This window comes from Passer montanus, unplaced genomic scaffold (assembly GCF_014805655.1).
Source record: "Passer montanus isolate IOZ18808 unplaced genomic scaffold, ASM1480565v1 scaffold87, whole genome shotgun sequence".
Lineage (NCBI taxonomy): Eukaryota > Metazoa > Chordata > Aves > Passeriformes > Passeridae > Passer > Passer montanus.
Window position 1 is genome coordinate 711,991 of NW_024374034.1, and position 263,474 is coordinate 975,464.

At 37.5% G+C, this 263,474-nt stretch overlaps 1 protein-coding gene and 1 long non-coding RNA gene across 4 annotated transcripts in view; both read right to left on the minus strand.

Annotated features, from left to right (window-relative positions):
• Nucleotides 1-34,329: 34,329 nt before the first annotated feature.
• On the minus strand, nt 34,330-242,376 carry EFNA5 (ephrin A5). Of its 3 annotated transcripts, none has more exons than XM_039733417.1 (6): nt 242,223-242,376; nt 240,425-241,698; nt 73,261-73,553; nt 44,068-44,133; nt 43,600-43,680; nt 34,330-38,477 (listed from the first exon to the last, which is right to left on the minus strand). In XM_039733417.1, the coding sequence occupies exons 2-6, from the start codon at nt 240,547-240,549 to the stop codon at nt 38,356-38,358; spliced, it is 687 nt and encodes a 228-aa protein (XP_039589351.1). In that variant the 5' UTR covers nt 240,550-241,698; nt 242,223-242,376; the 3' UTR covers nt 34,330-38,355. The 3 variants fall into 3 exon arrangements, with proteins under 3 accessions (XP_039589351.1, XP_039589350.1, XP_039589352.1); XM_039733416.1 differs by lacking the exon at nt 242,223-242,376 and adding an exon at nt 241,798-241,950; XM_039733418.1 differs by lacking the exons at nt 43,600-43,680; nt 242,223-242,376 and having other exon boundaries at nt 240,425-241,950.
• A 6,318-nt stretch (nt 242,377-248,694) lies between these two features.
• The window catches only part of LOC120513745, a 20,084-nt gene continuing 5,304 nt past the window's right edge, over nt 248,695-263,474 (minus strand). The window contains exons 2-3 of the long non-coding RNA XR_005630352.1: nt 250,686-250,868; nt 248,695-248,890 (exon numbers count right to left, since the gene is read on the minus strand). This is a non-coding gene — a long non-coding RNA (uncharacterized LOC120513745). The remainder of the gene's footprint in view (nt 248,891-250,685; nt 250,869-263,474) is intronic.

A 263,474-nucleotide genomic window follows, 5' to 3' on the forward strand; every position in this document is an offset into this window, starting at 1 on the left:
ACTGGATTTATGTAGTACTCTACTCCAGCTGCTTGTCCTGCTCCTCTGCTGGTTACAAGAAGCAGGTATAAGCCAAACTCTCAGCAGCTGTGGCTTACAGCTCAGTATATCAACTTACACTGAAGGTGCAGGTGGTTTAGACTTACACACCAGACTCCAGGAGGTGCCAGCTGAGGCACTGGACACAGATTCACTCTTGTTGCCAACCCACTGAGTCAGACATAGGGAGAAACAATGAGCTCACTGCATGTAACCTCAGGACTCTACATATTTAAAGTGTGGGAGTGGGTGAGTGTTAAAAGAAGATCAGCTTTTACCTCAGAGATGGCTGATGTTTTCTACATAGATTGTCTTCTTTCACTATAATACAGGATATTTTGTGGACCAGCTACATACAACTCCCTAGCCTCTAATGAATGTTAACATTTTCATTACTTAAAATATTGCTATTTTAAGCAACATCCACCTTAAAATACTGATAACTTGAATGTTAGAAGCATTCTTATCTCACATGATCATCTAAAGTCCAGATTCTGAGTTCTCAGTTGCTTCTGCCAAGCAGGCCAGGGTCTGACATTTATGTCTGTGCACTTTGGTGAGCATCTATAGCTTCAATGTCCTGCTTCATTTTCTCTGCTCCAATAAATGTGCATGATGTTTAGATGGTATTTTATAATACTGATTGATGGTCTTAGCTCTGTTTATGGCAACTCTCACAAGAGCAGTCGCCAAAGTGACTCACTGTTCAACCTCTGCTACAATTTTCTCATGCCTGCCTGACATGGAAATTAAAACCTGTTGTTCTAGAACTTTCTTGTAAAAGTAAATAAACAGTTCCTCTTGGGGTAATATATTTCCAATTTATGCCTTCCTTATTTATTTTATCATTCTACTCACTACACACTACTTTTTTCCTGTTGTTTGGGCCCACAACAGAGCTGCTGAGCTGTTTTTCCATGTGCTCACCTCCTACCTGAATTCCTAACTATAATTTCAAAATAGTGGATAAAATATTTTTAAATTATTTCCATGCTTTCCTTTGAAAATGTGTTGCTTTCACTGACAGCTATAGGCTGCCCAACTGCAAGGGGGTAACAAGAAACCATGATAGAGATGGGAGAGACAGGAGTGTGCAGTATCATTGAATTGCCCTATTCCCTGCCTGGCAAGAAGCTGGAAGATCTCCAGAACAATGCTGAAGCAGGAAACCTGTGGTATACAATGGGTTTTGCTGACTCGCTTGCTGGTACCAGTTTCTTCATGATTTCTTTAATTTGGCCTTTTCCTGTTCCTTTCTGTGGTGCTGTCAGCATTGATGTTTCTTGCCCGTTTGTCAGCTTTGATGTTTTTAAGTTGGGCAAAGCTGATGCATCAGCAATGTCAAAAACACAGTAATAATAAATTCCATCTGATTATAATTCAGTAAGAGCTTGTACCAGCTTGACTGTCCTTTACCTTAAGGCTACCTGACAATACAGTAAGGCCAAATTCAGAAATAACATGTAGAGGAGCTTCAGTTCAAAGGCTTTGAGGCTAGGCTGATTAATCTCCCTGGAATGTCAGGGCAGCCTCCTGCTCCACAGCCCAAGCTCAAGTAGAACAGGTGACCATATTCTTACTCCACCCTTTCAAAAACAATACAGGGTTTTTGAGATGGGGAGGCAAAAGAACATGTGAATGAGGAGATGATGTGTGGTGCTAGGCTGGAAGGAGAGCAGAGCCTCAAGAAGATACAATATTTTAACTTTACCAGCCTAATAAGATCTAACATGAATGCACTTAGAGCCATATTACTCTTCTTTAAGACTTGTCTGCAGTGAAGCACCACCATTTAAGGTTGGCAGGCCCTAGTGAAAGTTTAAACCAAAGAAGAGCCTTAGGAAGTTGCTCTGCTGAATCCCTACACACAGGAATTCAAAATCTATATGAATTCTGGAGCTGTGGATTATTTTGCCTTCCCATTAAAGTACTCCAGGGGGTTCATTTATATGGATCACTTCTGCATTCACTCTGCATTTTTCTATTTGGTTGTTATTGCTGTTGTTGTTTCACAAAAGAGATAATTTTCTTATAACCTCTCCTACCTCCTAAGGTCAGTCAAAAAATTGCTTACACATAATCCCTGAACTTAAATTTATAGTATCTATTCTCCAGTTACCCTGCTGTAGACTGACAGCCATGCTGCTTTTGTCTAATACACCCCACAGAAACATCTAATGGACTCAGCAGATCATTTAAAGGAAGGACTTTCTGTCAATTTCATGCAGATCAATACAACAATGTAGGAAGCATTGATGGAAAATGGACAGATTAGTATAATATTTTATGAGATTGAAAATGAGATTTAGTTTATAGAAAAGAAAAAAGTTTTTGAATAGATTTTAGACATATACATTGTTGGGGAGAAATGTGTTTTTTCAGGAATGGAAGGTACATCAGCAAGAGAAACAAGAAGAACGTCAGAACTGAACTGCTGATGCTAGATACTTCATCCAGAGGTTGAGGAAAAGCCAGAACAGGGAACAGATTGGAACTAAGAGGGCACCTAGTGAAGTTAAATTATTCAAGCAAGAGTACACAGAAGAGGTGAAGGGAAGAAAAAGAATATGAAAATGAATAGAATGAAAAGAATATGAAATATGAAAAAGAAAATGAAATACATAAGTTTTATTAGAGACACAACTGTGGAGTTCATAGTGACCTGTCAATTCCCTTCCCCCTGTGCCAAACCACAGGGGAATGGGCCCTTTTCCAGCATAGAAAGCCCAAGAAATAGCAACAGGTAAGAAGAGGAAAACAAAATAGATGGGTTTGAATGAGATGATCTCCAGAGGTCCCTTCCACCCCTAATTATTCTGTGATTCTGTGCAAACAAAGTGGAATAGTCACAATAAATTCACTGAACAACCAGCATAGTTGCTGAATCCTATTGCCTTCCTCAAAATATTTCAAAAGCTGTTGTTCTTGAAATGCAAGCTCTGTTACACTCTGGTTATCCAAAACCATAAAGAGACAGTGTCAGCATCATCCATCTACCTCCCCAAATCACATAATGTTGCAAATATAGGACAGGTTGGAGTGACTGAACGTGTGTGGCACAAAAAATTACCACACAGAAAAACGGCTAGTAAAGTCTTCCCCACCAATCCCAAAAGAGGGGCTGTGGTGGAGTCAGCTATTAAATTGAGCTTTGCAATAAAAGTACACAGGAGTACTGTTTGGAAGGAAATTTAATATTTTAAGTTGCTGTCTTGTAGCAATAATCAAAATGGTAGCAGTCTAATTTCCTTCAGACTGTCTAATTTGTGATTGTGGTAGCAATTCATTTCTAGAACTGCAGTGAAGCATTAACTAGGAGTTATTTCCCCCTTAATTTTGTCAAAGCAGAGAAGTAGGGATTTCCAGCCCCTTTTTTCTGTTTTTACACATGCATCTTCATTCAGAAACCAAAATTGGACCCCTCTGCCCTATGCAATTACATTTCTACAGAGCAAGATGGGTGTCTATGCTTTTTCTTACGCTGACTAATGGCATTCACATTTAAATGGTCACAACCAGCCTTTGAAGTCATTAACACCCTATTGAGATGAATGGGGTAACTTCCCATCTTTTGTTTCAGTCTCCTGACTGTGGAACCAACAAAACCACAGCATATTGATTTCCAGAATAAAGACTACCTTAGCAGTCACTGAAGGAAAAAATATGGAGATTTAAATACAAGCCTGTGGTTCACTATTTGATGAATAACTTTGGGTAATCAATTATCCTGAAATTTAAACACCTGGAGAGATATTGTCACCTTAGTAATGGGGTAATGACATTTAAACCACTAATGAATTTAACACAGTTTGCACTATGATGCAAATAATTGTGATAATGAAGTTGCCATTTAACATTCTCTTAGAGAAAATAAATAAGTATGTGAAGCATCTAACTTCTGTGCAAGGAAAACCTCTCCCCAGGTTTCAATATCTGCTGACTCAGGTATTTATTCTTATACATAAAAAAATAATGTAATCCCTATTGTATTTCTCTTTTCAGAATGCAGTACTGATACAGAAAATCTAGTTAGAATTAAGTGTGTGTGGGGGTGGGGAGTGTTCATCACAATGCGTAATTGTAAATAAAACCATATTGTGTCTACAGTAACTGTCCTAGCTCAACTACATTAGTCTTACCCAGCAGAAATGTAATTTACTTGGGCTTTTGGAGCAGTCTTTTTACACTAGGCCAATTCTTGATCTTCTGCAGTAACAAGGAAGCTAAACTACATAGCAGAAAAAAAAAGTCAAGACTCTTTGACCTGGTAAACTATGGAAGTTCTCCCATTGTGACATTTAAACCAGAGTACACTAAAAAGCAAATAAGGAACAAAATGGAAATAGCACACCACTCAAATTCCAGCTTTGAGCCATGTGTGGATCACTAATTTCCTCATAGGAGAAAATGCTTCATCATTACTATAGAAGCAGAAAAATAATACTCATTAATTTCTACAACACTCTCTATCCTTTTCTTGCCTCTAGAAAGTAAGAGGCAGAAATCCTACGTCCCTTTGAGAAGCCACCAGATGGTTTATACCAAATCATAGACATCAATGATTTTTTTCAGTGTGCTGCTCCAGGATTCAATCAGGTGGTGAATAGGGAATGTTGACATTGGAAAGAACTGTTCAGACTGAGTTACGGCAACAGATTAACAAGGCATTTAATTAATCTGCTTAACATTACTGAGGAACAGTTAGACATTGTTATTGCTATTCTAGAGAGACACAAGGAGTAGGAGACAGGAAGGATTTGCCCAGAGCACCCCGCAAGTCAGTGGTGAAATTGTAATCAGAACTTGGAAACTCCTACAGTCCTGCTGCCAAGACCAAACAGCCAAATGAACAGCACTTTGCACTGGTTTGCATTTATAAGGTTGCTCCTTCCTCCAGATCTCTTGTTTTAAGGTTTTCTCTCTGCCACAGTAGGGCAAAAAAAAAAATTGTTTTCTCATTGAGATTTAAAATGCAGTGGACAAGCTGGTTGAAAGAAATCTTAATTTTACTTTCAATTAGAATAACATGACCTATTACACAGTGATAAAAGCGCTAACTTCCTCAGGGGTGATGAGGTAACCTGGCTAAGGCAAAATATCTGACCTTCAGACTGCTTGTTTATCGACTTGAGAATTAGAAATTGGATTATTTTTACTAAACCAGGAGGATTCCTCTCCTTAAATACCTCCACAATATTTTTTTCCAAAATAATAAATAAATCTTCATTACTGACTGTTACTTTAAAACAAACATAATGAAAATCATTCTGGTAATTTTCTGTTACTGTTGGTTAGAGAGAGCAATCTGGTTAAATTTAGCTAGTTTCAAGTTTGTTGCTCTGCAGCTTAGTGTGTTCTAGGTGGAATTAGCTTTGTGTGAATCAGGGTTTTTAAAAATTGTTTGTGTTTGTTGGGTTTTTTTCATTGCTATCAGACCCACATCCCTCCAGAAGTATTTTTCAGGAATGCAAGATTTAGATATCATTACTTACCCTTCACATTAGATTTAAATAAAGACAGTATTCATCCAAGAGGTGCTATTTCCCAACTGTTTTAAAACGTCTTTTCCCCTCCATGAAACATGAAGAGAATCACTATTTCACAGTAAGTCTATATAACATGCAAAAAAGATACAAGTTATGTGAAGTATGGCTACATTTGGGCTAGAGTTTTGACATTATTTGAATAAAGAAATCTGGAGCATTTAATCTTGATTATAAAACCCTGAGGAATGCCCTGGGTGTTTCACCACATGCTAGGAGAGATGATGGTAGAAAACTGGCAGAAGTTATCTCTTCCCACCCAGTTTAACTGATTCAGACAGGGCAATTTTGTTGGAAGAGTCTGCTGGCAATCAATATGTCTCAGCTTGCTCTTATGTGCCTTGCTGAGAAGAGAAAGAGCTGTTGGAAAAGAATCAAGACATGAAACTTTTTCTACTCCAGTTTAAAGCTTATGAAAGCAAATGATCTCCAAGGCACTAATCCTTTCACCTTGGTAAACATGCAACGAATCTAAATAGAAGAAAAACAGAATGACTCCTCCCTATTGCTTCTCCTTCTGCAACAGCACTGAATATTACAGGCTGCATAATAGTATCTGCCTTGCCAGTCCACTGCACCCATCCATAAGGCTCAAATCTGCAAATAAATAAACAATAAATAAGTAAATAAATAAGAAAGACCAAAAAAACTACTTTCAAGATAACAAAGGAAAAGGAAGAATATGCATTATCAGACACAAAACCAGCACTTTGCCCTACATGAACAAGTTTTACAAATATTAATCTTTTCTGGCAGCATCTTTGTTACAGCTAGTGACAGGAACCCATTCTCCTAATCTGCCTGTCTTTCTTGGCACTAATTCTACAAGTAAGTAGAAGAGCATGGCTTTGAATAACAAGCAACTTGAGATGTTACTTGTTCCTAAGTAATTATTTAGCAAAGTTTCCTTATTGGCCAAATATTCTTGTACATTATATAAACAAACCTGAGCCCTGAAGGCAATAAACAGAATCAGAATTTTTACGTGAGGTATTTGTTTACTTACTTAATAATATTAATGGATTATCAGTAATTTAATCTGGCATCTCACATGACACTATACCCCTCTGGAAACATATCATCAGGTCAAAGTAGAAAATTTTCTCTTTGTTCCCCTAAGGAGCAAACAGTGTCCCAAAAATAACATTTTGTCTATAGCTTCTTAAGGTTATAGTGAAACAAAAGAGTAGTGAAATTTACAAAAGCTCTAGTCAAGTATATTATACTTTGATTTTAATCAATAACACTGCATGTTTCTTTGCTGAAGATGTAGGTTAGCAAACCATCCCTGTCTGTCTTAGAAACAGTTTTCTAAGAGCTGCCAGTCCACTCTGCCCTTTTCTACATCCATCAATTTCTTAGGAAAGACAGCTAGATATCAGTTGTTTGCTGGCTAAATGATACACACCATGACCTGGTGCTCTGGCTTAAATCATCATGGGCTGACTGTGATGACAGGCAATTGAATCGCAGAATCATAGGATGGTTTGGGTTGAAAGGTACCTAAAAAAGCAGCTAATTCCAGCTCCCTACTATGGACAGGGATACCTTCTACTAGAGAAGGTTTTTCCAAGCTCCATGCAACACCACTTCCAGGTGGCATCTAGGCAGCTTGTGCTAGTGCCTCACCACCCTGACAGCTGAAGATCAGCCCCAAAAATTCAGCACCACGAACAAGAAACAGACATTACTGGATTAAGTGGAGATTAACTTGAAAGAAGTCATTGTCCAGTACTTTACATGATAGCTGATCTTGCATTTTTCTTCTCAGTATTGGTTTGTGGTAGAACACTGATTGTGACAGTTGTGCTTTAGCATCTTCCTTAAAAAAAAATCATATCTCTGAGGGAGAGAGAGGTGTTCCAGACCCGCTAACTGATATCTATCTGATTCATATGAAGACAGAAAAATAATTATATTGATGTAGCAGGCCAAATTCAGCAAAATCCACCTAATGTATGGTAAGAGGCACTGCTCTGCATGAGACATATTCCAGTGAACAGATTTCCTCCTAATGCTCTGCCAACAGGGAGCCTGCAGGGGAGCAGTAGGAGCAAGCCTCTCTTTTCTGTTATGAGGCTGTGGTGAAGAGGATTTTCAGATGCTCTTTCCTGCTTCCCTTGCACCAGTCAAACCAACGCAAGGATTTCATTATCCCACTGGAATGGGACTGTGGCATAGAATATAAATAAAGAAAAAATAAATGGAGCGATTGCTAGTACAAGCACAGGATTATTGGCTAGGCAATGTCTTCAGTCCCTATGTATCCCATCTAGGCTGCAGTCAGATATGCCTGCCTCACATATTGTTCTCTCAGTGGCATTTCCATGACTAGTTTACTCTGGAGATTCAGTCAAGAAGCAAAGCCTGTTTCTTAAGAAATGTGTGGGAATTTGCCTCTTCAGAGATTAAATAGGTTAAAATTAGCTGGTGCACAAAGTCAGTAGGAAGTTCTCTGTCTCATCTGAACTCCTTAACCTGGGGTAAGCCTGAGATCAGGAACGAGATTCTCCATTCATTTGCATTGCATATTTGGGTACCTAGCACAGGTCAGCACACAGCAGGGAAAATCTATCAGAAGACCAGCCATGTGATTGCAGGAGACAGTTGTTGGAACCCAGGACTCTGGATGCCCTGGATGGCTCAAAGACCTGTCAGGGGGGTTGGAGACCCTGGCAGGAAGCCAAAGACCCCTGTGGCTTTGAGCTTGACCCATGGAGCAAATTACCAACTTTATATGAAGAATTACAAGTCACAAAAGTTTAAGTAGCACAACAGTAGTTGTCACAGGGTAAAAGATGGACTTTTGAAGAATTTCACTACAGGGGTCTAGGGACAAGAGGGATGAATTTGGGTGTTGTCCTGTCCTTCTTCCTTCTTCTTCCTAGCCTCCATCTTCTTGGTGATGCTAGCACTTTGGGATTGATCTAGACTAGAAAGTCACTGTCTAACACAGGTGATAGGTATTGGGACACAACTGTAAATATCAAATACATGTAGTATGTAGTATAAAAGACAGCACCAGCCCCATGGGCAGGGAGTGTGCCTCAGACCGACCTGCAGAACAGACCTTGGCAGGCTAGACAGAAAATGTTTTAGATAAGAAATAATAAACAACCTTGAGAACGACAGCCAAAGACATCTGATTTCTTCTCGGACAGCTGGGTTGGGGAAAAAAGATTTCTAACACACCTTGGAATCATCTCAACCAGAGAGGAAAACCTGAGAACAGTCACCAGTACCCTCCCGAGAAGTAGTATTTCAGGAGCCTCAGTGAACAAGACCTACAGCACAATCTCAGCCTCCCTAGCCAGCTTGGAATTTCTTCTTCTGTAAACCTTAATGCAGCACAGTAATGCAAACCTAATTGCTCCTCCACCTACGTTGAAATAAAAGGAGCTAGACAAAGATATTCTGTGGGCAAAATGATAAAACAAGCCACTGGTAGTTTTTTACAACTAGTCAACTCTATCTGAATGTGTATTTGAAAATATTTTCCTTGCTGTACGAGGGCATGAAACCACAACAAAGGTGCTCAGTATTTGCTTGTAAAGCATGTGTACACACAAAGAGCCCAAGAATCCCTCCATGTCATCTGAAATTCTGGAACTGTGCTTAATGCAATCTGCATGCTGAAATACCAAAGCATGTTTGGACTAGCTGAGAGAGGCAATTAGGACTTTCCTCACTTTATTGCTTCATCAAGCAACAAAGAGCTTCCCCCCGCCCCCCAACCCCACCCCTGCAGAATGAAAATGTGCAATGCTCTCACTTAAAAAAATGTTGAATTTCACTGAATTCTGGAATTCGTTGAATTCCAGAAGCCATTCATAAATGTCATCCAATCACCTGGTTTTGAGGGTGGGGGGTGGTGGGGGGGTAGCAGGGAGGAAGGTAATGAAGGTAAAGAATCAGCTTTGGAACATGTAGAAGATTTGTCTACAACTCTTTGATAGGATAATATTCTATTATATTGCTACTATGATAATACCATTATGACAGTAAGCATAAGGGACTCCACCCATGATCTTACTTCAGGGTAGGCACTAACAGATAATTCTTTTAAGTGTAACAGTCACTACTTGTAATGGTGAACCAAAAGGCTCTATTTTTCTTATTGTGTTTGGAGGAAGAAAAGGAGAAAAATGTTGCTCAAAGAACTGCATGAAAATGAATGTTTATTTTATGCTGAGATTTGATTATTTAGCTACAGCCGCATTTGTTAAAATTTTCATCTATCGTATCACTATAACCTTGGAACTTTCATACAAAACACAGAAGTGTGGTACATCTACCCCAGTATTCTGTCTCCAGTGGCCATCATCAGAAGCATCAGAGGTAGGCAGCTGTTAAAATATCTCTGCCCATGACACAATATCTACTTCACCCTCTCCCAGCAATTAAGGCTGTTTTCTACCCTAATACCCAAAGACAAACCCTGAAATGTAAGATTTCCTGTTAATATAAAAAAGTTTCCAGGTTTTTAATTGTGGTTTATATCCATATCAATTTAGTTATATCAATTAATCCCAAATTGTCTCTGATTTCTAGGTGCCAACAATAGCCCATTTTAATGAGAGCTAACTGCAAGACAGGAAGTATTTCTTTTTCTGTGCTAAATTTTCCATCTTTGGGGGACATTGAGTGGTGTCTTAGTTTGTAATTTTTCCTGGCCCTTTCAGACTTGGCTATTTCCGCAGCCATTTTGCCCAAATATTTCAGAGTCTGAACCAAATGACAGGTTTAGCAACCTAGTTAATGCTCAGGAGCCTAGTGAGCTGCAAGAATGAAAAACAGGAGTAATTTATTACTTACTGCATCAGAAATAGTTGAAAGACATTACAACTAAGATGACATTAAATACTGAAACATAACAAAACATAAGAAGGTGCAGGAAAAACGAGTTGTTTAGGAAGCATATTGCCAGGAAAGGGGAGGTAACCCTGCTTAAGCATGGACTCTTTCCTGCTTCACTTGTGCTGACAGACGAGGTAGGAATGAAAGAAAATGGAAGTGTTGTCTGTCAGAGACAGCTCAGCTGAGTCAGCATGCAGGGTGCCATCTACAACTGGAAGGACAAAATCAGAAGAGACAAAGCCAGATGGTTTGACCCTAGGACCATGTGTTCTTCTAGCAGAGACTGACCCTTACACATTGTACCTTTTCAGCACTCAGTTTTGCCCATTTCACCACAATTCTAGATTAAATTCTGCTCATCAGTGTTCCCATTTCAAGACTTTATATGGTAGTTGAAGAGATGGATGACACAGGCTATTACTAAATATAGTAATATGAATGATTTTTTCCCCCCACAGAAATTACAGAATGTTAAGGGGTTGCAATGGACTTCAAATATCTAATCTCAACCACCCTGCCAAGTGCAGGAACACCTCCTACTAGACCAGGTTGCTCAAGGCTTTATCCAACCTGGCTTTGACCACTGACAGGGATGGGGCATCCCCAATGTCTCTGGGCAACCTGTTCCTGTCTCACCACCCTCAAGGTAAAAAATTTCTTCCTAATGGCTAGTATATTTTCCCCTCTTTCAATTTGTAACCATTACTCCTTGTCCGTTCACTACAGTTCCCAGTGAAGGGTCCCCTTTCTTGTTTCCTCCTTTTCCTCCTTGTTTCCTGGTTTCTCTCTCCCAGTTTCTCTGTAGGCCTCCTTTCAGACACTGGAAGATACTATGAGGAAGGAAGATACTATGAGGTCTCCATACAATCTTCTCTTATAAAAACTCTTTCAAATATTAGAAACATGATTTATCTAAAAAGAAATTTAATGGTTAGCATAAAAGATATATTATTTTTCTAATTTGTATTGAAAGCAGCATATATTTAATATATTTAATATTAAATATATTACCCTTCTGCTACTAGTCCCTACAATTTGAGCTATTGTTCAACAATGTCTCTAAATTACTGGGAAGACAGTAGAGAATTATCCATTTCCTTATGTTTTCCAGCAGCCATGCCAAAATCAGAAGTTGAGATAAGTCACTTAAAACTACAAAACCTGTTGCAACTAGTTAAAACTTTTTGGAAATGCAAATTTATTTGGAAAAAATAAATTTCCAAAATTTTATTTATAATAATAATTTTATTTTATTTATTTTAATTTTATTTACAAAAATTCCAAAATTTTATTTTGGAAATGCAAATTTGATTATCAGGGAAGAGATTGCAGTAAGGAGCCTATGCCAAAAAGAACCTTGCATTCAAGTGCAACTGATGATATGATGAAGGACAGCTGACAAATCACCTGTAGGGAACAATTTCTCTTCTACTTAAGCTGGCATAGGAAAGCATTTGGAGAATCTGCTCCTTGCTCAGTCCAGTTTTCTTTATGTAGCCACAAAACTAAGTTCACACTGTTGTTTTGAAGCCCAAAAACTGTAGGTCAGGCTCTTAGGGTAGGGAACACTGGTACCTTTTGGACTCTGGTACATCACTTCTGGGAGTACCACAAATAGTTTGGTGCTTAATTGCCCCACACAGATAGGTGCTACTGCATTTTGTAGGAAAGAAAAAACAAAACTCAGGAAGACAGACTATTAAAGTGCATATTTCCATAAAATCCCAGAAACAAAACAATGTGCCCAAACCTGACTTAAGCAGAAAGCTCAAATCACAACAAAACTGTATCAAACTCTGTCCTAGCCAAGATCCAGAAGAGGTTTCCCCCATGCTCTAATGAAAAACTGCTCAAGTTCTGCATATATTGTGAGAGCAAAGGCAGAGCTCCCAGCACACCACTTAATGCAAACTCCCTATGCCAGGGTTTTGCAGCTGCTAGTCCAGACTACTCACCCAGCCAGCTGCGCTCCCCAGCTGTGGGTGCAGGTCAGACTAGATATGCCAGCTTACCCTGGGGGCCACTGCTCCCCCAGGCTGCACAAACCTCTGCTCAGTGTAGAGTTGCTGTACCAAAATCACTTGCCCAGGGCAGGCGTCCTGCCATACCTCCTGCGAGGGAGGGATGTGTCCCTTCTGGGCATAAATCCATCCTGTGGCAGCATCCATTCTGTCCAGCACAGAGGAGACCCCTCACCAGCCTCTCTCTCAGTGAGCCTACCCAGCATCTCTCATCTTCTTACCAGGAAGGGGAGATGAGTAGTGGGAGAAACCCTTCTTACGATGGCATATTTCATATTCTACAAAACAGGTTTTTGGGTTTTTTTAATAAGTGGTTATTACTCAAATTTCCATAATCATGTTACCAATAAGGCAATTAGCTGTGCAGACATATTCACAATATTGAGATTTTTGATACTGTGGATAGTGGTGGGGTGAGATTTTCAAACACACATGGGAATTCATCTCCCTTTGATACTACATGGCTATATGCAGCAGAAAATCTTACTACATGTCTGCATTTTTAGCTGCTAAGTATTTTTAAATTCTGGTTCTTAAAGACCAAGACTAAAATCCCAGATCTGTTTCAATCTATGACAGATTCCCATTGATTTCCACAGTGCCAGTATATCATCTTAAATCTATATTCAAGCATTGAAATGGTCCATTTTAATAAGTATTTAAATCCATAATGTCTCTCATATTTAGGTGAATATGGATCCTAATGTAAATTTTTTAATTTAACAGTAGACCTATATTTTAAGAAATCTTGCCTGTGACATGTGACAATTTTCATTATTTTAGTAATTTTTAAAATGCAGAATACCTAAATATAGACCATCTTTTGAACACTAAAATAGGGTAAAAATGTCATGTGTTGTAGTCCTGGACATGTATTTGTCTTTTTTTCTTTTTTCAGGGTAACACATGATACAGATGTTCCACAGCAAGACTGTATCTGCAGAATCTTATAAACATTCATTTTAGGGAGTTGCAAATTTGATCTGGCCTTAATGTAGGGTGTAAAGTTAAGAAAAATAATAGGAAAAGTATATGAGACATCACTGGAACAGCGCAAGTGCTACAGGAAAGATTTGGAAACATTTTTGCAATATTGTACATAAATCTGGGACAGCGCAGGCTGAGCTGGTTTTGTAACTAACATAATTTCTATACTAAGACACAATTTAATTTTTTTTTTAAAATTAAAATATTAAAAAGGAGGAAAAAAGAACAATGGAACACTTGAAACACCCAAGCCACTCTAGTACATAGATATTGTCATTTGTAAATGACTGTGAGGTTCAATAATTGATTTTAAAAATTGCTCTGGGTCTGACACCTCTGTTTCAGTTTCTGTCCAGATCAATTTTTACAACTGATATAGTTCCTGAACTATAGAGCTCATAACAAGACCAGTCTCAGATCCTAAACTATGATCAGGTTCTAGTACAAATAAAAGTATAGAAGCCCCTAGGATTACTGCATTTTTCTTTGTTTGTTTACAGTCCTGTACAAAATAAAACCCAAAAAGCCCACACTGAAAACAAATTCATTACTATTGCTTTCCTCCTGCAGAGAATTAATAGGTTTTAGAAATTAAATTGTTTTATTAATTGATTAAGTCAAAGGAAAATCCAAATTTTCCATTAATAATTTAGATTAACACTATATCTTCAAAGGTCATATGTAAAACATTATTATACAGCAAAATTTCTTCACAGTCTAACATACATTTAATTTTCAATAATGTTGATTTATTGTATTATAAAGCAAAATAATAAATATAATAAATTACCCTTGTATTTTCTGATCTCCGTCACTATAAAATAACTGCTGTAGTTTTACATTTTCAGTGTGAAATATTGAATACATAAATCAAAACAAGATTATTTTTCATCTGGAGCTAGCTGGAAACTGGTTTCTGAAACTGACAAATTCATTTTAGATAAATGAATGTTTTAGGAAAAAAGATCTTCACTGAGTCCATAGCAGCTCTAAAAGAAAAAAGAATTCTGTGTTCTGTTATCCTACTTTAGTTGGCTTCCTTGTGACTGGTGCTGAATCTTGCAAGCGCAGTGACTGGAAGCAGCTCCAAGTTTCTCAGAAGTTCCAAGCTTCTCCTGTTCTCCTGGCCAGTATTCTCACTGCCTTTGCCTGCTCAAAGATCATTCTCTTCATGGTGCACAGAAGCATTGCTGGTAGGCTGACATCCTTCTTAACTGAAAATTCTGCTAGGAGATTTTTTTTATAAATATATATATGCAGGTATGTAACCATTCCTAAATATAATCGTTCACCAAGAGGGACATTAGGAGATCAAGAACTATTCTGATATGTAAAAGCAGATTCAGCTGGTTTTGCACTGGTGTTGTCTCAACAGAAGCTTGATTGAGAACTAGAAATACTGTCTTGCATCCCTGATTAAAAAGAGTAAATCTAATTCCAAAGAATCATTATAACATTTAAATACCTTCCAGCTCTTAGTGCACTTAAACATTCAACAACAAGAAGCTTTCAAAAGGAGTGATGATATTAGAATACTAAAGAATTTCAGGGTGCAGGAGAGAAAACCAGGGTCTACCTGAGGCTAGACATTAGTCTCAGTTGCAGAAAACAGGACCATACCTACCATTCTCGCCCCAGGGACTTGTCTGAAACCTGGGACAGATCATATTTTGTCAGCTTTTTTGGTGTGGAATTCTGCTTGTGATCTACAGGCTTTTTTTTCCCTTATTTTCAATTTTAAGACAATTTTAAGTGTAGCAACAATATACTAAAATACACCTCAGCAACATAGTAGCGAAGAAGCCAATCAAACAGCACCTTTTGTATGTATTTGCTTACCTTTCCTTCTGAAGAGATAATGCTGGATCTTCCTGGGTCAATACATTTGTACGAACACAAAGAATAAAAGCTGGTAAAAGAACATGCATAGCATGGGCCAGTCAAGATCTTTTATCTTGGACTGTTTTTTTGTTGTTTTTTTGGTGTGTTTTTGCATTCTTTATTTCAGCCTAATTTCTTTAATTTTAAGAATCAAACAGAAAAATCTCAAGCTCATCTAAGCTATTGTGGAGATGTATCTATCACATCCACATTCCTGAGGGGGTGTTCCACAGCTGACTGTTTCCATAAACTGGTTGGTAGTTTACTGAGCTACTTACACAGACAGGAAGTCTTTCAAGCACCTTTTTCAATTTTCATTTACTGCTGGAGAGATAACATTTAAAAAGCATTTATGAACAGAGAAGAAAACAAATTTTCACTATTGAGTTTGCTATTTGAGGAAGAACTACTATTGGAATTAACATAAATGTTTCTTCAGTAACATTACTTTTGTTGTTGCAGTTTACTTTCTTAGCCTTTATTTTGTAGGTGTCTTTTGGTAGCTCTACTGCTAGGTGCATTTAAATTCTCAGCTTATCATTTCTCTTCACAATTGAAAATACATCTTACAGGAAATTAACTTATATTTACAGTATTTTAGTATTGAGAAAGCAGGTTATTCTTTCCCCTTTTGAGTCATTGGGAGAGAGAGGCAACTGGATGTCACAAATTAATTAAACTCAGACAGCCAGGAACTTCATTTATGGTACTTGTAATTCTCTGAATTGATGCAGAGCCAAATCTCAAGATCTTAATGCTCATTAAGACAAAAATCCATTCAGGTAACTAGGAATTTTATTTGCTCAAGACCTAGGGAAGGGTTTCAATTTGGCATGTTGTGGTTTCAGCCCTTCAGCCAAACCCTTATAGACTGAAAATGCAATTAATCCAGTTATTTGCAGACTAGTTTGATCTGACAATAGAGATGGTATGAAATCTGGACTAAAACAAAAGAGCATTGCACAACATATACTGGCTGAGAAGTTTCTTTGCAGCATTAAGCTATTTTCAGTTTTGAATCTTCTGGAGTGAAAGTGTCCAGTAAACCATGAGTGCTTGCCCACAGAAAATATTAAATTAACAGCTATAGAAAACTATGGCCAAATGGAGGGAGAAAAAAAAAGTATCTGGCTATTAGCTTTGGCAAATCCATTTTGAGATAATATGAAAAGACATAGCCATTAACTCCAGTTATTTGGTCATGGAATCCTGCTGGATGCTTCAAGGCAGTCAGTGATACCACAACAGCTGGAAAAAGGCAAGCATTCACTGCCATGTGAGGCAGAGATGGAGCATGTAAATTAATCCATTTTCTCTGTATGCTATAAATTATGTCCCCCTGCCTCTCATTTCCCAGTAGCCCAGATCTAGAGGAAATATGATATTTTCCTTTAATTTTCCTTTACTAAATGAGAACGTATACCTCTACTAATCAGCAGTTACCTCACAGAAGCAGAAAAATTCCAAGAATTTAGAGAATCAATACATCTATTGACAAAAAAATCACAGATTTCTAACACATCGAGAATCTTGTACTAAGTGGTATGGTTGTTTACTTCTAAATTACCTGGCAATTTCTAGTCCAAACCATGCTTCACAAAATTTATGAAATCAGCAATTGTGTGAGATGACTTTGATGACTTTAAAAGTACATTGAACGCAGTAATTTATATGTATAGTTAAGCAACAGTCTTTGTTTTGTTCAACTCAAACCATTTGCAATTTAATAATGTATGACTGCAGCGCACTGTGTGATTAGAAAAGTATGTATATATTATGCATGTACAGACTCATATTAAGCAACCACAAGAAAAATTCTATTGCAACATGCCGGCTTCTCCAAAATTTTAAGCTTGAAGCAGTTCTCTTTCTCATTTCCTTCCTTCCTTCCTTCCTTCCGCCCCTTCCTTCCGCCACTTCCTTCCGTCATTTCCTTCCTTCCGCCACTTCCTTCCGTCATTTCCTTCCTTCCGCCACTTCCTTCCGTCATTTCCTTCCTTCCGCCACTTCCTTCCGTCATTTCCTTCCTTCCGCCACTTCCTTCCGTCATTTCCTTCCTTCCGCCACTTCCTTCCGTCATTTCCTTCCTTCCGCCACTTCCTTCCGTCATTTCCTTCCTTCCGCCACTTCCTTCCGTCATTTCCTTCCTTCCGCCACTTCCTTCCGTCATTTCCTTCCTTCCGCCACTTCCTTCCGTCATTTCCTTCCTTCCGCCACTTCCTTCCGTCATTTCCTTCCTTCCGCCACTTCCTTCCGTCATTTCCTTCCTTCCGCCACTTCCTTCCGTCATTTCCTTCCTTCCGCCACTTCCTTCCGTCATTTCCTTCCTTCCGCCACTTCCTTCCGTCATTTCCTTCCTTCCGCCACTTCCTTCCGTCATTTCCTTCCTTCCGCCACTTCCTTCCGTCATTTCCTTCCTTCCGCCACTTCCTTCCGTCATTTCCTTCCTTCCGCCACTTCCTTCCGTCATTTCCTTCCTTCCGCCACTTCCTTCCGTCATTTCCTTCCTTCCGCCACTTCCTTCCGTCATTTCCTTCCTTCCGCCACTTCCTTCCGTCATTTCCTTCCTTCCGCCACTTCCTTCCGCCACTTCCTTCCACCACTTCCTCCCTCCCTCCCTCCCTCCCTTCCTCACAAACTAATAAAAGAAACAAAAAAACCTAGCTTCAGATCTTTGCATGCCAAAAGGTAATCAGGCAAAATGAAAAAAAAAACCAAAAAAAAACCAACTCTGCACCCAACCATGTTTGAAGAAGCACAGTTGGGGATTAGTCAATGGAACACAGTACAGCAGGAACTACACTTTTCTAAGAACCTGGTGTCTCCAATGATCTCATTAACTTGCTCTAGACTTCCTTGGGATGACCGGTTGTCGTGGTTTGACATTATCTGGACACCAAGTGCTCCTCAAAGCCACTCAATGCCCTCCTCAACTGAGGAGGGAGAGAAAAATACAAAAAAAGGGTCATGGGTTGAAGCCAGAGCATGGAGAGTGATCAGTCACAAATTACAGTCAGACAAAACAGACTCAAGTGAGATTAACTGAATTCATTGCCAAAAAACCAGATTAATAAAAAATAAATCCAAATCTTAAAACACCTTATCACACCCCTCTCTTCTTCCTGGGCTTACTTTAGCTCCCAAATCCTTTATCTCCTGCCTGCCAATGGCACAGGGAGATGGAAATGAGGTCTACAGTCAGTTTACCATGAATTGATGCTCCTTCCCCCTGCCTTCAGTCCTCTGCTCTAGCATGGGGTCCCTCCCATGGGAGGTGATTCTCCATGAACTTCAACATGAGCTTTTCCCATGGGCTATGGTTCTTCAAGAACTGGCCCAACATGGGTGCCTTCCACAGGGTGTAGTCCTTCAGCAACAGCCTGCTCCAGCTTAGGACCCCACAGGGTCACAAGTCCTACCATGAAACCTGCTCCAGTGTGGGCTCCTCTCTCCATGGGTCTCCTCTCTCCATCTCCTCTCTTCTGCTGGAGCATGGGCTTCTCCAGGATCTGCAGCCTCTTTGGGGCATCCCCCTGATCCAGTGTGGTGTGTCCATGGGCTGCAGGTGTCTCTCACCTCCCCATTAATATCCCATGACTGCAGGGGCTTGGGGGCTTCACCAAAGGGTGCACCACAGGCTGCAGGTTAATCTCAGCTCTGCACCCGGGGCACCTCCTGTCCCTCCTTCTTCCCTGACCTTAGGATCTGCAGAGCTGTTTCTCTCACATATTCTCTCTTGGCTCTCCCAGCTGCTTCTACACAGTAATGTTTCCCCCTTTTTAAATTTATCTCAGAGCAGCTATCTACCATCACTGATGGCCTCAGTCATGGTCAGCAGTGGTTCCACCCTGGTGCCAACTATGATTGGTATCAATGAACAGGGGAGGTTTGTGACAGCTTCTCACAAAAGCCATATCCCTGTAGGCCCCTTCTCCCCTGCTGTGACAACCTTGCCACACAAACCCAAACCATCATCCACCCCTGCAAGGGAAGAATAGGGATATTTCAAGGCATACTGTGGCAGTGTACTAAGAATGCTGTCCACAGATTCTGCCTAAAGTTCCTAACAGATGTTCCTGCCTGACCCTTGACAATATGGCATTGCTTATGATAAAAAATACAATTTGAATGTCTAAGGAACTTGTTAAACAACTGCTGAATACCGTCTGGTTCTTCTTCCTTACCTTCCTTTCACATAGGATTCTGTGACTTTTTATTGTGTGCATGCTGAACAATGAATGTATTCTCAGTATTTTCTGAAACCATCACTATGGCACCAAATGAAATGTCTTTTGTTTGCCTCGAAATGGTTTCAGGTGAGAAACAGACACAAGAAAAGGAAATGTAGGTTTTTTTCAGCTAATGCTTGAAAAAATTGTCCTATAATGTATGTACCTGCCCAGTGTCAGCTAGTGTAAAAAATCCAAATATGAATGGTAATCTATGAACTGCAGCTTGGTGTAAATCGATGTGCCAATGGGACTCTATCAATTTGCCTTGATAAGTATAGGCAATTCTATTTTTGCGTCTTTTGCTAGCACTATAACTCTTAGATACTCTGAATGACCTCAGTGTTGTGGTAGGAGAGTTATCGAGGATAAACTTCCCCAGATGGACCCAAAAAACCTAAGAATTTTTGTGTTATCTCTGAGAGACAATCATACTCAGGGTGACTTCGAGCCATCAGTGTATCTGAGGTAACAGAGGATAAAACTGTCCCTCTTCAACTATGTTCATGCATTTGTAAAATTCAGTTGTTTTAGGGATGGAACCCTCTGTGAAATATAGTGCCAGGGGCACTAAACTGGTAACACAGATCAGTCTTGTAGATATGAATTTGGATTTAATTTCATTACTCCTGAAAAGCCAATAGGTGACATTAAACCGTCATTAATGCCACAACAGGAGACATTAAGCCAAATATAACCACTTCACAGTTTGGGATAGCAAACGCACTAAGTGGGTAAGATATTCAGAAATTGGGGGTGGTTGGGAGTAGAAACTTGAATACAATGTGTCAATTCTACATTGTTATGTGGGACACACTAAAAGATCTAAGGAGGTCATGTTTAAAAATAGAGTAATAAAATTACAGTGCTGTCTACCCTACAGGGCTGGCATGACCTGACTTGATGAAGCTGCACATCCAGAATAGCTTTTATTTTTAGGGCACTCTATCTGGGATAACAATGACTCTGCTGATAGTGAAGCAGTGGGTATAGTTTGTCTTGATGGCTGGCACTTATTCTTGAAAAGAACAGAAGAGCATATTTAAGCTGTCACACCTTAATTGTTTCATTAAGTAGTGGTACCTTTTATACAAAAGGAGCAAGGGAGCTGCAAGAAAGAATGATGAGCAGCAATTCTAGAAGGGCACAAAGGTGCTACAGGAGTTACTTCTCTTCCTTTGATTCTTCCCAGTTCATCTTTGACACAAGGAGAAGTTTCATTTTTTAACATAATGACTGTTATTAAAACCAGCTTGAACAATTTCATGAGCATGATGGTGTGTATCTCCCAGATTTTTAAATATAAATTAAACTAAATAATATTCATGCCTCTGAATCTGGCTTTTGTGTTTTAACATCTAATTTATTGATGACAAAGATGACTTGCATGACTAAATATGTATTTTGTCCTGAAGGATGCCAAAGTCTTTTTAGAGACAAAACATATACGTATGAATCACTTCACCTACCCTGTGAAGTTTAACCACCACTGGGGTGCAAGGTGTTTGACTCTGCAAAGTAACATAAGTAATCATCTTGAACTAGAAACTAAAGAACATTAATCATATTAAAATGAATTTATTACAGAACACCCACACATTTGAGAGCCTCTGAGAGCCCTAATAACCCATCCTCTAATTGGGTAGTGGCACCAGTGTTGACCATCAAAGGTCTGAATTTACATACTGTCTGAAAACACAGCTTTGGAATATACTTATGTTGCAAGAGGTACATATATTTCCCTTCCTTACTGGAAGGTATCCTGAGACTGAGAGAAATATTTCCCATTGTAAAATAGAAAAACACAGCTAACTTCCCACTTACACAGACCCAGGAATTCAGAACCTTTCCAACAAAGTGCTGGTTATATTTCATTACAAAATCTGATCCCAAAGGTAGGTGGCTTTTCTCAGTCATATTATTCCAGACTCCAATTTTTTCCTCATATACAAAGGGTGGAATGTGATTCATGTCTACTCAACTCCTGCACTTGCTGCTCTGGAGAAAATGAAGGGAGGACTTTTCACAGTTGTCCTCCTTTATCCTCTGGAGAGGAGATGTCAGTAATTTTGCTCTTTCTACTGCGTGGGCTGTGCTTCTCTGATTTTAAGATGAGTTAGCTGATTTGTTTTACATTCCATCTTTTAATTTGCTCTTTTTAAGTAGAGAAGCATTTTCTTAGTCCACTTTCATTCTTTTCTTCATGCATGCAGATATACCCGCAGCTGAGTTATACAATACTGAGAGATCCTGGGTCTGATTCTCATCTATAATGAAGATTTGGACACTGTTTTGACAGTGTAAATTAGTTAAAACCATCCCTAGCATTTATCCTGCACATGCCAGAGTACTGGAAAAGGTCTGATTGTAGACAAGAGTTTGGCCTTCTGGTACATGAAGAATAATTTTTAAATCTGCTCGTTCTTCTGGATGGTATGTTGTGTCTGCTTCTTGTTTTCAGTAATGGGTCTCTAAATAGACACAGGGGAAGGAAGGTTTGTTCTTTATCTGCTTTGGAGAGCAACTAGAAGAGCAGAGTGCAAAAGAGAAGGAAGAACCCTGCAGCTTTCCACCAAATGCCCACTTCTCACAGACTCAAACTCAGGGCATCTATTGATTTTAGTTCAGTCATCACAATTTAAAATCATGAGAGGTCTGAAAAGAGCAAGGAAAACAGGAATATAATAGAGGAGATTGGTCAAATGACATGAGAATCCTTTTGAAACCCTCCTCTGGGACTGCTGTGGCTGAAAACAGGAATTTTAGAAAGCTGCTGCAGAGGGCAAAGTAAGTAAAAAGGGGAAAGACTATTGCAGGAGAGAGAAAATATGTTCATATACTACAGTGGTAATGTTGCATTTGCATTTACAGTGAAAGAGCATAGGAAAAGAAGGTGAGTTGCAAGAAGAGTCCTTAAATTAGTAATAAAAGGTACTGGGCAGGGTTAGCTTTCTCTAATGAGCTTGCTACATAAAAAAGCTGATGTTAGTGTTTTATAGCTCCCTCCACCCAGTGGTCCAAGCCACTAACTTTTGCTTTGAAGTTGAGTTGCAGTTTCTGCCAGGTGATTCACAATGATTCATTGTGTTGCCTAGACCAGTGTGATGCTTACTTGGTAATTTAAAATCTTCACTGTTCCTTAGATCTACATTTTAAATGCTTAAAGTGTTGCAGCTTATTAAGGTCTTAGGTTTCTATCTAAATAAGTGTGAGCATTATTTGGTAGTCAGCTTTCTCTTAGTTATCAAAATGGTTCATGTTGTGCCATAATTAGGAAATGCTGTTGTTACATATCCTACACAATTATTGTTTGAATCAATGTATAGGTAGTCCTAAGCAGCTGATAAATATGAAAATCCATTGAACTTCAAGTACTGGAGAAGGTGGAGAGTATGGTGAGAACTTGGTATATATCAGATTAAGCATTTTTGTTCATGTATTCTCTCATTTTACAGAACAGATTATAACACCTTCTGTTATGTTTACTTTGTTAATTTTGAACACCTACAGCTTTTGCATTGGAAACTATTTATTTGGTCTTGGACTTACTCTTCTGTTTTGTGTTCTGAATTCTTAAGTGTTCATTTCAGAGATTTCTGACTGTTCCTGTGCATTAGCTGTCCTTGTATCCTTTTCTTAGGCTACATAGCATGGGATTGATGTCAAGATTAAAATATCTGAGTTTAGCTGTCAGCAATAACTTTTGAACAGTAGACTTAATGTAGGTACCTACTGTAAAGTCCATGTGGCTTTCTAGAGTCTGTTGACCAAATTCTCATTGACTATAAGAGGATTTTGGACAGCAAGCCTTCTGCATAGCTGTGACTCACAGTATTTACCACTCTATGTTTTGTGTTTTTGAGCCAAATTGCACTCTTAGGTGAAAAAATATTGACCGTTTGGGGGTTGATTTTGTTGAATTGCATAAATATTTAAATGTTTAAAGTACCTAAGGCATCTGTCTGAAATGCTAGATGCAGCACATGAGGAGGCCTGCAGCCTTCTGGAGAGACAGATGGAAGCCAAGTGGGATACAGCATCCATCTGACGTGGCACCAGATGTCTAAGGATGGGAACTGAGTCAGGGCCTTGGAGCCCATTCAAATAGCATCACTTAGCTGGCACTCCTCCTAGAACTAAATGCCCTTGGTCTTCACATTTACAACCTTTTAAAAAAATTAATCCAATGGTTGCTGTAAGGACATTATTATTATTATTTTTAAAATCTTTATTCTAAGACTAAAGGTGGGTGGGATGGTGAAGCACTTTGCTGATGACATTGCACAGACAATACTTCTTGAACTGAAATCACTTCATTTGGATGTTGGCAATTCCTGAGCACAGCATAACTCACAGCTGAATCACCCAATGGAACTTGTCAAAATTTGATGGCAAAAGACTATAAACAGATAGCTAATGAGCAATCAGCCTTGATCCTTACCTAGAGACACAAATCATAGAAAGGATGTATTATTGAGCAACGTGAAATCACAGAAACATGTGAACTACTCACTTCAGGTAAGGTTTTTTCCTTCATGACTTTAATAGTAATAATAATAGTAATAGTAATAGTAATAGTAATAGTAATAGTAATAGTAATAGTAATAGTAATAGTAATAGTAATAGTAATAGTAATAGTAATAGTAATAGTAATAGTAATAGTAATAGTAATAAAGAAGAAGAAGAAGAAGAAGAAGAAGAAGAAGAAGAAGAAGAAGAAGAAGAAGAAGAAGTTGTTTCTTGGTGTACTCTCTCTCATACATATGTAAAATATAAGTGCATGGGAGTAAATGACCCAAGTCACTTGCCAAGGCACACGACACCATTCTACATAATGCAGTGGGCCCTTCTTTCTTGCATCTGGGTTACAACTGCCTTTCTGTAAACCCTGCAAGACTGATCCCAGACAGTTTAAACAAAGTTGTAGCTTTATGACCAAGATGCCTAACAAGATTAGGCTGTTATGAGAGACAGAGAATATCCTCTCCAAAAAGAGTTAAGTCTTTTAAATAGTTTGGGGTTGGCAGCCTGTCCTGGGAGCTACTCCACTGGGGCTTCTCCCCTCATGCAACTATTCTGTAGTCAGTTTTCTCTTCTCTTGTTAGGTGATTATCTCCTAATTTACAGATCCTTATATGTTGCTCTTAAGCAACTGTCATCTTCATTTGCTTCCTCACTTTCAATTTATCGTAGCTTTTCTTTCCTGTGTAGTCCATTAATCTTTTTCTCAGTCTTAACTCTTTCAACATAGACATGCTGCAGCAGAAAAAAGTACTACAGCAATTCTCCATGTTCCAAAGCCTTGAGATGATAATTTTTCTAATTTCTCTAAGTTCTTTACATCTGATCTCCATCTCACCTATTTGTAAAACATCATCTTTTGGGCCTCATAGCAACTCAATTTGACTACGTTGATTTTCATAACCTTGACAGATATGCATTTTTTTAATGTGTACTTAGCATTGTCTTTCCTTTGACAGCTCCATTCTACTTCTAAAGCAAATTTCAAAACATGAGGAGGACATAAAAATTCAAAATTACTCAGAAAGACCAATAAGAACTCAGTATTTTAAATATATGAAGACATGTCCATGAGGTTGGAATGTAAAAACTGGCAAATATGAAGGAAAACATTTTAAGTGACAGTTATAGGAGCACCATCATTTTCAGAAACAACATATAACCACAGAACTTAAATGTGATAAAGTTAACTACATTATAGAGATGATCTTACACCTCACAAACTGTTTATATATATACAGAACAGAATTGCTGTACACCTTTCTTTCTTTTGTTGAAGTCAGCAGAAGATAACTGTTAAAAGTGAAGGAAGGAAGTGGTGGAAGGAAGGAAGGAAGGAAGTGGCAGAAGGAAGGAAGTGGCGGAAGGAAGGAAGTGGCGGGAGGGAGGGAAGGAGGGAAGGAGGGAGGGACATATTTGTGTGGACCTATTGTATCTAATGTATGGGGCTCCCAAGACATTGGGAAAGTTTGTTCAGATTTTTTTTTTTTTTTGCAGCCCTAGCACAGCTATGCTGCCATTAGCTGGTTCAGCCAGATGACACAGAGCCCAGTATTATATCATGTGAACATATCAAAACAACCAGTGTGAATTGGTCAGATGCTGATATTCAAACCTGACAAAATATGCACACCCTCCCTGTTTCTCTTTGCTGTTCTGTCTGCTTTCCTTCTGTATTCTCTCTCCATCCCATGAATCATTGAGATGACATAAAGAAGGATGAGAGACCCAAGGTCTGTATTTATCAGACACAGTCTGAAAGACTTGTTGCTCTTATAGGAAGCAACCCTGACATCTACTCTTGCCATTGGGCAGATCAACCTGCCAGGTTCACATTTGTGCCACTAACATTTTCTCAACTTTACTTCTCAGAAAAAAGGCTAAGAGACACACCAAACATTTCTTAGAAACATTTCTGTAACTTTTTTGTTTGGTTGGTTTTGGGGTACTTTTTATTTGTTTTTTTGTTTTGGTTTGTTTTGGTTTTGGGTTTTTTTGTTTTGTTTTGGGTTTTGGTTGTTTTTTTGGTTTTTTTTAATCAGACAGAAGAGTGCTGAAAAACACCAAGCTACAGAGTTGCTAACAAATATATTTGTTTGAAACATATATTTGTAAATGGGCTCATGCTGGACAAAGCAAATGTTTGACACAAAACAATCAGATTGTCATCTGTCTCACTACAATATGCTTACACAAGCTTATGTATCAAATCCTGATGAAGTGTTCTCTCTGGTACAGCTTTTGGAGTTTGAAGCCTCCACATGATGACCTCTGAGAATTTTGTTCCAGTGATTCCTGTCCAGCCATCTCTGCTGGATGAGAGGTTCAGAAGTGTTGTTATGTGGCAATTCTCCTGGAAAGCAAAGATGTATCTGCACTGGGAGAACTTAAATCCTCCCAAAATAAAAAATGCAGTGAAATGACCTTTTCTTCGGCTTGTTCTGTTGCAGCAATATGTTCATGTAGTGATTTTCAGGGCTTGTAGCTGACTGTTTCTGAAGGACATTGGCATTCACTGCCTTCTTTGTTTCTGCATGAATATGTAAAAACAAAAGTCTCATGTTGTTTGAACAGATTTCTGGCTAGCCTTAATTTAGAACTGGAGTGTGCGCACATAGTTGCCTATTTCAAACTATCAGTCTACTCCAAAAGCTTTGCTTTGTTTATTAAAGAGGCAAAAAAAAAAAAAAAAGAGAGAGTTGATGAAACTAATTCTTGGAGGCTGGAATTATCATATTAAACAGTGCTCTAAACTTGGGACATCCCAGTGTCTCTTCATCTGGTTCATGTTTTTGAAACAAACAGTGCATGACTTAGACTCAGTTTTCATACACATCATAAACTCCAGCCAAAGGGAAAATAAAAAGAAAACCCTACCTTGTTATGACATGGCTATAAATAAAGATATTGAATTGTAACAGTAAAATATGTTATGCAAATAGCAGCTTATTTTAAAATAGTCCAATCAAACTCCCTACAGAGTGTAGAATTATGTTGTGTTGTTCAAACTCTTAGTTAATTTTTTACGCCTTCCAGCCATTCCTATTATTCCAAATTTTCAATTCTAACAGCCTTTGCAAAGGATTTATATTGCCATGTAAAAAAAGAAGTGGAGAGATCTACAAAGCACTCTGAGTTTCTTGTTTGCTTTGGGTGGGTAACTGATATTTGCTACTTGTTCTGCAACTGAGCTTCTGGTGTCTGTTCCCTTCTGTGATGTTAGACAGTGAGATTTATAAAGATGCCATTTTGCAAGTTATTTTAGAGAGATTTGATATGAATGTTTTTTGAGTGCAAGGCATCACAAGTGCTTTTAGCCTCCCAGCTGTGTTTCTTAGCATATGGGGGTGGCAAAAGCTGCATGTGATGTGACAGCACAGAATTAAGTTTGGAACAATATGTAAAGAAAAGGCTTGAAGACTTTCCATCAGATGGACAGTGACCTTGACAAGGTCACTGTCCATCTGATGGAAATCACGCTAAGTAAATAAATTCAGTGAGAGGTCAATGTATTCTGGTTAAGAAAAAAACCCCAGATCTTTGGATCGGCAAGAGACAGTGCCTAGGAGCCATTTAAAGAGACCACACTATTCGTCATAGCTCTTTTCTGTGGCCTTCTGCTCACATAACATACATCTTACAAGGAGACTTTTCTGATTTGGGGGATATTTACCTATTAGACAAAATGCTCCATCCTTTCTTTACCATCACAAAAAATGTGGCCAAAGCAAAGTTAATTACACTGTATCAAGAGTTTCAAAGAAGCAGGCTGGGTGGGGAGAGGGGAAGGAGAAGAAAAATAGTATATTAAAATCATTTTAGGAACCAGCCAGGGAGCAATGCCAACCTCTGATAATAAAGCTAAAATATGTTTGTCTTATGGGGTTTTCCTGTCTCCCTGTTTCTGTGTGGAGTGCCAGGCTGACTTCATATGGGAAAACCTCAGATTGCGATGAACTGGAAACTTGGCAGTCCATGGAATGGCTGTTGCCTGTGTCTTCACCTGCACATCCCCAGTGGGCCTCATCCTGTTGCAGTCAACTTTTCTGGGCAAAAAGGACTTTCTTTCCTATCATCGCTAGCCAGGCTTGGCACAGTGTGTTTACAGTGTTCCTTAGAGCCTGGAGCACTCTAACTGATAAATATGTACTTTGCCACAGCCATGGTCACCTTCCTCTATTAAAAACAGTCTATCATATGAGTGTTGCTTGTGCAAAGGCTTTTCAAACACATGTTTGTATCCACACCTCATGCCCTGCCCAAACAAGTCTGTCACAGGATCTCTTCTGGCCACCTCTCCTGAAGCATGATGTTACTGACAGGAATTCTCTTCAGCTTGTTTACTAAGAAGTGCCTGGTGGCTGGAGCTGGGCAAAAGGGGAGACTATGCTGGCTCACAAGGAATAAACAATGTATTTTCTTATTCTGCTGTGGTTTCCTACCTATTCTTGATCCCAGTCTATTCAACAACTCTGTTTCAAACTATTCAAATCCTGCCCCTAAGTTTCTAATTTACTGGTAGGATTAACAATTCCCTGAAAGTAAACAGGCAAATCACACAGCTGGGTATATACAGCACAATGGGGTACGAGTGTATTTTTTAGTAGCTGGACTAGGACTGTTTACAAGACATGTTTTGTTTGATGATACAGTACTTAAATTTTCTTCTTTCCAGCATGCCCTCTAGACAGAATTTCTACTGTCTCTCCTAATTTAGTTGAAGACATATGAGAAGTTAAAAGCCAGGGATCAGAGCACAGCACCAGGTGACCAATTCAGGAAGTTCCTCTCTGTTTATTGCTAGATTTCAAACACTTGCATTGTTTTTCTCTTGCCCTTTTTTTCAAACAGTGAATACTCTGAGGTTAGATGAGGCACGATAGTTTCCAGACACTCATTCTGTATATGCAATAAGCAGTGTACTGTGTTGATAGAAACAACTCCCAAATCTGGCATGCTAATATTTCTTGCCTAGTATTTCCAAATGGAAACTACTTGCCCAATGAGTCACTGTGTGTTTTCTTCCTCCTTCAGATGATTCTTCTTGGGAACTTCCATGCCCTGGTGCTCCACCACAGGCATGGTTCTTTTTTTTCATTTCTCTGTAGGATGTCCAATTAGGACATTCTTTCACTTACCATCTCCCCTACCTGCCCCCCCCCCTCCAATTTTATTGCAAGTCTGCATGTATTTTCTTCTTCCATTACCAAAACCATCATTTTCCAACTCCTCAATCACATATTTAGTGCTGGGATATATATTATAAGGACTTGCCCTGGGTTATATATGTCCCTGCTTCTGCAAATACAACAGGTGCTTTACATGGCACAGTTTTCATGGCAGAGTTTTCATGTGGCAGTTTTCATTCTAGTCTTGCCCACGAAAATTTCTTCAGACTTCACATTTTATTCAGGAGAAGAGGGGAAATACAGAAACTTGGTAAAGTACTCAGTCTTCTGAAGCAGAAGCAGGTAGCAAACTACACTACATCTCAAAACAGGAGATTTGTTAGGTTTATTATTCTTTCATGTCTTAAACCCTACTTTAAGACAGTTATCTGTTACCTAAGAGACCTGAAACTACGGTAGTGCCTGAGATTTTAATTTACTCCTTTGCAATTTTCTTGTTTTAATTATGTTTGAAACAGAGAAAATAGCTTCCATGGTTGTTTCTGGGACAGTTTTCACTGAAAGGAGGCAAAAAAGAGCAAACGGTTTACAAGAGTAGTGACAAGACACCCAGATAATACTGTCAGTGCTAACTTGCTCCATGGTACTGGTTGTGTGTCATGTATAAGTACACAGAAAAAAGGATCGACTTGTTCATAGCAAGCTTCTTGACCCTTGATGGAAGTTTTAAAAATACTTTAAAAACTGTTTAAAATCTGAAGGATTTTTTTCTTTTCAGTATGCTGGGTGTAACACCAAATAAACCTGTACACGCAGAAGATGGCAATATGGTTATTTATTTTAATCTGCATTTAAGATTAAAATATTCTTTTATTTCCCTGATTGTTCATCCATTCAATCAACAAAATTAAGTAAACTTTTTTGAAAATAGTCATCTGTGACTTCTAGTCATGGCTTTGCTTTAAATGTTGTTCCCTAATTTTAAAAAAAGCAGATTTATTTAATTCCTTTTTTTTTCTCAAATATCTGTGATATTTGAGAGAAATCTGCCTGACTCATCTAGGCTGCAACACCTAGGCCTAGGCAGATTTCCAGGCCAGCTCTTTCTGAAGGCTCTTTTAGCTCCTACTCTGAGGGCAAGGTCACTATCAGTGGCCCAGCTTGAGCCATCTTCAATATCGGCCTTTAAGGACAGGTTTGGCCAAAGATCAAAGTTCAGGCAAATGGTTTTTGGTATCTTCAAGTGGCAAAAAAATGGAATGCAGAGTATTTACCCTGGATCCCCACCAACACCTGCACTGAGCTGGGATGGCAGCAAGGCAAACTGTCAACAGCACAGCACAGGGAGGAGCTGAGAGAGAAAGGGTGAGCATATCCTCTGAGTGGGAGCTTGCTGGTTTGACCTTGCTTGTCTACACATGCATCACCTGACACCTGCTCCCACATGTCCAGCACACCAGGGTGTAGTAAACGTGCAATAAACCCTTGTTCTAAAAGGCATCAGAGAGAAGAAAGCTCAGTGTCCCCTCGAAACTCAATACTATCATGAACTTAAAGCATATCACTTTAACACTTAAGAGATCAAACTTTTAGCAGCTGCGGATATAGGCCAGTAAAACGGGGTCTGTGGTCTTCAGGACCTTGCAGCTTCCCTGTTTCTCACCAAATACAGGCTTTAAAGCACTGCCCTTCAGCATTGCTGAGCTGGCACAGGGAGTTGGGAGGATTACCTTTTCCTACCTCAGCTCATGAAAACCGTGCTGCTTTGATTTGCAGCCCCCAAACTTCTGAATCATGCAAACACTCGTCAGCCTTTCAGTTGCTGCTGAAAAGACAAAGTGGTAGCTTCAGATTCAAATGCAAATGTTGCTGGAGAGCATCTGAAATAAAAATCGTGTTCAAAAGTTGAAAGCCCTTTTTTAGTCAAAAAACCGTGAACTTCCTCAAAGAAAGTATGAAAGAGGTGGCTACAGAACCAGCAGTAGATAAAACACCTGCTTTCTGCAAAACTATCTGGAGGATCTGCATGTCCCATCAGACTAATTTTGATGCTAGAGGAAGAGGAAAGGGAGGAAGATTGTTCAGTCTGCTGCTCTTGGGGGAATCCTGCAACAGAGAGGTTGCTATATTAACCACTTCACTGTTTTGTGCCGGTCTTGTTATCTGTTCTTGTTAAAACCTTTATTATTCATGGATGCAAAAATCTGATCATTAAAACAGCATAAATATTCATATTATGTGCATTTCATTTAGCTACTTGGTGAAACTTCTCTTAAGTACAAGAGTTTTGAGGAAATCTGGCTAATGAGACCAGAGCATAGGAAGTATGCATGAGTTTTCCTTTTCTTTTCACCTGCAAATGAATGCAGAATAACTAATGACATAAACAACCACAAAAAGGGTAAGAATTCACCAGGCAGGATGATATGCACACTTGCTTTGGCTTCTGTGCCAAGGGGAATGCAAGGGTTTTTGTAATGCAATTATGTGCAAGAGCCAGGATATTGTAAAACTAAAGTAGAAAGCATGATAAGCATCACTGCATGGGTTTATCGGCTTTGCCTCACATTTAAAGTCTAGCCATTAACATTGTGCATGGTCCACACTCCTGTTCAATCCTTTCTTAAGGTAGAACTGGCATTCTTCTCTCTGCAGCTGTGTTAAATCAAAATGTAGCTGTATTCCACCCTGTAAAAGTCACTATATCTACTCTTCTTGCGCTCCAGCTTTAAGATCTTTCTGATGGCAGAGATAAAACAAAAATTTCCTCCCAAAACAAATTCTAAAAACTGCCATTAAAACATCTGCTACACAGAGCACTCAGCAGCTGAGGAAGACCTCTCACAAGGGCCTGGTTCATCAAAATCCTGAGCTGCCAGCTCCACGTGCAGCAGCTCCAGGAGATGCCTTGCAGAGTGCAAGACTCCAAAGTTACTCCTGTTTTAGAATAGCAAGGTGAAGTGTGTATTTTTAAATGCTAGTGAGTTTTCAAAACTGAGCAACATAGGCCTGAGTCAATGGGAAATCTTTTCTTGATTTCTGCGAGCACAGACCAGATAACACAATCAGGCACTTTCCAGGTTTTCTATTTCATATTTTTATGAATTTCCACAAACAAGCAAGTCTATTCACAGGCAATTTACACAAGTAACTACTTCAGCTAACAGATTTGTCTGGAAGGAGGGAACCAACAGAAAATCTACTTAGCACAAAAATTTTTGTGGTATCTCTTCTTTTTGAATTTTTCTTAGAGTTTCCTTTTTCATCCAACAAAGACCTTGCTTTAAAATCTTCTATGTGGTCTAAGGGAAAATTTAAACAAAAATTTAAATTGGTGATATTTCAGGTTGTTTGATTAGCAGCAGCAAATCAAATGTGCTGAAAGCAAGCACAAATAGCCACATATAAGGGCTGCCTGCACTGCATTATTCACAGTGAAGACTCAGTTCTGGTTTGGGCTCTTATGCATACACCTGTAATAGAAAGTTGAATCGGGCTTTAAACTAAACTTCCCAGTAAAGGCAAATGCTAACAAAAATAAGATTTATAAGGAAGGAGGTACTTTTGATTCCTGTGCTGTTAAAGCCTGTAAAAAAATTTAGCCATCCCAGTTGATTACCACATCTCTAACCTGTATAAATCAAATCTTTGTTCTAAATGAATAAAATCACTTTGGCAGACAACCATATTATAGCAGTATGATGCATGCCTGAGTATTCCTAAGAATGCCCTCAGAGGTACTCTGTGAGCAGAAATATTCTGCAGAAGGGAAGATGAGGGAGTACAAAGGCCCATCATGCACACTAATGCAGAAAAATGAAATCAAATACCATTCTCAGCAAAGGCAGAGTGTCTTCTGAGCAAAGGCTATTAAGTGTGTCAGACTGCAGGATATTTTCTGGACACGAATATTATGTCAAAACATACTGAACATGTGTCACAACTCTCCTGGTTGTAACATCACAGCTCCAGAGGAAAAAAATGGTGCATCAATTCTTTGTATCAAATACTCAGACAATCTTTTCTTCTCACCAAGCTCTCACTTCTCATTTTAAAAGAAGGTTAGAGTAAGTTATAATTAGTATTTGTTGCCCTGTCAACTAATTAAATATAATAAAAAGCTTTCTCTGAGTTTAATGCTAACATAGTGTAATTACAGTAGTTTTGAATGCACAGTGCATGTACTATAGGTTTTGGTATGTACTCCCCACCTTTTATGACCTAAGTTCTCAGGTCCAATCTGTCATATGAGTAGTGAGCAGACACTGCCACAGACAACTATTTCAGACCTAAACACAAGTCAACACCAATACAATCCTGTACTTTTTGAGATGCACTACTGTATCAGCCACTGGGGGCAGGGTGGAAGGAAGGAGGAGGAGCAAGCCATCCAGTTTCTTGCTTCCACTTTTCTACCCCTTCCCTTCAGGAGGAAACCTTGGTTGCATAAGGTCCCCTAATGAATTCTCCCATTCATTAGGCTCAGCTGCTCTGAGCCTTTTTGGTAAAGAAAGATATGGCCAATATTTCAAAGCCACTTCTCAGACTTCCTTGCCAGTCTGAGAGACATCCTGGGAAGAGGGGGGACTGCACCTGCCCTATTTGCACAACTCTAAGGCTGGCTCTACTCTTCAAGTAAGAGTTGCACCTTATAACTACCTGTTATCCAGGGGAGGAAGATCACTTGCAAGGCCCAGAGCAGGGCAAAGTGATAATGTAATGCACCAACACTTGGCTGATACAGTTTCTTATCCTCTTAAGTATTTGGAAGAGCTTTAAACACATTAAAAAGGGTGAAGAGCAGAGATCTGTCAGGGAATTGGTTGTTACAGCTCTAGGTACTCAGTTGTTGTGTCCGTGACATGGATTTTTCACCCATTCCCATTCATTTCACCCATTCCTCTCAGTTTCTATTCTGTCTTTGGAAACATTCAAGGTCAGTTTGGATGGGGCTCTGATCTAGTGGAAGATATCCGTGCTCATTGCAGGGTCATTGGCCTAGAAGACCTTTGAAGGTGCCTTCCAATCCCAACCATTCTATGATTCTGGGTAAGGCAGGTACAAGCAGCCCACAAAATGAAAATGCAGTTAATTAAACAAAAATGTAGTCTAAAAGAACCAATTAAAATGATGAAAATCTTTAATTTTATTTAAGTATAATTGTACGGACACGTGTATATACAAATACAGATCTTATGGGGCAAGGCGTTTGGGTGTTTTGTTTCTTTTAAACATTTTGTTTTAAGTTTATATAATGTAAGCATTTCAAAACAGCACTCAATCAATAAGTGCAAAGAAACTGCAAAGCAGGGCAGTACAAGCACAGGACCACACTGAGCTGGACTTTCATACCCAGATGCATACACAATGAGTGTCTTCAATGGGGTGTCAAGAGTAAGCATGGTAAGCGGATTTCGCAGACTCATGGGTAACCTCCAACATGCCAGCATCTATTAAACTGTACAGACAATGGCAGCAAGCCTATTGTAGGGAGATTTGTCTCACATCTGAGAAGCTCAAGGGCGAATGCATGGGAAAAACTCAGTGATGCCTGACCAGAAACAGATCTGCCCATTCACAGTTCCAAATTAAAAGAGGAGGAGGGTGGGAGAGGAGGCAGGGCAGGAAGAGGGAAGAGAAGTGTGGAGGGCTGTACATTAAAACTGGTGATTACAAAATCCAAGTGTAATGAAAAGAGGGTAAGAGTTAATACTCTAAACCTCTGAAAGTGGCTGAACCATTGCACTCATAAGGCAATGGATTAAGTTCAGTTTTGAGGGCTAGGGGTGGGAATCAACAGGTATAAATACAATTATTTTCCTTCCATAATTATGGAGGAAAGGGAACAATCCACTCAACTACTCTCAGTACTTCCCAAATTTGCTTCTAGTTCTTTTGGAACCAAGTACATACATATATCACACATGACACTGGCAAGATCCCTTCTGGAAAAAAAAAACAACAAACTATTAATGGGAACAAACCCAGAAGGAAAAGAGGAGGAAAAAAAAAACCAACCAAATTAAAAAGAAACAAACAAATAAAATAACAGAAATGCTGTTATATCCCCAAAGCCTTTTTAGAAACACATGATACAAAAGAACAAAACTAACAAAGAAACCACAGGGCTCCAACATAAGACCTTTACACATGGAGGATAAAACATTGATCATCAAAAGTCATGTTCCAGATCTTGACATTGTGAAGTCTTGCAACAGATGAACGATTTTCGAATATGAGTCCTGTATGCTGCAGTGTCATGGCCACTTGTCTCTCAGTTCTCAGCCATGATCACACTTGATGCTTCAAAGCTCCTGGAAATCTTGTTAACTACACATGATTTTAATATCCTGAAAGCCTATTGTTCTCACTTACAAAAGACATAAGAATCAAATTAATACTTTATTATCAAACACTATATACAACAGATGTTGCTAATAATACAGAATTTAAAGAATGTAGCATTAAGTTTTACTTGTCTTTCCTTCGCCATCCAGGTAAGTACAGTACAAAACAATATTCTAAACTAACACGAAATGTTACCTTGTCTATTGAAGGATACACAGTATCCACTAAACTGACTGATTCCTATTTCGCCTGGTTCACATTGCAATGCCCTTGGCAGCCAGGAGTGCAGGTCATGGGTGCAAGTAACCCACTATGGCTGGGGAGAATCAGTACCTCAGACTTGAGCAGGGGCAGATGAAGAGTAAGGGAGCAAAAAACTCCTTAATTTTCAGCAACATCTGCACTTAAAGCATCCAGAGGTTTGCAACACAACACAAAACCCACCAACATTTATGTATTTGGTATGACTGGGATTGCCTAATGCCATCAAGTATGAAACTGGCAGTGCCTGGAATGCTGCTTCCAGCCACGCTGGGCAGCCCAGGGATCATCGCTTGTGTTGTCCCTCACGTATGCAGCAAGGCTCTCGGACAACATGAAGGGGTGAGTTTCACCAGGAGTAACACTAGTGACAATCCTTTGCTGTGGGTAAATGGATGTCTTTAACACCATTCAGAGACAAAGGATGACAAATGTCACCATTTCTATATCAAATCTGCACTACTTGTGTGACTGCCTGCAATTACTGTAAATCATTTTAATATGGTTACACATCATGCAATATTATCTGTAGTCTGGTTAACAATCCATTTGGTAAGGTGCATTCTGATTAAGCTCACCTCATCCAAAGCTTTTTAATTCCTACCTTCAGAAAGTATTAGTGTGTGTATCAAGTATATACACCTTAAAGAGAGCAAAGTACCATACAGCCTGTAATAAGATGATGACTTCTCTCACTGTTTGGACCGTGTATCTTTATTCTGTGCACTTCACACTAGAGCAAATTTCCTGCATTCCTCCTGTAGGTCCTGTATTCATGAACATGTATGATATCAGGCAAGCCCAGGTCATAGCTCAGCATGCATAAAACCTCTCTTTACATATCAAATTTATTTTCCTCTCTCCTGCCTCAACTTCTGGAAGGCTTTTCTTCATTTAAAAATATAAAGTCTCTGAAGCGGTGTCCACTAATTGCATCAATTAGTTTTGTTACGGCAGAAATTTTCTTCATACTTAATATAAAAAAATCTTGTTTTGCTTGAATACGCTCCATGTTTTGTTTCACCTATAACTTAATTACCACAGTTTTTATCAGAAAAGCTCTGTTTCAGTCTGGGTCTGAAATTTCACTGATTATGCTTAGCAGTCTGAATTTCATGGCAGCCTAGCCAAAAAATAACCCAAGGCTTGCACTTCCTGGCAAATTACTTTTTAAAGTTTTGTTAGCCAAGGCTCAGATTCCTTAAACGGGTCACTCCTAATTCCATCAAGGGTTACCACTTCTCTCACATTTAAATAGGACAAGCATATATACTCACTCTCAGCATAAAGTATATCTAAATAATGTATTTTCTATTCTAATGGATTTTTAAAAAAATATTTTGTTAAGTCTTTGGGAGCCCATCTAGTTTATCTCCAGCTGATAAATATGTTTCCTCTACTCTTCAAACTGTGCTGGAAGGGGAAAAGATAAAAAATCAACATTGAATTTATATTTCACACTTATTTTCTTTTCCCCCACCAAACAATGCTATTAGACTGCCCTGGCTTCTACATGTGATTTATTCCCATGATTGAGGAACTTACAGGAGAGACAAATCAAGAAAACACTGGAGATCTTGTGTCCCAAACATGTTTCCTCTGGCCACTGATGTCCTTTTTTAGCATGTATTAACACCCAGAGCAGCATCCAAGGCTATCAGCTACTAAGTCAGCGCTGGGGAAGGTCACTTTATTCTCAAAAGTGCCTCTGCATTTCAAGAAAAAAAATTTTAGCACCACGGTGATTTGTTTTAAAATAAAATAAGCCGGTGTGCATTATCCCCTTAAAACGAAATAACAGAGGCACTCACACCCCCAGTGAAGTTTCCTAAATCTGACCTTGCCTGCTGTGTGCTAACATTCCTAAATACTAACTTTTTCCTCTCACCAAAGACAGCACTTCTACTTGTGAGCAAAAGTTTTACTCTCAAGGATTTTTCAAGAGTCCCACAAGAAACATAATTTTCCCCTTTCAGAAGCCTTCATTTAGAAACTTCTGGAGGAAATAGTGTTATGTCTATTCTTAATATCTCCCATCAAATCTGACATGGTGACACAATGCCTTGCATGACCATCTTACAGTGCTGAACTAGAAGGCATAAATATTGTATCACAGAGAAAGACTCTCCCAGGTTTTCATTCACTTTCCTTATCCCTCATTGACTGCATCTGCCACTACACTTTCTTGTCCACATACGGATGACACAGTGAGCTAACAGAGGTGACTTCTTAAAGAAGAATGCAGAAGAAAATAAGAATCACTAGTGTCACTATTATAGTTTGGCATTTTCATTTGGAGTCCTTTTATTTATATGGAGGGGTTAAGAAAGTCACAGGGTAGGTAGGGGTGGGTGCTGAAGCTAGTTATCCCCTTCAAATTTTTGCTGAGTTCAGGCTAAAAGGGAGAAGAAAAGGGAAAAATAACAATTTGACATCTGCAAAAACAATAAAGTCCCTTTCCTGGGATGAGCAGTTAGGTGGATCTTTGATGTTCCAAGACCCTGGTATTTTCTGTGACAGGTTGCCGGAGCATACTGTGCTATAATATCAAAAGCATTGCCAGGAGGAACAATAGAGTTGCCAAAAGCTGGCTGGGTATCCTTGGTGTCTGTGCTGCGTTCTCACCACGGGATGGCTCGGCTGACTCATGTACGGTATCATCTGTTCAAACAGAAAGCATACATTCCAATGAGACTTTGCATCCTTAATAAACTCTCACTGAGATGACAACTATAAGTAGATTTCAGTGCCTTTATGAAATAGGGCAATGAACCTTGTGCTGTCATTGACTTTCACAAGCGTGTAATACCTCATTATGTAACCAACTTGGGGCCAAGTCCTGCATTTCTTACTGGCAAAACTCCCACTGAAGACCAGAAGGATAGAAAGTAAGTCAGATTTCAGCAGATTGAGGAATGAGTGATTCCTCTTCAGTAAAACACTGTGGTTCTAGCTTTGATGTCTCATTAGACAGCAACATCATTTGGGAGGCAGCTAAATAAAAACATCTGATTTTCAAAAGTGTTGCACAGGCCCAGAATTAATTTTGCAGTTAGTCTCCTTATTCAGTTACAGATTTTGGCTCCTGAATTTGAAATGACAGCCTGTAAGCCCGAGCATAGACCCCCCCATTCCATGCAGAAAATTTCCACTGAAGTATGTTGCATTTAAGAATGAGCAGGAGATGTAAGATCATTCCTTCTTTCTTGAAATAAAATTTTAAAGGCTAACACAAGACAGTCACCAATTTTATAGAACATATACTCAATCTGGAAAATCTCACTACTTTTCACGATACACAAAATAGAGATTTACATATATGCTGCTAGAACTAATGAAAAAAAGAACCAGCTGAGTTAGGAAAACATGCTTATGGCATTAGTGGCAGAAGAAAACAAGGTTACAAATACTAAATATATGACACATAATAAGGAAAGCCCTGTTAACTTTTTGTAAACTTAGGATCAGCCTAAAACCCAGAGCTTATAAAATAGAAAAGGTAGGCAAAGTCCAAATCAACTTTGGTGTTGTTATAGCAGTGATATTTTTCTCTGCAAAGCCCTCCATATCCAAAGCTGTCTAATTTAGCTATTCAAAAAGCAATCAGTCTATGGCTTGCCATAAAAAATCAGCTCTTGTTTTTCATTACTAAATGAAAAGAAAAAGCCAAGCCTTTCTAGGAAGTGTGAAGTGGCCTCAAAATGTATCTGTAAGTTTATTTTAGAACACCAAAGTTTCCAGCATAGTATCTCATCTACTTAATGAAATAAACTCCCTATTTTATAAGAGATATTAATATGTCTATGATGTTCCTGTCTCAGCTTCCATCTCAAAAAATTGCACTGCCAAGATTACATTGGTTGAGACTTGAGCAGTTCCAGCAAGAGGCACTAAAGGAAGCAGGAGTCAGGATACTGGGATCACCATGCTGCTTTGTCATGGAGCCTTTCATGTTACTTGGCTTTAACCACAGGCAAGCTCCCTCCCTTTCATATCCTTGATACCTAGCACAAAATCAGGAGAGCACTTAGCATAATTTAGGTTAATAGGCTCTTCAGTCCCAGCTCAGTTACACAGCAAGGTGCACAGTAAATCAAATTAGCAATTTATCACATGTATTTTCTCCAGCACTGATACTATAATCACATAAGGCTTATCAACAGGTTTCAGTGCTGCTCATGGCAAATGTATGAAAAGCAAGCACTGATTAGCTGTAAATATGTTCATGTTTATGAGAAAGAGACATCTCTTCTTGGTGGCGCTAAGCAGTAGCATAAGAGGCAAAGGGTAGAAAGTGATGCACAGAAAGTTACACAAAGTTACACCTGAAGAGGAGGAACTTCACTGCACGAGTGACTATGCACTGAACAAAGACGGTGTGGAGTCGTGCTCACTGGAGATACTCAAAAGAACCCTTAGTACCATGCTCTACGGGACCTGCTTTTGTACAGAGGTTGGATTAGATGACTTCCAGTGGCCCCATTCTGTGATTCTGTGGTGTCAGTGGGAAAGTCTGTCTGGAATGGCTTAAATTGAAGCTCTGCACCATGTATGGCAAGGAGACCCTCCCAGCATATTGGACCCAAATGAGGCTGTTGTCTTTTCCTCCAGAATTATTCTAAAGGAATCTAAAATGAATGCTGGCTTCTGAAAATGCTATATTCAGTAATCGTCAACACCAAAAGCTCTTTCACGTTTCACTTCTGAGTTACAGTCTTGCACTATGGTGACACTGCAATGACAATAGAGTACTTCACAAAAGCTTGCTTCTCAATTAAAACATATTTAAGAAGTCACAGGGAAAAAATACCCGTGTTGCCAGTACTGCCTCCTTTCATATATTTAAAGTTAGCTCTTACAAGTTTAGAAACATTTACTCACTGCTGATGAACTAAAACTACAGAGGAGAATGATACCTTCTACCTCTAGAATTGCAAATAAGTTTGAATTTTCAACACTGAATGTCAACAATTTTGGCCTAATTACATCAGTGAGTCAGCACTAAAACACAATAGGGCAGAACTAGTATATAGCAGTAATAAATCCTCATTCTCACTGACTATCAGATACTGCCACAACTGGAACACTGACTACTGCTGAAAAATGCAATGAAAAAGCACTAAGCTAAAAAGATTGCTTCTCTTAAATGAAAAATATAGAGACATTCTATGATGCCATTTTTATAAAGCCATTCTTCACAGAAGAATTAATTTCCAGGTAACATTAAGGGATTCCTTTTGAGAAATCATCTGGGTTTTCTTTCAATGCTGTTGCAAGGTTTCTGCACTCAGAACACGATTTATCTGCAGTTTTGAAAATCACTTTACCAATATGATTGTCCTTGGAGGTGCAGAATCATAACTGCACAGCCTTTAAGGTTTGGGGACAAGGGTTTGCTTCATTTGAAACATTGATGAAGACAATTGATGAAGAGGAAAATATTCCTAAGTAAAATGCAGAAGGCCACTAATAAACACTGGGAATACCAGAAATACAGAAGAAAATATTTTGACAGCCATTAATTTTTCAGCTCACACAGCCTTACATCACATTCTTCAAGTATAACTTTCAGATATGCACAGCTGCAATTTTTGTTGAAGGACTTTTTCTTTTTTATTATTAAGGAGAAACAGAAAGGAAGGAATAGGAATAGAGACAATTACTTCCACCACTTGTGAAAGTGCAATCACTGGAGATTCCTATAAATTTCTGAACAAAACCGGTGAAATTACAAGGGTTCAAAAATCACACAAATGGTGATTTTTACAAGGAATGAGTAATCTGCTGAACATGACCCTCCTGCCTTCTAATTCTTGTGTCTGCTGTGGAAGAAGACCTAAGTGGCAGGCTAAGGGAGAGCACAGAAGCAGAAGATGCTCATCAGAGACAGGTAAATTAGTACACAACCCAGAACACATGCAAAAAGATCCACCAAGGCAGTAGCAACCCTAACAGGCCAACAACGGAGAAATATGACAGCACGTGGCACATCTCAGTGACTGATTATCTAACGGTGACTGGCCCCATTAATAATACAAATATACATTGATATCAGGAGTGGGAATTTTGTGGTACCAAACCTTTTCATTAAAACTATTATTTCCCTCTGGTAACACAAACAGTATTTAATCTCAGACTGCAGGATGCTCTTTGTTTGATTTTGCTTGCCTGGTTTGCCTGCTGCTTTCTAATGATTTTGTGATGATGTTAGCTAGTTATAGACAATCAGTAGGAAGTGAGAAACACCTTGCTGAAACAAAAATGTATCAGGTTTACCAAAATCAGGCATGTATTACTCAGATTAGATGCTCTCTTTTGCAAGCAGTATCAGGCACATTAATTAGACCATGTTGATCAAATCATAAAATGTAAAAAAGTGCACTGAATTTCAAATTCATAGGTAGAGACAGTGAGAGAACATCCTAGTGTCTTTGTAGAAAATGCTGCTAATGTATAAATACAGCCAATGTAAGTGCACTATCCTTGCATTTAGACTTACTTAGAGAACATCTTTGATTCACAAACTCCAAATTTTTAGGAAAGAGATGAAAATCATTCTAAAGAAAAATAATAAATTCTATTGTTTATCCATAGGTAAATAATTTAAATCAGCTAAATTGTAAAAGCCTTATATTACTTATGTATAATAAAAGAAGTTTAATTAAAGGATCTGTATATAAAAAAGAGAAAAAAAATTCATATGTTGTTTTATATGCAAAGACAATGTTGCTTCACTTTCAAAAAATGTAAGAGAAAAAAAATCTCAGTAATCTGTTCTTTAGGGTATGTACTAAATTATATGTGTGTAATATTTTCTGATATTATTTGTGTATTTGACTGTTTTTTTTCATTATTGAGGCTTTAATACAACATGTAAGTATGGTGTAGGTAAAATGAACAAGTCTACCACTACTGCAAATATTTTTCCTACATACCTACATAATTTTAACTCCTTTTAAGTTGTTTGGGTTGCTCATACCCCTAGAATTATATAGACTTCTATCTGTCACAAGCTTCAGTCACACAAACAATACATATGCACTTCCCACATGGAGACACTGTAGCTTGATTGATGGTGCAAGTTAATGTAACTTTGCCCTGAGCAGATGAAGAAAATCATTATTCCTAAGACAGTATTTTGCAAGAAAAGCCTCCCAAAACTTCAGTTTGCTTCAATAAAAGCAGGAGAGAAATTTGTATTTATAAATTTACCTAAATATGAGTGTTTGTGAGTGTGTGTACATGCACATATGCAAAATGATACTTTGCCTAACGAAGTACATATACAGCTATATATAATTTTAAGGGACTAGTTTCTTTTTAAACAAAAATTCAGTTGCATACCTGTGTCATGCACTGACATTCAACAAATGGTCCTGTTTTTCTGAAAATCTTTTGAAAGCACCTAACAAATGAAGTGTGACCATTGAATTTATTTCTAAAACTTTGGGTCCAATAAGCAAATAGAGTGTGTTGCCAATATGCTGAGTGTTTGGCTTGATGGGCCAGTGGCTCCAGGATACCAGCAGAAATTTTACACTGGCACACACCAAATTTTGCTAAATCATGTCACCCCAAAAAAACCAAATAAAACAAAACTTTTACTTCACTGAATTAAACAAGGATACAGGAAGTATACCACAAGCTGTATTAGCACTGCTAGAAAGGTGTAAAAGCAGGGCAGTTGTACCATGCAAAGCATGCAGAGAAAAAAGGAAATAAAGTACTGAAGCACCAGAGGGATACATGCATTTGTTAAAAGAGATTCTCTAAGCATACTAACCTGCTGGTTCTAATGAATTTTCTACTTTGTCGTTAACATCGAAAACACGATCATGAACACCTATAGTTTTCATACAGCTGTCTATAACAAAAATAGAGATAACAGCCAAATATGTTAGTCAAACACCCTTACACTCCCCACTTTCCTTTTTTCCTCTCTTTTTTTCTCTCTATTTACTATACATAATTAGGCATAGTCATATTTTAAAGTCTGTGGCACTTATTCAAATGCCAGTATAAGTCTTCCATTTGTACAAAGTTCAAGAAACAAAAAGCTAGCAACTGCCAAGTAATTCAAACAAAACTTTATGAAAACGATAAGAAAATACAATGAAAATCATAACACAACCATTGCTGTATGTAGAGAACAGATACAAGATTTAACCATTTAAAAAATATTGTTTACTAGACTGCACAGCAAAGCAGGTGCTAGAAAGCCACTCTCAAAATCTTAATCTGAAGAACTTACTTGCTGGTCGCACAAACACCTTAAGCTTTAGGCAGGATCTCCTTCCATTATCTGGGATCGCAGAAGCTGTAAAATGAAGAAAAAGGAAAAATAAGTGGAAGAGTAAGAGAGTGAAAATCCACAATATCTTTTGTACTGAAATAAAATATTCTTTCTCTTTCCTTCTTCTGAAGGACTGGACACACCTCAATCCCTGAACATAAGTACTTCAAAGTACTTGATTATCCAAAAGCATATAATAACTGTAGATTTTATTCAAATTAATGTCTTCATCATTTTACATGGATGAAGTGAAGCACATGCTACATTCAATGTTTCATTACCTCCTTCACCTTTCCACACCTTCTTCTTGAATGCTTGTTCAATATGGTTTTTGCTATAATGCATGTGTCCACATTGCAAAAATAATTCTGTAAAATGAAGAAAAAGGAAAAATAAGTGGAAGAGTAAGAGAGTGAAAATCCACAATATCTTTTGTACTGAAATAAAATATTCTTTCTCTTTCCTTCTTCTGAAGGACTGGACACACCTTAATCCCTGAACATAAGGACTTCAAGTGCACAAAGTACTTGATTATCCAAAAGCATATAATAACTGTAGATTTTATTCAAATTAATGTCTTCATCATTTTACATGGATGAAGTGAAGCACATGCTACATTCAATGTTTCATTACCTCCTTCACCTTTCCACACCTTCTTCTTGAATGCTTGTTCAATATGGTTTTTGCTATAATGCATGTGTCCACATTGCAAAAATACTTCAGAATACAGATACTCAGAGAAATGTTAACCTTGAAATTTTAGGCCATAGACTTCCACAATCCAAAAAGGGATGAAAAAAAAAAAAATACACCAAAAATGACAGTGATAAAAATGGAACTATGTATGTACTTCCATCAAAGTAGAAATACACACCAGTATATTTTACAGCAAACTCAGTCTCCATATGCATCGGTCTTTATTGAGAAAATACTTATCCACTACAGTCAAAACATGATCCCTTTTGTTATACAGCTAACAAAACAAAATCAGTTTATTCCTACTTTCTGCCCTCCCTCATGATTTCCCATACAAATTATTTAATTTTTAAGAATACTAACTGTATTAGGAGAAAAAAATTAAGTGGAAATATGTCTAGCCCTAATACAAAAGGTCATCCACAAAGGTCTAGTGGCAACACCTATTGATTTTACAGAAAAACGTGTGTTGTGATAACTTCCTTTCTATAACCATTCTTGCCTCAAAATACAAAATAATAAGGAAATATCCCTGCTTTTCACCACCAGGGTATCCCTTGGGCACTGTCTGCCAATATTTACACACCAGTAAATTTCCTCAGTATCTGCAATTCTGATATTGTACATTGGCCCACAATTCAACATACACAACCAAGTAACTTGACTTGGGCATGAAGATCTTCATTGTAAAAGATCATTCACTTTTTTTTTTCTTGAAAATGCCTCAAGATCTATCGTTAAAAATATTACCTGAAGCACTGCAGAGGACCTTTTCTTTCATTGCATTTAAAATCTATGTATTAGGGCAGAATTAATTGCATTTTGCATTAAATGGCCACTACTGGGAAAGATGATTGGCCTGACAAGATATTAGTTTCCTCTGTTTACCCTTATTTCACTCATGTTCTTGTGCATGACAAACAACTAAAACAATTTATACATAGACATATGAGCTCTTTGTCTTTATGTTAAGCTTAACAACTAAATGGCTCCTCAGATCATTTGAAATAAATTTCCTAAGTCTTCTATGATGTGCTTGCAGGACAGGCATCCAATTTTTCCTAGAACTTACCAAGAACTAGCAAATTCAGTACAACCACAAAAAAGGAGCAAAGTAAAGAATCTAATACAGTTCATGTTGTGATTCTGCATTTTGAATTTTGTTGAAAAATTGTTTCCCTCTTTTAGTCAAAACAAAAAGCATGTAGAAATGATGCTCTCCTCCCACAATGCCAAGCAGTTAACAACTGCCTTTGACTGTAGCATCTTACCAAGTCAGAAAATTTCTCTCCATTGAGTTGGCAGTAACTGGTGTGTTATTTGGGGCACAATATTGCACTCTGTGGCTATCTTCAGGAAATCATGTCATTTTGGTGGCCTTCACTGTATATATTTAACTGGCTAGTTACTTTGTTAAGACTAAACAGGCAGTTGTAGATTTCTCAAAAGATGAGAGTACTATAATCATTATATATGACATTATCATATATAATCATAACTAGGATAGAGGTGAAAATCACATTTCCAGTATAAGACAGAACTGAATGCCTATAGTAAATTTATCACTGACAGATTTTTTTATGCCCAGAAATTATTTCAGAGGTGCATTATGGTACACATTTATTTAAAGGCAAATTTTTGCTTTGATGCTTACATGCTTTTGCGTATGTCCATAAAATAAGCATGTTTTGCTTATTTAAGCTGCTGTTTATTAGAATACTCTGTTAATCAGTGACTAACTAGAATACCTGACTAGCTAGGATAGCTAGAAGCTAATAATATCCCATCTGGAAATAAAATCTATTCTTTCTGGGAAAACAGAAAATAAATGCTTAGTACAGAAAATTAATGCTTAGTACACTGAAGTTTATATGTTCACATAATATTTACACACACATAGGAGCAAATAACAGCTAGTGATTTGCCATATTAAAAAAAAAAAGGGGACAAAAGAGACAAAAAAAATTTGATTCACTGTTGAAATATTTCCCACCAGTCTTTACACTCTCTTGCAACTGTAGAGTATATAATGAAGAACTGTCCTATTACAACCGTAACAGTTCCACTTAAATGATCATTCCAGAAACTGGCACAGTCTTAGCGAGAAATTTGAAATAGTGCTTTTCTTCTTTCCAGAGAAATTATGTATTTTCAGAATTTTCTGTAACCTCAGAAAGATTCCTCTTTAATCAGTGTTTTACACCTTCAGAAGGAAGGTACAAGAAATTTCTTTGTCCTTCTTGAATGAAATCAGGTTGGACCCTAAGGCTTTGCTACAAGGCTTTTCTATTTTCCCATTTTATAGGTGATATTAGCTATAAAATACAGGCCGGTTCTGAGAGCAAGAAGCCTCTGATGCTAATGGAACCTGTCCGAAGTAACAGTTTCCATTTCAAAAGCCAGAATTCACGCAGAAAAAAAAAAGACAATTGATTCCTTGCTGCAAAACAAAAAAGAAACCTGTGAAAAAACTTCTTTAAAAGAAGCAAAATATGTTATATCCACGTATTTTTTTCATTAATGATATTAGTATAGAAAATATCTGACTGGTTTAGTTTGTGTCAGGAAGAATCACAATTGAAAACAGATGAGCAACTCTGAAGTATTGCTAGTTCCTACATGTTATTACAATTCCTATGATACCTCCCACTTCCTCTGCCCTACCTCACCTTTGCCAGCAACTTCATGAAAAATTTCCTGGGTCTCACTCTTAAAAAAATGTTTTAGACCTCATGGTTACACAAAGACTTGAGTGAGAAGAAAGTCAACACAAAAATCCCTCTGAAATCACAAGATATATGAAAACATCTCAATAATTATAAAAATAACTGGTTTGATCTCTTCATTATTTTTTAAATAGGAAAATTCCATAATTGAGAAGAAATTTAAGTCATGAGCTCTGTATTCTTCAGATGAGAATTCCGTTGACATTAGTTGAACAAGGAAAGAAAAAATGTACAACGAACTACTGCACACAGGACTAAGTACAAGTAGGATCTGAAAACAGCTTATAATGACAAATTAGACGGGAAAACTTCTCGTCTCTGAACTGCTTCTGGTTACCATTTTTATACCCTGTAAGGAAAGGAAAGAGAGTGATAAAAATTATTCACTCATCATCTACAGCCAAACCATAAATATTTCCATATTCACTAGGTATATTTAAATTTAAAAAAACAAATTTATACAACTCCCTCATCTCCCTCCTAAGTAGTTCCCGACTAGAACACACATGGTATTTTATTAATATATTAGATATAAATAAGAGGTTAGGTCCTTCCTCAGCCTAGTAACAATTAGCCAAGTTATTAAATGACTGCAGACAGCAGCAGCTAGAGAACAAAAAAGCAGCATATACAGAAAACAGTTACGCAGCTCAATTTACTATGATAAATCCACAAAACTCATTAAAGAAGTTATCAACATATGAAACAATCAGCATACAAAATAAGCTAATTAAAAAGTAAACATAAAAAATAAATAAATTAAAATTTCAAAAGTAACTTTTTTATCAGGACCTGCTATTGATTTGACAAAAGCAGCAATTATTTCCTTTCCAAAGAGAGGCAACAGTTTCACTGGCAAATACCTGAGGCTAAGTTTCTAACCTAAAAGCAACTTATCAGGATGCCACATATAAAGTGTCTCAACCATCCTGTTTATTGATATTCGCATGTAATCAGTCTCTGCTTGTTTCCTCACTCATTCTTGACTTTCTAATTACAGGATTGCACTTTTCCCTAAAATGCAAGTCCAGATACAGAGAAAAAAAAGGAATCACAAATGCAGTTCAAATCCTCCTTTAGCACTACAAAGACATTTAACATTCATGGCACAAGCCACTGTGGGCCTTATTAGAAAATTAGAAAGGGAAACTGGTTCAGTTAGAACCAGCACTCCATTTATCTGAGGCACCTTTTTTTAGAATGTGGGGACAGTGGTAAAGAACATCCTTTCCCTATGCAAACAAAACAACCTCACCATTCCACTGCAGATACTCTGCAGATGGAAACTCTCTTACTATTTTATATTTCAATTTCTACCACCAGTTCACTTTGAATATTCTCTGAAGAGATTATAAAGCACTGTTTGTGACACACAGGAGACAAGGAGACACATTCTCATTGTGTTTTTGAAAAATGTGATCTATGTTTTCTTCTGTCTGCTAGGAAATGCAGCAAACAGGGTTTCATTGTAGGCAAGAACTGAGAAATCATGCCTCAATCATGCCTGAGAAATCTCACCTCAGTTCATTGCAGATGTACTACTACTTAACACCCTCTATTACACAAACTGTGGCTCTGATAAGTGTTTCCCAACCACAACCACTGAACAGAGGTATTGTTTCAGACTGCCAAGTATTGTTTCAGAAGCCAATAGAGCATCAATTCTGAACTTTCCAGCACAATAAATCAAGATGCCACATGAATATAGCTTGATTAAATACCTAACACTTACTGCCCGGTCAAAAGGGTTGTATGTATAACTTCTGTAAGCACCTGGAGAAATACGACAAGGAGAGAACCTGCAGCAACCTAGTACTCAAGATAGTACTAGATGTTGGAGATCAGAAACCCATATTTAGGCAGTTCTTGCACTCTCTTAGGCCTGTAATTTACAGACAATCTCTTCAGGAGAAAATACTTATAGCTGTGATTTGCCTCTAGCCCTTTGAGGCACAGTAGCACTCCCATTAGTCAAATCCAATACCCAGGTAACCTTACACAACCTGCAAATCATAACTCCACCAACCTGAGGTACTTTAAAATAACATACCCTGGGTCAGCTACAGAGCTTTAAAAAGTTTTAAGAGTCATCTGCTTCTTTCTTTGTATAGAAATGTGTATGTGTGAGAGCATTAAAAATGCAGTTTTCCATTATGTTTGCCGCAGGCAATATTTCTCAATTTGTGCAAGTAAGAAGAAAAAAATGGCCTATTAGTTGTTAGAAGAGCTCAGCCTTTCCCCTGTAGGTTTTCATGTGATTTACCATACAACATAAATGTATGCAAATTAGCCAGGTAAATACAGAACAAGTTATTAATATTCTTCTCATAGTTTAGATAGAAAAAAAGTTACAAATTTGCATAAATGGTACAACAGAAAAAGTCAACTAGAATTAAATCAACCAATAAAACCCTCCTCCGTGTGCATACATGAAGTAAGACCCATATCTAAGAACAATATGGGATTTTTCAAAATTATTTACAAAAAAAAGTTACTTAAAAAGACTTACAGATAATTTTCTCCTGTATGTATTAAAAAAAAAATTAAAATAGATAAACACTGATCCTACAGAAACCACTTATTTTGCCAATACTTGAATTTAAATTTGAAGTCTTTGCACACCTGCTCTTCCATTCCAACCCAACAGCAAAAGATTTGTTCTGGTAGCACATATATGACTCCATTCTGAGAAAATTAAAATATTGAATGATTATGACTAAGTGATTCTTCAGACCTAATAATTAAGCACAATTCCTCAATAAATCATGACTAAACTTTCTGGTAGCTTTGTTCTAGCCAATTGTATCATCTCTGCATTTAGTAATAACCAAGATGAGAACACAAAATAATTACTGAGCAACTTAAAGATTCAGAAATCTCAAGCCAACAGAGAGACAATCTAGACTGAAAAACCACTTGACCCAGGGCTGCTAACAACACTCATAAACTTCTAAAAAAATACTAGAAATGGAAACAAAATAAATAAATATGTGAACAAACAAACATGAAAGGTGACAGCTAATACTGCTCATGGCTTAATACAAGCAAAAGTACTGTGGACACTACCATGTCCAACTGCATATTTTAAACCCCACACTATTAATAGGACACCTAATACAAATGCATATTTTGCACTACTCTTGCATGCTCAACTACATCTGTATTTAATTTTTGCACTGATCTATGTATGTGTATAGGTACACACCTACACACAAACACACTCTGCATTTCATTCAAATACAAATGACAAAGTGCACAGCATGGAGGAAAAGACTTTATAAAAGGCATGCCCACGACAAACAGATTGTGAAATTCTACGTTTATTTCCTAATGTTTTATACATAACTGGGATTGGCATTGCACTGTGCAAACAACTGCATTATTATGGCCTATCTTACACGTGACTATTTCTCAGACCTACTAAAAATAACCTAGTAAATGGAAATGAGTTGCCAGACAAATGTTATTTTAGTGAGAGTTCGTGGAAGAAAGCAATACAGAGTTACTGTTTCTGCACTTAATGCTTAATTAACTGTCCCATTGCAACTGCTTGGCCAGGAAGAATATAATTTTCTTGCATTTTCTAATCCATTGCAGCTTATATATCTGGTTGAAAGCAATAGAGACTGAAAATGTGTTTTGCATCAAAGGCATACAAAAAAGAAAAATCCAGCCATGCGTGTTAGGAGACGTAAACCATAGACTTCCAATTTTATTAAGCCATTCATTTAGTATTTCCTCTCAGCATGGTCTAGCCCTATGTCTCTCTCAGGAAGGTCCCCTTTTCCCCTAATGGGGAAGTTAATGACAAGCTCTGTCTGTTGCTGGCCTGGCTGGTACTGGAGACTTTTTTAGTGCAGAACATCAAAGCAACCCAAAGTTCTTCAGTGCTGGACACCACCAGAGGTGAACAGCAGCTGAGGGCTCATATGAGGCAACACTCTGAATCCTGTCCAAATGCTTTTTGCAGTCATACTTTTATCATCTGTGCTTCTAAGTCACTGAGTCCAGTTGAGTTCAGCAAAGCCTCAGCACAGGGCAGCCTGTACCCTTTATAACTTGAAGAGTTCGACAAAACAGATATTTCAGATGCTGGAAAATCCAACTGTGCCTGCACTGTGCCTCTCAACTGAACCTTGAACCAGTAAGAAAACAAAACTCAAAGTTCTTTGCAAACACTTTTGTTTCTTTTTATAAAAGCAAGAACATTTTTGTTTAGAGTGAAACTGTCAACTAACTGCAACTAACTTGAACTTCTCAGAGAATCAGTTTGCTACTGTGGTGTTTCTTCTCATTAAAAAACAAAGCTCTGCTGGAAATAAAACAAAAGTATATCTTACTTTGAACAGACTTTTAGTTGCATGTAAGTTCATATGAAATATAAGGATGTAGGAATGAAAAATAGACCATATAGTTGCTTCCACATTAAATATTTGCAGGCGTTTCTCACATATAAGGTTCCTCTTTCACAAATTCAAACTGTATTGCATACCTTAAAAGAAGTGCTAACATTTCTGCACTAGTCTAATATAAATGACTGATGTCATATTTTCTATTGCAACAAACCAACACTTATTAACTAGAATGAAATAAAACCCTCAGATCTCATTACTGATTTCAGTGCCATTAACACAACCAAACACAGTTATTTGTACTACATTAAGACTGTATTAGAGCAAATTGCTAATAAAACAAGTTAATACTATCAAATAAAGCATTTAGAGAAAAATATAGCCTCTTACTTTTCATAAGCTCTTTTGTACTTTGATTTTCCCTTGGTATCACTAGAAATAAAATCATTTTCTTCAAGCAGGCTATCCAGTTTGCTAATTTCCATCTCCAAGAACCAGAAACAAGTAAATCCTTTGAAGAGACATTATAGTCTTGTTAGTAAAGTAAAGATCTTTGTGATCTTTAAAGCAACATCTTCATCCACATGGAACTTGTGAATATTGTATCATCTTACTAAACTCATATACTTTAATGGACTTCATATTATCCATTCCTAGCTTTACCACTGCTGATACTATAGTTAAAGAAGAGGGAAGGATTCTATTCTAGTCCATCTTCATGGGTTTCCCACTATCTTCAAAATATTTAGAAAAAGTTCTATTTTTCCATGTAAATTCTAATTTTTTTCCACTTGCAAATTCTACCTATTTACAAAAACAAATAATTAATTTTTCATGTACTTTTCTAGGGTTGTGAACACATACATAGACATGAAATGTCAGTTTTGCTATTCACTTATACAAGGCAACTAAGTATATTTATGTCTTGGGGAGGAGAGAGAAGATGTAAAGATACAAAAAGATGTTCAAGAAGTTTCAGGGGAAATTTAGAGAAAAAAGCACAAAAGGGGAGTTTTAGGGGGTTCAAAAAAGGTGAGAATAATGCAATTTTGAATGTTTCAGTGCACGTGCAAGCACAAGAGTTTGCAAACATGCTGCTTACAGATAATACCTTTGCTAAAAAGATTTCAGAAGGTTTATCTCTTAGAAGTTCTAAAAGCATTTTGGCATCACCTTTACACAGAAAAACCCAGAATTTGGCAGGATGGAAACCAGCTATGTATTAGGAAAACTAAAGTTTGAAAAACACATCATAGTCCATTGTAATTGAAGCTTATTATGACACATCAGGATTCTCAAGGCAGAGACTTTTCAATTCATTATAGCTACTAGAGTCCTAGGCCACAACTGAGAACACACACAACAGATGCTAGCACCTAGTAGTAACAGTACACCTTTATCATGTGAACTCCCAGTTTGTTCAGGTCCTGTAGAAGGCATACTGAATCATTCCATCATACAAGCCAGAAATTTATATCCAGTCCTTAGAACAGATATATCCATTTAATTTGTAACGTATACCATGAAAAATTCAGGAACACATTAAGCTGAAGTTTTCTTCTCAGTCAAAACTTGTCCAGTGTATGAGGTAATAGCACTTTTATTTAAACTTCTATTGTCTTTCATTTATCTAGCCTGTGTTCAACGCCATAGGTCTTACTCATGTTTTGAAATCCATATTTTAAAAAGCCAACCTATGTGAGAATAACCATAAACTCATCAAGGAGAACTTGTCAGGAATTTGACATGTCCCACCTATGCCACAAAAGGACTATAGTCTGTTGTAACTGCGACTGTGGGAAAGTCTAAGACACCCATGGGAGAGCTAACCTTTCATTATCTTTTGCCACAAATTATTTCCTTCTGAGTGTTCTTTTTATTTTTTAAGAATAATGTATACCACAGGATATTTAGCCCTATTCCCAGGGATCATTCCCAGATGAACTCAAAATGTGTATACTTTTCCATAACCAGGACTTAAAAGCCCTGGTGGTTTGGAAATTATTTTAAAAGCAATGAATACTGCATCAAACTTGAAACACATGGGTACCTCTTGAGTTTTTCTCCTCCTGAATGCTCTAATAACTGTTCTCAGAAGCGAAGAGAGAACTCTGCCTCACTACTAGAAAAGGCCCTGTTTCACACTAACAACTTGACTAAGCAGATTAGGAAATTATCTCTATTTTCTCTCTCCTACTTCCTGATCTAAGCAAACACCACTGCACAGAACACTTATTTCTCTACTCTTTACATATTAACCAATTAAAGAACCAGTATACCTGTGCTGTGAACAGTTTCTAATGGTGTTTTTCATATGTAGGAACATACATATGGAAAACAATAGAGGACAAAACAAAACAACTTACTGGAAAACCTTGCTGACACTTACTAACTTCAAAAGAGATGGACAAAAATTCTGCAGAATTAACTTCTCTCAAACACACAAATGTCCATCATTGCTCAATTTAAGTGCCTCTAATCTAGTGCATGTGGTGTCTCCACTCCTCAGAGTTCAGAGAACTCAAGCCTCATCCTACTAGAGCAGCCATTTGCTGCAATCATGAAGATCCCCTTTCACTTTTGTCTCAGCTCCAGGCTAATTTACATCAACAAACATTTGCATTGGAGATAGTTCTGGTAGCTTGGAAGAGTTTCATGACAGTGTGCATGAGGTGCTTCTTTCCTCTCACATTTAAAAAGGGTTCCATGCCTTTAGTTTCTTCAAAGAAATCTGGATACACTGTCATTTATCTTAGTTAGGAAAAGAGTCACTGAAATTCATGGGTTTTCTCCCTGAGTTGCTGCAGCAAAACTTTCGGAACTCAGAAACTGACAACCAACCAAACAAAAAAATCCTCATTTGATATCACATCTCTCACTTTGGGGTGTGGGGAAGCATCATAGCTGCAAATATGTGTGTACCATCTGATCTGGAGTCTTCGGCAGCAAGGGTAGCAGATGCTTTCATATATATCTATAAATTATACAATATGGTATTGTTGGCTTGAAGGCCAAACACAGCCCAGAGTATGCCTACACAGATGCTGCAGTACCAGCTAAGGCAGGCCAGGCATGTCTGCTGCCTGCCCATCCCACTCAAACAGCTGCCTCAGGCACCAGGCGTCCTAGAGCACAGAGCAGTGTGGAGTCCAGCACACCTCAGCACAACATCGAGCCAGGACAATCATAAACCTGGGGGCCTCAAGGCTTCTTCCAGATTCTGCACATCCAGAGCCAATGACACAGAAGGATTGTTCTTGTTCTGTGTTCCTAGTTAATTTTTAAAATCTCTATAAACTTCCAGTTCACCTCTTAGGGGTCACTGAATAACTTGTTCTTTAGCCAAGCAAAATTGCTTGTGTATCCTCCTGCATTTTTCTCTTCTGCCCTTGTGAAATATCCTGCAGAGACAAGAATATTTTTTCTTGGATCAAAATGGATTTTTTTTTTCCTGAAAGCCCATGAGGTGCGTAATCAAAGCTGGCACTGGAGCATCCTAATTATGAAACCCAGCAAGGCACTTTCACACACATTTTGTGGACTTCAGATTTCTTGTTCACAGAATATTCTTGCTGAGAAAGAAGAGGCCATGAGAAAAATTCAGTAAACAGAACCCAGACTGTCAGTAAATAATTTTTCACTTCTACCTTTAATACTGTGGTCAAGTTAATAAAATTAATCCTGTATTTGTAACACATTTTTTTGACAAAATATCCTGAACTCCTCAGATGTAGAACTGACTAATGGGGTGGGGGGACAATGAATGTCAAAGGGAGGAGGGCTTATATTTTCATTTTGTTTTATTCAGAAAAAACATGCATTTTCATAAAATCATAGAATGCTATAGGTTGAAAGGGCCCTTTAAAGATAATCTGGCTCCTCTCCCATCACCACCCCTCCATGGGCAGGGGTATCTCTTACTAGACCAGGCTGCTCAAAATCCCATCCAACCTGGACTTGGATCACCTCCAGCAATGGGGCATCCACCACTTCTTTGGCCAACTTTCTCCAGTAAACTGGAGAAAAAAACTCTCTCTGAGTAAAGGGTTGTCTCCTAACATTGAATCTAAATTTACTCTCTCTAAAACAGTTCCCTCTTGTGCTATCATTATATGCACTTGTAAAAGTCACTTTCACCTTTGCTACAGGCCCTCTCTAGGTACTGGAAAGCTGCTGTAAAGGCTCCCTTGACCCTTCTCCAGGCTGAACAACCCCAGCTCTCTCTCAAGGTGAGGTGCTGCAGCCTCCTTGGTCATCTTTGTGGCCTCCTCTGGAATTACTCCAACATATCCTTCTTATGTTGCAGGCCCCAGAGCTGGATAGAGTACTCCACATGGAATCTGGTTACCAGCATGGAGAAGAGGAGGAGAATCACTTTCCTAAACATGCAGGCTGTGCTTCTTGTGGTGAACCCAGGAAACAATTGGCTTTTTGGGCTGCAAGCATACATTGCTGGGTCATATTGAACTTTACATTAACCAACATACCCACGCCCTTCTACTCAGGGATGCTCTCAAATCCATGCCTGTATGTGTGCTTGGAATTTTCCTGACATAGATGCAAGACCTTGCACTTGGTCTTGCTGAAACCCATGATGTTGGCACAGGCCCACTTTAGGCCTGTCGAAGTCCCTCTGGACATCATCCTTTCCCTCAAGACCATCAACTGCAGGTGTCATCTGCAAACTTGTTGAGGGTGCTCTTGTCCCACTTTCCATGTCACTGACAAAGATGCGAAACAACCCCAGTTCCAGCGCTGAGCCCCAAGGAATGCTGTTTGCCCCTGGTCTCCACCTGGACATCAGCGCTCTTGAAACAGAGCTAAAGGAAAATAGCAGGTCTGAAGCGTGCTACCAGTGCTAGCTGCTTTCTGCTGAGCTGCAGTGACCATTTTCAAATCCTTTCAGTCTGTGGTGAAAAGATCATTACCATGCTAGTCCCAGGAACTCAGTCCTCCTGCAAGTAAGCTCCTTTGTTATGAATATGGAACAGATGGAACCAAATCTATCTGCTCCATAGGAACAAAAACACTTACAACCTAGCTCTCTCTATTAAATACTCTACTTAGCTCCTTTATAGCACTGGCTTTCTGTGCACTGCTGTGAGGTTTTGACTTTATAGAAAAAGGTGCTTCATAAAAGCAATAGTTCTTAGTCCTACACCAACAAAAGCAGCCTAAGAACAGTAGAAGACAAATGCTGTGTTCAACCCACATGGCTCCTTGGAGATATGCAAATATTCAATTGCTATTTTTTAAAGCTACAAAAGGATTTTTTCTGAGGAGGAAACCAAACCATATGTTGCAAAGACTGTGCATCAATGACAGTAAAGTACATAGACAGCAATAGACTACTTACTCTAATAAAGGTTGAATCTATCTATGTTATTTTAAGAAATAACATGGATTCTTTTTGCAGATATGTAACTGTTCATCAAGATTACACTTTCACAAAGAAGTCTGTATCATTCTGTGGAAAAATTGACCATTTTTGGCAGGAGACAAAACCCCTTGAAATTAAGTCCCTATGAATATAAGAAAAGATATAATACATCAATCTCCAAATATTGCATTATTTGTACCTATTTCCTAAGACTTTAACAGAAACTGTATCAATATTACAATTAACTGTATCAATATTACAATTAACTTTGCAAACTGAAAATATGCACAAATATGCACAGATTTACTTACTGACTCTGCTCATTAAGCAAGTACATGTAGAGAATCTCTCACTTCTCTTACCATCAGAACAATAACAAAAGCTGGCCACACGTTCAATATGTTCACATTCTTATAAAATCCCATACAACAAAAGTCAGAGGTCTCCTTTACTCACAGGTTAATATGTTAATACATTTACCATTTGGCTGCTTTTCCAGAATAATTGAAATAAAGATTTCTGTTGCAGAATGCTTTGATTCTGACTAAATCAAGTCTTCAGGCAAATCTCCCCCCCACCAGCAAAGGCACAGCCTGCCTGAAGTCATAACCCTTGTTGGCAGGAGGGAACTGGCCTTGAAGCAGATCATGAAGCAGATGTTTTATGCCAAATCAGAGTCTAGGGATATACAGGCTACTGCAAATAAAACTCTTCTCCTGTCTGTTCAGTCATTTCAATTCCCTGCAGCGTGAAATATGAAGTTGCCAACAAGCAGCCAGTGCACTACACAGCACAGCAGGGAAAGCAAGTGCCACAGATGTACCAAGGGCTGGAAAAAAAAAAAAAGCTCTGCTTTTCAGACCAAGCATGAGCAGTGACACGTGGGCCATCCAAAGAAAGGTGATGGTTCTGGTAAAGACAAGTTTCAATCAGATCCAATTACAGAAATTGTGTGCACTTGCTTGGGGGAGAAGGAGCTTCATATGGCTGTGCCACAGGCCATGGTCATTAGTGGCTCACAAAAATGAGGCACTTTTTTTAATTGCTTTTCTTACAAGATTTTTGCACCTGAGACACACGAACTGACAAAATATCCATCTACAGGCTCACAAAAAATTCCCATCAGCTTGCTGTCAATTCAGGGCTCTGCTGAACAATTCATGACAGAAGACCTAGAGGAAATCCTGTTATTAAAACAGTGGGGTACCTCCACACCAGAAGAAGGTACGAGCCTTGCTACCACCACCTCTGTGGAGGTGGCCTTTGAGTAAAAGACCAAGAACAGGGCAGTATTCCAGCTCCCTCTATTACTGGTCCTTCCATCTAAATATTTACATCTAATTAAACTATTACCCCTCTAGACACCCTTACTCTTGAAAGACAGATATTTAAAACCCAGTTTTAAGACATTTTTCTTCTTAAAAGAAACCTTGTGCTTTCAAGTCAGTTTCCATCCACATCAAAACTACAATGACTCTTTCTTGTTTTTCTAAGGTAAGAGAATCATTTTGTGTTGAGATGAAGGAACAGCTAACAATACAAGACAATCTTAGTCCTTGATTATGGCAGATCAGAAATGGGGCTCAAGTTGATTGTATTTTCACTTAAAACACAGAAACAACACAGAAAACTGGTAAAAATACAAACATAAAATTCAAATTAACCTACTGAAAAGCTTTCAGGATGTTTACTATCCACATCAGACATCATATTTTCAGAAGAACTCTGTGCCTCATGTGCAAAGCATTTTAGATATCAGGCTAACTATTTAGATACTTGAGTGACAGCTAAGTACTTCTAAAATTATGACTCAAATTGGCACTGCTAAACACTTCGGACATATGGCCTGTAATAAACACTATTTATTTTACCTACTTTGGACTGGGATCAAGGAAGAGTAGTGTAGAGGACACAGAAACTGCATTTACCCTGGGTTTAGGTGATGGTTTTGTTGGGTTGGGCTTTTTTTTGTTTGTTTTGCCTTGGTTTATTTTGTTGCTATTGTTTTCTTTTAATTGTATATTCAGGCATGTTTCAGATCAGTGTCCTAAAGCCTAGACAGAGTCCACTTAAATATAGATGCACCAAAACCAATCTCATTTTCTGAGGCTCAAGTCAAAATAGACCATGAATGTCAAAACATCTGTATACACAGCTGTCAGAACTTTTTTTTCAGAAGTCCAGTTAGAGAGCCTTTTTTTTTTTTTTTTGCATACATGTATTTTCTTTTCAAATCTGATGTAAAACTATCCTTCAGAATTTATGCCTAGAAATTCAAAAAACTGTTTCTTCCTGAAAAGGCACAGAAAAAAAAAATTACCGCTGTTTAGTCTTTTGTTCCTCCTTCCCTTACAGAAAGTTATCATTTAAGAGTCTGCTTTATTAGGCCTAACTTACATTTGATTAAGAGCTAAGACAATTTCATGGGACTTTCTGTTGCTGTTTTATTATATATATATATGCTGTCCATAAGCACTCTGAGGAATGGAATACATCTTTGTGAAAATCCAGTTGTATTCACACAAATACTAAGAGTATTAACAACAATTTACATTTCTAATGCATAATGTTTCACATTCTCCTAGTCAATACAGCTCCAAAAAATTTCTCTTCCTTTTCTTCCTACAACTTTAATGAGGCATCAGATTTCCCAAAAGATTAATTTTGGATTAAGATTATATTTCACTCAAAATATTCTGTAGTGTAAAAACAACAAGTCCCAGGCAGAAATATCTCTTCTCAGCTAGATTAACATAATAAGAAATATTCTCCCTAGGCAGTCCTTTACAAGGGTTTTCCCAAGCTAACTCTTAACTTACATCTTTTCAAAATAATCCATAATTTGGTTAGAAGCAATGCTGTTGTCTCTGATAAGAACAAGAAGCTGGCATTTCCAAGCAGGGACTGGCTTACAGGTCTGGGACCCTTAAATCACAGCAGACACTGACCATGCCAGGTAGCTGCAAAGCCACTGGTGAATTCCCTTTGTCCTTCAATTAAGAAGGCAGAAATAGCATAACATGACAGGTAGTTGGGAAAACTCCAGGGAAAATGAACATTTTATATTTTGCATGCTGAAGATTTGGGTGCAATCTTTTCTAGATGTTGACATACTTCCTTAAGGAAGCTGATAACATTTTGCAGAAATTTACTCCTTCTGCTATTATCATCAACAGGACAGATTTCAGCAGGAATGTCTCTCTCTAAGGCATATTGATTACCTCATTTGTTACCAAGGGAAAGGGAACTAAGCACAGAGAGGAAGTAAGTTAAAGAAAAGACAGACACAGCTCTACCTCTAGAAGTGTCAGTTTCCTATTTAACTAGGGCTAAACTTATCTTTAATCTCATTTTCATTTTGTGAAAATATGTAGTGATTATGATTATGCCACATCAAGGACAAGAAACAAGAACTGGTCAGATCAGCCCATAGAGGAGAATGATAATCTATAATAATCTTCACTGGCACTTAATATTTACTACTATCTTGCCCTGGTTAGAACATCTTAGTTTGTGCAAATTAGCATTTTTATAATCACAACAGCTAAAACTTTAAACTTTACCACTTTTTTTTTTTTTTTTTTTTTTTTTTTTTTTTTTTTTTTTTTTTTTTTTTTTTCAACTCAATGAGATCTAACCAATATCTCCCAGAGAAACTGTGGAGACTCCTTCGCCAGAGATTTCAAGAGCCAACTGGACTCCAACCTGTGCTCTTGGATGACCCTGTAAAGGAAAGAGGTCAGACCAGATGAATCACTGTGGTCCCTTCCAACCTTATCCCTTCTGTGATTCTGTGGTTCTATAATATGAGACTCTTTCATATTATTATTTTATAAATGTACAAGTGTATATATACACATATGCATGTATATCCATACACTACATGCTGAATTCATGGTAAATATAGGAAAAAAGGTTAGTCAGTTGAGAAGAAAACACTGCTACAAGTATTTCATTCTTTTTAGAAGAACAGTATCCCTAAGACAACACTCGTCCTTAGGAAAAATATCTAGTAGTAGATTTTATGCTTATATTAAGCCAGGAAGATAATCAAGTGTTCAGATGTACTGTATTCATCAGCTGCCCCATATTGATTTTGGGGAAGAGAGAGCACGTTAATGTCATGACACAAGATTTCTAAACCTCCATGGATCAGAATTGTCCCTGCAGAAATCTCTTTATGTTTGACGTTGAACAGAAGCCTTCCCTATTACATTTGACTATCAGCCACAGGAAGTTTCCCAGGGGAAAAACACTACCTCTATCAATTTTATCGTGCCCTTTTCTTGTGAAATATTTCACTGAAAATAACTGGAACCTAAAGATGCTTGTAGAGGAGTAGAGGAGTCTTTGATGTAGAGGAGTCTCTACATGAAAGAAGTAACAAGAAGAAATGTTCTGTTTGAGACTGTACATTTTTTTCACCAGATCCTTAGACATCCAATGGGAACTGTCAGAGCTACAAACCAATTAAATTTCTTATCTCTTGTAATGAGTTTTTTCTCCTTCAACACTTGTCTCCTTTGTAGCAAATAAAAGATTTTTCACTTATGTTTTGATTTTCTTAATTTTACACAATGCTAAAATGTGAAAGTGGAAGCAAAAATGGAGATACCATGACAGAGTAAAATATAATATGTCTCTTTTTTAATACCTTGAAATATGATAACATCAAAAAGTAGTATGCTAGGAAATTGATTTTGTCTGCCTGAAACACGTGAAAGTCTGAAGGTCATGTTGGCGGTCTGTTCTGCATTGCTGTTAAACCCTACAATATTAATTTTGACCTCTTTCTTATCATTCTAGTAATTTCTTCGTACACTGTGTCAAGTTCATGGGCTGCTCCCATGGTGTTCCACAGAACTACTTGCAGAATATGAAGGGGTCACCTGTACTACTTTTTCCTGGAGATCCATATAGGACTTGTGAAGCCATCTTAAGGAAACAAGGCAAAGAAAAAAGAAAGCATGAAGGAAAAATGAACCAAAATGTATTAAAACCACAGGCAGACAGACGTCTCACTTCTCTTACTGGAAATCTGGACTTGCCAATCAATTAAGAAATGTGGGTCTGCTTTGCTTTTTAACCTCATTCTCTTTTGTTGATTAACCTGTTTCTGCTCTTAAGATGAATTATACCATGTTGTGTCTCCACTGTATAATTTTATCAAGGAGGTGACAAATCATACTGGCAGCGATGGTCCACGTTGAAGTGGAATGCATAGTAAAATATAATTTTCTTCAAACAAATTGCCAAAACTGTTAATCTTTATCTAAATGCCCACAATAACTGTTTTCTTCTCTGTGACAGTTGGGAGAAAAAAAAAAAAGTCTTCCAAAAATCATTCAGGCAGCCAAGCCGCTTGTTAATAAAACCTGGAGAAACATTTGTGATTAATATAAATTACTAATTCCTCTTTTAATGCCTAAATGTGATCATGACTAATTTATACAGTTTTGCTTAAGCTGCCACTGAATATTTCAAGTGGGACTGTGGACAAAAAAAATGCAGTAGCACTGGTGTATGCTTCCAACCAAAGCTACCACAGGTGCAAGCTCTACAGACGAGGAATCCTATCTCTGGCAATAACTTCCAAACACACTGGTTGATTGTTCTGCTTGGGCTTGGGGGAAAGAGCCAGCAGTGAAACCTACCCAACACTCATGTACTATATAAGCTAGAAGTGGCACATTTTGTATGGACATGGAAGTCTGTTAAAAAAAACTGTGAGGAAGCTGTTGGTTTTGCTACCTAGTTAACAGCACTTTTCAGTGGCAAAATAAGAGATTGCTAGACTCCTCCTAATTTAATTTTGAAACTCATCACTGCAACAAAGCGTGTGAGCTGGAATGTGGGTACTTTGCAGAACACCTCCAAACAGTTGTCAAGGAGATGCTTCCTTCCTCAGAAGCAGCCTTGCTCACAATGTTCAAGTGAGAACCACGTAAGAGAGGTTTCACACTGCCACTAATGAAAAATAAATAATATTCATATTTTAAGGCTTTAGACAACTGGTTCAAAAATAACTATCTTTGTCTTGTAATGAACATGTTTAAAATGTATTCTTACACAGTCATTAATTTCAAACTCCAGTAGCATTATCATTTACCTCCTTGTATTGGACTACTAATAAAATAATTATTTTATTAATTATTAATAGGAACTGCATGAATAACTTCATGCCCGTGGGGCAAAAAAAATTCATTACTTATCTGTGCATCACAAGCCAGAAGCAAAGAGGTGTTGTTATTAAGCCCTCTTCAAGAGGACAGGCTGCATTCCTTCATAGTCCTGAAGATCCTCAGGAAAGGCACTACATTTAAGCTAGACAGCAAGTCCTGCCGCAGGTGCTGTTACAGATCCTGGCTTCAATCCCAACACAGGGCTCTGTGCTGTAGGACAACAGTGTAGTCTTCAATGCCTCACACCTGAACATCTTCTGCAAAATCTCAAAATATTAGAAGTAGCCCACATGCAATTACACGTATTGAGATAAAGGAAGATGACCCAGTAGTACCAGAAGCAGATGTGCAAAAAAAACCCTACTTATAAAGAAACCCAGCATTGTATCTTCACAATATCCTCGCCTACAACTCTTAAGAGTAATACACATAATGTATGTGAGTTCAGCTGTTCTGGTTTATTTTTGCCTGAACACATTTTGAACACCACTAAGACTGAATTGTCAGGGCTCTTCAAATTGATTAATATATCTCCATTCTGATTATCTTTCAAATAATTAAAATCATTTCAACCCCAGAAGATCAGCAACAGCCATTTTATTCCCCATAACTATAAAAAGGAGCCTGGTTACATTTGTGCATAGAGGTATGGTACAAATGAGATTTTGATACACCTTCAAGCCATTCTTAATTCCCTAAAGTAGTACTGTATCTAGCTGGCAATACCTCCTGATACTTTAAATATTAAATATGCATGATGTAAGAGAAAGGCCAGGGAGACTTTAGAGGCAGTAAAAATCTCATTTGGCCAATAATGTGGATGACCTACTACTTTTCTGAGGGAAAGTGAGAACATTAGAACTGCTGAAAATTGTTTCTGTAATTTTTCAGAATAAAGCATTTCTATGTATTTCTGAATACTCTTGTGAAAAAAAAAATCATATTCTACATGATTTATACTGACTTGCCAAGAATCTTGGAGATAGAAGTATTAACTGCATGTGCCATTTTGAGTCCAGAGTCCTGGACACCCTGTGTGAAGGGGACACATTACTTGGAAACAAAAAAGTTATTGAGAATTCTGTAATGTTTTGCTTTTTCAGAGACTCCTCTAATATCACAGGGTTAGGCAGATTAGCAAAAAATGTATGTTTTTAAAATTCAAGTATTTAAAAGAATATGGAGTAGAATGTTGAATATTAACTTACAAAATAAGATTATCAGCTAACTGCTCAGCATGTGGAAGTATTTTTTCATTGGGGGAGTTTAGTTTTGGTCCAGTGGTTGCAGGCATGCATATATAATCAAATTTGTATCACAACACATACAGTATCACCCAAAAAGTGCTGCATTGGTGATTTAGTCTCAGGAACAGAGAGGCTTAACATGCTGATGACATGGAGGCAATGAAGTACAACACTATTATTCCAAATGCCACGCTATGCTATTTTAATTTCTGTTGGCATCTGCTCCATGTTGTGAAATGCATACTTCCAATACAACAGCTCATTAAACAGGTTTCAGTTTGCTCAGAAATCAAATTAGAGTACTGTTACAAAATCACAAGTCCTCACATAATTATTAATATTACTCTTCACTTCTGTGAATCCTTTCATCCACAGAATCCATGTGCTTCAGCTTATTAATCTCATAACATTCCACTGAAGTACCACCGCAATGAGTTTCACCCACCAACTAAGTGCAGCACCCATATTAAGTTGTAGCTGTTGAACATCAAAATTGATTTAAAGTAAGGAATGACGAATGGTCCATCAGGATTTAAAGAGCTGTGAGCAATTCATTCAATTGTACTTCCAGCAGAACACTAAAATTTAAACACTTACTTTTAAGAAAATTGAAATGGGATTTTTACAAGAATCACAAATGTAAAACAGTACAGTCACCAGTAGGAAACATTTAATCTTAAGTCAGAGGCCTCACATATGGATTCATCAAGTTCCTAATGCTCCCTAAAAACCTTTTATATAAGGTCTAAGACACATTTATAATGCTTGTGATTGGATGATCAGATAACATTCAATATATGCTTTATTTTTCTACAAAATGAACTGGCATTTGTCAAGCAGCTTAGATGAGAAAGAAAAAAAGGCAGAGAAAAGAAAACCCTGTAATTCACTTTTCTGTGGTCACTCCTTTACCCTACCTAACGACCAAAATCAGTACTTCAGTAGAAAGCAACACATCACTGATCTTCAAGTGAGAGTGAAGACCTTATAAAAAATGCTATAGACAATGTTCAGAGATGCAAGGGGAGTATAACCTCCCCTCTTTTATTTTTCTGTTGCTGTCAAGACCTTAATGGCACTTCAATTTTTGAAGCATGTGAACCCAAACCTTCTTTTTCAAACCTGCTTTCTGAAAGACATTCATTCCCTTTGAAAACCTCAGGCAATAAGGACCAGCGCTTCCATGGGTTATCTTTTCATTTTCTTATATGGATCTCTCCCAAGTCCCACAGTATTCAACAGCTTTTAATGTTTCCTTTGAGGATTCTAGGAACACAACCAACGTCAAAATCTATTAGACACTGGTGATTATTTCTGCTTTCTTTTAAGCAGGACCAGTACTTAATCTTTTTCTGATGCTTTCTAACAGAAACCGATCCTTTAATCTACACACTAGGCTAAGCAGGAATCCCCTTTAAAGGTCACCTTCCTTGTCTGTTTAATGTTATCACAAAAATATTTTTGAAAGTACACATTTATCAAACCCTTTCAATTGCTTTGATTTCATTCAGAACATCTCAAGTGATTCTAGTAAACCAGCTATCAAAGGAGGATTTGTAGTAGAGTGGCATGTCTGATCCCACTGCTGTCAAAGCAGAATAATTGTTTATGTTGGTCAGGTCTAGATTGAAAGGTTAATGGGGAACCTGGCAATAAACAATGTTTATCTAAAAGAGAAGTGCAATTAAGATGCTAAAAATGTTTGTGATTCCCTCAGCATCCTTTAATAATGTTCTTTAGTTAACTTTCATTTTTCAGGTTTTGGTGCAAATCAGGGTATCCAAAGTGAGAGTTCCAAAGTCATCTTTGTGTTTTTAAAAATCAGTGAGGAAATATAAGCACCAAAAGAACCTGAATTAACTAACACCTGTTGAATTGGAGACAGGCTGCCTTTTTTTCACTTGCTGGAAGACCAATCCCATCTTCACTTTCAAAGCAAAATATATGCTATTTAGGTCAATCATTTCACAACTAGAAACAATTTTTAATAGAAATTTAGCCTACAAGTAAATAAAATTACTTCACTTTTCCCGGTATAAGCTATGTATGGTATAACAAGATTTACCACCATACTGCCCTATTCATTCCTTTAAAGCTCACACAGCTCTCTAAAGCTAAACTTTGTCCCAAGTCAAATCTTTGATTTTGAGTCCCAGTATTTATAGATTCAGGACAAAAAAATATCCAAACTAGGCCTTTTAGAGCATGTAAGTCATTGATATGAGAGGACATAAAACACCCATAGAGAGGTTTTCTGAAAGATTTTTTCATACAACAACACAGTGAAAAGATGACTGGTCATTAAGAAATCATATATTCTAAGTGCTGGATAATTTAATAAAAATAGTAATTTCTAGAGTGATACCAGTTAAATCTTACTGGGCTACCTCATCTGGGATATGACAACAAAAGCACTGACTGACTTCCTCTAAAACGGTAAGTACTGTAAGTAATCTAACCAAACTGTTAGCCAAACTGCCAATAGTAACCTTTGATTGATTCTCATACTCTTCAGGATGCACATTAAAAGTCTCACTATTTTCTTTAAATTATCTCCTTTTCCAGCAGAAATTTCCTGATATAAGTCAGGCTCAAAATCTGAGAATGTACTTATGCCCCCAGACAGCACCTCCTACCAACAGACTTGTAGTCAGTAGCATGAACTGCTGTGCTGACGACACAAACTGGTTTTGATAAAGCAAGATCTCCAGGTTTATAGCAGGATGATTTAAAAAGCAAGAAGTGTAGTTTTTTTGGGGGGGCTCACATTTACATTTTCTGATAAGACAAAATTACAGTTCACAGTCTTCCTGTTCTTGCTCCCACTACATCAAGGTAAACCTCTAGCAAACATGGAGATCCCTAAATCAAATATAACCATCTTACAGTGTGTCATGCCTGCTTGTTCAAAACATTGATATCCACTAATATTAAGCTGGTGCTCAAGCAAGAGCAATGAGATCTATGCAGCTGTTTAATATAATTTTCTTTTAGCACACGAAAAATACCAATTACAGCAACTATTACAATAAATTACAGTGAAGATTTCTCAGTAGTTTTCTCCGGTATAGCATAACAGGCTATTCAACCTTGCCTCTGCAAACTCACCTTTCTTAATTCTTGCTGTACTGAACCAAATCCCGGAAGAATTATATCAAAGCTGTCAATCTGGAAGCTTCCAGGGTCTTCACCATATTGTCAGGTCTGTGGTAATTTCCATCAAAAGTGAACACTGCATTTCCTATGCTAACTGCTGATTTATAGGGGGATACATAGAGTTCTTCCCTGCGAGTAGAACTTCTAAATTCTGCCAATAATTCTTCATTAAAAATCAAAAATCCATAAAGGACCACCAGCAGCAGCAAGCAGTGATAGTTTTGAGCAGTAGTTTTGAGTCATGTCCCATCCCCATCAATTTGGTGGCTAAGACACTTGGAGAGAGAATTTCAGTATGGTTCTACACAAACATTTCAGGTGGAAAGTAGTGAACAGGCACAGGGCAAGTAAACTACAACAGTGTTAATCATGCTTACATATTGAGATAAAAAGACAGTAACCCTCCCAAAAATCAATCTGATCACAAAATGTGGAATTGCACAGGATAAAGAAAAATTGATAGAGAATTGTAGCAGAGACTAAATAAAAATAATAGCATAAACAAACACTCAACTCTAACCATTCACAAAACATGGTAGAAGCGGGTAAAGTGAGCAAGTTTATCGAGGACTGCTACTGGCTTGACAAGACCTCAGATAGAGACTTTATTAATACAACAAGCTAACAACCTAATTAATAGACAGAAGTAAGAGGTGTAGGTATTAAAACGCTTTTTTCTACTACTGTTTTTTACTTAAAATCCTGATAATCAGAGAAGACTCCAGATGTCTGCAGAATGATTGTCCAACTACCTGGCAGCTATTAGAGAAAAATGACAGGATTCAAACTGTATCACAGTATTTGGAACAGGATGAGGACAACTTCCAGAAACAGAGGTGGAACCAGCTAACAGAAGACACAATTTTTGCATTAGAAATAATGCAAATCCCATGTTTTCCTATAGAGGGGCAGCTAAGACTGTCAGGACAGAATATCATTTGAATAAAAATCCTCAGAATCAGAAATTTCAGGAAAAGAAGGAATCAGAGTCAGAGGAGCAAGGGTAATGGGGAACAAACCCCCACACAAAAAATATCAAGGGAACAGGTAATAGCAGGTTTCTTGGGAATATATTCTATGAGAAAAAGGAGTACAGGATGGTTATAGGTTATTAAGAAGCATATGCACAACTGAAAGAAAAATTTCATAAACTGCTTCTTAATTTAGCCAATAACACATGAACTATTTAAAAATATTATTTTTAACCACCATTAAATTAAAATCATAACAGGACACTATCCTGATGTGGTCACAAGCAATACAATTTCACCAAAGCTTTCTCAATTGACAATCAGAAGCTCCATGAAAATAAATGGTGCTGACAATCAGAAGCTTCATGAAAATAAATGGTGCTAAGGTGATAGTGACACGTTAAAGGTGAGACAAAAAAACAGCATAAGCATTTTGAAATAAACTAACAAAGACACATGCAAGAGATAAAACTAGAAAGAAAGAGCAGGAAAAAAAAGGTTATACAAATAAATCACAGATTATTACCTTTTCATAAGGATTTTTAAAATATGAAAGGGGCTCCTTTCTCAAGAAGAATGGAGGAAAAAACCCACAAGTTATGTCTAGATATATAAAAGTAAAGCCTGCTTACTGTTAGCAAAAATTGTCAGAATCTTGTGGAAAACAGAAAACAAGGTAGAGAACTGAGAATAAGAGCAAATCTACCTTGTCATTCTAGGAAAAGGGTATAGGCATATATAAATGAAAAGATCACAGTGATATAATTACTAAATAAACAATATACATAAAATCCTGGAGGATATTATAAAAATGTCATAGATATTTTACCCATAGAGAAGTATAAATTACTGAATTCTTCTCTGAAATAACTACACTGATGACTCAGAGAAAAGCATGTACCACACCCTAATGTTAGTATAACTTTTGATACTACACTGGTGCTTTCAAGAAAAGAACAGTTTTTAAGCTCTAGCTTAAATCAACAAAACAGCTTGGTTTGGAAACTTAGGTCAAGATTCTACAGAAATCTGTACCAGCCTGCCTCTAGACATATCCTCCTCCTTTTTATTTCAACAGCCATGATGTGTATTTCCCAAATTGTCTCTTATACTTTTACTTAACACATGTGCAATTAAGTTAAAATAATGGAAATTATATTATCAATTTTGGACATATAATTATGTAACATTCTACATTTTAGGAATTTTTTCTGCTCCTAGCTTTTGAGTTCATCTTACCTTGCACAGTACCTCATCTTAACATGAATACCAAAACTTACGTTCCCTTCCAAAGGACAGTAAAATCACTGTCATGACAGTATTTTGTTTCTGCTTTTTCTGTATTTCATTTGCTTCTGTTTCAGCAGTAATACTATTTTGTTTGTTTTCAGGCTGGCGTACACTAACCTGAGATGAGAACCTGATAAGAACTAACTAAAAATTGAGACTTCAGGTCATGATCCATTATTTGCTTTCCTCAGCCCCACACTGCGCACACCCTAATGAAATAAAAGTTAATTTCTCTGTAAATATTTAATAACCTTTACTTATTTCAAAAGCAAACTTAATCACTGCTTTTGATTGCATGATTGTAATGTTGAATTCACTTGCTCAATGTAAATTTGGTATCAGATGGGTAAGATTTTTTCCTTGCATTATCCTAGAATGAACATGCAAAGAATGGAGATCCAAGTTCATCTGAACAATATGTGAAGGCAATGGCATAACAAGGAATGGTAGTATTTTCCAAATTAACAGTTCAGACAAAGAGACAGTGATTGTTCACAAATCATTTCATTTTCTGAAAATAATGGAAGCAAGAGAAGCAAGCCACATCCTTAAAAGGTAAACTGTGAATATTTTTGACAGAACACCAGACAGTAATAAAGCTACCCAGCCACTTCATATTTCTGTCTTTTCACTACACAGCATATTTTGTAACCCTGGAATAGAACATGCCAGACTGATCCTATAGAATCAGTTTTCCCTCTCTCCTGCAGAGAGGACAAAGGTTTCAGATCTGCTGAGCAAAGGACACCTTTCATGGCAAAGCACTAATTTCTTTAATGTGGAGATGCAGAAAGGTAACAAAAGTGATCTCCAGTGCCTGAACTAACACCTGCTGTTAATTTTGATGAGGAAACAAGGAACAACATTGCACCATCTTCTTTCTTCAGCATAGACTAAGAGAAAAACATTACAGGATGGACAACTCTGCCCTGAGAAGGTCTGCATATTATTATTAACTTATTGTACAGTGCTTCTCTAAAATTTCTGCAATGTCAATACCCTTGTTAATTCCCTCAGCAAAGCAAAGGATGAAGGAAAAAAAATACTTAAACTGCAGAAAAGAAGGAAAAATGCTTTTGTGTTGCTAAAACATGACCAAAAATTCAATTTCATCTAAGCTTAACTTAAACTAATATTTTACCTCTCTTTGCTATTTTTTTATCTTTTTCCTTTCATTAAAAAAATCCATATGAATGCAGTTGAATATCATAAATTTCTTCAAATTATAAAGTTCTTCAGAACAATTGTTTTGAAGGGAGTCCTTGACATTTAAATGAATGTTACAGATTTTTAATGAAAGTTATGTGATTTTTAGTGACTTATTGAATTTGAGCACAAATGAGGAAAACCAGGCATAAGCAACCTAGGTATATTTAAATTACAGTATCTTGCTTGAGAGTTCGATGGATTTTGTATGTTCTGACAATGATGCTATTAGACAGCCAAGTTGAGATTTCCATTTTTTTTTTCCCTTCACTGGTATTTTTGGTTTTAATCTTCATTAAATATTTATATTTCTTTCTTTTTAAAAAATTTAGAAAACCGGGGGGTTTTGTCAGGCTTGCAGCTAATGACACCATTCCAGTACTACATTTTATTGCACCTTGTGATGATATACTGCATTCCTTTGCTTAACCATTCCTGCTTATTTGACTGATGATGCCCTGGAACTGAATTTCAAAAAATGACAAAAAACAAAAAAACCCACAAAAAATTTGCACAATACCAAGGGAGCCTGACATCAGAATTTTGAATTACACAGAACTCTTGCTGAAGTGACACAAATAGGACTGGGCCTACACAGCACAGATTTTTTTATCCCTGAACATTATCTACTTAACTCTGATATCTTTGTACTATTTCTCAGCTAAAGCCCCAGTTTTAAATAACATTGTTTAAAATATTATTTTAGTATTATTGTTATTATTGTGTTTCAGCATAAGAACAAAGCACAGTTTTTTTGGTAAAAAAGCACTACTCACTAGAGGTTTTTACTTGATGGAAGAAAAAGAAATTAATAGGAAACTATCCACTAAGACTGTTATTTCCCTGTAGATTATGGAAGGGAAAACAAAAATCTCAATGTTGAAGAAATGAGGCTGAAAACAGGGATCATACATACTCAGTTTCACTGGTGAAATGAGGTGGAATGACTGTTTCACAGTAAAAAGGCCAGCTACCCATATGAAAGCAATAGTTATTGGAATCTGCAGTCTATGTAAAGCTTTCAACTCTGTTGTCTAAAACTAAAAGCAGGAAAACAAAATAAAGCTGGAGGGGTCAAAACTTGTTAGGAGTGAAAGCTACAGGTACAAAAATGAGTTGATGAAATAAGATCTTTGTTGGGAGTATTAAACACATGAGATAGTTGAAATGATATGACTCGCACAGTGGAGTCAGGGAACCAGTTTGCACAACCCACTGTGTTTTAACCTCCTGGTGTTTTCACTTCCCATGTGATGTCTCCTGCATCTTGTCTGGGTGCCTGGAGCAGTCCTAATGCAGATGTCCTCACCTGCTTGCCTCCTGCTCCCAGAGCACTCCCATTCCATGCTGACAGAAAGAGTTCATCCATGAAAAAGTTGTTGGGGAAAGGAAGGTAGAAGGAAGAAACCACCTAGCTAAAAACTAGGATTATTTGGCCTGAAAAAGTACAGTTTTAAATACCACTGGATTACTGACATCAGCAGCATAATATCTACAATAAGTACACAGACCTCACTTTCCTTGGGTGATAAAAACTTCAGAGACAACAGTATTTCATCAAAGCAAGTAAGAAAATTGAGGTATTCCACACACAAAGGATTAATTATTTTTCCTCATATTTGGGGACAATTTATATCCTCCCCTTCTGGCCCCAACTCAGAATGCTGAAGTAAATGTAATGGTGCATTTTGCTCTACAAGTCAGCTGTGGTTCAGTGAACAGGCTGCCATGCTATTTCATGTGAGAAAAGAAGATATGATTTAATGTCATTTTCACTAGCTACATTTCTAGCTAATGTATCTGGTGACAGTTTAAGCCTGTGTTCACTGTAAGGCGTTTGTACTATATACCGTTTGCCCCTCTGTATTTTCACAGAGTATAGGTGAAAAATTAGCTGTGTTTCTTATATCTGCTGTGCATCAACGACAAACCTCTCTATACTCACAGATATAGAAATACTCCCGGCCTGGCCTGAACTCAAATCCCAGTGAGAAGGGCGTGAAGAGCTGGAACTTCTCCGAGAACTTCAATGGTCCATTTGGGGAATGCGGCCTATTACACTCCCACCTCTTGAACCCTTTGGAAGTGTGATCACAGGAGCTGTAGCCATCAAAGTTCACCATGTACAGAACATAGCGTTCGGTCTTATCTTCTGGCACGGAGTCTTCATAGTGAGGGCAGAACACATCCAGGTAGTCATTGATGCAGACATCAATGTGGTAGTCACCTCGCTGGAATCTGAAATCACAGGAAGAGTTTAAACATAAGCACAGTTATCTCAGGATGACCTTGTTGCAGGGTGACATTCTCATATGAAAGGGCATCACTAATGGCACTTCATTTCACCCCAGCCATGCACATTTACTCTCAAAAATGACCCTTACAATTCACCAGAGCTATCAGAGACTTATTATGCTTATGTATGATCATACAACTTTTTTGAAAAAGGTTTTGCTCTATTTTTTTACAAAATAAGTCAGTTGCTATTACCCACCCAGTTATAGGCTATCTTCCTATGGTTTATTGAAAAATAAACAAAGAAAGAGTCTGTCTTTTTTGGGTGGAGTTTTTTTAATTGAAGAAAGAAGAAGTAGCAAAGAAGCCAAAATTGTATCAGCCTTCCCAAATCAGTGTCTATATAAACATCTGCAAATGCATGCAAATAAATAACCCAAACATACCCTTTTCTCTGCATCACTCAGTAATCATCCCTGTGCTGAACGCTGATTTAACTGCAAATACTTATAGTTAATACAAAAATACAAACAGGTTACTCTTTCGTCATAATAAGCCACAATTTGTCAAGATGCAAAGAAAAGTCTATATTGTTTTTTAAAGAGATTTGAAAAGCAGTGCATCTCCTTTGCCAAAATACACATTGAAGATGTTGCTCTGTTCAGATAAAAGGATTCTGGGATACAAATTATCAGTACTCAGCCTAATGTGACAGATCTGAATGAGTGCCAGCTGAGAAATGCAGTGCAAGGCACCAGACCAGATGCATTTTATTATTGCTGTTATTATTACTGACGACTCCTTAGAGATGTGGAATTCTTGTTTGTTGGGGGTGGGGAGGATTTCCTTGTTTCTCCCCTGCATGTTTCACTTATGCTACTTTTCTAATGCCTCTAGTGTCTGGAAGAATGAGGACAAATTCCTTGTCTTCATGGGAGCTTATACCATGATAGAATTAATGATTCCATAAACCAGGTCTGTGCATTCATTAAACTCCCTGGGGCAGCTGAAGAAACCAACCACTGACCTACTCCACTTCAGGCTGACTGGGCTACTTGTAGCTTCTCCTTTTCACAGCTGCAGTTGTCAAGTGTACCACAGAGCAATAAAAAGGCCATGACAGATTTAACTATAATACTTCTTTTTAGCGGAGGGGCATATTTTAAACACCTGATGGACTTGAAATCTGCCATCTGGATCCTTCGATCTAATTTCAGAGAAAAAGCAATGATTTTCTGGCCCTCCAAGGATAAATTCAGAGCAAACGACACCTTTTTATATCCCTACAATAATTTAACTTCAATAAAATAACTTTTTAAAGGGGAAAAACTGAATATGCATCAAAGCATCTGTATAATTTCAGCCAGTGTACAGCCTCACAGTTCCACTCTATAACATGGAAAAGCCTTTTTGAACCACAGTTCTTCCACGAGAATTGACATTTATCAAAATTGTTGGTCAAGATACATATTTTTGTACTCCAGTGCTTCCAAAATCTGTCACTTGAACAGATACTGTCTGAACACTTTTGCAAAAATTTATTGTCTTCAAATTGACATCTGTACTCTGAATCATTTAACAGGATGCTATTCTTACAGATAATGAAAAAGAGTGTAAGATACAAATAGAAAATATGCATTCAGGCAAGAATATCTCTATTTTTTCAATTACAGTTTTAGTAAGTAAAAATTGGTACAGACTTATATATAAGTGTGTTTGTTTGTGGACAATCCTGTGTGGACAGGATTTCTGTTTGTTTGTTTTACCATGTAGGTAATAAACTATTCCGTTTTCTTAAGGTTACCACTTTTATCAGCCTGTGCCTTCACCATAATGCCCAATTACACTTCTGTTACACAAACTATATATAATTCCAGAATTATACTTATGTGTAATTCAAGATCACACTGACCCTCTCTACCATTACACTTATAACACAAATAACCTTATTTGAGCTGCTTTTCCACATTATTTTCAAAGTCAATGGAGAGCAATAGGAACTTCTGTTGTTCTATTTTCAATTCATCCAGCCTCTTTAGTACATTGTAATGAGATGGATCACACTTCCAGAAGCAGCAAATTCTCTCCTTTACCAAAAGCAGAGTCTGGAGAGACACTTCCCAGACAGTGTCTGTACTGTAAATAGCTGAATTTGAAGGGAAGAATCCAACCTCACAGCCCATGATAATGGAGATTATAAGAATAAGAAGACATACAACTAAATGTGTGATCACATCTTAATTCCAATTTAGCAATGAAATCAAACTTGCAATCTGCACCCGTGAGATGATGCAGAAAAAGAAAAATCAAACCTCATCTGTCTCCATTTTGGCAAAGTTTCCCTCTGTATTCTTGCTAAATAAACAAAACACAATGTAACAATCCTCTTTGGTCACTAGTATTTTAGTGGATTTCATAATTATTTTTTTTCTCAGTGTTGAAACAGTTGAGCATCTCCATTCATTCCAGCACACCCCAGACTCTGAGGTGGTCCCTGCAAAGCAGGTCTGAGGATGAAGTACACAACCAAGTCCTTTTTATCCCAGTGTCTTTTCCTTCCATTCCCCTGTTCTCACAACAATTTCATTATTCAGTCATCCACCATAGGTAGGAAGCGTTTACACTTATGAGTAAAAAAAGGGAAGGAGATTGCGAATATTTTAAGCAATCTAAACTGGGCTTTAGCCAATATTGTTGGCACATGAGTGAACCTCCTCCAGGGCAAATATGTACCAAGGTATTTTATCAAGCAGCTCTAAGTGAAGTCCCTTTACTCCAGGTTATTAACCAACTATGAATCAGAGAGGAGGTATTTATTTCCTGTCTTGCAATATCCTAAAGAAGTCAGTAATCAAAAACTCAGCAGGTATGTAAAGAGATGTAGAACTAACTCTGTGTTTCCAAAGAGACTACATCATCTCCAACTCTTCCGTTAGAGTGAACTGAGACCATTCCTGCTTCTCAAGCTACAAGCAGCATGTTGTATTTGCCTCCACAAAGACGAAAGGTAAAGTCTTCTAATCAGAACAGAAAATGAAGGGATGGCCGCGAGTAACTCACAAAAAAATTCATCAGCTTAGTCCTCAATGCTATTAAAGGAAACACTTCACAAGCACACTTCCAAGAATTTAACACCACATTTGGGTAGAAAACAATTAAATTTACACACATTTACAGGCTGAAAACCTCTTACTTAATAGCGTAATGCCAGAGTGAAACAAAAGTTCCATTTCAAATTAAAGCACTGATCAACATTTAGCCATCTACATACACTAAGGAGTGAAACACCTAAAAGGAAGATGAAGTCCATTAACAGACATTTGCAGATATGACAGGAATAGCAGATGTCCTGTCCCATTTTCCAGTCCCATTCCAAACAGAATACTTGCTAGTATATTACTGCTATACTTTCTCTTTTCCCAGTTAGGTCTTCATCCTGTTCTGGCAGGTCCAGACTCTCACGCTTTTTGGAACCATGTGGTTAACAGGAGCATTAATCTAGGAAGAAACCAGCTCTAGCTAGATTTTGCATAACAGAACATGGTGTTGTGGTAGAAACCAACCAAAAAGGCTTCTCCAAAAATCTGACAGATCTACACACCTCTTTGCAAATAATGTCATTTGTCTCCAGCTTACACAGAGCAAAACGCTGCATTCTTCAAACATAATTAACTTTTGGTTTTTGTCAGGTTGCATTCAAACAGTGTCTTGGGAAGTTGCATACTACAAAGCCAGCTATAAGGCAGTAGTGTTATAAAAGCCTTTCTGAAGAGAGACAGATAATTAAGTAGTTCCTGCACCTAAATATTTCCATAACCAACAAATATCAGCTTCCTACACAAAACTTGAACACCGCATCCAGCAAAGCCTGTCAGAGGAGTATTTCTGTGCTTAAGTGCCACTGATGAAATATCCAGGTATTCAGGATGCAGAGAGAAAACTTCATGGTTATGTTAACCACAGAAAAACAGGACTAGCAAAACATTTTGTAAATAATTAGTGCCTCCTGTATTCTGTTTATCCATTAACAAAGGGAAAGTACATGGTCTGTGTGCATGCTTCTCTTCATAATTTTAAGTTCTGAAGCCTAAGTGACCCATCTTGAACTTAATTTTTTGCTGGTCACTGAGAAAAGTTACAATTTATTTAAACAGGTATTTAAAACACAATAACAATTTTCTTTGGCTTCTCTCTTTCTTCCTTTCTTTCTTGGAATAAACACTACAAAAATCCAGTTTAAGAACAGCACAAATAACACTAATTATTCATTTAGACACACAAAAAATTTCAATATCTCTGCTTGTTACTTCCACTACAAATCCTATTAGTTATATTCTATTGCCCTTCCTGTAAAATTGACACACCAGATGTTCTACTTCAAGATAAGCATACTGGAAAATTTGCCTTTTACTCTGTCAACCTTTCAATCTGTTCTGTCAAATGCATGAAGCAAGGCTTCACTGTGAACCAGAAAAGACTCCAAATAACAGCTCTGACAATAAATTATGAAATTCTGGTCTGCAGTCAGATATTGGAAGTGATCAGATGCAAATGACCCCTATTCTGACACCGGGAGCCTGCACAGCCTGTTAACACCAACATGCAGAGGACACTGCCACTGTCAAATGCCTTGCCCCTGCCACCTTCTTCTCAAATGAAAACTTGAAATGTAAAACAGTATCAACAAAATTCACCAAACTGATTTATTCTTGGGGTAAATATAAACTACAGTTACCCACAATTCTTCAGAACAGCACAGCAAAACATTACTTGTTCTGTTTCCTAAGGAAAAAAATTTCTGTGAGCAGCATGCACATATCCCTACGAATGCTAGTTACTCAACTCCTCCTTTTTTACTTTCATGGAGGCTAAGCCACTTTTTAATTAAGTTTAATGGAGACAGTGAGGTTTCAGAGAGAAGGTCATTCCTACAAATACCATGAAAAAAGCAAGCCAGGTGAGAAGATTCCATAGGTGTCCAAAGGCTGAATCTCCAGTAGGTTAAATGTTATTAGACAACAGAAACACCACTTCCAAATGCTCTAAGCACAAGAAAAATTTGAACTGGAAAAATATAGAAAAAGACTGAAAATTTTTTGTCAACTGGTTATGAAACTATTTGCTTAAATGATTATTAGCAGAGATGAGTACTGGTAATTATTTACACACACAATACCAAAACCTAAACATTTTCTGGAAAATGGTAACATCATTTAAAAGGACAACAATTTTGTTGCTCTCAGGATGTTGTGATGTATTTATTCACCATTCCACAGCACTGAGCTTGCCCATAACTTTTGTCTGTGTTTAGATGGAAAATGTAGTGCATTAGGACTATTCCAACCTCTACTCACAGGCTGTGACTGGAACATAGCAGCATAACTTATGCCTTCTTATTCTTTTACACACTTCAAGCCCTCTCATTTCAACCAATTTAACAGCTTTAAGTGTGATGGGGGAAATCTTGTGGTTGTTAATTATCTGAGGGGTTGTGGGATTATATGTACCATTTTACTGCAGACAATTTTAAAGATGCTATTTCTGTGCTATGGAAAAATAACCTCTTTAATGCTTTTCTGCTCTTTTTACTGGCTTTTGTCACAACATTTCATAAACTCTGTTCCCATAGCTCTCCTGACATCAACAATGATTCTGATGCACAAACAAGGAAGCAATCAAAGAGCTATTTTAATTTTAGCTCTATTCAAACCAAAAGAAAATTCAACATTTTCCAGATGCTAAGAGAAATGTGTTTGCTAACAGTAGCAAGCCATTGACATTTTAGATCTCTAGCAGGATATTGCTACCCTGAGCAAGCAAACAAAAAAACCCTCTAATATATAGAAGCAGTCCATGACCTTTCAGTCCTCAGGTTACAGTTTCACAAGTTAAAACAAGTTCAAGACACCATGAAAAAACATTATGTAGGAAAAAACACAAAATCAAGGCTGCTGTTCAATAAAACAAATTCAAAATTATTCCTAGAAAAGACTGGAAGCTAAATACACAATGCAGAAAGAAACTTATTCTCTTGTCATTAAGTCCTCTATTCAATTAGCACTTATTGGAGTAATTAAATACTGGGAAAGGATGCCAGGCTAATTGTTAGATTATAATAATTACACAGCTTTGCTGTGCTACAGCTGATCAAAATAAGATGTGGTCACATGCACTTGGCTAAAGCCTCTCTGCAATCATTAGGCTTCCATGGGAAATTTATTACTATAATAAGGCAAACTTATTTCTAGTTCATTATCAATCAGGCAGAGAAACTTATTATTTGTACCCTTCCTTCTACTCTCCCACCCACTCTGCCGGAACAAGCATCCCAAAAGGTTGCGCCCTGGTCTCTGCCTGGTCTGGCTCCCTTCCACCATAATTACACAGCTGAGGAGAATCAGGATCCTGCACTTGAAAGAGTTCATCAGACTTCAGATCACTGTTTCACAACCGGCTGTAAGCAACTATCACATTTCTTAAAAGAGGCAGGTGATCTCCCTGCATTTCACTTCACAGGCGTCTGTGGGAGATCAACCTTCCCCTTTTAATCTTGCTATGTTCCTCCGATCAGGGAGATTTTTCACATTACTTGTGTGGGTCCTAAAGCAAAAATCAGAAAGAAAGGAGCTGCATTAGGATGGACTTCATGAGAAAAAGACCAGGTTTATGTGGCTTGTCTCCCTGCAGAATCTCCTGCCTCTACCCCTCCTTGCCAGCCAACAGTACAAGAGAGACATTGTGCCTTCCTGATATAAGGCTAGGGTATTTTTGTTAAAGAACAGTGTTCTCATCAGCTACCATTGTACCTGGTACTTCATGCTGCCTGTTTAATAGAGAAAAACAAGCAATTTACTCTAGGGACTCAACCATGGGAAAAAACATGAAACAAATAAGTTTGACCTAGCATTCGGGTTTTTAAAGAAAGCAACTTGTTAAGCGGTAACTCAGAAAAATCATAGAATGTTCAGAACTAAAGAAATACAACAAAAAAAATCAAATTTGTGAAAAACATTTTTATTCTGTGCTGATTAAAAAACTAGACCTTTTGAAACATCAGAAGCTCCTACTTCTACATCAGCAATTGATCTGGAAACTTCCTAGATAAGCCATGTTTACGACACTGGTAAAATAACTGATCAAGCTTCACTTTCTTGAATTTCATTTTTCACATAGTATTAAAGTTTATGGATATGCTGCAGGTGACCACTTACAAACTTTTAATTCTCTTAATTTCCAGAACCAAGAAGCCTTCTCAAAACCAGTATGATAAAAGTCATTATGCTTCTGGATGAAAAAAAAAAAAAAAATCTATTTTTTTCTATTTAATAAGGCCTGATTTTAAAAACTTCCTAAAGTGCCTTGGCTGAAATATGTTTACAAAATAAAGAAAGCCTACATCCAGGAGTCTTCTTTTAGAATCATGACAAAAAAAGACTGCAAAACACTGGAGGAAAGGAGTAGGTTTTAATGAGAAAAGGAAATGTTCTATTTAAAATGTAAAAGTTCTTTGAATTACATATCTTCTGTTAATTCCATTAACCTGAGAGACCTGGAATACCTTTTTTTTTCTGATTCTATTAACAAAAATTCCTGTAGCATCATAATGGTTAACAGTGACAATTAATTTAAAGTAGAGAAACATATTTTATTTATTTTCATGATTTACAAGCTCTTTAAAAGAAATAAATTTTACAGAAACGTGTTTACCCCACTTATGGTTAATAATTTCCCCTTATGCTCATAACTATGTTTGTAGAGTTGGGTCCTGTATTGACTTTTTAGAGCTAGCACTGCAGAAATATATATGTTTGATGATAGCACAAACATTAAAAAATAGAAACTAATTGCTTTTCCATGAGGAAGAGAATTAACAAATCAACATTTATTTCCCATCTATAAGTCTGAGTATTCCAGAGATTCTCAAGTACTGCAGCAGCCTCACCCACTTCACATTATTCTGCATCTCCTAATCAAAAAGCTGGACATTCTTCATGCAATTTATTAAAACTGTTTCCTCAGACTCTGCTTTTGTAAAATTCCATCAAAGTTGGAACACATGACTTTCATCTGGTCTCTATGAATTTCTATTTTGCTGCAACTTGTGAAGAACTCATTGCATCTGGGGGGCAACAACAGTCATGTTATTCATGATAATGGGGTGCAACATCACAGCACTGCTCTCAAGGCGGTCAAACTCTCATTCCCCAGCTGTCCCAACTCTGATAGCTTTAAACCCCCTGTTTGTTTATTTATTTTCCACTGCAGTGGGTATTTAACTTGCAAAGATGGATGAAGAGAGAAGGGAGGCGAAGGTAAAAAAGCTACTGTGCTGTCAGATGTACAGGACAAACTTCAGTGCTGAAGCCTAGTAACATTGGCTGAAAGGTATCACACCCAACAAGATGTTAAAAGCAGCCCAAGATTTTTGTTTGGAGCCTCTAACCACACCTTACCCAATCCAAAATACCTTAAAGCTAGTCTCTTTGTTAAACTGATTTATGGACACAAGCTCATCACTTGTGTTCACATTAGTACTACTCTGGAGTTCACCAGCAACATTTATCCCACTTTATCTGAGGTAGAATGAGAAGATCTGGTAATTACTGCTCACATATTTTTAAATGTCGTCATCAATATCCTGCACACGTGACTCTACATTTGTCTGCTTTAAGCACTAACAACATACAAGATGTCAGCTTCATCTTTTATTCCATGATTTTGCTTGAAAATACAAAACTTATCTCAGCCACCCCTTGCCTACACCAGAAAAATCGTGGTTTGCTGATTCATTTGTTTACATACCTTTCTTAGAAAAGCCAACAAGTTTTATCTAAGCTCTGCTGTGCTGACCCATAGTCTACTATCAGTCACATTTAGGAGAAAATAAGAGTTTAAATTATTTTTAAAAAACAACCACCCCCCCCCCCAAAAAAACCCACAAAAACAAAAACAAACAAACAAACAAAAAAAAACCAAAACCAACCAACCAAACAAAAACAAAAATAAAACAAAACAAAACAAAACAAAACAAAAACACAAAAAAACCCCACAAAAAAAAAAAAAACCCACAAAAAAACCCAAACCCCACATATAGGAATACAGGAATACTACCAAAGTGTCTGAACTGGACTCTAGCAACATGTGTTGACCATGTGTCTAACCCAGAAGACAGAGTCTATCAGCCTTGATGGAATGTGATTCTGCGAGTGGCATTTGCTAACCCTGCCTGAGGCATGTGCTGACATCTGTTAATGGATATGGAGAACAGTGCCCTATCTGCAGAAAGGTCTTGCTTCTCACACTCACAAAATGAAAGAAAAGAACATTTGCCCAAACAAGCATGTTGACCTGCACACTGAATAATTGAGATAAAAGGCAGTCAGCTTCCACAAGGAAGTATATGTACTGCAAGTCAGCTTCACAAATTTTCTTTCTCACTAATATATAAAAAGCAGAGTCATGGTTAACTTTTATAAACTGAAATCTCCATCTCTTTCATAGTGCCAGGGGAAAAAAAAACTGCAGCAATTTCTGCCAGTCAAAATATATGGGCAGTATTTGAGAAGAAACATACATTTTGATAAAACTTCCTGTCTATTGCACATACCCCACTGGCTGTAGTACAGAAATGCTTTTTTCTGACATTAAGTTATAGCTGTTTATTATTAATCTTGCAATCTGTAAACAAAATTAATTTTAAAATATTTTGTGATCAAATTAGAATTTGGTGACTCAGATGCCCTAATAACTTGCAACTTGCAAAATCTACTATTTAATTTCCCAATATGGAAGTGCAAAATGAAACTAACCCTTGAGGTGTTTCACAGCATTTTTATGTTTAATAAACTGTGTATATTTTAACAAGCTCTGGTCATAATCCCCATCCTTCATCTAAAGTGAATGAATCCAGACATAATATAAAATAGCAGGAGCAAAATATAGAGGAGAAAAAAAATCCTGAAACATCACAGACCTCCACAATCAGACCCAGGAACATATGATATTTAGTATGAAACCACAGCTTGCTATTAACTTGAATAAACTATACAGTCAAATACGTTATCAAAAGTAATTTGCATTTATTGACATAAAACCCAAGTTAGAATAGCTAATAAGTACATAAAATTATTAGCAAACAATTTGCTGTCCAGAAAGTGCGCTTCAATCAATGAACTTTTATTTGCTGTATAATTGTCTTCTGTCTATTTAAGAGATCCATCGGGAAAGTATATTCTTTCCTGACATGGAAACGGCACTTTAGAGAAAGTTCTATAGAGAAATATAGTAGTTAAACCTTGTTCCTTTTACCTTTCGATATTAGTCTCTCTCTCTAGTTTGCTGAGCAAACTAGCAAAGGAACAACTGGAGTTTCCAATTACAGACTGCAGGATCACCAAGTGGCACAACTGTTATTAATGGTAGAACTTTTTTCTTTTCCTTCTTATAATTTCTTCTAAAGACAGTATATGGACTATAAAATTTTCCATCAGGCTTACTCTTGGTACATACTGTCTCTGAATAATAGGACTTAAAACAATTTTTCACCTAGAGACATTTATCTTTGTACATCATATGGACAAGATAGGTCCTGATCTTCATCAGTTTCTCTGTTTACAAATATGATCTGAAAAGCTTTTCACCATACAATGCCACCTGATCTTTAAAAACACCCAAGAAATTGCAAAGATTATGATCTAATGTGCAACAATTTTTTTTAACTGAATAAGACTGACAAACCATGGAATTCAATGCAGACCATATTGTTCCTCCCCTCCCTTTTCAAATTATGAAGCTCCCACGGTTCCTGTTAAGGAGTTTTGGGATTCTTATTCTTTCAAGAGTGACAGAAACAATATTTCAATATGTATCAGTAAAGACTGAGTTGATAAAATGTGCAAAACCTGCTCATATGCTTTTTTGTATATGTGTAAGTTACTGACATAGGAGAAAAAAAAAAAGCACTAGTCTCAGATCAATCAGACTTTTCAGAGAGGCAAAACAGAAGCTATTTTCTTAATTTCCCTGTTGCATTCTTCTTAAAACTGTTTCAAAATTATTCAAATGAATTCTAATCTTCAATCTGTAGTGAAATCGCCTCATTCACAACTGAATTATGATCTTGTCTGCCTGAAACATTGCAACTATTTTTCAAATCACAAACAGGATTAGGCTAAAAAGCAGAGAGTATCACAGAAGAATCAAACTGAAGTTTTCTTTTCCTGCACCCCTCTTTTTCATGCTATTTATTGTAAAAGCACCAGGAGGCAGGTGTGAAGAAGAGAGTGCACAGGTATGGCAAAACCCATTCCTTTTTACTGGGAAGCCTTTACTTCTTCCTTATATGTTAAAAATTAATTACTGTGCATACAAACTATTTCTTCCTTTCATTCTTACTCTAAAGTACTAGTTCATCATTAAAGAAATACATACCCTAAAACGCAAGAATTAACTGTTCATAGCTCAATCTGATAGTTGGGGCATAAACACATAATCTGGTGCTAAATAGCATCAGATGGAACTTAGACCACTTGTGCAGGCAAAATACCAGCTAGAGCACATCAATGTAAGAAGTTAAGAGAGCAGTCATGCTGGGCCAGAGAACCCCACATCTAGACCAACAAAGCTCTCCCAACACTGGCCAACAGAAAATATCAACACTACATTAAATAAGTCATATGTCCTTAGCATAGTCATACAATAGTCATCTTTTGCATAATCAGAGGTTTGGCTTCTTCGAGCTTAACAAGAATGATGGAATTTTTTTCATCAGTTGGTCTGAATATCTTGAAGATCAGTAAACTACAGTCAGTGAATACTTGAGTGGTACAGCTTGGCTGCCAAACAGAAAAGTATCTGCTCCTGTGCATTTCTGGGCCTGGGACAATTTCTAGCAGACATTCAAATCGTACTATACTTCTCAGAGTAAAGAAAGTAAACTGTGACGGTGCATTGTTGAAGAGCAACTGGTAATCATTGCTCAAATGATTAACATTTGAATATTTTCACCTTTGCTACCTGCAACAGTCAGAGGCAAGAGTTTTCCTCCTGAATCCCTCAAAGATAAGATTCCTTTTTGAAGAGAAATTTACTCATTAGAGAAAATGCAAATCTTGTTTTGCATTATCCCAAACCATCCAGATCACTACTTTAACCAAAATAAACAGCTCATGTAAAAGAATATATTAAAATCTCTGTTCAAATGCATCTCAGCAGATCTCCAGAAAGTCTTCCATATAAAAAAAAAAACTCCTAGACAATGAAGCAGTTTTCTACTGTCTGCAATATAGGAAGCAAAGTGCAAAGTAGCTAAGGATTAACTGAAACTGAATTCAGACCTCAAGATTTGTCCTTTCTTCTTGTACATTCTGACTCACAACAAAAGCGCAACTAAAAAATCCTGTACCATATTTCAAAGACATCTTAGACTTTCATACTGTCCAACTCATCCTGTGGTTTTAAGGATGCACATTTCATAATCCATTTCTTTAGGAAAGAACTCCTCTTTTGTTCAAACTTTCTCTTTAACAGTACTCTATTTAAGGTTCTTGAGAGGTTATCTATGCCCAAAGACGTATTACAAGAATGCTTATTGTGAATCAAACATAACCCAACTTGGTTTCCACCTGCTTTTTCCACCACATGGCAAGAAACATGCAGAGAACCCCAATTCCTTCCCTCAAAAAAAAAAAAAAAAAAAAAAAAAAATCTTCTAAATTATGTCTTCCATGCTCCCAGGAGCCAGGCAATTGAAATCCTTGGAGTTCAGCAAACTTGCAAACAACATGCTGCAGATGGCGGTCATTTTCTTTTGTTTCCTAACTGTTTCCTTCATAGATTAAGTGGCAAAAAAAAAATTAATTATTTTTTACACTAAAGATGTAAAATTAAATAAAAATCACTATTTTAAATACATTATAAAAAGTTTTAATTTACTAAGACTCTAACTTAAGTATAATAATGCATCTCTCTGCATTAGCTTTTACATCAAAGAAACAAAGCAGCCTGAACCTTTGAAATCCTTTTAAATAAGGTTACCTGTTCCTTGAACTATAAAAATAAATAAGCCAACACAAAAACTACTGCCTTTTGGTAAACCTCTATACTGGTTCTGATGAGTTGTTGAAACAAGTTAACTGCTTTTTTTGCCATTTGAGTAATTTTGCCTTTGTTTATAAACTAGTTCTGCTAATTATCAAGCATTCTACTGCATTTTTATCAAGCTTTTTACTGCATTTTCCCCCTTATTCACATCGTGGCATTTTTTAACTCTGGCATTTGAATGCCCTTAAATATATGCTATGAGACCTTTTTAAGGCTACAAAATGGTCTGAGTAACAACACATTAAAATTTATTTTTCATTTAAATCATGGCTAAGACTGATGTAAAAAAAAATCCTGACACAGTAACTCCAAAGTTCCTAAAAGGTTACAGACACGACTATTAAGGCCCTCTATTCAAATAAGCTGCTCTGTTCAAGAGAGCAATTAAGCTGATGCTTTAGAATTAAGCACACATAAAGCCAAAGGACTTAGGTAGATTGTTAAATACTTTCTTGAAATGAGGCCTAACTGTACAGAAGGCACTCAACTAAGCAGTGTATCTGCATGGGCTAAATGTAAGATTTTTCATTATTGTGCTGATGTCAGAGGAAAACTACCCCAGCCAAAGAAGAATGTGTGAACACTGCATTTTTTTATATGAAACATGATAAAGAAGAACTTCATACTGAGAATTATTAACTAGCAATATTATTACAGTAATTCCTCTTATGCCTTTCCATTAATTACTCTTATCTCCAGGAAACTGAACTACAGATATATTAGTGCTCAATACTTGAGTCTTAATCCACAGAGGATAAAGGGTTAAAAAGCTTTTACTTTAATGAGTGGGCACCTTTTATAGCACAAAAAAAAATTCTTACTGGGATTAACATTTTAAATATGGTTCTTTGGTCCATTAGAAGGTCATGGCATTACCAGTACTATCTCCACACTAAGCAAGATAACAAATGACCTGAGACTTTATCAATACACTATGATTGATCTTTACCACTAATCTGAATATAGGTGGCAGCACAACTCCTGTGTGTTTAAACATTAAAGCTTAATTCACTTCAGCCATGTAATTTTCTCACTTTTATAGGCTGAGGTGATGTCCTTGATTAAATACTCTGACAGCACAGTACTAAAAACACTACTGGCTCTGCTGGTTAGTAGCAGCTGTGTATGCTTATGCTGTGAAGAAACACAGTCTACTCAAATGACTGTTCTGGTAACACATGGGGTATGGAATATCCTCTCTCGTTAATGCACTACAAATGGGTAAATTTGTGTCTACAATTCCATGGTATACATTTGGAACTAAAATTTTATTTACTGCCTAGGCTGGTAAGCCTTCTCTTTTGAGAAAGAATTCTTGCCTTCCTGAATCAAGTAACATAAATAAGCATGAACACAACCTAGCACTTCAATAGAAGAGAAGAGGGTCTTAATGACAACAGGTGGAGTAAAACAGGTATTACTCAAATACTTGTTGATAGGAGTCAAGAGTGCTTAAGGCCATCTGATGCTTAGGGCCACAGGAGAAATCAGCAGAGACCTAACCTAGCTAATTGTCTGCCTTGATTGTGATGGTTCTGACTAGAAGAATAATCAGCTCTCAGCAGCCCTTAGGCAAAAATGCCAACTGAGGTCTTTTTTTTTTTCCTGTCTGATGATGGTGCACTGCAGAATGAATGCCAGATCACATCATTAAACTACTCTTCCAAATATTAAAGTTTCCTATATGAACAAAACCAATAATTCCTGTTGTAATTAGCTTGAACATTCTCCTTCTTTCATGTTGAGGCTGCATTCATACAAGCTAAAAAAATGCTGATCTCCAGTTTTTCTTGGCTATGGAGAACCAGTCACACTTTACGACTGAAAAAGAAGAACTGTATCACTTCAGGAGTCCTGGACCATCAAAAGGCTATCTAAGGCTTAATTAAATTATTAAGAGTTGGCTGCATATAACACAAAAAATAATTTGAATTCTTTTTTACTGTTGTTTTGAATGATTCTATCTAAATATGTCCATCCATAATAAAACACCTACTTTCCTTTCTCTAACTGCATTATCTCTATCTTTTTTTCAGTACATGATTTACATTCTCAGTCATCAGGAAAACTTAAAGCCAGATATATTCAAAACAAATTTTGTACTATATTTTCTCATAGTGCTCTCTTCTGTATTATGCAATTTTGGTTTTTGACTACAATAATTTTACCCTTCCATTAGTGCTGCTGTAAAAAAATGAGAATATTCATTTGAATGCAAAGTAATATGTATTGACAATTATATTCCCAGGCTAGTAATTTTAAGATCCACATTTAACCGCTATTTTTGCACCCTGGTACATTAGCTGATTTAATAAACTCTAGAACAGTTAAGCATATCACACACAAAGAGCTTAAAAGCAAAGGAACAAAGGAGCTCAAAACAGCTTTTCATAATGATCTAACTATGACACAGAAGGAAAACCTTAAGAGCAGCTTTCAGTACTTCAATTATGCAAGAAGATCCAGGCATACCTCCATAGAGCTGACTGAAAAGTGGATCAAAAGCATGTCTGCAAAACAATTATCTACAATGTGATACTGGCCATTTCATAAGGGAAAGCAAAGTCTGAAACAACTGATCTTTCATGTCCTGCCTTTAAGAATGTCCATGTTAATAAAATCAAATACCTCACTAAGTCATAAACGTCTGAACAGCAAAAAAAATTAAAATTAATAGTCACTAAGTACATTTGACACCTGAAGGTAATTACATGTATGGGAATCCTGACAGGAGTGATTTCTCCTGTTCCCATTTTCAACTATTTGTCTTCTGGAATGTTCACTGAAAGAATATATCAAACTGTCTATTAAAAGGACAACCAAAATATGCAATAAACACATCCATATTCTAGCCTCTGACCCTTGAAAGCCAGCACATTTTTTACATTCTTCTAGTCAGGATAAATAAGAATCATCTAGCTGCGCGTATCTCTGCCCAGACCCGCTTGCATGGCTCATGAGTCTGGTCCAGGGGGAGATGTGCAGAACCCTTACATTTGCAGCTGTCAAGAGTGCTGCCGGAAATCATTTAACCAAAGAAGGAATGGGTAAATGTGTGAAAGAGTTTACTGCAGACCTAGGTTATAGGTCCTAGATGTGTCAGGAGACCATATGTCTTTGCTAAATAGAAATTTTCTTGAAACAGCAACTGTCCCCAGCTTTCAAAATTCTGCACAAGCACCAAAAGAGAAAAAAGGGTATTTTTTCCCAACCCGAACTCCCTCCAGCTGTCTTTCCTCAACATTGTAGTTGGGGCTCAAAGTATTCTAGAAACAAAACCTTTTTCAGATGGCTCAGTGTGAGCTGCTCATTTCATCAAGACTTCTAATGAACTGTAAAACCAATATTTTGGTCCAATTAACACTGGCATTCCAGCTCCCACAATATAGGACAACCCTGACTTACTGAAGCAGAACCTCTGGTCTTGACTCTTCAGTGTGTAGGTTTCTCCTGTATAATTTCATTTTGCTAGCAGGATTTTCGGTACATTTTTAATGTATATATACACACATGCACCTTCTACACCTTACCTTGGGGTAAATAAATATATATTTACATCTATTACTCCAAGTACTCTTGTGATATGAAATTCAGTAAGAAACTCAACAATACTGTAATTAGAACTAATAGATAATTAAATAAACTTTTTTTCACTTATTAACCCTGAGATGCCTGCTGGTTTACATTGATGTGACTAATAGCAGAAGTCAAGGGCATTGTCTGTGCTCCTAAAAAACATGGTCACTGCCACAATGTGAGCTAGCCTTGCGGAGCCAGATCTTGCTCCTCTGTTTATCACCTCAATCCCAGTTTCCAGAGAGGTACTAGTGGACCTGTTAGGCAAAACTGTTTGTAGCCATCTGCTGAACTCCAAAAATTGGTCTCTGGGCTAAAGTCTTTCTCTGGCCCCCAAAAACAGTGTTCAATATTAGGAGTGCACAGCAACACTACAGACAGCAGAGGAGCAAGCTGCTCTCAGAACTGCGATATACCCAGGCAAGGTTTGCCTGAACAAGTAGAGCATGAAGCTGCACTACTTTCAAGGTTTGTAGTATTCAATGTCTGTTTCAGCTGAGAGACACATCCCAGACCTTTCAGTACCAATTAAGACTGCAGAAAATGTAAACATCCTCTTGCTACAAATATTAAAAGTCTCACTGTAAACAAATGTTCCTATGAGCTTAACCAAACCACTGATGACCCATAAGTAGTCTCATACAAGGGTCAGTGCAGAAGAGTTTCCTTACTCACTGACTTATTACAGCTTGAGGAAACAACATGGGTTTTTCCACTCTAAGTCCCCCTTGTCAGTAAGGCTTAGATTTACATCACCAATAAATGTTCAGCAGAGATGATTTGGATTGCGCCGGCTGGGTTACATCCAGTATCTAAAAACTCTCACATTTTTGTTTACAGCCTGTCTGACAGATTTTGCAGATCCACATCAAACAGATTCATTGACAGTAGAATAACTGTGCTGAGTTCTTCACTATTTGCAGTGAAGGGCTGTAAGATATAATGTTCTCAACCTTAGGATAGAGACAATAGCTCTACACTCTTGTCTGTTTTGGTCTAAAGTTCAGACAAATCAAAGCTGTTATTTTCCATCCAGATGACATTCTCCAGAGCAGGACTCTTTTGATTTAAACACAACTTTTACACAGAAGGAAAGGTAAGCAACAGCAGACAACTTTTAAGGATTTGCCTCTCTAACTTACCAACCGGAAAAATGAACAGAAGTCTTTCACTACACCTAGAGACTTGTCAGCAGGATCTTGAGTACCCAGAGGATTGCATCGCTAAGCCACTTAGTACCTGACTAGGTATTATTCTGAGATAGACCCATTAGTTGATGAGCACCAAGTGTCACAGTACAATGATAGGATTGCTACCACATGGGCTCCCTGTAGCCCTGTTTTCTCCTAAAAACCCCCTAATTTCTGCATAATGCTGGCATAAAGACAAAGAAGCTCATCAAGGCATTTTGAGTTACTGGAAAAGAAGAATGCATTAATAAATACATCAAGTTAGATCCTACTCTGATTATCCACATTACTTCCTCGTCTGATATGACTGACAACAAAAAGGCAGGTAGACAGCTTCCAGGAGAGAAGACATAGCACCAAGTGGTAGAGAAAAGAACTGAAAAAATATGGTCCAATGTTAGCCACATCACAAACTTCCTGTGTGCAGTCCTACCTTGGGTTTTCTCTGGTAAAAACAGCAGTATATCACTGCTGTGGGAAAATAACCACAGATGACTGAGCCATTTGAACACCATGAGGACACATAAATATCCAATGAGGAAGATGAGAGGAGCAGTACATCCAACTTTCAGATTTATCTGCCATTCCTACAATTTCAACACTCAGTTTTGTTTTCTGCAATGCAATTTTAACAGCTGCACAGATAGGAGACTTGCCAACATCAGAGTAGTTTCTGCCACCTGAACTTCACCCAAATCTCTTCATACAGGCAGAAGATATAGCGGCTCTCCATAGGACTATTTCCTTGCTGAAGCAGTCACCACAGGCATCAGCTGGGAAAAGCTAGCTGTAGTCTGTAGGATGAATAAATGTGTAAGCGTTATTGGTGTTCAACTAACTTCTGGGTTTGAACAAGAGAAACTCTTTTAACTCTTTTAATTGAATTAATATTTTCTAAAATTTAGATCTCCTTTTTATATGCTGAAATAACTGTTTCACCTTTTGTAATTGTTGCCCCTAAAACTATTCAATGAACTGAACACGACTTTATGGATATCTTTAGTCCATCTGAATCTAAGTTTTAATTATGATTTTAATGCAAACAAGAACAGCTAAAAAATACAACTCTGTGAAGCAATTTGATTTTCTGCCTCTCTTAATAAAGACTAAACAGACATTTCAGAAGCAAACATAATACAAGTCAGCTCCATTCACAAGAGGCAGTAGACCCCTCATTCAAATGGAGAATGAGGGAGAATATGAGAAACAACAAACTAGTGTTTGGGATGCATATTAGTGTGTGACCATAATACATAAAAGGAGAAATGAGAAGATGGAGCATAAGATTATGTTAACAAAGGACTAGAACTTGGTGTCACAGAGATCAGTTTCATCTGGGCAAGGGCTCAGAGGTCAAAAAGAGCCCAAAGCATCCTCCCCCTCCTCTTTCTCCACACTGTGTTTCACGCCAGAAGTGGTTCCTGGGGCTTACCTCTGCCCCAGCTGCCTTCCTGCTTCACGGCTAGGGACCCCTGCAGAGGGCAGCAGCCCTCTCTTCCATTTCTCTCTTCCATTCCCTCCATATTCTAGATTGTGGATTTAGCTCAGTGTCTGGGATCCAGCCGGCAGAATGGCACTGCTTGGTGGGCAGGAAGAATGACAGGAGAATCCTTGCTGTCTCCCTTGACCGTATCAGGTCTCAAGGACATGCTTGCCAAATGCATGTCACCAGGCATATGCAGCACCTGGAAGCTCACACTATAAACCTGGCTGGAAGAATTTTGTCCCCCTTTAAACTACTTTATTACTATTATTTTATTTTGTTTTTAATAACAGCATAATGTTTTCTTTAGGTACTTTACAGACCTGCTGCCACAGAGTAAAGTCTCAAGTGTGCACGATGATGAAATGCCTCAGGGAGCTAGTTTGCAGTACAGGAGGTAACATCAGCTTTGTAATTTAATTCCCAGTGCATTTCACACATTTGAGAATTAGAAATCAAACTAAGTTACGGAGAGTAAGTTTCATCAAGTTGTGAAGAGAAAAAAGAAAAGGACAGTGAAGTCCATGCCAGAGAGGAAATGCATCAGAGGTAGGTGACAACTGTCAGTGAAGGAATATACTGGAATTTACTCTCAGTGGATACTTTTATAGCATCAGCTGCCAAAGGTCAATGAGTGCACCTGTGTACCTTACAAGTCAAGCAAATGGGACAAGGCAGAGAGGAACAGTAACTGCCCTGCATCCAACAGCACTGACATAATCTGAAGAAGTGATTCTGACATTCTTTTCTGAGTGATTTCATATCCCAATCTTTTAAGTTGCCATCTTAGTTGCAACTTGCGAAGAAATGTTCCAGGGACATTTAGGAAACACAGCTGGACATTAAGAATGTGAAATTATCAGAGAGCATGCATTCCCAAATTCCTAAACATGTATAATACACCAGCAAGACCTTCTAGATTTCTTTTTCTCCATATTTACTACACTTGTAACAGAATACTGTTCCTTTATTCTTGCTATAAACTGCATCTCAGCCACACATGAAATGCAATAGAGCCCAAGGTCTGGCATGACTGGCTTGCCAAGTCAATGTAACAGAACTACATCCAATAAGAAATTACAGCTAGGCGTGGCCATTTTCTGCCAATCAGTCAAGATAGGGACCTTTTCCTACCTTCATTTAACTTTTTGCCTGTTACAAAGTAAAAAGAGTGATTTATAAAGAACTCAGAGTGTATCTGCTTTCTGACTTTCTGACTTAGCACTTGCTTTGTACATATTGATGAGGAAAACCTGAAACTGAATCAAAGAAGGCCCTCCTGTTCACAAAGAAAAAAAGTTGTGAATTCCATCCATTTTTTGCCATACCTTCTACTACTGCAAGCTGATTATTTTTGCTCATAGAAGTATGCAAACTATCCCTAAGTGCAAAATGGATACAGCACAAATAGATTTAGTAACATCACATAGATATGTTGTATGAATAATGAGGTTCAGTTGCAGCCTGTCACACAGAAAGCATATCAGCATAACTGATTTTTTGAAAAGATGACTGAGTAAGATATAATTCAGGAAATTATAAAAGATGCAAAAGAGAACATCTATCCTTGATATAACATTCCTTTGCATTTTTAATACACTATTTGGGGAAACAGTAATTGAAGTTATATAGATTCACAGTCTTCTTACAATTAACTCTGATCACATAAAATGAAAAACTGGGAGCTTCTCGCCCACATAATCTTTATTCTCAGCTAAGTCCAACTACTTATAAAAAGAGATAGTTTGTTGGTACAGAACACTCCAGAAAAAGCAGCATATCCACCTGAATATCTTCAGTTTTTAAAAATCCAGTAATCTAGATTCTCCAGAGCTATTTGGAAACTCAGACAAGTCAGACAAGTCATTACTCAAAATGAAAATGGTAAGCAATTGTATCATTCTGAACAATTCACAGCTTGTGAACAATGGACAGTAATTCATTCTCAGTCAAGAATATAGTCTTCATACATAGCCACAGGTAGTATTTTCCTCTGACTAGCCATTCAAGCTGTTCAGTAGAATTGGGTGACTACCGTCATCCCTGAACTACCTAGGGTAAGAGGCAAGCAAATACTACGGGTAATAGAAAAGTCTGCGTAACGTACCATGGATATTTTACTTCAATATATTCACTTGGGTTCACAAAGCTAGATACTCATTAGCACAGTTTTGCCAGCTCTACATTAGCCCCAGAGGCTCTCAGCAGACACTGTATCAATCTGTCAGGTCTCAGACACATTAGATAAACTTGAAAGCAGGACAAGTGTCTCTTTCCCAGCTTTTAGCCCTTTGGTAGCTCATGGGTTTTAAGTACCACCTAGCCTTTCTACCTGTCCACTCCAGAAGAAAATGGTCCGTGGCGGCAGAGATCCTTAACATCGTCCCTGCCCTGTAGCCCGGCACAGATTTCCCACTGCCATGCATGGCCCATGGTCTGGCATTGGGTAACATTGACCCCCCTGCTTCAACACCAGGAGATCTTCTTTCCCCTTCACCTCCTGCATCTCCCAGAGCTTCCCAGAAAGGAGGGGACACCCCAGACCCAGATGCTTGTGGCAGTGCCTGCAAGTGGGCAGTCCCACATTTACCCCTTGCTCATCTTACAGTTGAAAAGTGTAGTGACAATACAATCCAGGCTGCCGGGCAGCAGACAACAGTAACAATCAATCTGAAGCACAACAGACATTAAACAAGTACAGCAGTAAGCTGATTAACTGATTTAATCAAGGTTATTTGTAAAAAAGTCAATTATCTAACACAGGCACTACCTTTAAATAACCATCTAACTTATTTAATGGCTCCTGCAATATTGTATAATAGAAAATTAAACTGATTTCTGAATTTCTCACTAAACACTTAGAGGTTTGAAAAAAGCTTAGAAATTGAGAAGGAAGTTTCTGCTTCAGGTAACACAAATTCCAGTGTGTCCTACATGCCGTAACTTCTTGATCAACTACTTCCTGCAATTATTTCCCTTTCAAAACATTCCTTTTTAGATTTGCCATAATAGACTTTGGGTATATCAGGTGATCAATGAAACTACAGTTTCATTACAATTGTACTTCATGCTGAAGATCTTAACTGCATGCATTTATTTGACAAGACAAAGACAGACGTGTTTAAGGTTCACATAATAAGCTTTTGGCTGAAGCATCAAGTCTTGCATTGAAGAATCTATCAAATAAACAGAAAACAAAACACCTGCTCCACTGGCAAGTTGATGTTAGTACTGTAAATTCAACTGCAAACTTTGTTCCAAGTATGCCACTCACAATGCTGCATAAGAAACAATTTAATACAGGAAGTCTGAACCTGTTTCCATTAATATTACTGGGAATTTTATCACTATCTTAGGCTAGATTTCACAAAACCTCTTGCTTCTTGGCTGCAGATTTAGAAATAAAATAATTATTTTTAAAAATTAGCACCAGAGTAGCAAGGCTTTCAGTTGTGATTCTTCTGATGAGTCTCTCAAGGGCTTTAGAAAGCTCTCTTCTTTTTTCAGGTTTAGATCAGTCTCTAGTCACCTTGCAAAACAGAAAACCTTCCATTTACAACAGAAAACTTTTGTTTCTACTATGACAATTTCAAGAAAAGGAAAACAGAAAATCAACATAACCTAAGAAATTCATTCAAAACAGCTGGATACTAACACTGTGCCTGAAAAACCCACGGTTTTCTTAAAAAAATATAAGGAAGTATTAACATTGAATCACTTCCTTTAAGGAGTGGTCCCCTATCTGTATGTTTGAGATACAATGTTGCTTTTAACTGTATGACCTTCTCTGAACAATCGCAAAAGCCTCTTCCCAGCCAAAAATTTCAGAAATGGACAGAATACCTCTTAAATCACTATGTAGAAAGGAATTAGATTAAGCTAAAAATATGTTTTCTAAAAAAGCATTCAGAAATAAAATCACTAGGGCTTAACACTGAAGACAGAGTAAGAATGTAGTATTGATATAAATCAGAACTGTAACCAATGGAATTACTAGATTTAGAGAATATGGCTGAGAAAAATCCTACCAGAATTGATCTACAAGTGATACAGGTGGATAGGTTTCCCTACACAACAGCTAAATATATGCTTTACATAGTGTTATATAAATTCCCTCTCCCCATCCAGTTTTCTCCTTTCTTTTGAGGATGGGGAGGGAAGCAACATGGAAAGAAAAAGGGAGTGAGAGACTCTAATCTGAAAATGCTACAACTGCACAGGACACATGATCTGTTTTAAAGGTATAAAGATGCAGTTATTAACCTACATATCTGGGAATGAAGTGTTTATCTGGCAAACATCTTCTAAGCACAGCGGTAATTTTCTTATGCAGGGTTCACTTTCAGTAAAGATTTGAAGCAGGAGGGGATTTAATTGTAAAGGAAAGTCACTCAAAGCAATACATAAAATTTAAAGAGCACTGAAGAACTTCAAGTATGAAAAGCTTTTAAGATACAGCAGAAGCAATTACTTGCTTATACAGCACCAGGAGGAATTATTACATGCAATTTCACTGAGAGACAAATAAGAGGCACTCTTGCTCTGAAGCAGGTTACTGCAAAGTATTTTGGCCCTGGCTTTGCCAATAAAATGCTGCAGCTTTCCATTCCCTGCCTGGCATGTAATTTCACTTCTTGACTGAGATAACAGAGTGATAAAATTCAGGTCTCCACCACACTCAAAACTGTCCTAAATTTGGAAAGAAAAGTTGCTGCAGGTTGCGTCTCCTCAAACAAAGTGAAATAAACATCAGGTGAAATAAATTTGCTTCAACATCTCAATTATTACTTTCTCCAAGAGAACCTGGAATTAAATCAAATACTATATGCAGTAGGTAGTTGTCTCATACACAAAAAAAATGTACACCAACGAGATAAATATCTGGAGAACAGGTTACTGCTTCTCATTCCAAGCTCTTTTGTTTAAGGGATGACCAGCATTTCATGGCCACCTGTGTCCCCATAACTCAAGGATAGCATTTGTAAAACCTTTTTTTTTTCCATCTTCATGTCAGCTCATAGAGCTGTGGGCAAAACACCACCGAAAGGTTTATATGTGTGACTCAAACATAAGCAACCCACGTTTTCTTCAGTGACCACTTTATTATACACATTTTTGCTTTTTCCACCAGCTGGAATTTTCACACAACAAGCAGGAGACTACATGTATCCTGTAGTAAACAAAGGAATGTTGTTTAATCTGTTGATTTTTAAAAATACAGTTCCTTTTTTTGCTTGCATTCCTTCTATTGTTTTGCATGGTCTTACACTGACTTAAGAAGTACTCAGAAATGAAGTGGCACTTCTTTCTATCCTATTTCCTTCAAAACTTCTTCAGCTTCTTTCTTGTCTTTAAAAAGAGAGAATGAAACACAAGAGATTTAAGATTCTCTTACAATAGCTATTTAAAATTGAAAACAAACCTTGGGCAAAGAAAATTCATTGATGTATTCTTTCTGCAAACATGGTTTAACATGTTTGCCAAGCCCAGATTGCTGTCATGTCATAGTAACTACAGAGACAATTCAGACCTTGCCAGTTGGAAACACATGAAGCAGATAATCAAAATATTTATTACAATCTGCTCCTAAGTAAATTCATCATAGTTTCAGAAAAAATTCATTGAACACTTAATAATGTAGAGTTCCCATCAATTTTTATTTCTGTTTTCCTAAGGGGACTTTCACTTAACAAAATTATTTTGTCCAAACACATCAGCCTCACAGCTTGGGGACAGCAAAGAATGTAGAGAAAAACCAGAGCAAGGTCATGGCAAAACAGTCCTCCCAGATTCCAGCGAAGGGAATGCACAGCCATGCTCTTTACACTCCCTACCTCCTACATGGTCTGCAGGACAAAGACGCACAGACCGTATCATTTATCTTGTGACTACAATAACAGTTACAAAATTGTAACTGGGGCCCAGAAAGAGAAGTTGAGAATGAATGAATGAGCACCCACATGTATCAGCATTCATGCTATAGTAGGGAATCTCATACTCACACAGTTGTTTAAGGGTGCATAAATTTGTACTCAGGGCCTTTGAACAAGCCTAAGTATAGGCAATGTAAAACTCAGTATCCCACATAGATGTGTTAATTCAAATAAAGAAAGATAAAACGTGTTTGCACTGATAATTATTTTTGAACATTTTTTACCAAGGATTATGTATCTTTTTTGTCCATTAGGATATGTTGCACTCACACACAGAGGCACATAGAGTACATTCTTCTAGGACTTGCTGTGACAACCACCTGAACAATTGTGAAGCCAGCAGAAATTATAATTTGCATGGGTATTGGAAGAGTGTTTCAGCAGATGCAGTACAGCACAAATCATAAAAAAAAAAAAAAAAAATCAGAAGGAAAAAAAAGGAATACTTGTTTTACAGGTACAGATTTTTTTCCAGACTGCAAAGAAGACAAGCACTTACTAAAGATGGAAAAATTTATGGTGCTTGTTACTTAAATTCTCATTTCATCTCACGTGTTTACCACCCACTTCTCAGCTTTTCATGTCTATATTCTGTAAGAAATATGTTTGCTAGGTTGTTGATATGGGATTATTTGCCTTGCCTGGCTTTTAGATGAAAAGGACATGTTTCACTATTTCTCATCTGGTCTCTGCAGAATTGCAGTTGTGCTTGCCTTGAAAGACAAAACTAATATGCATATCAGGTGCACAGTTAACATAGATTAGATGGAACAAATCTATCTACATAAAATCGTCTGATTGAATGATATTTAAAGGAATATTAAAACACAGATGCTTATTTATTTAAGTAGGAGGACTCTTGAAAATGTCTTTTCCCAAAGCCCGAATGTTGAAAACGAGTTAATAACCAAAAAAAGGGGATTATGACAAAGATTTAAACAGCCAAGACATATATGAAAAAAAATTAGAATTTAATTTTAAACAATCTTCCTTAGGCAGAGGAAGATAATTTTTAGTCTGTACTTCATGTACTTTCAAGAAAAAGAGGGGAGAAGATGTTTTTGAGAAAACAAACTAATGGTTGTATCATAAGGATAACAGAAGAAAATGCAATTCTATAGTCTCCCACTTGTAAGTAAATTACTTCGTAAGATTTCAGCTCATGCTAGAAGCGATCCTTTCACAGACATTCCAGAATCATAATTATGCCAATCAACAATATTTAGAGGAGTGGGCTCACATTCCAAAGGTGTTTTTGAAATACTCCAGTACTCAACTAACACAGTCTGTTTCAAGGGGATCCCTGGGGTCCTACAATAAAAGCCCTCCTCCACCTCCTCCTTCCTTTTGCACACACAGGTATTTTGTTTTTTGGAACCAACTTTGAATCACCAGCTCTAACAGACCTAAGAACTGAACTAATATGTTAAAAGCCAAGATTAACCCTTTGTACCCCAACAAAACTGAACACAGATGTGGTGTGTTTTAGTGATGTAGTGAAAATGGACCTAAAGGATATCACTGAAATAAAATTCAACACTAGTATGCACTGCATTACAGAACATTGCTCTAGACAGCTAGTAGACAAAACCTTCTTTTTATATGATGTCAGTATCCTCACACTACAACATCTGCTAATTTTCAGCTGACAATGGAAGGAAATTAATAGAAGCAAGAATGGTTCTCCCCTCTCTCTTTTATCTTTTTCTTTCTTGTTCTGCCCTGTCCTGGAAAGCCCTGCTCCTTTTGCAGTTTATCCATCTTAGACAGTTATGGGAAAATCTCTGAGTAAGGGAAATAAGAACCCACACAGCAGAATGGCATTCTGTTCAAGGAACCTCTTGAACCAATAGGGTAAAGCAAGTTGAAACAGAAGGAAAGTGTAAAGACATCCCTTCTGTCCTTCTTCCCACTTACCTTTCCAGCCTCCTTAAGGCCCTCTGTCAGAAAGACTGAAATTTTATTTTTGATAAATTTTCTTTTGAAATAGCAAATAGAAGAGGGAAATGCCAGTGAGTTGTCGCACATTTGTACTTGGTACTAGTTTGGCACAAAACTTCCACCTTTATCCAGTCCAAACAACAGCAATGCACTGTCCACAGACTGGTACAAAAATATGAGGAATATGCTACTCCACTGCCATATTCATGAACATTCTCTCTACTATACTTAGGTAGTGTAAAATGAGTGTTGCTTCGCTGTGCCCCTACTTAGACTTACAGACATTTTCCTCTTTTGCTCAGTCTCACCAGAAAAATGGCACTTGAGCCAACTTCAGTGTTGTTGCTAAGGTTGATGAGATGATCTTACTGCTTTTAACTTTTAATGGCAAAAGACACTAATCCTTCAATACTTTCAATTCAAGTATTTGTCTTCTTTGAAGAAGTGAAGAGACCATTGTTGTGACCATTCTTTCTTTCTACAATACATCTGAATGCATAAATGTTGGTGCCCAGTGGACAGTCTAAGACAGACTAAGGGTTTTTTGTTTTCATAAAGAGCTTGAGTCTGGTACAAGGGAACAAGGTGCAATCAAGTAATCTGGAATGGGAACACTGCAGACCACAACTGTCAGCTTCATGTTTCCCCTGTGTAATTTTTCCATCCTTCCTAATATGTCTTCCAGCACAAAACAGAATACACAAATGAGACAAAGAAAGCCACATCCCTTCTCTGCCAGTGAACACCATTATATATTTCCATACAATAAACAATTTTGTCAGTGCAATTTAGCCTCTAAAAAAAGTTTGACTAACCAAAATACAGTAAAAACAAATTTCAAGGAGAAAAAGAAGTATATATTTAAATTATACCTTCCCAGCAAAAGATGTCATACATAGTTCTTCCCTTATATAGTGATTCCAAATGCTATTTCAATATAATGAAATACATTGAAATATGACAATGAAATATGATGATGATTTCCTCCAATTAGAAGGACATTTACAATTAAGTGGTAATGTGAACATTGTTACATTAAGGCAATTATAACTGTATTCCATGAAGAGCAATAGGAAATAATTACTCTTATTCTCAAGTGATAGATCTAAGGGAATGAGATTCCCAATCTTTAATTCATTAGATGGGAAATTCTCATTTCCAAGTGTAAGAAAGAACCAGCCTTTCTTTATTTGAAAGTTATCTCCTATCTTTCATTACTGGAGTGTGCATGCACCTTCACGTCTCTTTGATAATATCAAGCAGCAAGCTGAAGACATTTTCAGAAGATATCCATCTCCAGATGCAATATTCTTCTAATCAATACTGTTCACCTCTTCCAGGTTCCTTTAAATGCAAAGTTCACCCAGAATCAAGGAGCAGTCATGCCCATATAGGACAAGAGATTTCCCATGTGTATGCAAATGCTCCCCAAGTGATGGTTCTCTGACCCAGGCTGAGAAAAAAAACTTAAGTTAGAAGAGATGCATGACATAGCACACTTATCACCTAAAATGTGCTTTACAAAGAAGTTGGCCCATATAAACTTGCATGCTAATGTTTGGTTGTTGATGATATTTTCAATATAAGTCTTCCAGGAAAGAAAGAATGTCACAGTTCTTTCCATGGGATAATGAAGCTTTGATAAATTACTGGGGGAAGAAAAATGCAGGAAATCTTATAATCCTATTTCTGACTTTAAACAGCAAAGCAAGCCAAAGTGCATTGTTGGTGCCAAGCAAAACAATCCAGAAAAAGAAAAAGAAATTGAGCACAATTGTATATACATACATATATACATATACATATATATATATATATATATAATTGGGCATTATTAATACTGCTAACCCCCAAACAGATACTGAAACCTCTCCATCCTCATAAGCCTTCATTCTTTGCTGACTTTTATATACTATCACTCCACACTCTCCATATTAAACACAGAAGCACTGGTTGGCTGTAATAATTAAGAAAGCTTGTCAAAAAGATGTTAGCACAAGGAATGCATCAGGTGACACCAGTGCCTCCAAGGACGCTGGGACCTGTCAACCTCTGTAACTATATCCTCCTGCCCTGTCACAGTACAGTTAATTAGAAACATCTGTAGTATAGAGATCAAGCAGAGGCATTGGAGGCAGCTTATTTGCACAAGAAAGGTACAACTCGTGGGAGGTAAAGAAGGTGGAATCACAAACAGATACAGATCAGTTACATGAAACTGATCAGTTATCTGAGATATACGGACTTCTGAAATGAAACTACCCAAGTTATGCAAATGCAAGACTGGCGAAAAGCCTTAACTGCAACACTGGCAAATTGACTTACTGGAATCTTCACTCTAAAGTCTCTCCACTGACATGCAAAGCACCATCTATCTATTCAGCCATTACATGACTGCTCCACACTTTACTCTGAGACATTAACTATATTACCTTCACCTTATATTTTTGCTAAGGACCTTATGAAAAGCTAAAAATGGCAATTTGCTTAAACAGAGTTCATGCTGCACTTTATAGCAAGCAAGTTCCTTTAATTATGATTCCCTCCTTCTCCCAAAATGAGATATACTTTGGAAAAATTCTGTTAAAAGTGAAATGACAATTTTTTGGTTTTCCCATTCCCTAAGAACAGATATTTCAGTCTATGATAATGTAGTCTGTATGAATAAATATAATACACCAAATAGAATTCAATAAATTCAAGTGGTAAAATAAATTTATGGCTGGACGAGAACTTGGCAGAGTTGTGCACGTGCACAAATACGTCTCAGAAAACTGCATTCCTACAACTCTATCCTCCTACTTTCCCATTAGAAATAAGGAGCTTTTAATAAATTAGTACAGAATTGCTGCAGATGTTGAGGCTGATCCCTCCTCCTTTCAGTTACAGGGGTTTTTTTTCATGCCTGTGCACATCAAAACTTGTCAGAGAAAAGAAACAAAGTGGAGAACAAAAAAGATCATCAATTCATCAATTTTGTTTAATCTGTAGGACACATAATTTAAAAAGAAGTGGGTGGGGGATCGTCAATATACACATAAGGATTTGCATAAGAAAACCACATGATCAAAATATAAATATGTAAACAATATTTGGCAGACATTTTCTGAAGCAACTCTGCTCTACTTACTTTTAATTCATTACTGTGCTGAGACTTGGGCACCCCGCAGATTGTCCCCAAGCAAACAGTTGCAGTTGTTTATGCTATTGTAGCCTCAGAATGCCTCACCCTCACAAACTGCCGCTACAGTGCAGGTGGTGGCACATAGAAACACTTCCCCATGAACCAAAGCTCCACACTTCGGGCATTCAGGGCTGCCTAATGAAGTCAGCAAAGGGTCTGCAGTGCATGGAGTGCATGGACATCTTCTGTTGCCCCCACTGTTGCACCGGGGCTGGCAGAAAGGCGTGACAGCCAGCACTGTACAGCAACACCTCAAATCCTCAAAGCTCTGTTTGTTGAAGGTGACTTGTTACAAATACTGATTTCCCTTGAGAAATTTTGTTAAAAGATGATAGCTCCTAATGTTCCAGAGAAATGCTGTATTGCTGACTGTAGTCCTCCTCACTCCTTTGTGTCCAGCAGTCCCGCTTGAGTCTTCTGTTTCAAAGCTAAGTTCCAGATCTTCTTACGTCCATTTGCACTTACTCTTTCAACTGCCTTTTTTTTGCCTTTCAATCCCAGTTTCTTGTGTTCAACTACTTAGAAATTCAGAAGGTTTGTATTACCACATTCCCAAGGAACAATTTATAGTAATGGTACTTAAAAAAACGAATTCTCTGATTTTGACATGTATATGCTAAAAAATAAGGAGCTATTTTTCTTGTTTGTTTTGTTTCTAGTAAAAGAAAGGCTCTCTGCATTTAAGAGCAATATACAGAGCTGCCTGAAATAACAGCTCAAAGTAGCCATGTCAGTGCTTAGTAAAGCTGGGGAGCTAATAACTCAGGACTGCAAAGGTTTACCTGCTTTGGTTACTAATAAGTCCAAGTGTGAATGTTACTCAGTTCTGAAGCACAGCCTGCAGCAACACAAATCTGCAGACGATTGAACAGACTGCGAAGATTTTGACTTCTAGTGTTTCATTTTCATCCAAAAAAATGGCACCTGCAGTTTTCTATGAGTAAAGTTTCACTAGTTTATTCAAACTTGGGAGTCTATGATCCTAAAATCCCTGGCAGGAAGTCAAAAAGGACCTTAGTATTTGGACATTTATTGTGTATTCTATTACAGGCAAGGTACATCGTGAAGGAATCCAATAGGATATGCTGAATTGTCATAAACCTCTCTTTTTCCAGATAATTTTTTACTGATCTGAAATGTCTGTGTCATGTAACATTCCAGATAGACTTAAACCAGCAATTATGTCAATGTGTTACTTAATAGGGTATCTAAACAAGACACTTGTTGATACACAGCCTCCTGTAAGCAAAGATATGGAAAAGCAGCAGCAGATTTTTAAGGGGTTTGTTGTTTTGTACTTCTTTTTGTGTGTCTGCAGTTTTTTGGGAGGAAGGCTAAGGAGATTTCTTTTGTCAAAAAACACATTCCCTATGGAAGGAAAATATCTTTTCTCTCACACCACCTTAGACTGTTGCATGCTTCAACTTCATTCAAAACCTGTGTCTGTGGAATTATTTTAAAAATGCAAACCTACTGTTTATGTGTCTTTTCTTTAACAATAATTAAGAAATAGGCATATATAACATTTTCAAAACATGCAATAGAGGATTCATTCCTGACCAAAAGAGGAACTAAAATTTTGTCTTGTATTCAATTACACACCTTTCTAATCGAAAAAAAAAAATTATCTAGATGTAGCCATGGTGCCTAAACATTTCTAAATCCTTTCTCTTCATGTCAAATTAGGGCTGTGTCCACACAGTGTAGGCTGATAGGCTGAGATCCCCATGGCTTCCTAACTAAGTTTAGTAACCCATCAATTAAAGGTGGATATTTAGAGGAAGCAAAAGTGATTGGTTGCAGAGGGATTTCTGGACATTTTGACTGATACCCACTGAAAATACATGAGAAGGACTTCAAGCACTGAAGAAAATTGACTGCTGAAAGCCTGACAGATATATTACACCAGGACAGAAATACTACACATTATGTCATATCTAATAACCCACTTGTACCACATTACGCAGCTGGTTTTGTTACACTGCAGTGTCAAATACAGCCCCTTCCCTCCTTCCTTCTTCCTCAATTCAAATTAACAAAGAACAAAATTAAACTAGCAGTTTTGTGGACACAACCTCTATGCAGAATGCAAGTTTTACCTTAAACTGGAGTTATAAAGATGAAGTAATATTCTTGAGAGGGAACTAAAATTTTTAGTTGCTTTTCCAAAGTGATTAAGAAAGGGCCTGATTCCCAGAGGTTTTCCCAGAACAGTTAGCAGGAACAAACACTGGCATGGTTTTAGTGTGCAGGTCAACCTTTGAGATTAGTCAAAAAGGTTTTGTAAATTTCATAACATATCTACGCAGATGTATGGAAAACAACTTTTAAAATTAATAAATTAATAATAACAATAACAATAATAATAATGACTATATAATGGATTAAGCCAGAACTATCAAGTAGTCTAAAATTTCTGAGGGTCCCACAACAAATACATTTTGTGGAAAGAGTAATGGAAGTCAGAGGGTAAAAAAACATAGATAGCACAAAAACTGCAGAGTTTTAGACAGCTTATAGAACAGTGGTAATGCAAGAGGGAAATGGTAAACACACTAACAAGGGTTCATCAGTCTTAATAAACAGGACAGGGTCACACAGGTTTACTTCTGGAACTCATAAAGGTCCCTAAGTATCTAATTATATCTGAAAAAAAAAGCCTGAGGTTTTATTCCCTTCTATTCCTCAGTAGATTAGCTCATTCTTCATCACATACTATTTTAAACTGAAATATATTCCTTTAAAGAAGCTATGGTTTGTTTCTTATTGACATGATAGAATACTATGTACCATATGTTCTTCCAAGGGAGTATTACTAGGCAATATTAAACACTACATTCTAATGGAAGTAACACAAAACATGTTTCTTAGAAGTACACAACAAAATCATTCATAGTATTGGGCCATACAGTAGTTCCAGATTTTGAAGAAAATGTCAGATTAAACCAAGAGCTTTCACTTCTATATTTCTTCTTTACTGTCAACTGCAGATACATCTTTTTTACCACGTTTCCAGGGAAAAGATGGGATTATACTGTCACCTTTGTCACCTTTACAGGGAGGCAATTATGCTTCTTGCTAGGCTTAGTTCTCGCTTAGTTCATTGGGTCTAACATAAACATGATAAGTGCTTCTTGTTCATGTTTTTGTAAACAATGATTTTATGACATTGCTCAGGTTGGCAACTTCAGAAATCAGAAGCAACAAAAGATACCTTTGTGATCAACAAAAACAATATATAATGCATCTCTAACTGAAGGGTATATATATAAGGAAATACAATGTAGTGGATAATAAAAATAGCACTTTGTTCTGAGGGTGGTGTTAATTAGAATCTGATTTGCCTATTTAAAACCCATAATTGAGTAGAACTCATGCTACCAGGATTCCCAGACTTGTTTTATTTTTTGGGAACTAATGTACTGACCAATAACTGAAAAATAAAGGTGCGAGTGGGAATAAGAGGTCTGAAACATAAACATATTCCTGACCTCTGTTACTTTGCCAAGAAGAGAACTCTGTTCAAGTGACATGCTTCTTTGCTGCAGATACTACTGCAGAACTTGCAAGGTACCTCTGATGCCAAACAGGACATTACCATGGAGCTTTAGAAAGTAGGATATGATACAGTAATTGATTGAAAGGAGTGTCTATCCCTTTTCTCCCTTCCTTTCCCTGGTTTCTTTTTTTCTCTTCCAAACCCATTGCTATGCTTTTCAAACAAACCCCTTTTCATTGAAGCATACGTAATAAATTCAACCTCAAGCACATAATGCAATTGCCACTTAAGACATAGCATTTGCAAGAAGATTTTTATTAATGGAAAACTTACAAAAAACAAACAAAAAACCTACCAAAAAGAAAACCAAAACCCCCCAACTAGTTAGACAAGACTTCTTTTCACAAGTAATAATGTAAATGTGAACAGCTTCCAAATTCTGCACTGGTTACATACAACAGAATGTCACATGTGTCCCACAAAACACAAAAATAATTAAAAAACCCATAGGAAAAGGTCATATCTCCTCCTCCCTTCATCTCCAAATGATGAAGCCTCATCTAAATGATGTATCCACTATGTCCTTGTTATGTTCTTTCTGCTGTATATTCAATGCCCCGTAGATATTACTTAAAAGCCCTTGGGCTATTGCCTAAATTTAAATGTTCATTGTCCTCTGTATTTCACTACTATTAAAAATACAACATATAATCACAAAGGGATTTCTCTCTCCTCATTTTCTCTAAGCAAAACTATTCTTATACTTGTGCAGGCACCCCCAAGCATTACTCTCTGACATTCTCAAATGATATGACAGTTTATGTAGAGTTCCATATGGTCATATCCCACATAATCCTACATTCCTCAAAAAAGACAAATCTATATTGCTGCATTTCTGGGTAGTGTTCGGTATCTAGAACTAGAAGTATCTTCTTACAAACATGACAATACTGGACACCTCTGATTAAATGTTTAGGTATGGTGCACAACAAAAATGACTAACAAACTAAATACGAAATCTCATGTTACATTTATCAAATTATAATGATAAATAATCACAGTTATTAAAACTACAACCTTTCTATTTTAAAGGCACTTCAGCACACAGACCAATGTGTGCTCTGAAGAGTATCAGGAACACTTGCACAATCAGGTCTGTTACCCCATCCATGTGTAAACTGACAAAGGCAGAAATCCAGAGCTGCTGGAACACTTGCCATGCCTAACACCTGTCATTGCTATTCCCCGGTCCAGCCAACTTCCCACCATGCTTACAGTCACAGCTCCAGTGGTATCCCCATTTGCCTGCCTCCCCCCAGTCACCCCAATGCTGGCTGAACTAATTAGCAACTTGTCAGCTTGCCTGTGCATAGCTTAGCATGGAGTTGGGCACAAAAGGAATCCCTCTGGGCCTTGTCATAACATCATTTCGGCAGTGGAGACTATGATAGCAGAAAATGAAGCTGGTATTTATACACAGCATTAGAAGAGGGCCCTCCCGTATCAGCTTAAGATGACAAAGTGTCAACTTCAATTGTCTGACAGGCTTTGGTCTCCCTTTGTAACCTCTTTCTTTTTGGCTGCTCTATTTTATATACACATACAACACTAACAGAAAAATAAATTTAAAAGAGTGCTGAGGAAGGGTGTATTTCACGCACTGGTGCCAATGTTTCATATCTCATGAACCTCGGGAAAACAATTCATTGAACTAATGAGTTTACAGTATTTTAGCAGCTTGTTTCCCATCCTTAATCTTCTTTATGTGATACTGTGAACAAAGCCATATTATCTTCTGATTTTTTTCCTATATAGTTTAACAAATATGATAGTTTTTTCCCCTTGGAGATGACATCATTTAGACCTCAAACTACCCTACCTTCCCTTACTTTCTTTTTTCTTTGGACAGAACAACATAAACAGAACCTATTGTTTTTCATAAACCTTCACGATTGTGCTATCTGTATGTTTGGGGTTTTCTTAATCTTATCTAGTTAGTTTAATTTCTCATTTTTAGCTATTCCTCAGAAAACAGCTCTGTTTACCTTCCTATGAAAATCAGATGACTGCTCTTCTCCCGCACGGGTCCAAAATCATAGTGTCCATAGTTTACAATCTTTGTATACCTTATTTTTAAAAGTACTGGATAATGATTAGTTAAAAATGAACCAAGCAAACTTTTAAATCTGAAACAGATCCATCTTTTACTTTCATCAACAGTGATTGGTTTGAATCAGAAGAAAACATACAACTAAATAAATAACCTTTATTCATGAGCCTGGAAGTTGTCTGTATCATTAAAAGTGTCTTTGCTGATGTTCAGTATTGTGGGCCTCAGTATCTGAAGCCAACTTAGAACACAGTAGTGCAGACTATCACTCTCCCTGTTTCCCACTGGGGGGCCAAAGTCCTTTGGAATGTTTGACCCAGCAGGAAAGCATTATGAAACCTGCTGGAGGACAGGACATCACTGTCCCCAACTGGTAAATCTTCCTTTTGTTATTATCAGCAACAACCAGCCAGATGCACACCGAACTGCATCTGCATCGAGCCAGTGACTCTAACTTCAACCAATATTGAGGCTTGATTAAGCAAATCCATACTGAAAGCTTAGATTTTCTTAGACAGCTAGTTATATTTTCCTGTATGTTTGAGTCAAAGTATATGCTAAAGTGTATTAATAGACAGCTGGGAATAGCAGCTTTTAAAATTACTTCTACCAGGGGCAGGGGAGGATTGGACTTTCTGCAACAAACAGTCATAGCCACTGTCTTTTTAAAATATGAGAAGGGTGGCTGGGTACATGCTTTTTATCCAGTAGTTTAAAGGCATGTTCTAACCACTAACATACATATTATTGGAATAATTTCTTTGGTATTATTTCTGGTTTTATACAAAGGCACTTAAAATGCTGTGATATTTCAGCCACAAGGTGAGAGAGAAAATATATTCTTCTGTACTTTTAAAGCTTTTATCTCTAAGCAATTTGTCAGATACTTCAATGTTTAGCTGCTAAGTGCCTAAACCTTTTCTTTGATACTGCTCTCTCACAAGGAGGTATCATTTCTGAGTGATCAAATCCTCTCCTTGGACATCTATTTCATGCAAATTGCTGAAGTCCACATGGTCAGCATTGTTTTCCTTTCAAATTTTTACTTCCTTTAGAACTACCTCCTGTCCTCCCATGGTAATCCACAATAAAGTTGATTCATGATATCCTTAGTTGTCAGATTCCCAGCAACTCTTAATTAGAAGAGAGAGGTGACATTGGTGCAGCTTTATGAACACATGAACGCCACCGAGAACTCTGTTCCACTGAGTTAAAGGAACTTCTCCCTGAAGGTCAATGCCTGCAATTCCTCCAGGAGCTGGCAGCTTTACTGAAGACACCCAAAATCTCCCAGCTTATCAAGGATTTAGTAGACTGCAGACCTTGCATTATTTCTGAATGCCTGAAATGTTACAAGAACAAACCTTCTCAACGAATGAAAACCATGAAAAATATGAATGCTGTATTAATTTCCATTAACCTTCAATTTTGATCCTAAATTACTGATTTAAAATTTTATGGATTGAAGTTTCGCTTAAAAATTTTCTGTTTAAGAACATGTGCAATTCCAGAACTGTCTAATGTTAAATATAGGCAGACTCTTCCAATCAATACAGACTGTGGCTGGGAGTAATGAAAGATGAAAAACTGCGAAGTTGCATTAATCACAGAAGTCTTTAACCCTTTATTTATAGGAAGATTTTGCTTCTAAATCTCTATCCTCATTTTATGGTCTAGTATTGTACTAATTTAATGAGGAATGAAAAGGGATGAAAAGGCATCCAATTGTTCCCACTTCCTTTACCTCATTTAAAGCAAAAAGCATTTATTTTTTCAATTTATATCAAATAGCAATATATGAAACAGATCTGTTGTTATTCATAATGACTCACATTCATATCCATCATGTATCCCAACATCCTCTAGAAAATTTTAAGTGTTAGCTCACAAGGACAGAGAAGAGTATTTTTTCTAGAAAACAGTCTTTGTGACTCATGGAAGCTGATAAAACAGTAAATTTTTTATGCTTGCAATACTACGTAAGAGAATTAATTGCATCAGTAATTGTCAAACTGTAAAAAACAGTTTGACAAAAATTTTTCTTCTGGTCAACGGCAAAATACAACCTCTTGCAAAAAGGTCAATGGGGTCATCTCCATGGATGAGTCTTTAGATTGCTTTTCCTGATTTTTCTGCACCTATTATCGAGAATCACAAAGGACTGAGGCATCATATTAAATGTTTTCAAATGGGAAATATTCTTATACAGCATTTCATGTTTTATTTTTCATCTTCATCCCATCACATCATTGATGAATTACGAGTAAATAGCTACACGATTTACTTGGCTAGAAGATATTCATGCATAACCAGAAGAGCTCTTCCCCCTCTTCAGTTCAAGCCTAGAAGAGACTTCTTAATAAATGGCCACATGACAGAAGTCTACCAAACACTGTTCCTACTAAACGTAACCCCTCAGCCTGTCTACTTTGCGATCAATCAAAAACATATTTAATTAACATATGGCTCACTTCATGTTTTTGTGGGATTTTGGTGGAGTTTTTGTTTGGCTTTTTAAAATCACTATCCAAAGTCTGGCTCAAATATTTGTGTGTGTGATATCCCACTACCTTTCCTTGAAACTGGAGGGGTTTTCACTCTAATTTTTTGTTGTTGTTGTGGGTTTGTTTGGTTTTGTTTTTGTTTTTTTGGATTTGGTTTGATTTGGTTCTTTTGTTTGTATGGTTTCTTGGGTTTTTTAATAGTTTTTATCAGATGACATCTTGCTCTGACTGCACCTGCTCTCCTAGTTTAAATCATAGTGAATGCGCTGCACCCAGAACTCTCCCAGGCCAGCAACAGCCACTGCTAACACTTCCTCACTTGACTGATAGTGGTCTGCTTCAAGACTTATTTCAGTAAAACTGTAATTACTAAAGGACCTACAAATACAGATTAAGAGACATACAGATTAAGCAGAGAAACTGTATTCCAAAGTGAGTTGTTAGTATAAGAGATGTATCCACCCACAGCTATTGTATCTACTGTGATCCAACAGTGAGTTAGAAAATACAATAAAAATTCAATGATGTAGAGCACAATTTACTAACTGGTAGGATTTCAGCCTGGATTATACTTGGGAAAAAAGCACAAGTCTTTCCCCTAAGAAATCCTCTACACAGCTCTGCATTACAGATGATGTGTTATAGCTTCCTTCCCAAAGGAATTCTCACTTTCTTTTCACACTCATACACATTCTGCCTGAAAGGGCAAATGCTACAAGTTCTGCCTGCCCTTCAGTGGAGGAGATCTTCACCCCAGCACTGCAGGACTCTTGCACTCTGCACATCGTCAGCAGGTGAGGCTTCTGCTGCCAATTTCAGCTCTGAATGGTTTCCTACACAACTCAAATTCTATCCACACATCAGTAAATCCATGGTCACTAGTGGCACAAGCAAGTAAATGGAGCTCCTCAGGTGCATTATTACAACAAAATAAAACAAAAACAAACAAAAACAAAAACAAAACAAAACAAAACAAAACAAAAACCAAACAAAAAACCCCCAGAGATATAAAAAACATAATTGAGAGATAATTGAGAAAGACTGCAAGGAGTTAAGGAGTTACAGTCCTCTTGTCTTCTCCTGATTACTCGTCCTCTCCTGATGCAGCTTTATCACAAAGCTACACCACTGGGGTTTGCACTCTGTGTTTGTGGGGATCAGATTGTTAATTACTAATCAGGCTGGTTCACAACTAGTAGCCAAAGGTGATTGTTGAACACCAGCAAAAATGTCACACTTATAATTATCTTTAGCTTGTTATAGTCTTCCCTGAAAGAAAAAAATAGATGTTATGTATCTTCCCCAAAGGATTATGGAAGCAAAAATTGTTGCAAGATGTGTTAAAAAAACTTACATCATTTGAACACACAAAATTCCCATCTCCTGTTGTTCATTACCTATCTGTACAGTTTCATTTCAGCTTTGCACTTTATATCTAAAAAGTATTTGTTTTTTACAGCAATTATACAGTAAGTTTTGCTTGTCAAAGCTGTATTTTGATCTTTAGAAATGTTATGGAATCCACCAGTAACATATCATCTTCACTTTGCCATAAAGTCCCTCAATTGAAAACCATTACCATAGAAAAAAGACCAGGACCTATTCAGACGTGAATAACTCCTCTTAGAAACTGAGAGCCCAAAAGAGAACAAATTAAATCGAAGTTGCTGCTGTGAATTGTTTTTCTGGTTGAGCTGATGCTCTGAGTTTTTTCAAACTATTCCAAGAAAGTGACAGCTGGTATTTTTCCTACAGTTGGTGAAAACTGTTAGGTCATAATATCAGTGGCGGCTAGTGTAGGACTTACGGCATGAACCTGACTACTTTTACCAGCTCATGTAGTAATTACTATAGCTAAAAAGAGATTGCAGGTCTCAGGCATAAAAGCACCATAATCTAAAAGTACTGAGACATAAAGAAAGTTTATCTAAAAAAAACCCACTAAATATTTATGTGTCAAACACCTTATGTTTCTTTGTATGATTCTGAATAAGAGAAGGTTTCAAAAATATTTTAAACCTGGAAGAATGGAAACAGACAATAAATTGGCATTTTCTTTACTTGAAATGCTTGACAGCATGACTTTAATGAGTCTAGTGCAGTAAAAATGTGCAATAATTCCTTATTGTGGCAGTAAGCAAGCTACAAGAATAACTGTATTTCTACTAGCCTTTATCTGTGGCTTCAGTCAATGACAGCAATATTCAAAAATAGTATTTCTACCTTAATAACCAATGAAATGTAACATAATAACCCAATATATATTTAGATATGTATCCACTTTTAGTGTTTGATTGTAATAAACCCTCTCATTTTATTGTTTTAAAAAAAGTAAAACCCATTTTGTGAGCCAAATTAGATTATTGTGACCTGTTTTATGATAGCAGGCACCCTGTGAGTTGCTACTTCATTGTATAAATATTTTATCAGAAAAATTCTGGAGTAGTAATTCTGCATATTTATTTAGAATAAATAAATATAGACTTTGCTATCAACTATAGACTTTGCTCTCATATTTTCCCCTTCCTGAGAACATTTTAAAAAGAAAAAAAAAGTATCAGTATATGAACATCATTTCCCAGTTACTGTAGAGCGTTTTGATTTAATGAAATATTCTAATCTTTCACCTTCTTTCTACCACAACATGAATTTGAAGGATTCAGTTTGACTTCAATATTCTGTCTCATGACATTTCATGTGATTGAATCTGAACCATATCTCCTGCACATGCTAGCTGAAAAAGAATTTCATCTTTTGAAAATACCAAATGAGCATGTACTCCTTAGAATAAGTTAGAACATTTACAAGGCAATTTAATTTCCAAGTTACTTCTTGAATTATCTGGACCATCGCACTCCAAAGACACTCTAATGATATAGAAAAATCTTTGGCTTGGTATGTGAGTCAACTCTAAGATAAGTATAAAAAAAAATAGTATTTTGTCTTTCTGTATATGTTTAAAAGTCTTTCAGAAAAAGCCTGAACAGCACGCATGCTAAGCAGGTATTTCTTCCAGAAGCCAGCCCTTCATTTAGAAAAGGAGAGTTGATCCTTATACCACAGCCATCATCAGTAGTAAGAAAAAATAGGGTGGATGGAAATTTAGCCATAGAAGCACTTGTGTGTTTTTACCGTCAATGCACAGGTGCTTGTGACAGCCGAAAGGCAGTTGTGAAATAATATTTGAAATCTTATTACCTTTAATCAATGACAGAAAGTAATTTAGCTCTTCTCTGGTCCTGCTTGTGCTTGCAAAAGTAAAGGTTGGGAGATCAGATGCACTTATGTGGAATGCAATACCAAAGATGTGCTTTTCTTTCTAACTGCAGCTGCAAAACTTCTAAAACTTCAGAAGGAGGCAATAAGAAATACAAAAAAAAATTATAAAGAAGCAGCCATCACATCATATCCAAAACAGTAGGTGAAAAGAGACTGTTGGCTGGCTTACACTGATGAATCTGTACTCTTTCTAGAATCTAACTATTCCAACAGCTTTGCAAAAGAAAAAATACCTCAACCCTTCATGACAGGTACAGTGTTCTCTATGTGGTAAATTAATGAATTACCTAACTGCTAGTTAATTACATCCTTCCCCACTCATCAATGCAAGTATCCCTGCACTATCACAAGCACCATCTTATCATGTGAAAAAGGAAGATTACATGATCACTATAATCATTATTTTCCAACAACAGTGACAAAAAAAGCCAGGTAAGTACTCTTATTTGAAGCCATCTACGTGCAGAGAATCATAATTCATCTTTATGTAGCATTGCAATTTCTCCTCAACTACTTGAGTGTTGTTATAATTGGAGATCCAAAACAGGAACCTCTTGGCTTTGCTTAATGATGCTCTCCTATGCTGCTCTCCCAAGACAAAACACTGATCTCAGACCAGAGTTGGGAACAAAACTGAGTAAATAAAAATGAGAGCAAGATCAAGGTGGGTACTAAGGCCTCATCCTGAGATGGGAAAAACTGGTTAACCTTAAGTAATTCTTTATTGGGCTGCTAGAAATTAAGACAAGCCCAGTGACAGGAACAAACCAGGGACAGAGCCAGAGACCAATGAACCATATCAGTCTGTATTTGTTCTCACTTGTGGCTTTTGTTTATTTAGTACAAACAGAATACTTCTGGATTTTTTAGTAGATGTTTTACAGTAAAGCACTCTTTAGAGTAAGGTACCAAAGGCCAATTAAGCCTCTCTTCCTCCTCCATTCCTTACCTTGAAGATCAACTTTATGTACAGAATTCTTATCTTGGGGACAGAGCCAGAGACCAATGAACAGCCATATCAGTCTGTATTTGTTCTCACTTGTGGCTTTTGTTTATTTAGTACAAACAGAATACTTCTGGATTTTTTAGAAGATGTTTTACAGTAAAGCACTCTTTAGAGTAAGGTACCAAAGGCCAATTAAGCCTCTCTTCCTCCTCCATTCCTTACCTTGAAGATCAACTTTATGTACAGAATTCTTATCTTAAGTGAAAAACTGATAAGAAAAATTAAAGGGCTCAGCAGCACCATGTGTTAAGTAATTGGACCTACACCTCTTTGTCTCTTCACTAAATCTCCTCTGTCTCTCAGCTACACCAACCTACTCAGAATATCAATCACAGCTGAGGCTGGAAATCACTGTTGGACAAAAGAAGTAATAGTAATAAAATTTTTAAAAACCAAACAAAAAACAACAACAAAAAACCCAATGAAACAAAAAACCCTAAGCCACCTGAAAAAAACCCCACACTGTATATGGAAGGGCATAATTTTCTCTTATTTCACTGTTACACTCCTTCACAGGTTTATCAAAATCTTCTGATACACAGTAGTTTCCCAAAAAAGCCCAAACTTTGCGCCAACTCAGAGGTAAGTAAATAAAGGCAACTTCTTAAAAACGCTTCTGTCTGCCAAGATAGCCACTGTTATAAAAGGAGTTATTTATCCAGAAAGAACATTACATTCATATTTATGTGTATGAGGATATCAAATCATGCCACTGCAACAGAATAACCAAAGAACTATAGCTATATCATGAGAAATTACTGTACAAAGAGTTTCAGAACAGCATTAATATTTCAGGATTTGTTTTTTGGTGTGGCTTATACTGCTTCCAGGACAACATGAACAGGCAAATGAAATTAATCTGTTTTATTCTATTATTTTTAATCTGTAGTAAAAATGTTTATCAGTGAGCCAAAACCCTGTAGGCATTCTCACAGCTGAGCCAACAGAATGGAAAGTATGACTTCTCCTCCTGCAAAGTCAGCTAAGTTTTCTTGAATGGCCTAAATTTGGTGCATTTTATATCAGTAAAATTCCTTGCAAACAAAATACCTTTGCAAACAAAATCTATCAATGTCAATTGATCTTTCTCTATATGTGCAGCCTTCTGAATAAGAGAATTCTGAATCTCTTTACTTATCTCATGACTACTCAGGAATCCTCATGAATACTCAGGAATCTTTTGTTAAAACTTTGTATCAGGTGTTTAAGACACTAGAAAAAAATGTAAAGAGGACCGGCTGTAAAACTGTTAATATTTAGCAGGCTGTAGTACTGATGTGATACATATTTATTTTTACAACAAACCCAATCAAGTGTCTGCATCTTCACAGGCAGAAACCAGACCGGAAAGCTACTCCATAACCTTCAGTTAAAATTCTCACTGAATTTTTCAGTTCAAGAACTGTGTACATCTCACCCCTCCCAGTTTTTTAAATGAGGAAGATATCTGAGGGGAGAGAAGAACCGACTGGTTCATAAAAAGCTTTGATTCAGATGATTACATTTGGAGCATATGAGGAGTTCTCTAATCTGCACCCGGATCAATACTTGTAAAGTGTCTGTCCTGCATTAACAACTCCAAAATCAAAGAAATAGCTTCCTAACCACATGGGTAAACTGAGCAGCTGCTTCTATCCTCTCTGAGAGCTGTCTACATGGAAAAATTATTCCCAAATATTACAGACTATGAATTTGAAGTGCGATAGCTGTTCCAAAACAGCTAATTACTGACACGGTTACTGCAGTTTAAGAGCATTCCACGTTCAAAAAGGCTTTAAACAGTAAGATTATTCATGTCTTCCTCTAAGTGCCTGCAGCGAGAAACCTCAAGGGGTGTTAGACTGGGTCTTTTCTGAAGTCCAGGACTACTCATAGAGACAGCTATAATCAATCGTTACAAGCTAAAGTAGCCAGTGGAAGACACTTTCAAATATATCCCAAAATAACAGCATGGGGACTAAAATATAATTTCCAGTTTAAGGGTCTCAGAAAGGACCTAGAAACAGTGATAATTACAATAGAAATAAGGCACTTTTCTATTGCCACATTCTTTCTCCCTCTATTCTTCAGGGTGCTCTATCTAGAGGAGAAAAAAACTTTCCTTTTTTTTTCTGCTGGCACATATGAACTATGTTACCACTGTAAAAGTCACACATAACAGACCTAATTTTCAGGCTTACCAGCTGTTCCACAAAACAAATATAACAACCATTCTAGTTTTGTAACAATTTCTCCAGGTTACAACTTCAGCCTGCAGGTTCCTTAGTAGCAGTTTAATGCCTGGATCTATTTTAAATAAGTAACTGTACAGCTTATAATTCAAAATACCTGCTGACTCAACATAGTATACAGTACTTTTCTAAATCCCATGACAAAAATCACATGCTGTTAATGCTGAAGAACTCTGTTCCTCACTCATCATCAACTATGCACTTATAGGGTCAAGCACAATGTTATTAGGAAGCACTCACTAGTATCCACGGTAATTCATATTTTAAAAATTGTGGTAGATATGAAACCAGAAGTTTATATATGGCAAGAAATCATAATCCTCTTTGCTTATTTTCTATCAGCACTAGTTTGTACTTCTCTTTTCTGAGGCATTGTCTTCACACGTTCATATCACCCATACTTTATGTCTTTTGTGGGGTAAACTTCCTGACATATTTTCACCCTGAAGCTGTGATCATCATCTTTTGAAACAGGCATGGGCAATGACGAGAAAGGCCATAAACCCTTACACTTACAGTAAATGCCTAGTAAAAGCTTTAGCTTTTTGTATAGTAAATATACAAGTATCAACTAATGATGACACCAGGAAAAATACAGGGTTTTCTGCTTTTAATTAAAGGTTCCATGAAGGGGAGTTTATTTCTTACACACTCTCTTTCCCTGTCAGTGTAAGCCATTTTTTTGTAATGCTTTATTTCAACACAGGAGAAAAGATATGAATGCCCTAAGGTGCAAGTATTACAAAGACAGATGGATCAATCTTCAAGCACAGAATGACACAGAGGTCACAGAAGAGGTAAACCACAAAAAATACCTGGAGAAAGCTAAATAAACAAAAACAGACCACTCAGTTCTGTGGTGCTCCACAGCCATTCTGGTAGAGATAATTTGCCAGGTGAAATCATCCTGATCAATAGCTCCAAGGCAGCTGTGAGTTGGCTCTGTGACAGTCTATTGAGTAGAGCCTTTTCTCCTTTCATAATTCAAATTACATACTTCTGCAACCTGACCCAGGCTGCAAGGTCCCATCAGCAGATGTTGACATTCTCTCCTCCTGATTGTAACAGCTTATCATAAACAAGTAGTCTGCTTTTTGAGCTTTTTCTGTTTGGGTTCTTTGAAAAAAAAAAGGCTACATAGGGGAATAGTGGGAAGGAAGGAAGATTATGATTTATAACTTGGTACAGAATGTTAACATTTCTATCATGTGTTTCCATTATGATGAAGAAATCAGGATGGCATTAATCTGTATTCTCCAATCTGACCAAATGCCCTTATGCTTTATTGTACATTACCATTTCATTCAACACACAATCTTTAAAAATGTACAAAAATGGGTTTGTGCTGCTGCTGTCTCCATGCATTCCTAAAGTATCTTTCTTCTCTCTTCCATATCATACTACTGGGCATAAAAGCTGAACTCAAATATGCTGGACCTTTACCTCTGTTTAAGGTGACACATGCATTGTTTGTTTATTGTTTTACATCGTCTTAACGGTTGAGAATTTGAGGGGCAGTTCTGTGCAACATCCATGATCTTTTAATATGTCAAAGTAAGTGCCATGCTGCAACCTTGACATGGCTGTGTCAGAATTGAAGACTGAACTGTAGTTCTGTATCACCAAATAAGACCAGAACAACAAAGTACTACCGAACATCTCTGTCAAACAGTCAGCTGCCATGATCTGGAAAAAAAAATTTCTTTTTTTGCTAAGAGACATTTCAAGCTTGGCCAGGCACACAGATTTATTCAGATGTCTTTATGATTTAGGTTATTGTCTATATAGAACTTCTAGGAAGATAGTGAGCACCATTTTATAAAGATCATTAGCTAGAACTGATCTCAAATACCACAGTGAAATCTACAAGGAGTTCGACCAGCTCTATTCAAAAATCAGACCATTTTTATGTTGACATAAAAAGCAGAGGGAGATTAGTGGGGACATACATACTGAAGAGTCACATCCATAAATGCCTTGTTTTGGAGTCAGTGAGTACAATCGAAGTCTAGTCCCCAAAACGAGTAAGATGAACTCTTACAGACATTTTGATTATTTCTCTATTTGCTTGAAGTACAACCTCATAGCAAAGGAATATAATCTAGCAAACTGACTTCCAGATTTAGTGTAGTCATTTCTTTTCAAATCCCAATTTTATCAGTAAGATGCTCTATGACCCTGGATGATATGCTCTGCTTTCCTCTCTGTCTTGTGTCTTTTCTGCACATTGGCCAGCTGTCAATTCAATGCTGCACACTAGCCACAAATTAGTCCAGTTTACGATAGCAAAGGATACTGTTAAACAAATAATTCCTAAAATTTGTGAGGATAAGTTCTTGGGGGTATTTTGTTGTTGTGTTTCTTTTTTTTTCTAAATTACTGGCTGTCATAATGATATGTATGATTTTATTTCATTAAGAAAAATGAAAAGGATATCAAAAAACCCCCCAGCTCCAACAAACACTTTTAACTCTTAACTCACTTCCATGTACACTATACACTTATGCAGTTTCAGAATGGAATTACACCTTGTACAGTGCTGTTGTGTCAGTAATTTACTGGACTAGGCCAATCATCACTGAAGATTAAATCTTGCATTTCTTAAACTCCAGCATTAGAAACTGTCTTCACATAATCAGAAACACCAAGTACTTTCACTTATTACTTTCAAGAAGAGAAAATAATTCTGACAGGTGATACTGAATACAGATCAGCAAACTTTACTCTGTAGTCACCTATTTTATATTAAATATGAAGTAGAAAATTTTTGTCATAAACCTAAATTGAACACACATTCATTAATTTTATGATATCAGGAACTTCTGTTAGTAGCATAAGAATTAGTGACTCTCATCACTTACATTTTTCTAAAATAAGGATATCTGGTTCTTACATGTATGCAGTGGGCATGGTGCAGAAGGGTTTTGATGGATATGCAATTCCTTCCTTGTCTCTTTCTTCTGCCTTTCCTGGTTCACAAAAGCTGAGAGATAATGGAAGTGACCAGACTACATGGTTCATCTACAGAAACTGTGGATCAAGTGGAGCTGCCACAGCACACACTGTTATCTGTGCAGGACTGGTAAATTCTCCTTCCACCCTTGCTGACTCAGAAAGGGATTTAAATGAAGCTGCTAACTCCACGAGCAGCACGCTGCTGGTTGTCTGAAGTGAGCTGTACACCACTTACAATCAAACTGTAAACCAGTCATTTCACTTCATTGATCTTGTTCAGGCGTCCTACCGTTTAACACACAACCCATTTTCTAGTTCATCACACTGCCTGTCCACCTCTCTCTTCCCATTGTTTCAAGACAGAAGATTAAGCAAGTCATGCTATTTTACACAACCTGTTTTCCAAACCTCACTGCTCACAGAGGCTGCTGTTCACAGTGGTCTGAAGAAACCTCTAAATCAAAACAAAAAAACCCAACACAACAGTAAACTTAGAGCACCTTTAGCAGTGTTATCAAAAACAAGCAGTTACAAATTCTATAGCATGTCAAGGACAGATTTCCTAAACATTATCTCCCAAAATGGTGTATTTCTTCTGGCATCTGAAGTAAATTAACTACCAGAAACCTCGGTATTAGAAATGGACTTAAAAAACAATAATCTTGACACTTTGGGGTTTACTTGGGGTTTACTTATTTTGTTATGAATAGCAGCTATATCCTCTTATTTGTGATGGGAGTCTTTTCACAGTCTACTGCTGCAAAGCACACACATGGTCTTGCGCAATTTGGATAACAGTGCAGAAGGATCAGGCCTTCTATTCTGTTCAAAACTGTGCCTTCAGAACTCTGTCTCTATCAGGCCCCAGCAGAAAGACGTGATGAATGGGCCCCGAGAGCACTTCTCCTTGCTGTCGGCTCCAATGGCTTGCAGGCATATGACACTCCATCAATACCGAGAGCTAGCAGCTTGAAAGGCCGGAAGGACGTTCACTGATAGCATGCATCTGCTTAGAAACGGCACTGGTGCTCCACTCCTTTTCCCATTCATTGCCTCCAGGAACGACTCCATTGAGAGACTTACTATCAACAGATGGTCCCAGACTAAGGTGTAATCAGGAGCAGCTTGCTAAATTTACCCCAAACAAGTAAAATTACAGGCTTTTGTGGAATCTGAAATGGTTTGGGAACTTGGGTGTACAGAGAGTGTTAATGTGAGTACATCCCAAAATGATCTAGAGTTGTGAGTGAAAATCAGCTCTTGCCCTGAAGTTGCATATTTATACTCACGCTGCTTAGTGCCTTGGCTTATACAATAAATGCTTATTTTGAGAGAATTTTTAGCTGCATCCTAATTAAGTCATTTACCTCCTACAGTCTTCTTTTCCCCTCAGGATATACTCTGCTGAAAATGTTTTAATGCAAAATCTACACTTTCATCACCTTCACCTCCTGAGTATTTAATAAGTCGACTTTTTACTCCATTAAGAAAATAAAAACTACTATTATAATTGCACAAGTCTTTACCAAGGCAGAAAAAATGTTACAACATGGAACTGGATGTGCATATTCCTTGAAAGCACTTTTATCTCTAAATTATTTGTTGGTTGGTTGAATGCAACATTTAAGTTTGGAATCATGTCCTCTTAGAATCTACTAATAGTAATCCAAGCAGAAGCAAAGGAAAACAAAAAGATTAATTTTAAGTACAAGTTCTGTATCAAGATTTAGTATTTTGGTTTACAGCTACTGTGTAGCAAACAAGTAATGTATTTTTAAACAAAAATTTATATAATTGCACTACAGAAAAATCAAATATATTCCACAGACTGGCATACACACATAAAATAACACCTAGCATGCTAGCAGCTGCACTAGTAGAACTGTAGATCTAATCCTAATTAAAGATTTCATACAGTGACTGCATGCAAACTAATGTAAGTTGCTTGTCAGATTCATGCTTAGTAAAACTGACTACAATCTTAGGCATCAATTCGGTCACTTTCTTGTCTAGGTGACAAAAATCTCAGCATATGAAAGTTAGGAGTGTCATTGCTGAAGATGACATACCAGTACTCTTCCAAGGTTAAAAATGTTATGGAAATGATGGTAATTTGTGCTGATAGAATATGATTATTAGAAAAATATAATATAAAGCCTTAAAATCACACCAGCAAGGGAGAATGGGATTGCTTCACAGGGTGACAAAAACCACAGCTGGCAGCCAAGGAGGAGGTGTGTCATTAACATACAAAGTAAACCTAGCCTGCACAGGAGATGGGTGTTCTGGCTGGCACGAACGAGAGAACGCCCAGTGATGATGGCCCATGAAGATGTTCATCTCAGATAGATGTTCATCTCAGATGGACATCAAGGACATACATCTGAATGTGGGATTCTGGGAACCGAGGAGCAGATACACATCAGTTCCCAGACAAGGCTTTGTCCAGCACAGGACAGAGAACAGACACAACATGAATATGAAGAACTCCAAGGAAGGACAAAGGGACTCCGCTGCAGGCAAGAGAAAAGAGTATAAAACTCGAACTCCGCCAGGCGGCATTGGTGAACAGGGGGGATTTAGTGCAATAGAGGTCAGATCTGAGTTCACCCAGCTTCAATCCTAGGGTCGGTGCTGCCTGATTGTTGGCAGTCGGGACTGTATATCGGTCAGGAATAAATTTTATCTTTTTTTTTTATATAAAATTGGCTGGATCAATTTTTATCTATAACAAAAATTACACATATGAAATGAACCATTGCTTCATTTTATGTTATCCCACCACCTTCAGATGGCAAAATGCAACTGAACAGAGAAAGCATAATAAAAGCTCACTTCTTCAAACTATCTTTGAAAAAAATTAGGTACCTTTTTTTACCTTGTAAAATATAGGCCATTTATAAAATTAATGAAAACAACCTCCTGAGGCTGTAATTCTTCAGCAATACAAAGCTTTCAGCACTTGTTTAACTAAAGGGGTCCCTATACTTCTGACTCACGGCAGTGTATTGCCCCTAATTGTACCAAAGTAACTGCTTTTGGGGCTTTGAGATGGATCCTGATGCATGTAGTGATTTGGTTAAAAAAACACCAGGTGGCCCACGGCAGAGCTGGTTTCGACCTTGATCAACCCCTTGATCCATTTCATAGTATCCAACCTGTCATCACAACAGAGAATGACAAATGCCTAACTACAGGGAGATCTCAGCAGTCAGCCAAGAAGGAAGAAACTAGGAGTAAAACCAGAAGATCTGCCAAAACTCTTCACACCATGGAGCTGTGGTTTAAGGAAGAGCTAGGCTGGGTCATACTTCACAGCCCTGAAGTTCACAAATCACCATTTGCGCACCCCCCTGCTTGATCCCTTTTTTAGCACTGAGTGATCACCATGAAAAGCTTCTTCTCAGTTACCACTTCTGCAGGTAAAGCCATAGGTCAGATCTTCTGTCTCTACAGACCAGAAACTCCTGCATATTACAATCTACTACATGTAGTAGCTATACATGCTTGCACTGCAAATCACTACAACCATGGATTTTTTTTTAAAAGAAACCAAGTGTTTTTTCTTAATCTTGGCCAAGATCACATCTACAATCTTCTCGAGTTTAGTTATATAATAAATATTGGCTTTGACCTAAGTATTTCCCAGTGTCAGAAGTATTCTTAAAACCAAATCCAAAACTGTACCTAGTACCAGACTTCTTGTTATCTGGTAAGTCCTTCAAAAAAAGGTAGCTGCAGATATTTAAAAGCAGTTGAGATGTAAATGCTATGATTTCACTGATAATAATAGTTTATCAGTTTAAAGTCTGGGAAAAGCTTAAGGATTGTGAGAGAAAAGGTGAGTTGCAAGTCAAATCCATCACAAAGCCTGTGGTCCTTCATGAATACCAGATGCACACCTGATACCTCCTAGTAAGGTACTGAAAAGGAGATACTTCCAGATGAAGCTCCCAGATGGGCAACAACTACTACCGTCCTTCACCTCATCACTGGTGGTCAGGATGGGCTACCGTGCAGGTCCGTTAGAAACAACACAGGGTTATATACAGTTGCAGCTTCAGGTAACACACCCCTCTGTGCAAGAAGTTTTCTATGCATTTCCAAAAATTCATTGAGTTACCACAGTGTTAACAGCCAGTGACAAAGACAGCCCAAGCGAATGAAAAGGAACCAGTAAACAGACACAGCAGAAATTCTATGGTAATGTTTTTCAAAATAGTACCAATATATTCTAATAATAGAAATAATAGAATAGAATAATAGAAAATAGAGCTGAGAAGAACAGGTTTGGGGTTTTTTTCCCTGAAAGATATACGTTTTAGATTTGGAAGTATATTCATTATAGTATAAGATTTCATGTATCTATCACATGTATTTTTTAATTAGCATTAATGTTCTGGTTTCAGAGCAAAATTCATTTTTTATGGACAAAAGTGGTGAATACCTACATTTTGAGAAGACTCTGCAAGCTGATATATGTCTGTACCACCAGCATTATCATATAAATCTAATGGAGCAAAGTAAAAAGACCAAGTTCTAAGTCTTACCACTTATTTGAAAAAAAAAAAAGTAATAAAGTAATAACCTCAAGATTGCACAGACAAGCCTGAGATGTATTGTGTGTAAATTGCAGATCATGTACTAAATCCATCCAGAGAAAGTGTAATTTGTAAATGCAAAACCTAATCCATCCTCCCGATTACAAAATCTAGATGATAAAGCTATTTCATAAGTGACTCTTAGGTGGATTTTTCCATAACTTGTGTCTTTTTTTTTTTTTTGTTCTCAAGTCAAAGAGGAAATTAAAGTGTGCTTCGTGGTATTTACTAAATTTGGTGTAGAATAATTTTCCCTCTTTCAGCTTCGTAAGTCTGTAAGGGCTAGCAAGTCTATGTAACCATTAAAAATAGTTTTTACTCTTTGATTAAAGCATGCGCCAATATACAGAAGCCAGAAAAATTGTGCAACGTGACTTATTGAAAAGCCTTCAATTTGAGAAGTAATTAAGCAAACTGGCTTTTTCTCTGGAAAATACGGCTTGGCTTCATAGCCTTGGATAAGGAGACTGCTTAACCTGAGGTGCTCCACCGAGCAGCTGATAATGGAAAATCTTCCAATCTGAAGTAAAACAATTATCACCAGGCTTGTATTAAGTTCCTGGTAGGTGGGTCTGCCAGCAACACACTGCAGCCTCTGGCAAGTTCAAAAGGCCATTCCCATGCTAAGGGTGCAGATGTTCCCCGTTGTCCGTTCTTAAGCTGTCCGTTCTTAAGCCGTTAAATCCCTGAGATAGCAGGCATTTAGGAAGATAAGAATTGTCTAATGAGACACCAATCTTCTTTTGTTTCCTTAGTGTGGGAAGCATTTATTAACAATGTCAATCTCTCCCTACCTGCATTCCCTGAGGAGTCACAGGTGACAGAACCCAAAAAAACCGCAGCAGAACAGAGGTCCTTCTAACCCTTCTCCCGCCCTGCCTCCGCCCCAAGGTTGGCCTCCTTTCCTTTGCGTGGCACAAACCCAGGCTGCTCTGCATCAAAAATGCAGCGTGCGAAGCGTCTCTGCAGGGTCTTGAGGACACCCCCGTCCCTGGGTGGGGCAGATGCCCCGCTCGGGGCCGCGCCGAAGGAGCTGTGCCCACCGGGCCCGCCCTGCTCCCGCAGAGGCTCCGCAGGCTCCGCGCTGCAGAGCAGCTAGCACAAGCTTTTACTTCGTGATCTTTATTGTCCTGACGTCAATGTAAAATAAAAGGTAATTTAGGCCCTGGTTATAAGCAATATAAAAACAGAGGAGGAAGCTGGCAGCAGCCTCCTCACTTCAGGCTTCAGAAAGCCTGTAAGAGCCTGCCAAAACACAATCTTAGCTGAAGGCATTAGCACGTCTGAGATACCCCCGATGCCTAAAACCAGAAACACAGCAAAACCAAAAATACACTCCAGCAAAGCCACCGTCTCCATCTCCTGGCGGGGTGTGTGGGGAGGAAGCAGAGCCTACACACGAGGTTTGCTGATAATGTGGGAAAAGAACAGTAACTACCACCCCAGATGAAACTAAGCATGCAAGTTCAGCTTGCAGCAAGTCTGTGCAGACAACTTACAAAACCCACAGATAGGGTCTTATAATGAAAATGTGAACACTGCCTTAATAGATGGGTGCCTTGACCTCACAGAAATTTGGTCTCCGTTCCCCTGCCAAGGCAGCCTTGAGACACAGAGACGAGCTGTCCCTCCCCCTCCCAGGAGGTGTGGGGAGGAAGGAGGGGGCTGATGGATGGTTTTGTGGACAAAGGAAAGAGGGATGAAGAATAAACCGCAAATTGATCTGTGCAGCAGCATAAAAGCAGGATGTGGCAAGGTACACCTAGGTCAGTGTCACACAGGTGCAGGCTTTGGAATTAGTTTCCTGATCATCTGCAGCAAACATAAAAAACAACTGCCAGTATCAAGGAGGGAGGAAAGAAAACACATCTCATATTGCATGAATCAAACCAATCAACAAAACAAGAAAAAAAATTTTTTTAAAACATATTTTTCTGTCACTGGATTCTCTGTTCCTTATTTCCTAGTTTAAGCTGTATGTTTTGCCGCATCATTAAAGAAAATAATAATCCTTCTGATTTCTCTGAAACTGTTTGAAAACATTCCCCTGTTGAGACCTTAACAGTCAGTATTCCAGACCTAAACAAAGGAAGACCATTGCACACGGCTTCTGGTATGCCCCTCCTGAGTCCCCCGCCGCCGAGTGCTTTAGACTAAATACAAATTGGAGTCCCCTCCTAGGAATCCACAAAGATCCATCTTAACAAAATGTCCATGTACGTGATAGGCAAGGAGTAATTTGTGTGCGGTTTTTTTGCCTATGAGAACGTCTGGAAGAAGAAGAAAAGGTTACTGTTTTGCCCATAATTATTTCTCCACTCTTTTATCCTTGCTATTTCAGGGTAAGCAGAGGGAAGCGCATACCAGTGCTGCAAACTGAATTAATTTACAAAGCTTTAATTTTTCACTTAGCTGTGTACAAAGCAAAAGTACTGACGAATGACCATTCACATGTGAAGAACTAAATTAATTTGCCCAAGAACATGATTGCCTTCAGCACTTAGAGAAATAACACAAATGATTCTCTTACCTTGACAGGAAAACAAACCCCTTACTCTAAGAAATTAAATAAAAAGTTACATATCCTAAAAATTCTTCAAACCTGTTTACTAAATATAATGTATTGCAAGTGACTGACTGCCTTTTAATGCCGAGAACTTTTTTTTTAAGTACACTGGCTTAAAATTTTTACTTTTTGTTACTTTTCCTCTCATATGGCTGCTGCCCTTTTTAACTATGTATTTTAAATGAAAAAATTACCTCAGTTGAGAAACTAAAAAAATTCACAAATAAATATTAAAATTATGTATTTTTTTAAAAAGCCATAAAAGGACTGTTCTGAAAAAATGAAAGGAATCCCACAAAAGAGTGTTTTAAAAACATAAGTCTGGCTTAGCTGTCCAACAGAAGTTGTAGAAAAATTTGTACATTACTTACTATAAAACAAAACAAACCAAAAACAATTGAAGGAAGTACTAGGGATAAAATAACCGTGTTGTGGGTGGAGACTGAAAGCAAGAGTTATTCAAATTACTTAGTGGTTTGGGGAGCTGATATCATTTTCTCCCTTGAGATAAAATCCTGGGCACTAAACAACTTGGAATAGCTCACAGCTGCTCTGAACATGAGTCTTTCACAGAAAATATCAGGGAAAGAGCATAAAAAATTAACAAATCCTGCTGCATATATGTCTCGATGGATAAATTCAAAGAAGCAGCAAGGGCTACTTTGTTATCCTACAGGCACATCTCTTCCACAAAAAACAGCATGCTTTGAAGGGTCTATGTCCCCAGCTTAGTGCAATTCTCCTCCCCATTGTTAGCCTGACCACAACTTGTAACTACAGCACCCTCAAAGCAGGATCTTCAAACAGCTCCCCTCTTCTTGTAGCAGCTGTAACCTTGCACACACATGCAAAAATAGTGTATGGCGGCCACACACTAGCTAATTTGATATTTGCCCAGTTTTGACCAGAGAGTATATTTTCACTCTCCTTTCACTTTCCTTTCTCTACTCAACTAAAGAGAAAACAAGGCAGCACAGATTTCCTCATGCTGTAAAAAATCCAGCACTGATACTGCAGTGACAACATGACACTGGTGGCCAAATGTCATGCAGAGAAACCTGCGCTTGCTCAAACTTCATTATGTCTGAGCACACCAATCCAGGTGGACAAGGATCTCTCCTTTTCTGCAGCCAGAGCTGGCTCAAACATCTCACTGTATCCCAGAGACCAACCAAAGAGGGAAAAGAGGAAGGTCACTTTGGAAACAGAGGCAACATTTCTTCACACAAGCCTTGCCCTGTTGTGCCTCCCACTTCCCTTATAACATCCTGTCTTGCGTAAAAGACATTTATTTAATAGCAGTAACAGAGCTGTGGGAAAAGGCTTCTTAAGTTCAAGAGTGGAGTAAGGGTTGAAGGAAGACTGGAGACGGTGGGGGACTTCTGTGTCATATGTCTTAGTAAATTAAGCCAGGGGACATTTCATGCTGAATTTAAGCATAGGAAAGACTCATCTACTTCAAGATTGTCTTAAAGGCTTTTTTGTGGGTGGTTTTTGTTTGAGGTTTTTTTGAGAGAAGGAGTCTAGATGGGTGGTTTTATATAATTAAAAAAAATGTAACAAACCAGAATGCAAAACAGTATGCAATCTGGATAAAGGAATTTTTAATGAGGGCACTGCAAATGACATTTTCCATCTACTTCAGAATGTTACAAATAGCAAATTAGCATATCTCAGAGTAGAATTTCTGCTAAGGGAGAGATGAAAGGTTAACTGTCTAAAGAGTAAAGAATATGTCTGAAATCTATTTAGAAAAGCAAGACTCTTCTAATAAAAGTATAGGCCCCACTTGATGCTCCTAATTCTCTTTCAGTGTTTGCATACACTTTCAAATAATTAGAGAAACTCACTCCAGAAAGCCTAACTGAAAAATAAAAAGAAAAACCAAGAACTAGTGCGGACCTCAATGCCTTGTTTGCTGGGCTTGTTAGAGGGCTGTGGAGGTCACAGTGATTGACAAGCCTTTGGTGCCTCTAGGAGAGCTGCTAATGCATACACATCACTGGAGTGGCAAACTGAGTACTGATCATGCCTAATAAGAGAAGGGCAGCCAATAGGCTGAACAATGTAACAAGCAAACCCTCATGAACTTAGGGTGGCTGAAAGACTGCAAATTACATTCTCCATCAATTAGTACCAATTAGAAAGCAGGATGGTAAGACATATCATGCAAATAAAGAACTCCCCCCACTTCCAAGTCCCTTTCATAAAGCTAGCTTTGTTGCCAGTTCTTAGCACGCATCTTACTGCTGCACATACATGCCTGGGATTCCACGTGGGAATTTGCTGTATGTGTTACCAGAGCAATAAAGTTGTTGAGAAAAGCAAACTGGGCAAGGGTACACAGGCTTGAGTTTCTAAATCCTTCCATAACCTTAGTGCTAAAACTGGGGTTTCATAAAGTGTGACAGAGACAGGAAACCATAGCCTAAAGCTAGACAAGGCTCCTTCCAAGCAGATCCCACCCTGTGTGCTCGCTGCAGCCTGACACAAACACAGCCCAGTGCATCAGTGGAAGATCAGCAGCTCTCAATGGCTCCCTATTCAGTCTCTAGTTACACTGGGCATAGCAAAGGAGAAGAAACACAACTGGGGAAACCGATTATTCTCCTTTTTTCTAGCTCTTTCTAAACCATGTCTTGTGGAGTCAGTGGGTTGATTCTATGTATGGTTAAAGACAGGAAACTGCTTCCACAGGTATGCTTGTAACAATAGTATATAATGTGATTCCATGGATTTGACCTCCTGTGTATGTGCCTGTCTACTTCCATAGTTGTTTTAACTTCTCCTTGCAGTATTAAAGGCATGGTGTAACTCATTACGCTACACCTCAAGTTGCATCTAAATTCAGCTAGCATTTTAAAGGCAGCTGTGTCTGATTAGCAAAGGAAAAACGGCCCTATTCAATGTTCAAATGTATACCTTCAACAAACAGAACTATTGACAAATAATATTGACTATACTTTTCAAACCTTACTGAATCTCTACACAGGCTACAGCAATAATAATATAAATGTGATTTAAAGTTTCAACAATGGTAGGCTGCAAGGAAAAACAAATTAGTCATTCTATTTTACTGAAGTCACCTTAGGCACTAGACTTGTAATAAAAATAATATTTTGATTTTAACATTTTAACTAATACGACTCTAAAGTATTTTATAAAGGAAGTGGCAGCACCATTTACATATAGAGTACCATTACTGCACAAAGAGCTCCTGTTTATTTCATTTTTTTCATGCAAGTTTCAAATGAGAAATTGAGAAAAAAAGAAGAGTACTAAAATCACTTGGCACATTTATCTTCCAAAGAACTACTTCATCTTTTCCCCACTCACCGAAAGGTGGCCCTTTCAGTACAAAAAGGATCTGGGGCTTTGTTCAGTATGGGAGACAAGGGGAGCACTCCTATTTTGTGACTGGACTCTGTGGGTAGGGCTTAATCTATTTCATTTCACCGACTGTTGTGAAAGACTTGTGTGTAGTTCAGATGTGATATAAAAACAAAGCAGAGGAAAGTGCAACAACAAAGTTCCACAAAAGAAAGCATGAATTTGATCTTATGAGTAAATTCATACCAGAGCAAAGACAACTTTTATTAAAAAAAAAAAAAAAAAAAAAAAAAAAAAAAAAAAAAAGTTGTCAGAAAACTTGGCCAGGTAATTATTTTTTGGCAAAACACAGGCATTCCTGGAAAAGTATCTAGCATGGGAAAAAAAGAAGAATAAAATAGCATAGCAGTATATCTCTTAAAAGTGAAATTAAGATCTTAAGTAAGTGCCACAGTTATTTTACAGGCTTGCTGAAAATGCTTGGGGTTAAAGGAAAACAGCATCATGCTTAAACAGAACCATTTGGATATTTTCTTTGAAAGCAAAAACAAACAAAAAAGGGTAATTCCTGAGAAGCATTCTAATATTATAGCAGCTCTGGAACTGAAACGAAATGATACCAGAGTAAGGACTGTTTTTCTCCTCTGAACTCTTAAGTACGGCTCAGCTTGTGTTAGGTGTGATAAAATGAGTGCAACTGTGACAAAGCACAGTGACTCAATTACTCAGTCTCTCCCTATTTCTCATTCATAGCTTGTTTTTTTCCTTTTTGGAAAGAAAGAGGTGCCTTCCATTAATTTCTAACATGGTACAGAAGTATTTCAGGAGGTAGAGGGACAGGATGTCACCAGGACAACCCAAGTAAGCACAAAAGACAGATACAAAGAACAGATTTCTTCAGTGGCACATTTGTAATATATTTCAGAAATCATAGTGTCACTGTATTACAACAGTTACTGCTCTCTTGGAACATACTACGGGTTATCCCTCTCTGTATGAGCTAGTTGATATAGCCTGCAAATTCCACAGCTGGCTTGTCACTAACTACTATAAATGGAATAAACCAAGAGATTGTTCTTCAGTTCTTGATATGCACTGTTACAGACAGCTTTCACAGACACAGACCACATGAGGTATTACCGGCCCTGATTACCAGGTTCAAGATAATGGCTCAAATCACAAGACCTTCCCTCAAGACGGTACAAAGGCCTGTTTCCTCTGTGCACTCCACACCACTGACTGCCATGGACCTGCCCCACTGCAGTACAAGAGCACTCCTGCCAAGGTCACCACCTGACTGTTAATTTTTAAGAGGTTTAAAGCACATTTGTTTCAAGCTCATTTCACCCAATCTGATTTGACACTGATAAACAATGGGTGGGGTCTGTGATACTTCTCCTACAAATTCACTTTTACTCCAGTTCGATAGCATGAGTAATCATGAGCTACAGCAGGTTAGTTATACAAGCAATCATAATGCTTTTAAGTTTCTTAGTAAGACCTTGGTTTCCCCTCCTCCCAAATCTCTGGCTCACACTGGAGCATACACTTCAAAATATTTAACTATATTTAGCTGGTAAGATGGTTTAAAGGTCATAGTTTACAAGGAAAACTTATCAAGACATATTGAGGGAGCACAAAAGAAGAACTGACATAAAAAAGAAACCCTTCCCAAAATCCTTCTCATACTGCAGCAACAAATGACAAAACTATTTTGAGGCAAAGTCATTAAAGAAACCCAAAAATTTTAATTAATTTCTGAAAATTTGTTAAGTAGTTAACTTTTTTATTTCCACTACATTTCTTTTGTTCTCCACATCTTGGTTGCTTATTTACATGGTGGTTATGTTGGTGCAGTTATTTGGATTCACCATTCACTTCTGAGTACTTCATTTCTGGACTGTACGTTAATCCCAGCCCTTGCATCTTCCCCCATATTTCAAGTCTTTGAGTAGCTTCAAACCACTAGAGAAATTTGTCTTTATTTCCAAATTAAAAAAAAAAAAATCTGTTCCTCCTTGTTCCACATTCCTTTAGTGCTGAACCCAGCCTAACTTCATAATGCAAAAATAATAGATTTAATTGTTTAATTGATTTCTTGTAACCCTTGGCAGCTAGAAATTTCCATGGCACAGCAAAAACATCACTTTCTAATCCCTGGATAATTTAGAGATAAGGGAGATTTTTATTATTATTTATTTAATTTATCACAAATCCAATTACAGTAAGCTCATGAGAAACCAAAAAACCCTCTACAATTATATAAAATTTCTTTAATGTAACTAAAAACTACATGACTTTGCCCATTACCTGAAGCTTCTCCATAGCCACATTACTAATTCTGGTAGGAGTGTGGCTGACAGACATGACAAAAATATTTATAGAACATATGTACACATAGGCATACCCATTTAAAATTAAATAGATAAGGGTACATTAAAGGAAAAATTATACAAACTGAATTAGATATTAATGCCGCTTATGGTTCTGACATTACCAAATGACTCCTGCCTGTATGAAGTGGTTGGATATTGTTTTATCCTATTTCTACACTTAGTAACATTTGCACGTGTATTTTATTCGGTATTTAAAGCAGGTGGTGGACTAGCTAAAGTAGAATACAAATGTACCATCTATGAAGATGATTTACCAGTGCTATTTTGAAAAAGTAGGACTGCAAAGACACACAATCAGTTATAGAAATTTGCTCAGATCATTCAGCAAATGTTGGTCTGAACCTAAAAATAACAGCAACTGACTGCAGCCATCACCATTTTCAAACTGAAAAAATACTGCTAACACAACAGGACATATACACATATAATTTTAGGGAATATCTTAAACGTCTAAATTAACTTTGTAACAACCCTAAGCTTGTGCAATGCACTTCTACTGAACATCATTTTGTAAAAGTGCCAGTACTTTTCTTAATTGCTTGGGCCAACTTATGTACCAACATGCTTAATATTACCTTCCATACTGTCACTACCCAAACACATCCCCTTAGAAGATTCATCTATTTGTCAAAAACAAAACACTAAATCCCCAATGCAAATGCAATATTGGGGACTTTATTCAATTCCACAATCAGAACACTTTCTATTTAGGAGAGGTGCAAAGAGAAGAAGCTCAGTATTTTAAATTTTTCTCGGAGCTTGAAATTTAGATTTTTAGAAACACGCTCATCTTCCCACAACCATGTGAGTAACAGTAAAGACTCATTGCACAGGTCATTGCACAGACACTGCAGCATGTCTGATTTTGACTTGTGGAAGAAGTTACTTTGTTCAGCTACAATGTTTCTGAGACTACTATGGAAAACCAAAAGGCACTTACATGAATTCTCCTTTTTCATAAAGATGAACCCATCAGATGTTTTTATCAGTCAGTTAAATTTGCCTACCATACCGAGAGCTTTGTAATGAAGAAATCTCCTGCAAGTCCCAAAACAAGATGCAACAAAAAAGATGCAACAAACAAAAAGTGCTTACATGCATACACTTGAATGCTTACATGCATACACTTGAATGCAAAACATATGCCATGGATTATGTCACTGGAAGCAGCATGTCCTTGTTTACAAAGATAAGCAGAAGGAAATCTCACTAGTACACCTGCAGACCAGGCTTTCTGCAAGAATCAATGCTTCCAGAAAAGCTTGAAAGGATACCACAGGCCGGGCCACATCGTATTTTCTCAGCAAGCTCTATTGGCAACAAAGCAGGCAAAGCTTATCATGCTCAGTGCCCATATTCTACAAGTTTGCTGTAATGCTCCAAGGGCTTAAGTGCCCTTATCTGTCAACCCCCTGCTTCATTTCTCCATTGAAATAAATCCCTTTGTAATAACAATTGAGACTTGCTGCTTAGCCTGTATGCAGATGAGGAAGGACAGAGCTGCTTTTAATTTGGCTGGCAAATGACAATCTATAGAGGTAGCATGGACTGTTTAGGGATTACAAACAAAAATTAACTAAATGTATCTCCTAGTTTCTCCCCTTCCCCCACTAAGTTCTTTAACCCCTACTATAAGAGAGTAATTCCAATTCACAGTCATTAAAAGTTTCAACTTTCTACATAATTTTGATGACTATAATTCCATTTTCATTACTTTGATTTTTAAGAATGCCTGGACTCACAATGGAAGGAAACAAGGAATGAGGAGAGTGGTTTCAGATTATTTAAACTGTGCCAATTTCTACTGTCCTGCCATAGGCTGTCAAAGGCATAAGTCATTTACAGAGGTCAGGATACCCAGGAATGTTTTTAAAATGTTCACTGTAGCTATTAGATATAAAAGGAAGAAGGAGCAAAAACTTAATACAGAAAAAAATTATTTCCTGAATATATTTGCATATTTCTAAGATGGCAATTTATAAGTAATTTGTTTTTCAGTAAATATAGAAATTACAAAGTTACAAAAAACATATTGGATTTTTTTTAATAGTTTTTAAGCTACAGAAATACAATAACCTGAGATTTCATATGGCAAGGGCACAAAGGCCTTTACTACATCTGTGATTTCTATCATATGGGCTTGAAGATAAAGAGGACATTCACATGTGTAAAGATAATAAAGAATTAGTCCCAAAATGCTGAATTGTTCACTTTAAAACAAATTACACAAGTTTCATCTGCAATTTAAAAGCCCTAATGTTTTGCATGCCAACAAATAAAAATTACTAAGTCACTCTTGCATAGTGTATGCATGCTCAGAATTAAGTAACTTCCAAAGCACCATAATTAAGAAAAGTATAAACAAAATTGAGAGATAAACATACGGTCACTTTCCTTTTCTTGAGTATTTATTAAGTATTAATATAAATTCTTATACGGATTATCAACCCAAATTTCAGTTCTGGAATTTCTTTCCATTCTCTTCTTTTCATATAGCATCACTCTGACTTATTATCATATTTATGGGAAATAAAAACATAAAATTTTTTGTTTATTCTCTATACTTTCTTAGTAGACTTCCTAAACTGTCCTTCAGTGCACTGTTTGTGTACCAATCTTACTCCCTGCAGGTCATAAGCACTAAAAATATTTGAAGATTTTTTCCTTGTCACAGTTGGAAGAAATTTCTCTTTCTATGTAATTTCAGGCTTTTTTTTTTTTGCTTGCAAGACTGTTGATTAACAAGAGTTGTGATTGCTGAGACAGATGCAAACACCTTATACCTTTGCAGTGAAGAATAGCCCAGTTTCTGAAGAAAAAAAAAAAAGAGAGGAAAAACAAGGATGAAGGACTCATTTCCAAAAGAAACTGCTGTTCATCTTACGTACACCAGTATCTCTGAAACCAGGATTTACCTATCTACAAAAAAAATAAGCACTTTAATTCAGCTTTAAGATGCCCTTTTATGTATTCCAATACAACATATAAATAAAATAAATTTAATCTTTAAAATAGCATACCATTATTTGTTTGTTATTTGGGGTTTTTTTTTTAAAAATTGTGGGCTGTCAGCTTAACATCAATAGTCTAAACGTAAAAGATGCAAACTGGTTCAATAATGGTCCACAGTGTTCAAAAACAGCCCACATTTCCTCTCAGTCAAAACAGCATATAATATCTTATGAACACAATTCAAAATTTTTTTAAAATATACTGTAAGCGTAAGCAATCAGAGGAACTATGTTGCTGAAACTCCAGAGAGTTCTATACATTTCTTCTTACCTGAAAATCAATTAAAAGGGCTGACTTTAAGAAGTAATATGACAATATTTTAGCCAAAAACTTTAATCCTACCTGTATATGGTCTTCTTTCATATGACTAAACCAGAGTTGCCTAATTGTTTAACTAATATTGTTGTTGTGAATAGATCATGCAAATGATGAGATGTTGAAGCTGAGTCAGTCATTCAGTCCCTGCTTCCAGCTCTCTACTACAGGAAAACTCCTCCAGCCTTTCAGCCTAAACCTCCAGCCTTTCAGCCTAAACCAGTATGCAGACACTAATTCCTTGGTATCACCTGGGTTAGTTTATGCACTTAGCATTTTAAAAAACAGAGAGATTCAGGTTGGAGGGTAGCCACACATGCAGAAATGCCAACACCACAATTAGATGAAATAACCCCATTAACCTCACTCAGGTGCAGTTGGAACAGCACATCTAACCTACCTTCCATATATGCTATCTAGAGTTTAATGCATTAATGTATTTCCTTCCCTCCGTACACTTGCAAATCCTGATAAAAGTTCTGGTCAATCATATTTTATGTTCTCTATTTTGATATCTGCACTTACAGATACAATTATACTATTGGAATTTTGAGCACATTCCTTCTGGAAAGGGTTTAGAGAAATACATTGGTGAACACTTCCCTCTCTGATCAAATATTATGACTGGACGAAAATATTTATATGCATAATTATCTAACAGCCAAGCAGAGCTGAAAAATTTTGAAAAAAATGCAAACATTTTTCCTAGTATACTGATCATTATCAGAAATAAGTTACAGGGGCTAGATGACTGTCCTAATGCCCATGTCAGAAGTCACAGGATATGCAATTACTATGGAGTTGACCTTGGCATCAGTATTTTACAGAAATGTCCAACAGGTGCTCCCTTCTCTACATCAACTTCTTCATTTTTAAGAAACATAAAAACAACTCTCTCTAGAATGAAATGGCTGATGCTGCAAAAATATTAGTAGACACATCCACCAGAACAAAATACAATTCCATTCCGGTAAAATTTATGTCTCTAAAAAAAAAACAAACACCAGATGAAATAGCACTTCAGGAATTAATTTTGCTACCACTAGTCAAATCAGATATTGAGGCATTGCATTTTTTTCTATTATATTTTTAAATTAAATTGTTTACTTTTTCAGGATTTTCAATTGGTACAGTGATATCAAAGAAAGACACATTAGTGTGAATCATCCCAATTATAGTGTTCTAATGCATAATTTCAGTAATATCTGAGAATTTGACTCATTGTCTTCAATCAAACACAGACTGTTTAGAGAAGGTGAATTAAACACATAGCCATTAATTCAAAAGAAGAAAATAATTTTTTATACTTAAGAGTGTGTTTTAAAAGGTCATTATATGCTCCCAGACTGGAAACATCTCATTAGAATGTGATATTTGGGGCTGTCCTAGAATTTCAGTTTCTAAGAGCTCAGACATGAAAGCAATCAAGCCTATGCTGCTATATAATAGATTTTTACTTGTGAATATTAACAGACTCTGAACTGCGCCACAGATCAGTAACATGTACTTTAATTCTGAACTCTGATGAAATTTCTCAGTCCAGCGGATATTCTGCAGGGTAGAAGGATGTACCTGAAGCTGCAAAGCCACTGCACACTAAACTCCCATCTTCCCAGCAGGGGTGGTGGAAGGGCACAGGAATGCTTCTGCTCCACAGTGAATTAAGGAACATTTTCTGGCCCCCTGAAATATCAAAAGCTGACCTTCCTGAAAGCTGCAAAGGCAGTGCTTGGGAGTCTCTTTCTCATATTAAAAGGCAAAAGTTCATAGTGTGTATTGCAAAAACTGAGGAAAAAATCTTCAGAATTGACAGGCTTGCTTCTCTGACAGTGACTCTTCTTCTACACAGCAGACGGTTCAATTTAGTTGTATCATAACTGAAGGGAATGGGGCAGTTCACAACTCAACTACAGACTTCAGCAAACACCACTGCATTGAGACTAATGCTCAGGCAAACCTTCTTCCACAGCCATGAAGGGGAAATGTAAACACAGGCTGCCAGAAGCTGAGACCCTGAGAATCTCTGTGCTTTAGCCCAGTTTAAAATAAACATCATAAAGTTAAGAAAAGGATGTTAGCAGACATATTAGAAAAAGAAACTCAGTAAATTCAACCCGCTCTCACCCCACCAAAAGCCACAGAGGCAGAAATTTCCACCAGCTCAGTAAGTACTGGCAAAAACAATATTTATTCCACACTTGGTGATAGGGCCACAAATGGCAATAACCAGATTTTCTGTTTCTACAAACCTGGAGTAATCTAAAATTCTTGGATCCATATTTGCTCAGTTTGTCATCCTTTACCACACAAATAGCAAGCCTTAAATTCCCTGGACATTTTTCTGTTCTCCTGTAGCTGGCAGTGCTCTCAGGGCATTGTAGCTTTTGTCACCTCCCTTTGTGAACACTACTCTCAGCTATAGCACATTAAAGATTAAAAATTTCCCATTGCTTTTATTTCTTCCACAGTGCCGTCCTATGCACTCAGAAGATAAAGAGTCAGTAGCACTTGAAATGGAAGTTAAACTCTGAAGTTAGCACATGCAACTGGTGTGTCACATACATTGAACTGGAACTCCTAAAAACACTTGTAAGCATCATTAATCATTAAGCATGTCCTGCACACAACAGATAAAGTAAACACTAGTCAGATTTTGGAGGAAACCCTGCTCACTTCCATCAACAAGAGTATAATCTTTCCAAAACCAGAAAAATATTACACCCCAGCAAGTGACATCAGTTGTCATCAGAAGAGTCTAGGCTTCACAGTCACTGGTGCAATTAAGTTCCCCAAAATGTACCCAAAAACTGAGATTGATGACACCTCCAGATTAATTTCCTGAGTATTTTTTCCCAATTTTTCTTATACCTACTTTATCAAAATTTGACTCCAGATAACAACACGTTATCACAAATCAGCATGGAGAGTCTTTTTCATTTTAATTTTTTTTAAGAAATAAAAATGGCAATTGAAATTCCAAATAAGGCAAATGGAACATTATTTCTCAGGAGAACAGAACTGAAAAGGGAGAGCATGAACAGAATAAAAATACTGGAATCAAAACATCATTACTTGAAGTATTTATTAACCTGTGAAAGGCATGTGTTCCCAAGGATCATGATCAGAGCTACTTTATTCTCTTTTGGAAAATATTCTTATAAACAAATAAAACTGGTTGACCCAAATCTGCTAGTGCCACCCAATATAATGTCAAATCATCACTACAGGGAGGCTGCTTTGAAAAAGGAAAACATAAGGTCACTCACAACAAAGTCCTGAATTTTAAACAGACCCTTCCTTGGTATAGAAAGCCACCAACAAACAACAAAAAAACCCCCAGATAACCACAGCATTCCATAAATTATAGAAATGTATTGAACAGCATAGCAAAGCAAATAATACTGACATGTCATAATTTTCACGCTATATGCTGCATGAAGCAACTGTGCTCTGCAAGGTAAACAAAAAACTTTTTGATTTTGCACCGCAGTCATCATTAAGTGAATTTATCTGCAGCCTCATCTAAATGCACTTGCAGAAGAACACCACACAAATGTCTCCAAACTGCTTAGCTGTAATAAAACTATAATAATGATTTTATTTTGCAGCTAAGCTAACGTAAGCTGGAATGCAGGCATATAAATATAAATTGAACTTTTAAATACTTGCATTTAGGATTCCTTTTGACATTCACAATGAAAACTCAAGTCTGAATTCCCAGTGTGGATATTTTATGCTTTTAACAGTCATATTTTCATTTGCTCTTCTGCCATAAATTAGATTTTGCCAATATAAATAGGTCCTAGTAATAGAAGAGAGATTACATTTAAACTTGTTAATTTTCTTATGAAAATAAATTCTGTAATATATATATAGGGATCAGTAATAGTTCCCATGGTAATATAAAAAAAAAGCTTAATATTTGCCACATATATAATTACTAAAAGAAATACCCTTTGTTTATGCTTAAAATAGCACCCAAGACCGTATTACACCCAATAATTAAAACTTACAGATATGTAAAAATCTTACAGTTGACATGTAAAATCCTGGTTTCGTACCAGGAATTATTACTTGCGTGCTTTTTTATTTTCCAGATTACAATGCTGAAGTTCTTTTTTTTTATGTGTAAACTCTTATTAAACTTACTTACTAGAGTGGCACTGCAAAAGTAGATGTGTATTACCTGATAAACAGCACTGCACTCAGCTGAAAAATATTCTCCAGTTCAGCTGAAAAACAGACCAAAACCACATGCACAAATATTTCACTTTTATTATTCCTTTTTTATACTCTACTGAATCCACAAGCTAAACCATAAGGAAAGGCAGTTTTTACTGGATGTCATGTTTTTTAATGAGAAAATTCAGTGTAACTATTCTAGTGTGTCTTTAGCACCATTCATTTCTTCATCATAAAATCATTGCAGGGATCTAACTCCAGGACAAATTTATCCTAAGTCTTACTTTTTCCCTATTTTTTAACAAGAGGAAATGTTTAGACTTTATTAGCCGAGTCTGAGTTATCTGGTCAGGAGGTTAGGAGGTAGATTTGTTTCAGGGTGGGGTGCAGAGAGGGACGTTTGTTTGGTTGGTTGGTTTTTTTTTTTAAATGAAGACATTTCATAATTTAAAAGCTCTGACTCTGTGCTGCAGAACACTGCTTACTGCCTTGGGAAAGGGGTGGTTTTTTGCTGGGACTGTCTTGTCAGTTTATCAGATTTAGGATCATCTGGGTATTTGGATAGTTCCAGTCTCATATTCAGCAGTCAATTACCACAAGAATCAATAAACTGTCCAAACCTGCTGTTGGGGGAAGGAACAAGTTAGTGTAATTTCTATTTTTCCAGACAGAAAATTGAGAAACAGAAAAAGTGGCTTGTCCAAGCTTATGCCTGAAGTCTGCTACAGAGTACAAAGTAAAATAAATTATTTTCAACATTATTTTAGCAGAAGGACCCACAAAACCATCCTTCTGTTCTCTTTTTTTGATAGTGTAATATGCACCATGTGTATCAAATGCACAAAACTGCATGCTGCAGCAAAACAGACAGAGACTACAATCAGTAAAAGAATCACAAGAAGGTTGTCCTTTCAGAATGTGCTTTGAAACAACCCCTGACCTTAAAAGCATATCAGAGGGAAGAACTCCCACAGTTCTGTGAGCTGTCATGCACACATAACCTAAACTTGTTATGCTAGGATACTATTTTTGTTCAGTTTGGTTTTATACTCTTTTAAGTGTGTTGCCACATCTGTATATGGTAAATAACAATGGTGAGTGAGGCTCCTCAAACTAAGGGACAGGTAAGAAATACACAATGGCAAACAGGCAGTTCTTAGACATACTTAGTATACCCTTAGTATATTGAGTAGGCTCAGGGGACATGGGGCATGAAGTATGCAGACATACTTGTTTTGGGGTCCTGGATAAGAAAAATTATTGTAGAAAGGAGTACAAGAAGTGTTTAGAAGGTAAACTTAAAAACTAAAGCAACAAAATGTGAGCACTACATGGGACAATTATCCCTGTTGCAGCCTGTTACCCCTAACTGAGCAGCCTGTTGGGATATGTAGGACATTCGATAGGTAAAATCACTCTTGCCATTTCGGTAATAAGATCATTAACAGTCAAACAGCAGTGATGAAAATTAATGATCTGCATCTGACTGCCCAACCAAAATCTGCTCTTCATAACAATGTGTTTGAGAATGGATCTAGCAGATGTCCATTACTGTAGACTATTTGAGAAGAATTAATTTTACCTAGAAAGAATCACAGGAAGAAAAGATAACATTTTTTGGAACTCCATAATTTGTAACACAGAAGATGGAAGGATCTGGATAGAAATGCAAGTGTAAAGTTCATGAAAGCTCTTTTAGATTCAACTCCTCAGTGCACAACAAACAAAGCCACATATGATGTTTCGCTCTTCATGCACTGATGCACACCAGCTAATTCATCAACAATTCAGAGGTCTTTGCAGCATATAATTGATAAGAGTACACAGAAAATTGGATATTCTACCTCAACATGTATCAAGAAGTATGAGGGAAATTAAAACAATGTATTTCAATTAACACAAACACCACCAAATCTTTTCGGCATTATGCTGACCTCAAACTATTTAAACTGCTTAAGGTTCAATGATACCACAGAATCATTAACTTAGAGCATGAGGAGATACAGAGAAATCTTCAGTTGTCTGCCAGGGAAATCTTTCTCTTGTGTGATCTTCATGAGCTGACCTAACTGTACCAGAGCATGGACTTTTACAAAATTCTACAAGATGGGGAGCATCAGGACAAAACTGTGTTATTCAGCTTTCTGCCTTGTGCAGTGCAAAGAGACCATGGAGAGTGCCACTCCAAAAAATATGACCATTCATGAGAAGGGAAGGATTTCTGTGATGAACACCAGGAAAGATTCACTTGACAGCCAGTGTCTGTCATTTGCTTATGTACTTCACCTAAGGTGACAGTGAAACTCCATCTGAAAAAACTTGGTAGGTGTAGCCACCACCTTCAGACACAAGTGGACACTTGAATCACTAGATTCTGTCATGCTAGTTATTCACAACTGCTGAAGGGAATTGTTAATACTAGCTACTCACAACTGCTGAGTGGGAGGAAAAAGCTGTTTGCCAGTCTTCTTAAAGAAAACTCTTACTCACTTTGTCTATAAGAAAACTGAAGAGCTATCAATTCTATTAAACAAACCAGCACGAGGATCTTGTTGCATGTATGTGAATGTATCTTTACTTCCAAGAAAAAAGTGTTGCATCCAAAAGAAAGGTGGTTCAAAGGAAAAAGGAGCAATTTAGCAAATGAGAGCAGCCAGTATCTCAGAGCTGCTGAGATTTACATCCATGTATTAGGGGTGTAGAGTAATGGCTGTTGTATTGGATGGTGTATGGTTTGTAGATCTATGGGGACCCATCTCCACTGAATTCTTTAACAGCTGATATGACAGAGATGTCCATTACCCAAATGGACAACACACTTTATTGATCAGTGCTCCACTTAGCAATCCAATTTGTTATTCTTCTATCTCTGCCCTCATCTACCCTAGACAAAATGAAGGAAATAATCAGACTTTAAAATAGTTAATCCATCTGTTAGGCAAAAAAAGCAATTAAAGCACCTAAGGCACAGAACTTTTAGTATATCTACCTCACCTTTCCTTATGACAGGCAGGCAGAACTGAGAAGCAGTCCTAGTATGAAAGAGGAGATAAAGAAATGCTGCAGTCAGTACAAACTCTATTTATGTAAAGTGTCATGTTCCTTTCTTAGCTTCTTTGTGAAATATTTTTGTTTCTCTTGACATATAGTGGGCAAAAGAAACCAAAACCCCAACAAAGTAAAAGTGACTACCTTACCTAATAAACCAGTGAATCACCTGGGGAGATGAAACTGCCTTTAATTTGATTTATACAGTTAAGACTACAATTGCACAGTATTACAATACACACAGTATGTTTGTTAAACTGTTCTCATATGAAAGAGTAGAGCAGACATGAGAAAAGCAACACTGCAACATTTAATATTCTTCTTCATAGTACACATAAGCACCCATGTCACGGAGACAAAAGCTTTTTTTATTCCTTTACCAAGCCCAGTAACAGAAAAAATTAAAATCTTCCAGACCTGAACTGCATAGTCGTTAGCAAACAGTCAATGACTTGAATCTCCACTAGGGCTTGAACTGCACTTTGCCCAGGCTTTTAAACACTTTCATTTGGAAAGCCTTCTATACTCAGATTTCCCCTAAGAAATTTTTTACGATGCTAGAAAGACTATCATCCAGAGATGAGAGTTCCCTGGCACCTGAGTCACAGACAGGACTATCAAATAACCCTTAATTGCTGGATGAAACTGGGTGTCTGTGCTTGAATTCTGATCTCCAAATATTATCTATGCAACTGTCTGCAGAGGTAAGACTGTTATGATAGCAACAGATAAAACCAACTGAAGTGGAGAACAGAGAACATATCAAGACCCTAACTTTCACCATAAAAACAGTTTTTGAGAGAACATAATGGAACGTAACACACACAAGTGGCAAGAAGCAATGTGTTCACTACTATATCCAGAACACAGCCTAGGATCTAACCTCCTTCTGCACTGGAAGGAGTCATGCACATGAAATAGAGTAATTTGAGTCAGAGAAAACACTGCATACTCAGGACTAAACACAGTAGCTATTAATGACTCTATAAACACTGGATACCAGTAGCAACATAGGTTAATTTTAAATTTAGGAAGGTGTTTACAGCTTCAACCACCAGCATGAATATTCCAACACAACTGCAGAGCATATATTTTTCTTTTGCCTTATATCTGAGCAACTTCTCCTTTCCATTCATGCAATTCTGCTAGCATCTCTGTCTGGTATTGCTCATACCCTAATCTAATCTACTTCAGGATTTATCTCTTATTGTTGCTACCACAACCCCCAGATAAGCCTGGAAGCGTTAAATTTTTACACACTCAACAACTAAGACATACAGCAAAGATGTTGCATGAAAAAGGGACCATGAATAAGAATTTCTTAGTAAGCACATAAAATTTTGTTCATTTGGCAGAAAAAGGCAGACACACAGGAAGAGAGAAAAATGGGAGGGCTCTTATCAAACCTAACTAATGGATCCCACAGGGCCAACCTGTAACTGACTGCTGGAAACTAGTGTTAATAAGGAGAATCTGGTTAGATGAATCATGGACATCAAGAAATGAAAACTTAGCTTTAGCCAAAGAAAAGCTGAAATCTACAAACACGCAACACAGTGCTGCTTAGAACATCTCCCCATTCCCACCCATTTTCTCTCAAAATTCATTTAGATATTTATAAGTCACTAGAAAAAGTACTCAGTAAACAACAAAACAAGTAGGAAAAGAAAGATTTTAAAATTCACCCACCCATCCATTATTTTTGTGGTGCTATTAATCTTGGTTTAACTGTGTGATCTCCCTATAAAAGTGGACTACCTACCACAATGTAAATTAGAACAGAGTCCTGAGTCCCATTTTCTTGTCTTTCTGATGATTTCCTTTTTTTTACTACTGCATTTCTTTGATGGGGATTTAACCATTTAATAATGTTATTTAAACCTTTTGAAGTGATTCTCCAAGTGACATCATGCAAACCATCATTAACAGTGTTTCAATTTCAAAATTAGATTGCACTTTTTCTCCCCGTTCACAGACACCCTTGCAAAACCTCAAATCTCTAAATGAAACACTTCCCTCCCCACCCCCACAAACATACCTGTTTTCTATAACTAAAGTTTCTGTTTGTCCAAGCCTATTCAAATGGACACCTGCTGCAGCCTCCTGTTACTCACTTTGCAAGCTTAACTCGCCCAGAAAGCAAAAAAACAAAACAAAACAAAACAAAACGAAACAAAACAAAAAAACCCCAGAGAGTACAAAAGAGGGGGAATAGGAGCATGACATAACTGGCCTTACATTTAAATGAGAATGTTTCTGAAAACTCATAACATTGCTTAAAGATACTCATCACTTCTTATTTTTAGCCTTCACGAAAGCACTGTGCCTTTTCAGTATCAACATTTTCATTGAACCCACAGAAATCGAAACTCAGATGAGAAAAGAAGAAATGTTTAACAAAACTATAATTCTCTTATTCACAAATTCATGTCACATTTGAGCTACAATTTTGCTACAGGTGTTTTTAGGCCACTTCTGACAAAAACCCCAAACTTCTTTTCCCTAAGCACCCCCTTCTGTCTTAATCAAAATAATAGCATTATTCCCATCTGTAGGGGTACAATTCCTGAATCACCACCTTCCACTCTTCTAGTCTATTTTGATCCTCTGGTGCTGTTACACTTAAAAACAGAGCTGCAGCAAAAATGCTCTTCTTCTAATCTCTGCCCAATTGGTAGAATTTGATCTGGTATGCTTCATTTGAATCAGTGAAGTAGTTTTTGGATCTTTATCTTTTTTCTCAAAATATGGCAAGCAGAAAGTCTTAGTAGCCTATTCCAACTACTTACTTCATAATTCTAATTTTTCTTATTAAACTACAAAATTACGGCTGGTACTAAATATGCAGTGCAACTCTGTGAGCAACACAGTATTTCAGATATTTGTACTACCTCTCTTCAGCATTCAGCCATTGCTCGGCATCTTTTTGAGATCAATGGCTCGCTCTTCTTCGCCTCTTCTGAGAGAATTAAATATTCCCTTCAGAGCAAAATGAGTTTCAGGAATGAAGATGGTTTGGCTGCTAATGATTCCATAGTGCTCTCTAATGGGGCGACACAACTCAGTTTGTCAGTTCTACTCCTATGTAAAAATAATTGCAGGTTTTGTACCTTCAGTGCTCACACTCACTTTGAAGTTTCCTCCCTTCAGGCTTCTCCCCTTTCTGCCCCCTTCTCACTTGTTTTGATATGGCATCCACTTTTCTTGCTACTACAGTTAACAATGCACATACAGAAACAACACTCACTGCCTTAAAGCTCTCTCCAACTTGCAAGACATAATACACAGAGAGGACACTAATGAAAAGGCTGAATTTAAAATCCCATTAATACTGAAAAGGTCATGCTACATTGAGATGTCCTTGGGAGATCGCTGGGAGACACCGGGGGTCTCTCAATGTTGTGGCAATCATTTTCTCATCAGGAGAATTATGCTTTACATATCTGGACTGTTTAAGGGTGCACACATGCTAATTTAATTTGTTTTTAGGAGAGCTGAAGCCTTTTCACACTGCATGCACATGGGATGACCCCTGTCTCTCTTGAGCTAATGGCAGAGCTGCAAGATGCAGCACTGAACTTCAGTTCAATTTCTTCTTAATGTTCTTAATTCAAAATCACCATCTTGCCAAGAAACTACACCGTACATAAGAGATATTTAAGAAAAATCCCCCTGGGGATTATAAACATTTTGAAGGGATTTGGACCATTTACACCCTAAATAATCAGACTAACCCACACCAAGTACAGGTATGTTCCTACAGGCAGTGGCTGTGGTACTGATGTTTTGTTATTTGAACATCTTCAGACCATCGGTATTCAACATAACCTTAAAAAAAAATTAGTCTGTAGGTTTATTTGCTTATTACACTTAGAGCACGTAGCAGCCACAGCTAGTACATGTAATTTTAGAATGAAAGACTGATTAGCTATCTTAGGAGCCTGACTAGTTTTTCCACGCTATTTTAGGAAGGCTAGGAATTTCTGTGTGCTGGGACAGATGGCCTCATAGGCTGAGATGAAACAACAGAAACGAGGGAATTTCAAAGAACACTATAATTTGAGACACATTTTATATTACAGATTATTGCCTGTAATAAAACACAACTCCTGCACATGTGGTTATAAGCAGAACTACTATCAACAAACTAGTTTGCAATTACAACCCCTGAATTCAGACGTCTTGTAAGTAGATTGAGATAATAAATCTCAAGACACAGAAATCTTTAAAAAAACTTCCTTGAGAGACTCCAGATCATCTTGAGGCTCCATTTATTATTATTATATTCTTAAGTTTGAAGAAAGCTACGTCTGAGCACTGTTATTTTAGGCCTACATGACACAAATCTCAGTACAATACTGGGCGTGTGAAGACTGGTGTAAATGATGTTCAGTAAAGTAGATATAAAAGTACAAGTTAATGTGATTTCAACATAGTCATAGTTAAAATTTCCACTTTTATTAACAATCCTTCTTGTCCTCCCCACACATTTCTGTCAGTATCTTCACAAGTCTATGCCTCAACGAGGCATCAGTCAGAGTCCTATACTTCAACTCATCCTTTCAGAAAGAAAGGATTAAAGAAGAATCACGGTAAGAGAGTGTACTTCATATCTCAATTCTTCCATTTTCTTAATAATTTTCTTCTGAAAGAGCAATATTTTTGTTTTATGACTGGTAAATTAAACCCATAGGAAGCAAAAACAAAGGCTCTCAGGAAGTAAAAAAATTCTTGGACAAAATAATATCATGGTACCGACAAAGAAAACTGAACATAAGATTCTTCTTTATGTAGTTCTTTAAGCACATTCTGACTTTGCTGTGCAGGAAACCAGAAATCTTCATGTCCAAAGAGGGTAGAAAAAAAAAAGGAAGATGTGTTTTACAGGACCTGGCCAGGTGAAGATAGGAAGGGTAAACTCAAATGTATATCAAAAGCCTATGTCTTGCAGGAAGTTAGACATATTTTCTCTACTAGTAACAAACAGTCTTCATGTTTATTTGACCAAGGGAAGAAGAACTCAAGCCAATGTTCTCTCAATTACCAGACAGCATGATTCAAGAACACTTAACATATTAATGCAGCGAAACTCAGAAACAGTGCAGCAGATTAGAAACTACCTAAGATATCTCAAATTCATATGTACTTCAAGTAGGTATGATTTCCGCTTAGGAGAGGAAAGATAGCATTCTTTATTGTCAAAATTTGGGACTGGAGACTTGAATTCAAATTGTCTTCCCTCCTCCCTTCATTCTGTTTCACTCACTCACACCCCATCAACAAAAGGGTGAGTGTTGTGAGTTACTTCATGTAACAAACTTCAGTGGAACTCATTCAGAAAAATATTAGTCTATCTCACACATAGATTCCAGAGGGACCAAGGGTTAAGACAAGAAAGAAAGAAAAGAAAGAAAAGAAAGAAAAGAAAGAAAAGAAAGAAAAGAAAGAAAAGAAAGAAAAGAAAGAGAGAAAGAAAGAGAGAAAGAGAGAAAGAGAGAAAGAGAGAGAGAAAGAGAGAAAGAGAGAAAGAGAGAGAGAAAGAGAGAAAGAGAGAAAGAGAGAGAGAAAGAGAGAAAGAGAGAAAGAGAGAGAGAAAGAGAGAAAGAGAGAAAGAGAGAGAGAAAGAGAGAAAGAGAGAAAGAGAGAAAGAGAGAAAGAGAGAAAGAGAGAAAGAAAGAAAGAAAGAAAGAAAGAAAAGAAAACAGGAAGAAAACAAAAAGAAAAAAAGAAAAAAACTCAAAGCAAGCTGACATCTGGCTGTTTCTTCTCAGGAGACATCCAAGCTGAAAATAGATGGGGTTCTGAAGAGCAGAATCAGCATGCACTTACAAAGGTGTCTCTTCAACACAGGTGTTCTCCGTCTCTCACCTTCCTTAGTACAAAACTACCTTGCATATATAAAAATAGGAGACACGGAAAAAAATCAATCACTCTTGCAAGTAGCACCAGCAATTCTATGATTTATTTTAATGTGTCCACATAATGCTACTCTTCACCTTATCTCTGCATCTAAATGGTGGTGGGGAAGGGGAAGGGGGAGATTTTAATCAGATATTTCATAGATTTTATTAGGAAAATATACGTGGTATTCAGGGCTATTAATTGCTCTGGATTCTGTCTATTTTTAAAAATTTAGGACCAAAGGTATTTGAGCATGGCCTCCTCAGTAATTCAAACCACAAAACAACAAGCCTGATTGCATGGGTGATTCATCTACTTCTATAGTGGGAAGTCAGCAACTATTCTGCAGATGTGAGCACAGTGTCTGGGATTACCATTAATTTCTTTATTCATTTTTTCCTCATTATTACTACAATCCTGGCACCAGGACTGAACAGTAACATATAAAACTAACTAACTGAGAAATACATCAGATTTTTCAGCAAAGACATTTACATTGAAAGTAACACTAGAGGCAACATCTACTAAGATATTCCAGTATTTCCCATCTATAAAACCTAATTTTTCATATCTTTCTTCTTGTCTAACTTCCCACAACTTGAACATTTTTGTTGCATGTCTTAAACAGGAGATAATCCTGGCATAGGACAGTACAGATGGGAAGGCAGAAGGAAGGATAGCAGAATCCGCGCCCATTAGAAAATGCTTCCCTATGGAGCCTGGCATGGAGACTCCCAACTCCACCACTATCCTGCTGTCAGAAGACATCAAAGCCCATCAGCAAATCCCTCCCGGCCTAGTGTTAACTATGCAAAAGATGACAACCTGCTGCTGTTACTATTTATTCAGTTAGCTGAAATAGCAGAGAATTATGGGGTGAGCCAGAAATGCCTGCATTTCCAATGATCCCTTTGATTCTTATGAATCCAATGACACTTTGATTTCTTATGAAAGAAGATGCATATGAACACTTCAGAAGAATGTTAAAAATATTTGTTGGGTTGCAAAGTCAAATTTTCTCAGCATCATAAAACGCTGAGAAATTGCCATTTTACCTTGGTCTCAATCTGCATCTACTACAATACAGTCCATAACAATGTGATCATGGTACTATTTGTTCTAGGGGACTCCTGCATCATTAATTCAGAATGAGAAGAGTCTGTTCAAAGAACAGTTTAATATTTAACAGTTCTGTCACCTGAAGGGTATTATTGGTACAGAAATTGAATTGAAGCAGAAAAAGGTTAATGCAAGGGTCACCAACATTTTGGGCCTCCTGATTTGCAATGGTTTGGGATGTTTAGCACTTTGTCACTCATGTTCAAAACATAGTTCCCATTGACTACAATTGCACCTATGAGAATTCACTACTTTTGCAGACCAGACCATGTAATTTCAACTCAAGCCACCCAGCAAATCAGGAACAAGCAGTTAGCTATCATCTGTTCAACATCTAGGTTAAGCCATTTGCCTAAAACCACCACAGAAACTTTTCAAAAAGTTGACTTCACTCCGTAAATCATATTCTTCCTATGCTCACTGCATCCTGAGCATTGGTGGAAATTGGGTCTTGGGGATAATGGAGCATAGGCTGTGCCACTGTGCCACTTTCTGTCCAAGAGGATGCTCCTGCAACTAATTATACTTTCTGAAGGAAATCACTAAAATAATAAACCATTCAACAGCAAAATTTCTAACCAAAGCAGCATTTTTACTTTTCAAGAGAAGGATCCAAGAATCCTTCAGATAACCCCAAGCATTTGGCTATGACTATTAACCTTTGTGAAAAGTCCTTTGACAGTAATGTGAAGAAGAACAGTAAAAAAGGCAAATGATCAGGATAGCTAAGACATATGGGAAAGCAGACAAAGAGAATTTGATTAGATGACTAATTTCTCTTTGACCAGGTCGAACTAACGAACAAAATGTAGCAGACATAAGGGAAAAAACCAGCAGCAGCAAGAATACCTATCAGCATATATATGGTACTTCACAGGTGTAAACGTCTTTTAAAAATTAACTAATTAATCCTCACAACCTCATATTCCCATCTGATGCAGACAAGTATTATAAACCTGCATTTTACAAGAGGAAATTAGGGCACAGAGATTAAAAGCTGCATTTCCAAAATGTCCATTAATTCTGTGTGTCAGTCTGGAGTGTCCAACTTGAGACACTGAAATAGAGAACATTAGGTATTCTGAGAGCCCTCAACTCCTGAGAAAGCCAGCACTAGTCATAAAGAAAGCATCTGAAGTTTGGTCATGTGATAAAAACAGAAAAGCATTAAGATTTAGAAACATGTTTTGAAGAGATTGCTATTAATACACACAAGTTTGAGGCAGAGCTGGACCTCATAATAATTTAAAACTGAATTTAATATACATTCATTAAGGCAGCTAAACATTGAAATAACCTCTGAATGAAGCACTTGTGCTAGGCAAATAATGTAAGGAACAGAGAAGGAGGTACAGGGAGAAATGAAGAGAGCAAGTCATGCCCAGTTCATCCAATGCAGAATGAATTCTGGTATTTGTTGAGTTAAAAATGTGGGCAAGGGGGAAAACCTCAATACTTGTACACACAAGAAGCCTTTCTACCTCTGTAGAGCACAGCAGTAAGGAGTACACAAGTCCTGAATTTGGCATGCACAGCAGCCTCGTGGAGTCCCCACTGCTGGTCAGACCGCAGATGAGCTTCTTCCTCTGCAGCCTGTGTGGATACCAAACCACATCCAGCCTTCTCGACACATGAAAAGATCCACTCCTTAGAGATTCTTGTGATTACTTGCAGAACTCCAGGTTTTAAAACAGGAAAAACAAGTGTTTGGAAGAAAGAATAGACTGGGGGATTTGTGAATTTCAAAATTTTTTTAACCTTCTGAAACTGGACTTCAGATGAAGACAGCAAAACCAAATCTTTTGAAGGAGTCTATTTTCCTATGGACAGACACAATTCCTAAAATTCACACTCAGAAAATGAAAATCTTATCTTAATTTTTGAAGTGTGACATCACACAAGCTTGCCTATGATACTTATCATTGGTAATAAATGCTCTCCAATACATGGGTAAAAAAGGCAGCTGACAGTGTGCAGCAACCTGAATGCTAGGCTTGGAACATATCTTCTTCCCTGTCATCTAAACCCATTCTTCACTTCCCAGTAAATGAGGAAACAAGAACCATGCATTGAACCTGTCACGTTTCTTACTGCATCAAAAACATGTCTTCTACAAACATTACCTGTCTGTCAAGGCATCAGGCCTTGGCATGCCAAACAATGCGCACCTTTTGTGATCTCAGCTGCTAGCCATGTATATTTGCGGCATAAGCTACTGTGTCAAAAGCTTTGTCCTTGTGTCTCTTCAGTAGAACATGAAACATAACTATTATCAAAGAGGTTAAGCAGATCAACTTCCTTTTTGGCATAAAGAAGAAAACCATTATGGAATTAAAAGTTCCATGCTGCAGAAAATATTCAGGCCTGTATTAAATTAACAACTATGTATGGAATTTCTGGTTTCTAAAGGAAAAACATACAACTTTTTCTAAGCACAACCAGTCTTGTTTGTAGAGCACTGAACATGGTGTGTTCCCTCATCTGCCATTCTGACCAGGACATGTCGCAACAACCCCTCTTACCCCCTCCCCAGTCCATTTACAGAGCTTACAAAGAACTAAATTTCAGCTCTTAGCTCTCAATAGAAGAGAATGTCTGCTTTCAAGCCCTGCCATTTTTTGGAAGAAGGACACTTATTTTATCTCAGCAATTCTTACTGAGTACTACATCATTTCAAAGGCCGTTGTTAATTACTTAAGGCTGGGGTCAGAAACCTGTGGTTTGAAAGCCACATGTGGCTCTTCAGGAGCATGTGTTTTACTCTTTAAATCTCTGGCAGCAGCCCACAATTTTCAACAACCCACAAGCACAAAAGGAGGGGATTTTGGCAAGAAAGGGCCTTAATGGCTGTGCAATAAACACAGCTTCAGAAGTTCTCTTCTGTATAACGGCTAACAACAAATCAAACTTTGGAAAGTCAATTTTGACAAGTAACATGTTATCTCTAGCCTGCCATTAACTTTGCTGAAAAATTGATATGTGCATAAAACAAACAACAAAGTAAATCATCATAGCATCAGACTAATAAAACAGCAAGCAATACTAAAGAGTTATAATTCTGCAAGGTAGAAATTTCGTTTTGTTAAAAAAAAAATTACCAGCGACATTAAATGTTTGCTCACTGATGGCATTATATCCCTCTGGTTTACAGCAGAGACATTTCAGTACAGACTCAGTGTTTGTCATCTCTTTGTCTTGTCTTGAATAGTGTTTCTCCAAATAAAAACAAACTTGCCTACACTCACAACACACAACAAACACACACAACACACACACACACACACACAGACACACACACACACATACACTCAAGGAACCAGATTTTTCTTTCCTCCTGTAACATTCTGGGACAGTTAATGACTGGAAATTAGTGGAAAATGGAGGGGCCAGAAGAGGAGAGAGATATAGTTTGTAAAAGCTGCCCTCCAACATTGGTACTGCTGTTCAATTCATCCTTGTGATCAATTTGGTTGTCTCTGGAACACCTGCTCACAAGCTGACAAATGATGAATCTCATCTCAAAATCCATAAACAGAAAAACAGCAGTCTGATAAACAGCTAATAGAAGAAATATATGCACCTTTCATAACGAAGACAAATCACTCATTCTCACTAAATGCTTCCAACAGGAACACTAATTCTGTATTTATTTGCAGAGCATATGCACTGTGTCCAAAGCAGTGCATTAAAAATATCTCCAGCAGCCAATTGGTTTGATTATCTTACTCTTACCCAGTGAAAAAACAGCTCTGAAACAATAAAAATATTAAAAGAACCTCTATGAAACAAAAACACTTCAGCAATATTTTGTGGGGCTTAATTTTCTCATTTTGCAGTGGAGCAGAGTAATTATTATATTGAACACTTTTCTCCAGGAAATATCCACAAAATATCAAGGTCACCCAACAAAGCAGTTATTTTAATTAATAACTCCAAGAAAATACTGCAGGATTCTCTTCAGTTTAGACCTTGTCAGGTGATTTTCTTGACACCAGGGACACTAGGTAAATTTCAGTACTCTTCCTAAGCCAAATAACGGTCTTTTTTAAAGCTAGGATGTTGATGAATTGAAATTTGCCATGGCCTAAGCAAGCACAGAACACCATATTTATTCCTCCTGTTCTCTCAGGAAAGATGAATGGAAAAATGAAGTAGGAAGTGCTGGAGACCAGACTGAGCTGAAAAATCTAGCAAATATAGGAAGATTGTTTTAATCAAACTGTGACAAAAACCAGCCCTGTATTATTCTTCTAGTTCTGTCTTCTGATTGCAAACACAGAGCATGGGAAATATTGTACTGCATTTCTCTGTCTGAAAATGGTTACTACATTGAAAATAGCACAATGAACCTTCACACTCTGACACGCCAAAAACAGACTCCTTTAACACAGGCAGTTTAAATCCTGACCTTTGAGTTATGACATGCTTGTAAAGTCAACAAAAATGCTGTAGTGCACACAGATTCTTTAGTTTGCAAGTGCAAAGTAATGTTAATCTCCCTTGGAGTAGCTGGATGACTTATATCCTACCATCTAGTGCCCACACCATACATATTCCACACTATAATATTTACTTACAGATAATGGATAATAGAAAGTAATTATCAGATATGCAAGTTTTCATGAATTTAACAGGAATATTTATAAGATCCCATCAGCTGTTTCCCACAAGGTGGACTGGACACTAAGAGCATGCACCCCTCTAATTCTAACGTGGGTAGACTGGCTTAGAGATGAGTTCAACATGCCACTAAGATGGGCTTGGAGAACCTCAAGGAGTGGACCCATGTGAACTGTGTGATAGGTTCCACACTTGGGTCAGGGCAATCTCTGGTATGAGCACAGGCTGGGGGAGGAGGAGATTGAGAGCAGCCCTGCACAGAAGTTCTAGGGGATGCTAGTGGATAGAAAACAGAACATGAGCCAACAAGGTGCACCAGAAGCCAAGAAACTCGACCTGGGCTGCATCACCAGCAGAATGGGCAGTAGGTTGAGGGAAGTGATTCTGTCCCTCTGCTCTGCTCTGCTCTGCTCTGCTCTGCTCTGCTCTGCTCTGGTGAGATTCCACCTACAGTAAGAGTCCCATACTGGAACCCTCAGCAAAGGAAAAACACAGACCTGATGAAGAAAGTCAAGACGTGGACCCCAAAAAACCAGAAGTGTGAAGCCCTCCCACTGTGAAAAAAAACCTGATGGTTGTTCAGCCTGGAGAATGAAATGCTCTGGAGAGACCTTATTGCAACCCTTTCAATATTTAAAGAGAGTTTATAAGAAACATGGGCAAAGGCTTCTCATAGAGCCTGTGACAGGAAAATGGTTTTAAATTATGGGGAAATAAAAGGCAGATTGAGACTAGATATAGGAAGAAATTATTTACAAAGAGGGTGGTGAAACGCTGGCAGAGATTGCCCAGAGAGGCTACGGATACCACATCCCTGGAAACATTCAAGGTCGGGTCAGATGGAGCTCTGAGTAACCTGCTCAAATTGAAAATGTTCCTGATCCTTGCAGGGGACTTGGAGTAGATGACCTTTGAAGGTCCCTTGCAATCCAAACCATTCTATGATTCTTTGAGAGCAGAGAGATCATGGCTCAGCAGACTGGTGGTTCTGCGTAGCAGGCAGGCAGTCTCTCGGGGGCAATGGTCTGCCTTGACCTAGTGTCTGCTTCACAGAGGTAAAACCCTGCAAGCACCACTTTGTTCATGCTGGATGGGCAAGTTTCTGCTGTGGTCAGAAATGCCTTCCAAGGTATGATCTTTCAAACACACACATGGAGGAAGAGAAGATGTAAATTTTGTGTCACCAGTATCAAGAACTGTATTTCTTTTTGTTTTTCCACTGAAGTAAGTTACTATGCAGTAAAGGCACGAACGCTGGTGTTTCTTGAGATCTGGGACTATGGAAAATTCAAACTTCTTAGCTGGTGTGGCAGTTCAAAAGTGATAGAGAAGTGGTTAGAATCAACACAGAATTACATGAAGAAGTTCCTCAAGCCCAGTGACAAAACATGAAAGGTCCCCTATCAGCAGACACACCTTTGTCAATACAAGAACAAAGCAGGTGGTCTTCATCCATGCAGACAGGTACCAATTCACAGGAGCTACCATTTCTTTTTATATAATTCTAACTACTGCTCACAGTCTTCTGTAAAGAAGTCAAGACATGAATAAACTCAGCTACCACTTCCCTGATCCAAGTAAGTGCTTTAAAAGCCAGACAGGAAAGCTGTTCAGGGAGCTGAATCTTTTGTTTCAGTACTTGGGATAAATGTAGTCTGTGAATATAAAGTAGAATTCAAGAACATCTCTTGCAGCTTCATCTAAACTCACAACCCACTTCAGAGGTACTTCTAGAAACATGTCAACAGTTGGCTAACTTTTAACAAACTTGGCTGTACACAAAATATATGTAGGCACACAAATAGTAAACCAGTTATTCCTGTTGTGACAGAAGCCACAGCTGCAAGTTGGGCATACAATTTTATAAAATTGACTTCCAAATTCCTAACAGAATTGGGGTTTAGATGGCAAAGCAGTTAGATGCATTTAAAGAGCTTAGCACACAAGGAAACCATGAAATTCTTCAGAGTCTGCCTGTGTATTTTAGCATTGATTAGTGCCAACCACATAGTTCAGTGCTCTTCCATAGCAACTTTAACATGACTTACTGAAGTTAATTCAAAGTTATTAAAACAGATGTGCATAGTGCTGCATAGTTAGAGTTCTCTCTCATTACTACTATAACTGAAATTTCCATTACACAGATGATATTATGCTAAGATAGCATTGTTACTCCGCTTTTCTTCCAACCCCAATGTCCTGTCTATTCTTAGTCCTCAAATAAAATGGTTTCAACTTTGTTTTGGTTTTTCCCTTGCATGAGGTTAATATGGATTTTCCTCCAAGAACTTCCTGCACACTAATAAATTTCTCAAAACTAAAAAAATTACTGTGACTGGAAAATAGGACTTCTACAGAACAATTCAATAATAAAATGTTTAAGAATTCCTGGAAGAACATAAGGTGGTTTTATTTCTTTCCTAAAACAGGGAAGTTCAAGGTTGGTGTGCTTGTTTGTTTTTTTGGTTTTTTTTAAAGGCAGATTTAAGGAAACACTACTCTCTTTAGTGAAGAACAATGACAAGACGATGCTATTACTCGGGCTTTGGCTTAAAACACAAACAGCAAGGACTTACTTTGCCTTTCTACATTACTTCACTGCATTTGTTACCACATTTCACTATGGTGGGATTCTGCTCCTGCGATCACTGTGCCACAAAGGCACCTGAAGTCATTACTCACTCTGTTAATCACTAATATGAATGGGGAAGAAGGGCCAGAATCTTTTCACATTACAGTCTCATATTGCTCAAGGGGAAATAAATAATCCAAGTGTTGAAAGAGGATGAAATATAAAATGCCTTCTTTATAAACTTAACTTAAAGGTAAAGCTGTCACTTGTCTCAAAACCTTAGCTACCCATGCAGACTGCATTATCTATAGTCCTTTGTACTTCCAGAGCAATTGCTTCTAATTATTTCCATCATTTTCCAAAACCTATAAATATATGAAAGTACTTAAATACAATTGTATCAAATTTAAGCACTGTGGTTTCCCCAAGTTTAGCATCATTGTTCACACAAGTCCAAGCAGTAACATTTGACCATAAGAAGCCAATTCAGTTATGAATACAAAATGTGTTTATTTTCTACATGCTGCAGTAATATAAAGAGCTTCTTCCTCTTTGTCGTCCAAGTAAACAAGCTGAAGGAAAATGTTGTAATGGTAAAAACACTGAGCTTGCATCTCCATTCCATACATTAAAAGCACAGTTTTCTTGTCTCCTTAGTAGCCTAGTAGCTCTGTTTTCATCTCTTCTACTGGGCAATGTAAAAACCATTGTGCAGCTCAATACCCCCATTTCAGGGACAAAATTTTCGCATCTGTCCAGGAGGTAAGAAATGACATTTCTTTTACAATAAGGGAAACTAATATATTGCATCAATTTCATTAAGGGAGAATTGAAAAGAGACTCGCATGTTCCTGAAGGACAAGACCAAGACCCTGCCCACTACCTTTCAGAATAATCGCACCAAACTAACCTATAAATCTGCTGCTTAAACCATGACACAGGGAGAGCCTCAAGTTCCTGGCAGACAATACATACATCCATTTTCCCTCAGCTCACAGAAACCTTTATTGTTACCACCAATGTTTTTCCCTTTTTATTGTGTGGCCAGAAGTTGCTCCTACGGTACAAATTAATAGCACACTTGGGATAGAAGGGCCTTTGGGAGACCATTATAGGATTTCAACACCATTTATGTCATCACCATGTGGCGCCTCCTTCACAAAAGGGCAGGTTGTGCCCATGTGCCTGGACAACTGTAATGCTGCAGATTTCATTTGTATACCCAGATAGAGGAAACACTTGCCTTTATTGGCTTTAAAAAAAGGTCAGTGTGTGATTTAATAAATTCCCTGCCAAGAAAGCAGATTCCATTCTCAAAGGTTTAACACTAGTAGTCACTGGGTGGCTGGGTGTCTCTGAGCATTGCTAGCAAGCTACAAAGACTTTAACATCTGTGCATTTCCCCAGTTTGAAACCAGCCCAATTCAGCTGTTTCTATACTTAGCAGTCTCTGTAAATACATGAGAGATGAGTTTGGCAAGCCTCTGTTCCAGCTCTGCATTACAAACTCATCACAGTGGCCTTAAAATACAGAGGTTAAAAACCCACCTATGAAGAAATGCACATTTTAAATTCAGTTAATAAACCTGTCTTCCTGTCTCTGTAAAACATACTGTAGTTCTGTTGCTTAATATCCAAACCTTTGCCTGTTCAAGCAGTCCTACTGACTTACTTCAGAGAAACCACTCATATGGGTTCAGTCATTCATACATGTGCTAAAACATTTGCATGATGAGGCTAAAGTGACTAAATGTGAAGCAGACTGTCAAAAGAATAATTTAAAAGTCAAGTGCATAACACTGCATGCAACTGCATATAAACCTGAAAGTCTTGCAATCTCAAAAAAAAAATCATTTAATAAATACTATAGCAATAATAACATCAGCAATTACACAAGTGCAGTATTTTCTAATTTCGGAACATCACAGAAACAACAAATCATACCGATCAGAGACAGCACCTATGTGGGGTAGGTATTTTTTCATGAGTCCTTTGAATGGAAGGGTTACAGTCTCATTTTTTCCAAGCAGATTATGGCCCATACTCGTGTATTCAAATTATGCACAGATGCTACCCTTTCGTCCCTGCCCTCATGAATCTTGAAAACAAATAACTAATAAATAATGCATTCATTATAGTAGCAGTGTTGCATTCACTCCAATCCATCTAAAAAAGCAACAAAACTCAGAACCAAATCTATGAGTGTTGGTTTAACCTTCATAAATACTTTTTTCAAGCGTTATTTCTTCGGTAATACTTCATGTCCCAAGGATGATTCATTCCCCTCTAAAAAAAGTAAAAATCAAGACAGACTTTACCAATGAAAAACAATGACATTCTGTATGTGCTCAAATATCATTGCACTGATGCAGTATTTTAACTCTGTTCTCTGTGCCACATCTGAGACATGGCTCCTGGTTGTCTGCCCTAACAGTCAGGCTGTTACCAGCGTGCAAGATGTGCTCCCTCTATTGGCTATCTTTCTCTTCAGTAGGAAATAATCACACAAAAGGAAAAAAAGCCTTACTGCAAGGGAACACTATTTTAAAGTTTTTGGCTAGGACATGAAAAATTATCTCCTATGAAATGGATCATGAATTTAGAAAGAGACAACACACACAAACAACTAAATGGCTGAACTTCACGCAGCACTTGACCAGACCGTAAATTTTCCAAGCACAAATATCTGGTCTCAGAGTTTTTTCTTTGTAATGAATTAATGACATGTATTACTAACACCATCAGGTTTAGGCATGCAAAAAAGTATTCAGATGTCAAAGTACTGGTATATCAAAGCACAAAAACCACTATGAAAAACCATGCAGCTGCTTATTTGCTTGCAAATGCCAAAGTTAAACCACAAAAACAGATTTGGAAAAATACTGGAATATGTGTGCATATTCATAATATTTCATACCAAGAAACCAAAATCAAAGTTTCAAACTCTTTAACAAAAATCCTTTTAAAAGGTTTTAAAATAATGCATACTTAGTAGAAGTGAACACCAACAGCAACACAAATCAAGCAATTATTCCGGCTTGGTAATTACAAAGACTCGAAGTGATGGTATTGGTTATAGTACTGCCTACATGATACTTTCAACAGGTAATTAACTTGTATGATGTCAGGAATTCAGACCTCTTTACTCAGTAACACCATCAAACAACTGTATTGCAAGCACACAAGAAACGCAGGCACATCTCCTGCCGAGACCCTTCACCCAGAAGCTTCTGAACCCAGCAGAGTTCTCCGGCAGGGGAAAAATAATAAAACAGGGAAAGACTAAATAGGGCTCTCGTGAGTGAATAAACAGGGTTCTCTTGCAAGGCCACAAGTTGTTAGAGCAAAAACACATTAGGTAACACCGCCTAGTGAGCCAGTGACTTATTAGTCAACACAGGGGTGTGTCGCTGGCTGGAATTCCCAAATCAGATTGTCTGCCAGACAGTCAATTCCACTACACTGCTTTGACAAAACTGAAAAACCTTCAGACAGCTATCCTGCAATGTCTGGAAGGACATCCAGCAAACAGATCCGTGTGGTCCCAGGAGCAAAGGTCTTTTAGCTTTCTAGTTTCATTGTGACTTCTTTGTTTCTCTCACCCACCATAAACTGAACACCGGACTGCACAGCTGCAGTGGATTACCGGCTGACATCCTTCATGGAAAAATAAAGGTGCCACTTAGACCATTATTGCAACATTGTACTTAAAGCATCAGTAGCTTTAAGGCTTCCTCCATTGTATTATCAGGCTCCATCTTCATTAGATATTGTGGCTGCAGCACAGTACTGTTTAAAATACAGCAAAACCAAGCTATAATTTTTGCCTGCTGAGGAACTGGTGAGTACAGAGCATTGCTGAGGAGTGGATATGAAATATGAATGTATTTCTGTATTGACAGCAATGAAGTGAAGATATCTTGTTCTTTGTGTTGCACAAAAAAAATGTAACTAGATCCCAGCTAAGACTAATGGTTAGAAAAGCTTGTCCTCACTCTGTAACGTGCAGAGGTGAAGACCATGCATGCTATTGACACTAACCAAGTTAAGGCATTCTCTCACCTTCCTTTTTTCTTTTTTCTTTTTTCTTTTTTTCTTTTTCATTTTTTTCCCAGAAAGAAGGAAATAAAAGCACTCTATTTTGTTTTAATCTGATTATTCCTGATTATGTGAATACTCCTCTGCCTTCATCAGGACTCAGAAAATAATAGCTGAATAATTTTTGCTCTATGGGGCCTAAGCTTGGGTTTATAGCAGAAAATCCTGATATCTGCTCAACTTTTTACATACTAAAATGGATGAGCACTCTCTTTTAGGAGAACTTTCAGTCCATATTACTCTGGCAAAGCATATAGCTTAAGTGCAATATAAAGCATCTCAGTAAAAGTGTTCTGCCTGTGGCACTGAGGAACTTTACAGGAATCTGGGCTGAGGGCATGCAGTAGACACATCTCTCTTGAAAAGATTTTGGACAATGATGGCAGAAGACAAGAAAAACCCTAAACCCTAAAACTCTGTGACTAGAATAACAAATGGGCTGTAACTGCCACTTATTTCTGCCTTCTCCTCAGCTCTGATTTTCATATCTGCATATTTCTTGAAGAAACATAAACACAGAATTAATATTAATACTAAGCACTTTAGACAACAAATAGAGAAAGTAAACAGCCATCTAGCCATCCACCTATGCTACGTGCCATACTGAGTAGTTTTTAGCAACAAAGATAGAAAAAGATCCCAAAGTGTTTGCCAGCTAAGAAAGCAGTCCATCAAATACTCAGAAAAAATAACATACAAATAATATGCATGACAGTAATTTTGAATCTGGGATTCAAATTATTATTATTCAAATTACATAAGCCAGTGAATAGCTCCCCTCCAAGAATTCCTGTATTTTATTAAAGAACTGACATAATACAGCAACATTGCTTGCAATAGGGAAGAGGATATGAGAAGGTCAAATGTAGCTGTGTGGGGGTTATGCTCCATGGAGCTGTAATAAGAAGCATCAATGTGCTTGTTTACAAAGATTTATTAAATCAAATATGACTAGGTACTTACAATGATGGCTTAAAGTATATTTAAAAAGAAGCATATTTAGAAAGAAATATGGGCCCAGTGTCACCTGTACTTTTCAGAAAATACATATACCATGAATTGTTAAGACTCCTTAGTCCAAAACCTAGTGGCAATCTGTGGTATTGCTGATGTATTCCATCTGTGACTGAATACAGAGTAACTGTCTCTCACATATTTCATTGGCACATATATTGAATTAAATAACTTAAAGAATAGAAAGAATATTTTCTCTCAAAGCAGGGCAAGTAAATTATTTAAAAGAAGTTTTTTTAAAACAACTCTTCACTGAAGAAGGTTTCTCTAGTGATCTCTGCAGTATAATGAATGGAATTACTGAGAAAGAATGTCAGTTGTATTTTAGCTCAATCATAAACAGCAAAGATAGTTGCTGATACATCTGGAAAGCCCATTATCCTTTAGAAAAGAAACTTATTTAAATTTTGAACTTCAAAATACAAATGTCCAGAATGCCTTCAATGGAAGTGCACTTATATATACCTTACCTCAACATACATTTGAAACTGACAAGATAAGTAGACAAGCTTTTGATCTAATGTTTTCAGATTGGTTCTAGTCATTAACCAATTACCAGGAAGCATTGTGAGATTCCAAAAAAAAAAAATCTGAAAGGTGCTATGTAAAATTTGCTTTAAATTCCACAGATACCTGCCATTAAGGCTTAAGTTCCCTGAACTTAAATTTTTGAAAAAAAAATTCTTACATTGTGAAGCAAATGATAGTGCAAATCTACCTATTCATAAGAAATCTATCGTGTCATAAGAAATATTTGCATAATGGGCAACAGGAGAGAATAGGATACTCAGCTTATATACCGCATTAGTCCCTATGATACTGGCCAGCTTTAATACAGTAGCACGGAGAAGTCCTGCTGAACAACATTCCCCTGACTTTGAGAGCATACCTGTGTATACCTGTTCTATCTCAGGATCTAGCAGAAACAAACATACTTTTGTAGATACTAGAATCACTGGCAGTTAGCAAAAATATAATATACAAATAAATATCACTGTACAAATGCAAGTCATTGTAAAAGGGAATTGCAGTTTTAACTACAGTAAAAAATACAAAAGCAGGATCACAGAATAAGTCACCCCTAAAGCCATAAAAATTAATTTTTCATCTGATAGTTATCACATTATTATCTATCTGATACATTTTTTTCTAATCATACTGAAAAAAATAAAGCTAAACAAAAACATAAACAAAACAAAACACCAAGCAACCACAACAAAAACTAAACAAACCTTTCAGAATAAGAGAACCAAATTCTTATGTTTAAACAAAGGAGTTTGAAATAAATATTCTCCTTTCCTGCACTTCAGACCATGCTGGACTATTTCAGTAGTAATTTATGCCTTTACTGCAAAGAATACTTGACTTAGGTTCACAATCCCTTTGAACTGGCATAGATCCACACTGCTGCTAACAGATGTTTCTGCTGACACAAAGAGGTAATGAGAAGGAGAAGATGGCAGAAGAGCAGATAGCCTTTTGCAGTAACAAGACTTTGCAGATGGAATAGGTATCAGTTTTCCACAATTTTTTATTAGTCTACCTAGGGAACAGGAATTACAGTTCATTGATGATCAAGATTAATATTTTATGCCTTTAAGGCACCAGCAGGGTTTCCACATGGTTTTCTGAATTCTGGTTTCTCAGCAAGTGATAGGGAGACTAGTAAGAGGTTGTGATAATATGGTTCAAAATAATATATGGATAGAAAACACAGCCGTCAACTTAAGGATGAGTGCAATCAAGAACTTGTTTTGGTGACAGAAATATCCAATAGTTACCATACTGCTAACTACATCTCAGTCAGTGACAAAACCAGACCTTCCCTATTTCAACTCATGTATTTCTCCCTAAAACAATACCAGACAAATGTAGGATAAAAAAAATTCTGTACCTACATAGGTGATGGTTCAGGACATGATTTCAGGTATCTTTCTCAACTTAACTAACTATCTTTCAGTTAGTTCTGGAGTAACTACAAGGCACAGTTCTTTAGCATTTCCACCATTTTAGAAAACAATGATGCTCACTTGATCATATAGTACCATCCACAAGCTAATTTCAGACAGAGATTAAAAAAAGATACACAGAAAAAAATTCTAAATGACATATGTGAGCAACAAAGCACCAAGTCTCTGTAATTCTTTTATCTACTTCCTCCTTTTTCATGATTTCCTAAAGGGTGCTTCTTGAATATCAAATTATGAATATGATAGGGACAGCAAGTAATGTGAGACAGCCATTTATTTAAAAGGGCTAACCCCAAGCCACTAGTGCTTGCATAAGCTGTTAAGCTCTGTCATTATACCAGAGCTTTCCAGAGGCCACATGCAGAAGGGTCATCTCTCTGAGAAATTGTATACCTTTTACTTTGTGTTTTGGTCTCTGGGGTTAGCTGTAATGTGACCTTCAGAGTGACTTGAGGCTCAAGGCTGGAAAAGTACAGATGCTGCAGTAGATCTGAAGGGCAGCAGTGGTGTGAGAGGAGTTCCAAGGCAAAGCCATGAAAGAGACCATGATGCTGCAGGGCAGACTTCTGGCATCCTCAGCCCCCGCCTTATACCACAGGATGTGTGCTTTCTATGCACAGAGAAGGAAAGAAGGAAGAAAAGTACATGTGATGCAAAAAAACAAAGACTAAGAGGATTTAAGAAAGAAAACAACACAAAGCCTGCAGCTCAAGAACTCAGGCTGCATACAAGAAATTCCTTTCCATTTAGCTAGGATGTTCTGGTGATCAGACAAAACCAGAAAAAAGTATGCACACTTGATGTTTTGTATTTATTATAATCTTTATGTAAATGTCATGGGATCTTTAATTTTCTGTGCTAATACAATTTCTGTCCTTCCACAGTGAAGTCTGTGTTTGTCAAAAGTACAATTTTTCCATTAGACAAGAATTTTAGCATCTCAGGGTAAATGTTTAAACAAAAGATTAGGGAAAACATCATTCAATTGCAGGTTTCTGAAGAGGCAAATACTATCCTTTTAACACAACCTTCAAAACACACCCTTTTAGCTACCATTTCAGTTTATGTTCACAGTTATCATAAACCAAAATACAAAAATTATGTGTATGTTCTGACTGGTTGGTATATGTCTGCTTTTATGCACAAAATTCTATTTTTATTTCTAAATAGAAACTGCTTCTGCTCCAAAGAATTTGTCCTCCAGGAATTTCAAGAAACAAAGTACTCAAAAGTTCTCCATCTATCACCTCCCTTGAGAAGAAGGGAGGAAAAAGACATCAATACCCTTCTCTTCAGACTCAGCATTACAAGCATGGCCCAAAGAAATATAGTCATTATTCTTGCCAGTATTCTGAAGCCAACTTGGTTGTGGGGTGTTTTGGGTTTTCTTTCCCCCTCCTAAATTATGAAAGGAGAATGTATCAAAATTACATCAGTTTTGAGATAGGAAAAATCAAAGAGAAAAAGAAAGACAGTACTAGAATGCATAATATTGACCAATTCATGGACAACTTTTAAGGAAATTTTATGCACAAATAGGTATGGAGCTAAAAGTTAATTATAAATTACACAGGACAATTCCCATCTAAGAATCCTGAGGTTTACAAAAGAAAAGGTTATCCCAAAATCTAATAAAAAACCATGCCTCAATGTCCCTCTCTCACACAGCAAAGGGTACTGCTATTGTTCCCCAGCAAGGCAGACAGCTGGCACTGCACTCAGCGCCAGCACGACTGTAGCCAGCAACTCATTTATGACCCCAGCATCAGTCAGTCAAAGCAGATCATTTAGCAGAAAACCTCCCAGGCTGGTAGTCCTCCCATCCCTCACTCCCCCCACATGGCAGCAGACAGGTCTGGTCAGGCTGCACAATTCCCAGCCTTCAAAAACCCAACATTTTTCATGTTCATTTGAGAGGTTCTTTCCCTCAGATTCAAAGAGCTTTCACAAACGTGTTAGTGGGTGAGAGCTTTCTATTCTCACACTAGATGTGATTAATTTGTGGCATTCACGTGGCTAGTTCGGCACAGACAATGGGAATGGACTGGCTCACACCCCATCTACAAGCAATTTGTGCCACAGAAGTTCAGACTTTAAGAAAAAAGGCTTTGACAGTAGCAAGTTTCCTGCTTGTTATGGATGGTGCTGAGTGAAAACAATCAAGTATTTCTGCAAAAAGAAAGAAGGTAGCTCTATTACCAATAGCACAATTATTATTACAACAGACCTGACAGAGATGGAACAACATTTTTCTCATTCCTGCACAGGAATGACAACAAAACACATTAAAAAACAACACCTGATTTTGTAGATTTTGTTTGATTCATCCAGCAAAGAGTACACACTAAGAAAGCAGGGACACGAAATCTGAATAAAAATAGGTTTAACCCAGATATTCAGATCTCCCTCTTCCATTTACATTTTCAGTTGCAGAAGGGCATAGTAAAATAGTAAGAGAGATATTTTTTGAATCTTCTTCTCTTGGTATATCATTCTAGCTAAAGCCCTCAATGACAGTCCTATGCAGTTTTGCAATCAATCTCAGGGCTTACATTTGATGGACTAAGATAGTAAGAACTCACAAGCACTTGCTATTCATCTCTGTCAAAGAATACTTGAACTTTCTTTACTCCAGTTTACTTCCTATACAGATAAATGCAGAAGATAGCTTCTCAGCCCTCCCAAATAAGCTCACTTGTACCATACATCAGAAAGACAGCACTGACTTGAATTCATACATAGATACACAGATATCAGAGTGAACTGGACTGAGATTTTATCTCCTATATATACACATTTTCTGGCCTATCAAAACACCTGGATTCCATTATGAGATGCATAGGGTAAACATTATTCTAACCTGCACCAAAGTGGTGTTATCCTCAGTGTTATTCATAAAGCAGAATCTTTCACTTCTTCTAAATGTCTAATATAAGCTAAGGACACTGCACACAGCAGTCTCAGACCATGCTGCTTATCATAATTAGAACTATTTAATTGTTTGCTGCCTCTCTGGAAAGGTTTAAGAGGAAATTGAAAGGTACAAAACAGGAGAACTAAAAATAGGCAGAGTAATGGATGTCTACTTAACCATATGCTGGCATGTGTTAAGACTAAATGGACCAAATAGCAAATAAGGAGCTGGTATATTCCAAAATGAAATATCAGTAAATGGAAGGTCCTCCTAATTTCTATCAATTAACCCAGTACCTTAAAGTCAGCAATTACATACAGAAGCATGCCCTGCAGTGGCCTTGAATCTGTTTCACAGCCAAAGCATATAATTAGTCCTGATTAATATCCCGCATTGCACATCAACAGTATCAGCAAACATGAATGATCCACACTGCTGCTGCCACAGGAAGCCTTAGTTGTCTGATCAGTGCCTTTATCAAAGCACTCTGCCCAAATGAGATTGAGGGCTGATTTGGCACCCACACTGCCTGATTTATTAAGAGAGAAACTGTGCTGCCTTCCATGTAATCATATTAATCCCATGCATCAACTAATTAAAACACAAAGAAAGATTTTACTTATGTGTGAGCAATTACAACAAGTTCCTGGTTGACATCCAAATGGATTCATGACACTAATTTGTGAACAACAAAGCCTTGTGTATTAGGGAATTTTAACAGGTGAGTTTACACACAGTATGCACATTTTCATTAATTGTGAGCACATTAAAAAGCAATAGGTGTGAATCTTACCTAAACCAAAGATTATTCACAAGACTGCTTCTAAGGAAAAGCAATTAAAGCAGAATAAATTTCCAAGGATATACATAAAAATTTACAAAAAAACCCAAACCCTCTGCAAGAGTAATTAATTTTCTGAAGCATATAATTTCAACTGCTTCTGTAGAATGTGCATTTTGCTAACATTAACTTCTTGGATTAGATTTGTCTGTAAGTGAAAGTGAATGACTAATGGTAAAACTGGCAGCAGCTGTTATTGGGGATCATTCCCAGCTAAAGTGGCCTGTGCAAAAAGCTTCATCAAAAGCTGTGCAACCTTCTGTGTGGCTTCTGTTCCTCTGGTTCACCTCAGTCAGAATGGGAAATGCTCCAGCATGAGGGATGCAAATAATCCAACATGGGGGTAGCACACAAGAACCCACAGGGTCAGCTATTCAAACCAAAGCATTCAGAGATAAAGCAACACACTGCAGTTACAAGCTTGAAGTGCACCACCAGTAAACATTTCACTGTGCAGATGATTTGTTGTCTGGGTAGAGCATAACACACCTAAAGCGAATAAAACAGATATTTCCTTTTCCTTTTCCTTTTCCTTTTCCTTTTCCTTTCCTTTCCTTTCCTTTTTATTGTTTATTTATTGTTTTTATTGTTATTAACATTTTGGGGGGATGATGCTATATTATGCCAACCACCTTACAAAATGCCAATTAAAACATAAGAGCAAACAAATGTATGTCAGCACTTTATGAGTAAAATCATACCACAATTGATAATCCACATTCCCCTCCACACTACAAGAAAAAATACAGTGGGATTCTCCTGTTAGAATGTCTAGCATGTTTCAAATGCAAGAGCCATCAATGATTCTCATACTGACAAGGGAGTGTTCATGCACCCTCGTGTGTGGAGAGAGGTACAAGCTTCCTTTACTCCTGAGAAAAGAAAGGCTTGACATACTTTAGCAACTTCATAACATAACTTGGGAGAATTACTGTCTGAAAAGCAATGATTGTTCCCTAAAAATAGTATTTATTATTCATACACAGCAATCTCCCCACAGTACAGCAAAATCTCTGTGAGAGCAGTACTATAGAAAACCTAGCTAAGGAAATGTATTTTGAAGAGACATAGAGTACTGAACATTATAAATAAAATACAATTCCCTGGCTTCAGTCAGGAGCATAGCAGTGGAGGGCGAGGAACAGAGGTGGTGCTGGAGTTGGGGTTGGGGAGGGGAGGAGTGGAGGGAGAAGGAGTGAGAAATATGGAGGAAAAAATCTAGAACTGTTTCAGTGCAGACTAATTTAGTAGAATGAGAGACATTTAAATTGATTGTGTGAACTCCTCCTCTCTCTGCTGATCTGGTACCCTTCCCACACATGTCTTTAACTGCCCAGGGCACCTCCTGCTGTCTTCCTCAGCACTGGCACTCTGCCTTGCCAAGAAATCCTTAACCTGATCTGCTGTATCCTGATCAACTGTACCACTACAAGATCTTACCAAGAGATAGAAGAAAAGAAAACCAACTTTAAGCTGCAGTGCTGTTCCAGCCCCAGTTCCCTGCAAAATCTGTGCAACCCAAGCTGGCAGCAGCAAGTGGCTGCAGTCCCACAGGAGAGCAGAGCCATAGTACTGAGAGAAATACACGTTTCCCTAACTGAAAATTATGAGCAAATGCTGAAATTACTTAGGCAAATATATATGAGACACAGTCATAAAATAATTTTACATCCTGCTAGACAATTTTGGAGCACATTATTTGAAGTTTTTGTAGTACAAAGTACTCTGAACATAAGAGTTTTGTATCTTACTGTTCCTTCCATCACGATCCCTATTCTTCATTCCACCTTCACACTTAATTCAATTTTCCCTTTTCACATTGTTTTGTGACTGGGGTTTGACAAAGGTATTTTGTAGCAACAGATTTGTGAAGCACCAGAGTGAGGTCCCTTTTATCAATGTCTCTGCACTACCTCAGGGGTTTGACAGAAAATCCTATGTGACACAGCCAATGAGCTTGTCTGCCAGCACATTCCCACCATCATCAATTGGAAACACCGACTTAAGAAAATCCACCAGTATGTTCCACTTGGCTCTGCCCACTCCAACAGCAATGCTGGAGCTGGAAACAAGCACCAGGCAACTTACTGTGAGAGCTGCTACTGCCAGCCCTGAAAGATTCCCCTCTCTTAACTACATTACTTCAAATGTCCTCAACCAGGTAGCAGGGGCAGGGGGAAAGCCTCCAGTCTAACCCCTGCAGGAGAACACGTCCCAGGGAAAGAAGCTGCTGGAGGCTCTGGAAACCTTTGGCCTATGACTGCTCTCCCCCACAGAAAATATCTCAAAGAGAAAGTGGAATTGACAAGTGAGTGGAGTCATAGCAACTAAAGCAAACAAGAAATCATAACAACCATTAGTTTGTCTGCCCTTGGTTTATTGTTTTGCTTTAGGTAAGGTATTAATCATGTGGGGAGTGGGAAAGGGAAGAAGAAGTAGTAGTGAAAGCAATGCTATTCTCTTGCATACACTTACCTTCTGGTACAATATTCTGGATGCAAAGTTTCCAGCAATACAACATTATGGTTTCCTTCTATTTGGCCATTTTTCTCAGCGTGCAGCATTAAAGTCTGCTTTCTGTAATAACAAGACTTTGTTGGTTTCACTGGTGAAATGTTCTAGACTATCAAAAATTTTAAAATAGAGCTCATAGTTTCTCTTTTCTTTATTTTTTTTTTCTGGAATCAGACAAAAGCTGCAAAAAAATTCAGAAAAAACAAAAATCAATATATATTAACTTTGCCAGCAGCAGCTGTTGGCAAGTGTACCTTCTTTGAATAAAGCTGTCAATATAGGTAAGAGCTTAAGGGCTATCTTCAAGGCAGTTATCTCCCTGGACTAAAAATTAATGATTAAAAACATTGTTTCTGCCCCATCCCCACATTCTGTGCTTTCCTGTGGTAATGAGCAGAGTCAAGCTATCACTCCTATTTGCATGATGTAAGCACAAAGAAGAAGAGTGTGATACAATGGCAAAACTACTCCCCCCAGGTCTGCCTTCTTATAAAACAAACAAACAAAAAAAAAAAGCAACAGCAAACACAACACTAAATCCTTCTGATGAGGGGGAAAAGGAAACCTTAATTTGATTGATTGTGCTTAAGGCTGTGGAGGAGACATCCACACATAACTACCACACTGGATCCTGGCATGCACCCAGAAATTTGAAGCACATGGTGGCATGTGTCAGACCATTTCACTGCACCTAACAGTTGTCTCCAGATTCATTTCAAACTAATTAGCTGCAAAAGTCACTTGAGAAAATTCTCCCCTTCATGGGGATTTCACATTAAGAGCTCTAAAAGACATCATCCCCTATTACAGAACTGAGGAACGTGGAAAGACTAAGCAATGCTGCACTAAATTGAGATGATCAATGTTTACCACAAATCAGTCAACACTATTAAGTACTAATAGAGCAGAATCAAAATTAAGAAAAAAAAAGGAGAAAAAAGAAGAAATCAATAAATTAGTCTGGCCAATGACAAACCTCATGGGTTTAACTTGATATGCCATCAATATGAAAAGAATTTGACAGTTTACATAAGGGATGTGACCTGGTGCCAACAACCTCTGGCTTCTACATTTTCCAGATGGCAAGAGATTAGTCTAAAGTCTTTATTCTCACAAGAAGATTTTTTTCCTCCATGAAAAAACTATAAATGACAATTCTGTTCTAAATTTCAATTCTCCTTCACAAATATCTACTGAATTCCAGGCCTTAAATAATGTCCATGAAAAGAAGTCTTTGGACCTGAAGTGGTGAAGAATAAAAAGAACAAAAAAGAATTAGGAAAATAAAAGACTAAGGCAAACCTGAATGTAATGCTAGTCTTTAAAAGATATATTGACAAAAGCAGTGGGGAAAAGTTTGGACTACCATTAACTTATAGGAAAAGGTTGGCAATTTCCAATTGTGAATGTGAATGCCTATTTAAGTTTGATCATGAAGGACTTAAAACAGCGAAACAGTTAAGCCTACTTACATATTAAAAAATGCAGTTTTGTTAAATTTAGTATGCACCATTTTTTTCACTTTGATTTATACCACCATTGACAAAGACTTTGAAGGACATTCCTGCTTAATATGGTAAAGAGCCACAGCAAAGGGCATTGTCTCTGCTTTGCAAACGTTAATATGAAAAATCATCCCTTGACAAAGCATGACACTGTTTTCCATTAATCCCTGAAATACAGCAAAGAGGGAAACTGGAGCCTTTCATTGCTTCTCATCCAGGGGAAGACATGGATGATTAATCAAAGTGGTCCATAGGGTGAAAAAACATTGTGTGAAATGTAACTTTTGCAGACAGAAATTCATAACTGATCAATCAGGCTAAACATTAAAAAAAAATCAAAACATATTTTTCAGTGCCCAAGGTATCAAAAAAGTCATCTGTGAGAGTTGTTCACTTCTCCCTTCAACCATCAAAAAGTATTACCTCATTTTTTGCTTTAGTGGCATCACCATAGTAACTCTTCCCCTGCAAGAAATATTCCCCAAAGGCCACCACTCCTCCAGCACATGCCTTCAAGACCTCATATCTTTGTGCCTTATAAATTGACTCAGTCCCTGAAGACTCACAGTAAATTCAAGTGCTGAACCCACACCAAACCTCAGCCATTAAAGGATCATCTCCAAATCTAAGCTTAACAAGTGCTCTACACAAACCAGATTTTAAAGTGATCAGCATCTTGGCTCAGTCCAAAATGTGGAGAAACAGAGCAGCTATTACAAAGACATTGTTTCCTCAACTAACCCCCTCTTGCCTCCCACCATTAATAACTCATTTTACACATGATCATCTTTCATTTCCCAACATTTAGATTGGTAAAGATAAATTTATAGTACTTTCCACATTACAATTGTGTCATTCAGATTCACACACTAGAAAAGTCCAGCAAACATATAACTTCAGAATGTTATTTAAGGAAGTGAGCCAAGAAGATTACATCATTATACCAGGTTTTCCTCAGTGGTCTAGGGGGAAAAAATTGATAATATACCTAGTAATCACTTTATAGGCTTCCTTTGGTGAAGCCTATAAAGTGATTACTAGGTATATTATCAATATACCTAGTATATTGATAATATACTAGGTATATTTTGTTTGTAAAATATTTTGAGGAATGGTCAAATACTAGACTTAATATAAGGGCTCAGGGATGCAAAAATATCTGCCATAAAGTGCTCTCTTACAAAAGACAGCAAGTGGGTTTTTTAGCCAAGTTATTTTACCATTTTGCACCACTTCTGAAATCTTCTGTGCTTATCAAATTAGTTAAATAAGGGGTTTGACAAACTGCTAAATAACATTTCAGTCCCACACTTGGGCCACCACAGGCTACACTGCAGCAGGAGGGGACAGTTAATCCTCCCAAAGACTTTAAGCCACATTCTCACAAGCAGAGAGCTGCTCTGCACCAATTAACAGGAGTAAATCAGTTTCATAAGGATTCAGAAATAAACTTTTTCTTTGCCCATGCTGCTGCTTCAGATCACAGCCATGCTGCTACTGTCACTGCACCCATGATACCTCCTCTGCTTCCTCAATGCAGCCTGGTATCACCCGAGTAAACCAGCGCAGGTTTGTGCACATTTACTAGTACTATTTTGTTTTAAACTCAGATTATGGGAACCAAAGCTTGATCATTTTTTCTAAAAACTCATTACCTACACCTGTAGCTGAAGGCAGCAGAACCTTCTGTAAGACTATCTAAATACTCTTGTTGTTTTTGAAAAGCAACTGGCAGAGCAATCCCTTCAGCTTAATGAACTTTAGCTAAAAACATATAATGACGCTCTTGATATTTCTCAGATTCTCACAGATTATTATATTTTGTCAACAAACAAGGAAAATTCAGAAGGTTAATGCAGCACAGCAGAGGATGGAAGAAAGCCATGAAGACCTAACTGCCTTTTAATGTTCAACTTGCTTATGTTGGTAGCTTCTTTTTCTGCTTTCAGTAATATATTATGTGCCCAATATTTCTTAATACCCTTTGAAAAGACAAATTTCTTTAGATTCTTATGAAGATTTGGCTCTGTCTCTATAAATAGACATGCTTTCCTCAAACTCTTCCCCTTTTCCTTCTCACGTATCCCTTGGTTTCCAAATACATATACAGTTTTGGTTTTTCTTTAGTTACACTGTACAGCACTTTCACTCTGTTCTGTAATTCATAACTGTTTATTTCACATTTTCCAGACATACTAGCAGAGAACTGCAAAACTAGAAAACAAGGAGTCTGAATTACTGTATGTCCCTTAGGAATTTTATAGGGGGAAAATATCTGGTATTTGACTGCTACTGAAGGAGTACTAGATTCTAGAGATGAATGGACAGCTGGAAATTCCTTACATATACTTTGCTCTTCAGTTGCAAAAAGCTATTCTCTTTTAGGATTGAATCAGAAGGTTCTATCTTGACAGGAAGAGCTGTATATTGTTTGTAAAAACAAACCAAACCAAACCAAACAAACAAACAAAAAGAAAAAACAAACCCCAAAAAAGCAACAACAGCAAAAAAAGCAAACCACAAACTAAAGTTCTACCAAGAACCGTGCTAGTATAGTATAGTATAGTACTACAACAAACCTGATAACTCAGTTTATCAATGTGATTAGTAGTGCACTCTGCCAGGCATGATACAAACACAATGAAATCTAGACAGCAGTGCACAAATTATCAGTAACAACTAATTAAAAATAAGTTATCTTAAAAGTAGCAAACCTCAATTTTTCTTTGGTAGCTTGTGATGATCCTTTTAATAAAAGCCAGTTTATAAATATTTAAACCAAATTTCTGTTGGGATTTTTTTTGGAGTGGGGGAGCTGAGGGAGAGGCAAAGGAAAATATCTTTATAGTCCTGATAACACACTGTAATAGGAATATCATTATATATATATCCTTGCAATTTTGTATCCACTGGGTGAGATAGCTGTGCAGTGTACCTTGCAGATGTAGAATTCTTGTCCTCTAATCAAAATGAGACTGAACAGCTACAAGAGCAACAGAAAAAACAGAAAGTATATTTGGATACCATTCTTGCTTTGTCTACTTCTTCTCTATGCCAGTAGATGGCTTTTTCCCCAGATGGTATGCTAAAATGATCAAAAAGACCACAGGCCAACCAAACAGGTTTTCACCTATCATTGCCAGCACTTCTTTTCAGGTCACAAAACCTACACCAAGATCCTCACTTTCAAAGGAGTAAACAGCATTTTTGTTTCATACCTCCTTCAAAGTTTATCTGAAGCTGTCATTTGTATTTGGTTATTGTTTTCTTGAACAAATGAATCACAAATATATGAACAGTAAGTACCCGTCTAGAATTCTGGCAAAGGATCTGTGTATTCATACACATGTATTGTTTACCAGCAGTATATTCAGTAAGGGGGAAAAAAGCACATCTCTCTTTGTCTCAAGGATAGTGATTCCTATCTATTAAAACCTCAAGAGATAATGTTGACAGAAACAGACCTGCCATTTGTTTAGTAGCACTTGGAAATTAGAGCATTTCTTGACAACAGTGGGACTTTTCTGCTATGCGCCTAACATTCCAGATGGACTGCATCCAAATATACTTGTCCAACACAGAATAGGAAAGAATATAATTACAAATTTTAAAGTGATACCAGTTTGGCCTCTCCCTCCTTCAAAGAAATCTGAGTACAGTGTTTTGCCACATTTTAGAAAGGCAAAGACAATTTTATTTTAAATTGCTGAGCACCATAAAAAGCTGCTTTTGTAGATACCTAAAAGGAGACATTAGTTTTTTAACTATTTAAAGGTGTCCCTCGGTAGCTTCAATGACAGAGCTCATCCTTACTTTCTGAACAAAGCCGTATACCTTGCCTAAAGTTAATTTACATCATTGATGAAAATCACAGATCTTGTTTACCATCCAAAAGCTGAGAAAAATCTCAGCATGATGGAATTTAGAACAACTCAAGGGCCTTATTTCAAACTTGATGGCTATGCCTTTCATTTGGGATTTCGCTGGTGTGGAAGGTGGGGTCACCATCTTTTAAGTGTAGATTTTAGATATGTCTTTGATTAGAGAAGCACTTGTCTCTGTGCACATACAACCATTCTGTTTTTAAAGGGGGAAAAAATGAACAGCGCTATTCCATCCTGTTTAGCAGACATCTGTACTAAATGTTTTGTAAAATGTTGGTTTTAACTTTTACTTTGTCTTTAAAAGACAATCCTCAAACTTGGAAGAGGCAAACAAATTAATTTTGCACAACCCTGCACTGGAGCATCGTGCTTAGTAGCCAGCTAATCCGAGGGGAAGTTAAGGTTCTCACTTCAATGGGTGAGCTCTCTGGCAGAAAGTAACAGGCAGCCCTTCTACCTTCAACGATAACCAAAGCAATTTTTTTTTTTCAAGGCCAGCTCATTTTCAAGCTTTCTGTGTGCTCAAATGGCTCAGCTGCTCCCATGCATATCTTTGAAAGATCCCTGCAGTGAGCTGCAAAAGTCCTTCAAATCCTCACCAGACTAAAACTGGGAACTCAGGATGAGGGAAAATTGAAAAGCAGCAACAGCAAACCCCAGGAGGCTAAAGGAGCACCAGCTGCACTCTACCTATCTGTTTTAGGAGACATGGTTTCTGGTCTCTTGCTTCACATGCAAAACTGTATTAAACTATAATCCTGTTGCTACTTTGTTCAGTAATTTTATGTGATGGTTGTTTCACTCTTTCTTGCTTATAGCAACTGTAACTTGCGAGAAAAGAATGTTCTTTGTTAATAAATCTCTAGTTTGTAAATTATCAGAGAGGCATTTAAAGAATATCATTGACTGGATGGAACATAAAAAAATCTTACACGCTCAGGCAATGCACTCAACAACATCTAAATTCTGTTATAAAGATGACAAAATCACAGTTCAGAAGCTGCAAGAAGGTATTTAACACACTCAAAAGTTTCTGACACACACAGCATCCAAAGCAATACTTACTGCTGAAGGTCAATGAATTTAAAAAGTAAAAATGAAAGTTTATCCATAGAAATACCTTTCAAGGGTATTAATCTCTAGGTCAACTTTGTACTGCAGCTGTATTACCCAGCTGTTTTGATTTTAAAATTGTGTTCATAAAAATCAATTTTCAATATTTAATCTGCTTCTAGTACTTATTTCTTCTCTACATTTTGAGTGGTGTATAGATTTCCAGTTTCAGAAATTCCATTGTCAAAATATCAGCATCTGTCTACTGATTTTAGGATGAAGGTGTCTTCATATAGTGTAGCAGTATTTCTGAGTTCAAAACACAGTTTGGTGAGGTAAATATATCCCCACTCCTAAAGAAAGTATGTGAATGTGAATTAATTTACAAAAGGTTTTGCATATACACAGCAAAGCTTATAGTAAGACTAGTCAAACACCTCACAAGAGCCCTAGAAGTTTCTACTTCTGTTGTTTTAACTCCTTAAACTTAAAAGAATCATACTGTAAAATACTAGTGTTTAGAGAAGTGAGAAAACATAGAAGCAACTTAGAGGATGTTAAATAATCAAAGGAAGCTAAAATGCTTCCAAATCTTATTCTTAATCAACATTTTAACTGAATCTCCACTTCAAGTATTTCCTTTTTTCTTAATCTAAGTTGCCAGTTGCCAAAAACCAGGCTAGCACAAGAACATGGATTTCTATTTGCAGCATTTTCCTGAACTTTCTTAGAAGCCTTCCCATATTGTTATTACCAGAATTAAAGATCTGATTCTGTGCAAGATAGAGTCAATACTGCTGCTCTTATTTTCTAAGCTAATCTGTGCACACCCAAAGTAAAAACAAAACAGAATAAAAAATCAATTCTCTGTGAAAGTATCAACAACGTTTCTTCCGTAGTTACAAACAGATGCTTAATGACTCCTCCCTTGCAAGTTTATAAAACTTGCAAAGCAATTGCAGTAATGCCAGGTGCATAAGTACAGACCAAAATTAGCAACAGAAGAGAGCATGCTGTTGTTACCAATTTTGCATAACATTGGAATAACTAGAACAGAACTAGGCTCTTCTGAGCTCCTTTCAAAGACCTCAGTGATATCAAGCAATTTGAAAATAACCCTTCCAGCACAATGTTTTTCTACCTTTATCAACAGTCATGCTCAGGACTTAAATTAGAAAACTTGCTCCCCAGCTCAGTTCAAAGATACGGTTTCCCATTGAACTGGAAATTTTATTGCTTATGGTTCATGCATTCAATTCTAAAACAACAGCAAGCTTAACTGCTTGAGAGATTCTGCTCTGCAAAAAGTAGCTTCAGTAAAATCACTGCTTCCTTGCTTCCATATTACAACAGAGAATTACATTACAGACACTGTTTGCTGTAATAAAAAAGTATGAGAGAAACAAAACAAAACAAAGCCATCCAGTGATTTTAGAAAACAGACAAAGGGAATCCTGGCTTTTAGGACAAACAGTCTAAGGAACTTACAGTCAGTATTCCTTTTATGGTTTCAAAGAATAAGTGGAATCCCCAAGTCACATTTACCTTACTGTAAACAAGTAGTTGGGTACTTCCTGAGATGCAGGTTAATTATTTGTATTTAATATAACCCTGAAATAATTCTGTGGAGAAAAGGAGACACAGAAAGTATTTATCATGTTCTTTTCACAGCTCCCCATTATTTGGGTAAACACATTCACATCTAGAAAATAAAATGAAAACAACAGCTGAACCACAGCTTTGTTGCTTGCCAAGATCTACAGTGTGTGCCAGAAGATTAAAATAAAATAGGGTTAGTAAAGTTAGAAGTTGATCCAAAATTTTACAGCAGAAATGTCCCATTTCTTACACTGCATCCATTTTTATAGGATGAGAGAAAGGAAAGAAATTTCTTGGAATGATTTACATTTGCAAAAAGGGTCAAAATATAAACTGAGGGGACTGAAAGCCACTGTTAAAAAGAACTGATCTTTCACAGAAATCTCTGTGAATTCTGTGAATGCTGTTGGCTGAACCTGCTTAGAAAACACTGCCAATCAACATGTAGCTCCTCAGTAAAAAGAAGTCTTCTTCCAGAAATGCTTCATCCCAAGAGAAACTTGCTCCACAGTTCAGTCCTGGAGAACTTATGTACTAATGTACTAACAATCGCTAAGAAATGGAATCTGGAAACACACTAGTTTCAATAGGAAGGATGACATTAATCAGATAATAAATCAATGTACAACTCTACTTAATACAAAACATATTTATGTCTATCCTGTATTACACAGTTAAGGAGCAAGCTGGTCCAGTAATATATTCTATGCTTTTCAATGAGCTGCAGCAAGTTGGCACAAACACATCATTACTTCAGAAATCCTACAAAAAGCTTTGCCTCTTGCTAATCCTTTGTTCCTGAAGGCAGAACCTCAGCTATTATTCCCAACAGTGAAATCACAACAAAATTTCTGTAGGTTTCTTTTTCTTCATCATTTCAAATGTGCAAGCCCTCTGTTTTTTATAAACTTCATTCTCAGATAATTTTAGAAGACCATTTAAAAAAAATTCACATCTGAAAGAGTAATAAGAATAAGTAAGCTTTTTGTAAATGTCATGAAATAAGACTTCCAAGACAATTTGTACCTTTTACTGTTTTCATGAATAAAGATTATTTGAAGGAGAATATTCAGACACACTGAATACTTAATAGAATAAAAATTGTTAACCAGCTTCACACTTCAAAACTGCAGCAGAAATCCATTCAACCACACATCAAGTTCTGGGCTGTCATCATATAGGTGCAAAGAATAAGACAAAAGTTAGAGATGACATGAAACCCAGGCTGGTCAGTCAGGTTCTCAAGGGTAAACCTGCAATACATTCAATTTTTATCCAACTCACTGCTGCAAGCTGAGTCACAGAGCCAAAAATATGCCTGTGCAGCTCAAACACAACATTCCCATAGAAACATTACAAGATAGACTCTGAACAAAAAAAGGTCTCTGAAGAAGCACTGATATCCTAAGCTTAAAAACTCTCTGATAATGCAACAGGTGCAAATCTCTCAATATATGTTACCATGTAAGATTTTTTGTTTAAAATATACCGTTATACATGTCCTCAGCCTGGTCATCAACTAAAAACACAAATTCCAAGTTGGTCAAAAACAGGACACCAAACAGAGCAGCAGCTGGGAGGAGTACCAGGAGCAGAAACCTGTTGATTTGGACTTGCAGTCTTGCAGATATGGAGAGACAACAGCCAGGGGTGTGCTCTGCTCGACTAAACAGGAGGCCAGCTTTCCCTTCACTTTTGTCCTGTTGTGTCGCCCTACCCTAAAAGCACAAAAGGCTCATGAGACAGGACAAGATTTTGGAAATGGGGAGAGAGAGGGAGGGAAATAATCCCATGAAGATTTTTCTTTTTTTCGCAAGTGACACTCAAGTTCTCCCTATATTCATACTTGCCTTATCCTGTTTTCACTGCACTGACACTAATCCACCTTGAAATTGGCTGATTCTGCCCAAGCCATGTTTACACAGAAGCATGTTTCTTCTGGTTGTCCTCATTCAGAGACCAGTTTCTGCTCTGTGGCAGGAGAGATTATTAAAAACTGTATTTTACAAGCACATGCTTTAAAGTGACTCATCTTGGAAAGATAACTGTATTATATCAGCCTTCCACTCCCTAGGTCACAGAGAGGAAGAGGTAGCAGCAAAAATCTCAAATGGAAATTGCTTTCTAAATATATTATCTTCCATAAAAGCCATTTACCAACTGCTGGTACCCACAAGACAAAGGTAAAATATAAAAAGCACATGTGACATGGCAGAGTAGGGAGCCATGTAGAGGACTCATTTGTATTATGACACTGAACATTAACCACAAGAAGGCAAAAAACCAAATGGTTCCTGTTTTGCACAAACATCAATTACATCTAGTAATTTCACTGATCACTCTTGTGAAGCACTAATGCATACAGCATTCTGGCTTTTATGGCACAGGTATTGTTTCATTGTCTGTCTGCCTCAGAATTCCCTTTTGTTTGGGAGAGAAGAGGAAAACATTTTATTTTCTCCTATGATAAGTAACATCTGCAGCCTCACATGTGGCCTGAAGATCACACTACTTAAACCTGCTAGCTTATTTCATGGCAGAGAGCAAGGATCATAGAATCACTAACATTGGAAAAAACCTCGAAGATCGAATCTAGCCATTAATCCAGCACCACCATATTCACCACCAAACTATATCCCCAGGTTCCACATTCACAGGACTTTTGAACTCTTCCAGGGACAGCAACCTCACCACATCCCTGGGCAGCATATTCAAACACCTGGCCAAGCCTTTCAGTGAAGAAATTAACCCTTATATCCAATCTAAACCTCCCCTGATGCAATTTGAGGCCATTTATTCTCATTCTGTTACTTCTCATTTGAGAGCAGAGTCCAACCCCCTTCTCACTACAACCTCCTTTATGGGAGTTGTAAAGACTGATAAGATCCCTCCTGAGCCTCCTCAACAGCTCCCCTCCTGAGGGAGCTGGGCTAAATAACCCCAGCTCCCTCAGCCACTCTTTTTCACAAAAGAGTGCTCCACACCCTTCCCTATCTCCTTCCCTTCTCTGAACATGCTCCAGCCCCTCAATGTCCTTCCTGAATTGAGGGGCCCAGAGCTGGACAGCTGGACAGCACTCACACTGTTGCCTCACCAGTGCCCAGCACAGGGGGATGGTCACTGCCCTGCTCCTGCTGCCCCTCTGCTGCTGACACAGGCCAGATATCCTTGGCCTCCTTGGCCACTGGCCACAGGCTGGCTCTTGCTCAGCTGCTGTTGACCAGCTCCCCCAGGTCTTTACCACCAAGCAGCTTTCCAGACACTCTGCCTGTAGCACAGCAGGTGTTGTTGTGAGCCAAGGACACTTGGCCTTGATGAAACTCAAACCTTTGGCCTTGGACCATGAGTCCAAAGTGTCCACATCCCACTGCAGAGCCTTCCTGCTCTCCAGCATATCAGCACTCCCATCCAACTTGCTGTCATTTGCAAACTTGCTGAGGGTGCACTCCATCCCCTCATCCAGATCATGATAAAAATATAATACAGGGTTAGCCCCAACATGGGGAACCCCAGTGGTGACCAGCCACCAGCTGGATGTAACTCCGTTCACCACCACTCTCTGGGCTTGAACACCCCTGCAGGCTTTTTACCCAGTGAACGGAACCTATCCAACCCATGAACAGCCAGTTTCTCCAGGAGAATGCTGTGAGAAATGGTGTCAAGAGCTTTACTGAAGGGCAGACAGACAACACCATAGCCTTCCCCTCATACACCAAGCTGGTCACACTGCCATAGAAGAAAATCAGGCTGGCTAAGCAGCATCTGCCTTTCATAAACCTGGCCTGGCTGGGCCTGATTCCCTGATTGTCCTCCATGTGCCATGTGATGGCACCCAAGATTTTCTGCTCCATGGTGAGTTTTAGGCAAGCACTTCAGTGCAACAAAAACACACTTCTCCTCCTAGGGTTTAGATAACACCTTCACTCTTCATGAGAACTCCAGTGGAAGGAAGGAGAGGCACTTCTTTCATTTGTCCAGCAAGGAAGCAAATCCTTCGCTGTTGTTTCCTCATTATCATTTAAAACATTCTAAAATGACCAGCCTTTAATTCCTTTGCTTTAGCAACTGCTACTAATCCCCCTAAAAGCAGGATTTAATTCCAAATGCCACCAGTCACTTTTGTTGGGGGTCATCCCCACCACACCTTCTCCAGTAACTAGGCCAAAAATTATATTAACTCTCTTTCTGAGCTGCTAATTACCAATTTTCTAGACCTGTGAGTTAAGTCAGAAAAAAAGTGTTACTGGTTTTCTTCCCATCCATTCATCACAAAAAAAAAAAAGGAAAGACACCAGTCACATGAGAGAGCATTAATCTATGCCTTCTTGTATTCTACATTTCAAATTAGACCTAAATTGCTGTAATTTTCAATTACAAATAAGAGGTACCTAAAATTAAAAAACCCAAACTATTCCTTTATTAGTTCAACTATGGAGCTGATATTTCTAAGCAAAAACAAAATAAAAAATCTGTAGTTGCTAGAGCAGAATCTTGAATTCAAAAACACAAAAATATAAACAAAGCCATCAGTTACCTACGTACACATGCACCATGTCCTCTCCAGGCAGACTTGCTCAGTTCAGTAAAATCCACAACAGATTGCCATCAAATTCAAGAATAACAACCACAAGCTAAAGATGGATGAAGACACGCAGCAAAGTCCAAAGCCTGAACATAACTGCAATTAAGATGATGTAGAGAATTTGGGGCACTTTCTACTCACTCTGTGCCCCACAAAGAGATATTTCCTAAAATTATCAAAATTCCAAGAGTTCATTAAAGACAGCAAAAGACAGTGGAGATAGGGATTAATGTAGCAACTTGGCAAAAGATCAGCAACAAATACTTTTGACTAATCTGTAAATGGGAACCAAATATATTCTGTCCACCGAGGCCTGTAGGATAAAGAAAATGTACTGCTCGGTCTCAAACACCCATGTCCAGGTCTCTCTTTGCAAGTGTGTGAACAATTTATGCCACACAAACAAACCTACTGAGGAGATGCCTCACAGCTCCTCTACCATTGGCAATAACTCATGTTGTAGTGCACCAGCTTCAGACTCAAAACAAAACAAAACAAAACAAAACAAAAAATAACCACAAAAAAACCAAAAAACCCCCAAACTATTACCAAAAGCTGAAATTAAATGTAGTCTCCTTTTTAGCTCACATAATAAATTGCAACTTTCTGAAATAGATGTCAGCATGTAAATTATACAGTTGCACACACTTTCTCAGCTACATCAAGAGTTAATTAAATGGCAACACAGCTAAGATTATTCCTCCAGTACCTCGATATTTGAATGGACTGGCATGTCAAATATACAAATCAATTCAGTCTGCACACCACAAACACTCCTTACCGGTTTTAAGCCACAGACAGCAGTGATAAGTATATTGCTGCCTCTGTCAAGAGCATGGCAGGCAGCATTGTAGGGAACCAGCCGAGATGTAAGGTAGAGAGGAATAAGTGTACATCATTTTCAACTGCAAAAAAGGTATTAACAGTAATTAACAAGCATTTAACCCACTTTTCTCCAGAGCTCCCTGGCCATTATCAAATAACATGAAGCTAAAACCTCTGAAATATATCCAAACAAGAACACAGACAGGGATTGAGCACTGTAATTCACCACTGCAGGCAGCCAAAAAAATTACCACCTTGATAACAAAGGACTGAGGACAGATGTCTCTGGCAAGCCATGCTGGGACAGCTGAATACCAGCTGCCAGCCTGCCCCTCCATTACTGAGCCATCTTCATACAAAATCTTCAGTGTACTTGCTCTCCTCTGCAGCTCAGTCTAATGCACTAACTTGTGAAGAAAGCAGAGGCACCTTTTAGCACCTAGGTACAAACATGGTAACCTCTGGCACAGGGATAAGTGAATACACAACACTGAACAGACAATAATTTTGAGTGAAGGGGTGAAGCAGGTTGCCTGGGAAAAGAAGCTATTAACATCAACCAGAGAAGAACTGCTTGACTGCAACTCTCAATCTCCCAAATCTCTAACTTTCAGGAATTTTCGGATGATCATGCCAAAAATCATACTGCTGCACATTCATTCCAATCAACCTAAAAGCAAAGTATATTGCACAGGACTGCACTCTGAGGGGAAAGAGAAGCTGGGGCAGAAACAAAGAGAACCATCCACTGGATGAAGTGGGGAATCACCTACAGTGCAAGACACTCAGCTAACTTCTTAAAACAGAATTTCATACAGTGACCATACTATCTAGGTATCAGTGGAACAAACAGGCAATCCTAAAAAGAAAGGGATTATGTCCACCAAGTAATCTACAGATTTTCTTATTTCATTTTTCTAGCAAACATACTGTCATTTAAAAGACAACCAGTGTAAGGCTAGATCAGAAGAAATGGATGACTGGCAAGCAAATGAAAGTAAGTCTTACCTTCAGATAGTTGCTATGGACTAAGTGAGAACACACAGGAGAAAAGCAGAGAAAGTGTATGCATGCCAGGTGAGAGAGAAGGAAAATTTAACCTTGTGCTGAAGACAGCAATGTGATTATCTTGTAGCTGCAGGTCTTGTGACATGCACATAAAATCAGACCCCCAGTGCTCTTTGCCCTTCATGGGAATATAAATCATCACTCAATCCTCACAGAGTATTCATCTTGGTATATTCAGGCTTTCTTTTCAGATTTCTTGAGACAGAAGGCCAAGGCTGCCTCTTTATGCCAAATCCACTCTCAACTAAATGCCACTATATATTCTTAGGCATTCAGTTTATAATATCAAACAATAAGATTCTAAGCACTACCAATTTAGAAGAAGCCAGAATATTAAAAATACTTTCATCCAGAAGGTATGGATATTTGGGCATTTTTTGTTTGGAAGCTGTAGTCTGTGTGAGTTTTACTGAAATACAGACATACTTCTCTTGTCAGGATGGTATATTTCTTTCTCTAAGACAACAGAAAAGCACTGGCAGGACTTGCCCCACATGATCAGCTTGCCTATCACTGATGGCAAAATGTACATTGAATAAGGATAATAGAGGAACTTGGCTTTAAAATTGTTGTTAGAGTTCTCTTGCACAGTTGGGTGATTTTATGAATATGGTAATAACTATACCCTTTAGAATTCAAGACAGGAACAGCAGACACAACCTAATTAAGAGAGAAAAAAATATTAATTCATCTTCATAAGGAATGGGAAAGGCAACAACTCTTTGCAAAGGGAGATCCTCCAAGCCATTTAATAAATGCAGAAACAACCAAGTAGACCAGGGACACATGGGGAAATAGCTACACCCTGCACTGGAGGCCAAGATCTATTACTAGCTTAAGACACTAGACAGACAAGAAACAAGACTAACAGCAAACAGTTGCAGCTTCTTTCACTGTACATGACTACTGTGGTCAGACTGCATTCTCAGCTTTAGCTTACACAGAAAAAAACATGCCGAAAATTGTATTTCTTTCAAGCTGTTTCAGTTACCTTTACTTCAACTTCATGAAATTCCTGAAAAACTCTGTTTTTCTTACAAATAGTGCAATGCAGTAGACATGTGTCTTTATGTCCCCTCATACAGCTCAGGGTACAAGATGGAGGAGGAGGCTTTTTAACAACCTGGCAAGAAGAAGGATTCTTGTTTTTTCTGCTGGAAGAAAGGACTGGGATGGGAAGAAGTAGATGAGGGGCATAAATAGCCTCTTAGAAAAAATCTAAAGGAGAGTTCCAAAGCAAAGATCCCAGCAAACACTTGGTTCTTTTATAAGTTCTGTCATGTCAAGAATGAAACCCATACTATGTTTCTTTGTGAAAATGTTAAGATAATTTATGGTGGGGGACAGGGGTGGGGATAGAATAACAGAGCAGAAGATCTCAATCCCAACTAGGTGCCTCAAATTCATCTCCAAAATCAGCCTGCAGTATCTGTACCTCTTCTCTTTTCTTACACTTTAGCACAGAAATTAATACATATGTGCAGATACAGCTTATTTACTTCCTTTATTCCAGAAGCGCTGAATTCACTTCTAAGGTAACTCAAGAGAAAGTAATGATTCAGCTGAAGTAAGAGTATGTAAAAACAGGTGAGAGATGACAGCCACTCAAGGCCCTTCCTCCATTCCAGGCAACATTTTTCTAATTGCCATTTCACCAAGCTGGCAGGTAAAGACTGAAAACAGTGAAGCTAAATACATACACATACACATACACACACACATACACACACACATACACACACACACACACACACACACACACACACACACACACACACACACACACCATGCAATTTTTGCTTCTATTTACTCAGTCCTTATCCAGGCCCATTAAGCAGCATTAGCTGGAGATGAAATAAATGCTTTGAAGGAGATAGGCATGCATTACCATATCTAGTTGGGCAGTCAGTGGTGCTAGTGATACAAATCCCATAAACTGTGAATTTTTGATACTGATTTCAACACCTATTCCTGTGACAGTAGCATAAATATAAACCACCTCTTCATAGTGGTGTAATATACATATTTGTGTACACACTTTGTGTGTGCATGTGGTGTGTGTGCTGTTTTCTTGCTCTGGCACAACATATTTGATTTTGTGTGCCTTCCTATTGTTACAGCTCTGGCCTCCTCCCTCATAAATTCTGTCCCTCTCCCTGGCAATTACACTTCCTTTATCTCATTAGCATAAGTAGAGAAAATACTACATAGCTCACAACATAACTTGTTCATTTAGACATACATGTCCAACAGAAATCAGAGAATCACAGAACATCCTGAACTGGAAGGGACTCGCAAGGATCACTGAGGAAAACTGCTGGCCCTGCACTGAAGAGTCCCAAGAGTCACACCATGTGACTGGTTTGTTACTGTACTTTACCAAAATCCCACTTATTTGACCAAAACAAATACTGAAACAGTGGCAAAACACTGTGAGGGCAGAGAGAAATTTGGGATATTTTCATTTAGCCAGCTGTCATGCTAACAGGAACACTCACAGCAACTGCTGTGAAATGTGTTAGCTTTACCAGCCATGCCAAATTAAAAAACCAACCAAACAAATTCCTCTTTAAAAGCAGAATAAAATTAATAACTGATAGTGTTAACAGTGCACAGTATACAGATAACACACCTGCTGTCTATACTGAACAATAGTTCAATACCTCAGCTGCCCCCACCCCAGAAAACACTTGTATTTGCCCTTAAGCTCAGCCTCCCACTAGCATCCCTGCAGCAGTCATCACAGGTACAGATGCCTGTGTTTCTCTGGGCAGCTGTGCAATTTCATAAAAAAAACCACATGAGGCACCTTATGTCACCAACAGGCTCTACTGCTTGATTTCTCTGAAACTCAGTGTTTATTTAAGCTTGCCTCAGTCTGCTTGTTTTCTACCCTGTTTGCAAAAGTCTTCACAGAGGTGTCCTGACCCCAAGCTTCCTCTAACCTGCCATTTCCCTCTCACAAGAACTGACAGACCTCAGGATCCATTTCTGCCATACATTGCTCTCCTCATTTTCAGCAGAACTAATTTTTACTGGCAAACACTTCCAAGCCCCAGACAGCTTTCATTGATGTTCCTTTTCTACAGCACTACTATGAGGACTAGAGTTTATTTTACCGTTTAGGAACCTGTTTCCCTTGGATTGCACTTCTCCCTGACATTCAGATGAAAACAACAGGACTATTTGCTTGAGAAAGAATTAGGTGTTCAGAGCCAATTGCATTGTTATTTATCAGTGCAGAATTACTTCATTATTAGTTATTTCCACATAATAGAAATTGAAGAATGCAAAAATTAAGACACACAGCTCACTTTCTTCCAGTGTATCACCTTCTCTGAGCAATGGAAGAACCCATTGCACTAGGTCCCAAGAGGTCCATTACAAAAATATACCACATATCATGGTAGCAAGAATCATTTCTCTGAAAATCATTCTTATGGAAACTGTGCAAGAGATGAGCAAGAAAAAATATCCCAACATGTCACCAAAACAAAGTGTAGGAAGGGTGTCTGTGTAGACAGAGCTCCAAATTTCAGTGGAAGCAGAGCTTCAGTAAGAGTGATAGGCTTTTGCACAGCCATATGTAGCTGGTGAGATAGATTTTACTCTAACACAGGAATGCAGAGCCAATACTGGCCTGCAGGCAAATAGCTGCAATGCCACTTATTTTGGAGACCTCAATACAAACTGTATTATTTTGGCATCATTTCTTGGCTTGGTTTGGGGTTTTTTGGAGGAAATGCCACGGGAACCTTTCAGATCTTTTCTAAACACAGACTAGAGAAGTTTTCAAGTGACATGATAAATTACTTTGTTGAGTCTTACTTGCAAGGTAAGTAATTTGTACTTAGAAGAGAAATACCTGACTGGACAGGCAAGAGAAAGCTGCTCTGACATGCTTTATACATCTCTAAGAGAAAGGTGGGTTATCTACCCTGCTCCTAGACACTCCTTTATATAAAATAAGATGCATTCACTCTTTGAAGGGAACCACATCTTAAAAATCAGCAAACAAATGCAGCATTACCATATTTGGCAGTTGCAACATTTGCATCCTCCAACATGTCTCTTTGGAAAGTATGTTATGATCTCATGAGTTATTAGTAAAGTGTTGTGATTTTTCATCCTAAGTCACACACTCAATGTATTTTTTAATCTAAAATGCTTTCTGCATGAAGAGGTTTTTACACATGTTAAAAACCACAAATGGGCATCCCAATTCATCTCCTGGACATACTGTAACCATACTGACTTAAACAGATTTGACCTGGATACATTTTTCTGGTCCACACAGGCATCAGGTTTCAATACCATTTTCCCTTCTTACCTACAAAATAATATGCCCTCTTCTTCCTCTTTGAGACACCTGAAAGCTGATGGTCCATTGACAGCTGTCTGAATTGGTTTATTCTTTTTTAACTGTTTACTTTGGATCAGATGAAAGTAAAAAGGAAACAGAAAACAGCCCCCCTGGGAGGGGACTCATGTGGGACAAATTAGGAGCCACCATAAGATTTAAAAGTCAGGGGGGAAAACAGGACTAACTAGAGGCAGCTGTCAGGATGTGGTTTTTCTGTTTATATTCTTCTCCTTCCATCCCTTAACCCCCTAAATTTTGAGAGAAAGTAAGCATGTGTATGTGTGCGTGCATAAGCAAGAGCAAATGAACATTGATCTCTCCTCTACACACAGCACACATAAGAATATAATGTAATCTGTACAGTAGGGGCAACTCAGTCATTGAAATAAATTTAACTGGTAGAGCAACTTATTCAAGAAAAAAAAACCCTTCTTTTGTTATCCAAGTATCATACTATACTATACAAACTGCAATTTCAGAACATCATTTTAATTACTAAGTGAGCTACAAACTGGAACTGGAGGTCAAATGCTCCACTAAAATTTTCTGGATGGTAATCCTGTTGCTGGATCAAACTTTCCTTGTATTCCATCATCCCTTCTAAAGGCCAAAACAACAACTTTTAACAAGGCACATCATTATGGACAAAACTGTTGTCTATCCAGAAAAAAAAATAAAATTAAAACAACCAAACAAAATCCTCCACAGTCTAAGATTTAAATTTAGCATACAGTAAGTAAAGCATGCATGGTATTAAGAATCCAAATTTTAAAAAAATATATATTTTTTCATGCCCTGGAGGAACTCTTCCCTTTCACATCTTCTCATGACTATCTCCCAGCTTATCACACAGTATGTGTAATACTCCCCATAATGCACTCAAGGACATCAAGTTCAACACCTATTGTTAACTAATAGCTAAATTAGTACTCCTGGGCACAATGGCCTCATATCCCTTACCATCATTTTCACCTTCATGTCAAATCAGCTCCGGTCATTTTAGGGTGGGATGAAAATCAAAGTCACAGATAATGAAAGAAGAAACAGAAGGAACCAGTGGATGGGACATAGCACAAGGTGTTCCACACCACTTAAGAGCTGCCAATCTCAAAGTTCCCCCAAAGATAGCTCTGTCTCTCCCTATTTTATTATTCACATCTTCTCTGCCTCTTGTCTCTCCCTCCATGCTTATTGCACCTATCTAGCCATAATTCAAAAGGCATATGTCTGAACTTCAAACTTCCAGACAAATCAGAACTGCTTAGAGACCAAATTGCACAAGAGCTGAACATTCCTCCTAAGTAGGAGTCTATCAGAAAAGTGAACCTGACTCCATAGATGAACATCTTTCATGAAATGTGTTCATTTAGAGTCAGAATAGGATAAAAAGTTTTAAGTGCAATCACAGAAAAAGAAAACAAGAGTGCCTGGTCCAAGCAGATAGATGTAATCAAGACTGGTTTTCCTTCAACTGTTCTAACAGTTTGACTTTCCCTGATGGGAGAATGAATCTGAGACAGCTAAGTAGCAGCAACTGCTTTTTAAAGTCCAGCTTTTCTGTATACTTCAGTCCTAGTTTCACAGACTATTATTGCAGTAAGCATGTCAACAGGTGATGTAGCAAAAACAATACTGCAAAAATATGCCTTTCTGCAGTCTAACAGTCACATAAAAGTAGGTTCTTAGTTTGCTGCAAGCATGTTCACAGTCATATGCACCAAAAAAAAAAAAAATTGTTCTCCAATGTCACTGGAAAAGAGTCTTAAATGTAATATCCCCAACATCAAGGTACTTGGGACCCCAGTCAGACACTGCTCTATCCTGTTTATTACTGTTTGTGATTAAATATATTCTCACATTTTTGGAAACAACTAATTGTGTCTTTCAGTTCAGTCCTTAGAAAGAGATAATATTTAAGTTTAAAAAAACCTGAAGACAACAATTAAGAAAAAGGAAGGTTAGAATGATTTTTTAAAATGTTTTCTTTCATGCTTTTTGTAGTAAACACCAGAAAAGATACCCATAGTGGGTTTTTTCCACCTAACTTCTGATTTCTTAATAAAGTTACCTCACTCTCAATCTCACTGCAACATCCTTAATGACTTTAGGCAGGAAAAGTATTTTTCCTTGCTAAAAACACACATAACAAAAAAGACTAGTTTTCCCAGAAAATTACAGGTTCTTCTAGCAGTAACTACAATTATTGTTGTTATTTTTATTATGCAGGACTAATTCTAAAACATCTAAATCTCTTTTTTATATGACCACTCTATGGTGACACCTAACAACCTCTGGGAAGAGACAGCAGCACTTTTCTGTGAAAACATCACGCAGTCTCAGTCTATTTTAGTATTATTCATATAATACTAGTATTACATGAACCCATTCACCATCACATGGTGCAATATTCAACAAAGTCCTCTGCCACAAATTTAATTAAGGATTGTCTGAGTCCAAAAAACCAGGATGAAAGCTAAGCCAGTGAGCTACCCCTATCTCCCTCAAGGGGAAAAAAACCCAAACCAAACACATAAAAGAAAGGAAGAAAATCCAATAAACTCTCACACAGCAAAAACAAAACAATTAAAACCCCATAGTTGTCATAGCATTGTTGTTACATGTATTTCTTCTCCCAGCTGTTCACAGGAGCAGAGGCTGTAGAGGCTGAAACTTAAAAAGATTTTGTCTTGTGACAAAAGAAATTTAAATACTTCTAGACAGCTATGCCCATTTGTTGTTACATTAAAGCACCAATTATTCCTTGTATCAATCAGAAAGAAAGAAGTATTATTTAGTGTCACTTAAAGTGCAATAGGTGAGAAAACCAAATATTTTTCATGTGCCTTTGAATGGCCTTAAATTTGCAGTATCTTAGAGCAGGCTTGACCTCCTAATATTTGTCGAACTGCTTTTTCTCCTGAAAAGGACCAAAGCAAAGTGAAAGGGAGAGCTGTGAGTTTCCCCAGTGCTTACTCCTGTAGTCTTTCACTGTTTTGAAGGCAAGAGACAAATGCAGGAACTGGGAGCAGACAGGAATAAGACAAAAAACCATAAATAAATAACTCCAAAAACAGTGAAGGAGACAGCAGATAAAGCAGACATTAGGATTATCTTTCTTCATTGAACAAAATACCAGCATGTGGATGGCAAAGATGGTGCATTTTTTGTAAGTTACATCTACAGTACAGGGCTAGTGGATCAGAAAAATTAAAATGCTAAAACTCTGGTTTTTATTACCTAAGTGTCATTCAGTAAATCTGTCCAGCTGGTCACCAAAAGCTAATCTGGCAAGAGTCCAAGGCTCAATAATCAAAAATTACTGGCTCCATGCAGGCTGTTGAAGCACATTTGCTTCCCCCAGAACAGACTTCTCCTCTCAAGAAATATTTTCATGCTGGCCCAAGTGCTGCACAGCATCAGGCTCTCCTCCCTTAGCATGCTCCTCCTACCACGTGATGCCTTTCAGTCCCAGGTACTGAAATGCGACTCTCAACACCACTGTTTTCCATACAGATTCCCAATATGGTGCTGATACTTAAATTCACATCTACATGCTTAAATCAGAAGCACATTATTTAAAATCTATTTATTTCCATAGTGATTTTTTCAGTCAACACATGGACGCTGTATGGTAAAGAGCAGCACATCAATCTTTACACCAGACAAAAACTGCAAGGATGCCTCTACTGGCTCATTAGTATGAGTGGGAAGAAACGGGAGGAAAGAAAATGAAGAGGCAACCCTGCTTGTAAGTGAAATAAAGCTGCAATGTTTTGCTTTACTGCCATGCTGTGGAAAACACAGTACAGCATCCCAGCCAGGCTTCTTTTTCCACAGTGTGGCAGTAAAGAGAAGCAGCACAACTGTGCAACCCACCTTGGGATGCAGAACAACTGGAGAAGCTCAAGGAATGGACTACTTTTACTACTACCCAAACAACAAGGACACAATATAAAAAGGAAACTGATCATATCACTTACTGGAAAGAAGAGATTAGGTCTGCTAATTAAAAGCAAGATTCCCCATCTTCTTCCAAAGGTGCAGCTTTTCCTCCTTACCATCCGTCTGTTTCTGATTTTGGCTCTGACCAAATATTCATTCCACTGAAATGCAAACTTCAGACCTATGCACAATAGCATCTGGGACAAATTACTGCAAAAACAAGTACCTTTCTTTGTTTGGTGTTAATCTAAAACAGTTATTAAAACAGTTCTAGCTAAAACCTTTGCTCCTTCACAGCAAATAGTCAAGCACTTGGTATGTGTGTTACAGACAGGCCTGCCTCTTTGGTAGTTTCTGTGGACTCAGCCCTGTGACAACAACTCCCCGTGTTCAACATGGCACTGACTGTTCGGAATCCTCTTGTGCCCCTGTTGGGATGCCAGCAAGCCTTGCTCACACTGTTTCCAGGACTGGGACAGGGTTCCAAGGCTCCATACGAAAAACTGTTATTCTTAAACACTCATGATTTATCACTGAAAATACTTAATTCATACAATTTCCATTACTAAAGCGCTCTTAGAGATTAAGGAAACAATAATTCTAACAATTAAAATTAATTGCCTTTTGTGCCAGTGAGGACTGCCCTACTTCCTCCTTCCTGGGGCTCTGACTCCTTTGATCTGTTCAGCTCTGTTACAAACATGAGCTGCAGGATTGGCAGGTTCAAGTAGGAATGAAGCAAATAATTTCTGAGTGAAATGAAACTGAAACTGGCAAGCAGCCGAGATGCTAGCCTAAGTGGTTAAGAAAAAATAACAGTGATAACAAATAACAATTTTTGTAGTTGCCACTCCAAACAATCCCAAAGTAAAGGGTGGCTGGGAGATTCTTGCTGAATCACCGGCAAAACGGCTTTTTGTCAGCACACAGTCAAACACAATTACAAGAAAAATCACAAGAAACATTCTTTGTAAAGAATAATGCAGGGGAATTTAAAAGAATAATACAAATAAAGAATAATAAAAGGGGGGGTTATTTATTCCTTTTGCACAATACTTTCTATACAATAAAATATTTTCAAATGAAACTAGTCTGTATTCTACTTCTCCCATATTTTCACTCTAGGTAATTAAAAAAAAGATTATCAAGTTCAACAATTCACAAGATTATGGTAAAAAAATACAATTTATTTTGATGAAAGACAAAATAAAGAAAAAATTAAGGAAAATTACCAAAATGGAAAAGTTTCCAATGAGGTTAACGAGAGTAAAGGACAGCTAACACCCAAAATGACAGACACATCTAAGAAAATAATAAAATCTGTTCAAAACATAAGCTTCAGTTATACCCCCTCTTTTACTTCCAGTCTTAAACAGATTGGTAAGATATGAAACACCACAGCAAACTGTAATAGTTTTATAGAAGGAAACAAAATGCTTCAACGATTTTAATTTGGAGAGAAAAATTATAGTATTTTGTGCCAACTGTGCTGGCTTTCAGAGGTTTTTTGGGTTTTTTTTGTTTCATTGCAATTCTATAGATTTTTCTGATTCTGAACATACAAAGAAACTATAATGCACAGAGAAATTCTGCTGAGCACAATAATCTTAGGAAGTATGACATATTTTTTCTTTCAGGTTCAGAGGTTACAGTACCCATTTCAGACAGACTAGTAAACACTGCATCATTGCTATTTCCATATTTTCCAATAAATCAGGCTTTGAAAGCCTAAGCATTGCAGCAAATACATGAACTGGCTTCACTATTCAAAGGGAGTCTTTGTAACAAAGTCATACTAACAAATCTAGGTAGAAAGCAAAATGACCCCTGAAAATGCTGAGCTATTAACTTTTACATCTTATCGTCTAAAAACGCTGAACCACTCCCTTTCCTCATTGCTTCATGGTTTCTCCTTTCCCAGTGTTTTACTTTGCTGAGAATTGCACAGAGGATAAAAAAATGCACAGCTATTAGAGCGCTATGCTCTTAGCAAGAGTGCCATAAAAAAGACTGGCTACCATTTTCAATGCAGCACACAGGTTTCAGGCATCGAATCTAAAACTCCTAAGAGCCAGCTGCAACAAAATACAATTACATGACTGACCGCTGCCATCATCCACATTTTATCAGTGTTCCGGCTGGCACTTTTACAGCCGCCCCGATGCTGTTGAGGTTCCCCTGCCCTGAGATCTGGAGGAGGGCTTGGCTTCGGAGAGAAATTTCTGGAAGGGCAGATTTGGGACACGCTGTCTCTGCTGCACTCCCCCGAGCATTGTGTGTCACGCATGGCACAGGAGCATGAAGAAGCACTGTCGGTGGGCGATGCACCCAGCGGTCAGGGACTGCAGCACCAAGCCCACAACCTGCTCCCCACTCTGTCTCCCAACATTTCCATAGACACAGAGGTGTGAAAGAGGGGCAGTGACAGGCAAGAAACACCAAAACCTTGCACGAAACACTGCAGAGAAGCTCCTCTGCTTCTCTGTTAATTGGAAATTAACTCCTTACTGACTCATGTGATGTTCACGCAAAGCCAAAAAAAAGGGAGAAGAGGGGACTGACAATGGGCTGTGAGCTGTAAATCAGACTCACAAACCACTGTGAGAATGAAACACTGGAATTGAGCTCCATAGAATAAAGATGTAGGGAAAAAAAAATAAATCTCTTCTTCAGTTATTCGCTGAAATTATTCTCACTTGATGGCTCACTCATTCCAAGGCATGCCTTTGTTCAGGACACCACATTGCTACCACAAAGGCAAAGTGAGAAAAAAGCAAGACATCGGCTCAATCAAGAAGTGCTTTTATCCCCCTTCTGCACAAAATATTTTGTCTGCATTTTGACTACAAGGAGAAGTGAAAGAAAATCAGAATAAAGAATATTAAACAGAGAGTGGTTTCAGCTCTTCTACTTCCTCTCTCTGATATGCTGTCAAATAAGGAGTGAAATTAATGCTCACGTTATAAAATAATTTATATATTTGCAAATTACATTTATTTAAAGTCAGTGCCATTACATTATTGGGGGGAAAAGGGTTTTGCTTGTTTTTCTTTTAAAGAATATATACATATGCACACAGATAAAAGAAGGGATACAAACACATGCACTGGGACAGACATATACACATCTCTCCTTATGTATACAATGTAGCGATCACAAAACTTGACTAATCATGAAGTCAAGAAAGAAAATAACTTAGCTAGTGGTTTATTTTAAAAACTAAAGAAATTACATAATCTAATTAAAAACTCATTCAAGTAGTCTTTTGTGTATTCATATTTTTAGATTATTTAAATTTTGCTGGGCTATTTTGTATGCATTTTTACTCTGCTCACTGTCACATTGTCTTCTTATTTGATATTTACTGAGATTTAAGTGTAACATGGTTAATAGAAGATAATGAATGTAAATTGCAGTATAACTAAAAAATGTGGGACAAAAAGCCACCTGACATAATGCAAAGTACCCTCTCATAAAAAAAAATTATATATCTTTAGCACCACACCTTACTGAACAATCTTTACATCACCCTTCCTTATTATTCAGTCTATTATATTATATAAAAAGTTCCCAGACTGTCTGCAATTAAAAGTAGGTTTCTTATTACTGTAAAGTGCATACTACAGGCAATCATCCAAATAATGACAAGAAAGGCACATAATAAGGTAAAAATTCTTTTTTTAAAAAATTCCATTATACAAATGGTCTATGGTTTTTTAAAAAAGGCTTCCATATTTCTACGATGACATTTCCCTATCCTTAATGAGGAAAATAAATTTTAAAAAAGGAGAAAGAAAAATAGAAAGAAAAAGAGAAAAAGAAAAAGAATGAGAAAAGAAAAAGAAAAAGAAAAAGAAAAAGAAAAAGAAAAAGAAAAAGAAAAGAGTGGTGGTAAGAAGGAGGGAAAAAGAAATAAAGAGAGAAGAGAGGAGAAAGAAGAAGAGAAGAGAAGAAAAGAAAAGAGAAGAGAAGAGCAGAGAAGAGAAGAGAGGAGAAAGAAGAAGAGAAGAGAAGAAAAGAAAAGAGAAGAGAAGAGCAGAGAAGAGAAGAGAGGAGAAAGAAGAAGAGAAGAGAAGAAAAGAAAAGAGAAGAGAAGAGAAGAGGAGAAGGAAAACCATCACAAACACAAAAGAACATAGGAAAAATAAGAGGGGGTATAACAGCAATTATTAAAATAAAAATAAAAAATTTTATGCCACCATACAAGATACAATCTGCCAACTGTACAGCAAAGCAAAATTCTGTGAAGAATGTAAGTGACTAGGGCACTTTATGTGGAACTGCAGCTCTTGATGTTTGTACTCATCAGGGTATTAACAAAATGGAATAACTGCCACAGGAAAGGCACTCCTAACAAACTGTCTATTTTGACAGTAAATAAGTTTGTAAAATGTACACTGTGATTCCAGAATCCTCTTAGAGAAAAAGCTGCTGAAGAAATGAACCTTCAAGAACACATCAGAAAAAGACAATGACGAACCAAACAATCACCCAGATTAAACCCTAAAAAGATGTCTTTTCCTTGTTCACAAGCTACAAAACAAGCCTCATTTTCTTCATCAAGTCATAAAAGTACATAAAACTGGTAAAGAAAATTTCCATGATGCCTAAGACTATATAAGCCTAACAATTTTCTCTGCAGTATAAAAAATTAAATAGTAATAATGAAAAACCTTGGGAAATGTGGAGATTTTATTAGTTTTATTAACTCAACAATATAAACTTGAATTATCTCAGTTTGCTTATTTGCTAGTTACTCATTTCAAAGTGCCTCTCAGTGCTAATGAAAATAAAATCTCAAGTGCTTTATAAAAGAAATGGGGTTGGCTGAAATGACTAGAGATTTGTATTTTATTTATGTTAAGATGTTTTTTCTTCATTTAGTAACCAAATTGTTACTTTAAGAAGCAGTAGTTACATGTTTATATCTCCTGCATCAGTTATGTCACTGAAAAATGAAAGCCAAACAAACAAAACCCCCAAGTATTAAAGTAAATATTATTGCCCTGATTACTTTTTACTTATTGTCACTAGATATTTAATAATACCAGGATGCTAGAAAGGGATATATTTAATATATTTAACCTTTCTGTCCCATCTCTTAGTTCTTTAACCGTATGGCACATTGTGAGTGTTTATGCTTAATCTCTTTTCCTCATCCATTTATTTGTTTTCCTGTCAGTTTGTGCTCCCAGCCTGAACTAAATTAAAAAACTATTTTCAACTGATTCTTAGCTATTTAAACTTATTACTCCTTCAAGGATATTTTTACTTGAAGTACTTCAGGAGTTAAATTGCTAAGTTAAAATCAAAGTAATGACCCCAAGCAGAGATAACTGAGTTGCCGTGTAAATTCATATAAATAAAATTGGACAAAGAGGCATTTCCTGCTGAAAGATAGTGTCTCAATTTAATCTTCTACTGGCACTAAGCATGCCTCATGGTTCTAAACAGCCCATCAGTTGTATTAAGACAATCACAAAGTGAATGAATACCAAACAAACCCAATCAGAACTTTGCCCTCAAAGGTGTTAAAGCCTCCAATTTCCTAATATTTCCAAACCACTTGAGTGACTGGCTCACAAAACATAAGGGAAGAGAAGAGAAACATAGGGATAATTAAAGTGACACAAAACAACTGCCTGTTTAAATTCTAGGGGCAGTTTATCTAACTTTGTGATCCCAGGGGAAGTCACAGCCACTCAAACACCTGTCTGTGGTTGCTATCCTTCACAAAGTACTCTTCCCAATATATGAGACCATCTATCACATGCACTAATATGGATCTACATTTTACTCTCATTTATGACATCCAAAAAATGCAAATCTTACATCTGCAAATGTAAAACAATTTTGTTGAGGTTGGATGCTCCATCAGCATCATCTACCTGTAAGAAACCAAATGTTCTAACCCAGTCAAAACATTTGATACTTCTTGTGAAATGTCTGAAGGACAGAGAAAAAAAAAGCTCAAATACCTGTAAAAAGAAAATATGCAAGTAGCATTACTTTTCCCTTACTAAAACAAAAACAAACAAACAAAAAAGACAAAATCAAACCAACCCAGCACCAATTCTCTTTTGCACACTTTTCCTCAAAATAAAATAATTTACATTTTGACTATTCCAGTGTCATAATCTCTAACTCCTTTCAATTTAGGAACAACTGAAAAGCACCTCCTCCTTGGGAACTTCTGTAATTTTGAAAAAAGACCACTCATCTAAGATCTTGTTATCTGGGAAATATTCTGGCAAGACTATATTGTGCATCTTCTAAGCACTAATAACATTTGCATGTTGTCCTGTTTTATTCTAAAAATCAGTTCTTTCATTTATAGGTAGCTTTCTGAAAGTCCAAAATAACTTGGCAATCTCTGGACAATTTCAAAGGGTCACTTGATTTTCCTCTCATAGGACATTCACAATATTAACCACACTTAGCATAACACCATCAGGACCCAGTTTTATTATTTCTCTGTGTGATCCAGGACTTCCATTTTCATTCTCAGAGTTCAGTCACAGTTTTTCAAATACTGCTCCTGCCAAAGGACAGAACAGTGCTTGCCTTTTCTACCCCTTTTTTTTCTCCTTTTAACCATATATTCAGATGAATGTCAAGTGCTGACTGAGAACATTCCATGATGATACCCATTTTCAGTTAAAATACATACTTAGTTTTGGATTCACTTCCCGGCCTTCTCAGTCAAAGTTATTTAGGTGGATTCAATCAAGCATGTGATTAGAAATAAGAACTCGCAAGCAATTAATTCAAAATGTTAGATCTTTGCCAAACTCTGCAAGTGTGGCAAACTACTATTTCTACTCTCTGACTTCTAAAGAAGATACTAGAAGCTTCCCTCAACAGACCCAACTTTTGGACCTTAAACACTGCACAGTGACTTAAAATTCCCAACTCCACAAAGCAACTAACATGTGTGGCTTCCCTTCACTGGACACCTCCTATTAAACAACATTATTGAGGTAGCCATGACCAGAAACAAAAAATTTGGAGAGACTTTCAAATATTTTTTTGAAGGGGAAACTATCCACAAGACAGAATTTTTTTCGGTTTTGAAGTAAAATTCTATCAGTAATCACACAAAATAAAATAAATGTGTATTAATGGCATTAAAATAATAAATACGGTATTTTCAGTTACCCTCTTTCAGAATGGACTGCAAAATACAATTGTCAAAAATGGCAGAGCAGAACTTCAGAAAATTGCATCTCCAAGAAAGAAAAGACACACTCATTCTTTTCCTTAGGTTCTCTCCCTACAAAACAAAAGGTCAAAAATTATTTTTTCTTTCCATTTAACCAAATTAAAAGCTGAATTCCAGTGTCTAGTCAGCAAGATATTCTAGTATTGCTCCACTTGGTTTGTATCAACAGCCTCCAAAGAATTTCCTACCTTTAGAAAAATCTACCACATTCAGATCAGGCTTAACAGATCTCCATTTTCCCCATCTCCTTGACCAACCATTTCCCATTCTTTTACTGATACCAGAACAAAAACATGGATTTAAAAATCATTATTTGGCACCAGCGCTCAAGAATTGCGAAGAGCCATGACTTGGTGTCAGTTTTTACAGTGGAAATTCCTACCTGAGGGAGGTTCAAGTGACTTGCAATAGTTTACTCAGCTATTCATTAGGACATCTGGAGATGCTCACAGTTCGAAGGTGTTACTAACCTGCCAGCAATCCTAATATATTGACCCAAAAATACTTTTAAATATTGTCCTTTCTGAGGTTTCCTCAGGTGCCTGTGAAGTGTCCTTTTCAGTTGCCAAAGAAAACTTGCCACACAGTCCTTCTCCCCCTGCTATTCTGCGTCGGCAATAGGTATGCCTATTGTCTCAGGCTAACAGTTCAAGGAAGAAAATCTCAGACTGCAAACACTGAAATCTATCTAAAATACATCTCACACTTCAGTGTCAAAACTTAGGATGAACACTGGACACAAGGAAGGATTTGCCTTCATCTAGTAAAAAACTACTTAAAAGGAAAAACTGCATCATTTTGCTGCACTTCCCTTATAAAGTAAAAATAAAATGCCACACAACTGCTCTTAAAAATTACAATCATCTTTTCAGAACTATCCTTTAAATGAGAAATGGGACCAAAAAAAATCTAGATCAACTCAAAGAGGATGGACCGTATATGGAATATCGTTCCAATCAGGATTTTTATAGTAAATTGCATTATTTTTTTTCCCTTAGGCTCACCCCCTTTCTTGTGCAAAAATTATTATGGGAGGCTAAGTTCTTGTTTAGCATATAATCTACAATGGCTTTAAAAATGTTTCTGAGGGCAAGAGTCAGAAAATACTTTAATATAATGATGAATATATGTAAAAGTACCTAGTGTACTTTAATAACCCAATTTCTGCTGTAAGACTCCACTAAAAATTCTGTCACATAATCTATGTTCAGTGAAACGTTTACCTGCCATATAATTTCTTTATAGGAGCTTTCCTGTTTGCAATTTTTATTGTCTTCACAGGAGGTATAGATAGGATCATCAGCATAAATTTAATTTATATCTAGAAATAACACCACAATTTTAATATTCATCCAATAAAAAAAAAATATGTTAACAATTCTCCAGCTCTCACATTTATGACATAAAATATTTTCCCACAAATTCCCACTGTCCTACAAAAGGGATAGAAATATTTTTTAGAGTCCTCACAGGCACACTGGGCTCTTTTCAAAAGCACTTAACCACAACAGCTTTTCTGTTCCTCAAAATCTCAGTCATGCAAAACTGCAGAGCTATCACTTGTTTTTACAGAAAAATAATATGCAAAATATTTTTTTTTAAAACTAACTTATTTAAAATATATGTAGGAAAGCAACTTATTACTCCTTAGGTGAGCTGTTCATATATAGCACCATCAGTACCATATTTAGTTCTAATCTATTACCCTCAGCTTTTACATTTATTAAAGCAAGTGCAATGAAAGACTATTTTTAGGGGATGAAGGGAGGACAACATGACAGGCTCAAGATAAAAAGTAATCTAAGCAGCTAGATTTCTTTATCTAAAATTCAACTGAAATCCAAGAATATAAGAAGGAGAACAATTCATCCGAGAGTTTCACAGCTATTTTATACAGATTTGGAAAATAATCAGATGAAAGAAATGGAATTATTTCATCTGCTGCCCAAGCTGTCCCCTTTACAGATTAAAAAAAAATTGTTTCAAAGAGATACAAACTGCTTTTGCCCCTCAGTCATATATACAAAGTAGATGAAAATTTGGGCCCCCAAAATCAACATGCCTGTGAAAATATTCATTTCTCCCTTAAAAAAGGATCAGTTAAGGCAAAGAATAATGGCTACTTGATTACACAAATTCTTTACATAACCAAGACTTCAACTAATCTTGCTTAGTTATAGTCTTCCTTTCGAACAAACATTCAATAATATTTGAGAATAAAGTATTATCTGACTTCCTTCTGTAAGTGAAAAGTTATTTTCATCTGATTTAATTACCACATCATATTTTAATTCCCATGTTCCCATTTGTTGTCTGTGAGTTACTAAATATACACACACCTTTATGCTCATTTCTTATGAGAAATACAAAAAGAAAAAGAAACCAAAACACTAAAAAGCAGTTAACCTTAATGCAGAAGTACGAATCATCATATGGAGGACAAGTCTTGTCATACCATTTTTGTGCCTCCTGTTTGGGGGCGTGTGGAGAAAGACTGATGTTGAGTAAATCATGTGAAATGTATGCCAATGTACTCCTTTTACTAATCTTTATCAGTAATTTACAACTGCACAACATTTGTAAATTCAACAGCTCATCAAAGTGAGTGGAGTCAGTCCTGAGTATTCATTAAGTGAAATCAAACATTACTTTCTGTAAAGAGCTATGAGTAAGTGGGCAAGCCTACAACCAGCTACCACTACAAAATTTATAGTTGCAATCCTGCCTTATTACTTCCAGAGACATTTAAAAAAAAAACAGTTGGCAGCTACAAAAAATACTTAGTTCATGTTATAAACAACTCTGGCAGAAAAATCTTTTATGTCCCTGAAGGATTCACTAATTCTTCCTTCTCCAGTGGAAAAAGATAAGCTAAATACAGAAATACACCACCTCTCTTTATCTTCAGGATAATATTCCCTGCATGTTTTTCTCCACAGCTATTTATGTTCTTACCATAAGCACAAATCATAAATAAGACCACTAACAATTAAAGTAAATGCCATGAAACTATTCGGACCATCCAGATAGAAAATTCCCTAGAAACAGTCAACACACTTTAACTCATGTCCTCCACCTCTGTCTCCACAAAATCAAGCACAGAACTATACTGCAGGACACAGAAAGAAAAAAAAAATACTACCATGAAAGAAAAAGAGGAAAACTACATGTAAAGGTAACTATTCAAGTCTTTGACATAAATTTTGGAGTTACCTACTACAATTTTTAAAACTGCCAAGAAGGCAAATGTGAGCTTCTGAAATTCAGCCTTTCTCTAGAAATATCTGTCTCAAATTTATTATTTTTTAACTTAGAAAGAACAAGAAGAAAGTAAAAAAAAAAAAAAGTGTAACTTTTGCTATGAAGATGTCTTGAGATTTACACCTGAGAGTGTAAATCTGGATTACACCTGGATTACACCAAGCAGCATGGGAGACAGGATATGAAAAATTCATAGAAGAAATCTAAAACACCTAAACAACCCTAAGGATTAAAATTTAATGTTATGTTTAGATTTACTTAATGAGAGCAAAGTATTTTTTTGAAGCCTCTACCTCCTGCAAAGTGAACTGAATAACTACAGGAATTACATGGAAATTCTGGTTTAATTTCCTCTTTGGGTGCCAGCACGGCCCTCACTCTGCAGTGATAGCGTGCAGAGGGTAAGCCCTGTGCTCACAACAGGATTTGATGCTTGAGCGAGCCCGTGCAGTAAGAATGGCAGTCAGAACGTGGAAACATCATCTTATAAGTAAAACCCTCGGTCCCTCCTGGCTCACTGTGATAGATGAGTGGCTTGGACACCCTGCACAAACCCCTCTGGGCACAGCACTGTACGGTCTTTTGGTTTATGTATAGTATGTGTTATTGTCTTGTGTGTTATTGCTCCAGATACACTGGAAGGAGTTGAGCTGGAGGCCACAGAGACCATCATGGCCATGGCACATTCCCTGCACTAGACACTTCTTGAACTCCCTTCCAACCTGGACTGTGCTGAGATCCAGCAGGCAACTGTCACACTTTTGACAGACAGACGTGTCCCAGCTGAACTCCAACAAGCCACTCCAAAGCACACCTCTCTCACCAAACCAAAAACTTCACATTCAAAACATACCCCGCTATTAATTCCACTTGTAAATATTGGCTACGATTTATCAAGCAGTAAACATGGTCAGTGACCTGCCATTTAGACACACAAGTGGCGTGATGGGATTTACCCATGGGTCCCAGGAAGCCATCACCAAGCCACTTCCCATCATTCCTGGTAGGTGGGTCCCAGTTCACCTGAGGCTGGCAAATATAGCATCCATCTGAGAGGGTCAGGATCCAGGGAACTGCAAGACTGTCAGTCTGACACTGGTGCTGGGAAAGGTCACGGAGCAGATGTCCTGAGTGCCATTACACAGCACAGACAGCACAATCAGGAGATCAGACCCAGCCAGCACAGGTTTAGGAAAGACAGGTACTGCTCAGCTAAGCTGGTCTCCCTCTATGAAAAGGTGAGCTGCTCAGTGTGTGAGGATGGCTGTGGATTCTGCCTAAATAAACCTTTAATAAAGGCTTTGACACAATTTTCCCCAGCATTCTGTTGGAGAAACTGGCTATTCATGGCTTGGACACGTGCAGTGTCAGTGGGTGAAAAACTGGCTGGATGTCCACACCCAGAGAGTGGTGGTGAATGAAATTGCATCCAGTTGGTGGCTGGGCACCACCGGGGTTCCCCAGAACCCAATGTTGAGGCCTGTTTTATATCTTTCTATCTTTGTCTACCAACTATCTGGACACAAGCATCAAGTATACCCACAGTCAAATGGCACGAAATTGAGTTGGAGTGTACCTCTGCCTGAAAGTAAGAAGGCCCTGCAGAGGTTCTGAACAGGCTGGATCCATGGGCTAAGGAGAATGGAATGAGTTTCAACAAGGTCAGGTCCTGCCTTTGGGTCACAACAACCCCTGCAATGCTAAAGGCTGGGGTAGAGTGTCTGCAAAGCTGCCTGGACGAAAAGGACCTGGAGATTCTGGCAGACAGCACCTGTACATAAGCCAGCTGTACCCAAGTGGCCAAGAATGCCAAGGGCATCTGGCCTGTGTCAGCAACAGTGGGGCAGCGAGAGCAGGGCAGCGACCATCCCCCTATGCTGGGCACTGGTGAGACCACACCTTGAATCCTGTGTTCAGTCTGGGCCCTTCCATTCAGGAAGGACATTGAGGGGCTGGACCATGTCTTGAGAAGGGCAGCAGGGCTGGGGAAGGATCTGATGAGGAGAAGCTGAGGGAGCTGGGGGTGTTCAGACTGGAGAAAAGGAGGCTTGGGGTGACTTTATTGCTCTCTACAACTGCCTGGAAGCGGGGTGTAGTGAGAAGGGGTTAAGGCTCTTCTTACTGGCAAAAAATTACAGGATGAGAGTAAATGACCTCTAGTTGCACCAGGGGAGGTTTAGATTAGGTATTAAGAAAAATTTCTTCAATCAAAGGGTTGTCAAGCGCAGGAACAGGCTGCCCAGTGAACTGACTGAGTCACCATTCCTGACAAATTTAAAAGACATGTAGATCCTTTAACTCTATAATTAACAGTTTAATTTTGGATCAATAAATTATATAGTTCTACAAGACAGATTCTCTATAACTTAATGCTAATTAACAAGTACAGTGCAGTATTATAAGATCAGAGCCTTCTCTTACAGTCTAACAAGGAAGATAACTGGACCAATTCATAATACAGAGCACATTTTTGTTTCTGGAGAAGTAGAAAGGAGACTCTTTAATTTCCCATCCATACATATTTATAGCTACTAATTATATAGCTATCTTAAAAATAGACACTGGATTTATTTTATTTATTTTAAAAATAAGATAAAGATACGTTACAAAAAGTTTCTTCGAGAGTAACTCAAAAACAAGACCATAAACCCTGAAGCACTATAATCCTAGGACATAAATAATACATTAAGAAACCTACACGTATTAATAGTATGTATCTGAAGATACTTCACAGATTTATATATGACATGTTAAAAACTTTTAACTAAATACCCAGCTTCTCAAATTGCAACTACTTACACTTGCTGACTCACTAAGCAGTAAAAGCAGCCGCACTATGAGTTAACAAAGCAGACTATGTATCTGGATTTTAAAGTGCTGCCACATGAGAACATTCCTGACACAGCCTTGAATACTGAGTTTCTCGCCATTTCCCTTACACTCCTTCATCTGGGGCATGAATTTCTTCCACTGCTAAATCCTTAACTAAATCCTTAACTAGAGGACCAAAACTCAGGAAGACATTTTGAATAAACATTAAAGAATGGAAGCCAAGGGAAAAACAGATCCTGATTCATACCACAAAGTCTTTCCTTCCACAAAGTCTTTTCTTCCATGTTCTTGTTCAAAGCCAAAGGTAGGTTGGCGTTTTGCTTTAGAGACTAATATTCATATATATTTGTGGTATAGAAAGAATATTTAAAAAGTGAGTTTGTACAAACACATAATAATTTACCTATACAAAAAGAGATAAACATATAAAGGGTGTATAATGATCTGAAAACACTAATTTTATTCTGAGATACAAAAATAATTTCCAGTGAGAAGATAACTTCAATAAAATAAAATTCTTCAAAATATTTCCTAAATGAAAAAGTGTACATCTTGTATCTTTACTGCTCTTGTTCAACACAGTGCCAAGCAAAAACATTGTTTGAAGAGCTTTCTTCCTCAGCGTCTAATTATTTTTTGCTCTGTTTTTGCCTCCGTAATGTTATGACACAAGCCTTTGCTATAGTCATTATTTTCAAGAGGACACAGGTTCCCTTCATTAAAGAATATTAAGGTGTTTTATAGCACCATCATCAGAGAAGCTGCAAGGATTTGTGTTGCTTCATTAAATTTTACAAGGCAGTGCTTCCTATACGAAATACAATTTTGTACTTTTTTTGTTGTTTTAATTGTCATAACAATCCTTACAACTTTTTCCTTTTTTTTTTTTTTTTTGGTTTTTTCGTTTTGTTTTGGTTTTGTGGGTGTTTTTGTTTGTTTGTTTGTTTGTTTGTTTCTTGCTGTTTGGTTGGGCTTTTCTGGCCCAAAAAATTAATATAAGAAATATCAACAAGAGAAGGTTATTAAAACTTAAGGATGAAAATATTTGGGATCTCTGCACAATTCTTAACAGCAACTGGGGATGATTTCTCTGCTTAGAAAAAATGTGAGTTATTAGACACCTTATCACCTAATGAATTGCCACAGAGTGACAACATTACATTAATGCACCAACATTAGCACTACCCCTGTGTATCAAGGTGATACAAGCCGAGGTTAAATAGTGGTCATTTACAGCATGCACAAAAGAAAGTATAAAATTCTACTTAGTATAAAAATACATAATCCATTCATGTGCATCCACACACTGTGTTTATGTCAGGGGCTCCAACAATTAGAAGTGTACCAATTTCTGTCAAAATACAAGCAAGGTGCACAAAAGTGTCATTATTTCAGCTATACATCCCTTGTCACAATATGTCTGTTTCAGCTACACCAGTAGTGTTTACACAGGCTGCAGCCCTTGTTTTCACAAGAGTGAAAGTCCTGCTCATTAGCACTATTCATTGCCACTTACACAAGAGGTGTACTTGCAACCAAATCACGTGGCTAAGCCCTACTTTTCTCAAAGACAAATAGTACTAACAAAAAAAATATATATATATACATGTATATGTATAAATCACTGTTCCTAGATATCAATAACATAAACCAAACCAACTTGCAACTAACTTTTTCCTCCAAATGTCTTGTTTCTTTCTGTAATGAAATATCCTTTTTTATATCCTAATGATAATTACCAAGAAATGCTGAGGGGTTTGGTGATTAAGACATTCATTTAAACTAATTAGCAACAGAACTGATGTTCTTCCGAAATAATCTGAACTTTTACAGATGTTGTTAGATACAGACCAAAGCTCAAACGAGCAGTCATTATTGTTTAATAATGCAGGTTATTTTTTATAATCATTCTTCATCTGTTACATCATGGTGCATTATCATATACTACATGCATGTATCATGTTGGAGGATCAGAAAAATAAAAATACTGACTTAATATTGAAAAAGCCCAATGAAGGAAGAGGACAGAAAAGAACCTTTAAAATTAATTCATATTTGTAAATCATATGCATTCTTTAAAAAGTATTTCAAAAATTTATTTTAAAAAGAGATATTAATTTGCTTTATAAATTAGCTGAAGCTTTGGATATTATGTAATTGATTTTTTCAAATAATTGGGTGTATCTTGTAATGTACTGGCATTCAACACAGTCTTAATATTACTAAAGTTGTTACAAAATAGGACAGTCTTCAGATCATTTTTGTTTGTGAGAGACTCCTGTGTATGCTAAAGTGGTCAAAGTTTCCAAAGGACTGCAGGCTTTATAAAATATACCTGGCTGTGGAAATGTCTATTTTAGAATAAACTCATGCTAATCTGAACTAGAATGACTAGGGCAATACAGCCCTTTTGTCATCCACTGATAACTGCCATTGTACCATCCAAAATCATTCAGGATTCACAGTAAACTCCTCCTTTTGGGGCATACAGAATTGCAATTTCTCTGAAAGATGTACAGACATGATTTGTGACAAACTACAAAAGCATCCTAGCCCTTGCTGGTCACACGGCTCAACCGAAGAAATCCTTTCCCCATCAAATGCCAGATCAAGCTCTTGATGTGATGCCTGGTCCAAGCCTGTTCCCCTCCCTGCCTGCTCCAGGAGGCCATGTGGGTGCAGGCAGCTGAGCCAGCTGGAGCTGCCTCACTCAACTTTCACATCACATTATTTCTGCTTTTCTAACTTTTCCACTATGGAGCACCATCAATTATGCACTAGAATAACAGAGCCTTGGCTCAGCAATGTAACATAAAGGCCGATTATGAGTGTAAATAATTTAAACACCTGCGTGCCATGTTTCTTTTAGCAGTGATATGTGGCTGGTGGACGAAATGCATTCACAGGGAAGGCTCAGACTTCTAAGGTACTGACAACTCCCCCATTCACATGATGGGGAGGGCCATTTGCAGTGCTGCTGTTGGCCTAACAATACAGTTAAAAAACAGAGTTTTTAACTAGAAAGAGAAGTACTGAGAGTCATACATATAAGAAGATGCAAGCTTCAAAGTCTACAGTCCAGAGAAACTGGCAAACTCTGTAGACCCCTTCCCCTCTAACTCGTTCACAGGAAAGGCTGAGAACATGTTTTCAGGTGGAGAATGCAATGTTAATGTTATAAAAGACTGCTATCAAATAGATTTAGGCTACTTAAGAGAGAAAGAGAGACCTGCCTTTTTAAGGAACAGCATGTAAGAAAAATCGGGTTTCTACTATAAATGATACAAAGTTCATTCTTCTGCTAGGCCATTCAGTGCACTGGTGGTGTCACTTCGACAACGGACACCAAATTGTACAAATTCTATTCCTAAGTGTTTAATTTAGCTCCTAGTATGCAACTCAGTGTCATCTCACAGTACCGATACTTTCTTTAAAATGTGTAAGTAAAGGTCATGAGAGGGACCTCCTTAGATAAAAACAGTTAAGGAACAAGTTTGCAGTATCTGGATTTAAGTATATTCCAAGTTTTCTATAATATCCTTTGAATGATTCAGCATTCCTGTCACCAGTTGTCAGAGTAATAAGATGTGGGACAGCTCTAACATATGCTATTTTAAAATAACCAGGGAACTGTTAAAAAAAATTGCAGTTGAGAGACATAGTTTTAGATTACTTTTTTTTTTTTTTTGCTTTGAAAATCCACTAATACAATTTGACATTGTAATGTAGGATACATGGAATATTTCAGCTTGAAAAAATATAGTCCACACTCCAGTTAAATGAACCAACAGCACACATCTAATAACACAGTTCATAGTTTTGTAACTGAGTTGCAGACCATGCTACACAGAAATGCTCCAACATACAAGGGGTGGGGATAGCCACGAGGATAAAATTAGGAAATATGAAACTATTACATGTATAACTCAAATGCACAATCTCTCAAACTGTGGTTTGAAAGCTGTGCTGGGATTTAACCACAACAATTGAAAGAAAGGGGTGAAGGGGGGCAGAGGGTGTTGTTGCTTAAAACAGCAAACTCTAATAGCATCCATATGATTTAGCAAATCAATGTGGCCAAAGTCAATAAATAATCATGCAGCTATTTTCTGAAACAATTTCATTACTTGCTTTGAGTTAATGATTGGTAATTGAGGAAAAGTGTTTTCGTATTTCCTCCTATTGGATGTATCTTTGCTAAGTTCCTTTCAAATAAAGAGGTGGATTTGCACCTTTATTGTCGTATGAATATTTCAAAGCAATTTCTTTGGAAGGTTACTAGATTCTTACTGCATATTTTTTCCAGTACTGATCAATGGCAAATAACCCTGTTTAACTCCTTATGCACCACCTTCTGTAAGAGCCAGCACATTCATTTGTAACAGACAAGAAAGGCACACCAGACTGCAGAAGAACTGCTAAGTTCCTGTGTGGTGAATACTGTATGCATGAAATTGTTGCTGTCTCACTGCCAGACAACTTGGAAATCTCCTTCATCAAGAAATGTGCAAATGGTATCAAGTATAATATCTATTTATTTGCTGTTTACCCAGGAGTTTTATTTTATGCTGACTGGTTTGCAGCACACAGTCTTCACAGAGCAGTTCTTTTCAGAGAGGCATTTCATGTGCCATAATGAGAGACATTTTACAAAAGCGGCAATTATTACGGATTTAGGGCTCAAGTAGCTGACAGCCTCATAGTGGGAGACTTCCCTACACTTAAAACAAAGTTCCTTATTAAGTAATATAGATACATTTCAGTTTGGTTCCACACAGGCAGGCAGACAGACTAGGCCAAACTTGTAAAGCCAGCCATCCAGCAGTGAGATAAGATCTAAGATAACTTTAATAAAGAAGGATTGCCATGGACAACATCCCTCTATAAGACAACTACCAGTTGTGTCATATTAGAAATCCTTCTCTGGCCACCTCACTACATACATAATGACAGTATACTATTATGAAACTTTTATGTATTTACTAAAAATGAGAAACAAAGATGCATAAGACAACTACCAGTTGTGTCATATTATATAGTATTAAGAACATTACTCCACACTTTAGAAATCCTTCTCTGGCCACCTCACTACATACATAATGACAGTATACTATTATGAAACTTTTATGTATTTACTAAAAATGAGAAACAAAGATGCATTACACACTTGACCCCTCGTATTTTAACAACAGTACCCCAAAGTATTTTACTTTCTCAAGTAGACTCTATCATTTATCACCATCCTTCCCAACTGTAATTAATCTGTTCCATTGATGAAAACGAGAGCAGTGCATCCACACCCTGTCATTTGCAGGAGCTCGTCTTGCAGGTTCCACTGTTTTAGAAATGTTAGACTAGGAGAGTTCATTACAACAGCAATGTTTATTGTGTTTATGAAATAGTTTTAGAAGCCACAGTCAACAGGAGGATTAACAAGGACGTTTGGTCCAGAGACATTTAGAAAAATAATTAAAGCAGACATTAAAAACCATGTGGGTGGAGTGTCCCTGTTTGTGGGAGGGAAATACAGCCATGAACAAATCTCCTAAATTCAGAAACCTTTAAATACCCCTAACTCACATGTCCCCACCTCTATGTGCGTGCGAAAGTTTGCCTGCCCTACTCATCTGTGAGATCACAAACAGCCTTTAATATTTCATTCTGCACAAAGCACAGAGCGTGCTCAAATTCAATACAAGGAAATGCTTTATCTCTTCCTTCACAGACTAATAATCCGACAAAACCAGAAGCACCAGGGAGTCATGGCAAGTTGTGAGGAAATGACGTGCAGACACTTCTGAACAATTTTATTCCTGTTTACTGTTTGAGACACTTGGAGTGAATAAACACCAATTAAGTGCATTTTGTTCACTGATGCATAAAACCAGACCCAATATCAAGGATCCAACTGGTTACCAGAGTATTTTACCTGGAGTAATTATTTGAAACCTTTTCTCCCCTACCTTTTTGCAGCATTAAAAACTTATTTCCTCACTTTTTGCATGACAAAATGGGTTTCAGTCATAAAATGGAAAAAAAAAGCTGCTAGTTTAACAAATCCATGCCAACAAACAAATGGGAAACTGTATCTATAGAATGCTTTAAAAAAGATTCCTATTAACTGCTGAATTCACTGTATTTTTAGGATTGCCTTAATTTTTCTACATACTGCAACTAACACTATAATGTCATTTCCTAATGACATCTAAAAATAATATTGTCCCTTTACAGTGTATCAGATTGTATTGCAGGACAGCACTTTGAACAGTATGGTCTGGATGTACTCATGGAGACATTTAGATAGGAACACCCTTCTCTCTTAATAGAAACCTAAGAGCTTAAACATCGTTAAAGACATGAGACAGAAGTCCAAAATTTTAGAAGTTCTGAAGTGAAATTATTTACTATTTTATTGCTTACAGAATGTGATCCTCTAGTTAATCAAACAACAGTTGAAGGAAATTTGTGTTAATAAAGTAATTTCTGTTTGAATATTAAACTATTGTTTCTACTAGGAAGACATTCAAAATCACTATATTGAGCATCTAAAAAGTACCTACAAATTATGGTAATGGTCTATCAAGCAATTTTTTTGCTGGCCTTATTTCATCCAGCTAATCCAAGATATTTAGAAGTATTTTCACAATTATTTCTGCAGCTATTCAGGAATACAAAACACAAAGAAAGACAGTAAATGTTGACAAATTAGAAGAAAATTATTTTCTTTATACACCTGCCTTTATAATACCAGGATCCAGGAATTACTTCACAGTATATATTATTAACTAGAAAAATGCAGAAATTCTAATTGGTTATATGTTTTTTAAAACAAAAACTGGAGAGAATCCACTCTGCCTGTAACAGCCCTTAGCTAAATGCTCATGACATTTAGAAAAGCACTATAATGCTCTTCTGTGACTCCATCAGACCTGGCAGCAGTAGACACTGTCAGGTAAATTACTGCACATACATTGTCTGCTGACACTAAAATTAAAAAAAATATGAAAAGGCTAAAACCAGACACATCATGCTGGAAGACAGAAGAGAGCAAAAGTATTCCAGTATATATGCTTTTTATATGTTACAAATATACCTTCTTCTATGGTATCTGTTTTTCAGGTCCTATCTGGGCATGTGTCTCTAGCAGGGTTTGCTATTAACTAAGAATCATGATAGAAGATGGTGGGTGAGAAATTAACTTCTTAATGGCATTAGAAATTAGGCCTATCCTAGTACTGGGGGGGAAATAAAGAGACACAAAGAAAAAATCTGGCAAAACCTTGAAGGTTGAGAAGTAAACTCAGATGCTGGAACATCCCAGACATTGAGCATGATCTGAAGAACATGACCATATATCTTGTATAGGCAATATCACATAGGAGCTTAAATATTCATTTTTATCAATATTTGCATGTTGCAGCAAGGCTCAGATGTGATGAGATGCACATGGCACTTAAGACAGACCAAAAGTCCTCCTGAAAATCCATCATTCCTGACATAAATCATACATAGCAGGAACTTGAAATATTTTGAAAATTTCCAAAAATTTTTATTTATCCAAAATGATAATTAAAACTAGGAGCCCAATAAGCACCTATAACATTACATTTACACACAGAAACACAGTACCATTATTGTAAATAGTTCTGCAGCCTGTAAATAATAAATAGTTGAAGTAGTAAATATTGTATATAGTTCAGCCTGATCAATCTACATGGTTTTAGCCTGATTCAGCATGACAGCCCAGTCTTCTATTCACCTAATATTATGACAACCAGTGAATCACACTATTGTCCTTTAAGAGCACAATTTATACTATCTGTAACACTGCACATGTATTTATGATCAAAATAAGGCCCTAGATGTTCCAGCATGAAACTACACATCTTGCAACCATAGCTGAAGTGTCACAAGATATACACCAAACTCCTTGACGTACTGTTTATATATCCACAAGAAATCTTTGGCTGAGGTTGTCCAGTCTTATTAATTCATGCTGAACCTAAGAATCAAGTACCAATGTTAAATGAATCATTCTAATTTATAATGCAATCTCTCACGTAAATTGAATTTGAGGAACTGAAAAGATACTATGTAAAAAGCTATTATTTGTTAAAACTGCACAAATTTTACTCACCGTATCCACTTCCACAATCATCCCAATTATTTCAACGAGCTGAAATGTCATCCTGCATTACTATTTCTGTTACAAATTACTTCCCAACTGCAGATATCCCTCAACACATATACTCGACTTAAGAAGTCTTGAATATTCAGAGAAAGGAGGAAGAGTTCAGAAGTGTTAAAACAAACAGGAGGACCTGACTGTGTGCCTTAGCCATCACCACACTTCCTAAAGTAAGAAATTATCATCCTGCTTTAATTTCATGCAGTTCTTTCAAACCAACAATTTATGAAGTAGAGTTGTTTGTATATCCATTATCAGCAAATTTTAGCACAAATTCATATATATTCTTTTTCTGAGAGACCAGTCAAATACTCCTTTTAAAGTTTGATTTGCAGTTTCAGCCATTCCACAAATTAATTTGCTATATCTTACTGGAATGTGGGAGAATACTCAAGATCAACTACTACAGAATTAGTCCCATTCATCCAAACTATTCAGCAATAAGACAAAAGGCTATATGCTTTTTATTTAAAGCAATTTCTATCTTTTATAACATGATGCATTTTATTTTCTTATTAAGTGTGAACTAAATGAATGAAGTCAAAAGCATTCACTGAGTCAAAAGCAAATGGGCAGCAAATTGAACTCTGTATCACAAATATTAATTTTAATGTGAAGAGGCACAAATTGGTTTTTCTGACATCAGGGGGTCCAAAGATTAAAAAATTAATGTCTGTCCATCCAGACAGGCAACAGATGTTCACCTAATAAGACACATTTTCCACTTTTTGCACAGGACTGCAAGACCCAAAAGCTATGGCTGTATTGAACTTAGTTTTCCAAGTACTTAAGCCACTGAGGAGATATCATTGCAAAAAAAAACAACTTCAAATTTTCTCTCCTAAGCCGTTCCCTTCCCTTATTTCAGTGGTTAAAATTGTGTCCAAGGAAAAAGTCCTTTCAGAAGCCCACCAATTAATTTCTATGTGCTTCATCTAGAAGCCATACCATACTGCAGGTAAGAGCAAACCCAAATGACCAATTCCTTTCAGCTAAATACTTGTCTTCTGTTAACCAGCTGTATTTTTCAGCCCCACACATCACACATCCACAGCTACCAACTACTTTTGCCTGCAATTTTTTTCCTCTGTTCCCAGTACTAAAACAAGAAGTGATCTTGTTCTAATAGTTTCCAAGTTATTTCTTCCTATGAGGGCAGCTAAGAAATACTCCTCATAATCAGAGGTATTGTATTTTTAAATTACAAACAGCAGCTGCCATACAGTGAATAGGGATATGTAACCTCAAATTGCAGTTCTTAAAAGGTCAGAGTTTAAATCCAGTTAGGTATAAGAGGATGAGCAAACTTAGCTTTGATTAGCTGCAAAGTGATAGAGCCCCCTTATTCACTTCCTTTTCTCCTTCTCCCCATTTCTCAACTTAGCCAAGAGAGAAAAGAAAGGGGGCTGGTGGGGTGGAGGCGGGGGGGAGGGGAAGAAGGAAAAGAAGGGAAAAAAAAGAGTGCCTGCACGCTCTCTTTGCACCACTGATCTGTTGTTCGGGGAAGCTATCTGCCCATACACAGCCCCTTAGCCATCTGGGCCATGAAGAGCCCCCAGTCCCAGCCCTGAATGGTAATTGTCTCAGAGAGCACCCTCACAGGCATTTCAGGCAGTGGGGCTTATTAAAATCCTGAAGGGCAGTAATCCCTGAATGCCACTAAAAAGATCTCCAGCTGCTACCATTTATGAAGTGGGCTTGACAAGAAAGAGAAAAGAAGCAGGAGCTGGGGGGAGGGAGAGAGGGAGGGAAAGGAACAGAAGAATTTAGAAGAGGCAAGCTATCCAAATAGGGCCCCCATCAGAAGAGTCACGTTTTATCAGCTTAGGCTTTCTTGCCTCAGTTCCCAAAGGTATCTCCATCCAAAACTACATTATGTCTTCCTTTTACTTGCTCCTGGCAGGGTATGGGGGGAACATGTCATGAACGTATGCTTACAAAAGGTCTAAAATGAGGTAGGAAAAAGGAAGGAAGGCAGGCAGGTGAGAAAGCCAGAAGCAGAACTGAGGTCTGCCTTTTCCCAGGTGGAAGAAAATGCCTAGATGTGAAATCATTCAAAAATCGTTTTCTCCTATGAGTGTATCTCTGCCTCAGTAATTCTGGGAAGGTCTTTTCATCTCATTAGGTTAAGCTGATTAATAAAAATTCAGCAGTTTGCCCATTGCTTCTTCAGAAGTGGTGAAGCAAGTTGAAAGACGCAGGCGGAAGGTTTTTGTGTTCGAGACAATAAGTGGGGTGATTTCTTAAATCCTTCGTTGTCATCCTCCATTAGAGATAAATAGACACCTTGGCTCAGATTCTTCAAACAAACACTACATTGCTACACTTCTTTATTTTCTATTAACCTTCATGAAAAGTTTTAACCCTTCCAAAGAGCGGGGATTTTTGTGTGTGTTTTACAATTCACCAAGTAAGTGAAAGCTTTCCCTCATTTCAGCAATTATTTAGACAAGCTGTTGAAAAGGCATTCTTGAACACCTATGTCAAATACAGAGGCTGTGGAAAATGAAGAATATGAGCTGGCCAACTGCTGTATTTTAGTAAGAAAATGTACTCAAAAATGAAAGTGAATGTGCAATTTACATATCTTTAAAAACCGCTATAACTTAAATAGTTTTAAAAAATATTCTAGCAACCAGACTTGTAAAATTCTTCATTAATAAAGTTGAAAGCCTATGAATTAATGTAATTCATAAACTAAAGCCCTAAGAATAAAACGACACATCTGTTCGCTAGCAGAAATTTATAAATTTTGCATTTTGAGGCATTATATTTGCAAAACCCACTTCTGAAAATTGGTATTTTATCCAAGCATGTCAGAGGCTGACTGCTCAAGTAAAAGATCAGACTGAAAAATCAAACCATTTCTGTTTCCTGACAGAACCCATTATAAAATTTAAAATTATTATTGTTATTATTATTATTTTAAACTTAAAATTTAAAAATTTAAGTTTCTTTAAACTATTTTATGCACAAGCATCAAAATATATTAACAAATACATATAAAACCAGGCCTTCAGAACTTCATAATGTTTTAAAACACTGCAATGTCACCATACTTTAGAGATCAGACAGGAATTTAAATGACATGTTCAAAGTATTTAAACTGATGCTGACCAGAATTTCATGACATTTTTTAAAAAATGTGACCAATTAGATTAAATACCATGCATAAGTGTACACATATATGCGTCTGTATCACCTTTTTTATTCTCCATTAAGGCAGACTGATATACCAGATATCATGAATCTTATCTACTGAAACTTGTACAGATCACTGTAAAACATGCCAATTTTAATATTCCATGAGGCAGACTAACGGCAGCTTTTAGAGAGAATCTTTGTGTCAAATCAGCAAGTATGCCATCTAGCACTTACTTTTAAAGTATGATTTAGGCTTGTACCTAACATGCACAGAGATAAAACAACCATTTTCGTGATCTGTTAAAAAAATGACACAGAACTAGGCTCTTTTGAACTTTTAGTTCAGGTAAGAGATTATAAGTTACAATGGAGACCTTCAGGACCCTTTTAGGTTCATACTTTATTATGCCCTTTTGGTACAACCATTCTAATACATCACAACAGGTTAAGTAATTATGCAAAACAAAACACCCATGCTTGTTTAGACTCTGAAGAAGCAAATTTTAATGCTTCAAAAAGAACCTTCATTGATACATCCTAAATTTTTCTAGCTGTAAAATCCAAATTACAATATTGAAACTGTTATGTTAAATGAGAAACAAGGAAGTAAGGGATACACACAAATGTGAAGAATAAGGAAAAATAGAAGGAAAATTACTTAGACATAACAGCTTGGCAACAACTGCTTTTATTTAATTGATTTAATTAATAGAAATATGAAACATAAATTCAGGACATATATCCATATCATCAGTGTGGGCAAAAGAGCAATTCCAATAACCCTTCCCAAGAATAAGTTAAATGCATAAGTAAGAATATACACCTGTATATCGTCCAGAATTTCATGTCCTGAAATATAGCAATGAAACCCAGTACTGAACTGTCAAGAAATAAAATTATTTTGTCCACTTACAGTACCATTGTTTGCTACTGTTTCTGACAAATTTAAAGCTAAGTTAAACTTAGTTACTCTAACCTCATTCTTATATTTCTCATTAGTCACAAATTAAGAAATCAATGCAGAATCCGGTTAACAAATATAGAAAAACATAAAATTCAACTCCTTTCTGAAGCTCTAAAACAGGGGCAAAGACACAGTAACTGTGTTCAGTTAGGAGGTTGTATACATCCCTGACTCATCTATCCAAAGCAAGGAACCAGCTGGCACAAACTCTATGCCCTGGGAGAACAGAAATATACCATTTTTTGTGATTTCATTTAATTCATTGAACAGGCAAACTTCCACAGGAAACAGGCTGTACCAAAAAAAAAAACCCAGGAAACTGTTCAGTGAAGGTGAACTGCAAACCAACACCTGCACAGATGATGACAAGATTTTTTCCTTTGTTCTCAAAAAAAGATCTTTTCCAGTGTGAAAGGTGTGAACTGTTATCAGAGCATGAGGCAATGTAACTTATCCATTGCTTCAGTCCTTGTGGAGATGGAGACACTTCCAACAGGTCTTTTTACAAATTTCTGCTCTTTGCAAACTCCTACTATAAATAAACACTCTTGAGAAGATTTTTTACGAAACAGCACATCTCCCAGCCCCTACAGCATTTTAACCAAGGTCCTTTTAAGAAAACTCTGAGATAATTAGATTTTAAATAATTTATAAAATTATATAATTATAAAAACATTGCAATAAATTCATTCAATTTTGTATTAACATATGCCCATTATAAAATTTTGTTATGACAAAACAGGAAAAGTAAATTTAGAACTACTAAGAGAAACATTTGGCATGACTGGTATATGAGAGTATTTTGCAATAATACGGTACAGTTACTGTATTTATTTGAAATTCAGATAAATGTTTATAGAATACTAAAATCAAAAAATTATGAAGAAAACAAATGCAACTCAGTGTGCAACAGTAAGTAACAATAACTATCTATTTTAAACTGAGTTCTGCTAGAATGGGAAAACAGCTGGTTAGAAGAGAAGCGTAAAAAATAATGTTGCATTATGGAGCTGTGAGGCAAATGCAGCACTGCAGAGACAAAAAAAAGCAAGACTTGTAAGTTTTCTGGAAAACTCATGGCTACAGTTGAAATTCCAGCTAGAGTAGTAAGGGAACAGTTTTGATTTTTTCTTTTTGGCATAAGGCTGAAAAAACATCACATGAGTACATTTGATTGGTCATTCTATTTTAGTAAGTGTCAGTCAATTCACGAATTAACATCATTGACAATAGTTAATTTGGCAATTGTAGTTTGGCATATGTAATTTTCCAAGTTTAACAATAAACAATTCCAAAATGCAAAAATTTTATGCTCTGTCATATATTTATGCTTTAAGGTTAAAATAAAGATTTTACAACTTACGGAACAGAAAATTGTTCTGATTGCTGCAAAAGAAGCAACTCTGAATTTTCCTGTCTGTAAAGTATCAATCATAGTATAAAATTGTTGTGGCAGTTGAGGAAAGGAGGCATAAACCCAAATGAGAACAGTATTTTAAAAAAACTAAACAAAGAAACTAAAAAAAAAACAAAACAAAAAACAAACCCAAGCAAACAAAAAAAATACCAACCCCCCCCCCGTCCCCGCCCCCAACACACACACACAAAAAAACCCAAAAACAAAACAAAAAACAAACCCAAGCAAACAAAAAAAATACCAACCCCCCCCCCGTCCCCGCCCCCAACACACACACACAAAAAAACCCAAAACCAAAACAAAAGTGGCGCAGACAAGGGCCTTACTTCTTTCCTAATATGGGCTGTATTGGATGTTAACTTTGCATTTGAGCCATAGAAAAAATTATTTTTAAAACTAGAAAAGCAGATGTAAATTTATTAAGTGTTTAAAGTACTGGTTCAAAAGAACACAGATTTACTGCAGAAAAAAACAATCATAAAGCTTCCTCTTTTATGTATAACTACAAATGCCCTCAACCATGCATTTCTGCATTCCAAATAGATACAGGATCCTGAACAGGATCTGACTATAATATAACATTTACATAGCATATAATATTTACACAGGGTATGCTTCTCAGGGGGAAAAGGAGAAAAATGTTTGTGATGGGGTGATGATACAATACTTCAACCAGATTTTATACCTCCAGGTATTCTAGTCACCAAATAAACCAATTTCTAATAAAATCTGGCAAACTAAAATTTCAGTCACATTGTTCCACTGCAGTTTACAATAATGTGTCACCTGCCTATCAAAAGTAATCTTTTTTCACTGCTCTCCATCAACTTGAAAAATGATGCTTTTGCTAGCTTTAAAGCACTGAACTTCAGGTTTCTCATCAACAGAAATTTTATTTTTGGTAATTCCCATCCTTGTCTCAACCTCTTCTACCCAACCCATGGAGACTTGAGTTTCTTCCTGTTAAAGTGCTGCTAGACGGTGCAAGCAAAACACAGTGCAGATTCGTTGTTATTAGCACACTGTCAAGAACTTCTTAGATAAAGGACTAGTGCAGTAACAAGACAATCCTATTCCCATCTGAGGTGAAGTAAACAGAATTTGCTTTTATACAGATCCTTTCATATTCAAAACATCCCAATATGCTTTACAATAATGAGATAGATACACTGTCATTTCTGTAGTCTGAAACGCAGAGGGCAAGGCTTTGTCTTGCAAGCTGGAATAAAAGGAGGTCATGGGTCCTTTGAAGTTTCCTTACATCATCTAGACTGAAAGACAGGATGGAACAGAGAACATAACTGAGACAAAACAGAAAGGGAGGAGGGCAGGTGACCATTGTGAAATGTGTGAGACATCTCTTTCATCATATTTAAGGAGCACTGATCCAGAAGCAAAAATTAATCAGCAGGGAATTTTTCTTTTTTAAGATTGGCAGCAGGTACAATGCTAATCCTATCTTTTCTTTGAAGGCTCTTCTTGGGCAGGTAGGGAGGGAGGAAGGAAGGGAGGAAGGGAGGGAGGGAAGAAGCTAGAAAACCTGGCAAGATGAATTCCACTTTCATGACAGCACGTCAGGGATCTATATGCATACAGAGATTCAGTTCAGGTGAATGTAATGTAGTAGGCTGTACTACCCGCCCACTCAATATAAGTACTTAGCCAATAATGAGGTGAAATATCCTGACAAACAAGAATTTTAAGGGAACTTAGGTAAAAAAATCTTCTAAGGAAAACAGAAAGGGGACAGGAAAGTACAAACAGATCAGAGAGCTCCCCACTCATCTTAAAGAAAGGATCCATCACCCACCTGGCACTGGCTGGCAGAAGCTTCTCCAATGAGGATGGACTGGCCAATGAAAGCACAACAATTTGCAGCCTGTGTTTATTGCCAAGCTTCAAATGAATTAATAAGAAGTGGTAGCTAATTAAACTGCATCCTCTGCATTTTGCCTTTCTTCTGTACAGCCAAGCAACAGCTATGTGGAACAGAACAGTAGTGGTTATACTCTCCCAAATACTTCATCCATCACTGCTTTGATTAGAGCCTCAAACTGTGAGGCAGTAAGAGCTGCCCAATAATCCACCCTTATTGCTTACTTGTTCACAAAGGATTGCAGAGTCTTTGGGAGGAACCATCCCTTACAGGAAAAAGTTTGTACCTCTTCTCCACATTCCACCTAAATGATATGAAAGCTATATTCATCAAGCTCCTTACAAGAAGGAGGATGGTTTTGGGCACTCCACCTCTGCAAAGCTTTATGCAAGCCACATAAAATCTTTGCCCCTTTTCTGCTGGAGGCTTCCCTTCCCTCAGCACTGAGCAGTTACGCCTTCAGCTGTGCTCACTGTTCAATTTCCCCCACTGCCTTTCTTCTTCTCCTAACACTTGCATACTTTAGCCTTGGCTATGGAGTACTGACTAAGAAGGAACAATAGGTCCCTTTCAATTCTTCAAAGTGAGCTTTGAGCAAGGCTCTGCTCAGGGACCCAATCAATATTTACTGCAGTTTCAAGCCACCATTTCATGGCTCCTTCCAGGCAGAACACACTAGACCTGGCATTACTCGCACAAGGTGAAATTAAAGGGATAAACAGATTACAAAGAAAAGTATTTTTTTCTTGGAAATACTCATGGTCACAGAACAAAAAGAAAAAAAATGAAAAGGGAAGGGGGCAAGAAAGATAAAAGACACCCTACGATACAACTTCTGTCTGAAGAGTAATCGGCCACTTTTAATTAGGAAAGTAGTTCTTCCCCTAAAGCTGATTAGCAAAGTTTGCAATCACACATCAGGTAGCTACTACCATAGTAGTAGCAAATCCAGTAGGTTACCAAATCCATTTAAAGTGATGCAAGCAAATGAAGTTTGCAAAGAAAGCTTACCTCATTAGCTATATAAAGCACTCATTCTCTTTGCAACACCTAGGTCATGGCATGACATCAAACCACAGCATGACCATAGATAATAGCAATGCATCCTTTTCCACAGATACAAGATCCTGAGGTTCAAAAATCATACGTAAGAAACACACTTTCAGCTTATCAAGTGAACAAAGACAGAAAAAAATGTTAAGAACTGTCTTTTATGACATTAAGACCAAAGTTACATGGATACTTCATAAGTAATGATAGTACAATTAAATGCTTTTGAATAAACTTTTTTCCCCTAAAATTCCAGGATTATTTTTCTTTTTGTGTTGCATTCACACTTCTGTAGAAGTATTCACCTAGAATACTAGGTGAATACAGTTTCTAGAAGTTCGCAGAAAAAAACCCAACAAAATCAAAAGACATGCCATGGCTGAAAACCAAGGTCACAATTTAGAGAATTTTCCTTCCTTCTTTATTAGTTTCTCCTCTTACTCTCCATAACAATCCACATAGTACAAAGAAAAAACTCTTCACAAAAACTGTATTTCTGATGGTAAAATACAACTGGACTGACAATCATAATTTACCTGTTCAAACTGAAGGTAGCTATATGATTTTTTGTTTAGAGTGATTGGAGTCCTGTCTCAACATGCTCTCCCATGTTAGATTCCACTGAAAGATTTGAGTCAAAGAAACTGACAAGCTACTGTTAAAGCAGGAAAAATTACAGCTTTAGCTTCAGATGTGTCAGGGTCCTTGGGAAAAAAAAAACCAAACAAACATTTTATGTCAGCCCTGTTGATAAAGAGCATCAACAGCAGAACAGATGCATCTTTCCACCGTGCATGTTCAGTTTTCTGATGCATGAAGTTTTGATTGTTCAAGCTGCTTCATTGGAGAATGCTGCATTATCATCATGGCATTTGATTTTAAAAACTTGCCAATGTCAGATGGAATTTCCAATTCCACTCCTCTCACTTTAAGGAATTGCAGGAAAGCTTATAAGCATGGAAGTATAAAAAGACAGTAAAACTAAAGGAAATCACAAACACATCTACAACAGATATAAGAATCCAGAGTAAATAAGAAATCTTTGTTTATGAAACAGAGTTCAAAATAATAAAATTAAAAAGCTTCCAAGTCTCAATAAGTAGGGCACTTTTGTACTATGTGTCTTTCCCATCTTTTAAATTATCTTCTACTAACTTCATATGCAGGGTGAAATTTTTAATTTTAATCAATACATGGATAAATAAATTTTACAAAATAAATACATAACCATGCTCAAAAAATGTAGTTTTGATGAGGAGTAAACATTCAGTAAACAACAACCAAAATAAAAGGTAAAATAAGTGGGCTTTGCAGAAGTGGTAAATGAAAAATACGGGGTAAAAAGTTTCATAGACCTTCAATCATGTTCTATTCTTCAAAACATCTCAGGATTACTAGTAATGTTTTGAAATTTAGAGCGGAATAAAACAATGAGTGAAGTACTGTCAACTGAACACTGGCTACATGCTTCATTCCCTTCTACTACTGCAACTTATAAAATAAAAGAACATTCAATAAACTCAATGGGAATTTCATGCAAATACAGCACAGCACCTGGTCAGAGTATGTTACCATGCCATTTGACATAGTTTTTTAACTTCATGCAAGTAGTATTTGTGTAAACAATGTTCTTTCCTCTGATACATTATTTAAATAAAAGCATTACTTCACTGATGCCAACTACAGGAGCTGGGAGCACAAAAAAAAAAATCCTAAAACCTATGAAATTATCTTGAGAAATCAGTATTTCTCTTCCTTCTTAAGGATGGGAGTGTTTCTCAGACCAAAACCAGTAACAAATCTATCCATAACAGGAATCAAGCAACAGTACTAGTGTCTAGAACATTCATCTGAAAACCACAGAACCTTTTCACCTGGGAACAGGTGAATGTACTTTTGGGACATAAGACACTATCAGGACTCATTTTGTCTCAGACATATCCATTACATGGTGAAAAGCAGACAATATTTTGTCTTAAGCATAGGACTAAACCCAAAGGAAAACTGTTAATTCAGGAAGGCTGGGTTAAACCAACCTGATATTCAGTCTAATCTAAAAATTAAGTCTTGTATGCATCCACTATACTAGCATTATGAAGTAAATAAGCATGCAGACAGAAAGAAGAAGCAATAATTTCTCTGTCATCCATTAAAAAAACAAGTACAGAAATCCTAATTGGGCACTGCAATGATCTGATTCACTCAGAGAAGTTACAAAGGCAAAATTGCTTTCATCAGTAACAATGCATTACCTCCAAACTCCACACCTAAAATTAAATGCTTAGGAAAGGCTTCCAAATGCTGTGTTCTAAGGAAGGCCATTATATAAGCACTAAATCAAGACAGGTAGTATGAAAAATGGAAAACGGAGATTTCTTTTTACAGTAAGCTATAAAATACAGTTCAGTCAGACACAGGATCTGAGAAAGTAATAGTAAAGTAATGCTGTAAATCGCAAAAAAACCTTTTTTTTTTTTTATTTAACTATCCTGCTTTAGAGTAGAAGCACTGGACATGGAGATTCTCCTCCTAAAGTGTTCTTTTCAAGTAAGTTTTATATAACTGAGATAGAGAAAGGGTTTGCTTGGAATTTGAATGCAGTGAGTAGCCATGATATAATCAGATGCAAATATGCTCTACCTCTGTAATTAATTTTCCTTCTTCACCCACTCTGTCACTTGTTATGATAATGTGACTCTTAACCTTAATGACGAATTTCATACCACCTTGATTAAAGATACTGCACATAACAACATTATTTTTATTTTGGTTTTATTTAAACAAAGAATCTCTTTTACACTCTCAAAACTCTCAACCCTTTTGATATTGAAGTTTCCATCTACAACAGAGATTTTTAGAGACTGATTTATATGTCATGTTTTCAAGTGAGGACTATGCTAGTATGTGTAATACAAAATGATTGTGCTCTGCAACAACTGTTTTTACTTTTTTTTCAAAGGTAGTTTGTCTGAAGACTTTTTAAGATGCAAGTTCCTCAATAAAATTGTGTCTTCATTCCTTTACAACATTTGTGAATTAACACAAAAAGTTATTAAACATTTATATACACTTTTGAGATGTAATACAAAAATCAACATATAAAATTTTCCAAGATTTCCAGAAACTTTGCAGGCAACACCCTACAAATACACACACAAAGTATTAAATTGGGCCCAAAGTCTTGAAAGAGGATCTACCATCTCAGAGACAACAAAACACAATCAAATTTCATACATGAATGATGGATACAGTTTAATAACCTGTAAAATTCTAAAAAATTAGAATTAGAATTTTTACAAGAGTCTATTTCACCAAAAATAAGTTTATTTCATCAATATGTATCTAATTTAACAAGGGCCATATTTCCTTCAAGATGTATCTTCATCTCATGCTCTGTCTCGTAGCTACTAGACAAGAGCAAGTCCACTGGAAACCAAGAAAAATGTAATACTCCATTAAATGAAAATGTATAAGAGTAATTGCCTTCTCAGCAGTCCCAAACTACAGGGACACACCACACAACAGGAATAACTACTCATCATTTTGGTAAACAGGTAATAAATTACATGGTCTATACATTAAAGATTTTATATTTACAAGAAGTAACATTCTCCAGAGAGATCTCTTATTCTATGAATGCTATTATTCTAATTTCTAGAAAACAGAGACTTCTTTCCTGAATACAGTGGTTTAGTTATTTCAATGAGGAAATCATTCCATCCTATTTGGGCATTCACAAGATCCACACATTTTTTAAGGAGTATTGCATATACTACTTTGGAAAACACAAAACACAAGTATCCCAGTGGTGTACTGCTATATCTGATTTATATTACCTTCATGATCTTAAATTAATTTTTTTGCCACATACCAAACCATACTACGCTATATAGGGCATTCAACAACTCAAAGTTCCATTAATGTCTATCTGCTAATCACATATAGTAAGCCAATTCTCACTTTTGAAATGGCTGACAGCAAAACTACTCATTCAAACAGGTTTGCTTTTACCCTCTTCCATTCACTAAGTTAGATATCCCAACTCCACAAAAACTGGTCAAAAATTTTTAGTCTAGAACTTATATGAACCCAACCAGATAAAGACCCACAGGGTTCTGCAGTCCCATGCTGCTGTGCTCCCTCACTAGATAAGATTCATGCAGATTGCACTGCTTCACCAAAATTGACAAGCCTAACTACTGAACCTCATATTCAGGAGAACTATATCATAAAATCAACAATAGAGGACCTAAATCAACTCCCATCCAAAGCAGTTCAAGAATCTTTTTATCTTAATAAATTGGATAAGAATACCTCCAAAAATACTGCAATGAAAATCCAACAATAGTTAGCGTATTTAAAAAAAAATCACACCTTGCAGTGTACATCAAGGCATACAGTACAAAAAAACAGACTTTGATTCCTCATTACTACCATCAGCTCCCACTGACTTCTTCTACTTTTAAAAACGAGGGTATGTATTTAAACAATTTTCCTTAATTTCAAGGGACCAATTTTTGGAAGGTATTTAAGAAACTACATGTGCAAAATAGCCAAAATAAAATCTAGGACAATTAGGCACCAAGCAGTCTTAAAAATCCCTTAAAATGGCTGCTGTCTGCAGCTCTTGGTACCTAAATATATTCAGAATTCTGGTATTGAGGATACATTCTTTTTAAATCAGTGGCCTAAAAAATTCTCAAGTAAATGGCTCATTTTAAAAGCTTCAAAAAAATTAGTAAATATTAGTGTGAAGGCACAACTTCACTCTTTCAATGCCTTTAAGAACTGTGTTTAAGATAATTGACATAGCAATTACGTATTTATGCTTACATTTGGAAATGCGTGTGCAAGGATAAATGGAACAAGCACGCATTTCACTCAAGTCAGTACTTCAGTACAAAAAAAAACTTATCCTGATTTCACTTAGGATAAACCACCGACTATGGGCTATAAACATAAAAAAACATGAACATGCAAACTACCTGCTTTCATTCAGTTTTTTTCTAACCCAGTTTACAGTGCAAGGCACAAGCAAAAGAATACAAAAGATGATTCTCACCTATTTAATAAATGCAGACAAATATGGGCCTTGATTGCAGCAATTTTATTGGAAAGCTCTGTTCACCAGGAAGTGTGCAAGATAGAATGAGAGAAAGGCAAATGTGGCTCAAAAGCAAAGGCTCAAAATGCAACTTGGGCATAAGTGAACGGACAAATATAACCCTAGAACTAAAATCTTTGGAATAAAGAATAATAATCTTCCAAGTAAACATGACTTCACTAGCACTGAATTACTCCAAGTGGAGATAGACAGAAAGATAGATAGAAAGATAGATAGATAGATAGATAGATAGATAGATAGATAGATAGATAGATAGACAGATAGATATTAGGCACACACTTCCCATGTTCTTTGCCCCCAAAAGCAGAGCTGACAATGGTGACAACAGAGTGTGTAATTAGTTTTTATTGTTCCCCTGACAGCCATAGCTTTGCAAGGACCCCTTGCCTTTTCCTTTGTAAATGTTATGGAAAGATACACTAATAACAGGCATTTAATTATGGGCACAGCGACCATGATGGGAGGTGTGCCAGAAGTGATTGGCAGCTTTGGAAACCACATATTTACAGCAATGATTCTTTTTCTATCATACCTTTTAATTCAGATTAGTGAAGATAGAAGTTTTTTAAAACATCTTTTCTATGGCCTTGGTTGTTGTCTAGAGATATCATTATTAATTATCACAAAACAACAGAAACTGACAGAAAAAAATCAACACCTTTAATTTTTTTTTATAATAGCATTAAGTTTTTTGAAAGAGGTCTATGCACTGACATGCCATCAACCTAAAAGAATTCCCCACTGAATCCAGCACATAACTTTTTTTAAAATTATACACAGCTAGAAACAAAGAGATGCTACACCCTCTCAACATATCTTTATTCAGTATTTAAAATAAACTGTTCCATATTCAGCTGTAGTTGCTGAGGTGGTTTTTCACCTGATTAATTTGCAATTGGGAGACACGCTGTTTAGCAGCTTTTGTATCCCTATTATTTATTTCTTTTGGTTTGGCACAAAAACTCCCTTTTGGGAGCACCAGTATTTGTAATATACCCCACTTAGTGATGGATCACTAATTTTTAATAAACTAAGTCCCAAGAGAACTGCAAAATTATGTAAAAGTGTATTGGAGCAGTAACTGTAAACAAACAAACAAATAAATAAATACATGGGCCAGGGGTAAGAGCTGTTGCAGTACATAAAATATTAGGCATTTTCCGACTATACATGGAAAGCCTATCCAAGAGATCACAAATAATGTTAAGACATTGGTCTGAACCAGCTTTTAAGTGCTTGATCCAAATCTCTACCTTTACCTTTAAAAAGTGACTAGCAAATGTGGATGCACAATTTCCTTGAAGAATGCTGTATCTGAATGTTCCTTCACGGTTTCTCATCCCTCCCCCACAACCAGATGAATGAAATTACTCTGCAAAGCAGATTTCTATGAAGAATGACCACACAATTCTGGACCAAATGGTTCTAAGTCTATGTAGCAGTCACAAATCCCTGGCTAAGCCTAACAAAGCAACATTATTCCAAAGTGGTAAGGTTGGGAATATAAAAGTGAAGCTGTCTGGCTCTAAAGTGGTAACTTACAAATAGCTGCAGAATCACAGTTGGCTGTCCATCCCCCATCCAGCTGGCTCTCATATCAGTGACTTCAAAAATGCAGTTTGCCATTATGGTGGCTTAAGGCACTTTGTGTGCCAGTGGAATGACCATGCTGTGTGTGAGTGTCAGAAGGTCAATACTTTCAAATTCCAGAGTCTCTCTTTATTTCCTTCTTTTCTGGAAACAATAGGAAAGAGAGCAGGATTGATAGCTCCTACTTTGTTAACTTCTGTTCACCAAATGCCCTGCCTGTATGAATACATAACTATTTTTTGAAAAATCTGATTAGACATCAAATAAAGTGGGAGGGGTTGCAGGGGGGGAGAACCACAACCATCAAACAAAAACCCAATGCAGCCATTTTTTCCCCTCATTAACAGCATTAATTGCTAAATTTTCTTGCAACAACTTTTAACAATTGCAGGAGACCAAACATCTTTAAAGCTGCTAGAAGTCCTTACCTAATGCTGATGAATTAGCATTAAAGACTGACAACTGTACTACAAAGATCATCACTAAAATTAGCAGTAAGTAAAATAAAATACTTGCTTTTTCTGTCTCCTCACAAAAAACCTCTGTATTTGATCTATACAGCATTATAAATCCAACAAAATATTAGACATTAAGAGATTTGGAGGATTTTTTTTGTTTACTTTTGATTAAAAGAGTTAGAACATATCCAGCTCCAGTTTCAAAGACACAGCTGAGAAAAGATACACAAATTTATTTACAAATTTGAAACAAATTCAAAGTAAAAATTAAAATAAAAAATCCTATGTACAGTAATACCATTATAATAATATTTATATATTTCTAAGCAAGTCACTGTCTGATAAGATAATACGATTTTTATGTCTGTAAAGAGAAGGAAATTCTTCTGAATTGTAACACAAATATGAAAAATACTACTTTGAAATCCACAAACCTAAAAAAGGTAGTGCCTCATTGCTATCCACCAGGGAACAGCTGCAGTACTCAACTACTACTGATGAACAACTCACACCATATGAACGTGCCTGTTACTGCCAGTATCCACCCCCAAGCAAGAAAAACTAAGTAATTTCAGGCAGAAGTATTGTATTATTTCAATGAATAAAGGTCATTATGGTCATAAAGGTAATGTTTGCTCCACAGCAAACATTAATTATGGCACAAAATATATTCTGTCAAAACATGCATCCTTTTAAATGTCATGAGTCTAAATTTTATCTTTCAGAATTAAGCAAATATGTTTTAGCAGAGGGTGACCAGCATCAAAGTAAATGTATCTCATACTCTTTTTTTCTTTTGCCTCACCCAATGATTCATAAACAAATAATTTCTTCTCTACACACTGCACCATTTCATCACTACAATCAAAACCTAAAGATGGTGCCTATCAAGTAAGAAGGTTCTTCAAAAGTCTGATGAAAACAAACAAAAAGTTACTCAGTGACAAAAGTAAAATAAGATTTTTTTTACTGCAGATACTACTGTTGAACAGTTTAATATGCTGATCTAATGATGGAAAAGAAAGTGAACATGAAAAATAACTTACAGGCTTTGTGAGTCTAAGGTCCTTTTTCCATGCAATATGTCAGCATGGATAGGAAAACTCTTCTGCTAGATTATAAATTCAAGTGACAGTAAGAATTTTAATTTTCAAGTAAAAATTGCAGAACCTGAAGAATTTGCTTTAATTGGTATTAGCAATTCAAGCAGATCTTGCTAATTAACAGGACACTTGTGCACCTTTTTGTTAGCTGATTTTTATTTTGACAGCATTTTTACTGGTCATGCTTTTAAACAGAAAAATGTTTATGTTTTGCATACCAGTTAACAGAATATGGACACAAATATATATCTCTACATTTTGCAGCAGTCTAAAATAAAATCATTTCTTTCACAAAATTACAATCTAACAATGTATTTTCATCAACCTGTCAACAGGAGAACATGAAGGATGTTTCCCCAGATTAAATACATATATACATCTATATATTGGGGCGTATTTTTCTTTTACTGTATTTTTCTGACATTCTATGGCAGAGCAATACAATCAATCCTCGCAGAACAGTGGGGTTTTTCTCACACATTTATTTTCATATACTTCATTTTAACTCAAATTATTTTCTAAAATATATGGGAATACGAATTTGTGCTTTTGTAAGGTAAAAATGTAGACTTAGTTTCCTAAAAAAGAAGATTTTAGATACCTATACATATTTGCACACTGTAAAATAACACACACCATTTTAAATGAGCTCAACCATAATCCAGCTTGGAGACACTATAATGAAAAGGGAGAGTGCAAAAATGCAAGGAAGACTCCCAATGCCTGAATGATTCTGTTCTTTCATTCAGCTGTGCTGAAGTACCTTACAGTATGGCTTACCCATAACAACCGTAATACCATCACAATGAAATTGCCATAACTTATCTGTTTACTTCAAACCAAATGTTTTCATTTCATTATGCTGGCGTGCTGCTGACTGACTAAATTTTAAGCACAAGTCCAACAATAACTTAAAACAGGGCCCCTAATTCTCAAAAGTGAATTAGATCATTCAGAAACACTGGAATATTATATTAATCATGAGACTAAAGATATATTTTTTAAAACAATGCTCAGAACTGGGCAGCAGAGCAAAGAATATTTGTTGGAAGAAAATCACAGACCTAAAATACTTCTAATTGAATTTAAAAAATAAATTGAAAAACAGTAACCCAAAGCAATGGAGGCATATCTCAAAGGCATGGACAAACTACTGTTTATTCATTTCACCAGGAAAGGTTGCATCTTTGTTAGCATCTTCTCTCAGCTGTTCCCAGTGACCAACCTGCTTTATGTGTTTATGTGTAGTCTAGAATTTCAAAAATGCTGCAGTCCACCACCCAGCAACAGACTGGTGCTGGAAGAAGTTACAAGGCACTCAAATAAGCTAGGAGAGTTCTCAAAACACATTCATGTAATTCTTCTCTGTTTCATTTTACATTGCAGTGCCTGAGTGCTAGCTTATCTACCTGCCCACCTACTGACCCGGGAACTACCAGCATGTGAAGAAACAGCCAACTGGGAAGACGGCCAAGAACTAAAACACAGAATCTACAAATAATTCTCTTATTACTGCTTTGAACTTTAACACAAAATGCCTTAGCTGGAAGATTAGACCTGGAAATTTAATGGAAATTCCATTAATTTTCTAAACACTAGAGAGTTCAATTTAAAAAAATCATTTTCAGATTTTTTCCCTCACACACATTCATGTGTGAGGGAAAAAAACTGTACACCATGTGAGCACCTAATGACACACTTCAATGCATACATACACACATATGTGTATATATATGTGTATGTAAGTATATATACAAACACCGAAATACATATATATTCTCATTACATATGCCATATACATTACGTATGCCTATCCATATGAACGTAATAATCCTGAAGGACTAATTGCATTCATTCATGTTTTCAGCCCAGCATGAAGCTGGTAGATTGCTGAGATCATAGCAACAGGGGAGAGAAAGGAAGGCTCATCTTTATCTGCCCCTCTCAAAAAGCATATAGGGCTAGAAGAAAAAATGCAATGAAGTGTCCTGACTACACACACACAAAAAAGATTTCATAAGAAGCATTTCATGAAGATCAGGTACCACTTAACAAGGTGCCTTTCATACAAGGGTGGAGGCCAGAGAAACTATTGTTCTTTGTGCAGTTTTTCCATAGAAGGTTTCAAACTGTTTCAAACACCCACTTTTAAAATAAGCACCAACGTTCTTTTGGAGACACAAGGTGTTAATGAAACCATTAAAAGCAGAGAAAGTAGGTGTAACGAATTGACAGCTCTACTACTGATCTTTTAATTACAAGGAACCAGTCAGAGATTTCTTCAGCTCTCAGAGCAAGCTGCTGGATAAAATGCTGTCAAAATGCAAGCTATGCTATTTCAAAATAGGTTTATATATATGTATAATATATTTACAAGGATGTATATGTATACCCCAAGTACTTAGGCTCCCATGCTTCCTCTGACATATGAAATTTATACAAAATACCAACATTAAAGTAAACACTTTGACTTTACCCTTCTTCATCCACAACTTAAAGTTTTCCTAATGCGTAACTGCTTTCTTCCTATTCCAGCCATTTCTGCATGGCTTCCCTCAACTCTGTGCAGAACTATATCTATATATATTTAAAAAAAAAAAAAAAAAGACAAACCAAGCAAAAAACCAGCCACATGACCTCAGCACATGCTATGCACATGAACATGACCTACAACTAATATGCTATGGTGAAATCCACAAACATGTAACAGATTGCAAAACACTCAGACATACATCCCAGCCCATGAGTGTGCTCCAAGTGCCAAGTGTGTGTGAGCTGACACATCCAGAGCTTCTCAAAACAAAATCTGCGAATTTGGCGGGCCCAGGGAGGCACTTAAGCACACATCTATCCATCCACACAACTGCAGCAGAACTTAGGTGTGTAAGGACTGAGTTCAAAGAAACAAAATGCTTTTCTGAAACAGTTCCTAAATTAACAGCTACAAAATCCACATAGGCTGAGAAATTCAGGTTGTGAAATTCTGGTCTATGCATAGAATTGTTAGAAGTATCCATTCATTTGTCCCCAGATATGTATCTAAAAAAAAACAACCTCTACCTACGCTGACCAAATTGTGGTATCCTCTTTAATTATGTGCAATCACCAGCTGAAGTTGAAATTATTTTTCCATACCCAAATTCTCTATTTACCATCTGATTTCCTGATTTTATCCACATAAATACACAAAGAGAAAATATATCAGCATCCTATGTCTTTACAATAATTATTCTATGGATTTGGTGTACCATTTTCTTTTATAAAATGCAGCCAAATCCAGTAATACTCCTAATAAAAAATATTTGCTTTTGTGAAACTAGAAGCTATGGCCTCTATGTACGACCAGAAACTAGACTTGTAATTCAAGTATTTTTAACCATCCTGAAACTAACTAACAATTTATGAAGCTACATAACGTGACACTTAAACAACTTACATGGAAATATCTAAATAGCAATCATAATCTTTAAGCATAATCCTGGCAAGCAGAAAAATGTAGCAACAATTAAAACAAGTAGTTCAGCTTGAACTGTGACAAGATTAGAAACAGTAGCAGGCATGACGCTGGTAGACCGCTTCAAAATTTGGCCCTGGTACACTACATTTGGTCTGAATTCTAATTAAAAGGACACTATCAATCAACATTAAATGAATATGCTCCATTCCAAAACTGAGCATTGTATTCAGAATAGCATTCCCTGATGATAATAGTTTGCAGTCCCATATAAGAAAACATCTATGCAAAGAGTGCTGAAGGACTAGTGCACTTTAAGGTGGAAGTTAGAATTTGTGTTCATATAATCCTAAGCCTACATAAATAAGCAAATAAAAGAAATTACATTTTTGAGCTTACTTGAGGATTCATTTCCAATCCAAAAAAAGGATTAAAAAAGTTATTTTATTTATATTTCAAAATTTTAATACCTAAGCATGTTTTCACCTGGAATTGGACTACAACATTTATAGAAGGTGCATGCTGATAATTAAATATTAAAGAATAGTAAAGCATGGCAATACTTTAAATATTTCCAAGAACTGACTTTGACTCTGTAAAATTAAAAAACTTTGTTACTTGTACATGCTGACAATAATGACCATACACTTTCTGTTTAGCAGAAACTTTGACAACTAACCAAGGAATGTAATATGAATTTTTCTAATAGACTCTCATGATTTTTTATTTACCAAACATTGTTCATACCAGGTGGGTCACTCAACAATTTGCTAATGTGTCTTTCAATGAGAATGAAATCTTTACATATTTCTGCAAGTTGCTGGAGTCTACTAATTATAAAAATTAAACCATCAAAACTGAAGGAAGAACAATCATTACCAAATTCTTCAAAGTTTAAATGAAATCTTAATTTAGAATGCCTTTATCATTATTAAGATGATCAATATTTCAATTTTAAAGGAATTAATTAGTTCTATTAATTAGTTGTATTAGTTCTAAATTCAGTTTGTTAATTCTGAATAAATACAATACAGAAGAAAGCTAAATCACAATGGTAGTATTTGTGTTTATAGAATGACAGTATATTTTGTCCTCTAATTTCAAACAGATATCACCAAGTAAGCATCTCTACTTACTTCTACATGCATTCATCTCCTGAGTCTGCCTCTAGATGAAGATAAATCACTGCAAACTTATTCCTGCAACATTGTTAAATGCTCTAAGAATTTTGATATCCAAAGACAATTTTGCCTTCAGCTCAGGTTCAGATGAAACAAATTCAAAAGATAAGTGCTTTCTTTTCTTTGTGTCTCTTCCACCTACCATTCAGGTGTTTGCCTGTTTTTCTGTAATGCTCATGTTACTTAGAAAGTACACACGAACTGGCACACTGTATAAAACAAAGGAGAGTTGCATCTGCACCCTGCTCTTTCTCATATTTTTAACTCACAAATAAACATGGCATGTCCATATAGATACATCCGTTGTGAGAGAGCAATATTTTAAGACAATAAATGTTTGGTTTTAAAACAGAAGGTTTAGAAACATCTTTAAATTAACTCTTCCTCTACTGTTTGGAAGAATAGCAAAACTAAGTTTTCTTTGCAGTGTGCTGATGTTTATGTTGGATTAATAAGAGTAGTATAGTAGTAATATATGATTTAACTTACTTGAATCCTTGTATATATAATTCAGTGTAATGCCCATCGACTGGGCATTCTTTGTACCTTCTAGTATCTTTACCTACCTACAGTTAATATGATCACACATAAGATAACAGAAGTGAAAAATCTTGAATCTAAGGCTAATTTTGAAGTATTTTAACTGTTATGCTAGCAATGTATGCATTTCGTCACCCCTATTTCTTTCAATGATCTTCCTTTCGCCCAGTGGGATTTAAGAATATAACCTTTTTTTTTCCCCTAACAATTACATTTCATTTTGCATAAAAACAGAAACAAAAATTCTGATTTTTAGATGCAAACAATTTTTGGGGACATATGTTCTCTGATGGGTGATGTGAGGTGCAACTTTTCACCTTATTTACTCTGAGTACTCTTTTTCAAGCAACACATGTAGAAAGAGGAGAATGTAAAGAAAGGCATTTCAAATCACAGATGCTCATCATACCCAAACATGATTGTTTCTGTTTCAAGTTTTTTGGGCTAATTATTTATTGCTGAGGGGTTGAGATCGGGAGCACAGTAATGAAGTGCAAGACAGACTAGCTAACCCTGGGCACTTGAAAATTCTGCCCGTTAACTTCTGCGTCTCCTATTTTAAACCTACTCTGGAATAACGAGCAGTGGCGTTTTCTGCAGGCAACAGAGATCTATTAAAAAACATGACCTGTGACAAAAATCAATGTGCTAATCTCAAGCCAAACAGCAGTATCAGAAGCATAAAAAAGAGATAACATTAGATAAACGTCCTCAAATTTACTTAGACTAGCCTGACAGGTTTACCAAAAAAAAAAAAAAAAAAAAAAGTAAGCCTGCCACGGGCACATTGACAAGGCAAAAATATTATAACACCCAGATGACCTTCCACCTAAACATGGAGGAAGACTGAAATTTTCTGATGCTAAACATGAGGGAAAACTCCAGAAAAAAAAGCCAAAAACAATTAAATTAAACCTCCCTTTCCAGAGCTGAACTGCACTCAGAGCCTGGTGCTAGGAACCCTCCGACGCCAGGAGAGCTGACTGCGCCAGCACCACTCGGCCCCGACTGCGGGGACTCCGACAATGCGCCGTCTCTGTCCGGCGTACCGGGCAGACCCCGGCCCGGGACGCGTGCCCACCTCGCTCCCTCACCTCCAGCCCGCGGGGATGAGTCCCCGCCGGGCGGGCAGCGCAGGGCACGGCCGCGCAAAGCCGCTCCTGACAACCACCCCACCCGGGGCGCCGCGGAGGTCTTGCCGAGGACGCAGAGCCCTGCCTAGGGCCGGCTCCCTGCTACCGGCGGACACCACGCCCGCCAAAGGAAACCTTCAGGGCACCCCCGGGGGACCGCTACCTGTGCCCCTCATCACTCCCGAGCTCCCGGAGCAGGGTTGGCAACAGACATGGGCTGCCCCGCGGCCAGGGGCGCCCACGTCCCCTGCCGGGAGCGCATTCATCCGGCTCCTGCGGGCCGGCGGCCGCCGATCCCGGGGAAGCCTTAGAGAGAAGGGATAGAGGAGAGGAAAAAATCCCCCCCGCCACCCGCCGCACCGTCGCTGGCTGCAGCCCTGAACCTCCGTAAAAGAAGTTTTCGTCTCGTTCTTGCAGTCGGTCTCTCGACATGTCTCCGACGCCGGAGCGTCACTGCGCGCCCGCCCGCCGATCCCCTACCCGGTGCGCGCCCGCGGCCGCCCCGCGTACCTGGGGTTGGAGCTGTTCCAGTACACGGCGTAGCGGTCGGCCACCGCCTTGGCGCCGGGCTCCTGCCCGCGCACGCACACCCACAGCGCCGCGGCCGCCAGCAGCAGCATCTCCACGTGCGGCATCGCGCCCGGCCGGCGGCGCGGCGAGGCGGGATGCGGGAAAAATAAAGAAAAGGGAAAGAAGGAGGGGGGGGGGGATCGGGGGATTAGGCAGGCAGAACCGAGCCGGGGCGCGGGAGTTCTGGGGCGAATAAATAAAAAGTAAGTGCGGAGGGGGTGGGCTCCGCGGCGTGCTGCGCCGCAACGAGCGGAGGGCGCCTAGCGCCGCAGACGAGCAGCAGGCGGGGAGGGTGATCCGCGGCCCCTCAGGAAGCCTCACCCCGGCAGGGGCTGGTGGGGACCGAGACGGATGGCGGCGGCAAGCAGCGAGCGGTTCTCATTCACCGGGAATTCCGCACGGAGCCCACGGCACGACATACACCGGCCCGCCGGCGCGGCGGGCGGGCGAGAGCAGTGTTTCCTCCGCCCCCTGCGAGCGGCCCCAGCGGCGCTGACGGCCGGAGTGAGCGGGGATGGAAGGAGCGAACGAGCGGGAGACGAGGCAGAGGAGCGGGAAGGAGGAGGAGATCTTTCCCTTGGAAGCCCACGGGGGGCCTTGGCAATATATTAAAGGCCGCCAGCTGGTAACGGGAGGAGAAGTATCCGCAGATGTCAAAGCACAAAGTTTGTCTTCCTTTCTGGCCCTCCGCTCCCCTCAAATGAGCAACAAAAACAAGGGGGAAAAAAGGTGGGGGGAGGGGAAGGGGGGGAGAAGAAGCAAAAGCCCTGAGGAGTTTTCTCGCTGCGCTGACGGAGTTGAGAAGCCTGTTCTGCAGCACGGAGTGTCTTGAAGGAGACTTTGTGGAGTGGTTTTCTTGTCCTTCCTGTTCCTGGGCGGTGGATGCACCAAAGACTGAGCAACAGCGAAGAAAAAAAAAAAAAAAAAAAGGCGGGGGGAGGGAAAAAAAGAACGGCCAATCCAAGAAATATAGCGGCGTGGAAACCAAGGAGATGAACGTTTTAAAAAAAATGTTTTATGAGAGGGCGTGGGGAAAAGCAAAATCTCGGAGAAGTGCAAAATCAAGCCTGCAAACTCCTCTGATGATGCTGGTCTTGGCTGGCCTCTCCTGCTCGGGAAACGAATGGAGTGATACGGCGAGGTGCGGAAATCTGATTCAGCCTCCCGGAGCCTCTCTGAGATAAAGCAGGGTCCAGTCCCGTGAACATCAACTTCTGCGGAAGGACAAAATAGGTTGAAGGATCAGGGAGGAGATGAAAGTAAAAGAATCCACCCCTCAGATGACTACATAGGAAGATCAAAAAAAAACCAACCACCCCAGATCTTCTCGGTCTTGCCCAACAGCTGCTCCCCTTTTCCCTCTGAAGCAGCAGCAAGAGCAGCAAGGAAAAATATACTACGCCAGCAGGCAAATAAATAAACTTGAATGCAGCGGCAGGCAGGGAGGGATCGTAAAAAGCGACGAGGATTGGAGGGGCAAAAGTCGGTTTTGAAAAAAAAAAAAAAAAAGCTTTATGGGAGGAAAAAAATCTTTAAACAGTCACGCCCCCTTTTGCAATGACCGGTCCCTTCACTGCGTGTAAATTCGACATCAGCAACCTGGAAAAGCTAGGAGCCTGGCGTGCTGAGCTGTCTCTGTGCATGCGTGTGTGCGACAGGCAGCCTCAGAGATGTATACGCGGTATAGCGAGGTACGCACGCACACACGGACACACACACACAGAGCACGCATACATACATGCATACGCAAGGGTGCGATCTGGCTAGCGCCGTGTGCGTGAGGGATGAAGACGAGGAGGAGGTGCAGGCAGCCAGCTCGAAACACGGGCGCTGCTGCTTGATCATGTGGGATTTTTACACGCAGTTTACTTTGGAAAGGGGGGGATTTGCCGCCGCAGCCAGTCAGGACATAGCCTGCTGTTTGCTTATGATACCCTTTTTTTTTTTCCTCTATTTTTTTCCTCTTTTTTTTTTTTTTTTTTTTTTTTTTTACACGTCGACCTGATTGGCTTGCAACACGAGAAGGGAGGCGTCGTCCCGAGCTTCTCCTCCTCCATGCCAAAAAAAAATACAACACCCAACCCCACCTTCTGGAAACCTGACTAATTGAATTACTAAGAACTCGGATTGGTTCCTGTGCAGCCGTACTGCTAAAGGTAACCATTTCATCGCCGGATGCTGCGACAGGCATTGCGCGGGACAAGCGTGTGGGCGAATTTCCGCCTGCCACGCAAAACAGTGTGCCGAGAAATTCCATCGAAACAGCAAACTCTCCGCGTTCCCCCGCGGCGGGACTCGGCACCCACGCCCCGGGCGACGCGCGGTAGCGCTGGCCCCGCACAGCGCGGCACAGCGGGACCCGACGAGGCGTGGGCGGACCTTCCGTAGCCGTGGTGGGGGCTGTGCTCCGCCACCCGCTGCCGCCGACACCCCGACACCGGCGGCGGTGCATGGTGGGCGCCGGGCAGGCGTTCTGCCGCCAAATGCCCACGGGTGCGGGGAGGGAGCGGTGCGGTGCGGCGCGGGCAGGTGAGCGGCCCCCGCGGGTGAGCCGGGACCGGAGCCTCCTCCCGCCGCTACCACCCGCCGGCGTTGCTAGGGACGGCGGCCAGCGCCGCGGCCGTCCCGTCCCATCCCACCCCGTCCCGTTCCGTGCCTGCCCCGGCCCGGCCCGCGGGGCCGCTCCCACCGCAGGCGCGGCTCGTTCGGAAGCGCCCCGACTCCCCCCAGTGGCGCGGCGGCGCAGCGCGGGCGGAGCGGCGGCCGCATCCTGCGCGGGGCTCGGCTCTGCCGCGCTGCTGCTCGCTGGGCTGCTCAGTTCCCTGTGGTTCTCCTCAGCGTGAAGAAGGACGCTGCGGGTTAATCTTCACCTATCGCATCATCCAAACTGCCCGCGACTCCTGCTCTTCGCCCTCCGCTCTGAAGTCACTGAAGCGACGGAGCATGGGCTGGAGTTAAAAAGAAACAATCAAACCCCTTGGGTTAGTTTTTAAAAATTTTTGGGGTATGTTTTTGGTTTGGGGGATGGGGTTTGTTTGTTCGTTTGTTTGTTTTGTTTTTATCGAAGTATTTTATGGTTTTCAAAGCTTTACTATTAAAAGCTTAAAAACTTGTCGCCCCGTGGTCTTTCTCCAGCCTTGTTTACAGTGTGTTAACATCTGTAGATTAGTGTTAGTAGCGTGCAAAGTGCATCAGCCAAGTAAATGACCCAGGTATAACAGGCACCATAAACTCAAACTCTCTACATTCCTTTTCATTATTAGAATCCCAGCAATTCCTATCTTTTTGCCATCTTTGAATTAAGTTCTTTTAATAGACATAAGCACATGCAATATTTCCTTAGTCTTTTTTTCTCCATCACAGATAGACACGTGGAAATTACTGTCCTTGTAGGAAGCAGAATAAATAACACTTTCTTTTTTTCCCCGAAGAATCTCCTCAGCCACATTTGTAAGAAATGCTCAATATTTTTTTCCTCTTTGTTCTCCTTGTGAGAAGTATCACAGGGAAGGAGCAAGGGGTCAGTTTGTACAACTTAAAATACATTTTAATAGCAGAGTCAGACCTTAATCTAGTATATAAAATGTCCTTCCAGGACTGCAATGATAGAGTTTGGGGTTTTTTTTAAAGCTGTGAAAATAAGGCAAACTATTAATAACTGGGGAAAAAAATAAAAAAATACTAACAATAGCAGGAATATATCATTTTCCCCTGCTTTACTTAGCAAGCAAGCTGTAGGTGGCTGTATCTTAGTAGTTTATAAACAATACAAAGACATAAATCCTTTGGATTGAAGATGTAAATTAATTCCACAAGTAAAACTAAATACCAGTTTAATAAAGAGAAGGCGAGAATATTTTTTACATAGCCACTTCACAGAACTGATCAAATTTGCAGTACCCAGGAACTTGCCATCTTCTAGCCCATTCTCCATTTTCATGCTTACATGATTACACAATTATTGATAGCACAGTTGTAAAATGCTTCTGTGTAACAATGACTCCTGGCATTAGCGTTCATTAGACAGAAAGGTGAATACTGTTAACAAGTGATCCAGCACCAGTGAAACTATTTTGAATACAGGTTTAGAAAAATTTGTATGTGTGCACAGTGAATGTTTAGAACTGCCTCTGACAAGCCTCCCCTGGACCTTCAGCACAAAGGAACCTTTACCATCCACTGCAGAGCCTGTACTTTCTCGGTGGCTGCACAGAATTCCTGAGGGTTGATGTGCTGTGCTGCAGTCACTACCTTAATTGATCACATAGCTCAAAATAATTAAACTAAGCATAGCCTAAGACTTTGTCTAAGGAAAAACTGATGTGTCTGAATATTTTCTTTCTTTGCTGATTGCCATTAACAATGCACACTATTTTTATCATTGTAACACCACAAATCATTTTTATCTGTTCAAGATACCAATAATTTCTGGACAATGTAGGTAGATTTGTTGAAATATAATTTTAGTTCTTGTATTTGCCATTCAGGGATACTTTGTCACTCATAAAACAGAAAATAGCAAATATATCTCTGCATTGTTCCTATAGCTTGTATGAGTGATTTTTATCTTCTATAAATTTGAGCAGTGCTTCAGAAGTAAAACTAACTGGTAGGACCCAATCCACCTTTTTTTCTGACATTAAATCCAGTGACTTTAAAGATATTCAATGGGCAAATATCATGGGCTCTTTCCTTTTGTTAAAACCCAGAGAATTAAGGAAAGTCCATTCTGGAAAAATGGATCCATACTGCAAATTATAGCTGCAATATATAGCTGCATCTTAAAAGTATTTCCCCCCCAACCCCAAATTTTGTCAAAATGTGCTTTTTGAAATCATATATTAACATTTCAGTAAAATTTTATTAAACATAACCAGACAAAAATACATATATTTTCCTACAGCTGGTCTGTATTTAAATAATCTGCCATATTTTGTTAAAAGGCTGAACAAAATTTCAGCATATTTGTTTATCAGTGGTAACCCTGGACCTGTATTTTTCAGGACCTGAAAGCATCATGCTTTCTAATCTTTGTAATTACTCTCTGATTGCATAAACATGTTGACAAAAATTATTTAGAAGCAATCTCAGCTTCAAGTTTTACAAATTGATAACTGAACAGAATGGTTAATCATCACAAATTCTCTCACCTTTTTTAGTAATCCCTGATACTGTAGGCTGTCAAAGAATAATTCTGAACAAAATCTTGGACTAATTTCCATATGAGAAGAGTAGGTACCATAGACATAAACAATACTGTTGGAGAGAATTACTGAATTCTTTGTAGAGAAGTGTGTTCCTAATTTGATTGCAAATATTCTCCACAGGATAAGAGCTTTCTTTCTAGATTATTTCTCTAACTTAAAAATATTTTCCATCTCAGACGCATTTACTGTGAGAGACTCTGTGAATGTATCTATTTCTTTTGTCCTTGTTTCCTCATAGGAAGAAGAAATAATCTTATGAAAAGAATATAAGGAAATGGCTTCAGACAAACCTTAACCAGTATTTATTTGTGCATGTAAGTATTTTCAACTTGCTAGAATGGAGGAATTAAATTAAGATTCTCGTTACTCTTTTTATTATGCTGTCTGGCGACTCCCTTGCTCCCCTAACCCTCATTTTCCAGTCCACTAACCAGGGATAGATTATATGTTTACTCTACTGAGTAATGTACTGAGGCTCAATAACTTCATGGGTTTGGATGCTCAAAGAAGCAGATTCAAGACCCTTGTATAAAAATAAAAGAAAATGCCATAGCACAAAATACAGTAATTGAATTTTAAATAACTTTTAGAGGGGTATCTTTCTGAGGTATTTTCAGGAATATTAGTTTGTCCAGGAATTATGCATGTTTCTTTTTGCCTATGGTTCTTAAGAATTTGCTGTTGTTTTTAATGAAAATCTAGTTATCAACTTTGCTTCCATTTCAGTTTGTCGGCTCAAATCCTGTGTGTCTGGCTGAGCAATCAAAAAGATCTTTAGCTCACAAATTGGGAAAGATCTTTTCAGCACATAACTTTGAATGTGAGTCTGAAAATTTGCATAATTTAATACATCGAGAAAAACTTTGAGAAGGAGCCAAAATATTTCGTACCTTCATATAGCTATTTCATTATTTTTTTCATCCCCAAAGCTTGCAAGGGAGAAAATTACAAGTCACAAGATTTTCAAAGACATAAATCTATTCCTAGACACAGAAGTACTGAAGTTAAATGCAATGTCCCCTCCATATATGTAGGTAATAACTAAGACATAGTGTGTTGCCAGTCAAGTTTGTTTGTCTTCATAAATACTTTTGCTCATGTTTGCTAAATATCTAATTATGAGGATTTTTTTTTGTTGACACACCTTAAAGAGCTCAAAATTTATGCCTTTGTGAAGTTAAAATATTTTAATATTGTCAGTTTGAAAGGCCAAATAAAAGCATTTGTTTCTACCCACTCAAGAGCCTGTGTAGAGTGTCTGTCTTTACAAAATGTAAAGCTCATTGCACTGATTTGTCATTAATATTGATTCAATAAGAATAACTGAAATGTCTCATCAATAAAGTTGAAGCAAGAGAATCCATGGCCCTAGGATAAATATAGAGCTTTCCTTTTCCCATCCACTTCAATTCCTAAAGACATTAATTTTAAGATCTTTTTTAAAGACTTTTGAAAGCAATTGCTCAATCTTAATTTATTATAGAGCCAAGATATTGCAAAACCTCTAATTTTGGTATTATCACTGTAGAAGCAAGTATTTAAAGCATGTAGGAGCAAGACAGACTAAGTACTGTACTGTAAAAATAAAGTATAATGCAGAAAAAAAACCAAACAGAGACAGTGGACAGTATTAATGTAGTTATTGCAAAGATTGCTGTTTACTCCTGCAAAAAGCTCTGTATTGAGCAGATAGGTTATACAGGTTATACAGATTATGTTACATGATCAGGTTCTCATTTCAGCATCCATTTCAGCATCCTATGATGACAGGGCAGGACTCAAACCAGCTAAAGTAAATATTAATCCTGTTTGACCTTGTGATACTCTTAAATGATATTTTGTGTTGCTTGCTGTTCAAATGTACATGCTGAGACTGCATTTTTCCAGACTCCTTGTGATGAAAGTTAGCCTTTCAGGATTCTTTCTCTGCACTGAGTAATTGCATGTGGTGGTGTAGAACTTCAGCATTTGTTTAGAAACCCTCTTTTCAAGCAGTCTTTTCAAAACAGACAGAAGGAGTTTTAAAAAAATAACAAACAAAACAAAATCCTCAGAAGACTAAAAGAGGTTTACATGCATGTAAAACCAAACACTGAATTCACAATAACATGACCAGAAACAGGTGCTCGCAGGTTGATGTGGTCTTTAGTTTTGTAGTGATGCATTGACTAATGCAGAAATCACTGATCTTGCTTATGGGCATGCTGTCTTCTGTTTGTTGCTGATTTAAGCCTTGTTCCATAGGATAGACAGCTAGGGTATTTTTTTGTCTGTGTCCAGATAAGTGAAGGAAAACAAGTTAGAAAATAAAGGCACAGGTTATCACCCGGAAACATGATGGAAATCCTGTACTTGATTGCCATAAACCCCTATGCAGTAAACATGATAATTAATTTTTATTATTAATAGCACACTTTACAAGAATAAAAAAATTGACAAGATACCCTTTAATAATTTTCAGAATTTAATCAACTTTCAGGATAATTTTCAATTTAAGTTTGTGCAACTGCAACCATTATTCTTGTTCATTTTACATATGAATCATAAGCTGTAAAATCATAAACAGTTCCTATTGTTGCAAAACCCTGTGCTTGCTTGTGCAGATCTTTCGGTACATAGCAAAGCCTTAGACTTTGACACTGTTCCTTCATCACACAGCACCACCCATTAACTAACATTACTCACCTTAGTGAAAATGAATCAACTTTAAAGAACCCCCAACAACAGAGCTGCAGAGTAGGTTATGACAGATCATGCAACAATTCTGGACTGAGTTAGAACTGGAGGCTATCACTGCCCTGATATGTTGCAAAAGTAAGGGTTTTATAGACTAAAGACAGTCTGAGCTGTTTACACACAGAAGTAGTTGAACGGCACAAGACAGTATCTCCATTCAGGAAACTTCAGAGCTCCTTTGCTAAGGGACGCTCAGCATGTGTCACAGGCTGGAGAGCTCTGTGCAGAGGAGATGCTTTCCTCATCAGGGGAGCAGACCTGACAGGGCATTGCTGGGTGCCGTGGGTGACACATGGCTTGAGCAGATGGTGGTCTCCAAGACGTCTGTCAGCACGGCACAAACGTTACCCCCGTGAGTGTTTGGTGCAGCTTCTCACCCAATGCTATTTGCTTTGTACAGCAGCAGCTCCACTAGTACTGCAGCCATGGAACAAAGTCCTTTGTGCTGGGGAGAAAATCTAATCTAGTTGAAAGAACAAACAGAAACAAGACTGATATATATTACTGCAGTTAATTAGCAAGCAAATTCTGGCTAAGTCTGTGTGCAGCTATGCACTTTGGAAGGTTTAGCTGGAATAAAGAAATCTCCGAGGTTTCAGTGATGAAACACTGAAGAGTTTTTTTACTGTAGGTGGGGTGGAAGACCCTTGCAGTGTTTTTAGCTGTTGGACTTCAACAATGCTTTTAATTAAAAAGCCTATTCTTAGACTCATGTAACTGAGAGAAAATAAACCCTTTCCTTTAGAAACTGCATTTATGAACAGTTTGCAGAGTAGAGTTTGAAGAGTGAGGCCTAAATGTTTTTGAAATAGCAACTGTCACAGTCATGCCTGTATACCTGTTATTTGTAGTCCTGTACTTGTGTGAATTCCAACATGAAATAGAAAGACAAAGACATTAATGAGCAAAACAGACTACTTTCAAAACAGTCATGAGGGAAAGGATATTATCTTAGCCTTCTTTATTCCTAAATCAGAGAGGTCCACTAACACAGCACATTTGTTGTAGATTTTGTAGACAACCTTTTCCACTGCATGGTTTACTAAGTTGGGCTGACTCTTGAATTCCAGGAGATTAGACTCAGCCAAACAAGAACAGAACAGAATTAGCTGCCTTGTGTGATCTATGCCAACAAAACAGACATCAGCTTGACAACTGCCAGTCTGATAATCATCATGGAAAGCTAAATGCAGAAAAGCAACAAGGTTAAAATATTTTAGGACTGTTTAACAAGACTTCAGTTGCAATCTCACTGTCAGTGAAGGTGCTGTGGATCTAGTGGAGAATGGATTTATGAAAACATTGCAACAGTTTAAATTGCATTGTTTGCTTTGTGCCAGTTCTAAGTTAATATTATTCTCCTTACCATCAGCTGTGCCATAGCCTTCTATAGCATTGTACTGTCAGAGGAGAAAATATGAGAATTTTATTTTCTTGGACATAATATCAAAAACTTAGATGAGAGAAAGTAGTCTTTTGGCACTTATGAACCCTCTTCCTTCATTGTGATTTTTTAAAATAAGTTTCATCTCAGATGAGCTTTTGCACAGACTTCTCTGCTTAATGAAAATTATTCATTAAAATCTTAGTCTTTTTAATTGAAGTTACAGGAGACTTGAACAGTTAAGAAATTAATTTCACACCTTTTTGGCGATCATTTGTTTTTACTGTCCTTCATTTTGGACCTTGGCCATAGGCACTCCAAAGACATACATTGTTGTGGTGTGTTTTTTATTAGTAGGTTTATTGTTTGATTTGTAATTTGGTAGTTTCCTTATGCTGTTTTCCTTTTTGTTTCTGCCCTTTTCCCAGAACTTTCGTAATTTTTCTTAGATGCCAGTTTCTTTTTGAACCTGCCTTCTTTCAAGAAACTTCCCTGTTAGTTTTGTATTTCTCCAAACTTTATTAGTTCACTGAGACCGTTCTCCTGCCTTGGGATTCTTTATTGGTTTATACATTGTATTTCCCGCCTTGTTTTTACTCCCAATTCTCCTGACTTGTTAAACATTGTATCCTCTCCTTGGCATCTGCCCCCCCGTATATAAGCTCCTGTCTGCCCCTTGTTCAGGGTCCCGGGAGGCATAAGAGGGGAAGTTTTACCATCAAATAAAGTTACCCCGGGACCCATGTGCTGCTCTTTGTTTTACACTGCGTCTTCACTGGTAGCTGGGATTCAATGGGGCTCAAGGGGGGATCTTCCGCCGCACCCCTCCCCCTCCTGTCATCAGCTAGCCGGGAGGAGCGACAATGCATCTTACCTTTGACATTGGAAAGGTGTTCTCAAAACTAGTTTTTTCAACATTCCATTTCAAAGGGAAGAAAGCAGAAGATAGTGGAATCCAGCTACAAGATAACTGAAATACAGTTCTGAAATGTAGGACTATCTTACAACTGTTGAAGGAAAATGCTGCAATCACGAATTGAAGGACTAGAGATTAATCCTAAAAGGGTAGAAATAAGATCATGAAAAGAATTCATTAGAAGACTTCTTAATTATGTGGGATTATTAATATCTTATAAAATCCTCTGTGTATTCTTAGATAATTTAGCATTTCAGCATAAACAAAAGAAAACAAACAATAATTGTGTTACACTTCTGAAATCCTTTTGTCAACAGGCATATGGTAGAAACAGAATGGAAAATCACATTATCTAAAGGCTGCCAATTAAATCACTTAAAAGAGTAAAAAGTTTTTCACTTTGAGTGACAATTGATGTTTTCTGCTGTCCAAATGTTTCTGCATCTTCCCTGCCAAGAAATAGGAATAATGATTAATTTTGTGTAACTATTAAACTTTACTTCAGAGGGGAAAGAAAGGGAAAAGGGGAAAAACCCTGGGGCAAATCAAATCACAATGTAGCAATCTGAGGACTGAGGTCAATAGTCAGAGTGGATTTTTTTTATTGCTAAGTTACCTAGGATTTGATTGGTTTGATCCTCCTTTGACATGTAATAGAATATCAGAACTTTATCAGAAGGAATTTGCTACTTGATTTTATTGCCACATATTCCCATTTAACAGAACCCTGAGGTTAAATTCTGAGTTTGTCTACATGACCTAGTTAGCTGCAGAGTAGATGTTCTTTGTTCAGAGTGTACCACTAAGGTTGCAACTGCTGTATCACAGCACTGAGTAAAACATCCTGCTCCTGCAAGGTGCTGAGTGAGACTGTCACACAGAGCATATTCATTTTTCCTTATCTTTGGTGCTGTAAAGGATGTTTAGAATTTTACAGAAATTAATACAATAGTATTAGACCTAGAGTGGATAAATCTTCCACACGTCAAAAGAAAATTAGTGTGTTGCTATAAAACATGTTTGTGGCCAAAATCCATGCAAATTGTCATAAAGAGTGATTTACAAGTCACTTACAAGAAGAGCTGTAAGGAAGACACTTAACACAATCTTGCCAAAATCATGCAGATCTGACATAGCATGGTTTCTTTTGCATGAGTTGTACCTGCTGCATCGCATAGGCTTTATAACTTAAGGGATTCTTATATCTGTAGTGTAAATTTATATATGTGATAGACAATAAATGAAGATTAATAAAAGGTATGATTAATTTTTGCTGGTAATGGAAAAGCTTATGAGAAAAATCAGAGACTATTCAATTGAGTTGAAGTTTTACCTGCAAACTTATCCTTGCCAACAAAAATACTGTAGATCAAGAAAGCGTAATACGTGGTATTTAGTGTAACTGGCAAAGTAGCAAAGGATATCATTATAGCACAATAAATAGCTCAATAGCATAAAACCTGATATGACTATTTATATTGTCAGACCAAATGTAGACCTCTAAAGCTTTTTTGCAACAAAATCCTTATCTGTCTATCTATCTATCTATCTGTCTATCTATCTCCTTAAAAGAGCTTTTTTTTTTTTTTTGGTCCTGAAAACCTTGAAAGGTTATAATAATGATTCAAAATAAATAACTCTCAATTTTTCTCTTGTGGTCATCAATTCTACTTCTCTAAAGAACCTCATAAACACAATGGGCCCAGTGCCAAAACAAAAATTAAATGCTCACATGGTACTCAAGGGAAGACATACTTTAACTATGAAGTATTCTCACAAGAGCCTCATAAACCCTACATGAAAGTGAATGATCTACAGTTTGTGGCATTAATGTTTGTTGCTTTGACAGTACTTTTTGTCAAAATAACTACGATTTTCAAAGAAAGACTACTTAATTTTGACTATATTGCCTTTTTTTGTTGGAAAGGAGCTAATAATAAGTTCACTAAGTTTTGGGGGTAGTTTGCAGTCGATCTAGTTTGTTTTGCAGCAGTCAGATAATCCCTTCAAAGTATCATCTATTTGTCAGTTCATGGAATATATTAAAGCTATGTGGAAGCATTTAAAAAGAAAAAAGGTTGGTGAAGAGCAGTCCCCTGCATGTCAGCGCTTTCAAGAACTGAAAAAAAGAGATGCTTTGTTGTATTGTTTCCCCAAAATGCTTCTACTGTCCTTTCCCCTCTTCCTCATCTACTGTATTTATCTTTTTTCTTATACTCATTTAAGAAACTGCATTTAAAAAGCAAGTCAGGTTACATTTGTCAGGTATTGCTGCACTCATATTACTCTGATACTCTCTAGCTGCTCATTGCTTTTGTTACTTTTTGTTGATTTATAGGAGCTGGCTGTAATTTGCTAGCATGCGTTTTAAAAGAAGTGGCAGTTTAACATCAAAAGACACAGAAGCAGTAAAGGTCTCAGACTTGCACAAAGTTTCCACATACACAATATACTATTCTTTGTACTGCATATGCATAACAATTGTTTGAAAGTATTCAGCTTTGCTTGCCAATAACTTCTCAGACATGTATGGGCCTAGACCTTTTACATTTCGAGTTTTTTATTTGGTCTGCTTAAGAAGATGGACAAAAAATTCTTCATGGACTTCAGTGAGATCTGGATTTCACCCACAGTGAGTAAGAAACATAACAAAACCAACCAGAGTATCTGCAATATGCAATTCAATGGCATGAAATCTCAGAATACTGTGCCAGATCTTCTAGCATAATTTTCTTTTATTTACAGCTAAGAGAAAGAAAAATAAAAGTATTGCAGAAGCTTGCAAATTTCACTACAAAATATACAAAAAAATTATTTGGTTTGTTGCATTCTGCAGGTATCAAGATATATCTTGCTCAGCCTGCAGAAGAATACATGGAAAATATAATTGGCTGTAAACAAGGGAAAAATTTGGGCCATGTTTAGATAGTCAGCATCTCAGTGTCTTTTAGAAAGAGAGGTAGAGAATAATTTTGTCTTCTTTTTTACTGGGAGGCCTGAGGCATTTGAGTTCAGTACTTCTCTAGAAGCATCTGCTTTACAGCTGTAGCTGAAACTTTTCTGTAAGTCCCTGAAGTTATGGTTGGCTGTGGATTGAAGATTACTACTAGCTCAGGTAGTTGTCCACAGATACAACTCCATGGTGTTGCAGTTCTGAAAGCTATGGTTCCTTTTTGTATGCTTTCCTCAGCCATTCCTGAATAGTCAACAAGACTTGCCTAACAGCATCATCATTTCTGTAAGAGCCACCCCATTAAGAAAAATTAATATCATGGAATAATGCCTTTTCCAGCAGTACCGAAAACACTCTTCATTAGGAACTGCACCAGGATTAAGACTGAAGTCTGAAAGAATTTTACTACTGCTTACAGTGAAATCAGAATTTTGCCAAGTTTAATGTAACATAATCCAGGCCAGGATTTATGGGCACCCTGCATGCTGATACCAGGCAGCACAAAGCTGTATTTAATCAGATAGCGAGTGGAAACTCAGAGCATGCTGTCTGTGGCAAGTAGTTTCAATAAACAGTGCCTTTTAACATATTTTTAAGCATCTTCCACCATCGTTTTAGACAAAGAAAAAGCACTGCACTCCCAACTTTATTAATATCATTAGCTGGTTTTGGTTTTATTAGATAAAATTTATCCTCTCCCTGGTATTTTTTCAATAACCTCCCAGCTTCACTGATCAGCACTAAAATCTCTTACCTCATCTGTTCAGATCTCTTTCTTTGCCATTGCAAATACTTAGTTAACACCACCTGACTGCTAAAAATCAACTGTTCTATCCAGAATATAACACAGTTCTATAGTTATGAGTTCTTACAACCTAAATTTTCCAGCAGTCCGTATCTGATATTTGCTTCTTCCATAATCTTTGACAAATCCGTTAACTTTACAGATTCACAGCTTACATATCTGAAAAGCAGCTCCAGTAATAATTACCTACTTTTCACAAGTGTTGAGGGGATTAGTCAGTGTTTGTTAAGCACTTAAAGTCCCTCGGATGAAAGACTCTAAATTAAAAAAAAAAAATTTTTACTCAGAATTTTAAAGGTTAGAGTTATTGTTATTACAGTTAATCTGATTTTAAATGTTATGGTCCCTGCAAATTCACTTTATTTGTCTGTGATTGCTGAAGCATCTCTCTCCTCAAATAATGTCCAGTCTGTAAAACTAGTTCTTAGACAACTGTATCAAATTTGCCAAGCTACAGCTTTTATCCCTTTTGATTCTCCTAGCCTTTGTCTGCTATGTCTAAGTGCTCTGTTGTATTGTATCTTCTCTTTTAGTTGATGCTTATGTTTCCCTCTGACTGAAGAATCTTTGATAAACTGGAACTGAGTAAGTCTGGGATCTCAGTTATAATCTGCTTTTCAGTGTTCCATTAATTTCTATAGTTCTTCACAGAACAATTTCAGAATTTTTAGCATTTTTCCATTATAGATAATAAAACTGGATGCAAATGGACTCAGCAAGCCACAAGATACTCTTGCTCCTCACAGATAAGTATTTCTCTACCTACACTTGCGAGCATTTTTAGCTGTAGCTATGAATAAATATGAATCAAATAAATAAAGAGGCTTGTGACACTTGATTATTCACCCTAAAGTGAAAAGCAGTGGCTTTTAATGAAGCATTTAACCTATTTGTATGCTAAAATGACCAATGTTTTCTCTATTCTCTTGCTTGTACATTAAATAAAAGTACCATGAATGGATACTTTGCTCCATTTTAGTCCACACAAGCATCTTACATAGCAATATCAGACTGTGTTCACAGGAATAGCATGTAAAAATCTATGTGTTCTCTTGTCATAGGGATACATATAAAGTTTTTGGGAGTCTGTAGTTATTAGTCAGTAGCCTTTCTATGTGCCATACATTTGTAGTTTCATATGCTTTAGAATTCCTGTGATCCCCAGGCAATAACAACATCTTTCAAGAATTTCTTTCACAGGAACTTTTTCTTTGTGTCTCCATATTGTTTTGCTTTGTTTATTTCTTGCCCAGAATCATGCTGAGCTGGAAGGGACCTGTCAGGATCATGAAGTCCAACTCTTGGCCCTGCACAGGACACCCCAAGTCACACCATGTGCCACAGCATTGTCCAAATGCTACTTGCACTCGCTCAGGCTGGTTCTGTAACCACTGCCCCGGGGAGTCTGTTCCAGTGGCCAAACACCCTCTGGGGCAAGAACCTTTACCTGATACTCAGACTAAACCTCCCCTGACACAACTTCAGGCCATTCCCTTGGGTCCTCTCACTGCACACCCCAGAGAAGAGATCAGGGTCTGCCCCTTCTCTTCCCCAACAGAGATTTTGTAGACTCCAATGAGGTCTCCCCTCACTCTCATTTTCTCTTTCAAACTGTCTAGGACAACATTTAAAAACACTGACTCCTTGCTTCCTTCCTCTGGGACCCCAGTCTTTATTTTCACCTCAACAATGGGTAAACTTCAATTTAAAAAAAAAATATTTTTATTCTGCATTAGTTAGGGCTCTGTAGCCTGATTTTTTTTCCCACCTAAAAATATGTATATTTCCTACTTAATGAAATAAAGTCTATTCTTTACCTTGTCCTGTTTTTAAGATAATGACAAAGACAAGTGATCATGATAATGATCAGTGACAAGAAAACTAAAGATTTCTTATACAATTAGAAAGCACTAATATCATATGCATATATAGCACATATAAATTACATGATGTAGAAAAACAGAGATGGACAGACTTTCTGTGGTGTCAGCCTTAGTGAAGTTGCAACTGCCAAGAAATGAACCTTCACTTTATCTTTAGAAGCTACGCCATAATGTTGCAGATCTAAACATGAAGATGTTTATTCTGACATTGAAACTACATTTGCTCACACTTTAATCTTATGCCATCCCTGCCAGCTGTATCCATAAACAACTGTTCTTCCTTCATGGGACTTATAATCTTGCAATGCAGGTGTTTGAAATTAACTTGAAGACATTTCAAATGAATATGATCAAAACTAGTTTTGCTCCTGTTGTACTATGTGGACTTTAGTGTCCAGTACTGCCAGACCACGTTCATTCAGAAACTCTGCGTGTGGACAATTTTCATGCTTTAATACCAAGTTTACTTATCTTAAGATATTTGAGATTACAAGGGATTCAGCAGAGGAATACAACAGTAATGTGAAGAAAATGCAACACAAGCATAATAAAGCAATTGCTGTACACAGTCGAATAACAACAAAAATCTAATTCCTAATCCAAGTGTCCCTACGGTTTCCATCACTGGAGTGGTTGGTTGAAGCCAGCTCATACCTGCTGCTCTGAAGTATGTTTTCTTGGTTCCTCAGTTTTTGTATCCCTATGTTGGGCTGAGTCACTTGTATACTTCTCCCATGAAGCTCTAGCTGTCTTAGGATGGCATCCACACCTTTTTGATTAGCTTATGGAAGGATAATTACACAACTCGTTGATCCACTCCACTTTCAGAGCCATTGGTTAAACCAAAAGCCAGCCTCATGCCACCTTTGTGTTGGGGTAAATTCTGCTTTCTTTACAACAGCTGCAGTAAGGAAAGTGCTCTTCCCTGAGCCTCAGGAACACATCTTTGCCCATCTCCTCTGGGTTTCTCTATTGTGGGGATTCATTGATCAGTTACAGTTGATGTGATCTGACCCTTAGTGATTTTGCAGATATTTCTACAGACAGAGGAGAACAATTATGTTAACATAGATGCACTTTAGCTAATGCAACAGTGAGGTCATCAGGAAGGAAAGCAGCAGGCATGGTACTGGCTGTTATACACATATCATACCATTCTGAGGAAGCAGGCAGTATAATAAAAATTCAGATGAGATCTATACATTAGACTAAGTACTTCTAGCAGTGAAGTCAGAGTGCATTTGCCACCCAGGATGCTTTTTATGCTTATCCTTTCTTGACACCCTTTTTTTTTCTAAGTGTCTCTGACAACACTGTCATGACAGGACACTGGACATGTCAAACCTTTTTTCTGAGCTGGTGCAGCTGTTCTTACATTATTAATACAACAGGAACATCACCAAAGTCACTAACGAGCATAATCAAACTTGAGAAGTGTTTTCATCCAAAAATATTTTAAAATAAATACATTCCTTAAACAGATGATGGCCATTTTCTTAGATTACCTTGGACAGAAAAGATGAACAAACCAAGACTGATATACTTAAAACATGCCGAAGTTTTATTTTAATTCCTTTCAAGCAAGGATCTCAAAGTAAATACAGATCTAAGACCACAGAATTCCTCTGGGAAGTACATTTGACTCTGAATTATTCTAATAGCTTTAAAAATGCATAAATAAGTTAAATTAATTATTCCACTAAACTCTGATAGAATATTGTTCTTACATTTGACTTGGAGACCTGAATAGACCACACAGTGCCTGAGTGAATCAGTGGCATATAAACACAGCTTGGAGCAGTTGCTATCACAGCAAGGTTATAAACTTATTACCATAAGTTAGGACAATATATGTATTTATGTGGTCTATGTATAAGTGAATAAATGCTAAAAATCTGTATTCTTGGACATGGAATTTCTGTAATTTCTGTTGGATATGCAATCTTTTGTCCCCAGGCAAAGTAGGCATTACTGACTTTCTGGGACAAAAAGCAAAGTAGGCATAGAAAGACTACTAGGCAAAGTAGAAAGCAAAGTAGGCATTACTGACTTTCTAGGACAGATCCCTCATCAGAAAATATATTACAGGAATTGGTAAATACCATTATTACTTTTGCTAATTTTTGTAAGATACTATTATTTTTAATGGTAGCCTTAAATTTTTGTATGTGTTTTGTTAATTTTAGCTACTTTTGTCAAACCCTGTGCTCTCAAGAATTCTCCTATCAGAAATACAATGAGTTCTACATTGTGGGTGACAGTTCTAGATTAACAGGTCAGTAGTATTGTAAAAAGGTTGTTGACAACTCTGACAGATTGCTTTGAGTTTTAAGAGCTTCCATGTACATCTGGCAGAAGGACTGGATGATACAAAAGATAAAACTTTCTAATAAATCTTCAGGAGACTAAAAAATCTAGTGGAACAGTTGAGTTAGTGGAATGAAGTGGTATAAGCCAAATTTTTATGGCATGTTGCCACAGTGTTCCCAAATGGCTTTAAAATTAAACAAGGAGACAATGTGTGTTTATTGTGGAGCTATATGAGCAGCCAGAGAAAAAGAATTAAAGGCAAAGATGTTTTGAGTTGTAAGGGAAATCAAATCAAAAGGGCCATATCCATATCACATCACCACTGGCTGCTAAGGCTTTATTATATATAACAAATAGGTTTGAAACAAGCAAATCACTTTTTTTTTTTCCCCCTGTAAGTCTGTTGCCTCATTGCCTGCTGTGGCAGCTAGGTAATGGAGATTACTTCATGCTCAAGTGGGAATGAATAGGCTACTGTGTACAAGTCTGTTGGGAAGAAAAATATTTTGGCTATCTTCATCTCAGATCACAGTATTTTTGCAGAGATTTGAAAGCAGAGTCACTAGGTTGCAGGGAACAGGGTGATGGAGTAAATAAGATAACAATACATAGTTTGGATAACATTAAAAATAGTATTAATCTAAGTTATTTTTTATTCCTTTAGAAATCTCACATTTTACTGTTTCTTTTTCACCTGTGTTCAATCCATGGCAGCCTCTGCTGCTTTGGGGCTACAAAAACAAAAACCCCACTATTTTTCTTGGGGATAGCTGTTGGTGCTGAGACTAAGATCATTTAGTGTTCTTCAGCTGGCAGCATCTTACACTGTGAAGTTCCCACCTCACAAATGACATGACAATGTTCCACCACAGAACAGTGAAAAACAAATCCCTACACTTCTGTTTCAGGACAGGTTAGACAGATATGACACTGTAAGTGTAAAGCACTAATAGGTTCCTTTGTCCCTGCAGTAGTGTCACACTAGGTCGGGAACTAAGCCTGGACAGAGAAAAATGGAAGAGCTTGAGAACAGAGACTAGGATAAAAGAGTGATAAAAACCAATTTAGCTGTAATATAGCAGCTGTAAATTTAACTGTGATGGTAGAATATCTATAATTAGGAACAGGATAGAGAGGCAGAGAGTATAGAAATAGCAAAAAATCTACAAGATTTTGGTGGAGTTTTCTGAATATGATGGATTATTCTAAAACGGAAAGAACATTATACTAATGAAGACAGGTCAATTATTTTTATAATGTGTAATCAGGTACCAAAACTAGGTCAAGACAAAAATAACTTAGAGGGTTCTCATTGAAAAAATTTAAACAAATTTACTACAACTAGTTGGGCTAGCAAAGGTACTTCCCAAACCAGAAGATGATAGCATTAAGTCAGTATGGTGTAATTTTGGCTTTCAGATGAAACTGCTTGGTGATCAATAAGTGCTCTTGTTGTGTGTGTGAAACGAAAAAACTGGCATGAACTCTGTAGAAATGCTCAGCAACAGGTCATTAACAATTCTAAGAATATAAATAAACCAGAACAAAGGAAAGAAGCCTTGGGATTTATCTGAGATTTCCCCCATTAAGAGATGTGGCAGTATACACTTTGCTTATGCCATCTGCACAAGTAAGGAACTCAGTCCAGTGCTCCAGGCACTGCTATATTAAATATTGATAGGAATTCACTGTATAGTAGATTTCTCCTTCTAAGGAACTGCTAAATAGTTAATGAGGTGTTAGGCAGCTGAGTCCATCCTGGATGGGCGATTCTTTCAGTAACAACAGTTTGTTTGCCCCTTGAGGGTTCATTTTTTTACTATCTCGTACAACAAAATATAATTTGACTTAGGCTTATTATTTTGTAACCTAAAAAAATATATGTGAATTGATTACTGTCTTCTAAATGATCTCAACACCTTTGGAAATCATTCCCTGCTCATAAATAAACAATGAACAAGTAGCTAGTCAGCATCTGTCTGATGAATTACAGTGTTTGAAGCATCACAGTCAATATGATCTAGTCAATAATAGACAGCAGCAAAAAAAGATACCAGCCTACCAGGCAGAAAAATGAGTCTTTCTGTTACTTTTACTCATTTCTTCCTAGCCACAGTGAATAGATATACCACTGCACGTTCTAAACCCATGCTACTACAGTGTCAAGACTCTCAGTACACTGAGCCAATTTTTTGCCAGCTGTGGGTTCATCAGCTGTCAGCTTATTGCTTCTTTGTTAAAAAATTAGAAGGGGAGGGAAAATAAAGTGCTTTCTTTCCTAAGGATTTTGTGTTTAAAGATGGAGGCAACTGGAACCGAGATCTCTTTATCTATCTATAGAGCAATACAAAGGTAGAAAACATTTCCTTCACAGAAAGCTACTAATATTCTTCTGTCAGGCAGTGAAAGAAGAAAGTGATTCTGTGAATTCTCAGGAGCCTCCATGTTTGGGAAAGTGTATATTGTTTCTTTACTGAAACTGACCTCAGGTCAGTTTTGGCTTGTGGCTTTCACTAGTACAGAGAGGGAAATGCTCATGGGCAATAGTCACCAGCTTAAATCAAACCCAAGTCTTCAGCTACAGAACATCTGTTCTGTTGTAGACACAGAGGTCTTGCTGCAGGTGGACAAGACAAAAGCAAGTGCATGGAGAGCAGTGACAATCTCCACGGGCTTTCCAAGTCACCCATTACAGCATGCTCAGCTTTTCACCGCATCTCTATGTAGAGTAGCTTCTCCTGCTCAGTTCAGTGGGTAAACATCGGTCATTGCGTGGTTGATCTAATATTTTTTAAAATACAGTAGGCATTTCATAGGTACTCTAAGAGAAAAGACAGTAAGAATTAATAAGATTTGGTAGTTGTATGGAGGGGTGTATAAGATACAAAAATGTAGCATGTTTTATGTAAGTTATTGAAACATTTGCTAGAATGGGTAGGCACAATCAGTTCAGTGCAGAAAACAATAACATAGCTGACTATGCAACACAAGGTATGAGGGATTACCTTGTAGCAGATAAACTAAATGTTTTTGTAGTTGGACCACTCTCTCTCCACATTACCTTGAACAATCATAAAATATTATCTACTCCATTGCACAAAAACTCTTGGTATTTCTGCTATAACAGGACGGTCCTGAACACATTGCAAAAACCAGGCAGATTTTGCAATATGCCATAGAGAGACATAAAGAGAAGGACTGTCAGAACATAAACATTTTATAAAGTAATAGATTGGTGTTACAGTGAGTAAGAAAATCTGAGCACTGACAGACACCTCTCAAATTAGTGATGTAAGAAACTGTTGGGCTTGCATTTTTACTTCTTACAAGTTGTACTGTTTTCCCAACACAATATGTCTGAATATTAAGGAAAATGATTTATCTGAATACAATATTACTATACCTCAAATATTGTCCTCTGATCAGTTTGTCCCAAAGCATTACTTCCACAAAATAAGAAGGGATGCTGACTATTTAAACACTGGTGCAAAAAAAAAATAAAAATAGAAGAATGCATATTTCAAGCCTATCAGGCCTTCTCTCCCAGGGCTACTGAGCTGAATGGAGAAAGTTTGTGGGTTTTGCTAGCAGTCCACAGGAATATGGGTGTTCTGTGTTGTTATTATATCTACTGATCATGCTGACAGCACCTTTTTAACAAAAAGTGCTGCATTTTAGTCTTTTCCCCTGTCCCATCCATATCTGTGGATAAATATGGATGGGACAGGGGAAAATAAGAGCAATGTTTGCCCTTTTCTGTCACTGCAGACACTCTCTTCTGCTGTGCAGCTTTTCTCCTACTGTGGTCTTTGTCATATTTAACAGAGAAAAAAGTAAATTTGGCTTCTCATTCACACATTTTTTCCCCCTCATAAAGTCATAATTCTACAGAGAGCAATCTGATTACCTAGGAAGCAGAGCACAACACAGTAGGTTGCAAGCAGCTGATACAGTAATAAAGAGTGCCTAGAGCAGACAGGACTTTTGCATTACCCTTTTAGGTTCTACTTTGAGTTATGATGGAAAGAACATAGGATGAAATTAGCCCTACCGGATCAGACCAAACCATCTAGGACAGTGTCTTGTCTGTGCCAGGGAAAAAAAGCAGGCAATAGGAGAAATTACCTATAAACACAGTGTAAATTTGTAAAGCACTTTTCCCATGCTGAAGCACTGTGATGCACCATGGAAAGTGACAGAAGCTGAAGCTTTCTTCTCAACCTAATGCAGAGGAATTGGTGCCCAGGGGAGGTGAGGTTTATGTAGTTTTTTCGAAAGTTCCCCCCCAAAAAATTAAGTAATGCTGAGGAAGCTTCTGTGCTTACAGCTTCATGCAGTTCAGAGAGGAATATCAATTGCCTGTCAATAGCAACAGTCTGTAAGTTACAGCAGTGATGACAACAGTTCTTAAAGAAACTACTTCAAGGATTTGTTTGCTTGAATAAACGTACATGTTTCTACTAAGTCTTCACCAATGGCTGCTCACCCTGGAATACATGCCAACAACAGTTTAGTGAGGCAAACTTTCATGAAGACCACCAGACCCTGAAAGCAGTGACATGTGGCTAAAAAGCAGATATTCTGAACAATTTGTCTGAGAATGACAAATGCTTGTAGAGGTTGTTCTTTACAGTGTGGTCTGTTTACTGGGCTGAAGTGAATAAAGTAATAATGATTAAATAGCTGTTAAGAGAGTCTGTCTGAGATAGTGCAGGCTGAAGCAAACCTCACCCGTCCAAGATGTGAATAAACTGGAGGGCAACACAGAGAAGCCATTATAAATAATCCTGTTGTTA

Bases quoted from the DNA above. Each gene is read 5' to 3' on its own strand.
- EFNA5 (XM_039733417.1), bottom strand. From the start codon at position 240,549: ATGCCGCACGTGGAGATGCTGCTGCTGGCGGCCGCGGCGCTGTGGGTG. The intron at 44,134-73,260 runs GTGAGTATAGAG...TTCATTTTACAG, and splicing joins CCGGGAGTATTTCTATATCT to CTTCTGCGATCCCAGATAAT. The intron at 43,681-44,067 runs GTAAGTTCTTCA...TTTTTGTTATAG, and splicing joins GGTGTTTGTGCGACCAGCAA to ACAGCTGTATGAAAACTATA.